Below are 230,576 nucleotides of genomic sequence, written 5' to 3' on the forward strand. Positions count from 1 at the left end.
ATGTGAGATATACAGGAGCACAGTCAGAAAAAACTGGCAGTCCCAGTTACTATTATTATTATTAATAACCAAGTTGCCCAGTAACAACAACAACGTTCGATTTATATACCGCCCTTCAGGACAACTTAATGCCCACTCAGAGTGGTTTATAAAGTATGTCATTATTATCCCCACAACAAAACACCCCGTGAGGTTGGTGGGACAGGGAGCCGTGACTAGCCCAAGGTCACCCAGAGGGCTTCAAGTGGAGGAGTGGGGAATCAAACCCGGTTCTCCATATTAGAGTCCTGCGCTCTTAACCACTACACCAAACTGCCAATTAAGCCTTCCCTTTTCATATGGGAAGCAAGGTTGCCGGTTTTTACTGTCCCCCTGCTCATGTGTTTACAGCAGTTCAATCGATAATTTTCTCTCCCAGGCTGTGGAAAGCTTTGCAGATTTATGCTGTACAAGAGCAAGCTGGAATTTTGTTCTTGGTCAGTTGGCCATCCTAGCAGAGGGCAGCGCTCTCTCTTCTCTCCATCCATTTGCCCAGATTAGGAAGTGGAGTCTACAACCACAGTCAAATCATTTTTATTTCCAACATGAGTTCTTTATACAACAGTCCCCTGGGGAGGGGTAAAAATGGGAGCCCATCAGGTTTTTAAAAAAGAGAGCAAGGAAATCAGGGGCAAAAGAATGAACAGTTCTGAGAAGTGAAGGTGAAGGATCCATTCGCTGCCACCAAACTCCCTAAGACTAGACCCTCCTATGAAAAGCCCCTGTCTGTCTCAGTTTTGGCACTCGCACCAGAATGGATTCAGACAACCAAAGTTCCTCTTATGAGCAATGACTTGTGCAGTCACCAAGAAAAAACAAACAGAAGCAGGTTGTCAGAGCTTATTGCGAAAATTTGATCTACTGCCCCAGAAAACGTTGTCACATTTATTACCAGCTCCTGAGCTTCTTAGCTATCGATCATACTTCTCTCCACCCTGTGAAAAGTTATACCTGCTGATGGCTGCAAATCAACTTGATATTTAAAGTGAGGGAGCTAGCTGAGCGGTGCTTTCTTACTTTCCTGGTCAGTTGGCGACTCAAGCCCCAGAATTTTATGTTCAGTGCTTTATATCAGACCAATGCCTCTGTGTATAAGCGGAGTACTTTAACCTGCATAAAGCCTTCTTTCTTCTCCCACCCACAAATATATATCTGAGATTCGAATCAAGGTGGAGTGTGGCATCTCCATTTTGAGTAACGGCACTGAAAGTGCTAACATACAATGGCTCTGTGACGACTGATATTTTTTTCTTGGTAGGGCTGAGGGGAGGAGAGAGAAAAAAAGACAGAAAGTATAATTCTCTTCAATTAATCCACCCGAAGTCTAAGTTTTAGAGGTAGGATTACCACATTCGGGCCCCAAAGCAGAGAAAGTTAGGCGTGATGAAATCTTACTCATTTAAATATTTATTCAATAGAACTTAAGCATGATTTAACTTTCTGTGGATTGGGGGCCTTGGCATTTTTATTTTTGGTAAAAACACAGTTCTAAGGAATCTTATATGCAGGGCCCTTTGGTTAAAGATATTATTAAAAACATATTTAGATCTATAATCCCTTTGGGACAAACTAAGACTTTAATTCAGATTTAAAAAAGCAAATTGATTTTTGATTCAAGATGTCATGCTGGCAGTTCACTTAGATGGCTTTGAGAAAAGATGAGACAAATTCATGAAGGAGGGAAGAGCTCTGTCCATGACCAAGGCATAATGACTAAATGGAACTTCCCAGTTCAGAAGCAGTCTACCCCCCAGTACCATATGTTGGGGACAGCAGAAAACATACAGCTATTGTTTTAATGTCTTGTGACCTTCTAGGAGGTATCAGACAGGGTTTCCAGGTGCTTGCTGGTGGTGGGCAAACTCCCAGGGGTTTGCCACCTTGCCTGCCAACCCGCCAATGGTCCGTGGGAAGTGGCAAGCTTCTGGAAGTGGGCAGGGTGTGCTCCCGGGCGGTGCGGAGCGCTCCCATGGGCTGCTGTGCAGCGCAACAGCGCTCCACAGTGGCCTGATCTGGGCCCGAATCAGCCCCAATCCGGACCCGGATCGCCCCCAATTCGGCCCCCTGTGGAGCACAGGAGTGCTCCCAGGGCAACAGGTAGCCTGCATAATGATATCACTTCCTGAAAGTGACATCATCACGCATTCTGGGAGCGTTCACGCCCTTTGTGCACACGCAAGGAAGCATTTAAGATAAATCCCAGGCCAACAACTTCCTGCCTGAGGGGTAAGGGGACCTGGCAACCCTACGAGCTATCATTTACACAGAGCTGAACTAGATGAATTTTTACCCTAATCCAAGAAGCAATTCTTAATATTCTTATTTTGAATTGACTGATGTTTGGGCTTTTGTTTATAAATAAATGTAGTAACCCCAACTCCTACAAAAAGAGACAAGACCAAATCTTCTTGCCTCTCCCTCCTGCCCGAAATGGGGTTTTGCAGAAAGCTAGGCCTCGGCGTTGCCATGACAACACAGTGCCTCCATCACTTCCCAGCTCTGCATCTCTCTCTCCATCTACCACCATTCAGCAACTCAATACAAAAAAAAGAATCATTTCCTATGATTTCTTTTTGAGGAAGGGAAGATAGGTAACTTTTCTAACCCTCCCCCCATGTCCTTCCCCCCCCCCCAGCCTTTATGCCTCTTACAAAATGGCCGCCCTCCCCCAAATTAAGGTTCTTTTTCATGGCCTTTTAAAAAAAAGAATGGGCTAGGACAGGGAATATCACTATACTTACAAAAAGGGCCAGCTGTATCCTGAGGACTACCCCAGTGGGGCAAGGGGTAGGGAAAGGGAAGGATGTTGTGGGGGGAGCGCTGTGCAGGCCCTGCTCCCCAGATTAAAAAAAAAAAAAACAGCACAGGAGAAGAAGAAAAGATCCCTTCCTGTCAGCAATGTGTTCCCCTTGAAACTGAAAGTAAGTATGTTGGAGAAAACCTAGCTCCCCTCCCCTGTTATACCCCACAGACCCCCCCTCAATACTCTGTACCCCACATCCCATCACTCAATTCCCACTGCAGCCCTCCCCTCCCACAATGAGTTCTTTGCAAGGAATGCAACCAGGATGTCTGTCGGCGGAGAATAGGCACTGTTTCTTCACCATATACAGAACCGGTGGACCCTGTTCTTGGGGCTGGAACGGAGGGGAAAGGGGAGTGGTACGGCAGCCCCTGTCCGAGATGAGGCAGCAGAATATTGGTGTCCAAGGCAGCCAGAAAAGGAAAGTCTTGCAACATTATTGGCGTCAGACACAGGGGCTTAGGCCGTTTGTGGGTCCATCCCCCCCTCGGCCACAGTCTTTGCATGTAATTTCATTGTCCAGGTGGGGCGGGTCCCTCAGAGGAGCGTTGGGACCGGCTTCGGGATCCCCCCTGCCCCTTCAGTGGGCTCTGTTAGAAACTCACCAATGTATAAACCATACTGGAAGGCAGGAAAGAGACAGGAGAAAGAAAAAAAAGTTACTCCATAACCAGAGTGAATTCCTAACAACAGGGACAGAAAAAGAATTAGGTTTATACCTGAGACCTGCTGGCAACAACATTGAGTTTAATCAACAAGAGTTTACAAATGACACCTACCAAGGGTTTGACCACATGTGATGCAGCAGACCCATAGCTGGGTCTCCAGATGCATATTTTAGTTGCAAAAAGCAGTTGGGAAGGGGACCTCCCCCCTAGAAGATGCTTGAAGTCTTGGGAGGGAAGAAAGATGGACATTTACTGGGCATCTATCATTTTCTCTTCATGGGGAAAGGGAAGAGTTAACCTCCCTCCTTTGTAGGGTTCCCAGGTCTCTGCACCCTCCCAGTGGGATGTGGGGGACCTGGGACTTACTGGCTGGAGTGTCCTCTTGTGAGCGCTTTGTGCACCTGTGCTCCTGGAGAGGCACAATGATGTCACTTCCAGGAAATGACATCATCACACCACGCACAAGCATGCTCCTGAACTTTGCGCAGGGCTCATTCTGGGTCGTTTGGGGGCAAAATTGGCCCCAACTAAGTGCAGGAGCACACCCACGGCCAGCGCGATAATGTCACTTTAGGATGTCACACCAGTGCGCCCTTTCCTGAGTTGCCTGCCAGTGGCAGGTGATCACTGGAGGGTTTGCTACCTTCCACTGATTGGAAGTGATTGGCGGGCAACCGGCAAACCCCTTGGGAGATTGCCTGCCACCGGCAGGGAACTAATAAGCCTGCTCCCTTCCCGAGTAGCTCAACCCTGACTCCATCTGGGTATCAAATCCACGATTCCTGGTCTCCTGTGTAGTTTCACCCTGGATCGTTGGGAATATTTTATAATCCCCAGGGAGTTACCTTAAGCTGTCAGCAGGTAATCCATTGAACCACTCTTACGATGGGAATTGGGGATTATAGAGCAGAAAAATACACACTTTATACGTTAACACCAGGTTCATGAAGAGTCACTCAACTCACTTGGCTGTGGTGAAAAGCATTTGTTTCTAAACAGGCAAGTCTTTATATATTTGGAAGAGATTTGATTCTCACTCCCACCCTTCACAGGTTGTATACGTGGGCTACTTTTTGGTAGTCTAGTAAATGTTGTATTCCCTGACCTGGGCAGCCGAGGTTAGCCTGATCTCAGAAGCTAAGCAGGGTCCTGGTTGGTACTTAGATGGGAGATGTCAGGGTGGCCCCTGCCGTACTTTGGGGGGCTTGGGGGGGTGCACTGTCGGGCTGCAGACCTGATCTCCTGTGCCCTGCTTTAAGAGTGCTATTGACTGCTACATGTCAGAGAGGCTGTGAGAAGGAATGTTATCAGTGGGAATGTTATCAACGTTACCAGGGAGACGTGGCCAGCTGGTCGAAGAAGACTGGGAGGCCTAGCCAAAACAACAACTTTGTTTACTTTCACTTTACCTTCTTTAGCTAATTAGATGGGAACTTAGAACTTAGCTTAGAGCGTAACTAAGGGGAGAATAGAATGAGTTGGGCTTGAAGAGTTTAATGCTTAGCAGGGGGAGGGAACGGTTATTCCTGTCAATGAAATGTCTACTGTACTGAGCTCTTCGATTATCAATACATCTTTAACTCATGCATCCTTGGATTCGTGCAGTGACGTTACTTGAGATCTAAGCTGGTAGTGTCTGACAGAAGCCCACCAAGGAAGTCCAGGGTTGCTTTACAGAGTCTGGTAATGGTAAACACCTCTGAATGTCTCTTGCCTTGAAAACCCTATGGGGTCACCGCAAGTCAGCTACAACTTGATAGCAAAAAAGTAAACAAAAGCACACATACAAAAAAGTAAACAAAAGCACACATGCTTGCAGAGCTGGTATAATATGCATGCACCTCCATAACCGTGTAGGGGAAATGCCGTTTCTCAGGAATGGCTGCTTTAGCCGTGGGACATGCATTGCAAAAACATGGGTTTTTGCCCTCATCTGCTGAAAAGACCAAAAGCCATCCCATCGCTCAACATGAACGCAGCTACAGGCAGACCCCAGCACTGGTAGCAACTGTGTCAAATGGAACTAGACACTCTGGTATGACTCACCTGTACAGGTAATAGAAGAATGACAACAGGTAAAAGGCCAGTTTGCACCAGGACTCTTTCTGGCAGTAGTTTAAGATGTCAGCATTCATGATTGACACAGCATCATACATTACTTCTGAACCATCTGCTGGACGGTGGAAGTACCTGGAGAAAAGGAAGGCGAAGACAGCTGAGTAGAGCCTTTAAAGAAGGGGAAACCAGGGCCATATAGCTTGGAATGTCCATTCCTGGTCTCTTCCCTATAATACTTTTATCTTGATTTTAAAAGAAGGCTGCAACTAATAGTTGATTCATTGGCTTGATTTAATTTAAAACAATTTGAAAACAGGTGTCTTGATTAGCTACCGGAACACACTGTTGAAGAAACATTCATTTATTTTTAAGGTGATTCCTTACAAAAACTGGGTCGCAAGTGCCCTTTTTAAAGAGGCATTCCCTGGTCTTCCTCACATAGGAGAGAATGCCTCTTCCAACATGGAGCCTGCTACAGCATATCCATTAATCATTAAAAGAAACCTACAAGTGTAAGCTTTTTTCTGTTTTAGTCATAATTGAAAAGAAGAAGGTACCATTAACTTGCAATCATCTCATGGTAACTCCATATATGAGGAATTCCAGGCAAGGAATGAGTAGAGGTGGTTTGCTACAATAAATTGACTGTAATTCATCTGATTAATCAGCTTAGATTTCTTTAGTCTCTAGTGTCTTTGCTTACAACCTTTTAAGGAAGAACTTGCAGGCTAGGTTTTACCTGATGGCTCAGTTACGAGTAGATTCAGTTCTAACAAAGTGCAAAGACATGTGGGCGATTGGCTGACAAACACCATTTTAAATCAAGTAGCAAATTAAGTGATGTATTATGTATTAGACTAACAGTTTAAGTTTTTGCACTGACTTGCAACAGTCTTGTCCCTCAAACTGCTGGATAGGGGGCCTGGGTGGATCATCAACGTGAGCCCGGAACCCCAAAGTTAACAATGATTTCAACAGAAAAGAGCAAGAATCCAGTAGCACCTATAAGACTAACAAAATTTGTGGTAGGGTATGAGCTTTCATGAGTCACAGCTCACTTCTTCAGTATCTGAAGAAATTGTGGTAGGGTATGAACTTTCGTGAGTCACAGCTCACTTCTCCAGTATCGGAAGAATTGGTGGTAGGGTATGAGCTTTCATGAGTCACAGTTCATTTCTTCAGTATCTGAAGAAGTGAGCTGTGACTCACGAAAGCTATTGGTGCTATTGGACTCTTGCTCTTTTCTACTGCTACAGACTAATACAGCTACCCATACTGATTTCAACATCAGGGGCAACTCCAAGTGGTGAGATTATTCCTGCCATTAAGAGTAATGTTCTCAGGACATCCATAGACAATGCAGAATTTTCTCCATCCTTGGACAGACTCCCCAGGTAGGAACAAACAGACTTGACATTTTTTTAAAAAAGAAAACCATCACTATCACCCCGAAGCTGCCTAAGGAGTACTGCAAATGCTCACTGCCCTCTAAGAAGTACTATTGAGGGCAGTTGACAATCAGTTGGGGGATGAGAATGAGGAATAGTATGGAAGGATGAAGAAAATTGACCTACCCAAACCCATAATTGCATACAGCAAATCTGAGGAGATATAGGCTGATTCCGCACACGTTGGATAATGCACTTCCAATCCTCTTTATAGATCATTTGGAACAGATTTTTTCATGTGCGGAACAAAAAATCCACCTCAAACGATTGATAAAGTGCATTGAAAGTGCATTATCCAACGTGTGCGGAATTAGCCTTGGTTTAGAAAAGAACTCCCCTATAGTTCATCTTCTCTCTGCATCGTGTTACAATAGAATACGGATAGATAACTTCTGCAAGCAAAGGACACTCTCCTCCCCTCTTTAAGTTCTTGCTAGCACCAGTTTCCAAGACTGCTCCTTCAAACCTACAGAGATATACAGGAATAGACTATAACCTAACTATCCTAACGGGCTAGTCCCAATGCGGAGAACGTAATGATCCTTTCAAGCTATTTTATTTATTTATATTTTGTTTGCAAGCAGGTCACATTTTGCAGCGAATGCAGTAAGAGTCCTCATTTTGGGATTTTGCTTTTTTTCAGAAGGCGTCAGCTGAGGTTCCATTCAGCACCCAGATTCCCTCTAATTTGGGATGTATACCACATGCTCTCTGGAGAATGCAACACTGAGGTTGCAGTCTTAAACACACATCTTACAGAGCAGGTCCCAGTCAGAGAGAGAGAATTCTGAGTAAATCTGTTTAGGATTACTCTGTTAGTTAACTAAGCAGTTAAGATTAATGGACTCAAAATCTATTAAATTCGGTACCTCTATTTAATCCTAACCAGGCAACAGAGCTTTTAAAACATTGATTATAATATGATATATAATTTTAATATAAATACTTACGAAGACTGGAAGCAGAAATAATTTTAGAAAAGGGATTCCTTTTGAGCAGGGTTTTTTTTCAGCTGGAATGCAGTGGAACAGAGTTCCGGAGCCTCTTGAAAACGGTCGCATGGCTGGTGGCCCCGCCCCCTGATCTCCAGAGGGGAGGTTAGATTGCCCTCTGTGCAGCAGCGTGGAGGGCAATCTAAACTCCCCTCTGTCTGGAGATCAGGGGGCGGGGGCCACCAGCCATGTGACCATTTTCTCCAAGGGCAACCCACTGCATTCCACCACCTCTTTTCCCAGAAAAAAGCCCTTCTTTTGAGAGACAGATAGGGAGCAGACCTCTTCCAAGATGGTGGAGCATTAGGTAGCTTGTGTATTACACAAGGCGCCATCTTAGAAGTGGCATTTCTAGGTTTGCCTCCTCAGTCTGCCACGGGATCTTGCTGCCTAACCTATCTCACAGGTCACTTCTAGAATGTATCTGAAGAAGTGATACAGCTAGAATTCTTGCTGTATATGAAGAAGTGAGCTGTGACTTACGAAAGCTCATACCCTACCACAAATTTTGTTAGTCGTATAGGTGCTACTGGACTCTTGCAAGATTTCCAGCGTATAAGCTTTCAAGAGTCAAAGCTCCTTTCCTTTCTAACAAAGGGAGCTCTGACTCTCAAAAGCTTATATTCTGGAAATCTTGTTGGTCTTCAAGGTTCTACTGGACTCACATCATGCTGTTCAGGTAGGGTTGCCAGCCTCCAGGTAGTGGCTGGAGATCTCCCGGAATTACAACTGGTCTCCAGGCCACAGAGATCAGTTCACCTGGAGAAAATGGCAACTTTGGGGGGTGGACTCTATGGAATTATGCCATGCCAGGGTCCTTTCCCTACCCAAGCCCCACTTTCTCCAGGTTTCACCCCTCAGATCTCCAGGAATTTCCCAACTTGGAGCTGGCAACCCTATGTTCAGGTGATAACAAAGATTCTGTGCCTGACACCCTGAAATTCCTGTCGGAGGTAGACAGCGCTAAGATAAATGGATCAGTAAACTGGTCTATGGCCAAATTAACTTCTTATATACGTAACAGACCAATCTCAGAATTTCAGGAAAAATTGAAAGACTTTTTTGACTACATAGCAGAAAATTAAGAAAAATCAAGAATAGCTATTATATTAAAGTAGACTGTAAAATTAACATTTTAAAACTTTGATTATAAATGTAGAGTGTATGTAAGTAAGGGGATGGAGAGGAGAAATACTTTTGTAGTAGAACAGGCTGTTATATAGTCTGTTTTTATTGTTTTTGTGTATTGTTATATATCTTGCTTATATTATTTTATCCATTGTTTATTGTCTTTGTTGTTTAATGTTTTTCTTTACTTTCAAATAAAAATTTAAATTTTTAAAAAAGAAAACACAAAAGGGAGTGAAAAACAACAACTCTGCAAACCAAGGGTAACCAAGGAAGTTGGAACAACAGAAATAAATATATATCAAACCTTTGAAAATAACTAAAAATATAAATTAAAAACACCAGTATAAAATTTAATAGAAATACACAGATTAGATTAAAAGCATCACATGGTTGTATATATACATACTAAAACCTTGTATACACATAAAATAAAATCCTTAATATACAGATATAATAGTACAACTAGTAGCCACATGTATAAAACCAATAAAACCAGTTGTGTTTTGGCCAAAGGGCCTTTCTCAGTGGTACATAAATATCAAAGGCAGCACCCCATCAATAAACTGCATAAATAAAACATACCTGACCTAGCACATACTGAACGTTGGGATGAAATTAAAATAACGTGGAGTGAGTTGAATAGAATTCGACTCCAGAGAAGCATGAAAAGAAGTCAGGGCACTGATACATAAGAGTTCTGCCTCCTTTGCCCGTAAATCTTACAGCCAGGTCAAGAATGTAAAATTCAAGATGGAGTGCTGGATACCGAACAAAGATGAAATAGAAATGAATTCTCCCCTGCTGCTCTGGTATAGAATTCTAAGATCTGCAATCTCCAGTCTCGGTGTCACTGTGTCGAAAGCTTTCTGAGACAGATTAGGCGGGGTTAAGTGTTCGAATCTCACCTCCACAAGTGGTAGAAAAGCAGGGGAATGTTAAGCCCCAAAGTCACCCATTCGGCTGCGCAGAGAAACATCAAACAGAAGAGGCCGTGGATGGAATATTCCGGAACCACGAGCTGTGAGAGAAACGTGGCAATTAATGTCCCGCTGGCACGGTTAAGAACTGCCACAGCCAGGGAAAGGAGGGTGGGCGGATTATCTCTATGCATTATAGGCATAACTAGATACATTACATTCTCCTCATATGCTTCTCCCAGCGATGGTGTTAAACTGGTTCCTGTCAGCCAGATGTGCACTTGGACACCTGGGCTGAGAACTTAATTCCAAGGCATGCACAGGTGTGTTTTGGATTGGCGCCACAGCCATGTGGAGTGAAGATGCTTAAAGTCTTCCTTCCCACAACATGAACTGGCCGGGGGGGGTCACTATGGGCCTTTTTTCTCCTGTTGGGAACAATAATAAATAATAACGTTCGATTTATATACTGCCCTTCAGGACAACTTAATGCCCACTCAAAGTGGTTTACAAAGTGTGTTATTATTATCCCCACCTCAAAACACCCTGTGAGGTGGATAGGGCTGAGAGAGCTCTGAGAGAGCGGTAACTGACCCAAGGTCACCCATCTGGCTTCAAGCAGAGGAGTGGGGAATCAAACCCAGCTCTCCAGGTTAGAGTCCCGCACTCTTAACTACTACACCAAACTGGCTCTCGTGTTGTTTAATGTCAGTCCTAGATCAGAGCCTCCAGATTAGAGTCCCACGCTCTTAACCACTACACCAACTGGCTCTCAAATAGCAGCTCCCTAGAGCCATTTCACCCTAGCCTGGATAGCCTCGGCAAGCCCAATCTCATCAGATTTCAGAGGCTAAGCAGGGTCGGTCTTGGTTAGTAATTGGATAGACCTCCAAAAAAAAAAAAAAGTTACGGTTGCAGAGGCAGACAATGACAAACCACCTCTGTTAGTGTCTTGCCTTGAAAACTCCAGCAGGGGTTGCCATAAGTCAGTTATGACTTGACGGCACTTTCTACCAACACAGCCATTTCAGATGAGGAAAGTGGTGTGTGGGGCAGTAGCATGCCACGGTCCCAATCCAAGCCAGGCCCCTGTGCACTCAGGAATTAAGTTTCAAGCATGAACTCACAGACCACATCCAGACAACAGGACTGGAGAGAACACGCAGATGGGTGTGGCAGTATGAGTACAGTGTAACGTATAGCTAGGCCCTTAAATTCCCTTAAGAAATTTTCACTCCTCAAAGAAACCTGAGAACTGTAGTTCTGTGGGAAATGACACATGAGCAACCTTTACGAGAGAATTCTCGGCATCCTCAGCAAACTAAAATTTGCAAATTCTTGGGGGGAAACTGTGAGAAGTTAGACGAAACCCCAGTGAAAAATCACAGTATAGATCAGGGGTGGCCAAACTTGCTTAATGTAAGAGCCACACAGAATAAACATCAGATGTTTGAGAGCCGCAAGACATGATTCACTGAAGTGACTTCAGATGAAGAGGCGGGTTTGGGGGAGTATCCTGAAAGTGACATTACAGGAAGGGGTGGGGTTTTGGTGCAGTATGCTGGAAGTGACATCATTGGAAGGGGTGGAGCTTGGGAAGAGCCATCACCTGACCTTTGACTTGGAAGTGACATCACAAAAGTCCCCACAACATTTTTATTAAAAATATGAAAGTCATGGAAAGAAGGAAGGAAGGAAAAGGGAAGGAAAGACAGAAAAAAAGAAGGAAAGGGAGGGAGAGAAAGACATGGAAAGAAAGAAGGAAAGGGAGGGAAATAAACTAAACTAAACTATATGGCCACAGTGATAGAGACCTCTGGGAGCCATACAATATGTTTAAAAGAGCCACATGTGGCTCCCGAACCGCAGTTTGGCCACCCCTGGTATAGATCTACCTTAACAAAATTTCCTATGTAGATCTACCCATTCGTTCTTGCTCAGGTTCTGTCTATGATCCGATTCTTACATTTGAGCATGGCTTTGCTGCTACTTTGCAATCCCAACCCACACTTCTCCCATCTATTGTAAAAATATAGAAACTTGTCTGGAATATGCACCCGAGGATAATTTGCAGGATAAAGGAGATTTCTGGCTTTCCCACCAGTGTTTTTTGGGGACAGCCCTGATTTAAGCTTAAATTTCATATCGGGCCGGGACTCGCTCGACAAGTCAATGTCAGCCAAGCTCTGTTTTCCCACCTTGTAAGAGTGGGTTGTCAGTGATCTAACTGTTGTCGCAAGACAAATTATCTGCCTTGCAGAAATAGGTTGGGCTTCTAAAGAGACATCAGTCATAACAAAAAGAGTATTTGAGAAGAGAAGGTCAGGTAAGGGAAAGAGCCATCGGGGGAACAGGCAGACGAAAGCACTCACCTTTCTCAAGAGGCAGCAAATACGTTCGATGTTTTTCAACCTCTCCCTCTGCGTAAAAATAAATTAATAAAACAAGCTGAGTCAAATTGGGAAAAAAAGGTGGGAAGGATGGAGGGGGGGGAACTGGGTCTTGTGTTTGCACAGATGTAATCAAATGTCAATAACTGTAACGGGACTGCCTCCCTCCCTATGTCCCTCCATGGCAGCTTCGCTCATCTGAACAGGGTCTCTTGCAGGTGCCAGCCTGCACATGGGTGAAATCAACAGCAGCCCATACACGGGCTTTCTCTGTGGTGGCCCCGACCCAGTGGAACGGCCTGCCTGAGGAGGTCAGGAGAGCCCCCACCCTCCTGGCTTCCCGCAAACAATGCAAAACAGAATTGTTCAAAAAGGCTTTTATATTGTAGGTAGGGGCTCTTAGATGCTTCACTAATGAGCTAGGGACCATAGACTTCACCATTATGTTGCCTTGCATATTATCTGTTGCTTTAAATAGGTACTCCTATATACTACCTGTGCTTCATGTTATAATACTGCCCTTCAGGATGACTTAACATCCACTCAGAGCAGTTTACAAAGTATGTCATTATTATCCCCACAACAAAACACCCTGTGAGGTGGGTGGGGCTGAGAGAGCTCTGAGAGAGCTGTGACTGACCCAAGGTCACCCAGCTGGCTTCAAGCAAAGGAGTGGGGAATCAAACCCGGCTCTTCAGATTAGAGTCCCGCACTCTTAACAACTACACCAAACTGGCTCTCATGTTGTTTAATGTCAGTCCTAGAACTGATTATGTTCTGTTTCAGCAATTCTTCAACCCCGTATTGGATCCTTGCTAATGCTATGTCTTTGTAAACTTGTATTCATTTACCCTATGACATGGTTTATGGAAACGTTCTTGACGCTGTATGGAAATGCCTGCCCTTGTCCTTGCTACTGATTGTACTAATCTCACACTATGTAATCTGCCTTGAGTATCAGTGAGAAAGGTGGACTATAAATGACATAAATAAAATAAATTAAATAATAAATTAAAAATAGAAACGAGGAAGAAAAATTGCTTTTCTCTCCATGGTTGTCAGTGTCAATGAAGTCCTTATCCCCCACACCGAGACCTCACAGGCTCAACTGAACTTATGCAAAGCAGATGCTCTACCACTGAGTCACGTTCCCTCCCAAAGCCGGTTGTCTACGAGCATCGTCTTTACACACCCTCCTCTTCTACATCATATTGACTTTTTAAAAAATCTGGACAAAACCACATTACAGATTACAAACTTTTAAAATAAAAGTTCAATGTCGCAACAGCATTCAAAAGCCAGAATGCAATACACCAGTGTGGTGTAGTGGTTAAGAGTGTTGGATTAGGATGTGGGAAACTCAGGTTCAAATCCCCGCTCTGCCACGGAAGCTCGCTGAGTGACTTTGGACTAGTCACTCTCTCACAGACTAACCTACCACATAAGGTTGTTGTTAGGATAAAATGGAGGAGCGGGAAAGGATGAAGGCTGCTTGGTCCCGATTGGGAAGAAAGGCAGGGTATAAATGAAGAAAAAATAATTTAAAAATAGAGCCCACTGAAAAAAATCTTAATAAAGTAACACTGGCTGTTACATATCCTTACAGGGACTGCCCACTCACAGAATGCTGGTGACGTCTCCGTTTTCAAAATGGTTGCAGGCTGTTTGTATTGCGTTTTTTCGGCATCTTTTCGGGGACTGCGGAAAGTGCATTCCCAGAAAAGGCGCCAAAAAACCAGCAGCCAAAACAGCCTGCAACTGTTTTGAAAATGGAGACGTCTGGAGTCAAGGGGGAAAGCTGCCAGCGTTTGGTGAGTGGGCCATCCCTTTAAGGACGTGTGGAAACGGCTACTATTTCCACCTAGCATGGGAAGGATATTAAAGTTGGCATCGGCAGAAGTTTGGAGAGATCCACTCGGGTGCCACGATGGCACTCCATCTGGTTGCCACCCACCTTCCTCTTGAAGCGAGCACTTTGGGGCAGAGAATGATTCATCTGTTTGGATATATTGGTAAAACATCCGATAGTCCTGTGGATGGCACCTAAAAATACTGCGATGATCATTTTCTCGCTAAAGCGAAGGCGGTTGCCAGAATCCTAACCCCACTGTTGTGGTACCCAGATTGACACTCGAACCTGACCAAGAAACAGGATAAGGCGATACAAGGCACTTCACACATTATGAAGCCTTTGCGTCCTTCATGTGTCACATTGATAGATGTTGAGAGTTATGTGCTTGGGAATTTGGAGCTTAAGTTTTCCCCCTGCACCATTTTCCCGCCCTAAAACAGCACAGGGCCATTTCATGTCAGGAGAAAAGGTGTATCATTTTATTCATTTATATCTCATCTTTTCTCCCAATGGGAAACCAAAGCAGTTCCTCTACTTTATCCTTACAACCATGTGAGGTAGGTTATGCGGAATGTGTGCGATCGGGCCATGCTCACCCAGCAAGCTTCCATGGCAGAGTGAGGAAACGTAAGCTCCCTCTCCCAGCATGTTGTATCCGAACCCAAATATCCCCTCCCTCAAACCTGGGAAAGAAATCTGGTCTCTATCCTGATGGGCTCCCGTTGAGTCCTACGGAACGAACAACAGACTAAACCCTATTGGGGAATGGGCTGTTTCCACTAACCAAGCATTCACTTTTTCAGGAACAGGATTAAGCCCTCGGTTCAGCAGTGTCTCACATTCTTTTGTTTCCTCCAAGGAATAAGAAAGGTCTGGGCTTGTGCTGGTGCCAGCGTTGTTGCCGGGGGGAGGGGGGGGTCTGCCGCCGAGACTGACTACAACTGATAGGAACAGTCACCTCACACAACTGCCGTGGACAAAATAAAGATGGCAGCCTCGTTTGGGTGAGGACTCAACAACAATCCCAACCAGACTGTTCAAACTGCTTTTCGTGCACTTGCTCAAGACCGAGGCAAAGCAGTTACACAATCACAGAGGAGGCGCCTTTTCTTGCCGTGATCTAAGTTGAACGTCCCAAGTAGTCATTTGCTCCACAGCAGGAAGGACAATTACATATCCCACAGCTTATTTCAAGTGAAAATAAATACCTCGGGAGAGCCAATCATAGCTCTCTCATTTCGTTTGTCCACTGGCAATCATTACAACAACCCTGCAAGGTAGGTCTACAGCCCAGTAAAGTAGGTCGTTCCTGTATTTTGCACATGAGGCTAGAGAGCCATCTAATGAGACCACTTTTGGGAGTCTGAGGCAGAGGTAAAATTAAAACCTACCTGGTTCACAGCTCAGCCCCAAAGCTGTACCAGCATGTCCCACCCCCCCTTGTGTTACTTCATAAAGAGCCATGCAAATTGATGATCTTATTCAAACCAGGCAATCACTTGGCAATTACCTGAGTAAATCTACAAAATCATGGAACCCCTAAGAAGAGGTTGACCAGCATAAATAAAAATTCCCTTAAAATCAAAGTGGAGAAGCACAGGAAAAGACACCTTAAAGAATAACAAATTATCATATCAGAAGCATCTTTGGACCTGAGCCCACTTCATCAGATGGATGAAGTGTGTTGTCAGTTTGCAGATATATACACACAACATACAGGCATGCAAAGAGGGGGGGGGACTCTAAGCAGTAAAATCAAAAGGCAATGAAATGCGAGAAGCGCTGCTTGGGACATTTCCATGCAAAGCTCAAACTTATACAAGAGAAGCCAGTCCAAACAACAATTGGTGAGAAGACAATCTTTGTTAACAGGGGAGGAGAACTCCGGTCTTGATTGAGTCCTAAATGAATATACTACCAATACTTGCCGGTAAGAGCCTTGCAGCATCTTAAAAGATGAATGGGCAAATTCCGGCAGAAGCTTTTGTGGGGTATATAGCCCATTTGGTCAGGTGCATGAAACGTTTCAGTTTGCACACATCTGTCTGTCTGTCTGTCCATCTGTGGGGGTGGGGGATTAATAGTGGCCAAAAGGCCAAAAAGTACGAGAGATTCAGCTTGGGACGTATGGATGGTTGCAAAGCTCAAATGTATCCAGGACAAGCAGAACCATTACTCAACAGGAGAACAGCAGGATTTTAGTCCAGTGGCATCTTAGAAACCAACAAGATTTTAAACCAACAAGATTTTCAGGGTATAAGCTTTTGAAATGCTGAAGAAGGGAGCTCTGACTCAAAAGCTTAACACTGAAAATGTCGTTCGTTGGTCTCTAAGGTGCCACTGGACTCAGATCCTGCTGTTACAAGCAATCTTGTTATTTGAAGAAGGGAGCTGTAACTCCCGAAAGCTTACGCCCTGAAAATCTCGTTGGCCTCTAAGGTGCCACTGGACTCAAATCGCGCTGCTCTACTGCAGGCCAACATAGCTACCCACCTAAAACCATTCTCAACAGCAGCAGACAAGCCCTTCTAGGCTATAAGAGAACATGGCTGGGACCAGTCATTTATCAACCCCACAATCTCAGTGGGCTGAGAGATGTGAAACTAAGCTTTAGACAGGAAACAAGTAAGGCACCCCTAAATCTGGGCACCAGCAAGCAACCCCAACCAGATACAGCTTAAGGAGCCAGGCACGTCAGCTGGCTGTCTCAAAGACAAGATGCCATGTAATCCGCCAGGCGCTTGGGGAATACATCTGCCGGGGAACAGGGGGGGATAATGAACTGCTCAAAATCGTATTTATCCAGCACGCTCCCTTATCGGGTTTGCAGACTTTAATCCGGAAATGGTATTTTCAACTAATTGGTGGTAATTATTTCGTAAGCCCTAGCCAACACCCTTCAAATCCTAACCTGTATCGTCTGAAAAGGTCTGTGCTGCGGCTCTACAAACACCAGCCCACACACCATTCTGTCTCCCCAGACCTGAAGAAATGCACCTTTCCTACAACTCCAAAGCAGCAGCTGTGTTTCTAAGGAGAGCTCTCGAACGCACGTCCTTGGCCATAGCAAAAATACGTGGGACGAGACCAAACCTATGAAGGTGCCCTATGCTGTAGACACACCGGCTGATTCCGCACACGTTGGATAATGCACTTTCAATGCACTTTAGCTATTGTTTGGAAGTGCATTTTTTGTTTCACACTTGAAAAATTCAGTTCCAAATGATCTCTAAAGAGGATTGGAAGTGCATTATCCAACGTGTGCGGAATCAGCTTCTATTGATCTACTGAGCCCAGTACTATCTTTGGTGAATGGCAGTGACTTTTTTGGCCTCTCAAACAGAGGAAGATCTTTCCCGATGCAGGAAATGCCAGAGATTGGAACCTTGAACATTCTGCTGTCAATTTTTTACCCCAATAGTCCAGATTGATAGCACCCGAGTTAAACCCATAATTTGCCACCAGGGTGTAGTGATTCGAGTGCCAGATTAGGATCTGGCAGGTTTGAACCGCACGCTGCCATGGAAGCTTGTCGGGTGACCCGGGGCCAGTCCCACATTCTTAGCCTAACCTACCTTACAGGGTTGTTGTGAGGGTAAAATAGAGGCAAGAAGAATGATGTAAGCAGGTTTGGGCCCCTACTAGGGAGAAAAGCAGGGTATAAATGAAGTAAGTAAGCAAAATAGTTTTCCTAGCTTGGGAACTCTCCTGTACCTCGGGCAGATGTTTCGGGACTTACGTAGCTGGAGATGCAGGGATGGAAGTCGCCACCTTTTGCACTGCAAGGAGAGAAATTTACTCTAGAGGAGTGCAGCCACGCCACCTTCTTTAGTAGGGCTGGCAAGGAAAATACATAATAGGTGTGATGCCTCGCACTTGCCTGGGAGACATCCACCCCTGCTTCAAACCATCCAAGTATCCCGATATTCAAGAGGCTGCCGAGAGTGGAGGTCGTATAAAAGGGATTAGAGCAGCAGGAGGAGGATGGGACGGCTGTGAAACCTGTTGGCAAGGCAGAGCTTTTAAAAGGCAAGGCAGCCACCTCCAGGTGGAGGCCTAGCGACTCTGAACCCGGGCTGAGCCCACCCCCCCACCCCACCACGGAACGAAATGCTGCACTCCCTGCCGTTCCAAGGCCAGCCTCTGTCGTCTCGTGTGTGGCTGCAACACAAGGACAGAAATTGAGGTCAAAACTATTTATACTTGCGGGATGAGAACCACCACTTCCCTGGCCTGGCGCCAGCCGTCCCTCTCCATTGTCCTTGAGCACCAGGAGAACCCCGAATTTATCCAACTCTCTCCCTGCAGAGGTTCCGTTACCCTTGAGATGTCCTTAATTTTCCACCCCGTGCTCCATTTGCCCTGGATTTTCCTCCACAACTGTGATGCCTTATCTGTTCCAGATCTTTACGATGCCCGTCGCATTCGAGGCAGAATCATCCGCAGTCCCCACAAACTGTCCTGTCCTTCCTGGGAGGTACATGAGGCTTAGGACAGGCGCCTGAATTCAACAGCGCTCTCGCTTGTAACAGGGCCATGCTAATCACAGGCCTGTGTTGTGCTTCTCTGACTGGGCTACAGTTCTCCAGGGTCCTCCAGCAGAGAGCAGGGAGTTTCCCGCCACCTGCTCCTTCAGATTCTTTAACTGGATACAGCTGGCGCTGATCCGGGGGGACCTTCCGGATCCAAAGAAGGACATCCTGTCGCTGAGCAATGGGCCCACAACTGTGTAACACAGGGGTCTGCAACCTACGGCTCCAGAGCTAAATGTGGTTCAGGACAGAATCACATATGACTCTCTCTCAAAGAAAACGCTTTAAGTTACGGCATAGTGGAGGGGTCAGTGGTATGCTAAAATAACTGGTATGTGGAAGGAATAGCAGCAATTTTTTTTTTTTACGGCTCGAGAGCTTCTTAGAGATGCTTTACGGGAAGGGAAATGATGGAAGCGAACAGTCATGAGTAATCCAACTGTGAACCATGCACAGGGGTTTTTTTTGCCAGTGCAATCAAACCATCGCGCAGGCTGCTCCAGTGCATATTTATGACCCATCCTGTGTGCCACTTCCTCATAAAGGACTCACGACGACCAGTGTTTGGGCTGCGGATGTATTTGGGATTATCAGGCAACGCTGCAATTATCAGTAATGTTCAGCTGGATATTTCCAGTTAGGCAAATGGGATATTTAAAAAAAAACTCTTTAGGGATCTCTTGCTCTGAGTTTTGATACGTGCCAATCAATATAGGAAACGAGATCAAGAAAAGATTAATTGAAGGACTGCTTATTCTGTTCTGTGTCACCTTATAGAGCAGACAGAGACAGGTTGCCGCAGAGTATCTAAATACCCCCCTCCTTCCATCAAGATGGAGCACGATCATAGTACCGTGAAATTTTCCTTCACAGAATTTATTTATTTGCTTCACTTATTCCCTCCCTTTCTCTCTAATGGAGACCAAAGCGGTTTAAATTGTTCTCCTCTCAACCATTCCTCCCCTCGCAACAATCCTATGAGGTAGGTCAGGCTGAGAGTGCGTGGCCGCCCCAGGGTCACCCATCAATAACAACAACAATGATAACTTTGTGCTTATATACCGCTCTTCAGGACAGAGCCAGTTTGATGTAGTGGTTAAGAGCGTTTGCTTCCCCACTCCTCCACTTGAAGCCAGCTGGGTGACCTGGGGTCAGCCACAGCTTCTTGAAGCTCTCTCAGCCCCACCCACCTCACAGGGTGTTTTGTTGTGGGGATAATAATGGCATACTTTGTAAACTGCTCTGAGTGGGCATTAAGTTGTTCTGAAAGGGGGTATATAAATTGAATGTTGTTGTTGTTGTTATCATCATCATCATCATCATCATGATGTAAACACTGTTTATGCACAGAAACTAGAGTTGCCAACTCCAGCCTTGGGAAATTCCTAGTGATTTGGAGATGGTGCCTGAGGAATCGGAGAGGGATTTCACCTAGAATCTATAGTATACCATAGAATTTATCTTCTGAAGTTGCTGTTTTCTCCAGGGGAACTGATTTCTGTAGTCGGAGATCAGCTGTAATTCCAGGAAATCTCCAGGTCCCGTCTGGAGTTTGGCAACCCTAACTAAAACGGGGTTCAGCTCCTGTCTCTGGGATGGGAAAGGGGGACCTTCTGAATCTGAACAGGCTCAGAGGCAACACACCCGGAGTTGAAAGAAGAACGGCTAGTTCATCACATTAATCAAATACATTAATCCCCCAAACTTCCTCCAAGCAGCAGAGGATAGGAAATTATTCTGAAAGGCAATGTTTCTTTTTTTAAAAAACACGGCAAACACAAATGTTTTGTGATCCTCACTCCCCAAACTCTGACTCGACCTTGGTAATCCCAGTTGAAAGCCTAGCATGACTGCAAGATGGAGTGGCCCTGGGTTCAAATCCTACCTCCATCACAGATACCACCCTACCCTTCCCCTAAGGAATGCACATGAGTGCATTCTCTATTCGCACAACAATCCTACCAGGTAGGGATGACCATAGCACACGTGGCACTGTCCAATTTCATCACAATAGTCCTGAAAGGGAGGCTAGGCTAGGCTGAGCAACGACTGGCCCAAGGCCACTCGGAGAATTGCACCGTTCCGCAGAGATTCGAACACAGGACCTCCATTTACGGTGATCGTCAGTTCACTGGGCATGACAGCAACTCAGTCTTGCCTGCCTGCCTGCCTGCCTGCAGCAGCACGTCTGACGTGGCAGAGCGGGGGAGGCAGCCCGGAGCCAGGGAGGGGGCAGCGGCTTCCCCTGCTGCTGCAGAGGGGTGTTGAGCGACACTTTCAGGGCGGGATTTCAAAGGATTCCTGCGGCTGAATGTTCCCGACTCCTGCCATTCCTTTGTGCTCTTTTCGGCAGCTGACGAAAGCCCCCCTTTTATCCCCCAATTGCATCGCAACAGCTTTCAACAACCGGCTCTTCCTCCCTCCCTCCTCCTCTTCCCCTGCAATTTTTGCTCCACTCCTTCCCCTGACAAGGCCGGATTGCAGGAGGAAGAACCCAACGTGGTCCAAAAGTCCTTGGGAGGGGGCTGTGCTCATGACGGCACAGGAGAGAGACGGGGAACTGTTCTGAAAGGCATTTTTTTCTTTTTTAAAAAAACAAACGCTTTGTGACCCTCGCTCCCCAAACTCGGATTCAACCACGATAATTCCAGTTGAAAGCCTAGCACGGCTGCAAGATGGAGTGGCCCTGGGTTCAAATCCTACCTCCATCACAGGTACCACCCTACTCTTCCTCTAAGGAACTCAGGGAAATGCAGGTGGATTGCCCCCTCCTCTATTTTATCTGCACAGCAAGCCTACCGGGCCCAAGGCCAGCCAATGAGCTTGAAAGCCAAGCGAGGATTTGAAACTGGCTTTCTCCAGTGCTACTCCGACCTGGACGGCCCAGGAGAGCCTGATCTCGTCAGATCTCAGAAGCTAAGCAGGGTCGACCTTGGTTAGTAATTGGATGGGAGACCTCCAACGAAGACCAGGCAGGCAATGGCAAACCACCTCTGTTAGTCTCTTGCCATGAAAACCCCGCCAGGGATTGCCATAAGTCAGCTATGACTTGACAGCACTCTCCACCACCACTCTGATACTAAACTCTATGCCACACTGGCATTCACTGGATATTTAACCTCCCAGCTGCAGCCAACACTTAATAATAAAAATAACAATAACTGTGCTCTTCTAGACAGAGCTCTTCTGTGCTCTTCTAGACTCCAAGTGGTGAACAAAGTCAGTGTTATTATTATCTCCACAATACGTCTGGAGAGCTGGGGCTGGGAGGGGTGGTTGACCCAAGGCTGCCTACTGAGCTCATGGCAGTCGTGGGATTCGAACTGGCAGAGTGCTGATTTGCAACCACTTAACCACTAGGCTACAGCAGCTCTTCTAGAATCCTGGCCCACCTTCTAGCGGTGTTGTGAGGCTTATTGCAACTGTATTTGTGGAAGACTTTAGACCCCTGAAACGCCAGTTTGGTGTAGCGGTTAAGAGCAGCAGGACTGTCATCTGGAGAGGCAGGTTTGATTCCCCACTCCTCCGCTTGAAGCCAGCTGGGTGACCTTGGGTCAGTCACAGCTCTCTCAGAGCTCTCTCAGCCTCAGTGTTTTTTTGTGGGGATAATAATGACACACTTTGTAAACCGCTCTGAGTGGGTGTTAAGTCATCCTGAAGGGCAGTATATAAATTTATTATTATTATTATTATTATTATTATTATTATTATTATTAACATAAATACTCTTATTAAGAGCCAGTGGGGCTAGTGGCTACATTACAGGACTAGGACTGGGGAATTCCAGTTCAAATTCCTACTGAAGCGCCGCAGGTGATCTTGGGTCAGTCTCTCTCCCAGTCTAACCTACTTTGCAGTGCTGTTAGAGGGCAAAACGGAAGGAGGGTGGGATAAAAATATTGATTAGGAGGAGATGGTAGTCAGTGTGTGGTAGTGGTTAGAGTGTTGAACTAACATTGGGGAGACCCAGGTTCGAGTCCCACTCTGCCATGGAAGTTCACTGAGTGACCTTGGGCCAGTCACGCACTCTCAGCCTGTCCTAGCTCACAAGGCTGTTGTGAGGATAAAATGAAGGAGAGGAAAACGGTGTTGTAAGCTGCTTTAGATCCCCATTGGGTAGAAAATCAGGGTATAAATATCTAAATCAATAAATACTGTTATTGATATCCATCAGTCTTGTCATCGAGGCGAGAAACCAGAAGAGGACATGGGAGGAAGAAGGCCCCCGGGCCATTTTAGAGGATCACGCGGGCCCTTGTTCACTCCAGCATCCTAAGATCAAATGCTCCCTAACCCCATAACCTAGAGAGTCTGCGTGCTTTTTGCAATTATAGACACTTTCCTGTGCCTTTCACTCGAGGAGGCAGAACCAATTTCCCAAGCAGATGAAATACAAAGTGGGTTCATCCTGGGGAGAGGGAGAGAGAATCCAATGTTTCTTGGATGCAGAATTTGGGTAACCTTTGTACAATAAATTGCTTGGGTTATCTTTTAATTCTTGGTTGTGCTGAAAATCAGCATGGTGTAGAGGTTAGAGCACTGGGGTAAGATCTGGGAGAACCAGGTGTGAATCCTTGCTCTACCATGAAAATTGCTTGGGTGAGTCACACACTAACCTATTTATTACTGCTGAATTGCAACTGATAACGAAGCTCAAGACAATGCAGTCCCCTTGGACTGAATTGAGACATTGACTTCCTGTCTCATTACCAATGCTAATTTCTACACACTCACTACCCCCCTCTGCATACTCCACCTATTCAATCACACCTGCCTTTGGCATTCACCAGCTATCATCATTCGGCTTCTGTAATCACTCCACACTCAAAGATAAAAGGATAGATGGACTCAGGGCTCATTTGGAGGAGGAACGCACAGGAATGCAGTTCCGGCAGTTCCCCAAAGAGGTCACATGACTGGTGGCCCCGCCCACCTGGCTCTCAGCCATTTTGGGCCCATTTCGGCCTGGATTGGGGCCAAAACGGCCCAGATCAGGCCTCTGACAGGTGATGTGTCACTCTCCCACTCAGCCACAGCCCGATCCTGACCATTTTGGGCCCCTTTTCGGCCATTTTCAGTCCCTTTTTGCCATTTTGGACCCAATTTCGGCACTGAATGGCCAGGATTGGGTCCAAAACAGGCAGGACAGGTGATGTCAGGGGGTGTGGCATATGCAAATCAGTTATACTAATGACACACTTCCGGTGATGGCAAAGGGTGTGGCATATGCTAATGAGTTCCTCCAGCTCTTTTTCTACGAAATGACCCCTGGATGGACTCACATTCTAATTGTATCCGAAGAAGTGAACCATGGCTCACGAAAGCTCATACCCTACTACAAATTTTGTTAGTCTTATTGGTGCTACTGGACTCTTGCTCTTTTATATTATTATTTACATCATTCATACCTGCTTTTCTCCCCAACGGCTTACATCATTCTCCTCTCCTCCATTTTATCCTTACAACAACCCTGTTAGGTTGGTTGACCTGAAAATGTGTGGATGGACCAAGAAGCTTCCACAACAGAGTGGGGATTCAAACCTGCCCCTCTCAGACCCTCGTGCGACACCAGCCACTACACCACACTCTCTCTCACGGGATTGTTGTGACGATAAAATGAAGCCACTTTGGGTCTCCTCTGGGGAGAAGTGTGGGGTACAAATAATGTAAGCAATAAACAAATAAAACCTCAAAGCATATGTATCCGTCCTGAAAACTCTATTGCCAACTGCTCAGAAGCGAGACAAGGGAGGGCAGCCAAGGCAGGCAAACAGATTTCAGAAGATGAGCGTGCCTGCAAATGGAGACCGCCAACAAAGTCCTCAAAAGCGAGTAGGGTAGCTAGATACTGACTTTTCAGCTTGTTTAACAGAAGGTCCTCCCCGTAGTACCCCACCAATTTACTAAGTTTTCAGTGCCAGGAGAAAACCTCCTTGTCCGTCCAGGCGTGTATAAGTTGCTGATGAGATCGTCTTGCCTAATTTAGTTACATTGTTCATCTTTTTTTTTGCCCTCCTTTCTATGTTGCTATTTCGGCCTTATGGCGGCTCCGTGGCCTGGCTTCTATCGCGGCCGCTAATTGATTTCAGAACTTATTTTACAGCTGGCTGCTCTTCCGTTTGACTCCAACGCTGCTGCTGGTTGTATAGGCCTTTGTATTTGGTCACACGTATCGTAGGTGCTGGAAGCTGTCTTGAGAACTCTGTTGTAAAGATATCAAAAAACGAAAAAAGCAGCAGGGAGAGGACAGGGGACTGACGCGTCCCTCGTATCTCTAGTTAAAGGCATCTGGGAGTAGGTGAGGCGAAAACCTCTAGCTTAAGCCCCAGAGAACCGCTGCCAATCAGAGTATGCAAGACTTGACTTGGATGCATACAAATCTGGCCCTTGGTCCGTCAGAGTCACTACCACCTACTCAGACTGTAAGAGGCTTTCTAGGGTTTCATGTCTTTCCCCTCACTGATTACCTAATACTTAACTGGAGATCGTAAGGAGTGACAAACCTTCTGCACACAGAGTAGATACTCTGCCCCCCAGCAGCGGCCCCTCCCCAGAAGACAGACCGAGGGTTTGACTCAGTAGAAAGCAGTGTCATGTGTGCGCTTTCCAAGAGAATCTTGTACAAGCCCCCGTTGATGAGAACGGAAGCTCCACCACAGCAGTTGTGACGCTTACGTACTTGAGAGCCAGTTTGGTGTAGTGGTTAAGAGCGGCAGGACTCTAATTTGGAGAGCCAGGTTTGATTCCCCACTCCTCTGCTTGAAGCCAGCTGGGTGACCTTGGGTCAGTCACAGCTCTCTCAGAGCTCTTCAAGCAGAGGAGTGGGGAATCAAACCTGGCTCTCCAGATTACCTTACAGGGTGTCTGTTGTGGGGATAATAATGGCACTGACTTGGTTAACCGCTCTGAAGGGGGCTCTAATAACAACAACAACATTCAATTTATATACCGCCCTTCAGGACAACTTTATGCCCACTCAGAGCAGTTTACAAAGTATATCATTATTATCCCCACAACAAAACACCCTGTGAGGTGGGTGGGGCTGAGAGAGCTTCAAGAAGCTGTGGCTGACCCCAGGTCACCCAGCTGGCTTCAAGTGGAGGAGTGGGGAATCAAACCCGGCTCTCCAGATTAGAGTCCCGCGTTCTTAACCACTACACCAAACTGGCTCTGTCCTGAAGAGCGGTATATAAGCACAAAGTTATCATTGTTGTTGTTATTGATGGGTGACCCTGGGGCGGTCACGCACTCTCAGCCTGACCTACCTCACAGGATTGTTGTGAGGGGGGGAATGGTTGAGGGGAGAACAATTTAAGCCGCTTTGGTCTCCATTAGAGAGAAAGGGAGGAAATAAGTGAAGCAAATACATAAATTCTGTGAAGGAAAATTTCACGGTACTATGATCGTGCTCCATCTTGATGGAAGGAGGGGGGTATTTAGATACTCTGCGGCAACCTGTCTCTGTCTGCTCTATAAGGTGACACAGAACAGAATAAGCAGTCCTTCAATTAATCTTTTCTTGATCTCGTTTCCTCTTGGCAGTGTCACATTTTCTCTCTCTTTTACACTGCTCTGTCAGCTGTGCTATTTCATGGTTGCGACCAACGGAACTGGAAATCGTTTAGAGAGAGAAAAAGACTCAAAACAAAACTCGATCCTTGTAAGCAAAACAAACAAACAAAATTAAGATATCCTGTTTCCCACCCACCCATACTGTAATCGGCCTTTTCATTAAACACTTCCTGATCTTGTTTCCTCTTTGCAATCCCAGCTGTTTAAAATAATTGTGTGTGCGTGCGCAAACAAGGGGAGAAATTGGTGTTATATTTTAAAATGGCAGCGCAACCAGGAAATGGCGGAATGTCACTAACTATGGGCCAAGCTACAAGTGACGAATGACACTTGAACGACAAGTGTATTTCTCCCTGTTCACTTGCCCTCCACTCAATCCACTTGCTGTTCAAGTGTCATTCGTCACTTGTAGCTTGGCCCTCAGTCAACAACCCAAATATTTCTCTTGCCATGAACAGCACTTTGCCAGTCCAGGCTAGCGCTGCAATTCAATTCATATTGACACAAACCACCAGGTCTAAAAGACAGGAGGACTCAGTGGGAAACACTGGACTGCAGGAGTTTTGCAGTACCATTCTTCAAATTTGCCACAATAGCTATGTGAAGAAACATGGAAATTCCAACCAAAATAGCTGGTCTAGAAGCTACCTTACAGGCTGGCTCCTCCTCAGAGAGGGATAAGATGCTCCATGGATCAATCTATGCAGCCAAATCATCGCTGCAACTCAGCTAAAAGAAGAGCTGGCTTAATTTCAGATGGGGGCTTGCTCAGAAATGTGTGTTGAAGGATAGAGACCAAGAGATAAACGGGAAAAAACATCCATCCCTGATGAGTACCCATACAGCTAGCCCCCCCAGGAGTGAGCAATGGGCCCAGAAACAAGACAGAAAGAAAAACTTCGAGCTTCAGCTAGAGTCAGGAGATGGAAGATTGGGAGATCTACCCCCCAGGTAAAAGATCTGGGGCAAGTCTGCGCTCCCCAGGTCTACTCCCAGGGAGCGATCCTCCATCTCTCCCACCCACCTCCACCCTGGCTCTGAAAATAGGAACATTGCATATCCAGTCTGCTGTGGCCTGATGGTGGCAGGTGTGTGCGCTAAAGCATAGATTGAGCAGGTGAAAAGTGGACACCAGACCCTTCTCCCAATTGTGCCTCCCCCTTTGAAAAAAATGCTCATTCCTCAAGCCACTTGTTTGCTTAGTAGGGATCTAACAGGCAAAGTGTAAGACGCACGAGTAGGAAAAAAACCCAGAATGTATCAAAAATAGTATAAGGGAGTACCAACTCTCTGTAACAGTCAAGAGAACCAACAACAATCAAATACAATTACAATATGGCTCGCACATCCCCACTGAGAAGTGTGCACCTGTATATTTACAGTATATAAATTTTGGAAGACATCCAACAGGTAAGTCCGTCCAACTTGTAAGTCCGAACTTTATATACTGTAAATATACAGGTGCACACTTTTCAGTGGGGATGTGTGAGCCATATTGTAATTGTATTTGATTGTTGTTGATTCTCTTGACTGTTAGAGAGAGTTGGTACTCCATTATACTATTTTTGATACATTCTGTTTTTTTCCTACGCGTGTGTCTTACACTTTGCCTGTTACTCTTTTGAGTAGGTTCCTCTTTTGTTTATACTAGTTGGGATCTAACAGCAGAAATAACCTGGACAGAAAGAGGCAGGGGGAGACAGGTTTTTTTTGGGGGGGGGGAATAGAAAACAGGGGCAAGGGATCACCTTGCCGCTTCTACATTTTAAATGCCTTATCCCCTTTAAGGAATATGAGTTAACCAGCACTCCTTTTTTAAAAAACTCCTTTTCAGTTAAGGTAACAAATTAAAAAATAGGAAAAAACCCCAATTGCTACAACCAGGATAACAGCAGCAGAGATAAAAGACAAAAGGGTATCGCTGGATCTAAAGTAAAATCCACCAGCAAAAGAGAAAGACTGTTTTTGAAAGACATTGTGGAATCGACCTGCAGTCTAAGCCGGGGGCCAAGCCACAGTAACATTTAGGGGGGCTGTCAATCAAGATCAGCAGGCCAATTTTCTGTGCAAACAGAGCATTCGGGAGAGGGGGGTTGTGACAAAATAAAAATCTGCACAATAGTCCAGCCGTGATAAACAGAAGTAATTAAGCAGCAGCCGTATAACTGCCAGGCCAGTTACGTGATCCCCCACCCTTTAAATTGTGCATTATAGTTTTATCCCACCTGCCCTTCAAGGAGCTCATGCCAGCCTACCTAGTACTGCTTTTCCCCTCCCTCTATTTTATCCTCACAACAACCCTGTGAGCAGGGCTCATTTTGAGGGGGAACGCGCAGGAACGCACTTCCAGCAGTTCCCCAAAGAGGTCACATGTCAGTTGGCCCCGCCCACCTGACTCTCGGCCATTTTGAGCCCGTTTTGTCCTGGATTGGGGCCGAAACGGCCTGGATCGGGCCTCTGGCAGGTGGTGGATCACTCCCCCACTCAGCAGCAGCCCGATCCTAACCATTTTGAGCCCCTTTTCGGCCATTTTCAGCCCCTTTTTTCCATTTTGGGCCCAATTTCGGCCCTGAATGGCCAGAATTGGGTCCAAAATAGCCAGAATAGGTGATGTCAGGGGGTGTGGCATATACAAATCAGGTATACTAATGACACACTTCTTGTGATGGCAGGAGGCATGGCATATGCTAATGAGTTCCTCCAGCTCTTTTTCTACAAAATGGCCCCTGCCTGTGAGGTGGGTTCAGCCGAGAGGGAATGACTGGTCAAAGGCCTTTATTGACTGAGGAGGATTTGAACCTGGGCCTCTTCGGTCTAGTGCAACACATTAACCCTTACACTGCACAGGCTCTCCCCAAGAAAGAGAGCTAAACCCAATGAGATGTGTTTAGAGTAGGGTTGCCAACTTGGGGCATGGGAAATTTCTTGGGGTGGAGCCTGGGGAAGGAGGATTTGGGAGGGAACTCAGCAGCGGTAAGTTGCCATAGAGCCCGCCCTCTGTAGCTGCCATTTTTCTCCATTGGTGTCATTTCAAGAGAACTTCAGTCCTGGCATGGAGGTTGGCAGCACTAGTTTGGGGAGCCCACGTGGTCCTTTGTAAACAGCAGCCTGACAGAGGCCCAGGTTGGATCTGGACCACAAGGAGTTGCCAACTTCCAGGCAGTGGCTGGAAATCTCCTGGAACTGCAACTGCTCTCCAGGTGATAAGAGATCAGTTCCCCTGGAGAAAATGGCCACCTTGGAAGGTGGTCTGTATGGCATTGTACCCTCCCCTCCCCAAACCCTGCCCTTCTCAGGCTCCACCCCCAAAATCTCCAAGAATTTCCCAATCTGGCGACCCTACCAGTGGGAAAGAGGAGTGGGTTCACCCGCTCCCCCATCCTCAAAAAGTCCCTGGGCTGTTTGACTTCTTGAGGGGCAAGCTCTGTACATTGCCTGAATCTCTGCAACCGCAAAGCCAGCTCGCACCCCGAGTTCAGCCATGGAAGACTTATTGCAGGAACTCCATGTCGGAGTAATCCAGTGAGAGGGAACCCATGAGGGCTTCCTCAGCAGCCACCCCTGCTCCAGGCAACTCCCTCCCCCTTAAAATGTCGACACCGTTCCCTCTCCAGAGGCCTTCTGGCCTCAGCTGACACTTTCAGAAGAGCTTTATTAAAATTCAAATGTTGTCCTCCCAGCGCTTGTGTTAAGTATGAATGGCTGTTAGTCTCTGTTTTTAACTGTTATGTAAAGATTACATTGTAAGTCACCTTGCGTATTTATTTGTAAACAGAAAAATGGGGTTTAAATCTCCTAGTAAACAGAGCCAGCATGGTTTAGGGCTTATCTGAAGGATTGCCTCATAGAATCATAGAGCTGGAAGGGCCCTTACAAACCATCTAGTCCAATCCCCTGCCCAATGCAGGAACAGCCTAAAAAATCCCTGACAAGTATTCGTCCAGCCGTAACTTGAAGACTGCCAATGAGGGGGGACCCACCACATCCCTAGGCAGTCACTCAATTCCACTGCTGAATTACTCATAATATGAAGACATCTTTCCTTATGTCCAGCCAGTACCTTCCCTCCTGTAGTTCAAATCCATTATTGTGCGTCCTGTCCTCTGTGGCCAACAGGAACAGCTCCCTTCCCTCCTCTAAGTGGCAGCCTTTTAAATACTTCAGGACAGCAACCGTGTCTCCCCTCAAGCTCCTCTTCTCCAAACTGGTCATTCGCAGGTCCCTCAGTCTTTCCTCGTAGGGCTCGGTCTCCAGGCCCCTGATCATCCTGGCTGCTCTCCTCTGCACCCGTCCCAGTTTGTCCACATCCTTTTTGAAGTGAGGCCTCCAGAACTGCACACAATACTCCAAGTGGGGCTTGACCAACGCAGTATATATGAACCTGCCTGACCACTCTGGTCATCTTTGCAGGTCCTACTTCAGGTGCCCCCACCATCTGAAGTTAGATAGGTGAGAATCTGAGAAAGGGCCTTCTCTGTTGTTGCGTTAAAACTTCGGCACTTCCTCTCCAGGGAGCTTGGTCTGTCTCCTTCTGTCACTGTCTTCCAACAGCAGGAGCAGACTTTTCTTTTTTGGTCTGACATTCCCTCAATGACTCTTATTAGCCCCTCTCCCTGTCTCGTGTTTTTGCATATTTGTATTATGTTTTGTTTTGAGAGCCGGTTTGGTGTAGTGGTTCAGAGCAGCAGGACTCTAATCTGGAGAGCCAGGTTGGATTCCCCGCTCCTCTGCTTGAAGCCAGGTGGGTGGCCTTGGGTCAGTCACAGCTCTTTCGGAGCTCTCTCAGCCCCACCCACCACACAGGGTGATTGTTGTGGGGATAATAATAACATGCTTTGTAAATGGCTCTGAGTGGGCATTAAGTCGCCCTAAAGGGCAGTATATAAATTGAATGTTGTTGTTGTTGTTGTTGTTGTTGTTGTTGTTGTTGTCATTATTAAATAATATATATTTGTAACTTAAATGCTCTAATGTCAGAGATGTTTTATTTTTTAATTTTATTAATTTATGTCATTTATAACCCACCTTTTTCACTGAGACTCAAGGTGGATTACACAGTGTGAGATTAGTACAATATTTTAATATTTTGTTTTAATGTTCACCACTTTGGGGACACTGAATTGGATAGAAAGGCAGAATAGGTTGCTTTAAATAAACAGAATTAGCAGACTAGGATCTGGGAACCCCAGGTTCAAATCTCCACTGTGCCATGAAATCTTCTTGGGTGACCTTGGGCCACTCACATACTCTCAGTCTAACCTACCTCACAGGGTTGTTGTGAGGATAAAATGGAGGAGGAGAGAGAAAAGTAAGGTATAAACACACACACACAAAACGGGGGATACATATGTATATTTCATGTTAGAACACGGTAGAAGGCCAGATAGGTTTAAAGCCTCTTTTCCCACAATGTGGCTAAGATGCAAAATTGCATCTCTATGTGGCTATTTAGAAAGAAAAAAAACATTTGAGAGCACCAAGCTAAGAACCAACTGCATCCTTAGCCAACAATGGAGTGGACGAACAGGAGTGACTTCAACCAACACCTAAGAGAGGACGGGGGGGGGGGGGGCGTTCAAGAAGCACAGTGCCACCACAGAAAAGGCCCTGCCTCCACTGGATACCCACTGAATGGTTTTTAATGTGATTTTTTTATCGTTATCTGCTCTGAGCATGTTTGCAGGGAGAGCAGGTTAAAAATTTAATAAAATAAATAAATAATTTAGCTTCCAGTGAGACCCAGAAAAAGGGCCTCTGCTGGGGATCGTAGCTAACGGGACAGGCCTGGACGGCAGAAAGGGGTCCCAGGCTGTTTAGGGCTTTAAATGTCAATGCCAGCACTTTTTAATTGTGTCAGGAAACAAATGGGAAAGATCTTGCCGTTAGCCCCTTCATTCAGGGAGGACTGGAGCTTCCTCGGTTGGCAAAGGGCTTCTGTAAATTTCACTCGTTCAGAATACAATGATTCCATATTGCGGGAATCGGGGAAGCTTGGTGTCCTGCCACATTACAAGTATCACAAAGGGAAAAAGGACAGGATCCCACGAATCCATTCTGGTAGAGGTTGTGCTTTCCTCTGATTCAAGGAGACTTTGCCAGACGCAAGAGGCTCCCTGAAAGCATCGCCGTTAGCAGAACGGATCCGTCAGGCGCATCCCAAAGAAATCACCAAAGATCTCCGGGAACTGACGATCCCTGAAAGAGTACGCTATAGATCAGAGACACGCCCACCCACCCCTCACCAAACTACAACTCCCAGAATTCTTTTAGGGTACATGTAAAACATGGCATTTTAAATGCCCTAACACTGATAACGTTTTGTCATGTAGATAAGGTGCGCAGGCATTCATGAGCTGGAAACATTTTTCCCCCCCTGGCAATTACACGTGGGTGGAACGCGAAGACTGGGCAAAGTGCCCACTCCTTATTACTGAAATGCCATAGGCTGCCCCCGATACATTTGGGATTCAGAGACACCTCCAGAGGGCACGGTGGCAGTCTGGCACTGTTATTTTAAAAAACAAACTCACTAGGCACAGAGGGAGGAGATACCAGGAAAAGAGAAAGCGTTTGGGGCTTTTTGCTTTAGAAAGATGACGCAGGGAAAGACAAGAGAGAGCGTTAGAAAATTGTGCATTGTGCAGAGACAGAGCTCCCCCCACCCCCCCTCCCTTTTTCCCCAAAACAGATCTTAGAATCACCCAATTAAGCTGACGGGCAGCAGATGCGGGACAGACGAAAGGGAAGTACTTTTGCACACAATTTACAGAAATTGTTGCCACTGGGTGTCGAGGGGCCACTAGCCTACAGGCTTTAGAAGGGGACTAGTCATATCCATAAAGGGAAAAAGGCCCATCAGTGGTTATTAGCCACAATAACTAACTAACAACAACAACAACAACAACAACTACGCTTATATACCACTCCTCTAGACAGGAGCAGTGAACAAGTTAGTGTTATTATCCCCACAATGCAACTGGGGACCTGGGACTGAGAGGAGTGGCTGACCCAAGGCCACCTACTGAGCTCATGGCAAGAGTGGGATTTGAACCGGTGGGCTGCTGATTTGCAGCTGAACCACTTAACCACTGTGCTACAGCAGGAATCCATCCTATTCAGAGGCAATATACCTGTGAATATAAATTGCCAGGGTTGTAACAATAATGGAATGCTGAATTCTTGGTCTGATTTAACTCGTATAAGAATCCAAGCCATTGTCCAGGAATTTTCTTTTGTTTAAAAAAATCAAATGACGACATTCTCTAACACAGAACCCACGGCTTCTACAAAAGCAAGGCCTACCTGTGGTTGTTCCGTCCCTGCTGAAGAAAACTACACTTTGCACATGCTCAGTAACACTCTTTTATTTTTACTATATGCATTTTGGAGGTGCTCTTGGGGACAGTTTTCAGGGCCCTACCTGAACGAACACAGGAATTCACGTCATCGATTTGTCTAGCTCAATATAGTTGTCTTCGACTGGCAACAGCTGTGTAGGGTCTGCAGAAGAGGAGAGGGTCTCTCCCAACAGCAAGGACTGAACCTTCTGCAGGTAAACATTTAGGTAAGCTTATGCATCACAGCGAACACCATCTTAGAAGAGGCATTCCGGCCAATGTGGGGGAGAAGTGGGAAAGCCTCTTCTAAGATGGTTCCTGCCCTGTTGCAAATAATTGTCTTAAAAGACAATGGAGTAATCAGTTGACTGTTTAATTGAGAGCCTTTTATCAGTTCAGAATAAAATTTCTCGGCCTGTATCTCTACACAAAGGCCAATTCTAACCTTCTGCACAGTTGATCAAGAAACAAAAGCCAGGAGGAGACTATGGAGATGAAGAAGAGCGTTACGTCGATAGGAAAGAGCTCAATTTTCAATAGCTGCAAGGAGGAGCTCATAAGGAGCAGCTTCTATCTCCATCCCAATGGTGCATGCATGCACATGCATACACACAGACTTTTTAAAAATACAAATCAACAGTAGAAAATTCACAGTAATGAGGAAAAACAAGTCCTGGGTAACCTAAGCAGCAAAGTAAAGTGGACAGAGTGGTCTGTACCACTTAAGACTGCAGGTAGACAACATCATTTTGGAATGATCCTCCTCTATTTAAAAGAAAAAGCATGCAAGTAGAAAACTAGCATGTTAGGTACTAACTCGGCCTTTTCCCTGCCAAGCTAGCTTTCAACTTGCAGGACATGGGTTTGACATAAAAAAGCAAGGGAAAAAGCAGTCAGTTACCTACAGGCCGAAGTGGCACAATGCATTCCTGTCACCCATTTCTTTCTGCCGCATATGGGGAACAGACCTTGGGTGTTTTTTAAGTGAGAAACTGCCTTATCCAGCCACTGATCTCGATATTGTCTGCTCTGACCGGCAGCAGCTTTCTAGGATCTCCAATGTATTCCCATCCCCTGAGACCTGAGATTCTTTTATCTATAGGTGGTGGGGAGAGAATCTTGGACCTCTTCCTGCATAGCATGAGCTGTACCACCAAGGCACACTGAGGGACTCTACTGAAACGCACCGTCTTATTATTTGGGCTCAAAAATCCTCCTTTCATTTTCGCTCGTGCCAATCAAACTCATCAGACTTTTCGTTTTCGCTCATGCCAATCAATCTCATCAGACTTTTCGTTTTCGCTCATGCCAATCAATCTTATCAGACTTTTCGTTTTCGCTCGAGCCAATCAAACTCATCAGACTTTTCGTTTTCGCTCATGCCAATCAATCTCATCAGACTTTTCGTTTTCGCTCATGCCAATCAATCTTATCAGACTTTTCGTTTTCGCTCGAGCCAATCAAACTCATCAGACTTTTCGTTTTCGCTCATGCCAATCAATCTCATCAGACTTTTCGTTTTCGCTCATGCCAATCAATCTCATCAGACTTTTCGTTTTCGCTCATGCCAATCAAACTCATCAGACTTTTGCTGCACCGTGTCCCGTTTCCTCGTAGCTACCTTTTTTCCCCATTCAATTTGTCCGCTAGCATTTTTTCATCTGGTACTTTTACGTTGACTTTATAAAAAAAAAACCTGAAATCACCAGGGACAAAAAGAGTGAATCAAAGAAACCAAACACCAAAACAAAACAAAAAAATATTAGGCATATCGGTACATTGCTAGCTCCGACCTCCCCTTTACCCCGCTGGCCGAGTGCATGCAAACAAAATGCACAATGAATGCAAAGATGTATCCCTCCACCCTGCCATAAATACTCTGCCTGTTACACTGTCAGGCTTTTGGCTAGCTTCTAATAAACCAGGGCTGAAACACGAAAGGAGAGGCAACCTGGGGGATTGGGGCAGAGGGGAAAGACAAACGAATGGACACAGAGACAGACACACCTCGGACATGACATGTATAGACTTACTGCCCTGGCCGGGTTGCCCTGGTCAATGGGGTTCTTGAAGTCCATATGCAGTTCGTCAAAGGCGATTATCTGAAGGGGAGGGCAGAAAAGACGAAGAAAAAAGATTACTGACGGGACCTGCAGGTGTCTATGCAAAACAACAGCATTTGTATATAATGTACTGAACTGCTTTGTTCCCCCCCCCCGACCAAATATTATTATTATTTTGCTGTTTACTTTGCTTGTGGGAGGATCCCAGTTTGAAGGAAGGGGGAGGGAAAGGAAACTGATTTTTATAAATTGAATAAGGTTGCCGTTAAAGTTTGTAGAATTGAAAGGAGTCTTCATTGGGTATATTATGCTGGTTTTTAAGCACTGCCCTCTAATTTTGTAACCCAACTTTATTACTCTGCTTGTTGACTTAGATCCCATAGAGACTTCTATGGGCACAGGGGGGAGCCATTTTTCACCAATACTGCCTCCCACAGGAGTTAGGTGTAGTGGTTAAGAGAGCAGGACTCTGGAGAACCGGGTTTGATTCCTCACTCCTCCACTTGAAGCCAGCTGGGTCAGTCACAGCTCTCTCAGAGCTCTCTCAGCCCCAGCCACCTCACAGGGTGTTTTGTTGTGGGGATAATAATGACATACTTTGTAAACCGCTCTGAGTGGGCATAAAGTTGTCCTGAAGGGCGGTATATAAATCAAATGTTGTTGTTGTTATTTCCCCCTCCCCCTCAAGCTCCTCCTGAGGGTCCCTACCCCCAGGTACAACATTTGGAGGTTGATTTAGGCTGCCATGGGAGGGGGGATTGGTGTCAGAAGTAGGATCCAACCTACTCTAAGTGTAATGTTTTACTGCATAGATCTGCAATCATGTAATGTTACTTCATTATTGCATTGTTCTCTAATTCTGTTGGTTCTACGTATTGCTGTTCTGAGTGCAATGTTTTTAGCTGTTATCTGCCTCAACTCTCAACGAGAAAGGTGGACTATAAATGATGTGGGATGCTAATTTTTAATCAGGTCGCTCAAACGCAAGAATCACAGCTGCTCTTGATTCAGTGGATAAAAACATAATGGCAGGTGTGCAAGATGCCACCCAGAGCCTCTTCTACATCCTTAAATTATTTACTTACTGACTTCATTTATAGCTCACAAATATATTTTAAAAAAATTCAATCAGACAGCATAAGACCTCCAGTAAGCAGTGCAGTAGGACTAGGATTGCAGAACGGGAAAACATGTGGAAGGAAGGGGGGGTGGGAGAGAGAGAGAGAGAGAAAGAAAGAAAGAGACAGACCTGACTAAGGCATGACATAGCATAAAGCAAAAAGTAGGCTAAAGAGGCAGAAGGCAGTACAGTAAAAGCAAGGTGGTACAAACAATAAACACTGCTGTAGACAAGTGTGTGTCTACCACAAGGTCCACAGACCCAGATATTATACACTTCCACGCATCTGATTCCGATGGCTCAAACGAGCCATAAAAAACAGCTTTAATGGAGAAGCTTAACCATCAATTTGGGTTGTCTAAGAGTTTTCTCTCAACAAGACTCCTTTGCAGCCGAGTGCTTTCCTTTCATGCCGTTCTTAAGCGGAGACTCATCAGCCATTATTGCCCCCGTCTTCCCACGTTTCATTTCGGAAGGATGTCAGTCAATTTAAAGTTTGAGCACTTATCCCGTATTATTTCACTGCTTTTGTCTGCCTTCCATTTTTTTTTAAGCATTCATCTCCATAAATAATGTAGTCACCTCGGCTTCTATGGGTTGAGCTACGTCGGGGTGTCTCTATGTAATTTTCTCCGTTATGAAAAATCTTTCAATAAAAAAAGATTATTTTCTATGAAACATCCCATAAAGACTAATGCTTGAACAAAGAAGGCAATATCACAGAGCTGGAAAATGTGTGGGAGAGGGCAGCCAAAATGATTAAAGGGTCGGAGCACCCTCTCTAAGAGGAAAGGATAAAGAATTCGTGGCATTTGAGCTTAGAAAACTACGGGAGGGGGAATAAGATTTACAAAATCTTGCAAGGTGTGGAGAAAAGAGAAAGGAAAAGAGAGCAAAGCCTTTCCTCCTTCTCCCCCCCAAAACTAGAACTTGAGAACTCCCAATGAAATTGACGGGCAGCAGATTCAGGACTGACGAAAGAAAATACGTCTTCGCAAATGCGAAATCGTCTTGGGGAACTCACTGCCACAAGACACAGTGATGACTGCCAGCTTCAACATACTTAAAGAGGAGGATTTGGTTTGGCACTGTGCGCCTTCTGGAATATCTAAATAGGCTAATGTGGGGAACAGGATGCCAGATTGGATGGACCTTTGGTCTGATCCAGCACAGCTTTCCTTATGTTGTTAACGTGCAGGTCAGACGCAAATTGTCACTTGCGATGACTACACAGGAGTGAACGTATCTGTCATGAGCCGTCACCACAGAAGATCATCTCAAAGTTGGGCGCACATTTTTCGCTGCAGCAAATAAGGTTGCCAGCTGTTCTTCTCGGCCCTGCTCCTGTGCCTTTCACACTGGCTCGCAGCGCAGAAATGAGGCGAGTCAAGCTTCTGTGGCTCCTTTGCCTGCAAAACGCACCGCCAGTTTAATTCCAAGCTGCTCTGAAAAGGCACAGGAGTTGAACACGCGGGCAATCGGGACTCTGATACCGCCCGTTAGATTCCCATCCACTTGTGGCGGTGAAATTAACACAGCTGCTAGGTGCTTTCCCGAACATCATCTTTATCTGGGGAGGAACCTTGGGAATAAAATTCTGGGTGGCTTTCATGCTTGCCAGCTCTTTCCGCTTAGCAGTTACGCCCTGCCGAATCTTCCCCAATCTTTCTGCCCCCCCCCCATGTTTTTCCCCGGTATCTCAAAGAAGCATCCAGACGTCATGCAGTTTTCATAGGGCTAAGGGGGTGGAATTAATTACCCAGCAGTTTCCCTTCGATTGTCGTCCTCCCCCCACCCCCCCGACCCCTGGTGTCTCCATTTTTCTCCTTGGCACCATATGGCACCCTACCCAAAGCAGCCTCTCGGGAACAAGAAGGCCTACAGGAAGCAGCCAAGTTGGGTGACTCATCTGGGATCTTCAGAGCAACGAAAGTCTCAGAAGCAGGGAGGGGGAAAGGGTGGTAAAGAGGGTGCTGGCTTACAGCTCCCCCCCCAATGCTCTAGCATGTGCCAGAACCACCCACGGCGCGACAGGTCTTCTCATCGCTAGCTGAGTGGCAGAGCACACGGAGCACATGCTTCCCGGCACCTGCGGAGAGGACAACTTTACCCCGAAATCTGGGACAAAATACATTCACGGTATGGATCTCTGCTTCCCCTTCTCAGCATCGGCAAACTGTGTTGGGATTCATTGCCACAAGACACGTGGAGGTGAGGGTCAGTGGCTCAATCCCTTCATTTTTATCCTGCCCTTTCCTAAGGACTGCAGGCTGGTGTGCGTGTATCTATCCTCCTCTGTTATAGTCTCAGAATCACAATCACAGAGTTGGAAGGGGCCATACAGTCCTTCTAGTCCAACTCCCTGCCCAATGCAGGATGAGCAGAAAGCATCCCTGACAAATATTCATCCAGCCTCTTCTTGAAAACTGTCATCGAAGGGGACCTCACCACCTCCCTAGGCAGCTGAGTCCACTTTTGAACTACTCTGCCCGTGAAAAAGTTCTTCCTAATATCCAGCCGGTACTTTTGTGCATGTAATTTAAGCCCGTTGCTTCGGGTCCTACCCTCTGCTGCCAACTGGAACAGCTCTTTGCCCTCCTCCAAATGACAGCCTTTCTAATATTTCAAGAGAGCAATTATGTCCCCCCTCAACCTCCTCTTCTCCAAACTAAACATTCCCAAGGCCCTCAGCCTTTCCTCGTAGGGCTCAGTCTCCAGACCTCTGATCATCCTCGTCGCTCTCCTCTGCACCCTCTCAATTTTGTCCACATCCTTTTTGAAGTGAGGCCTCCAGAACTGCACACAATACTCTAGGTGCAGCCTGACCAAGACAGTATAGAGAGGGGCTGTGACCTCCTGCGATTTTGATGCAATGGCCCTTTTGATACCACCCAAGACTGAATTGGCCTTTTTTGCCACCGCATCACACTGACTGCTCATATTTAGTTTACAGTCCACTCTTACTCCAAGATCTCTTTCGCATACACTACTACCACAACCCTGTGCGGTAGGTTCAGCTTAGAGAAAAGGAGTCGCCCAAGCTCATCCGAAGAGCTTTCATAGCTGTGGGGGGGGGGGGGGGGAGGACTGAACCTGGGTCTCCTCAGTTCTGTGCTGGAACTCTAACCACTACACATTTTAAAAACAGATTTGGTCAAACTAAGGGAAAGGGTAGGAAGCTAATAACAATCAGTAAAGCTAAGATATACCAGTACAAGTTTTAGGGGTTTTTTTCACCCTTAAGACTGTATCAATACCATCTGATGTCAAAACCGTTGGAAACCATATTTTTTTTTTAATGTACAGTACAGTATAGTCCTGACCTGGAAATCTCGATTTCATCAGATCTCAGAAGCTAAGCAGGGTCGGCCTTGGTGAGTAATTGGGTGGGAGACGTCAAGAAAGACCAGGGTTGCAGAGCCAGCCAATGGCAAACCACCTCTGTTAGTCTCTTGCCATGAAAACCCCACCAAGGGGTTGCCATAGGTCAGCTATGACTTGAAAGCACGCTCCCCTACCACCACCAGTATGCTTTATGAAGCAATGAGATGAAAGATTCTCTGCCTCAAAGAGCTTGCAATCAACCACAATCTAGCACTCAGCACCAAGGGAATGGAGGAAGGAGCTCCAGTGGCCACTGGGCAGGGCCTCAGGGCCTCATCTTAGCTACTCTCCCCCTCCAGGAGCAGTCTTAGCCAAGGGGCAGCTGTACTGGGCCCCATGTTGGGAGGGTCCCACCACGTGGCACTCCCATCTCTCTGCTACCAGCTCAGTTGCCCTCACTGTTCTGCCGTGCTGCACAAAACTCAAGTGGCACGGAGGGGAGGGACTCCCCCGTATGTATCGCCTTTCCCCCTATGTGCTGCCTGAATTATTCTGGGGCCCCATCCTCGAGTTTTGCCCCGGGGACCCCGAATCGATAAAGCTGCCTCTGCTTCACGTATAACTAGCAGGAAACTGGATGTTTTGTATGTGCGAGGGAGCGTGCAAAAAATAAACTGGTCCGGATTGCCAAGGAAGAAAGCCTTGCCGTTTTTTCCCTGATCAAAAATAGGAGACACGGACCCTCCTCCTCTGACAGGGCTCCTGCCATCTCCTTCCTACACATCTCTGACTTCACTCACAAAACCGGCTGCAGCGCAACGCAGCACGCTGCACCTCCAACCTGCCTGCTCTTCCCTCTCCTCCCGCCTCTCCGTGCTCTGCTTCCGCACAGTTTTCTATTGATGCTTCTCCGTAGCGGCCAAGGGCCCCTCCTACACAGACATATATATACATCCTTTCTGCTTTGCCAAGTCTTGTCCCTTCTCCCCCCACCCCACACCCCACCGCCAATGTTCATTCCACTGACAGTCGAGGCTGAGCAGAGCTTGTCACCTGTCAAAGCGACAGTGTGCTACAGGCGCCTGTTTGGGTTGCCTAGCGACGCTCACACGCCGGCACTGTGTTCCTGGCAGAGGATATGCCATGCCATTGGGTTCCCCTCCTCCCCGAAGCCCTGCCTCCCCCTTTTCTCCTTTCCCATCGACCAGGTGCAAAAGGGACGCGTTTCTCAAGAGCTGTCTAGAACGATCTTTTAGGGGTGCTGGAGCAAAAAAATGAATGGAGAGAGGCTGAAAGAGGACAGGAGGTCAGGGAAAAAAAAACAGGAAGAGAAAACGAAGGAAAAGTGAGCAGGGTTCTGGGGAGACAAGAAGGTCAAGCAAAAGAGAAGCAGATGGTTTTTTTAAAAAACTATTTGTCTAAAGGGTATAAAGATGGCTGGGGAGCCAGCCTGTGATATTGGGAGTGGGCAGAATAGCCCAGGAGAGCCTGGTCTCTCTTAGATTTCCGCAAACTGTGCAAAACTGAATTACTCAGGAGGGCTTTTTCTACTCAGGTAACAGGGCTGTAACAAGAGCCCCGTGGCGCAGAGTGGTAAGCTGCAGTACTGCAGCCCAAGCTCTGCTCACGACCTGAGTTCGATCCCAGCGGAAGCTGGGTTCAGGTAGCCAGCTCAAGGTTGACTCAGCCTTCCATCCCTCCGAGGTTGGTAAAATGAGTCCCCAGTTTCCTGGGGGTAAAGTGTAGATGACTGGGGAAGGCAATGGCAAACCACCCCGTAAAAAGTCTGCCAAGAAAACATCATGATGCGACGTCCCCCGTGGGTCAGTAATTGTAGGGGACTACTTTTACCTTTACCTAATAGGGCTGAGCTGTAAGAAATGGCTCAGAGAGATCCAAAGGGACAAAAACTGTAGACTATACTACTGGATACTGCAGGATTTGAGTCAAGGGGCACCTTAGAGACCAACAAGATTTCCAAGGTATAAGCTTTCAACAGCTCTGACCTGGATAGTTCAGGAAGGCTGATCTCATCAGATCTCAGAAGCTAAGCAGGGTCGGCCCTGGTTAGTAATTGGATGGGATTCCTCCAATGAAGACTAGGGTTGCAGAGGCAGGCAATGGCAATCCACCTCTGTTAGTCTCTTGCCATGAAAACCCCACCAGGGGTTACCATAAGCCAGCTACAATTTGAGGGCAGGATTTCATTGTTTTCAGAATTAGTAACAGCCTCCTCTTGGGTTGGCATTTGCAATCACAGATTAGAAAAACTCCACTTCATTCGTAAGCAGGGATAGAAAGAAAGGGTGGCAGGAACCGGGGAGGGCAACGGCTCTCTCATTCCCAGGTATAAATTTATTTATTTATTTTATTTCAAATTTCTATTCCGCCCTCCCCGCGAGTGGGCTCAGGGCAGAAAACAACATATGAAAATACAAAATACAATTAAAACAACATATTAAAATACAATAAAACCCCATACACATTTAAAACAGGATGGTGGACAGCCTTCACAGGGAGGGTTAAGAATTTATACGCTCCTTTTTTTCAGGCCGGTGGAGGCACAGCCTCAGCCATATGCCTGGCGGAACAACTCTGTCTTGAAGGCCCGGTGGAAGGATAGTAACAACAACAACAACAACAACAACATTCAATTTATATACCGCCCTTCAGGACAACTTAATGCCCACTCAGAGCGGTTTACAAAGTGTTATTATTACCCCACAACAATCACCCTGTGAGGTGGGTGGGGCTGAGAGAGCTCCAGAGAACTGTGACTCGCCCAAGGTCACCCAGCTGGCTTCGTGGAGGAGTGGGGAATCAAACTCGGCTCTCCAGATTAGAGTCCCATGCTCTTAACCACTACACCAAACTGGCTCTCCAGTAGGTCCTGCCGGGCCCTGATTTCAGCAGACAGAGCGTTCCACCAGGTGGGAGCCAGGACCAAAAAGGCCCTGGCTCTAGTTGAGGCTAGGCGGGCCTTCTTGAGGCCAGGGACCACCAACAGCTGTTTGTCCCCTGATCGAAGTGTTCTCTGGGGAATATATGGGGAGAGACGGTCCCGTGGATACACTGGTCCCAGTCCGCCCAGGTATTGACCTTATAGGTCAATACCAGAACCTTGAATCTAATCTGGTACTCCACTGGCAACCATTGCAGCTCGCGCAAGAACGGTGTTATATGTGCCTTATTTGGCACTCTCGTAATAAGACGCACCACTGCATTTTGTACCAGCTGTCATCTCCGGGTCAGCAATAAAGTGTTGCTTCATGGCACTGGTTCAGAATCAGGTGTGTTGGGCAGGGGTGGGGTAGAGATTCAGTCATTTTGCACTTATATGGTTCCAAATCAAGAGGCAGCAAGCCTTTGAATCTCAGTTCCAGGAGGCAACATCTGTGCCCTCTTTGTTGGTCCTCCAGGGCACCTGGTTGGCTGCTGCGTGAAACAGGTTTGATCCAACAGGGCACCTCTTATGTTCTTCAGACCTTCACTGGCTATTGGGTTGTTTCCAGACACAATTATTATTTCTCAAAGCCCTAAATTGTCTTGGATGCAGGGCTGGTGCCAGGGTTTTTGGCGCCTGAGGCCAGGGGCAGCATCAGGGCTGTTGCCACCCTCAAACACGCTTGCAAAGCACTTGCAAAGCACGTGCACACGCGTGCGCGCACCTGAACTGCGTGATAATGTCACTGCATGCCGCTGCGAGCTGGCCCCATTGGCACAGCAGGCAGGGGTCATTTCATAGAAAAAGAGCTGGAGGAACTCATTAGCATAACTCATTAGCATATGCCACACCTCTTGCCATTGCCAGAAGTGTGTCATTAGTATAACTGATTTGCATATGCTACACCCCTTGACATCACCTGTTCTGGCTGTTTTGGACCCAATCCTGGCCATTCAGGGCTGAAATTGGGCCCAAAATAGCAAAAAGGAGCTGAAAATGGCTGAAAAGGGGCTCAAAATGGTCAGGATCAGGCCACTGATGAGCAGGAGAGTGATCCACCACCCGTCAGAGGCCCGATCCGGGCTATTTTGGCCCCAATCCAGGTCAAAACGGGCCCCAAATGGCCGAGTCAGGTGGGCGGGGCCACCTGCCATGTGACCTCTTTGGGGAACTGCTGGAACTGTGTTCCTGCACATTCCCCCTCAAAATGAGCCCTGACGGCAGGCACTGAGATCAGAAGGAGGGATCTTCAGTTGTTGGAGAGGGGTGCCTGGTGCACTTTCTTTTGTGGCCAGGTGAATGCGCACAGCTGAGCCTGCCGGCCAATTTGCACTCCCATGTGGCCCCGCCCCAGGTGCTGCAACACTATGACCAATAGCAAAGCACACAGACACCCATCCACGTTTGCTCCGGTGAAAAGCTTGCACGTTTGCTAAACGAATATGGCTGCAGTACGCTCCGATGCAATGTGTTTACTTGGAAGGAAGCCCCTCTCATTCCTAAAGGTGCTTACTTGGAGGTAAGCGTGCATCTAGACTTGCCACCATAGGGATGGGGGGGGCGCTGAAGCAAGAAGCAGAAGCAACCCCCGCCCCCGCCCAGCGCGCGCTTTCTATTGCATTGATTGCTGTTACAAATGGGAATTGGCTGCAGCCAGCTGGGACGGCGCACGGGTGGCCTCCCAGCACCCCTTCCGGCGCCTCAGCGCTCGAGGTAGCTGCTGGACCCACCTCCATGGACGCGCCAGCCCTGCTTGGACGGGGTCATCTGAAGGACTGCCCATTCTCAGACAAATTGTGTCCATGCCCGAACAACTTCTGCGGAAGCTGTGCTCCAGGTGACCCAATGTGATCCAGTAACCAGCAGATCAAACTCGGACCAGGGAAACCAATCCACGCTCTGACCCGAAGCTTTCTGGGCTATCATGAGCTGGTCGCTGCCTCTTGGTTTAACCTACCTTACAGGATTGTTGTGAGGGGGGTGGGAATGGACGGGGCAAACCACACTTGCCAGCCTGAACTCAGAGTGAGGGCAGAATAAGAATTTAATAAACAAATCATAATAGTAAAAGTTAGGCAGGTAGCTACTCGAAACAGGGTCTTTTCCGTGGTGGCACCCAGACCTTGTAATATGCACCCTAGGTCTTTGTTTAAGCAAGATTTAAAAGTACTTTTTAACAGCAACTGCTGTTCAGTTATCCATCTATCATAGGGGTCATTTTGTAGAAAAAGAGCTAGAGGAACTCATTAGCATAACTCATTAGCATAAGTCATTAGCATATGCCACGGCCCCTGACATCACCTATCCTGGCTATTTTTGGACCCAATCCTGGCCGTTCAGGGACGAAATTGGGCCCAAAATGGCAAAAAGGGGCTGAAAATGGCCGAAAAGGAGCCTAAAATGGTCAGGATCGGGCCGCTGCTGAGCGGGAGAGTGATCCACCACCCATCAGAGGCCCGATCAGGGCCATTTTGGCCCCAATCCAGGCTGAAATGGGCCCAAAATGGTCGAGAGTCAGGGGGCCACCTGACATGTGATCTCTTTGGGGAACTGCCAGAACTGCGTTCCTGCGTGTTCCCCCTCGAAATGAGCCCTGCCTATATCTCTCACTTCTGCTAAAGAGGTTGGGCTCCACCCCCCTCCAACTTTACCCTCACAACCACCCTGTGAGGCAGGTTAGACTGAGCAAGAGGGAAACTGGCCTGAGGGCAATAAGCGATTTCCGTGGCTGAGAGCAGCTACTCACCCGGGGCTCCCCAGTTTCCATCCGACGCTCTAACCACTGCACCGCACAAATTTTCTAGGAGGTCCTGAAGGCTGCTTGCTCCGCTTTTTGTATTTTGCTCGATTGCAATGGACTTTCTTAATCTGGGACATAAAACACTTGGGAAGCCAAGACTGAGAGCTAGCGTGGTGTAGTAGTTAAAGTGCTGGACTACAGTCTGGGAGACCCAGGTTCGAATTCCTGCTCTGCCATGGAAGCTCATTGGGTGGCCTTGGGCCAATCACACCTTCCCAGCTTAACCCACCTCACATGGTTGTTGTGAGGATAAAATGGAGACGAGGAGAGCGATGTAAGCGGATGGGGTCCCCAGTCAGGAAGCTGGGGTATAAACGAAGTAAATAAAATAAACAAACAATGAGGTGGAGAAGTGAAGTGCAAAAGTTCTCATGCAAGGTCATCAGCATCCACCAGTCTAGTCCAGTTCAGCTGTGAAGGCATTTGGTTTGAACAGAGGAAATTCATATTTAAATCCCTTATTAGCCATGAAGTTCACCAAAGCCTCAGAGAAATTACTCTCCCCTATCTAACCTACTTTCCAAGGCTGCAGCAAGGATGAAACGGAATGCCCTCTTCCTCTGCTTTCTGGAGGAAGAGCTCAATAGAAATCCATCACATTCCCAAATCTACCCAGGCTGCTTAGACTCCAAAGCAAGATGAACGATGCAAAGACTCCATCCTACTCAAGGGTGTGGTTTTGGCATGACAAGCAAGCAAAGCCACATGCCAAAAGGGGAGCCAAGAAACAGAGGGCAGGGGTGAACAGAGCACAGCCAACACCCAAATATGTTTCAGGGCGTCCCTTGGTCCTTGCTCTCACTGGTCAACCTGTATCTAGCTGTACCACTTCAGACTGCTCATGAGATATAAACACACCTCCATGTGAAAAAAAAATCCCCTAAAAATGGAAATCCAGCACCTCAGGGAGAAGGGCTTTAGCCTAGCCTTCTCCCTGATAAGGTACTTTTCTATATGCAGAGAGTTTTGGTTTGGATCCCATGGAGGTTATCTGTGGGTGGAAAGGACATGTGATTTTTGCCAATTTCCACTATAGACTTCCAACTCATTCCTCATACCATTCTGGGAGGGGGGGTGTCTCCAGACCCCAGAAGAAGCACTTGGGGGCATTTGAGGTTACAGCAGGAGGAAGGAGGTGTGAGCGTTGTACCTTGTAGATGGACATTTCTTCCACCCAACATTTCTGGAGGCTCCAAGCCTTTATTATTATTGTTGTTGTTTTATACGGGAGTGCATTTAATTGCATGAGCATGCTACAACCTAGATGCAAGCTGACCCATGTTAGTGAGACCCAGTCCATATCACAGTACTCTCCCCTTTCCCATGTGTTTGTGCATGTGTGTGATTTTAAAAGCAGGCTTTTATCCATACAGTTGGCTTGCTCTGTGAATTCAGCACTATGGACAGCTCACACAGATGACTCCACCATATGCGTCAGTTCAGCCGCGAATAAGTCTCCCAATACGAAATGAGGTCCAGAAAGGAATTCAGGAAGAGCGCCACACAGGTCAGTGGTTAAGCACCTGCTTGGCCCGCCAAACGTCCTCCGCTTGATCCCTGCTGCCTTCAGTTCGAAGGTCCTGAAACAGCAGGTATTGGGAAAGACCGGAGAGCTGCAGGCAGTTAGAGCAGTCAGTGCTGAGCAAGTGCTGAGCAAGGGACAAACTCTGCATAAAGTAGCTTTGTATGTTCGTAAAGGCGGCCAGGAACGCTGGGTCCAGCTTACAGGCCTGGCATCAATTGCCTTTGCAATCTCTGGCTTATTTTGTGCCTGGGGCTCCATAGCTCATGTCACTCTGAAGAACCCAATCTATTCAGTGCGGAATCTGGCCCCTGGGGCAGATGCTTCTGCTGTCATCCCCAGGCTGGGGGAAGGGAGGAAATTTCTAGCCCTCATCCTTGCAGTTTGGTGTAGTGGTTAAGAGCAGTGGGCCTCTAATCTGGAGAACCGGGTTTGATTCCCCACTCCTGCACTTGAAGCCAGCTGAGTGACCTTGGGTCAGTCACAGCTCTCTCAGAGCTCTCTCAGCTTCACCCACCTTACAGGGTGATTGTTGTGGGGATAATAATAACGTACTTTGTAAACCACTCTGAGTGGGTGTTAAGTTGTCCTGAAGGGTGGTATATAACTCAAATGTTATTATTATATTATCAGGCAAAAAAAAAAAAAAAGCCACACTCAAATATTTAGAGAGTTGAGCAATACCATCCTCCTCCAAGCAAATCTGCCCACATTTTCCAAAGTCACACAAAGAATGTCTTTTACAACTCAAAGAGAGGATACAAAGATAATGACTTTCTCCTGTTATTTGTCCCTGGCACTTGCTACTCAGAGGTATACTGCTCCTGAACATGGAGGTTCTTCGTGAGCGTGCCCAAACCCCTTTAAAAGCCATCCAAACTAGCGACCCCTGAATCTGTGCCTCATCAGAAAGTCCAAATAATCACTGAGAACAAGAGAGTGACTCCGAGATCTGTCGAGCCCATTGCAAAGGGCTTCCGTGAGGCCTGATAGATCCTTTCGCCTGTTACTTGGGAAACACAGGAAAGAGCAACAGTCATCTCTAGCTTGCAACTCATTTATTTTCAGGAGCTAGGCACAGCGCGTAGATTATTCCTATTCTGCAATCACTCCACTGGCTATCCATCAGTTATCAGGCTCAATTCAAGGTTTTGACTATCACATACTAAGCCCTTCGTGGCATGGTACATCATATCTGCAGGAATGCCTCTCCCCCTAACGTTGCACCACAGCTGCTTTGGTCCTCTGAACAGGGCCTTTTGTGGACACCACCCTGCCAATGGGCAAAACTGGCTGTTGTCCATACATGGAGGTTCTCTGGTATGGCCCCCACCTTATGGAACGGCTTGCCTGAGGAGGTCAGGAAAGTTCCCGCTCTCCTGGCTTTCTGCAAACTATGAAAAATGGAATTATTCAGGAGGGCTTTTTCGACACAGGTAATAAGACTCTGCTGTAAGAAATGGCTCAGAGAGATCCTTTCGTAGAGGGAAAAAAATGTAGACTACACTACTGGATACTGCAGGATTGAGTTCAGTGGCACCTTAAAGACGAATGAAATTTTCAGCGTATGAGCTTTGGAAAGTCAGAGCTCTCTTCATCAGATACAAAGCTCCCTTCTTCAGGATTCCTATATCTCATACTCTGAAAATCTCGTTGGTCTCTAAGGTGCCATGGGACTCAAATCCTTCTGTTCTACTGCAGACCAACACGGCTACCTATCTGAACCTACTTGGAACTGTCAGTGATGTAGATATGTCCCTACTGGGTAGTTTCCTCATTATTAAATATGCGTGTTTCATTACTTATGCTTTGTTTAAGCTATGTTTCATCTCCGTGTTTGGGCTTATGCTCGTTTTCACATTTCTGCATCCCACAATCTATTGTATTGCTTACTGAATGTCCCAGCTGCCGATCCTATTGACCTGCACTGGGTAATCCGCCTTGAGACTCGGCAAAGAAGGTGGACTATCAATCAATCAATCAATCAATCAATCAATCAATCAATCAATCAATCAATCAATCAATCAATCAATCAATCGGCACAAAAAAGCCAGCATAATGTAGCAATTAGAATGTCAGGCTGTGATCTGGTAAACCCAGTTACAAATACCCACATTGCCATGGAAGCTTGCTGGGTATCTTTAGACCAGCCACACACTTTCAGCCTAGCCCACCTTACAGGGTTGTTATGAACATTTTAAAAAGGAGGCAGGGAGGATGATGCTGTAAGCCACTTTGGGTTCCCCACTGAAAAGCGGGGTACAAACATCCGAAGCAGTACATAGAGAAGTCCTAGAGTGAGCCTCGGACACAATTTTTGGACTGGCCAAATTGGTGGCACGGCTGTGGTTATTCAGTAGTGAGGAAGAAACACTCAGCACGTGCTCAGACAAAAGATGTCACAAGTTGTCGGATCAGACTGAAGCTCCATTTAGCCTAACTGCAATCAGGCCAGACACACCCTTGGCTGGTTATCGGATACTGAGGCAGCTGATTCCAAAGTCTGGTGGTCAGAAAACTGGGGAAAGACTCTACTCTCAGTTATCTCCACCCTGCATGAAGCTGCCTTGTCCTATCAAAAGCCTTTTAAGCGCCTGGCCACCCCTACATCATGGGGAAGTGAATTCCCTAAGCTAATAACACATTATTGCTTCGTATATTCCAGAACTGAGACCAGGCGTTGGAAACAGATCTTGAAGTAGAAGCCCCCACGAGTCCTTGCTCAAATTAAGCCACGGGCAGAAATTATCTTCTGTTTCTCTCCGCTCCCTAGCCCTCTGCAGCTCCGCTAATCATCTTCTTGCCGTTCTGCTAACTAATCAAAATTCCACGGGAGTCTCAATACTTTGGCCATCCAGTTGAGAATTTCACAAAATGTGGGCCACAGCGAGGCTTTAAGGGTGCCTCTGCCAAGCAAAAGATCTAAATCTTTTTGAAAAGAAAAGAAAAAACGAAAGAGGGTTTTATTAAAAATTACTGAAGTATTAGTAATTGCATCATTAGCCAATAAAATAATTACTATCAGGAACAGTCCCAAAGTTTGCATAAATAAATATCGGTATCAGCCTGGGATTTGCAAACATCAGAGAATGTGGCGCTGTGCAGAGTATTATTTTTACTTGGTAATTTTATTAGAGTGGTGCTAATATGGTGCTTTTTGATTACCTGAAGTGTGTGGCACATATTAGCTCAATAGTCCTTGCCAGATGACTGAACTGATGGAATATCTGCTCGTCTAAGGCCATTAAATGAGTGTGTAGTGGAGATAAGATGGGAGCTGGGGAACTTATCGGTCTGTAGCTTGGATTATACTATATTAACAGTGAAATCCTAAGCAAAGTTACTCCAGTCTAAAACCATTTATTTCAATGGGCTTAAACTAGAGTAACTCTGCTTAGGATTTCACTGTACATTTCTCTATCTTTATCCTCTTCCTCTAGGAACTCAGAGGGTCAGTGAACGATGAGAACTAGATTTAGGAAGTCAAAAAGAGGCACTTCTTCATGCAGAACAATTGAACTCACTGCCACAAGATATAGTGATGGCCCCTGGGATAGATTTATCGATTTAGAAAATGTATATGCCGCCTTTCCAGAGACCAGGGAGACTCACAAAACATGTCGAAAATCATTAGCAATCACGAACAGTAACAAAGCCTAAAAAACCACCGCCATAAAAGCTATAAAAGGGGACCAAACAAACGACACGAAGGATGGCTCTATTAGTTTAGGTATCATGGCTAACAATACAACCTCCACATACTGAGGCAGTCTACCTTTGAGAAGCAGCTGATTGGAGCAAACAGTGGAGAAAAGATGTTGCCTTCTTGCCCTGTCTGTGGGCTTCCTTGAAGCATCTGGTAGGCCACTGAGAAAACCAGAATGCTGGAGCGGAGAGACCTTTCTCTTAAATATAACCCACCTCCAATGCCTGTTGTAGACTATCAAGTAAGGCTCTATTCAGATTCCATCAGCCAAAACCATCAGATCAGAATTGGCAGCGAGGAACATCTGGGCAGTTTCTGCAGCGGTTTTGGAAGTAGGACCTGGAAAAAGGGACGCGGCAGGGCAAACTTTGGGGACTGAGCTGCTGCTTTTTTTAAAAGATGAACTTTTTAAAAAATGTTGTATTTCTGTATAGGTAGATGCTAGGAAAAGTGGAAGGCAGTAGGAAAAGAGGAAGACCCAAAATGAGATGGCTTGACTCAACAGAAGAAGCCACGTCCTCCAGTTTGCAGGATCTGAGCAAGTCTGTTAATGGGAGGATGTTTTGGAGGTCTTTCATTCACAGGATCGCGGTAGGTCGGAGGTGACTTGACAGCACATAACACACAGAGACCCTACTGGATGCTATCTATTTCTTGATTGTCATTTTCATTATCTTCTTATGCTTCCCCGTGGAGGGCACCAGCAGGGCAGCTCACTTGAGCAGCTCTGGATGATGGTGAGGGCAGATACTTTCCCAGGTCTGCAAATACTCTGTGCAAAGACTACACTAGTGTTCCACAAGGCACCGAAGCTCAAGCACGGTTCCTCGAAGATTCTCAGTTGTGCACACTGTCTAAGGGAGTCTGCTGAGGGCGCCTCAGACTGGGCCTTCCCAAATGCTGAGACCAGTAAATGCTTTAAGGGAGCTCTGACTCTCAAAAGCTCATACCCTGGAAATCTGGCTGGTCTTTAAGGTGCAGCTGGACCCTAAATATGCTATCTTCCATCAACGAAGGAGATAAGAACCTGGCTCCTGCCGCTGCCCCACAACAACTGGATACCAGCTTTGGAGCCGGCTTCGATCCTGCGGCTCTGTTTCCTGTGTTTCTAGACTGTGGCAGTTCATACGGAGAGCATTTCTTTCATAAAAGCCAGGCCCCCATTCCCCACACACATGCTGATTTCTCAGCTCTTGGCTATCTGGCATGCAATTTACCTCGAGTCCTGCCGTTTCCCACCCACCCCCATACCTTGCTCAGAGAAACCTTATCCCCCCCCCACTCCCGCCCGTCATCCAATCGCCACTGGGAAAATTCGGAACCAATCAACCAAGCTCTTACGGGAACAGGGGGCGACGTGCCCCTCGTGGTATTATTTTCACACCAAGCCATTTTCAATGAGAAAGAATTATCAAAGGCCTGGGAGAGATTTGGTAGCTGTTCCGTTCCTTGCCGCCCCCGCATGCATGGCTCACCCCCCCCTCATTTCCCACTGAGATCAGAACCTGCCCCCACGGGAAAAAGGGGGGGGAGAGAAAATAAATACAGCAGGCATCTCTTTCACCTCGACAGCACAGGCCTGGGAGGTTCAATCGGTTGCCAGGGCAACAACAGCTGCCAATTGTGGGGGCCCAGCAAGTTAAAACCATACCCAGCGGGCAAAATTGCCTTCCTTGTACTATCCCAGGGCGCCTTCTCAAGATTGCTCGACGTACTTTAGTATCCCACACACACACACACACACTACATTTAGCTGAGGAGGCCCGAGCATGAGGCACTGGGCCATGGGGAGAAATTAAGAGCCGTGGGGTAAGATTCAAGCAACGCTGACCCATGGGGCAGAACCGAACAGGAAGTTCTTCCGCTCGAAATCCTACGAAACTGTCTTATGCCAGCCAGAATGCCAGCCTAACGGATCTTCTGGCTGGCAGCAGCTCTCCAGGGTTTCCACTGGAGAAAGGTCTTTTCCAACCTCTGCTACCTGAGCTCCCTTGACATCGGGGGATTGAACCTGAGAGCTTTTGGATGCAATGCCAGCGCTCTAAGACTGAGCCACAAATCACCTAGGAACACAAGACGCTGCCTTATACTAACTTGGACTCGTGGTCCATCAGTTTCAGAATTGTCTACTCAAACTGACAGCAGTTCTCCAGAGTCTCAGGTGGAGATTTTTCACATCACCTACTGCCTTTTAACTGGGATTGAACCCGGGACTGGCTGCACGCCAAGTACATTCTCCACTTGAGCTGCGGCTCCTTCCCAGGCTGCCCTGAAACGGACACGAGGGGCTCCATGGCCCGACGGCTGAGCAGCCTTATCCATGTCTGCCCCCAGGCAGAAGACATCCCTCCCACGCTGCCGAGCTGGGGTGGGGGGGGGACTCCTTGCAAGCATACACCCAAGGTGACTGAAGAGCCTACTCTGTTCTGTGAATCAAGAATGCAATGCTCGAGCATTTCAGGCAGCGAGCATTACAGCCACACTTTTGCCATGGCCGACAGGGAGCTACTACCAGCCCGGACCCATGGCAAGCCACATTCACCCCCCGACCTGTCTCAGTTGCACCCACCTTAAGTTCTAAAAATGTAATGGCTGAAGGAATCGGCGAGACTTAAAAACATCCGTCCCCAAACAGGCTGTCTTTTCCATCTGGCACTCTGTTCCTCCCAATAAAATTAATTTTACAGGGGCACGATTCATCTTATCCTGTTTTTGATACCTGCCCAAGCCCTGCTCCTCGGCCCCTAGCAAACCTCAAAATCACGTAAGGAACCCAAGAAAAGTTTTTAAAATTCAGGACTGAGACTCCAAGGGGATGGAAAGAGGGCACCACAGTGGCAGCAATTCCGCAAGGGGGCAGCTGGCGAAGAAACGACACCAGCAATGGCTCCTCACAGCCGAAAACAGCAGATGCTTGAGGTGAAAGCTCTTCTTGCGCAATCACTAGCCACTGCCTTTTCAGCACATGCGGAGAGGACATGCCAAAACCACAGCTTGTAAGAGACAGAGGTGTGCCCTGACTTAAATGACGTAGGAATGTGCCAGGAGGGGGCAGCAACAGGTTGGGATTTTCATCTATACGCAGATATCTTAAAAAACATGCTGCTGGCACATAAAGGAACTCTTCCTAAAAAGTTGAAATAACTTCCTTTGGCTCACAGTGACCTGTCATTAGAGTCGATCCATACTCATCGTACGAACCAGGGAGAAAAGACACTCAATTGCTTTGCCGTTCAAAGAGAGTCTGATTTTTGTCCCTCCTGCCCAACGAGTGCTTATTTCCCCCGCAAGCCTCTTCCAGAAGCCTTCTGCAGAGAAAGGAACGAAACGTATCATCAAGATCCGGGACAAGGTCCTTTATAATGACCCACTTAGACGCATTCTCGGTTCCAGCAGATCGCTGTGAACGAATCAGTGGGTCACCGTGACCCGGTGCTCGGGAAATGAAAAATGCCAGACTTCAGAGCCATTCCTGCACATCAACGCTGCATGCCCTTCTCCCTTACCACAGATGGGTGGAGGCATATACTGTAACGGGTGTTGTGTGACATCATGTCAAACCGACGGTCTGCCTAGTCCAGAGCCATCTCCTGTGACCAGCAGTGGCTCTCCAAGGACTCAGGCAGCGGCTATTCCCAATCCCAGACCTGCCACGCAAGATCCCATTTAGCCAAAGGCGTTAGGAGTTCCTTTATCATGTTGCAGCTACATGCCCTCCATGTGCGAACACATCTGAATTTCTCACAGACAGGAATTCTCTAGAACATGCTGTTCCAATCTGATTGCTCATGTTGCTGAATGGAACTGCGTGCGCATTTTTTTTTTTTTGGTCCTGCATTCTTTTCACCCTCCTTCGATTGATCCGGCCTGGATTTTTTTAGAGGGTGCAGCATGCCTTTGTAGATATGTACTTGGATGTGCAAAAACCAATTTATCTAACAGAGGATGAATGGAACTTTTAACACAAACCACATTCAAAGAAATTTGCACTCCGATTGAGTGACATATGACCGCCCCTGCCTTCACCTCGTCTCGCTGTGGCTACTCTAGGAATGTCCACACACGAAGCGACTCTTGGTTCAAGACTAGACGGCAAAAACTTATATGGCCCAGGATGCTCACTGGCATTATAAAAGCCTTCTCTTGCATTTTCTCTTCTGCAAGAACAAAGATCAGGCTAAGACAGAGGGAGGGATGAGGCTCAGAAAGGCCATTTAAGCCCCGTGTATGAAAATTGGGACAGCACTCTGTATATGCTCAACGACACAGTTGTTTTTTCCCTTCAACGTCCTCAAACTGAACCCCCAACTCAAAAAGCAGTGCCAAGGTGTTTCAAATTAAGCCCTGCTGTGAAGTCACGCAGATCTACTGTGTATGTGTGATTGTGAGAAAGGTACAAACAGAAGCCACAAACGTATAAGATTGCACCCTTTTACACTTCGAATTCACCCAAACGAAATGCCGGCTTCAACCCAGTTCTGTGCTCACATTAGTGTGAACTGAAAGCCCAAAATCAATGGGGTGGAACCTCCACCTATATAACTGAAGATACAACTTGGTAATACTGGAGGATCACCTGGGGTAGTTCAGATCCTAGGGGCACGGGTGGGGGGGGAGTGATAAAAGCGGTACTGCAATCCGAGTGACACAAGCAGCTATAGCAGTAAGAAAGAGCAAGAGTCCAGTAGCACCTATAAGACTAACAAACTTTGGGGTAGGGTATGAGATTTTGTGAATCACACCTCATTTCGTCTGTTGTTAGTCTTATAGGTGCTACTGGACCCTTGCTCTTTTCTACAGCTACAGGCAGACTAACATTGCCACCCATCTCGATCTACCAAGCGCCTACCACTGGGCATGCCTGGATCTATTCCTCTCTTGGTCCTTGCAGGATGAAATTTTCCTCCAAAGCAGCCTTCTACCCACCCCTTGCTGGCCAATGTCCGTGGTGGCTTTTCGTTCAATAAGCAGAATAAAAGGGGGGGGGGACAGAGATGCTTCCAGGGCTGCAGCAGAAAAAGGGTTAAAAAATGGGTAGCATCCGGATTATTAGTACGGAGCATCATTTTGTAAACATATGTAGTTCCCATGGCAACCGGAACCAGGTTCCTTAGTTACGGATAGAGGGGGGGAAAGGCATAGGGAGTTTGGGAGGAGAGAGATGGCAGAGAAAAGGAGGCAGAACGGGTGGAGAAATTGTTTTCTTTTCTGGGATTCCTGGAAGCGTCACCGAAAGGAAGGATGGGGGAAACATACAGAGAAAGAGGAGACGGGGGGAGAGAAATCGAGATCCAGGTAGTATCACAGAGGAGGCATAGAAGGATACATATTGGCTATGAAAGTCTCTTTTAAAAAAAACAGCCTTCCCTCCATCCATATTTTCCTAAAGGACTCTCCAACCTCTCATTCAAAAGGAAGGAGATATTGATAAGGGAAGCGAGAATGATAGGATTTCCCCCCTTCTCTCTCTCTCTCTCTCTCTTTTTTTACAAAAATCATTCTAAAGATCTGGCAAGGCAAGAGAACAGAAAGGTGTACCCAGAAAGGCACATATCCCCCAGTCCCTATCAGTTGGAGGAGAAAGAGGGGGGTCAGGCAGTTCTGCTGAAAAGAAGCTTGTCTGGCTCATATCTCCAGCCATCTGGCCCCCCGAATCAGAAATCGATCCCCCCAAACCATTTCCTGTCATTAGGCCCAGAAAGAAAGCTTGCTGTCAGCTTACATTTATCCCCAACATCCAAAATCTTCAGTCTCCGATATACAAGATGCCCAAGCCAGACCCCACCACCGCTACACAGAAACCTCAAGCCCCATAACCATGGGTCTCTTCCAGTCCTGTGCCGCCATGTTTAGAGATCCCCCCCAATTCACCAAGCTCTCCACGTTGGCCTCTCTACCCGTCTCTGAATCCCACCCATGTTGTCAATGCTTTTGACTCATTCACCCCCAATTTCCAACCGGCTCCTCTCTGCTGAACGCACCCCACCCTCAGGTTCAGAGAAGCCCCCCAGAGCTTCAAGGTTCTGGGCTACGTACTCAGAAACCCAATTTCCTTCAAGAGGGCCTCTTGCAATGCCCCATTGCTTGGGACCTGTTTCTGTGGCACCGTGCCAAATTCCCTGGTGACCCCCCCCTTTGGCCTGTTGCCATGGCTGTTATTTCAGCACGCTTCAGGGTCTCCCTTACTTTGGGACCCCCAAATCGGGGGGGAGGGGATCCACATCCTCAAAAATGCCACCACAATCCGTAATCCCATACTTTCTATGGCTGGGCCCCCATGCTCAGCTGAAACCTTTCTGCTTGGCTTCCAGGCACCCTCCAAATGGGGGGGGGGCAAAGACTTTGGGTTCAAGAAACTGGGAACAGGCGCTAAGTTTTTGGGGTAAGGAGACAGCCACGCGCCGACATGACCACCACGCTTGGGGGCCTGAACCTGGCCCCAAACTCCTCTTCCCTCCCATGGCTTCTCTTTCCCAAGGCACAGCGGCATCTCATCACACCAACAGTTTCCAATGCCCGCCCCAAACTGCAAGATGCCCCCCTGGAATCTCCCCAGACCCCTCTCTCCCCTCCTCTCGAATCCAGCCCGCGTTTCAGAGCTCCCCTTCCTCTCCCCCCCCAACCATTTTTCTTAGATCGCCCCCAAGAACCTGCTCGCCCCCTCCAGGCCCACCCCCTGCCCGAGCCCCCTCCCCAAATCCAGTGCCTGCCCAATCTCTTAGCCATCTCCCCCATTTCTTTCGCCCCCCCGACGGCTCCCTGCCCCCCCCGGCGATCTGCCCCCTGCCCAGCCCGGGGTGGGGGACTCACATGCCAGATGACGAAGAAGATGAGCGAGGCGCAGAGGACCAAAGTCAGCATGTAGCAGAAGGCGGCGAAGGTGAACGCCATGGCGGGGCGGGGGCGGGCAGGTGGGCGTCCGGCTCGGGCGGGGGCCGCTCGGCGACCTTTCCCCCCCCCCGGCAGAAGGCAGCAGCGCCGGGCGGGCGGCTACTTGGCCATGGGCGGGGCGGACCGGGGCGGGGGCAGCCGTCGAGGAAGCGCGGCCGGCGGGGCGCCTTGCGGGGCAGGGGGAGGCGAGGCTGCTAACGGGGCGGCCGGCTGCCCGCCGCCCCCATCCTCCTCCTCCTCCCGGATCGGCCGCCGCCGCCGCCGCTCCTGCCGTCTGTCTGCCTGCCTGCGCGGCGTCCAGGCGAGGCGGGCAGAGCCGGGCGAGAGGAGGAGCCGCAGCCGGCGAGGGGGGAAGCGAGACGGACGGGGCGGCGCCAGCGAGGGCGGGCGGGCGGGCGGGAGACGCTGGCTCGCGAGGAAGCCCCTCGCCTCGCCTCGCCTCGCCTGGGCCGGCCGTGGGCAGGGGTGCGCCCCGCCCCGCCCCGGCGGCGCCTCGGGGTCACCGCTGCGCGCCTGCCGCCGGGCCTGGCGCTCCGGAGCAGCGTGCCCGGGAGGGGCGGGGGGTTGCGGCCCGATCCGTCCGCTCCGGGGAAAGCAGCCCCCTGCTGAGGGCCAGCCCGGGCGCCTTGGAGGAGGAAGCCCGAGCCCTCTGCGCCATCGGAGTAGACGCGCGCTTCCTCGCAAGTAAGGCGGGCCGAGTGCGAGGCCTGAGCAGAAGCGTGGCCAATGCGCCCCCCTGGCCCCGCCAAGCGCTCCTGCTCCAAACGCTGCCCCGCGGCGCCCATCCAAGATCCCCCCCCCCACGGGTGGATTTTGCAAGGTAGATCTCCTGTTTCAGTCAGATCTCAGGGAACACACACACACCCTCCGGTTCGGCGACAATGCCCGCCTGCCTGCGTGGTGGGGCCAGGAAATGGCCCTGGAGTCAAAGGAGGTGAGAAGCAGGGGAACGCCTCTGGACTTAAAAAGTAGCACGCGCAAAAATCTGCACTCCTTTCCCCGGAACTCAAATACACAGTGATGGTCCAGCTTGGCTACAAGAGTTCTGGAAGTTTCTGGTGGCTGTGAGGAAATCTCGGATTTGTTATTTCTTTGAAAGCTGCCTGGAAAAGTGCTGCAGCCTTGAGATGGTGTGTGTGTGTGTGTGTGTGAGAGAGAGAGATAAGACTGCCAACTCTGGGTTGGGAATTGTCTGGAAATTTGGGAATGAAGCCTGGGGAGAGAAGGGAACTCCGCAGGGATATCATGCCACAGTATCCACTCTCCAAAGCGGCCGTTTCCTCCAAGGGAATTCATCTCTTTAGTCTGAAAATCATAGAGTCATAGCGTTGAAAGGGGCCTGCGGGGTCATCTAGTCCAACCCCCTGCACAATGCAGGAAATTCAAACTCGCTCCTCACCCCCCACCCCACAGTCAGACAGTCCCTCTGATAAGGAAGGGGAAATGTCCCGAGGAATAGAGAATAGTCCCAGAGAACTCTGTTGCTTAACCAATAGGCATCAGTTATTAGTCAATAATAACCAAGGGGTTATTAGCAAAGCTGTAGTAGCACTGGATCTCTCAGAACCCAGAACAACTAAACCCAAAGGAAATATTCTTTCCCCAGATTGCCAAGTGTGGAAAGAGTAGTGGAATGGAAACGGAACAGCCTTACTTTCTTTCCAATAAACAAAACCCAAGCTTTGCAAAAAGATTTCAGTCTGGGAGAACTCCAGGCCTCACCTGGAGATTGGCAAGCAGGGAGAGAGCTGTGTGCACAAAGGAGTGTGTGCGAGAGGGGAGAATGTGCAGGAGAGTGGGTTTGTGAGAGGATGAATATGAGAATTATGAGGGACGGTGTGTGAGGGGATGCGAGTTAGAGACGCCTGTGAGAGACAGACATTTTACATATTTGCTGTGTCCCAGTGTGGACTTACTTATAAGTAAACCTGCATAGGATCAGTGCGCAAATGACAGAAGGGTGAACTGACTAAAGGAACTATGTGTGAGGGGAGAGGCAGACAAACAAAGGGCAGGGCTTCTGTGCGTATCCGTAAGAGGAACTGTAGAACAGTGTGAGAGATAGGAAATAATGTGCTTTTGTAAGACCCAGGGGTTGTGAGGAAAATGTCTGAAAGGGGGAATGTTTGTCTGTGGCGTGGGAGCGAAGGAGAAAACGGTGGGTAAGGAGGAAAAACCGCAGACATGGATTAGGAGGAAGAGATTGCTGAATGAGAAGAGACTTTAGGTGTGAAAAAGTGTGTGTGTGTGTGTGTTGAGAAAGCAGACAGGCTGTGGGTGTGAAGGAAAAGGAGCTGAATGAGTTTCAGGGACGTCTACATTTCTGAAGTGTGTAAGCTTGCTTTTTGAGGGGGGGGATAAACCCAGAGCCAGATGCTGTGGACCAAAAGGGTGAGGGGGAGTCTTTGTTTAGCTTTGTGGGTCCCACACACCACACAAGCCTGGTGCACACAAAGCTAGAATAGGAAGTATTTCTTTCCACAGTGCATGAGTAAATAAAACACCCAATGTTGTAATGCCTGTATAGATCTATGGTGCGGCCTCATTTGGAATACGGTGTGTAGTTCTGGTTGCCGTATCTCAAAAAGGACATTGCAGTGATGTGGAGAGTCCAGAAGCGCACAACCAAGACGATTAGGAAGTTGGAGCACCTTTCCTATGAGGAAAGGCTGAAGAATCAGGGAATTTTCAGTTCAGGAAAGAGACACCAGGAATTGAATCAGTTGACACCTTAGAGACCAACAAGATTTTCAGGGTGTAAGGCAGAGCTCCCTTCTTCAGACATGAGTACGAACGGAGATCTCAGAGCCTTTATATCCCAGCCAAAAGGTGGGTGGGTGTTACAAGGGAAGGTATCAGGATGTAAACGTACAATGCAAGCTTGATTAGACGGGAGGGGTGTAGCAGAGGAAGATGTCAGGATGTAAAGGTACAATGGCACAATGCAGCTTGATTAGAGCAGAAATTGGCATCTGTAGTGAGATAAGAATCCTAAGTCTATTCAGCCCCGAGGCAGGGTGGGGGGAGGGTTCCATTGTTCTGTCTCCTTGAGTTTTTTTTTTTATTTGAGGATAGCCACTTTTAGGTCAGCAACGGAATGTCCTGGAAGATTAAAATGTTCACCCACTGTTTTTTGAGCGTTGCGATTTCTAATGTCAGATTTATGTCCATTTAGACTTTTGTATAAGGATAAACCTGTTTGTGGAAGGGCATTGCTGATAGCATATATGACGTTGGAAGATGAACGAGTGAATGTATAACACGTGTTGTTAGGTCCAGTGATTGTGCTGTTGGAGTAAATACGGGGACAGAGTTGGCATCTTGGTTTATTGCAGGCTGTGGTCCCAGTTTAAGACTGCCAGGAAACAAAGTTAATTAAAAGCAGCCCTAAATAAATCTTTAAGCTGCCTCCTGAAGATCAGTAGAGAGGAGGGTGGTGCACCTTGCTGGAAATGCTGTTCCATAATCGTGGGACTGCCACGAAAAAGGCCTCTCATGTCCCTACCACGTGAGCTTCTTTATCTTATAGGACAATCAGGAGGGTCTCTCCCTGTGATCTTAATTCCTGGATAGGAACATACGGGAGAAGGTGATCCTTCAGATACCTGAAGACACGTAGGGCTTTAAAGGCAAAAACTAACACCATGAATTGTACTTGGGAGTGTAATTTCAGTAATAGCGGGGTCACATGCTCCTGATGCAACATTACAACCAGCAGTCTAGCCTCAGTATTATGCACTAGCTGCAGATTCTGAACACTCTTCAAGGGTGGCCCCAAGTAGAGCGAATTGCAGTAGTCTAGTCTAGATGTAACTAAGGCATGAATCTGACTAAGCAAGGCATGGGCGTAGCTGAGGTACTAGCTGAAGCTGGGCAAAAGAACTCCAAACCACTGCAGGCACCTGGTTTTCTGTGTCAAGCAGCACCCCCAGGCTCCAAACCTGGCTTTTCAAGGGAAGTATAACCCCATCCAAGAAAGGAGGGATCTCAAGTTCCTGATCTGCCTTTCTACTAATCAAGAAAAATCTCTGTCTTGTCAGGATTTAGTTTCAACTTGTTCACCATCATCCAGCTCACTCCTGACCCCAGACACCTATTGCTGGTGGAGGAGGATGACAACAGCAGAGGTGTGGCCTCTGTCCCGCAGGTTTAAGCCTTCATAGCAAACAAGATCTTGCAGGGCTTTTTTGTGTTCTAAGCAGTGTGACTCCATTGAGCTGAGACTGGATTGGAAGGAGCTGTCCATTTGTTCATGTATACAAGGAAATCAGACAGCCCAGTGCCAAATATTATTGACGCTTCCTGACTTAGATATTTGTTGTTGTTATCTTGAGCTTCCTCTTAAGAGTTTACAGCAGCCATACTCACTAACTCTTATCCTCTTGTGAAGTAGGGAGGGAAAGTAACAGGCAAATGGTCACCCAAATAAGCTTTGTAGCAGAGGGGGGGATTTGAAGCCTGTTCAGACATACATTAGAATAAAGCACACCAAAGCAGCAGAATGAACTGTGTCACTTCAGAGGGGAAGTCTTGGATCACATTTGCTCCGCCATGTTTTTTTTTTTAATCCTCCCTGCAAATAGAAAGCCAGCACAGCCCATCCCTTCTCCCTGCTGGGCTAGCTTTCTAATCACATGGAACTCTTTTTAAATAATGCACAGGAACACTCCAATCCACCTACAGTCTAAAGGAGTGCAATCCATTCTGCCGCCTTGTTCTTATGCATGTGTGTTCCAGCCGCTTTAAATTGTTCAAAGTACTACACAAATATTATCTCCAAGCCAGGGAAAGGGAAGGGGGCTGCGTGCAAGAAACAGAGATGCACAAAGTAATTTTTAAAAATTTCAGGCCTGCTTGGAAGCTCCCCTCTGCCTTCTTTGACTTTTAGTAAACCACGCTGCCCAATCTCAGAAGCGCAGGGGTGACTCTGATTCTTCAGCCGCGTTTCAGCCCAGCATCTTCCTGTAGGAATTAGCATGAAATTTATGTGCTGGACGGAGAGATTACCACATTGCTATCAAAAATACAGGACGGTTGGGGGGTTTTTTTGGCTGTGTGTTTGTGTACACACAACTCAGAACCTGCCGCTAGTCTCTGTGCCTCGGCATGGCTGCCAGATTCTCAGGGAAGCTTCCTCTCAAACATATTCATGAATTGCAAAAAAGAAAAGGCAATGTGGGTTCTACCAACAGCAGCAATTTCCTCTGGCATAACGAGGCTCGCATCAGGAGAAGGCTCCATGCGCTGGGGCATAGGGTCTTCATTAACAGAACAGACCCGACATCCTATTTTTAAGAGCAGCCCACAAAGGTTGCCTTGTAATATGCGATAATAGCTACAGCAAGGGTATTGACACAGTTTAAAGCCGTCTTCTTTTACGCACAGGAAATCACGGGTTTGGTGTCCAGATTAGAACACAGGCACATTTAATTGCTTAAAGCGATATTTACTGCACAGAACCAGTAAGGTTGTCAACTCTGCCTTGAGAAATTCCTGGAGATCTGGGAGTAGATCCTGGGGACAGACCTCGGCTAGGGATATTGCATCAGATTCCACCATCCAAAACAGCCGTTTTCTCCAGGGGAACGGATCACTGTTCTCTGCAGGCTAGTTGTCATTCCAGATCTCCAGCTGTCACCTGGAGATTGGCAACTCTTAAGAACCAGTGAGCAGACTACATATAAGTGCTCCTGAGAAATTATTTCTTCTAAAGTCGGGGGGAATCCTGAATTAGCATTGTGCTTACTATTTGTTTAATCCGATCATTTATACCCCACTTTTCTGGGATCTAAAGGAGTTTACATTGTTCTCATTGCCATCATTTTATCTTCACAAAACTGTGTAGGTTGGGCAGAGTGTGTGACTGGCCCAAGGTCACCCAGCAGTCTTCCATGGAAGAGTGGGGATTCGAACCTGGGTCTCCCATATCGTAGCCTGGCACACTCACTGCTACACCACACTGACACTTCAACAAGGTTGTTCAGTCTAATCAGCTCTTTCAGAAAGCGAGTCGAGAACCAGTGTGGTATATTGGTTTGCATATCTGATTGGTTCTAGCGAGTTCTGGATTCAAATCCCTATTCTTTCATGGCCAACCTACCACACAGGATTATTGTGAGTACATACAAAAGAGAAGGCGAGAACCATGCGCAAGACAGCCTTGGGCTCCTTGGAGAATGGGTGGGACCAAGAGAAGATACATTAAAGGTGATTGGTTAGATTATACATTCCGTTTCCCATTTTGTTATCACAGTATTGAATTTGGCAGTCGAGTTTTGCAAGGAGCTAGTCGGGGACTCCCAGTTTGCGCCTTTGTTGCGCACCATGCACAAGCTGGTTCTCCAGTGAGGCAGCATATAAATTTTCTTAATCAATGCAGAACCTAAACTAGTTCCTAAGATTGGCACAATGCTCGTGAGTTTTGCATCGATCTGTGCAAAACCTGTGTGCAATACGGTGCATATGCGCTCAGCTGTGTAGGAACGGTGCATTGTGCCTAGAAGCTCTCAGTGTCTAGACAGCTTAAATTAATTTACTGGTCACCAGGCAAGGAGAAGAATGGATTCTCTCCCCCACCCACCCTTTCTCCCTCCTAGCCTCAAACTGACAGACAGCTCCAGTAGGTATGCCACCCCCTCCCCTGATGATACCCTCCTCTTCTTTCTCATGCTAGTGAAAACTGACAAAATGTTCTTGTCTGGCAGCCGCGTCGAACCATTGCCAAAAATGGATCTTTAATTTAGACTCCCCCCCCTCCCTTAAAATTGTGTGGGGTGATGGTGTGCACATTCACCTCCCCTTGCAAACCAAGAAAATTTCCATAATACATTCCATTCTAATTAAGATTATTGCACCAATGAATCAACGGGTAGTTACACACGCACTCATGAATACTTAATCAATCCAAATTGTGCTTAGAGTAGTCCTTCCCCCACCCTCCTTTCAACAAATCTCTTTTCCCTCCACCGAAAGGATAAATTATAACCTTCTGGTGAGCTTTGGAAAACCCAAAGGAAAAAGAAATTAGGATTCCCTGGCTTTCTCCCCAAGGGGGACCTAGACCAGCTGATAACATTCTCCTGTCCTCCATTTACAAAAACAACCCTGTAAGGTAGGTTAGGCCGAGTGCGATGGTTAGGGATGGTGCAAAGAGAGTTTCGCTTCCTTTTCGGCACAGTCCTGCAGGGAGACCAAGATCCCACAAGGGTTTTGGCAGGAGAAGCTGAAACCCTGCTTTGGTCTGAGTATATTACTATAGTTTAGAAAACAAAAAATAACATGCGGTGGAGGGGGGGACATAAGGTTGCACAAGGTATCAAGAAGCCCCCCCCCACTTCTGTTAAAAAAAGAAGCAGCAGCAGCCATGCTACATCAGGCCAAAGATGTGGCTAGTCCACACTATCCCGCTAAACACAGCGGCCTATTAGAGGACCCCTGGCAAGCCCACAAGGAAGGCGCAGAGGCCCCCCCCCCAGGTCTATCTCTGCTCATTTTGCAAAGCCCTCTGGGATGTGAAGAACCTATTAAGCACTACCCATTTAAAGCCATAGCGTCCTCACCCTGCCTCTGAACATGGAGGTTCTATTTAGCCTTCATGGCTCAAACCCATTGATGGGCAGCTTCTCTGTGACTGTTCCCCAGTCCTTTCAAGCTATATCTTGTGGCAGGGAGTTCCGTGATTATTTTTTTTTTGCAATGAAGCGCTTTCTTTTGCCGGTCCTGGGTCTACTGCTTCTCAGCTTTGCAGGGCACTTTGGGCACACGCTGAGGGGTCTGCGTCTCAATGGAGGAGTGCATGCTCGGCCTGCCGAAGGTCCTAGGTTCAGTCCATGGCATCTCAGTTTTCTACATGAGACATCTGACAAGTGAAGAACACGTGTCAGGAACTGCAATGTTAGCCAGGAAGGGTAGTTTAAAAAGACAGAGCTGGTGGCAGGGCAAAGGCTTTGCTATACGCTGGAGCTGTGTGAAGGGGCTGTGAAATGCCAGAAGGGAAACTTCAGCCCATTATAACCTCCCCAGGTCCAAGCCCGGATCTGGAAGGCAGCTCCAGCCCATTTCCATTCCTAGCTGTCCTCTGGTTGTGATCCGACATGGTTTTAGACTGGAGAAGTGAAATTGACAGCCTTCCCGGATGCGAAGATGAAATTATCTAAGCCTCTGAGGAGTGATTTCTGCTGGCTCTGTCTTTTTAAACTACGCTTCCTGGCTAACATTGCATCTCCTTACACTTGAGGAAGATGCGCCGAGGCGTCTTATCTAGAGTCCCTCGGCCATGCTGAGACAAACTTCCAATTTAAATCTTATGATGGAAAGTCCATTCCAACCTTGGGAGTTTGTGAGCTAGGTGTTCAGGTAAACAGTAATATGGTAAAATTATTGTTTGCAATTGTTGAAAGTAATGGGCTACCTGTATTGGGACTTAAAACATACCAGACTCTAGATCTTATTAAAAAGCTGTACAGTGTGGAAGAACGGGGCATACAAACATTGAAGATCAATTTCAGGATGTCTTTATTGGCATAGGAAAGCTCTCTAAATAGAACTGACAGAACCTAATTTTCCTATCATACATGCATCTAGAAATGTTCCCCTGGCTGTTAATAATAAGCGGTAAGCTGCAGTACCGCAGTCCAAGCTCTGCTCACGACCTGGGTTCAATCCTGGCAGAAGCCGGGTTCAGGTAGCCGGCTCAAAGTTGACTCAGCCTTCCATCCTTCTGAGATCAGTAAAATGAGTACCCAGTTTCCTGGGGGTAAAGTGTAGATGACTGGGGAAGGCAATGGCAAACTACCCCGGAACAAAAAGTCTGCCAAGAGAATGTTGTGAAGCAATGTCCCTCCATGGGTCAGTAATGACTCGGTGCTTGTACAGGGGACTACCTTTACCTTTTTAATGACAACATTCGATTTATATATCACCCTTCAGGATGACTTAACACCCACTCAGAGTGGTTTACAATGTGATATTATTATCCCCACAACAACAAAACACCCTGTGAGGTGGGCGGGGCTGAGAGAGCTCCTAGAAGCTGTGACTGACCCGAGGTCACCCAACTGGCTTTAAGCGGAGGAGTGGGGAATCAAACCCGGCTCTCCATATTAGAATCCCGCACTCTTAACCACTACGCCGAACTGGCTCTCAAAGATAAGCTAAGAGCTGGACATAATAGAGAAAGTCAAAGAACCCACAGAATGGGTTAATTCTTTAGTTGTAGTAGACAAGATGGATCTCTGTGCCTGTGTTTGGATCCTAAAGAGCTGAATAAATATGTTAAAAGAGGACACTTACCAGTACCAACTGAATGAATGAAACCATGCCCTCAAGTCATATCTGACTTATGGTGACCCCTGGCGGAGTTTTCATGGCAAGATATACTAACAGAGGTGTCATTGCCTGCCTCTACAACCTGGTTTTTGTTGGAGGTCTCCCATCCAATTCCTAACCAAGGCTGACCTTGCTTAGCTTCTGACACTTGACAAGATCAGGCTCCCCTGGGCTATTCAGGTCAGGGCTGATACTAACTAGAGATGAACTACCTGGTCAAATGTAGGTGCAAGATACTTTTCTTTTTTAGACGCATATGCTGGATTCTGGCAGGTGCCTCTAGAACAAAACAACAGACTATGATGCACTTTCAGCACCCAATTTGGAAGGTATTGCTTTACTAATATTGCCATTTGGATTCTGCCCCTGAAGTCTTTCATAGAAAGATACGACAAATCTCTGAAAGAACTGACGGTACTTGAGTTTACATTGAAGATGGCCCGACATGGAGATGAACATTAGATGAACATAATCGGAGACTACAGAAAGCTTTGGAAAGGGCTCATGAAGCAGGTTTAGAACAGACGAAAATGCAGATTTAGAGTTAAGGAAATAAGTTACCTAGGAGAAAAGTTCGAGTGAGGGAATAAATAAATAAGGCTAATGCCTTCAGTTCTTGCATGTAGGCTTTCTGCAGGTTCTGATTGGTCACCGTAAGAAGCCAGATGGTAGACGAACAAGTTTTCATCAATGGGCCTAGAAGAATAACAGTGCTTAGCCGCTATGAATGGTTCTTTGGTCTGATCCAGGCAGCCTCCTCTTATGCTTTTAGTAAGAAACAAGGGAAACAAGATGGCTTTTTCTTCTATTAGCTGTACTTTTTGTTGACTAAATTCTAAGTTCTCAAAATCTGTTGGAAAAACACACACATATCGAGGCTTGGGTAACGTGCACCTAAATCAAAAGTTGAAATCAATTAAAAGGTAGAGGATAAAAATTTAAAATCAGTTGATACAGCTCTAAAAGGGAGAGGGGAAAAGATGAGGTAACAAATGTTTTTTCAAAAATTATACATATCCCTGCAATTTGCTTTTGTCCCCTGAGGGCTATGTTTATTTCAATACAACCCGCCAGAAACATACAAGGGTGTTCATTCTGCTGACAGCGGCATTTTCTCCAGATGCAAGAAGAAAGATCTTCAGGATCCGGCCCGTCGTTTTCATTCCCAGCTCCCCAAAATCCTTCTTACCATTAATTATATTTTGAACAGTTCTTTGACACAGGTTTTAAAGAAAGTAATCCCTGCGTTGGGATTACACACAAGAACAACATTCAAAATCCATCCACCCACCCGCCCCCGCTCCTCCCTCCCCGAGCACTGAACAACAAGGTAGGAACCTTGGAAAATAATCATTGTGTGAGCCGAGCTTTAAGTCTGTGTCACCAGCAAAAAACGGAGGGGCGGTGGTGGCTCAAATTAGGTTACCCTGGCAACTGAATTCCTCAACTTTGCAACCTTTACAGATTTGTTTTTGCAGCCAAATTCGTGTGAGTTCAATAGATATAGGCCTGCAATACACACGTATTTTAATAACAAGCATAATTCCCAGGGTGAGATTTTTAAAAAAGTTTCTAGTCCTTAAGGCTACAACGAGGTCCAACGGCATGCATGCAGCTAACCGCCCAGTCTTATATAATTTTTATTTTGGAGAGTTACATAGGATTTCGGAATAAACGAACACAGCATTGTGACTGAACTCCCCAGAGAGACAGTGTGGTGTAGTGGTCAGAGGGTCACAGTAGCATCTGGGAGACTTCGTTCATATCTCCACTCTGCCATGGAAGCTCATTGAGCCAGACATTCTCTCTTAGCCTAATCAACCTAACAGGGTTGTTGTGAGGACAACTTGGAGAAGAGCAGAACGATGTAAGCTGCTTTGGATCTCATTGGGTTGAAAGGCTGAGTATAAATGAAGTAAGTAGATAAGATGGTCTTATAACATGGCACTCGTAAGATCCATCTAGTCCAGCATATTGTTTCCATAAACAAGGGCTTCGAATAACAGCCCCCCCCGATAACTGCTCCCCTAGCATCTGACAATTAGATCGGTCTGAAACTCGAAAACTAATAATCTATCATGGCTAAGAGCCAATGACAAAAATGATACTCCATAAAGGTGACCAAAGCTAGTGACTATCTCTGTATCTTGTGGCTGGGAGTTCCACAAGACAGCCACTCCTTGTACTTCCTTTTGTCTGCCTTCAATCTATTGCCAAACAGTTTCACAGGGGGACCCTAGAGTTCTAGTGTTATTATTATTATTATTGATTTATAAACCGTCCATCCTCAGGGGCTCTGGGCGGTGAACAACAGTTAAAATCAATAAAAACAAGAAAACAAATCTAAAATCAATATACAATAAATAATAAAATAAATTAACCAAACACATTAAGGTGCAATGGTGGGGAGAACCCCCCACCCCAAAGGTGGGAAGCCAACATGGCACCGCCCCCTTCAACCACCGAACACCTGGCGGAACAGCTCTGTCTTACAGGCCCGGCAGAACGATAATATTTCCCGCTGGGCCCAGGTCTCCATTGACAGAGCGTTCCACCAGGCTGGGGCCAGGACTGAAAAGGCCCTGGCCCTGGTTGAGGCGAGCAATCATAAGAGCAATCTTATGATGATTAAGAAAGATCTCTTCCAGGAACGAGGGGTGCTCCACTTCTCCTCCTGGCTACATCTGGTTTCCTTGCATGGTCGTCCACAGAGAACATGTGCAGGGATTCGAAGAGCCAGAAAACATGACTCTAAATACTAAATATGCTCAGAAGGTGATGAGTTGGGGAAGAAGCTTGTAAATGCTTTCTGCAGGTCGAGAAAGCACACGAATGTGTGCAAGCGGGATTAAATACATACCTTGTGCTTTTTCTTGGCAAACCAGAGTAACTTCTGTGTCTATTTAAAAAACCACACACACCAAATTTACCTATCTAGCTCAGTATTGTCCAACGGGCAGGGTCCTTCAGCATCTTGGACAGAGGGTTTCCCCACTCCAGATCTCTGGGACTGAAACCAAGAACGTCTGGATGCAAAGGAAATCAGTGTGCCAGTTGCAGATAGGACCTTCCGTAACAACACCGCACCATATACATCGCTTCGTCTATGTTTGGCTTCACTAGGAAATAGCCAATCACGCAATTCCGTAGATGGAATGACTTTTCCGTTTGTGAAAGACGGCATAATTGATTTCCTGATCCCTGCCGTTTTGCCTGTTCCAAAGGGCCCGCTGATACCAGATACAAAATAAGGGCAGGCAGTGGAGCTGCAGGAGAATGAAGTGGAAGAGTCACATTTTGTGAAGTCCGTGGAGGGCTAGATATATGTCATCAAAACCAGACCGAATACCCTCATCTGAATAGCCCAGGTGAGCCTGATCTCGTCAGATCTCAGAAGCTAAGCAGGGTCGGCCTTGGTTAGTAATTGGATGGGAGACCCCCAACCAAGACCAGGGTTGCAGAGGTGGGCAATGGCAAACCACCTCTCTTGCCGTGAAAACCCCACCAGGAGTCACCGTAAGTCAGCTATGACTTGAGGGCACTCTCCACCACCAATCATACCTAAAATTGTCCAGCATCTGAGGTCTTTCCTAATCCTGCCAGGAACTGAACTCAGAATCTTAGACGTTCTTCAAGCATGGACCCTCTGGCTTATTCCACAAAAAGCCTAGAGGGACCAGAGCGGTGGAGTGGAAAGAGTGTTAAGACTAGCACATGGGAGATCTAGGTTCGAATCTTCACTCTGCCATGGAAAGTTGCTGGGGGACTTTGGGCCAGCCCCACACACTCACTTCGCCTACTTCAGATGGTTGCGAGGATAAAACAAGGGAGGGTGTGTGTGGAGTGCTGTTTTGAGCTTCTTGGAGGCAGGATTAAGAAGTACTAGGTATCCACATGGAAAAAGATATGGTCTTCTTATATCTTTACATCAAATACAGTTGTAATGAAACTTCATACCTATAAAATCATCGATAGGTGGTATCTAACCCCTAAAAAGTTATTGATTTCCTCATCAACATCCCCTCTATGTTGGAAGAACTGTGGACCGTTGCTGGTGGGAGTGCCATCACATCTCTACATTTTGGAAGGAAGTGCTTGCAGAAATCAAAATAATTACAGGCTATGGAATTCCTTTAGACCCCAAAATAATCTTTCTGGATCAATGGGAGGATTTCGCAATCCCTAGACTCAGAAGGGAGCTCATTGCATCATTTTTGTAGCCGCAAAAAGTGTTATAGCAACATTGCGGAAAGCAAACAAAATGCCGACGCTTGAGAATTGGTTCGAAAAAATATGGAACAACTTCATTCTAGAAAAAATAACCGACAATTTACGTAGAGCTGAATACTTTCCTGCTAAACAGACTTCGCTGAAAAATGGCTTCCCTTTTTTACTTACATAGAAAAGAATAATCTTCAACCGAAATCTAGAATTATACAATCAGCAACGAACTCTGGTTACTTCACCATATAATCATTATCGTAGTTTGTTTTTAAACACTCAAAACCTAGTTGAATTATTGTGTTGTTTACTATGTACGTTTCCTGATAATAAGTATTGTTACTACAACTGAATAGTTCTAAATTGTCTGTAAGTTCAGTTATATGTTGGATTGTTATTTGTTAATAAAAGTTTATTTAAAAAAAAAAGTACTAGGTAGACAGGGCTTGCCCTCACTCCATCTAAGGCATATATTTGGGGCCAGAATATGATGCCCGAGATGTGGGTTCTTGCCGAGAGCTGCTCCTCTGGTGTATCCCCCAAAGCACAGAATGCCGTAGGATCAAGAATTCCATTTTATTCGTTCAGCTATGTTGTTATTCTTGTTGTTGTTCTTACTGCGATGCATCATCTGGAGTCTCAGCAGTCAGAGAGGAAACTGGGAGCGTGTAAGCAGCCGCTCTGCACAGCTCCTATGTACAGAATAGCTTATGTAAAACAAGCGTGTGTGTATAATTTATTACAGAGAACAGCATTCTGCTTCCCCCCCTCTCCGCCCTGCGTTCGCTCAGCCCGGGGCCTTGGCTTACATTTGCCTTGCGGAGACGAAGCTGCAGGCGAGCACCTTGGGGGCGGAGTTCCAGGAACGCCTCTCTAGGAAACGTTTTGCACTCCCAGAAGATTCCAGTATTTTGTCCAGCGCCCGAAACACGACGGCTGGCGGATGAGGAAGTATTAACTCCCCCCTGCCTGCAATTTTAACAGGATTTTAGTGGCTACTGGGCCGTTAACAGGTATGGGAGCCCTGTATTCAGTGGCAGGCAGTGGCCTGTGGGATTGCCTCTAGGCTACAGAATTATCCCTCCCACCCACTCCCCAAAACCCAGAAAGTTGAATCGGGCACTGATTTCTGGAGAAAAGACGTATTGGTGCTGGCCTTTGGATGCTTCTAACCAGCCTAGGGGTGGTTTTTAACGATATTATCAGTGGCTCTATGACTGTTCCCTCAGGGGCTTGCCCAGGGCCAAAAAGTGGTATCAAAGTCAACCTAATATCTTTTGATGGCTGAGATGTGAACTGGATGGGCAAGGGGGGGTGTCTTCCATTGGGAGGGGCAGGCATAACATACACACAAAGCTGCCTTATACTGAATCAGACCCTTGGTGGCCAAAAAAAAAGAATGCAAACTCAGTCTTGGGTTGTATCAAAAGGGTCATAGCATCGAAATCGCAGGAGGTCACAGCCCCTCTCTATACTGCCCTGGTCAGGCCGCACCTGGAGTATTGTGTGCAGTTCTGGAGGCCTCACTTCAAAAAGGATGTGGACAAAATCAAGAGGGTGCAGAGGAGAGCGACGAGGATGATCAGAGGTCTGGAGACTGAGCCCTACGAGGAAAGGCTGAGGGCCTTGGGAATGTTTAGTTTGGAGGAGACTGAGGGAGGACATGATTGCTCTCTTTAAATATTTGAAAGGCTGTCATTTGGAGGAGGGCAGGGGGCTGTTTCAGTTGGCAGCAGAGGGTAGGACCCGAAGCAATGGGCTTAAATTACATGCAGAAAGGTACTGGCTGGATATTAGGAAAATCTTTTTCATGATCATAGTAGTTCAAAGGTGGAACCAGCTGCCTAGGGAGGTGGTGAGCTCCCCTTCACTGGCAGTTTTCAAGAAGAGGCTGGGTGAATATTTGTCAGGGATGCTTTAGGCTCATCCTGCATTGGGCAGGGGGTTGGACTAGGAGGTCTCTATGGCCCCTTCCAACACTGTGATTCTATGAATCCAAGGTCAGTACTGTCTATTGAAACTTGCAGCAGCCCTCCAAGACATCAGGTGGAGGCCTTTCACATCAGCTCCTACCTGGTCCTTTTAACTGGAGATGCCGGGATTGATCCTGGCACCTTCTGCACACAAAGCAGAGGCTGTCCCACTGAGCCACAGCCACTCTGTTAGCCTTAGGAGACGGTTGAAACCAAAGCAACAGACTCCTTTGTCACCTTAAGGGATGAACAATTTATTGTGACACACGCCGATGGGGTCTAGCATGCTGTCTGTGAAATATGGCCATACCTCAGTGAGAAAGCATGCACAGGTTTGGGTAGTAGAACATTTCGGGTTCTGTGCAAAGGGGTCACTGGGACTGGAAAAGGCACCAGAGAGCCACTGCTGAAGGGGGAGACAATACTGTGTTTTCTGAGCTGGTAGTCTGACGTTCCGTAAGAGAAGTTTGTATGTTCACGCAGGCAGCAGCAGGGTCGATGTAGTAAGAGCCTGTCCCAAGGCCCACAGCCTGGCAGAGGGGCCGTCCTCTGCCCTATACTTCCATCAGGGGTGGAGCAGGGCTTAGTAAAGTGCCGTTTAGGGATTCCGATTAAGACAGGCCCTCTAAATGCTAAAAAAAAAATTAAATTCCCTTTGGGAGGCAGGTGAGGGCCTCAGCTTAACTCAATTCGGCCCTGATCAAAGTGGAGAGAGCACCTCTTGACATGCCAGGGGCCACTGTGGCCATTTCCCATTGTGGAGGTGGCTGTGGCATTCAACTGACCTGGGAGAATGTGGCTGCCTCACTGGGTGGCATCCATAAACGGGAGGTAAGTCCCGAAGCCTGTGGCACTGTGTGGGTCTCTGGGTCAATCTCCCACATGAAAGCTGCCATTAGTGGTGGAGTGGGGCAGGGAATCTCTCTAGCCCCACTTCACCAGAGATGTGTGTGCACCTGAGGAGTGGAAGAGGAAGCATGCCCACGCCGAGCAGTGGACAGGCATCTCAAAACCCAGAGCAGGTGACAGACGACTAAGAGTTTCTGTGCTACTAAACTGGTTAGGCCTTTCTACCAACATCAAGCAAACAAAGGTGAGACTGGAAGAATGCTGAGCGTGCTTCACGCACTCCCAAGGGTGTGTGTGTGTGGGGGGGAGATCAGCAAGTCTGGCTCCCCAGTAAACGGGTAAGAGGCTGCAGAGGGTGTACCTATTGGACAGGCACAATAGAAGGCGCATAAATGGAGGGGGTTGGACTGGTGCCAGTCAGTATGCAGAGGTTTTATGGAAGTGTTCTGCTGAGACTGTGGCTCGCAGTGACCTTAATTCAAGCAAGCTGCAGGCTTAAAATAGAGCCCTCCACTTCGGGACAATAGCATAGATCATGCACGCCATCAGAAATAGCCTGTTCGGCGACTGCCCTGGGCCCCTCGTTGGCTCTCCTAACCCTGTCTGCCCAGACCAAGGGAGGGCTGGGTGGTGCTGAGCAATGCAATTTCTCCCGACTGGTTGGGTTTCTTTTGCTACCCGCTATTACATGGGGCTTGTACGTGGAACCATTGAGGTTCACCAATGGCATTATTAGAGAGACAGCGCCCTCTTGTGGCCCCCTTTATAGCACTTTTCCCTTCCGCAGGAGACTCTTGGAGCTGGCTGGTGTGGGGGGGCGTTTCTAAAAAAATGCTCTGCCGGCCACCTTTGTGCCAGTAATATTCAAAATTGGAATAAATGCATGTCTGTATACCAAGGAGGGGGAAACTGGTGAGGATTTATGGTGTGGGGTTGCTTTGCAATGCTTCAGGGCAATGCAAGAGAAATGTCTCCTGGCCCAGAGAAATCTACCCTCTCAGTGCCAATAGCAAAAAAGACAAAGTGAATGAAGGAAGGACCCTTTAGTGTTAAGCCACTAAATCCCATTTTATGTAAAAGCCGCCTTGAGGAAACGTGCAGAAATCCTGTCGAACAATGAGGACTAGAAACAGCCAGTTATATGGTTAACAGTTTTGAAGCAATATGGGAAACTCTGACCCCTCCCTTGTCTCAAGTCAACACCTCTATCCACAATAAGCCCGTGTAACTTGGTAGGGCCAGCATCAGAGAGGACGGGGGCCGACTTCAAGTCTTGCAAGGTCTACTCCCATCTACCCCACCTGGGCTAGAGTCCCTGTAGTCCAATTTACAGAGGAAAAAAAGGCCTACTCGGGATTTCTTTAGCAGTTACAACCAACTGAGCCTGTGTCAAGTAATCTGGCTCCATACAAAGGTCCTTGCTGCATCATGTCAAAGGTCCACCAAGCTCAGGTTTCAGATGGGGAGGTGTCTCCCCGTTTAGGGACACACTTCAAGGGAGATGTACGAGCAGCTGAACATGAATGGCTCATTGGCGAGAGGATTCCAGAAGGGTAGCCATGCAATGACAGGCCAGGGATCTGGAGAGCCAGGTTCAAATCTGCACTCCGCTCCTAAGCTCTGAGTGATGTGGGACCGACGCCTAAGTTGAGCCTACCTCACAGTGTTGTTGTGAGGATAAAATGAAGCATGGAATAAACGGTGTGCGCTGCCCTAACCTCAAGCGAAGGAAGGGCCGGATGAAAATGTACTGAAAGACATTTAACACGTTGCAGCAAAATGCAAGCAAAGATCTTGTGGGCCCTTAAAAATCAGTATTTTTCCCCCCAGTATAAATCTGTGCATCAGCTGGAGTCGGCTTCAGCAGAGGTCTGCTTTTTGGGGGGGATGTTCCCACTACGAAGGTATGAAAGAGGAAGAAAAAATTATGAACAGCAAACTTAAAAGGGGCATGAAATATAGGAAGTACAGGGGGCGAGATGTCCTTGCAGTAAAATTCAAACACTGAGATAAATCCAGAACTCCCTAACAATAGCAGTAATGGGTGGCGGCAAAGCTAGGGAAATGAGTTAAACTGGTTAATACCTGCAATAGTTAAGGAATCCCAGATCCTTCTTAAGTCCTTGGGAGATGATGCCAAACTTCTTAAATTCTCACCCAGCAGCTTCACACTGGATTTTCCCTATCAAATGCAAGAGATTCCTAGAAAACCAAAATATTCTCCTCAGCTTCTGAACACGGCTATATTTTGTACTAGGTGAGGGAATGTATAGGACTATAATTGGGAAGCGTGTAACAATCTGCCACTAATAACTAAATATACCTTACGGGAGAGCGTTTTTGCTTCCAATGGCAACCTTGTAACTTTCTCCCACAGGAACAAGTCTATCAAAACCAGTTTCATCTGAAGTAGCAGCCAAATGCCAGTTATTGACATGGTTTCATCTCTTTCGTAGGTTTGGGACCACATCTCGGAAAAGGGCAGTCACTATTAGCAGAGCAGGTCTTGGAACCACTGGCTGGCAAGAAGGCTGCAGGCGGATAGTCAGCTCCGTGCAAATACAGATCATATCTGACAGCCACAAAGCCCACTTTTGGCTGGCAAGAAATGCCCCCTCCCTCCACTGCTAGCGAGCCCAACGACAATTTTTAGAACAGTAGGAGTTCAGTGGAAGGCATGGCTCCGTATGAACAAGCCCCGTCAGAAATCAATGACTGCAGTAACATCTTTACACTTCCGCACAGGCATGTCTGTTCCTTGTAAACATGACTGTACAAAAAATGTGACTCCTGCAGGGGGGGCGGGAATGATGAAAAGTTTATTCTTATCTTGTCCCATGTGGGAAGCCAGACACTTGCATGGCTTAAGGCGGCATGCAAAGAAGAAAGCGTGCACCCTGCAGATCACTTGACAGCCGTATTTTTAGGGCCTGAATTGTGCAAATTAAAATCTCTTTGTTACTGGCATTTCATAGTGCACTGCAGACAAACACGGGCGTACTCACCGCCATCGCTGGAAGCACAGCACAAAGTTCAAGCGCAAAGTTTCCCACGCACCTGGGATTCTGCATCTTCCGCAGAGATACTATTTGCAGAATTCAGCAGCCAGATATACCCTGGGTGCACTTCAGTTTCTAGCTGTTAACGTGCAGAAGTTAAAATGCTACTTGTGTCCACTGAAATCCAGCATACTAAAAAGGTTCAAAGCAATTCTCCAAATGTTATCTTGCTGTAATCCTTACGGCAGCCCTGATAAGGCGGGCCAGTTTTATCATCTCTCTATTGCAGATGGAGCAGAGGGGAAAAGGAAGTGCGAGGCAGAGCAAACCCTGCCTAAAAACACCTGGAGAGTCCAGTGCGGAGGCAAGACCTCCGGAATCTAAGTTTATTCTCCAAGCCACGATGCTCTCACCAGAATTTATTTACATTATTTACAGCTAGTTTGTTGTAGTGGTTAATAGCAGCAGGTCTCTAATTTGGAAAACTGGGATTCCCCTTCCCTCTACCTGAAGCCAGCTGGGTGACCTTGAGTCAGTCACAGCTCTCTTAGAGCTCTCTCAGCCCCACCCACCTCACAGGGAGATTGCTGTGGGGATAACAACAATACACTTTGTAAACTGCTCTGAGTGGGTGTTAAGTTGTCCTGAAGGGCAGTATATAAATCGGATGTTGTTGTTATAGTCCACCTTTCTCACCAAGACTCAAGGCAGATTACTCAGTGTAATTCCACTTCTACTACATCACCAGGGGATTTGAATAGAGAGATATAAAGCTGAGTGTCATCCGCCTATTGATGACATTCAGTTCCAAATGATTTGGAAGTGATTTCTCCTAAAGACTTTACTTCGAGGTGGAATAAGCAGGAGGGCAAGATGACACCTGCGGACTCCGTCAAGATAACTCCCACCCTGACGATCGCTCGTCTCCAACAGTAACTTTCTGAGTCTGTTTCATGTGTAGGGTTGCCAGCCTCCAGGTGGTGGCTGGAGATCACCCGGAATTACAACTGATCTCCAGGCCACAGAGATCAGTTCCCCTGGAGAAAAGGGCTGCTTTGGAGGGTGGACTCTGTGGAATTATGCCATGCTGAGGGGTCCTTTCCCTCCCCAGCCCCTGCCTTCTCCAGGCGTCACCTCCCAAATCTCCAGGAATTTCCCAACTTGGAGCTGGCAACCCTACTCATCTCTCTCGTTATCACTAGACTACAGACAGCCAAACACTCCTTTCTACAGTGGAGCCTGCCTGGCTGAGGCAGTTCCAACCAAGGCTTTATACTATAATGGCCTAGTGCTACTTCCAACCCACAGCCACTTGCTCTAACCCTACCACCACACCACCACCCCCTGGCATCAACACATTCCTGTCAAGCATTCCCTTTCCTCCATTAGCTTATGCATTGAGCACACCCCTGCAAGGTAGGCTAGATCGAGAAAGAGCAACCGTCAGGAGATGCAGGGCAGCGTGCAAGTTTGAACCCAGTGCCCATATTGGCTCCAGAGATGCAAAATGATACAACAGGGCAACAAGGGTGTTACAAGCCTGGGTCTATGTAGAGAGGCCTAGCGGCTCTGGGGAAGCCTGTACTAAAGTTAGTACAGGGCCTACATTTCCCAGGTCCCCTTTGGACCCTGTGATTGGTTAAGAGGGGATTTGGAGGGGGGAAATTGCAGCAATAGAGAAGTAGGGGGTGGTGCCTGAGAAGAAGGGACAAAAGGCGAAGGGGTGAGACACTTGAGTCAGTCACCAGGAGACTGCTAGGAACAATCTAGTTAGACGCATTACGGTGTTTTATCTTGTTTGTTCCCCAACCTTTATGTTTTCCTTACCTTACAAAGTTTTGAACACCCGTTATTACTAAAACTTTTAAAATAAAAGTTGTTTATTCTGCTTGGAGTCTCACGCCTCATTCGGTCACATGTAATCTAAAACCCCACTAGGAAAGAGTGGACCAAAGAGGTCGGTTGGGCACTCTGGGCCCTTCGGAGAAGACCTGTACCAGAGTGGTGGCAGCCTACAGAGAGCTTCCCTGGCCCTTGCCTGCTGTGACAAAGGGCAAAATGGATCCCTCCAGCTCTCCCTTGGAAAAGGGCGTCCACCGCACTCGGTTCAGGGCACAGTTAACAGAAAGATGCCTCGTGTCAACTCCACAGAAACACTTGTGTAAATGACGGGTCACATCAGCACGATTCAGCCTGCTGCCCACAACCTCTTTGCACAACCTGCTTCCCGTGTTGCAGGAGGTTTGGTTTTAGGAGACTCCCAGCAGTCAGCCATTTCTGTGCATAAAACAGTGCCAAACCAGAGAACAACAGACCAAAATCCCAGCCAGGAGCGCATGCTTGAATGATTGCACAGAGCTCTGCAAGAAGCACGGTGGCAAGACCAACCAGCGGAGAATAGCCACGAGTGGCTGCAAGAAGCCCAAATCCCCACCCGCAATGCACATTTGCAGTGGGACATGCGGAGAGCGAGGGGTATGCCTCAAGCCTCAGAATCCTCCTTTAAGAGAAAGTCAAAAAAGCTCTTGAAGACCAACCACAACTTGAAGAGGGCGCTTGGATCTAACAGGAGAGGCAAGACTAAGCGCAGCTTGATGGTAATCCTTCTATGGCTCAGTGGCAGAGCACCTGCTTTGCAAGCAGAGGAGGAGTCCGGCTAAAGGTACCGAAGTAAAAAAGGGGTGCCGGGAAAGACCCTTCTTTGCTGGAGAGCAGCCGCCAACCAGAGGAGAGAGCGCTGAGCCGGACCGATCCAACCGTCTGACATGACATAAAGGCAATTAATTGCATGCGTCCATCAAAAATAGATCAGATCCCATAGGTCCACTCCGTTCTGCACGGCGCCTTTGTTCCAGAGGCATCAGCAAAAGAGATCTCCAGGATCCAGTTTTCTCCTCCTGCGACTACATCCAGGGGCAATGAATGAGCGGGGCTGGGGTGGGGGTGGGGAAGAGATGACCCTCTTCCTGTTCGGGCTGGGAGGCTCAAGTGTTTCTGTCTGCCGCCATCCCAGGGTAACAACCCCACATGCTCCTCCCCTCCCCGTCCCTTGAAGGAGCACAAAGACTACACAGCCAGGCCTGAAAATCCCTCATTTTGCAGAGGCTGGTTATGTTTTATTTTATTTTTTTTGAATCTCTCTCATTTGTATTTTTGATTTCACTTGTGAAAAAAAAAAAAGCGGACAAGCAAAACCTTCCACCCCACTGCCTGGCCCAGCGGGGTACCTGACACTCTTTAAATAAGGGGAGGGGGGGGATGAGGAGACGGAGGAGCAGAGGCTGCCGGGGAGAGGACACAGCTCCCCGGTGCTAAATCAACAGCACGGCCTTCTCGGGAGCCAGGGCCGAGCACCAGGGGATGGACGGCCTCAGTTTGGTCAAGGAAGGGCTTGCTTTAGGCCCTACTATGTCTGCAGGGGATAGAAAGTGTGTGTGGGGTGGGGGGGCAGGATGGAGGGCAGGGCACCATGTTACAACTCAGCCACAGGCCCAGGATTGAGCTTGAGGGTGGGGATGCTTATGAAGAGGGCAGAAGGCGCAGAGGTCACCCAGCTGTCCAATATATACATTCATCAACTGTGGAATGCAGACTCTGGGAGAAAGGCTCTCCCCATCTCAGGCCTGAGGAAGGGATTTGAGTCTCGACAACACGTCACCCACCGAGCCCACACTTGGGGCAGGAATCTGTGCTGAAGAGGGGGCCGCACCCCCATCCCCCACCACCACCAGAACCAAGCTCGAAGGTCCGTTCTCAAGGAGGATGGAAAAGGGGAGGAGGCAGAAGATGGGGCGGAACGGGATGCCCTGAGAGGAACGTTTCGGGAACAGCAGAGAGAGAACACTAGGAACGAGCAAGCAGACCTAGAAAAAGGGCGGTAGGGGAGGATAAAAAAAGGGAAGAGGCCAGAGACCCTTTCACAGGCGAGGAAGGAGAGCATCGACTACATGCGGGAGGTGCCGGGTGAGGATATGGAGAGGTCCACGGACTGAGCCACAGCGCCTTGCCCATTGGGCCTGGAGACAGACACATAAACACTCACGAACACACACACACACACACCCCATGCCCTTCGCCAACTAAACCCTGGCTGGCCACCAGTCAAACGCCAGGGACAGGGTGGGAGAAGGAGAGCAGTCGTTGTCCTATCTACGGCAGAGCCGGGAAGATCTCTGGGGCAGCAGGCAAAGGCGGGCTGAAGGGGAAACGAGGCAGTTCTGCTCCAGAGCAGAGAAGTTGGGAGAAGGGCCAGGGTGTGCGTGTAGGGAGGGAGAAGACGAGGAAGACAGAAGGGCAGAAAACGGAGCAAGAACCAACCGCTGCCCCAGTGTTACCGATAGTGGGGTACAGCACATAAGCACAACATCATCTCCCCCCCACACCCCAAACGTGTAGGGAAGCTTTCGTCCTGTACAGAGCCCATGCCCCCCAACCCACAGCTGCCCACACCACCCTACCCCAGAGTTAAATGACAAAAAAAAAACCAGGCTGAGGACGCTCAACAGCACTTGGAGCAGCTGAGCTGGAAGGGGAGGGAGGCCCCGTCCCCCTCCGCCGAGGTATCATCCGGGAAAGCCACCTTCAGAGAAGAAAAAAAAGCAGGGGAGGGGGCCAGACAGCAGTCGGGAAGGGGCAGGCTCCCTCTCCCCAGCCTGTCCCAGGCCCCCACCCCCCACCCCCACAATCATGTCCCTCCTCCTCAGCAGCAGCCGCCGCCTCCTTGTTTGACCGGAGTGCTGTCAATTTTCAGGTTGGGTCTGTCTCCTCCGGCTGTTGCCCCGGGGCCCATGCGCTTCTTGATCTCGGCCGCCATAGTCATGAACGACTGCTCCACGTTGGTGGCGTTCTTGGCGCTGGTCTCCAGGAAGGGGATCCCGAGGGAGTCTGCAAATTCCTGCCCAAGACGGGGGGGGGGGGGGGGAAGGTGGCGGTTAGAAATAAGACAGATGCTTCAGGTAACGGAGGCGGGGCGGGGAGGCTGCCTTTTCACCGCAAGGGCTTCAGGTCAGCAAGAACTCAAGCACATGCAATTTTCTCCACTCGAGGGAGGGCGTTTATAGACTTCACGGTTGCAATACAGTTTCAAATGTCTGAAGACCAGAAACTGAAGCATTTCTTCCACGGAGGAAGGTCACCCAGCAAGGTCTCATGGCACCGTGGGAATTCCAATCTGCGTCACCCGTATCTTAATCCAACAACCTTTAACTACTACGCCAGGCTGACTCTCACATGAAGGGTTCTACCTCATGCAGCCCTGGCAGCGCTCCTGCGCTCCACGATTCATCCCGATGCGGAGCACAGGAGCGCTCCCAGGAGCGGCCCGTGGCCTGCACGATGATGTCACTTCCTGGAAGTGACGTCATCATGTAGGCCGGGAGCGCACTTGCTCTCCGCAGTGGGCCGAATCAGGCAGCAATGAGGTGAGTGCCCTCCTGTCCGGAGGGTAGGGGGACCTGGCAACCCTAGCTACAACCGGCCTTTGCAGCACATCCTCTGCTTCTCTCCGCTGAAGACAGCCTTTTTGTCCCTTTAAGCACCTTTGTCTGGAACCATCACCGTGAACGGGGAGGTGTCGGGAGACGAACGGTCAGTGCTCCCAGGCTTTAGACTGTATTCAAAATCAGTTTAACTGGTTACAGCTGCTCAGCCAGTCAAGTTTTACTGGGCCCATTCCTCCAATGACTTTGCATTGTTCATCATTTGGGTATTTTGACGATTGTGCTTATAAAGGGCTCGGGTGGAAAGGCTGGAAACACATCCCCCAATTAACAGCCTCATCTGCCACTTCCTCAAGGAAAGCCGGAGTTCTTTCTAGAAAGTGGCCCAAGCACCCCCTCCTTTTAAACCAGAGGTGGATCTGATCTGAACACCCATCAAGGTGGGGCATCAATTTGAGAACAGGGAATAATCCAGACAAGAGGCTGCCTTGGAATTCCCCAATAGGAAACAAAGCCACCATCACCCTTTGGAAGTATCTGAAAGGCTGAGATGGGGTGGCTGGGGATCTCTGCCTCTGCCGGCACGAACAGGAAGGAAGATCTTGTTCTTCCTCCCTCTCCTGACTACCTTTTTACCACCTTTCTTCTTGGCAGGCTTGAAGGGTCGTAAGGATAACCTGGAGTCATGCCTCCAATGTATGACCAACTGAGATAACCCTGGAAAAGCCTTCTCCTTGGCGCACACAACCACAGACTCTTGGCACCAGCTGCTTTCATAGAATCCTAGAGTTGGAAGGGGCCATACAGACCACAGAATCATCGAGTTGGAAGGGGCCATACAGACCATCTAGTCCAACCCCCTGCCCAGTGCAGGATCAGCCTAAAGCATCTCTGACCAGTATTCAATTATTTCCCCCCACCTTATTATTATTTGGTTCAGTCTTGGGTTTAAGGCACTCACAACTCCTGGAGTCTTGCGTTCCTGTGGTTTTTAAAAGGCCCCGGCAGAGTGAGGCAGGCTCGACTCATGGGCCTCCCCCTCTTGAAGGCTCACATGAACACACTCAGAGCTGCTTCACACTGAATCAGACTACCGGCGCACCAGATTTTGGCAGGCCATGGACATACACCAGGCACTCTTCTCTGTTTGCAGTATCATACTGTGCTTTTAGTGGGCACTGGAAGGGGGCTTGTCCCTACCACGGCACATTCAGGAACACTCCCAAGTGCCTCCAGAGCTGCTTCACATCGGTCCGCCAAGATCAGCACTGTCTACTCAGACCGGCAGCAGGTCTCCAGGGTCTCAGGCAGAAATCTTTCACATCCCTTCCCATTTGATTCTTTTATCTGGAGACATCAGGGACTGAACATGAGACCTTCTGCGTGTCCAGCAGATGCCCTACCACCGAGCCACGGCCTCTGCTCACCTTGGCGGTCGTGTAGTCCACCACCTTCTTCGTGGTCAAGTCGCACTTGTTGCCCACCAGGAGCTTGTTGACGTTCTCGCTGGCGTAGCGTTCGATCTCCTGCAGCCACTGCTTTACATTGTTGTAGGATTCCTGCACGGATGGAGCACAGGAGGGAACAGAATGAGACCCAGAAGCGACTCTTGTTTAGCCAGCAACCTTTTCCGTGGCTCATAGTTGCAGGTGGGGGAACAAGACCGGCCGAGGACGGCAACTGAACGTGGGTTTGAGCTGCTCAAAAATAGGCAGGGTTACAAAAGCCTAAGAAAAAGGGGGAGCTCCATTCGAATGCACGCACAAGAGGCATCCTAGCAATGTTTTCAGAAGAAATCAGGAGACTGGAGGAGACAAGCCGTTTGGGCCAAATTGCAGAAAGCCTAATTCCCAGCTAGCATGGGAGGGGGAGGTGACTGGCCAAGAGAAGGGCTTAGCAGCCCGGTGGAATTCCATTCAGTTGACTCCGGGTGCAAAGTTGAGGCTCTTGAGAATGTCTGCCCTAGCTCCCATCATTACAGGCACCTGCAGAAGGCATCCGGAAAGAGACCATCCCCACCTCCCTCCAGGCTGGAAGCTGTGGCTCTGCAAGTAGAGTGAAGGGCATTCCTCTCTAGCAAGAGTCAAGTGGCATTAACTCCTCTGCCCCCACTGTCACAGGCCACACGGCAACTGCGCTCTTCAAGTCACACTAATGTGTGCGTGTGCATGTAGGCAAGTGCCGTCAAGTCACAACTGACATATGGTGACACACACACCCCGGCCGCCGCCCATAGGGTTTTCAAGGCAGGAGATGAACAGAGGTGGCTTGCCACTGCCTGCCTGCACATTGTGAGCCTGGACTGTTTTAGTCATCTCCCATCCAAATACTAACCAGGGCCCACCCTGCTTGGGTTCCAAGATCTGACCAGACCACACTAGCCTGGGCCATCCAGGTCAGGGCAATGCATCTGCAGATTAATCCAAATTACCATTAGAGGAGGAGGAGGCAGGGGCTGATAGTATCCGGGAAGAGCGAGATTTGAGTCCATTGGCACCTTAAAGATCAACAAGATTTCCAGGCTGTAAGTTTTTGAGAGTCAGAGTTCTCTTTGACTCTCAAAAGCTTACATACCCTGGAAATTGTTGGTTTTCAAGGTGCTGCTGGACTTGAACCTTGCTCTTCTGCTGCAGACCAACCCACCTGATGCTAGGTGAGAAGAGAGACCTTTTGATTCCACGTATAGCATCAGAAACAGCATTGTAAGCTCAACATTCTAAACATGTGCCAAAGGTAACAGGCCACGCTCTGCAAAAATTGGAGCGTGTATGCAACTTCCCACAAACCCTCTCCGCTGCATCCCTTTAGAGACGGACCCTTTCCGCCATCACCCCACGACTCTCTTCCTTCCTCACCCCATTCACCACTGATCTAACCACCGCACAGCTGTGCCTCTACCTGATCCGTTACGTCGTACACCACAATGATGCCGTGTGCCCCTCTGTAGTAGCTGGAAGTGATGGTGCGGAACCGCTCCTGCCCGGCTGTATCCCACTGGAGAGGGAAGAGAAGGCAGGTCATCTCAGCACTACAAGGCTACATGCTTTGAACTGCATTACGAGCCTGCAGCTGGAGGCTCATCTCCTTTTGATTTGTCTAGTGACTGTGCAATGGAACAAAGGGTTCCCCCCCAGGAGTCAGTGAAAAGTCCAGGACAGAGCTAGGGCTTGGGGTGGAGGGGGTGTAATTCCCACATCTGGTATTTCTTCTGAGGCTCGTTCAGTTCTCTGATCAGGTTGTTGTTAGCCGACTGTCTAACAGATGCACAAACTGGACTGAGGGGAAGTAGAGAGACAATAATAAGCCCAGTAGGAAACTCCAAAATTTTATTTTATTTGTTTAATTAGTAGTTCGATTTTTAGTCCCCGCTTCCTGTGAACGGGAATAAGCTCTCTCTCTCTCTCTCTCTCTCTCTCTCTCTCTCTCTCTCTGGCTGATTCCGCACGAGTTGGATAATGCATTTCCAATCCTCTTTAGAGATCACTTGGAACTGAATTTTTCAAGTGTGAAACAAAAAATCCACTTCCAAACGATAGCTAAAGTGCATTATCCAACGTGTGCAGAATTGCTGTGTGTGTGTGCGTGCGCACGCACACACACTGTATATATATAAATCCAGAAAACATAAATACATAAAACAATTTCCCCATTGGGGAGGCATTTCACTGCCTCCAATGGCAGTGCAATGCCGAACTTGCATCCCAACAGCTGGAGCATCAAGCCCAGATAAAGAAACCCAGCCAATGGTGAGGGCGCTCAACTGTCAACGAATAGCTGCAATATTAAAACACGCCATGTGGGCAGCTGCTGCCAGGGCTGGACGGAAGGGAAGGGGCTGGGCTTGTACCCTCTTCACTGAAAGAGGCATCCAGCTTCAGCATGGACAGGATAATGAACAACGTTGTCCCTAAAATTTGTATAGCAACTGAGAAGCCTAGACTTGGGAAAGTACCTCTAGGCTTCTGGGTCTCTCTTCACAAGACAGCGATGAATGATTTACAGGACTGAGAACCCCTCATCCTGTTCTCTGGCCCACCTAACCCAGTAGTAACTCTCAAACTTACATGTAAACTACTGAGTGAACATCCACAACTCAGGTGAATCTTTGCTTGGTAATCCTTACAACAACCCTCCAGAACAGGCTCTTACCAGCCACATTTTGCAGAGTGGAGAGCTGCGGCTGCAAAACCAGCGGCTTGCCCAAGGTAATGACAGAGGAGAGATTTAGATGTGCTTGGCTCTGGCTAAAGGAGCTCTTCCCCAACTTCGCTACTGCAATTCCTCCAGCCCAGCGTGTTGTGAGTTCCTGGTTCGTGGCATAGCCCTTTGTGGGCCGCTGAAGAGCTCCCGTAGCAGGGTGTTGCTGGGGAAGTTTCCCAGCCGTTTCCCGCCAGACCCGAAGCTTCCTTCCCACTTCAAAACAAATCGGGGCCTCTTCCACCACTGTTAGCAGGACTAGCTTTGGGACCCGTTTTCGAATCCGAAGCAGAGCACGTGCACCTCTGCTTGCTGCTGCGGGGTACTCACAATCTGCAGTTTGATGGTTTTGCCGTCCAGCTCGATGGTGCGGATTTTGAAATCCACCCCGATGGTGCTAATGTAGCTTTCTGTGTAGGTGTCATCCTGGGAAAGAATTTCATTGTCAAGGAGGAGTCACAGACCGGAGCTGTTGCTTTTTTCTCAGAACATGCACAGACACACCCTCCTCCAAGTTTTCACACACACTCGCAGGCACAGCATGCACCCAATGTAATTTACACAACTGTTTATCATCTTCATTCCAACCACAGAATTTCAGGCAGGCGGTCAGATTCCCCATCCCATCCCCGCAAGCTTGTGTAGAAGGACTACATGGCCATGAAACCACAGGGAACTGCAAAACCATGATATGAACAGAGCAGAAAAACATTCACCAGCATTTCCCGATGTACAGTTCTGGACCTTCTCACTTAAAACACACAACGCTGCCTTATGCCAAGTCAGACCTTTAGTCTACCAAACTCTGGATTGTCTCCGTTGGCTTGCAATGGGGCTCCCTCAGGGATGTGAGTAGAGGTCTTTCACATCTCCCCACCTGACCCTTTCAACCAGAGAGGCAGGGGATTGGACCTGAGCCCCTCTGGCATACAAAACAGATGCTCTGCCACTGAGGCAGGAGCCAGTTTGGTGTAGTGGTTAAGAGCGGCAGGAGTCTAATCTGGAGAGCCAGGTTTGAATCTCCACTCCTCTGCTTGAGGTTAGCTGACCTTGGGTCAGTCACAGCTCTCTCGAGCTCTTTCAGCCTCACCCACCTCACAGGGTGATTGTTGTGAGGATAATAACATACTTTGTAAACTGCTCTGAGTGGGCGTTAAGTTGTCCTGAAGGGCGGTATATAAATCGAATGTTATTATTATCATCATCATTATTATTATTGAGTCACGGCCTCTCTGGGGCTCTGATCACGAACATCAGGCAAGCTTCTTCAGCATTACCGGTCTTTCCTATTTAGAGATGCAAAAGGCCTTTATTTCAATTTTGCTTAATGAAAAAATTAGGGAAGAACTTACGAAAAATTCTTTTAGATTGAGTAAAATGCTTCTAAAGACAAGGGTTTCCGCATTCAAAATGCATCACACTGAAAACTGAGGACTCTTTCAATTGTTTTGCAATGGAAAAACTGGGTAATTTTGTGGAACGCTAAAAAATGCAGGAAATATTTTCTTGGGGTGTATGAGAAAAAACCTTCTTACAAAGCATTCTGCTAAAGCCAAATGCATAGTATGAAAACAACTTGAGAGCTTTTATCAATTTTTCCAATGCAAAAATTTGGAAATTTTGGAGGACGCAACCCGCCCTTACTATAAACGCACACATTTTCAAGATTTTTGTTTAACGGTAAATGATTTTGGCAATAATTAATATGCTATTATGTGTTTAATGATAATACATTATTGAAGAAGTAGAAAAGCGCAAGAGTCCAGCAGCACCTACAAGACTAACAAAATATAGTGGTAGGGCATGAGCTTTTGTGAGTCACAGCTCACTTCTTCAATGTCTGAAGTATCTGATAGATGCTGAAGTATCTTACAGATGCTACTGGACTCTTGCTCTTTTCTACCGCTATAGACAAACTTAGCTACTCATCTTGATATTATTGAAGAGTTCGATGTTTTCAGTGTTACAAAGTTTAGCTTAGTATCCAAACATGCTGGCAGTCCAACCTACTGTGACTCTCTGAGACAGTTTCTATTCAAATAATACACTTCCTTTTGTTTACTACAGAATTTGTTTTCTACCTTCCTTTTTCCTGCCTCAGAGATGGCAAAAACCAAAGTCACGTGTGCTGTGACAGCGCAGGGCGCAGCAATTTGCAACTCCAAAATATTGGGCAAACTTGTAATTTTTCTGATAGAAAGTAATCATATTAATAATTTTAAATTCCACAAACATGCCAAAGAGTACCACTTTATACACTAAGTTATAACTGAGGCATTTATGTTGTTTTTTGCTGAAAAAACGTTTCGGTTTGACAGATAAGTGATGCATACATTTCAATTTCCCCCAAAGCTGACTGGGAAAAAAACCAAACTGTGTTTGTTTCCCACGGCTTCAAATTTTCCAGAATTTTTACATCTCTATTCTTAATCAATGTGCAGTTCTGAAGAAGTTTCAGGAGTGTTTTAATGTGATTGGGAAGGCAGGATTCCTGCCCAGGCAACGGACAATACCACTGCCAGTTGAGAACAGACCATAACAAGATAGAAGGCCAAGCGGCCAGTTCAGTATAAGGAAGCTCCAAACATTCATTCACTCTGGGAGAGAAAGGGAGATCACACGCTGTGCCTGCTGAAGGATCAAACCCTGGCCTCTCCAGGTATTCTCTGGCTGCAGCCGTCCGAAAGCTCACGCAGCCAGGAATCAATATTGAGCTAGACAGAACAGCAGCCTGGCAAAGCATACGGCAGCTTCATAATAACAGACTGGGCCAGGAAAATACACTGAGTTTCTACTGATGTGATACCATAGCCTGCATTAACATGTCGTGGTTAATACTTACGCTTTGTTCAGACGACAGCTACGTTTCAAATTTCTGCAATTCCTAGCCATGTTACATTGATTATCCTCCTATTATTGCATTGATTTACATTGTATAAGCCGCCTTGAGTTTGTGAGAAAGGTGGGCTATGAAGAGCATAAATAACAGATAAACAAATATATGTCCAGAGTACACTCCGTTCATGGAACGTTATTGTGGGGGGCCTGAATTGCATTTTCCAGGAAAATATGAATTGGAAGATGTTCCTGAAACCTTCTTTTAGCAAAAGACGGCCAAAAACACCATGTACAAGCCTTGGGATTGGTCCATCCTTCGTATCCCACATTTAGCCCATCCAACACGACTGACTGGCAGCACAACAGCTCTGGCAACTTCTGTATTTACATTGGTGAGATAGAAATTTTCCCAACCCACATGGCTGGAAGAGGCCTCAGAATCCTCTACAGTACAAAGCAAAGGTTCCTTGAGTTGACAAGTTAATATGGAAAGGCACGCCTGAAGGGAAAACCTTTGTAGGGTCCTCCGCTAGGCTGAGACCTGTGTGTTACTCACTCACTCACTCACTCACTCACTCACTCACTCACTCACTCACTCACACACACACACACACACACACACACACACACACACACACACACAAACAGCGAAAAGGAAAGCGCACACACAGCTTCTTCAGGCTGAACCATTTTGCACATGCGCTGCTTCCATGGCAAGGGATAAGAGATTCCAGGGGATTAGTTACAGGTCTTGTGCCCTTTTCTTTGGCCTACAATCCCTCAAAACAAGCTTTTGGAAAAATCATCAAAAGGTAGCTCAGATCGGCCAGCACTGAAGGCTACCACCGTCCACCTTAGTTGGTCAGGACTAGATACTCACAGCAAACCGTAGCAAGAGGCAGGACTTCCCCACACCAGAGTCGCCAATCAGAAGCAGCTTGAACAGGTAGTCACTAGAAAACAGATGCGGTGTCAAGCAGTGGGAAAGAGTTGGTTCACCCTAACCACAAAGCATTCCTTCCTCCCAGCACTGGTCTACATTAACTCTGGACACTGACCATGCTGGAATATGCATGAAACATTGATAAAATCTCATTCAGGAACACTCCAGTTCAAATATTCCAAGCCTCCTTACAGGAGCTACAAGCAATGTAGGGAGATTCAGTTTCGTACCACACCGTGGGGTTGGTCCTAATAAAAGGTATTACACAGATTGTGTACTAGGGAGATTCTGTAGTCTCCATAAAATTGAAGCTCTCCTGTAAGGCAGAGGAAAGCGAGAAAGAGAAGCTAGCCTTACGCCTGCAAGAAGTCATCTAAAGATGTGTAGATTCTTATCTACAGAAGAAATCAAGGTTGTCCACAAATCCTGCTTAGGCGCCCCCTCCAATGCTTAGTCCCATAGCTTAATCACTTGACAGTCACCCCAAACATAATGCGCTTGAAATCCCACAAATTGGAATAATTCATGAGATGAAACAGAGAGAGAGAGAGAGAGAGAGAGAAAGAGGGAAAGAGAGAAAGAGGGAAAGAGAGAGAGAGAGAGAGAGAGAGAGAGAGAGAGAGGTTGTTTTTAAGGGGGGGGGGTTAATGCACCATTTAGAAATTTTTACTGAATTTCAACCAAGTCTTGAGGAGTATTTGAATCTCCCACTTGTCCAAAACAAATTTCCACTCACTAGGAACAGGGCCATTTGCAAGAAAAGATTATATGCCATGGTAGCCTATACAAATGCTATTTGGAAAATGCTAGAACCAGTTCATTTATGTACACCAGGCACTTTTCTCTTCAGGGTGATGCTTGCACTTAAGTTTACAGTACCACACTGCCATGTTAGCCTGTAGTTGCAAAATAGGGAAGAGTCCAGTAGCACCTTTAAGACTAACCGGCTTTATTGTAGCATAAACGACAATCGTCAGCCATGCATCTGACGAAGAGAGCTGCGGTTCTCAAAAGCTTATGCTATAATAAAGTTGGTTAGTCTTAAAGGTGCTGCTGGACTCTTTAGTATCGTGCTGTGCTTTTGAAGGGGGCTTGCCCCTACTGTGACACATTCAGAAACACTCCAAGTGCCTCCAAAGCCAGCCGGGCTGCCGGAAGCTCATCCTCTGCCTTCTCCTCCAGCAGTGAGCCGCCTGGGGAGGCCAGCTGACTCCTGTCTCGCCGAACTGGAAGATGCTTTGAACGCAGCAAGACATCTCACTGCTTTCCAAGCATCCCCAAGGTCCAGGGAGAGGCTCCATTCTTCCCCATACCCTAGAGAAGGCCAGAGACGGACACCAGATTAAGCAGCACGCTCAGCAGCAAGCCGGGTTATGGACCCTGACGCCACGTCTAGTACCCCAAAACGATCAAGAATATGGATGCTACCTGGCACCCAAGGGTGAAGGCAACACGCACCCAACAGAAGTGCAACATTTCTAGTCTCTTCACCACGGTTCAGGGATAAGAATGGATCAGATCAACAGTCCAGACTCTTTCACACAGTGGCCAGCAAGTTGCCCTGGGGGAGCAAACGAAAAAGGGCATGCAGGCTGAGCCCCTCCCTTGCGGCTGCATCCCAGCACTGGGAGCCAGAGGTCTGCTGCCTCCATTAGCCGCTGATGGACCTCTCCTCCATGACTCTGTCTAGCCCTCTTTTAAAGCCATCTGTGCATGTGGCCATCACTACCTCCCACTGGTAGTGAACACCACCAGTTCAATCACTCACTCAGTAAACAGCACAAGCTAGAGACGTACGTGCCCTCTCAGGCAGCTTATTTCCCCACTTTCTCTTCTCAGAGCTTACCACGAGGCACTGTTACTCCCGCAACTACAGGCACAACTAACCAGCGTTGGCAAACTCCCCGCAAGCTGCGGCCCCGGCTGTTTCGAAACTAGCCATAGTTATCCTGTTAGCAGGAGGCAGAACCAAAACAGCGGCGTAGGCTAGCAAAGCCTCCAAAATGAACGGTGGCCCATCATGCCAAAAAACAAACAAAACCCAACTCGCATGCCAGGTCACTGCATATCACCCCACAACCTCCCTGGAAAACCTCCCCCTTGCCTTTTGAGCATGCCTGTTTTGACCCTCCCTACACACACACAAATCTGAAGACACAGTGCAGGTGGCTATAACCCAACGCTTTCTGCTTAAGGCTTGGCAATGCTCCTTTTCCATCGGGCCCAGCTACCCCCTGAAGTCAAGCGTGGTATCTTGCTGTTCTCTCCTGTGCAAACACTGCCAAGAGTCAGGAGGAAGGAAATGTCTTAACTGGAGAGTTCAGCTAGTGTGCTGTGGAGAGACGACAGGAAGCAGGCCGGTCACGAGACGGTGTGCTGGCAATTTTTCTGATTAAGCACCAAGGGGAGGGACACTCTCATCTTCTGGAGAAAAGAGGCAACACCACTTCCAAGCCAACAGGGGCTGGCAGATCTGGACGTGGGTTCAAGTCACACACTCAGGGGGATCACAGAAACGTCACAGATTCTCAGACTGTTATCTTGAGACTCTTCAGTTAAGGGCGGGAGTGGGGAAGGGGGATTATCTTTGGTCTTTCAGTACTGAGAAACGACAAGGAGATCCTGGGTTTCTGGGATTCAGTAAATGATAAATCGGTCTTGAGACATTTGGCCTGGACTAGAAATAAGTCTTATTTCGGTGAACGTAGGTGGGTGAGTATCCGTGTTGCTCTGCAGCGGAACAACAGGGTTCGAGTCCAGGGGTACGTTAGAGAGCAACAAGATTTTCACAGTAGAAGCTTTCAAGAGTCAGAGCTCTCTTCTTCAGATACGAGTGCGTGAAGAAGTGAGCTCTGACTCTCAAAAGCTTACACTCTGAAAATCTTGTTGGTCTTTAAGGTGCCACTGGACTCGAATCCTGCTCTTTTATTGAACTTGAATGGAAGGTCTTCAATGATGTCTTGAGTCTCTATATAGTCTATCACAACCTAGAAGCCAAGAGCAGACCACTTCTTGCTCATCAACAGACACATACCTGCCGGGAGATGCTAGCAGGGGCTAAGGAAGAGATCAAAAAAATCTACCACAACGGTCAGAGTTTAAAAGCCAGCAGAATAGCAATACACCTGGATCAGACAGGGCAGGACGTAACACCTTCATGTAAAACCCTGTAAGCTTCCTGAAGGATTCTTCTACCTGGAAAGGCTCTTCAAAACAGCCAGTTTTCTTGGGTAGATTTAGGTTAGTAGCTGTGTAGGTAAGCAGTCAAACAGCAAGACTTGAGTTCAATAGCACCTTAAAGACAAAACTAGATTTCCAAAGTATGAGTTAAGGGAGCTTTGACTCTCAAAAGCTCATACCTTGGAAATCTACTTGGTCTTTTAAAGTAGCTATTGGACCTGGGATCTTGCTTTCCAGGGTAGATCAACAGTTGTGATGACCTCACAGTACAGCTCTTCATAGGCAACAAATTCCACCCGCCCATTTTAAGAGAACAACCCTCCATTCCAGAACTTTGACTTTTGCATTTCTTTATTTCCTTCCTTTATACTCCACCTTTCTCCCCAACGGGGACTTGAAGCACCTTACAGCATCCTTCTCTCCTCCATTTTATCCTCCCCACAATCCTGTGAGGTAGGTTAGGCTCTGAGAATGAATTGCCCAAGGTCACTCAGTAAGTTTCCACAACAGTAGGAATTCAGGTTCTCTAGATCCTACTGACACTTCAACCCCTTATATCATGAAATAAGACATACATCATTTCAGTGCCACCACCATCAAAAGTTCAGGAGCTCAGGCCCCAACATGATCTAATCGCACAACCTTTATCCTAGAAAGCTCCAGCTGCGTGCACACACTACCTCAAGAGCAACAGACACCCCCCTACCCCCCGCAACCAACACAACATTGGCTGATCACAAGACTTAACTAACGCTGGCTGGGTTTCCTTAATAAGGCACTCTGCAATCATCACTTAGCACTGTAGAAGTTTCAAAGGGCTTCATGATACAGGACTGCAGTAATTCTCACAACAACCCTGAAAAGTAGGTCAGTAGTATGATCCACACATTGCATTCTGGGAAAGTGAAAAGAACAGTGGCTTGCCTCAGGCCACCCAATTAAGTAGAGGCAAGATGCCAAATCCTGCACAGATTAGGCACTGTACTAACACCAGCTACTACAACTGTGCTCAGCGCTTGTAAAGTTATAATGCTACTATTATCACAGGAAAGGGACTTTGGTCCACAGCCTTCTCAATCAGGCCAAATCATAGAAGGGCACTTCTGGGACTGGACTAAAGAAGACAGTTAAAAAAAACACATGCTCTGGCTACATGGAAGAGGCCCCCAATTTAATCTCTGGCATTTTCAATTAAAAGTTTTCATGTCGCAGATGCCTGGAAAATATCCGGAGAGTATACTAACCAAGACAGACAAGGGGTCTAATTCTGCATAAGACTGACTGACATGTTCAGACCCCTATACTGGGTAATTACGGTAAACCAAGCAGCCTAGAATTAACACAAAACCCTTTTCTAGTTTACCTGCGCTGGTCACCTGGCAATACAATAGCTGGTTGCAGCGCCCCTCTTTCTCCCCCGAAGAATGACTATCACTGCATGGACACAGCACCCAGAGCATGCTGGGAAACGCAATCTTCCAATGAACCCTTTTCAACCTCCTCCCTGACGGCACTTTGCTTCTCTCCCAAACTCCTTCACGCTATGGGCTGTACGGTATTGTGGGAAAGGGAATGCCGTAGGCACTCAATTGGTCTTTTTATGAGTAGGAGTCAGCCACAGGTAGAAAGAGAAATGCAGCAAAGAGGAATCTGGCTCCTGTTTGACCCTAGGGTGACTAGTGGCCTCTAGATACGGCGGAGAACTTTCTCCTTCCAACTCTGACATATGGAATTAAGGATCACAATTCCAATATCCAAAGTTCAGCACCATTAAACACGCTGGCATGGGGGGTGGGATGACAGCTGGCTCCTGATTTATTAAAAAAAAAAACCTCTTGCAGAGACGAAAGTTTCTCAAGTCACTGGCTCTGCTCCTAGATGATGCTTGCCACTGTTAATGAAGTCGATTGACCAGAAGGGGGGAAAGAACAACTTCAAGTTGATGTGTATGCATACATGTTGAAACATTTGCTTTATGTGTACAGCACTCAAAATTCTTCACACAAAAAGGTTCAAACCGAAGTATGAACAACAATATAAGATTTCTCTTTTAAAGCAGCTGAAGTGCCCCAACACCTGCCCTGTGTTTTATGTGACTTTTACAACAGTTAAGGCCTGATCTTTCCCTTTGGCAGGGTACCTCAACTGGAAATAAGCATATTTCACACTATAGGCAGCATGCCAAAGAAAAGTAGTCTGGGCTAACGCCACACAACTTGACTGAATGCAATCCTCAAGTGGAAAAATAAAAGAAGAGTGACATACTTTCCTTTTTTTAAAAAAAATGTACATGGACGGTACGGAAACAAGACACTGCCATGAAAATAATGTCTACAGAAGCCATGCCATGTCAGACCACCTCAATTTAAAAAGCAAAGCCATGTATCACCTTAAATGTTCACATACCTCAGCCTTAGCACATTAAGCGTTAACATCCTGGTGTACCAGAACCCACTTGTGGTCTGGTAAATGGATGATGGTATGCAAAAGGGGGATCCCACAGCAGTCTTGTAAACATCCACTCTCCTCAGGAAACTAATAGCGCACACAACTAAGCGTGACAAGAGGCCTTGAGGTGAGATACAGGCTGCAGAGATGGGGGATAGAAGACTTTTAACCTATTTAAGTAGCTATTCAAAAGTGTACTCCCATATAGATAAAATAAGTGAAGGTACAAGGTTTTGCAAGCCCAATCCTATTACACAGAAACAAACCCTATTGAGTTCAACAGGCCTTTGCCTTGAGTAAAAGCCTACATTCCTATTCAACTTGAATTGTCTCAGGATGAGAAGGGGGAAGAGAAAGCAAATCTCTTCTTTGCTAATTAAGCAACACACACAGTTTATACCTATACATACCCACAAATATAATTTGAAGTCAGCAGCGGTGTTGGTCTAGAGTAGAACAGCAGGATTTGAATCCAGTGGCACCTTTAGACCAACAAGATTTTCAGGATGAAAGCTCTGAACAATCAGAGCTCCCTTCTTCAGACTTGAGTAGAAGAGCAAGAATCGGGTCCTTAAAGACCAACTTGATTTCCAGGGCATTTCAAGTGTCGAAGCTCCCTTCTTCAGACACACAGTGCAATCCTAAAAAGAGTTACTCCAGTCTGAGCCCACTAATTTCAATGAGTTTAGGCTGGAGTCACTCTTCTTGGGAACTGCACTGTTAAACACGGATAATCTCACTTTTTTCCCCAAAAGGGACCCCAAGAGAGTTTGCAAATCCCCAAATGTGACAAAGCCCCCTAAGAAGGCCTATTGCTTGTTTATAACCGCCCCCCCATCCCCGGCCTAATTTTTGTTTGTTTATAACCCCCCCCCCCACAGCCTAAGGAAGCAAGAAACCTTCACTGAAACCAAACTGGAAATGCGATGGTGGGGAAAAGGAGACATAGTTTGAGAGGTCGTATAAATCCCCTTAAGGACTAAACAGGGAAGGGGGAGAGAAGAACAAGAAGAGGACACAGAAGGGGAGGCCCGATTCATGCAAAGGCACAGTAATGGAGCAGGATAAACACAACTTGGTTCATGTCTCTCTCTCTCACACACACCCCGCCATGCTTCCTCCCCCCATGATGAATACTGAGCCCCTGGGCAGGGCGGGGCAGGGGCCGGTGCCGGGCCCAGGCTTCCTCAGGAGAGGGCAGGGGGAGTTGAGAAGCTGGAGAGAGAATTATCCCCATCCCCATTGGTCGGAGGAGACGGGGGGACACTCACTACTCGGGGTTCATGGCGGCTCCTCCACGGTAGGTCGGCGGCTGACTCGCTGCTTCCCTCCTCCTTCCTTCCTGGCTGGTCCGGTCGCTCCCTCACACAAGATGGCGGCGGCTCCCTCCTCCCCTCTCGCTTTCCCTCAGGTGCGACTTTATCACTGCGCAGGCGCCGACCCTGGAGCGTTCTGGGAAGTGTAGTCCTTTCGCTCCCTCAGGGAGCGACGCTTCGTTGCTTTGCTTCGACCTCAGTCGCCGGTGCCTGAGTTTCCTCTCCCGCGGCATTGTGGGAAAGGGAGTTCCGAGCCCCGCTCGCATTCTCTCGCGCACACGTTCTCTTTTCGGATCACGTGATGAGGGGAAAAGCCGTCCGCCCCCTCCCCCGCCTCTCAAAGGAATCTGGGAGATGTAGTCCTCGCTGCAGCCCCCGAATGCGCAAAAGCGTAGCAGACTCTACTTGAATACAAGTAGTGCAGTTTCCATCAGCATAAAGTCATGGGAGTGGGAATTATTTCTATGTGGATTACTAAATTTAAGTGCTAATGAAAGTGCAGTGTAGTGGTTACAGAGCCAGAGGAGTTAGCCTTGTTAGTCTGTAATTGCAAAATAGTCCAGTAGCACCTTTAAGACTTAAGCAACTTTATTGTAGCATAAGCTTATGCTACAATAAAGTTGCTTAGTCTTAAAGGTGCTACAGTTCCACTTGCAGTGCTTGCCGACCTGAAGATCTCCCAGAATTGTATCTGATCTCCAAGCTGCCAAAATCAAGTTTCCCTGGAGGAAATCTCTACTTTGGGAGTGTAGACTTTATGGTATTATATACCCCTTCTGAGGTCCCTCCCCCAAACCCGCTCTCTCTAGGCTCCATCCTCCAAATCTCCAGGAATTACCCACCAGAGATTGCTTTGGCATATGGCACCCACTCCTCCCACACACAACATTACCAAGTTTTGTTCTGTCTTAAAAACGGATCAGGGATGAGAAACATTCATCTCTGGCGCTGGATCGGCAAACCAGCTCTGAGAAATAAGCCTGTAAAATAAAAGCTTCAGAAAAACAGCCTAGAGCCAGCCTTTCTGCTACCAGTTCATATGTGTGTTGTAGGGTGTGCAAGTGACTCTGTGGCAGCCAAGGAATTTCCAGTAAATTACAACCGACATGCTGGAAACCCTGGCATGGGGGTGGGGGGGGTACCTGTGAAGAGTATGGGCATTCCTACTCTAATAACTTACCAAGTACCATAAAGGAAGGTTAGGACTAACTTGAGAACCTCCGCAGAAGCTCCACAACTACTAGAGTTGCCAATCTCCATCTCAGACTTAGAGATCTCCCAGAGTTACAACTAATAATAGTAATAACAACATTCGATTTATATACCACCCTTCAGGACAACTTAACACCCACTCAGAGTGGTTTACAAAGTATGTTGTTATTATCCCCACAATAATCACCCTGTGAGGTGGATGAGGCTGAGAGAGCTCCAGGAAGCTGTAACTGACCTAAGGCCACCCAGCTGGCTTCAAGTCAAGGAGAGGGGAATCAAACCCGGTTCTCCAGATTACAGTCTTGCCACTCTTAACCACTACACCAAACTGGCTCTCCAAACTACAGAATTCAGCAGCCCAGGAGAAAATGGCTGCTTTGAAGGGTGGATTCTATGGCATTATACCCGGCTGAAGTCTCTCTCCACGACCCCACGTTTTCAGAAATTTCTCAACCCAGAGTAGGCAACTGTACTCCCCACACACCTTTGACCCACCAACACAGTGCAGAAATACTGTCGTTACAAGTGGGCTCTCCCAGGTGATAATTACGTGTGCTTTGAAGTCATTGGCCACCTGATCTTCTGAGGCAGTGCAGGATATGAACCAACATACACAACCATCAACTAAGCACCAGTGTGGTGCAATGGTTAGAGGGTCAGGCTGGGATCTGGAAGATCCAGGTTCAAATCTCTACGTTACTCTTAAGCCCGCTAGGTGACCTTGGGCCAGGCCAGTCTCTCTCGCTCTCAGCCTAACCTTCCTCACAAGACTGTTGTGAAAATCCAATGAAGGAAAGGAGAACAATGAATCCCTCTCCAAACTCTTTGGAAGAAGGATCAAAATATACTAGAAAGTACATGAGGAGCGAGGTGGAACACAGGAGAGGTACAGAATTCAGGTGCATTCATATAAGACTTCCATAAAGGATCTAAAACTAGACACTAGTAGGAGCAGAACTATGCTTGACTACCGAAGAAAACAGAGATCTTAGTGCAGCCACCCACCATAGGATTAATAATAATAACTGTGCTTATATACCGCTCTTCTAGACAGATTAGTGCCTCACCCAGAGTGTTGAACAAGTTAGTGTTATTATTATCCCCAGAATACAGCTAGGGAGCTGGGGCTGAGCGGAGTGGCTTACCCAAGGTCACCTACTGAGCTCATGGCAGTAGTGGGATTCAAACCAGTAGGGTGCTGATTCACAGTCAAACCACTTAGATTGATGCAGATACAGTTCAAACCTTGGCCACACTCCGTCCTACTCTTAGTTCCTTTACGATGTCCACTTCTTTACCATAAAGCATGTGCGGCACCGATTTTTAAGATGTGGTATTAAAGTTACGTCAACCTCCCCTGTTTTACGCCAAGACGAGAAGTGTAGCAAGTTCCTTTAAAATCATAGTAAAGGACAATCAGGCTTAAAAATAACCCCAATAGAAACAGTTTTCTTGTAACAGTTCTCCTCTTTTTATTTCTACAGCAATATAATTAAATACAGAGCAAAAGGTGCCCCATCCTATTCCCTCCCATCTTCCCCCCCCCCCACAGCAGCTACCAAGCCCTCCACCCAAACTCAGCGCAGGCTCAGTTGCCCTGGGCTCTGCCTATTGCAAAGGCCTTTCCTTGCACACAGACAAAGCCTAAGGCCTCTTTGAAGGCATTCCCCCCACCCCACCCCACCCGCAGTAATAAGGAGGGCTTTGTGTTTCTTCTTCCGTACCTTGCATTTCTTAAATAGTGAGCTACAAACAACGATGGAAAGATGGAAAGGCACCAGAGCCGATGAAGCAACAGAACTCCCACCCTGCACGTTCCAAAACCACACAGACAAGGGGACGCGGCAGCAGGAGGCAGCTTTTCCTTCCGATGGAAACCAGTAAAGGAAGAAGCCATCACTGCTAAAATTCTCCCAACCTGAGTGTGCAAGAGGTGTGGGAGCCCTGCATAGTACTAAATCCAGAGGCGAATCAATATCCTTTAAAAAAAAAAAAGGAGGAAAACGCTCTGTGCAGGGGTGGAACGAAGGATATGTGCACATGACCGACCACGCGAGCCGGGGTCGTTTCCTCTCTGGCTGTGAGTTCACCAAAGAACCAAAATTCACGAGGAAATAAATGCAGCATCATTGAGTGTTTAGACTTCCAAAGTGATTTAACAGAACCGTGCGTGCACGTGCGGACACCCAAGGGGAGGGGGGGGTTAGTGAATCTGTTTCAGTGCTCACTTGCGTAATTAGGACCAGATCCCCAGCCTAGAAGACCCTCCCCCCTTTCCCTATCCACTCCATCCCCTACTTTAAGCCTGGAGGGCCTCTGCAGAGCCACTCTTCCCTGCCCCACCCTGGTCACTGAGCGCCTGGTTGAGAGGCAATGGTTCCAATGTAGAGTGATCCTCAAAGAGCCGCCCAGACCCACCGTAGCCTGTGTCACCTTCACTTCTGCCCCGCTATGCTCGATGCAGTCTAGTAGGAAGATAGCCAGAACTGTAACACCAGCTCCAGCAAGATGAGAGGAGGTGGTACTCACTGCCAAGAGGATACCCTTCATCAGCAGTCTCCTGCAGGGAGACAATCCCACCCCCTCCCCCCAAAAATTGGGAGATGGAGGGGTTTGGAGACCACAGTTTTATGAACAAATAACACTGCCCATCTTCAAATGGGCACAGGAGGTAAAGTGGATGGAGAGACCACTCCATACCCGAACCCACAAATGAGATCACAATGATGGAGGAATGTGCGAGACAGGGATCTAAGCTTGGAAATGGAACGGCGTCTCCCTGAGACCAAAACACAAATGCTAAGCAAGAGACATGGATGAGATGAGAGTCAGGGGCTCAAGGCTCACCTCAAGGAGCCCTGGGAATTGTAGTTCTTCCTCCTTGGCAGAGGGCCTTCACCGAAGTGGTCTACTTCCATTCAATAACAAAGCAAGCCAGTGTAGATAGAGCTGTGGGTTAAATGGGATAGGCAGGGCCCTCTGTCCTTTTCTTCTGTTTGGTGGCCCAAACAGGTTACTATGATTATCAGAACATTTTAAGTCTTAAGTTTGGGAAGCCCAAACTCTGTCTTTAGCTCCTTGTCTTCTAAGATGCTGACAATTTGGTGATATAACACAACGAAGACCTTTCTCCTGCCTCCATACTCCCCTAAGAACTACAATTCCCAGCATTCCTCAGAAGGAAAAGCTCCATCCAGTTTGAAAACATACATAGTGCATACGTGTACAAATGGTGCAGGACAGAGTTCCTCGACAGTGGATATGAGCAACCGATCCCTTACAGGAAGCCGCAAAGGGATTCAGGAAAAGAGGGAGGTGGGTCGAGTTAAGAGCCTGCAGTGAAAGTCTCTTCCAGGAGCGAGAGGCAACAAACTGAGAGCAACAGCAGCTACATGCCGGCGCTGGAGAGGAAGACATCGGCGATGGGTGCACGAGCGTGCTTGAAGGGGTACCGGCTCCACACAGGGCAAGTCGCAATGGCGCAGCCCTGCGCAAGAGGGTGAGAGAGCTCTCCTGGTGCCACTCGGGGACAGGTGATCACAATACTGGAGCAGCAGTGAACAGAAGGCCTAAGGGTCCGAGGTGTCCTGTCTTCACACTCCAACCCAGGCCCAGTGGGAGCGGGCCAGGCCACTCCTCACGCCAGCAGGGAGCTACGTCGAGAAAGGTCTACGTTGCTGGCGCTGAGCCCCCGGCTCTCTGACAGACTACTGGACCCCTGGAAACAGAAGGGAGTGAATGGGAATGATATATCGTCAGCTGGAGTGATAAAGTGATTCGGATCTCAGATTAGGTACAAATCCCCACTCGGCCATTAAGTTCTCTGGGTACCCTTGGGCCACCTTGTTCTCTTCTAGCCTAACTCCCCTTGAAGTAGAAAAGAGCAAGAGTCCAGTAGCACCTATAAGACTAACAAAATTTGTGGTAGGGTATGAGCTTTCGTGAGTCACAGCTCACTTCTTCAGATATCTTCAGGCGTCTGAAAAAGTGAGCTGTGACTCACGAAAGCTCATACCCTACCACAAATGTTGGCAGTCTTATAGGTGCTACTGGACTCTTGCTCTTTTCTACTGCTACAGACAGACTAACACGGCTACCCATCTTGATCTATCCCCTTGAAGTGTTGCTGTGAGGCTAAAAACAGGAAATGAGGAAACTAGATACGATGCCCCAACCAACTTAGAGAAAAGGCAGGAGAAAGATAAGCACATCAGAGAATCATCGGAAAGACTAACACTGCGTCTGATGATACCGGAAAGCACAGGCCCTTATTATGAGGCAGATACAGGCTTTGACAGTCAACAACATTAATTGTATTGTCGAAGGCTTTCACGGCCGGAGAACGATGGTTGTTGGGGGTTTTCCGGGCTGTATTGCCGTGGTCTTGGCATTGTAGTTCCTGACGTTTCTCCAGCAGCTGTGGCTGGCATCTTCAGAGGTGTAGCACCAAAAGACAGAGATCTCTCAGTGTCACAGTGTGGAAAAGATGTAGGTCATTTGTATCTACTCAGGAGGGGTGGGGTTGAGCTGAGTCATTCTGTAAGAGTTTTCCAGGGTGTGGAATGCTAATGGCGGGAGGCTTCACTGAATCCTGAGGAGGTTCTTTTGCATATGGATTGGTGCTTGATGTGCTAATCTTCTCTGCAGGGCTATTGTCGGGTGTGGAGTGTTTTGTTGGCCTGGTGTTTTTCAGAACTGGAGCCCATGCTCTGTTCATTCTTAAGGTTTCTTCTTTCCTGTTGAAGTTTTGCTTATGCTTGTGAATTTCAATGGCTTCCCTGTGCAGTCTGACAAAGTAGTTGGAAGTGTTGTCCAGTATTTTGGTGTCCTGGAATAAGATACTGTGCCCTGTTTGAGTTAGGCTATGTTCAGCCACTGCTGATTTTTCAGGCTGTCCAAGTCTGCAGTGTCTTTCATGTTCTTTTATTCTTGTCTGGATGCTACGCTTTGTGGTCCCGATGTAAACTTGTCCACAGCTGCAGGGTATACGGTATACTCCTGCAGAGGTGAGGGGGTCTCTGCTGTCTTTTGCTGATCGTAGCATCTGTTGTATTTTTCGGGTTGGTCTGAATACTGCTTGAAGGTTATGCTTTTCCATAAGCTTTCCCATCTGATCAGTAATTCCTTTGATATATGGCAAAAACACTTTTCCTGTAGGTGACTGTTTTTCCTTGGATGTTTGATTCATCCTGGGTTTGATTGCTCTTCGGATTTCATTTCTGGAGTAGCCATTTGCCTGAAGTGCGTGGTTTAGATGATTAATTTCCTCATTGAGAAAGCGCGGCTCACATATCCGTCTTGCACGATCCACTAATGTTTTCATTATGCCTCTTTTCTGTCGGGGGTGGTGATTGGAGTTTTTGTGTAAGTAACGATCAGTGTGAGTTGGTTTCCTGTAGACCTAACTTTCAGTTAGGTCACAAGGTCTACAGGAAACCAACTCACACTGATCGTTACTTACACAAAAACTCCAATCACCACCCCCGACAGAAAAGAGGCATAATGAAAACATTAGTGGATCGTGCAAGACGGATATGTGAGCCGCGCTTTCTCAATGAGGAAATTAATCATCTAAACCACGCACTTCAGGCAAATGGCTACTCCAGAAATGAAATCCGAAGAGCAATCAAACCCAGGATGAATCAAACATCCAAGGAAAAACAGTCACCTACAGGAAAAGTGTTTTTGCCATATATCAAAGGAATTACTGATCAGATGGGAAAGCTTATGGAAAAGCATAACCTTCAAGCAGTATTCAGACCAACCCGAAAAATACAACAGATGCTACGATCAGCAAAAGACAGCAGAGACCCCCTCACCTCTGCAGGAGTATACCGTATACCCTGCAGCTGTGGACAAGTTTACATCGGGACCACAAAGCGTAGCATCCAGACAAGAATAAAAGAACATGAAAGACACTGCAGACTTGGACAGCCTGAAAAATCAGCAGTGGCTGAACATAGCCTAACTCAAACAGGGCACAGTATCTTATTCCAGGACACCAAAATACTGGACAACACTTCCAACTACTTTGTCAGACTGCACAGGGAAGCCATTGAAATTCACAAGCATAAGCAAAACTTCAACAGGAAAGAAGAAACCTTAAGAATGAACAGAGCATGGGCTCCAGTTCTGAAAAACACCAGGCCAACAAAACACTCCACACCCGACAATAGCCCTGCAGAGAAGATTAGCACATCAAGCACCAATCCATATGCAAAAGAACCTCCTCAGGATTCAGTGAAGCCTCCCGCCATTAGCATTCCACACCCTGGAAAACTCTTACAGAATGACTCAGCTCAACCCCACCCCTCCTGAGTAGATACAAATGACCTACATCTTTTCCACACTGTGACACTGAGAGATCTCTGTCTTTTGGTGCTACACCTCTGAAGATGCCAGCCACAGCTGCTGGCGAAACGTCAGGAACTACAATGCCAAGACCACGGCAATACAGCCCGGAAAACCCCCAACAACCAACAACATTAATTTATCAGATATTTTATCATTTGGGGGTGGGAAGAGGAGAAGGAGAGGAACCGTTTATATTTTCTGCTTCAGACAGCCGCTTTGAGCCAAGAGTAAAGGGACAGTTAAAGTATTTTAAAACAATAAATAAAAAACGTGCCTCTCCTGAGACTTCAGCTCAACTTAAGAAGAACTACTTTTTCCAAGTGGCTGCCAATCACAGCAGAGTGCTGGGCCTGGACGTCGGGAAATCCAGGTTCCAATGTCAGTTCTGTCTTTGGCTGGCAACCAGTCTCTGCTGCCTCGCAGCACGGCATGCCTTGCAAGATCGGGTTGGAAGATTTAAAAATGGGACAAAGGGTACCTTTGGGATGTGCTCTTGATAGCGGATCATACAGGCCTACGCTTTTCCTTCCACAAAAAGGACACGCGTCCCTGCCATTGCAGAAGCTAGCTACACCACAGCTGGGCTTAAGGTTGTTACGGCAAAAGGGGCAGGATGGGGAGAAGGGACACAGAAACACTGTGAGACGTTCCCTTGATTGACACAGGTCAGGCTCCCCCACATCCTTCATGCCAAATCTGGAGTACATGTGAAGGATGCTACTCTTTCTTCTGCTTCCCAGCCAGAAGGAAAAAGCCAAAGGATGGGGTGGGGGAGATGGCACAGCGGCTGCACATCAGAGCACATACCTGACTTGACTCTTCTTCAACACTCTTGTTAAGGAAGTTCAGAGAACTGGCTCGCTTCATCCTACAGGGAGACAAAAGCAGCCAATGAGATTCTGCCTTAAAGAGGGAAGAACACAAGGACTCCTCCTGTTCGGGAGTCAAAAGCAAAGAATTTCTTCACTTATGGTACCAATTATGGAGTCTGTTGTCACAAGAGAGGAGGGGTGCATGGCTCAATGGTCGCACACTTGCTTTACATGCAGAAGGTCCCAGGTTCAGTCTCTGGCCCTTCCAGTTGAAAGGGCAGGGGGGCAGGTAATGTGAAAGACGTGGCAGCAGGAAAAAATGGAACATGGTAGGTCTGGTCTGACTCTGTATAAAGCAGCTTGGTATAAAGCAGAGTCATGTGTTTAATCTTTACCAAGACAGCTGAAACTTTTATGGTAGTGTTTCAGGAAAAGGATTAGACAGATCCAATGGAGAGGGTCGGTCTTAACACTGCTACTAGTTCAAGGAAGCTAAATAGAAGCTCTATAGCCCACTTTATTGGAAAAGAGGCAACTCAGCATGCCTGGAAACTGGGGGTGGGGGAGGGAGCATGATGTTTTTGCCTTTACATTATTAGCAGACTGTGTTTGTGTACGATGCTTCTCTTTGGCTGAGCTAGAAACTTCTCTCTGACAACTCTTTCTATGTCTTTGCTCTCTCTCTCCTGCTGGTCTTGTAGGAAGCAAAATGGTTCTGCAAAGCTCTCCTGGGTAACTGTGCAAGAGGCCCACCCATACTCCTACTCAGGAGCAGCTGGATTAGCTGTCTATTCAGATTAGGTTTCTATTTTTCTTCTGCTACTACAAAAATGCAAGTGATTGAGAATCAGCTTCAATGCAAGTGATTGTGAATCAAATGCAAGTGATTGTGAATCAGCTTCAATGAAACTAAGTTGTATCTGCCGCAACATGCTGGCTTGTACAGTGTTTCACCGCAAGTGACCCCAGGCTTTTCTGACTGTGCATCTTTCCTACAGCAACTAACAAATATTCCCATAACCTCTGCTAGGGACAAGCTACAAGGAGAGGCTTTCAGCTGCCACGCCCCGCTGGGAACTGCCCAGAAACGTCTGGCTAGGCCCTGCAGGGATCGGAATGCCGGAGTACATGGACCGGTAACCTAATCCAGAACAGCATTCCTTGGGATTCTGATAGCACATGTCAGCCGAGGAGCAGCACTTCTCCCGGCCCCTCGCAAATTCCATCTGGGCCCCTGGCTAGCATTTACCCTGGGTTTCGAGGCTCCTGAGGGCTGCTCCCTTGCAACTTCTTTACCAGCATCTCGCTGCTCCGCCGCAGGGCGTCACGCAGTTTCCCGAACGAGCCGCTGCGCCGCAGAGTCCCGGAGCCTGCCTGGAAGGGACAAGAAAGCAGGAAAGAGTCCCAAGCACTGACACGGAAAGGGAACGTATCACTGGGGAGAGAAAAACAGCTGAACGCAGATGGTTTGATTTATATCCTGCTCCATCCAAAGGCACCGGGATGGGTAAGAATCAAAATCCGCAACTCCCATTTGTGGTTAAACTCCCATTTGATCATATATTTGGACCTAAATAGCCATTATCAGCAAAAAAGGCATCTGCCTGGTTTTGGCTCTAGACTTGGGCTTTGGTGAGTGTCAAGAAGAAGGGAATTCCAGACTGGAGGCAGCTGTTTAGAACCCCTCTCCACTTCCTGTGATGAGCACTACCACCTCTAGACTCTCTGTGTGCAGTATCAACCATATTTTGATAATGCAAGTCAAAGAAATCTAACAGACACCCTCGGCTAAGCTACATCCAAAAGGAAAAGCAAATGGTTCGACGGGCCACATCTCCTGAGCCCTGCTGCCACTTACCCCAGACCACTCCGCCGCCCCATCTTCTGACTCAGCCCCATTTTCACACTTGTTGGCCCCAGATGCCCCCTCGCGGGTTGACCGATGTTCCAAGCGGTTCCCGTCCTTCAGCAGCTCCACCACTTTGCTCTGGTTGATAGCATCCATGCCCTGGTGGAAGGAGAAGATAAGCTTGGGGAAACAAAGTGCAGGAGGACCCAAGAGCTGGGGGGCGGGGGGGGGGGGGCGGGATTAGAGGTACTATCACAAACAGTGACATAAGGGAGTGGGGAAAAGTTCAAAGATTCTTCTTGCAAAAATTCATTTGTTTTGTATCTTCGGCCCCTCCTGTCTTAAAAACAGAAGAGGGGAAGCAGCAACTCTTTGGCAAAAGTCTCTGTAACCTGGTCACCAGGAGGCAGTTTTTACTCTCCACAGGTGATCTGGAGGGTGGCTGTTTACAAGCCTGAGTACATCCTACACACTTGCCTCCTCCTACCACCTGGACATCCTTGCTTGCCCCGCCAGCCGCTAGGCACTGTTAACAGCACTTGCCTGCTTGCGGGTTTTCAGGGCACACTCCTCCAGTGTCTCTGCAGCCTCCAGCTTGCCCTGGCGTCGGTAGAGAGCCCCCAAGCTTTTCAGAGTTGTGTTGACCGTGGGGCTGCGGGAAAGACAGAAGAGTCAACATGATCAGCAGTGTCCTCCTTCCTTGTTACTGGTCCACTAAAAGCCTTCTGTGGATCTAAAGAAAGGTACCCACCGCAATTAGTTAGATAGCAGATATTTTAAAGATGTTGGTTTTGAATGCAAAGCCTTGCAAACAAATGACAATTCACCAGGAGCCATGTTTGCTGGGATTTAGGTGCCAAGCGAGAACACTTGTTTTTCCTAGAACCTATTGATTTGGTTGGTGTGTGTGTGTGTGACTTCTCTCCCCATCACTGTTTATCCCTGACATATAACTGATGGTCTTGAACACTGTCCGGAAAGCTTCCGATCTGTTCTCGCTGCATTTCAGTTTCATGCACGGTTCTCCCTCCGCCCCCGGGGTCTGTTACTTATTTTGTACGTTGCATTTCAACAGCTCTACGTTTGACACGGGAAGCTGATGCGTGGGTGTAAAGCCTTCAGATAATGAAAATGAAACAGCGTGTGTGTCTTAGAATAGGCATCCTCCCTTGACAAGTGAATGCATCAAAAGAAATGACATGCGGGGTACATTTAAAAAACCAAGAAAACCGTTTTGGAAAGGTTTCATTCATATGCAAATATATGCAGATCTGTCCATTCAGTAAATACCCATTAATAGTGCTTTAATAGGTAGACCAGTAAAAAAAAAAATGACCAGCATTCTCTTCTCTCCCATTTATCAGCGACATGGACAGGAATACACACTCAGCATTTAGTTAGCCTTCATACTCTACCAAAATGTCAACTGGAATGAAATATCTATTCTTCCCCAGCTTGTTTCACACTCTCCTTTTGCTGTCTGCCTGGTGTCAAATTTTAGACTAAACTCCTAGGAGCCGAGGCTCATCTTCCTGAGCTCTGTACAACGCAGTACATGTTGACTGCTATAATAAACTGGAAAAAAAACCCTAAGAGGTCTCTAAGCACCAAGGACTGGCTGATGTAATGTCCATCACTGCATGACTCTTCTATCCTTGATATCAAGCAGTGGACCACAAGAAAAGGCAACGGCAAAAAGCGCCATGTTTGGGATGAGATAGGAGGTCTTTTGGTGGTATACGGTCAGCAATGCACCTTCCTTGCACAAGCAAGTGATAAACATACACATATGGTTTTGCAAACATGTGGCGCCCCCGCCACCACACACATTTTATTTTCAGGAAAAAGCTAAAGAGAATACAATCATAGGCTGATTCCGCACATGTTGGATAATGCACTTTCAATGCACTTTATCAATCACTTGAGGTGTATTTTTTGTTCCGCACACGAAAAAGTCCGTTCCAAATGATCTATAATGAGGATTGGAAGTGCATTATCCAACGTGTGCGGAATCAGCCGTTATCGCAAAAGGGCAGTTGCCAAGTAAGACACGGCAGGCAGAACCTCTGATGTCCATCATAAATCAATTACTGACTCAGAGCATCTTTCCTTGGTAACTAAAGGAGGCAATTTCTACTCTGCCCTTTCTAGGAGAGGTCATTGAGGGAGTGGTGGCAGAACAGCTCCAAGTCTTCCTTTCACCCATCTGCTCTTGACCCCTTTCCAGTTTAGCTTCAGGTTGGGCTGTGGCAAAACAGTACCGGTAGCTTTTGCTTGATGATCTCTGAATGCCAGCAAGGGCAGTGCTGCTTGTTGGTTTGATCAGATATAGGGGACCAGCCGTTTGGCGGCAGATGTAGGTATTGATGGACGACTTGAAATCATTCCTTACTCAACAGACTTGGAGAGCTGCTGTGGGACACCGGCTGTTATCTGTGAGGGCTTGTCCCGTGCGGGTCTCCTAAAAGTCAGTTTTATCGCCTCTGCTGTTTTATCTTTACATGAAGCCCTTGGGAGAGATGATGCACGGTTCGGTTGTCAATGTGCTAACAACACACATCCCTGCGTTTTTATCCAGATGCTTTGGAACTGCTCTGGAGCTCCCAAGCCGCTGCTTGGCTGCTGTATTTCAACGGCTGTGGGTGAACAAGCTGAAACTGAATTTTGACAAGACGAAGGTGAGGCTGGTCAGGAAGGCCGAGGACTTTGCGCTACTCACTTTTGATGGGGTTCAGCGGACACTCACTGATTCTACTGAACCCAGTTACTCCTGGAGAAGCCAGTTAATTCAGCTGCAGAAAAATGCTTCCATCTTCATTTAGCCCACAGGATGGCTTTCTAACACGGACCCAGCTGACTGGGGCAGGTGGACCCATGCCACTGTAACCTCAAGGCTAGACTACTTTAACACACTCTAAACGAGTCTGCCCTTGAAGACAACCGAGGACCTCTGGCCAGAGCAGAACACCACAGCTTGATTCTATCAGGAGCTAGGCAGAATATGCAAACTACACCATGCTGCAGTCGCTTCACTGGTTTCTGAACAGTTGCCGGGTCCAGTTTAAGGAGCTGCTTATCATGTACGAAGCCCTTCATGGCCTGCGCCCACTCATTTGTAGGGTCACCTCTAATATATCCTGATGCAGCAGGTCTCACCCATATGAGCAAAGCCTTCTGAAGGCGAGACCGTAACAAATGGGAACAATCAACAATTATCCCTATTGGACCATTCAATAATAATAATAATAATAATGATGATGATGATGATGATGACGACGACAACAACGTTTGATTTATATACCGCCCTTCAGGACAACTTAATGCCCACTCAGAGCAGTTTACAATGTCCTTATTATTCCCACAACAAAACACCCTGTGAGGTGGGTGAGGATGAGAGAGCTCTGAGAAGCCGTGACTGACCCCAGGTCACCCGGCTGGCTTCAAGTGGAGGAGTGGGGAATCAAACCCGCCTCTCCACATCAGAGTCCCGCGCTCTTAACCACTACACCAAACTGGCTCTCTGTTGTGCTGTATCATTTTTATTGCCTTGTTGTCTACTTGTATAATCCATCTTTATCCCTTTGTTGTATGTACCAAATTGCTTCACTACACTGTTCTCCTCTTTTATGTGTGTGTGTGTTCTATGTGCCATCAAGTCGCCTCTGACCTTTGGCAACCCTATGAATGAAAGACCTTCAACATGGCCTATCGTTAACAACCTTGCTCAGGTCTTGCAGACTGGAGGACGTGGCTTCTTTCATTGAGTCCAGCCATCTCGTTTTAGGGCTTCCTCTTTTCCTACTGCTTTCCACTTCTTCTAGCATTATTGACATTTCCAGAGAATCTTGTCTTCTCATGATTTGACCAAAATACGATAGCCTCAGTTTTGTCATTTAGCTTCTAGGCAGAATTCAGAATTGGTTTTTGATCTAGAACCCACTTATTTGACTTTTTGGCTGTCCATGGTATCTGCAAAACTCTCCTCCGGCACGACATTTCGAATGAATCAATTTTCTTCCTGTCTGCTTTCTTCACCGTTCAACTTTCACATCCATACATAGCAGTGGGGAATACCATAGTTTGGATTATCTTGATCTTGGCCCCCAGAGAGACACTTTAAGGATCTTCTCTAGCTCCCTCACAGCTGCTCTTCCAAGTCTCAATCTTCTGACTTCTCTTTTTATAATCCTCGTTTATTGCATGCCGCACACTTTTTTTAGCGTACTGTTGTCCAATTTTGCAATCCAGCATGATTGCGATGTTTACTGCATGCAGCACACTATTCTTACTGCATTGCATTTAATTATGCAATCCGCTTTTGAGTCCTGGCAAGAGAGGCAGACTATATTCAGGCAAGCAAGCAAATAAAAACTTGCTTATATCTAGGGAGTTGAGACAGAAGAGGGAATTCCTTGATTCAAATGGGTCCCCTGCTTCAGGAAGCCCGCCTGGCATCGAGCAGAGCTCGTGTTGCTTCTCTTGTACCCGTGCCCTACAGATGGGGCTCCCCTGAGGTGGCAAGGGCAGCAGTGCCCTTTCTAGTCATTTTTAGGAAGTGCTGCAAGGCCATTTTATTTGCTAGGATTCTTAACGGGGTGTATGCCGCAGGCATTTCTTGCACTGTTGTTTGGGCTTACTTCACGTTTAATTACGATTTGTAAGCTTATTCCTTGAGACACAAAAAAGTGGGGTATAAAATATTTTAATACAAGCTATTTTATTGGCATGAGCAGGACGGACAAACATACAAAGCTGCCTTATACCAGTTTAGACCCTCGGTCCTTCCAATTCAGTCTCCTCTCATCTGGCTGGCCTTTTAACAGGAGATGCCAGGGGCCTTGTGCGCCCAAAGCAGGTGCTCTGCCGCTGAGCTACAGGGCAATCAATTCTGAGGATTGGAGAGGCGTTGCTTTCTTGCTAGCCTGGAACCCCGGTAATTGCACCCTTCTTCCTAAGGCTCTCCTGGGGCAAGTGTCTCTTCCTTCAAATCTTTCCCCCAAACTTACTTTTTCTAGGTAGCTTTTTGACACAACCCCTTGTGCCCCTCCTCCCCTCTGAAATGCAGGACCAAGCACATCGCTCAAGTGAGCCAGGCCCAGGGTGTGGCTGGAGGGCACCTGACGCAGCTCTGCCCCTTGCTGAAGCCGAGTGAGGTCCGTGTCTGGATGAGGAACCCTCCGCACACTGACTTGAGATGCGCAACGGGGGGGGGGGGGGGAGATCGCAAGCCAAATAAATAAAACCTCGTAAGTGCCATATATTCTCCCTGGCTGTCATTCCCTCTGCTTAAACGTACTTTGCAAGCTCCTTGGGAGCAGGGAACCTTGGTCCCCGTGCTGCTTGACACAGCACCCTGCGCCAGGATGGCGCTACCCTGTTCGTAATAAGTCCCTCTTCCCAGCTTCCACCCCAGACTCCAGTCGGGAGCATCCCATTCCACGTAGATCGCTTCCCCCCCTTCTGGTTGCTTGAAGACGGAGCAATGCTTACCTGTCTACTTTGCACGCTTTGTACCAGCTGCCATACTCCCCATAGGGGGCGCTGTCCCTCTCCTTGCGTTTATCCTGAGAGGAACACCAAGGGAAAGTTAAGGGAAAGGGCCAGAATGGTCTCAGCTCCCCCCCACCTCACCTCAAGTTTTGTGCAAGAGTACCCCAGTTCCCTGTCTCCCTCCCAAGACATACCTTGCTCTCCTCTCGCTCTTCGGCATGCATCCAAATTGGCTTGTTTTCTCCTGCAGAGCGGGAGGGGGAAGAGACACGTGCCTTGAGAACACGCAGTACTGAACCTACAACACAGCCTTGCCAGCCTTTCTAACCCGTTACCATCTTCAACCTTTCCAGACGGGGCCCCACTGAGAGGTGAACACACTGACAGGAAGTTGAGTGCCATCAGAGCCATGGGACAGGAAGAGGGGGAACTGGGGTTACAACTTCACAAGGACAAGATCGCGGGCAACAGGGTGAGAGCGCTGAGGAGTGGAAACGCAAGCCAAGCACTGGGAGATGCACCATAGTGAGGGACAAGCCAACCCTATCCACTGCCATCGTGCAAGGAGGAAAGGCACCTTTGCACTTTATTTGGCAAGTTCTTTCTAGGCTGAGAGGCAAGGGATGGGAGCCTCTTTAAGTAAATGAGGGGGGAAAACAAGACCCCATCCCACTTCTGTGTCGAGCCCACTGTACGGATGGTTGCTTTGGAAGAGGGTACAAATACGTTTCTGGGAAGGAAGGTGGCATGGTGTAGTCCAAGCTCGTCAGCTAAGCAGGCTTGGTACTGGGATGGGGAAACCACCGAGGAAGACTGCAGAGGAAGGCAATGGCGAACCACCTCTTGCTGGGGTCGCCACAAGTCAGTTGTGACTCAATGGCACCTGTTTACAAATGCTCTTAAGAAAGAAATAGGGTTTTTTAAAAAAAATGAACAAAACAAACAAGGAATCAAAACTTCAAGGCGAGGTTTCGAGGGCATGCCCCTGTGACTCGCTCTCTCTGGAATGCAATCAAGGAATTTAAAGTACTGCCTCAAGGCTGTCTGAGTCTCAGTTTCAGGGCAAAAATCAGGCCAGGCGGGTTCTATGCCAGTCCATACTGCCAGGATCAGTGAAGCATATGTACGGTAGCTGGGTCACTAAGGGGAATACTTTGTCCATGGAAAGGGGGGGGGGAGGCAGTGCAAGAGACCTGGTGCTGTGTCGATCATTGCAGGTGCTGTATGCAAAGGAGAATGGTAGTGGGTGGAACCCTGTGGGCTTCTAATGTACCTCTGTGCCTCGGACAGTGTCCCACGATACCAACAATAAGCAATGCCAGCTGCCATCCCCCACTCCTAACCTCCTGATCTGCTTGCAAGATTTCCAGAGACATTAAATCGCCAGCCAGGGTATATTGTTCGCAAGAACCTGATCTTGTCAACAGTGGGCCTAATTCAACTCCATAGGTAAGAGACAAGGAGGTTGGGAACCTGATGTTCAGGAGAGTGCTGGGCGTGGGTTAAGTGCAGGTGAACACTGGTAAATTCAGCTTTGACATGTGTTATCTCCTTTATTTTGGAATATTTGCTTTCTGCATGTGTGTCTGTCGCTGCAGCTCAGTACCGGCCTGCTCTTCACATGATTTTAACCCGTCTGTCATAAATCAACCTTACCTGGAAAAGGAACAGGGCATAAAAAAACCTTCCATTGACACCTATAGCCTTGAGCTATCAAATCTTCTCTTGACTTACAGTCCCCTTGTGAAAAGTCTAACTGGTCCCCATAGGTTAGCCACTTTTGTTCCGTTATCATATCACGCCTATAAAACGCTTCCTGCACTGAGAGCCACGGTGGTCATTTCTGACCTACGGGGCAATCCTAAGCAGAGTTACTCCAGTCTAAGCCCATTGATTAGACTGGAGTAACTCTCTTTAGGATTGCACGGATAGTCTCGGTTCATATTTGTCCCCCAAATTTTTCCTTCATTTTCTCTTTCTTTCTGCTTCTTTTTTTTTCTTATCTTAAAAAAAAAAACCACTTGTATCTGTTTTTAAAAACCTTTCGATAAAATTTATGCGGGGGGGGGGGAAGGAACAGGGGAGCATTGACAGAAAAAGAAAATCAAGGAGCGGTTTGCCACCGGTTTCTGCTCACCGTTGACTGATCCAAATTCCCTCTCATGCGCTCGGGTCAGGATCTCCTTGTAGAGAGCCTCAGCGTCCTTGTATTTGCCTTGTTTGAGGTAGCAGGAGGCCTGTAGGGGCATATGCAGAGAGGGGTGGGGGGGTTGGGATCGCAGGAGGTATGCACAGGCCTTATACTGAATCAGGCCGTTGATGCATCAAGGTCAGTACAGTCTACTCAAGCTTGCAACAGCTCTCCAGGGTCTCTCAAGTCAAGAGTCTTTCACATCAGGGATTGATCCTGTGACCTTCTGCATGCTAAGCAGATGCTCTACTGTTCAGCCAAGGCCCCTCCCCATCTCGAGGCCAGTCTTCATCTGAAAAGCGTGCCCTGCAAACATCTGGGGCAGCAGAGGGGGGCATGTTGATCTAGTGCTGTGCGTGGCTCGCTCTGCTGAACTGCACTTCCCACCATAAACGCAAGGGAAAAACCCCTCTCCAGAGGAAACACAAATATAGATACTCTAATAGCGTTATAATTTTTCTTTGTATTTTTCTTTTACTTAAAATGCACAGTACTATAGTGATATATACAGTATGAATAAATATTGCAATAAAAATTTATACAATATATGAACCCTTCCTGTCATAACAATACATACAATATATAATTTAACACTTCAGAGCATGCTGTTCCTATTTGGCACAGACTACTGTCCTTCTGCTGTACGGCAGAGCCTAACGGGCATTGCCAGCATAACCGCTATCCCGTTTCGTAATCCAAACTTTTTCAAAGGCTCGTCATTCCTTATGTAAAGTACAGAACTAATTGGCAAAACTTCAGATGGATAGTAATACTATTAGAGCATCGACACTTGTGTTTCCTCCAGATAGGGGGTTTCCCTTGCATTTATAAAGGTACAGGTTACAGCTCCGGAGGAGCCCTTGTGTTGTTTGTTTTCAGCAAACTGCACTTCCCAGCATGCAGGGAGGACCCTGGACAACTTTGGGAAGCTCCAGAACGCTTTTAATTAGGGGTTTTATGTTATCAGCTTTTAACAACCTCTTTTTTATGGATCGTTTTTATGTAGCTCACATCCAATGGCTTGTGTTTTATCAGCCTGTGTTTCTTAACAGTAAGCCGACTCGAGCAGGATTCTGCCGAGGAGGCAGAGAAACGATCGAAATAAATAAATAAGAACGTGCCCCAGAAGACACTCCTCTGTACGGCCATCTCTGACACCAGTGGCTGGCATTCATCCCTCACTTACTGCCGGAGGAAGGGCTTAAATGATAAAACTGCCACCCGCAGAGTCAGACCATCTAGCTCAACACTGCCCGCCTAACCAGCAGCTGCTCTCCTAGGACTCAGACCAAGGTCCGTATCAGCCCCGCTGCCAGAGATCCCTGGGACTGAGCCTTCCCCTGGCAAAGCGGGCACTCTGAGCTGCAGCACGGCCGACTTGGGCCAGCTCTTTAGGTTGCAGGTAATAACGGAATCCTAAGCAGGGGCCGATCAGATGAAAGTGGGCAGGTCTTAAAGGGAACAACAGTTTCTAAGGCTTGTTGTTTCCAGACTGCAGATTGGTTTTGTATTTAAAATTACCGTTTATTGTAATACTTTCATCAATAAAGCGCCCAGGTTTAAAAAAAAAATCATAAGACTTTTCAATAAAGCATCCCCCCCAAAACATACAGATGCATGCACAAACAGTTGCCCACAAAATGCAGATATCAGGAGTAGATGGCTGTGCCTTCTGACGCCAGCCAGAGGTCCAAGGCCTGCAGGATAGTTGGACTCCCCTCTTCCCCAGGAAGAGTATGCAAGGGAAGAACAGCCCGGCTCTTGCAATTGGCCAAAGCTTCCTTCCCCACTCTGAGCAATGGCTGTTGCTTACAGATAGGAGTCTAAAGATTAGATAGATTAATCTATGCTTAATCTGGTTGCAAGCAGAATGCGCAAAACGGAAATGTTCAGGAGGGCCTTTTGACCAAGGGATTATAATGGTGGGATAATGGAACAGCCCCGGAGGTTGCTTCTATAAGGGAGAGGATTATCATCTACTGCAATGTTTATTGTATGTATCGCCTCCCTTTTTACTACACTGTCTTCCGCATCTTTGTAACCTCCTTTCTTCATGATGGCATGCCATGCCTCAGACTGCTTTTGGTTGCATCAGACAGTTTCTCGTTTGCATTCTTTTCCAGCTCTGTAACCCCGGTCCTATGGCATCGTTTATCGGAGGTCTTTGCCGACTTATTGAACTGCTTTTCGTATTTTGTAACCTGCTTCGAGTCTCAGAGAGAAAGGAGGGCTTATAAAATGAAGTTAATGATCATCATTATCTTGATCGAAAATCGGGGATGCAAATCTGGAAGGCACCCAGATAAAGGAGAACAGCCAGCTCTGGTTCGCGGCAGCCTTGGCTCCAGCTGCCACGTCCCAATTTCCCTGCCCCCGCCCCCTCTCACCAGGTTATTCTTCGTCTTGGCCACATTGGGATCGTCAGGCCCAAGGCGGGATTCGTAAATCTCCAGGGCGCGCCGGTAATAGTACTGGACCTCTTCGTACTTGCCCTGGTTCTGGCACAAGAGCGCCAAGTTGTTCAGCTGCTTGGCGACATCCGGGTGATACTTCCCGAGCACCTGGCAGGGGAGGAGGAAGAGATCAGCCCACAAGCATGGAAATGCGCCCCACCCACTGAATCCCTGGTGCTGACTACTCAGAAATCATCTTTTCAACACAGCTGCCTGAGTGGCAGTATAGCACGTGTCTCTTGGTCACCCTGAGCTTCCTGTGCAGGGAACCCTCCTCCCCTACAGAATGTATACGAGGAATCCAGGCCCACGGCCCAGGCTAGCATCAAGATCAAAAGGCAGGGGTAGAGGAGGGGTTTTCTCTGGACTTTGATAGCCATCCCCCTTGTAACATCCCCACCCCAAATTCTCTCTCATAGGTCGATGTGTCTTTTGAACAACCGCAGTCAACAGCCACCTCCCTTCAACCCCCAGGGGCAAAGTCAACTCCCCTTCCTCAGAAGCAAAGCTGCCAAGCTTTCCCACACACCTTCTCACGGATCTCCAGCGCTCTCTTACATAGAGGCTCTGCTTCTTTGTATTTGCCTCGCTTCCCGTACAGCACAGCCAGGTTGTTGAGCGTGGCGGCCACCTGGGCAGGAAAAGAGTCTCTTTGAATACTGCAGAACTCAAAGTCAACATTCTTATTATGGTCGAGCGAGTCCCGGGGGCCTGCCTCCGAAAACAGAGGGCAAGTGGCAGGTCAGGAACCCTGGATGGTCTTAGATTCCTTTCGGTTAAAAATAGAAGAACCAGTCTTGAGTCCTCATCGTTGTGGGAAGACCGGAAATAGGTTCTGAGATGGGGTCCAAAACGAGGGGTGGGATGAGTAAGCAGGCTTCCGACCCAGAGAAGTAGGGGTTTATTCAGCAAACCTTCTTAAAACCCTTGACCCCCCCAAGAAAGGATCTGATGAATGGGACCTAAACAGCATCCTGTTCTCAAAAATATCCAGGCAGATGTTTTTGGGAAGCCCAAAGTGGTGCCTGAAGGAAACAGCCCTTCTTTGAGGCATGTCCTCAGCACCTGGCATTCAGCGGGATATTGGTTCTGAAGCTGGAGGTTCTATTTCACTCTCAAAACCATGGAAAAGTATAATTTCTGGGCTTCATCTCACACCTGGTGCAAGCAATGCCTGACTCAGCAACCAAACGCCTGCCCAGCCCTGCAGCACGCTACCTTACAGGGCTGTTGCAAGGATTACAGAGATAAGACGCATCAAGTGCTTTTGAGTACTCTGAAGCCATCAAGACATCTGTGTGAACGGCCATCGCCACATCTTGCGGCAATGAGTTCCGTAAACTAACCAGAATGCTCTACTAGAAAGGGAAGCTGCCGCAGATCACAACCGGTTGATCGTAGGTGCTTCCCACCCATCTCCACCACTGCCATGGCAGCACAAGCCCAAAAAAATTCCACGTTAGGAGAAGGAAAAAGAACACATTAAAGGAATTTAGCTGGAACGGTGAGATCTGCTCTGACTGCAGAATCTTGAAGGGTTCTTTGTTTAGAGCTGGGATTCAGTGTGGCACTTACTGCAGGATGGTCCTTCCCTAGGGTCTTTTCCCGGATCGCCAGAGCATCGTTGAGAAGGTGCGCTGCTTCCTTGTATTTATTCTGGTCCCTGGCAAGCAAGAAAACAAGTTATTCTGCCTCTGCTCTCAGGAAAAAGAACACCTCTGAATGTACGCCAAGCCCATGGTACAGTCCTGCCTTGATTATACCATGTCAGGTTGCGAGTGGAACGTCAACTGCACTTGAATGGTACTGGATCAGGAAAATGTAGTATGTTAAAGCGTAAGCTAAAACTTTTCTCCCCTGACAACCTAGATTTCTGCATGTCTGAAGTTTAAGGCACTGGGGCATTCAAATATGCAATTTCATCTTGCAGAATGGCTCTACATACCACTGTTGAGTGTCTGAGTCAGCTCTAGCAAGCCATCGCCCACCCTTCCAAGCCTTCGGGGAGTCAAGATGCCCACACACAAACCTGTACACCAGTGCGAGGATATTCAGCATAGTAGCCACGTCAGGGTGATCATGGCCTGAGGTTTTTTCAAGGTCCTCCAGAGCCTGTTTGCAGAGTGGTACGGCCACCTCATAGCGCCCTTGGGAGGCGTACTGGATCACCAGGTTGTGCAACGTTCGCAAGCGTGCTGGGATCTCATAACCACCGTGCTGGGCTGCTGCATCTCCACCACCGTGGCTCTGCCCTGCAGAGAAGCCGGCATAATCACCATGAGACCTCGGTGCCCTCTAAAACACACCCTTGAAACAAAAGACCACTCCCAAAGTTATCTTTAAGACAGGACAAACAAAAAACGGAGCATCCCTCTAACCATCCTACGGAACTCCGTGCCATAGAAAATAAGAATTGTATGGGGGCGGGGTGCCTTTAGGTGACAAATGACCACATGCTGGAGATCAATATAGCTGTTGTCACAAGACTAAGTATGTGTTTTGCACTTTATGTGCTAGGTTCTGCTCCCCCACAAAGTACATCCATCCAGCTATTGGTAGACAAGTTGCTGACTTATTTGCTTCATTTATACCCTATCTTTCTCCCCAGTTGGGCCCCAAAGTGGCTTACAACGATTTTCCCTTTCCATTTTATCCGCACAACAACCTTGCGAGATGGGTTAGGCTGAAAGTGTCTGACCGGCCCAAGGTCACCCAGTGAGCTTCCATGGCAGAGTGGGGATTTGAACCTGGGTCTCCCCGATTGCCCTAACCACTGCGGCATGCTGATCTGGATGTCACGTGGGGCTGATCCAGCACAGCAGAATTTTTTTTTTGAAATTGTGAAATAGAAATGAAAAACAGAACTGCAAAATATTAAAAAGTACACAAGGTCAAACTTTATCCTGATGTTTGTTATTGCAGTACCTGATTTTCAAAAAGCCCCTCTCTCAATAAACGACACAAACACTCGTCTCTTACTCGTGTTGCTAAATTATGTTAATTTAGCATAAAAACCCGTTTTCCAAATCCGACAAAGCCAATCTGAAACTGAAAGGCCCTCATGCTTTCCCCCATAGTCCCACAATAAAACACACGCAGAGTGTAACTGATACATTCAAAATTAATTCTATGCCAGCGTCATTCCAGTAACCGAAAAGCACCATTTGGGGATCAAAGGGGATTTGATTAGCTTGTCACTCCCTGAATTAGGCTTGTAGGACATGTGCAAGAAATATGGAACAAATCCACATGCAGTAATTGGCCTCTGCAAAAGATATGCAGAGGGTTCTATGTTTAAACAACGTATAAGGAGTTGGATGCCATGGGAACATTGTTTTGAAAAACAATTCTCGTCCAGATCCAAGGTTACGGCTCGGCTGGTCATTACCCAGACCCAAGATCATTCTTCCATTGGCTCCTCTCCATTTTAATCTCTTAATATATCTAGTGGCATAAATCTTCTGATTTAATAGTAGAGAATAAACCTCGGAAACGCTACCTGTATGTTTACCACTGCTAATCCAGTACAAAAAACTCTTGAATTCTTACTCGGGAAGCTTATGTGCAATATAGTCATTGTATTTATTTACTCCCCCTTATCCCACACCGGCTCAAAGTGCCAAGGGGGTGGCAACGTATGACTTACCATCCGTGGCTGTCGTACGGCTAAGTGTGTTGGGTTGGGGAAAGCAATGGTGAACTACCCTGTAAAAACTTCACTGGGAGACTCTGCGGATCTCTCTCGACGCGCTATAGGACAGAAAGGCCTGGTGGGGGACGGTCTACGGAGCAGCCAGGGGTCGGACGCGACTGTGTGGCTTGGATCGGATCGGATTTATTTCCTTCACTTACACCTTATCTTTCCCCCCAGTGGGGACACAAGGTAGCTAATGTAATTCCCCCGTCCTCCATTTTGTTCCCGCGACAACCCTGTGAGGTAGATGAGGCTGAACGCATGTGACTGGCCCAAGGTCCCCCAGCTTAGCTTCTATGGTAGAGTGGGGATTCGAACCTGGTTCTCCTAAATGCTAGTCCAACACTCTAACCACTGCACCATAATGTCTCTGGCTTTGTGCCATTGTGGGTTGGACTAGATGACTCTGGTGTTCCCTTCCAACCCTATGATTCTATGACTGAGGCTGTATCTGAAGAAGTTCTCAATCTCTGCCAGATTCCCCAGGCGTGAAATAGGCACCAGAGCTTGGGCTAAGATGCAGCTATACTTCCATCCTTCTAAAGGCAAACCGGCACTACTGAAAGGGAACAGTACCCGGCTGCAGTGGGAGGGGGAGAATGCCAAGGGTCAGTTTGGCTCAATGAACGCCCCCCCGCAGCTCACCTTGTCCCTGGTCATCATCATTAGGGAACAGATCGTCCAGCGAGTCCTTGGCTGTCTCCCCGTTCTTTTCCTCCTGGGCAGAGAGAAGGCAATTGAGAACAGAACTTGCCCACCATTGCAAGGGGAGAGAAAAAGATACCAACACAACTCTTCCAAGCATCCCTTGCCAAAGCTTCTGACCCCACAGCTTTAGGGCCACGTGTATTTAGAGGAAGCCCTCCCAATAAAACTGGCCAGAGTAGGATGCCCATGTTTTTAAAAAACTGGAGGAAACCCACTTTTTAAAAAAGATCAGATAACAGTATAACATGGGGCAGTCCCTGCTGGAAGAAGAAGGGGCTGGGCCAAATTGCCACCCCTCCCTTTTGATGTTTGTAAGCTCCAGAGCACACAAAAGTCAAAGCAGAAAGAAGCACCACTGGAGCACTTAAATCTGACTAGGCTTGCTGAAGGACTTCCTTAAGAGTACCATCTTCACCTGGTGGCTCAATGGACACAGGAAGGGGGCTGGCGCACTTCCAGTGCCACAGCCAAGAAGGGCCCATCCTGTGTCGCCAGCTAAGCAAAATCCCAACAGCAGAGGCAGAGAGAGGGAGATCTTAGCATACCGGTGGGTTCGCAAGGTTCACTTTAAGCCAAATTACAGAAGCTTGCAGTCAGAAGTAATCTTAAAATTCATAACCAAACTTTAAAATCAAAACAGAGAGAAGGCAATATAAATGGGGCACGGGAGGAAGAGAGGGGGCCTACCGAGGGCGAGACGTCCTCATCGAACTTCTTGATCTGGTTCATGAACTCCAGGTGCTTCTTCTCCTCCTCCAACTGGGCCACAGCCTGCTCGCTGCGCTGCAGCTTCTGCTGGGTGCTGGCCAGCTCGTCCCGGAGCCACTGGTTCTCCTGCACCAGGCGTCGCACCTGGGCCCGCAGTTTCTGCTTTTCTGACTCCACGGCACTCAAGTGGCTTGAGAGGGCTATGATCACCTGCGACGTGGAAGGTGGGCAGAAAGAAATTGGCTTGGGCATCACGGGGCCCGATCCACACACATCCCACCAACAAAGATCACGGAGCGATCCGAGAGAGCCCATTAGGAGTCTCGGGGAGCGTCTCCCCACTGCCTCTGACTGTCTTCCCTGAAAGACAGATCTACAGACGGCTACCATTCATAGTGGCTAAGCAGAACCTCCCTATTCAGAGGCAGTGTATCTCTGAATGCCCGTAACTGGAGGGTGAGAGCAAAAGGGAAGGGGTTTTTGGTCTTCGTACCCTGCTTTTAGGCTCCCCAAAAGCACATGGGAGAAAAGGGCGTAGGACTGTCTCATACTCGAAACCTGACCCGGCACACAAATTGAACAGCACTTCCTAGAGCTTGTTAATCTGCAATCTTTCTGGAAAGGCACAGGATGGCTTCAACATGTGAAATATCAGAAGTGTCTTGGGGACCCCCCCCCCCGCTGCTTTTTAATCATTCTTTAAAAAGCAAGAGCAGAGGCTATCCCCCTACCCAGGCATCAGCTTGCTGGCTTCTGCCAATCCTGTTCCCTCCCACTGCATGGCCCACAGACTGGCTACCCTTTGGGGCTCCTGGCAGACGTCACCTGGGCTTCCCCGAGCCCCAACTCGATGGCATCCAAGGACTTGCGCAAGAGGCCCGCCTTCTCCTGGGTGGCGCTGGTTTCGTGCTGTTGCTCCAGGCAGTTGACGGTGTCCAGCAGGGCGGCTAGCAAGGAGTGGTGCTCGGTGCGCAAGGTCTCCAGGCCCTGCACCACTGCCTTGGTGCCCAGCACGATCTCGTCCTGGCTCATCTTCTCCAGCTTCTCCTCACGTAGATACAACATGGTGGCCATCCCTAGCCCTTCCAAAGAAACAAGGAGAGAAGAGACTTGGGAGAGGTTCACAAGGCACACGACAAACCCAACCTGTAAACAGCCCCTCACCAGTGGGCAAGAATCGCCTTCCCAGGTAGTCCTGTTAGTCTGCACTCGAAGAGCAAGATATGGGCCCAGAAGTATCTTAAAGACTCACAGTTGGTCTTTAAGGTACTGCTGGAGCCAGATCCTGCCCAGGTAAAGAAGCTTCAGAAAAGTCGGCCCCCAATACTGGGATGTGCAAGTAGGTGGAGCAGTCAGCTGTGGCAAGCTTATCTGAGATTGCACTGAATCCCTTCAGCTCCTGGGCCAGCCTTGTGGCTAAGAATATTAGGTCAGACATCCTCAGCTCAAATCTATTTGGAGAAAACAGGGTTGTACATACTTGTAACTACTGTTCGTCAAGTTCTGTACAGGCATACATTGGGACTGCGCATGCGCACAGGCCTGCTGACAAGAGAATTTTCTTTAGCTTCTTTAGAGTTCCATTAGGGGCTGCTCCTCCTCAGTCACGTAGAGTCCCATTTTCCTGCCTAAACAGGCATGTGACTAGAGAGGAAGAGCGGCCCCTTCCCTCAGTTCTCTGGACCGCCGTAACCTAATGGACAGCAGGGCAGCAGGAAGGGATGTGTGCCTGCACAGAAGAACTCGAACAATAGTTACAGGTACGATGAACAATAGTTACAGAAGCTGTCCCTCCTGGACATTCTTGCCTTCCACTAGGTGGAACAGAGCTTTCAGCACATACCGTATTACCCTGAGCTATAGCTGGTTGATGTGCATATTGGACTCCTGGCGGGACCAAACCTCCTTCACTTCATTGGTCCTGGAATATAACCTCCACCCCAACAGGGAGGCGTCTGTGTAAATGGAAATGAGAACTGGGAAATAACCAAAAGGTGTCCCCACAGGTTCCATCTGTCACTCCGCCAACCCAGGGACCTGTGGATTATCCTCGGAATTGAGAACCGCTTGTACGGGTTCTGGTAATGTGGAAAACTCTGACGTACCAGTTTTGTCATGGGCGAAGCCGAAGTCTGGCGAATGGGACTATCAAAGTCAGAGATGCCATGAAACCTAACAATTTTTGAATTTGCTTTGCGCTTTGGTGTCTGAATGAACACGCTTTGTTCAGTGTGAGCAGGAACCTTTCTATCCTCTCCGAGGTGGGAGAGGCTCAGGTTAGAGAAGAATCCAACACTGCCCCTACAAACATTACATTTTGGCGGGGAATGAGAGATGACTTCTCCATGTTGACTCTCAGGCTTAACTGATGGAGGACTCCCAGGACTAGGGAAGTGGGTTGAGACAGGGATTCCCTGGTCTGACCCACTAGAAGCCAGTTGTTGAGATAGGGAAAAATTTTATACCCTCTTTCCCTGAGGTCTGACCACAACTGCCATAACCTTGGTAAAAAACAGAGGGGCAGAGGAGAGGCTGAAAGGGAGAACTTTGTACTGCTACCTTTGGGATCCCCATTGAAAACAAAGGAACTTTTTGTAGTGAACATTTATTGGAATATGGAAGTATGTGTCTTTTAAACTGACAGTAACAAACCAAACGGGATTTCCCAACAGGAGTAAAACATCTCTTAATGATAACATTCTGAACTTCCTAGTAACTAGTTCAGGAAGTGAAGGTCTAAAATAGGGCAGGAGCCCCCTGACTTTTTTGTCCACCATGAAGTAGTGGGAGAAAACTCTATCGGAACTGTGGGATGGAACCGGTTCTGTAGCCTGTTTCAGCAACAGGGTCTGCACTTCCTCCAAGAGTAAGTTCGGAAGTAGCGGGGAATTCGACGGTGGGGGGATGTCGGAAGGAACAGACTGGAACTCTAGGTAGTAACCATGCTGGACTATGGACAACGCCCAGGACTCTCAAGTGATTGCCTCCCAGGTTAATAGGGGAAGCAACTGACTGGGAGGGCTGGGGAAAGACAGCTTGGAATCAAAAGCCCTATTTGTTAGAGCCGGACTGTTCCCTAGGAGAGCAGGAACCATCCTTGGATTTGGAGTGGAAGTACCACCTGCAAGGGTGGGCAGGAGCAGCCGTAGAGGCAGGCTGCTGGTGACCCTTAGAAAAGGGTTGACTGGGTATGGGACCGATTGTACTTAGGGTTATAATGCAGGTATGATCTCACAGGGAACCAGCGTCTATAAGGATTCGGATAGACAGGAGTGATTCCTAAAGAACGAGTTGTCACCTTATTATCTTTAATCTTTTTCAGTGCATTGTCTGTAGTGCATCAGAAAATATCTGTCCCCACAAAGGGAAGGTCTTCTACCTGCAGTCTGTGGTGAGGGGCTAAAGCAGTGGTCCGAAGCCATGGATGCCTGCAACTTACAATGGTGGAGGCCACGGCTCTGGTGGAACAATTCCCAATGTGCCTTACAGTATTAATTTGTTGCTTGGACAGCCTGATAGCTTCTCCTTGCAGGATCTTTGCCAGATGCTGTTTTTCATCTAGGTTTAGGTAAAGGCCAATTTTGTCCCATATCTGGCCATAATGGCCTCATAGTTGCCAATGTGAAAATTAGGAGCGTTGGAAGCCGTGGCAATACGTCTACCTCGGGAACACCCCATTGTTGAAATATGAATCGTTCAGAGATCAACATCCACTCTGAAATTGTCCGATCTAGCAATATGGATCGCATGTAAGGACACATTGTCGACAACTGCTCCATTCCAGATGGCTGAAGCCTCCATACAAAGGGCCAACACTGTATCTCCCTGTTTGCTGATGTAGTACCTAGTAGTGGTGTTGTCTTTGTGGAAGTGCACCTCTCTCTTTCAGAGAAAAGCTGTAAAAGAGAGGAGAGCAAAGTGGATGGACCTGAGTTCTAAGAGGTCAATGTGCAAAGACAGGGCTTTAACTGACCAATGATCCTGGAGATCCTCAGTTCTGATGAACGCTGATGGTCGGATCCACAATAGTTACGCTGTAACCAGGGCTGATGAGCAAGCCCTCTAAGAATCTCTCCGAGTCTGACCCAACCTCGGATCCATAATAGGGGCCGGTTCCTCTTCAGAGAAGGAGTCTGGATCCATACTAGACTCACGTCTCCAGTCACCTTGCGGCCAAGGCTGAGACACCTCAACTTCTAGGAGCTCTCCTTCTGACAGGGAGCGCTCAGTGGAATGCAGGGGTGGGGATGCGGTCCTAGGAGGAACAAGGACCACGTCATCGTGCTTTGGATCTTCACGAAAGGGTCGACTCCAAACGAGGTTTGACTCTGAGCAGGATGAGCATTTACAGAGTTTTTCCTTGGTGGTTCTGACAAATGTCTCAGAGCCAATGGAGCAAGTGATGCACGAGGCTGTGGGGAGGTCAAATCCAATCTCGCTGCCGACCTGGACAAAGCCATGGATCCAGATCTGGAATGATGGCCCAGAGTGGCAGATGAACCCAATGTGGGACTGCACCGAAGAACGATGATGAAAACAGGATTGTACATACCTGTAAGTATTGTTCATCGAGTTCTTCTGTGCAGGCACAAAACCCTCCATCCTGCCCCGCTGTGAACTTTCTGGCTATGTCCATTGGGTTGCAGTGGCTCAGGAGAACTGAGGGAAGGGGCCACTCCTCCTTTCTAGTCACATGTGCCTGTTTAGGCAGGAAAATGGGACTCTACATGACTGAGGAGAAGCGGCCCCTAATGGAGCTCTAAAGAAGCTAAAGAAAATTCTCTATCAGCAGGCCTGCATTCATGTGCAGTCCCAATGTGGGACTGCACAGAAGAACGACAATGAACTTTGAACTAGAGGCAGAGTAAAAATGCTTTGAATAACTGAATGAACAGATCTTGCCTTAAAAAGATCTGTCTGTATGCACTGTATCATATAAAATTAGGAAGAACAACATATGCTGCTCTGAGCTCTTTAGAGGAAGGGCGGGATAAAAGCACATGCTAGGAATCATACTTCATGCCTGAGCTAGGAGCCTCCCAATAATAATTACTCCACCCAGCCTATTGTTGTTGGCAGTGGCTTTGTATGCATACAAACGGCCACTGAGCCATGCCCCCTCCTTGTTACAAATGCATGTAATCTACTTGAGATTTGCCATTTGATATTAATAACAATAACTGTGCTTATATACTTCTCTTCTACACAGATTAGTGCTTCACCCAGAGCTATGAACAAGTCAGTGTTATTATTATCCCCACAATACAGCTGGGGAGCTGAGGCAGAGAGGAGTGGTTTCCCCAAGGCCACCGACTGAGCTCATGGCAGTAGTGGGATTCGAACCAGCAGAGTGCTGATTCACAGCTGAAACACTTAACCGCTGTGCTACAGCAGTTCTCTGTAGGCCTGCTTTCCCCACACCAAGTGACCTGCATCAGACCGGGCTAGGCTCTGACTCTTTGATGTAAGCCTCAAGCTCCAGAACCTGTTCTGTATGGCCCAAGCTCAACCTTGGGATATTTGAAACAACACAGAGAGTTGCAATTATTCAGCACTGAGTAATGATAGCTAGGCCCACAGGAATCTGGAGAGACAAAGGATTTCCTCACTGGCCGACTCAGACTTCCAGCATTTTAGGAATTGCGGAAGGCCTCCCCTCCCCTCCCCTCTCCTCCTCCTCGTGTCCGGCTGTCACTGCAGTTCTCGGCTCCCCCCAGCAGGCGGCTGGCTCAGGCCCCGACAAGAGAGACGCAATGCGGCGTGAGAGTCCCGTGCCCACCAGCCAAACTCCAGCTGCAGCACAAGGAGGGGTGGGCCTCCCCCTTCGCCCCCATCCACAAGTAGAAGCACTCGAAGCTTTTACACTCCATTCCTAACCGCCTGCTTTGATCCAGCGGTCCTCCCCACCCCAAGAAACCCCACTCAGAAGTCCAAGCGTCTTAACGGGAATCTAGAGGACTCTTAACGAAATGTAAGCATTTTTTCACTGCCTCAAGCCCTATTGGTTTAGACAGGAACGTCTCCCTCTCTCATCCCCTACGTCATTTCAGCTTCAGGCCTCTGCAACACAGCAACATCTCCCTGTCTCCTTGAGATATTTAAGGGCAATAGAGGGCCACAAGTTTTTCCGGCTATCAGGCTATGACAACAGTGGGAGAAGGTGACCGTCCACCCCAAAACGTGTCATCAGAAGCACTGCCTGTCCGCTCAGGGCTCTTTCTCATCCAAGTTATCACATGTCCTTCACATTCTCTTCCCAACCTCCACAGTTTTTTCAAAATACTCCCTAGATGAATGGGAAATGGTACAAACTGGATTTGTTTTTTTCCATATTAAAAATCCTTTTGACTTATCAAGTGCACGTGAACGTCAACCTTCTGAACATCAGCTCTTACGTCACCATGAAGACAGACCAGACCCCCTCCCCACCTACAAGTCCCACTTACAAAACAGCATCACTCTCACCCAAAAATTTTAAGCATGAGATGCAGGCAAGCACTCCAGACTGAGACCAGGCCAAGAATTTCCATCCTAGAAAGCCATACAAGCCTCCCCCGCTTCAGCCTAGCCCTTGTTAGATTTCAAGGGAATTTGGGGGGGGGGGCAAAGAGCAAAACAGAATGCTTTGCTCTTCCAGTCTACCAGCTTTCCCACTCCCCTATTCAGTTCTCCCCCGTGCTGCTGACCCTGCACTGATTCCCTGAACCCTTCACCTGCAATTTTTTGGAGGGACGTTCTCCCCTCCCTTCAGTCTGTTGCAGCTATTTCTTCCTCCCCTTGTCTCAGATTGAGGAGCTTCCCTCCCCTTCTCTTCTTTGACTTTGGAGAACCTCTCGTATAGTAAAATCCTTAGCAGAGTTACTCCAGTCTAAGCCTATGGGGTTAGACTGGAGTAATTCTGCTAAGGATTTCACTGTTAAGGTTGAAGACACTCTCTTCTGTATCACCAATATCACAGACCCAGACTAGGAGAGTGACCTCCTCTTTCAATGACCCCAGAATCCCCTTCTAAAGGGCTTTCCTGCTTTGCCCCCTTCTTGATTTTCTCAGGCTCTGAATCCCTCCATCTTTGTTACTTTCTTGGAGAGGTTCTGCAGCCCCCCCAGTTGAGGGGCACCCACCCCTTCTGCTTTAAAAAGCCTTCAATTACACATCACTCTTCCTCCTGGAATATGTGGTTCCTCCTTCTCCTTGAAGATGTTGAGGGAAGAAAAGCCTTTGCTCTGCTGTTAACATTGGGGCATGCGTAATGCTGGGAGGGGGCTCTAGATATCTGCCTCACTTTTTGAATGGGGATTCTCTAAACTGCATACACATTCTTCATGGAAAAGAAAATCTTAGATTCCCTCTCCTCTTTTTGGGGAGGTGGTCTCTGATCTGCCAAACCTTTTGTTCCTGGGGAGATGCTTTCTAGCTCCCCATTCCTTATGGAAAGAGAAACCATCTCTTAACTTTTGGTTGGGGATGGCTCTCTACTTTCTTCTTGCCTAGAAGACATATGCTACATAGATCCTGTATTTCAGAAGACCTTTTTACCATCAGCACCCTTCATCTGTTGGGGGATACTCTTTCCTAAATCTCCTCTCCATTTTTTTGCAGGATGCTATAATTGGCTCTTTATTTCCAGCTTGACTCATCCCGGCGGGACATTCCATTTATGCATGATGGACTTTTTGACTGAGGGGCTCTTCTGCACTTAGCAGTCCCTCTAATACCCCTTATACCTCTTTTAAGCTTTCATAGCTCGTATATGGGGGACGGAATCATCCCTTATCCAAGCCCTGCACATTTTGCTGTGGGGGATCCCTTTTGGCATCTTGGGGTTTTCTTTACCTCACACACAGCTCTTTGGGGGAAGAAGCTTCATATTCACCTTGCTTAAAAGAATTCACCCCCTTCCCTCATTTTCCTGTGTGGGAGAATCCCTTTGAAGGGAGGGCACTTCTACCTAACCTCCCCCCTTTTCTGAGATGGAAGATACTCAAAACTTGCATGGAGAAAAATCACCCAGCCCCTTCCAGACCTCTCATTTTCCGGACTGCGGGTGTGTGTTCCTGTCCTAATAATTCTGAAAGAAGCTTCGACCCTGGAGAGCTCCGACCCAGAAAATCTTGTGGGTCTCTGAGGTGCTACTGGACTCCAATCCTGCTGTCCTAATATACCTTCTTGAAGGAAGCTCCAGTGACCCCCCCAATTCCCTTTCTCTATAATTACCCACTCACTCACTCCCTACCCGCCTGCCATCTCTTGTTTCTATGTAAGAAACCATTTCCAGGGCTTTAGCTACCCCCATTCTATTTAGAGGATGCTTCTAACACCCCCCTCTGACTCAGTTCCCACTTAATCCCTCTTTTATCTGGGGGGGGGGGGAATCATTCCCTCTTAACTACTTCACACACCCCTTCTGACCCCCCACATCATCATTAGGACGCCCCCCCCCCCCCAATAACCTTGCTTGATCTCTCAATTTCAGGCGAGGGCCCTCTTTTGCCTTCCCACCCTCTAATGGGGGGGGGTCCCAGCCTCCCCTCCCAGCGCCTCCCCAGCGCCTCCCCAGCCTGACTCCCTCAGCACCATCCCCTCCCCCCCCTATTACCTGCGCGCGCAGCCCTGCCGCGGCTCCTCTCAGGGGCTCCTCCCGCCGCCGCCGCCACCCGCCAGGGCTTCTGGTCTCTCCTCAGCCACCGGCGGCCTCATCGTTCCCGGCATGCACTGCGGCACCGGCACCCGCGCGACTCCGCCCCAAAACAACCGCCTTAAAGGAGAGGACGGGAAAGGCGGGGGGGGGGAGGTGGAGAAGAGAGGGAGCGTTTAGTGTCGGAGGGCAGATAGAAGCCGCGTGTGGGGAGGCGGCCGAGAGCCTTAAAGGGGAGTGGGCTTGGAACCCGCGCGGGTTTTTTTCCCCGAGGGGAACGCCTGGCGTGGGACCGGCTGCCGTTTTGATGCAGAAGTTAAGTAAAAGTCTTTTGAGGTGGGTTGCCCTGTTGGTCTGCAGTAGCGGATCCCATGGGCAGCCAAAAAGACAGATAAATTGGGTTCTAGATGAACCAGACTAAGGCTGTCATTCTTTGGTAACATCAGATGAAGATTGGGGGAGGGGGTTGACACTCTGTACATGACCAGAGAAGCAATCGTGCGGCATTGTAGTTTACAGCCGCAAAGCTGTGTTGGCAAGCTAAGGGAGAAGGTTCTGAAAAGCAGCAAGATTTCCCTTTCTTCTGTCCTGTTTCTGCTGTGATCGCCGTTGCATTTTTCTTTTGCTGGTGGCATTTTTTGTTTTGGTTCTTGATGATCTCTTGGCCCTGAAAACTCGAAAGGCAACCCGGTCTGGAAATGTTTGGTCGAACAGGAGCAGAATGCCTGAAAAAACGCAAGCGAGCAAACTTTCGAGTTCGCCATAATTTTTCCAAGCAACAAAGGGAATGGGATGTTACTACTGGAAGCTACGCCTAGCCTGAAAAATACAAAAGGTTGCAGACTACCTCTTAACTTGGTCCCAGAAATCTGGGAGGGAGCAGAAGAAAATAGGCTGCACGGGTTCTGCTCTGGGGCAAAGGGTGAAAAATAGGGACTGGGCACAAAAACTCCCGGCCTCTATACCCTAACCCTATACTTTCCACAAACTCTTCATGTACATGTGCCTCAGTGGCAAAGAAACACCCAGTCAGCCTTCTTACTTAGAAACAAGTAATCTGCTGAGTTCAACGGGGCGCAAGTGTGCACAGAACTGCAGCTACTGGTATCTTCGGCTTCGTTTCAAAACTTGTGCCTGGTGCTTCTACTTCACCTCTGGCCTATTCTAGGCCAGGTTCCTCCAGATGTGACTTTCTTTGTGGTGGCCCCTATCCTGTGGAATGACCTGCCTGAGGAAGTCAGAAGAGCCCCCACTCTCCTGGCTTTCCGTAAACGATGCAAAACCGAACTATTCAAAAAGGCTTTTTACTCAAATGGGAGGGCTATATTGTAGGGAGGGGGGTCTCAGGTGCTTCAGTAACCCGTTGGGGGTCATAGAATTCTTCGCCATTTTTGCCTCATGTATTATCTGCTGCTTTAAATATGTACTCCTATGTACAACCATCGCTCCGTGCTGTCTGTTAGTCCTAGAATTATGTTTTGCTTCAGTATCTCTACTATGTCTTGGATCCTTGCTAATACTGTCTTTAAACTTGTATATGTTTACCTTATGGTATTGTATGAAAATGTACTTACTTGATACTGATTGTATTAACCTCATACTGTGTAATCCGCCTTGAGTCTCAGTGAGAAAGACGGACTATAAATGACGTAAATAAAATAAATAAAAATAAATAAGTAGCCCTACTGATTTCAGTGAGACTCAGCTCTGGCTACACATAAAAGTAAAAGCACTTTGGTACAGTGGACATTGGGAAATATCTGATTGAGCTCATTCTTGGTAGAGTGAGGGACTTGAACCCAGATCCAGCCCTAGCCGTAACACTTCTGTGGCCGTCTTGATTTGCAGCTCTGAGGCCCTTCTGCAAGTCACAGGTATCAGGGATACAGGCTCTGTCTACATTCTGCCTCACTTAAATTTTTCCCGTACATTAGTCGCCCGATGGGTTCAAACGCATTCTGGCAAGATAACATCCAAAAGAGAACTGCAAGGGCAAGTGTGGGGTCATAGGGCATCCCCCGTTCCCTCAGTCGAGAAAAGCCTTTTTAAAGATGATGCCTGTTGTGACATTCTACATTTCATCTAAAGCCAACAAAAGTATCTTTATTGCATGCTGCTTGGGGGAGCATGCATCCAAAAACCCCTTAGAGCAATTTAAAAAATAAAATTTGATAGAAACATTCAAGTCTTGGCAAAGCCAATTTCCACAGCTCACTCCCCCCATTTTGCTTCTGCTAAATACGCACTTCCCAAGGCACAATCCAACGTTTTCTCAGAGCAGTTCAGGCCCAAGGGATTTCCCATAATCATACTGCCAATACTGAATATTTAGTTTCTGTGAATATCAGTTTTTTTTAAAGTGGAGTTTTGTGTGTGATACTTGCAAAATGCGAAGTCTACTGTATTTAAGGAAACAGCAATTTACATTTATTCCTTCTACTTCTACTAAATGGTCAACATCATTGTCATGTGCTTTTAGATACTGAAGGAGCACTAGGTCTTCACAGCCAATCCTCCCCTCACCCCCAAAATCTGGATAGTGTCCGAGGGGCCCTGAGAAAGAATTAAATTACAAAGTGACCAAACTTGAGAATGGGAAGTGTTAAGAAAAAAAACACAGTTTATTTAATGAAAAACTCCAAAAATAGGGAGATGGGGACAACTGACCCCCAGAATAAAATGTGTCAAATACCAACAAGGCTCCAAAATCGAAACCCAGACAGAGATTCTGAATGTGGCATGTTTTGGGCCAGCAATCCAAAACAAAAAGGAAAAAAAAAGTTAAACACAGTTACAAAAAATGAGATTATATACAAAACTCATATTTATGTACAGTGGCTGAAACACAGAAAATCCAGATAATCTGAATCAGATGAATAACGTTCCAGAATGTGCAAAATCCACACAGCAAAACAGGAGACACAACGGCCCTGGCATGGACCCACATACTGTAACAGTCAAAGACGTCAGAAAACGAGTGAGGCGGGGAGTGCTTGGGATGTGCAAAAGCAGTGGACAAAGCTCTTGCAGAGTCCTCGCGGGCGTCTCCCACTGAGCTGCCCCCCCACCCCCCACGGGTGTCATTTCCTCTTTGGTAGGATCTTTCATGTGGCAGGCATGGAGGTGCTGGGAACAGGGCACGGGCTTCGACGTGGCTCCTGGAGTGGTCTCGACTCGGGCGCCAAGTCACGGACCCCTGCTTCTAGACCACGCCCCTCACAGAGGCTACCTGAAGCCCAAGGCTTACTCCGCTAGACATGAAGCGTGAACTGGAATGGGACGGGAGAGACATTGGTCCAGTCACTCGAGCCTCCCTTCTTTCCCAGAAGGCGCATCTGCATTGTTCTAGGTCATCCGCCTCCAAAGGGCTGTGATGGCAGCAAGAGAATTCATTTCTGGTGTCCGGACCTTTGTATTCCACAAACGTAACAGCGTGTGAAGGGTTTGGGGCAGGGAGGACAGTTGCGCAGGCACACATGCCCAAAGCAAACAGCTGCAGGGTGGCTGCATCAGAGCTCTTCAGGCCGTTGTTTTTTTAAAAACCTCCCCTGTGAGCTGCAAGGTGGGGGTGGGGGGCTAAGGCTGGAAAATCTAACGTGAAAGGAAGAGAAAGACAAGCCAGCTGAGGCCGGTCCTCAGACTTGTGAGTAGTTCATAAACTGTAACAGGACAAAGACTTTAAGCAGGACTCTTGATTCCAACTGTGAGACCACAAAAGCATGGATTTAAACAGCCAGGCTACAGAGACACAAAGAGTGTAGGCAGCACAGCAAACACACGTGAGGCGGCCCTGCTCTGAGCTGGATAAATGAGCACATGGCCGGGGGGGGGGGGGCTTGTCTGTACTTCTGCAGGAGGCTGAAATGAGGGTGAAGACACAGGCTGGCCAAAGGCTAAAGCAACCCCGAGGAGCTGGCGAGACCTCAGCCTTGGTAAATGAAAAGTCTACTGGTTGCTGGCCATTCACGGCAAGCACTCTCACCGCCCCCCCCACCACTACCCAGATGGTAATCTGAACTGCCAGGCATGAATTGCATCTTGGCAGATGCCCGACATCCATTTTTGCAGCCCCCAACAAGCCACAGCCAAAGAAAAAAAGGCTTCTCGCACTTCAGGTGGGCTGCCAGGCAAAGTTGGTGGGCAGCATTTGGTTCAAAGTAGACCAGAACGTGTGCAGGCGTGAAGTAAAGAGATCTGCTCTCAAAACAAAAACCCATCAAATTGGGACAGGGAAAAGAAGAGGCCCGAGGACACCACCACCCTGGCCCGTGGCAAAGTGCCAAGGAGTCCCGGGTGCTGGCTGTGTGGTGAAGCAGGTGAGGAACTGAGCTTCGCGCTGGGCCTTGGAATGTCTCCCCTCCCCTTGATTTTGGACAGACAGGCATGGGAGGGGGGTTCTCTTCCACCCTTGCTCTGAAACAACGGGGATAAGAATAGCAATTGTTTGTTGAGGGTAAGAGGAGGGGAAAAATTCTATGCAAAGACAACATTTCTGCAGAGCAAGTGGGGTGAAGAATATTGAGAGTTGTGCTTATTTAAGTACCCTCTGCTCCACACGCACGCGCGCACACCACACACACTTTTCATGCCAAGGAAGCAGCTGCCCCAAACCCCCAGGGGATAAGTGACATGCTGGAATGTTTTAGGACGAGTTTCTTCAATAATCAGACACGGGGAGGGGGCAGGGGATCTAGTTCAAGACAGAAGATAGCCTATGCACCAAGGCCAGCTGGATTAGTAACATCCCCCCCCACCCCCGGATTTGCAGCTCAGGGAGAAGCACAACAAGTCAATTGCACAAGGTCAATTTCACCTTGAGGGTCTGAGAATGTCCCCTGGGATCCAGGGAAAATTGGAGTCTGACAAGCAAAGCTGTGCCTTATAGCTTCAATCCCGGCAGCAGGAACCAAGGGAAGGAATCTTTTTAAAAAGAAGTCTGTGGTGTCATGTACTGCCACCAGACCCCTCACCGAGGGAAAAAGATCGACCAGCCATAAAACAAAGGGAGATACTTATATCTTGTCTCTGTCACAACAAACAGCTCATGACAAGATCCGGTCTCAAGGCCGTGGCCTTGGGGAGAAATAAGCACAAAGAAAAGAAGGGCAGAGATTCTCCTCTTTTAGTCTAGGAAGCAGAGAACCTTGCTCTTGATCATTCGTTTTCTCTCCTTCCGTCTAACTCCTCAGAAACCAATGAAATCATTCTCAGGGACACACGGCTCCACCCCAACCACACAGAGCCACATTTGGGGACCTCTGAAAAGACAAGCAGATACAGAAACTGGACGGCTGGGAAAGCGACTGTGGGCTGTATGACCCATTTCCTGTCAAAGCCATTCCCATCTCCTGTGTTTCAGAGTTGCTTTATCAGCCAGTAAAGTGGACTGATATCGTGGTGTCAAAAAGCACATTAACAGAGGCTACCCCGGCACCTTAATTGCTGGTCAGAAACAGGTTTAGGGTAGGAAAGATCTTGGCATGCCCTCCAGATCTAGGACATGGGAGGCATCTGATGGCAAAAAGTTTGGAAGTTCAAGTAGGCACAGGAATGCCCTTCTGCATCCTGGCACACCATCTTCAGGGAGCATTTTTGCTCAGTTTTTACTAAAACTAGAGCTATAAGTGACAAACAGGAGCGATGCTTAGATATGGGCAGGGGAGAGAAAGCATCTGGGGGAAAGAGCTCTCACCACACACACACAAAAATGCCCTTCAAAGTACAGGCATGCTACAGAGAAGCAGCCCCCACCTGACCCACCTGCTTCAAAACACCTGCCGTTCTGCAGCCCTGAACCACTAGCAGGCCATCACGAGGCTGAGGGTCCAAAACCCAGTGCTGATATTCAGTCCGCTTCCTTAACGGGGAATTTGGTGGACAAAGGCTGCTCGCTCCTGAATGGCAGCAGACACTTTGGAAGAGGGATTGTTTGGCAAGGTCTGCAACATCTGGTATGGCACAGACGGCCCCCAGAGGAGCCACAGCACAAACCTGCTTTTTAAAAAACATGTTGAAAAGACGGGACAGGCTGCCGGGGTGTTCCCCTTCTCCTCTCCACCTCAGAAACGGCTGTGACAAAGAGACTGTAGTTTCTGTGGAGAGGTGGACGAAAGCATCCTTGCGGGGTGGATGCATCACAGCAGGCTGCCTCAAGAGTGAAGGGGGGAAAGCTGCAGGCTGAGAGCTTGCATGGGTCTCAACCCTCAGCAGTACCACTAAGCACAAGTTATACTGCTCATCCGTTAACTGGAGCTATCCCTCCGCCCAAAGTGGTAGACAATCTCCCCACCCCACACCCCACTGTAATGCTAGTGAAATACTAGCATACTAGTGAATACTAGTGAAAGGGGACCTTTTCCTGCAAAGTAGATGCCCCCCCCCATTAAATAATGCCTGCAAGAGGCTGGTGGATAGATACTGGGCCACACTCACTCCTCAAGGATCTTTTTTTAAAAAAACCAGCGCTTTGCAGGGAAGAATTAGTTATCTCAATTGCTCAGTTTACGAAGTATTGCAAGAAAGGATTATTATAAGTGTATAACAGTTCTCGATAGGCAGTTCTGCTAGAGAGGTCTGACTTCCCATCCTAAATCTTCAGCTTTTCTTCTCACCCAGGTGAAGTGTGGAAAACCTCGTATGAATGTTAAGGCTTCTTCCCCCAGCCTGGTATTGCTTTATCCAGCAGTAGTAGCACAAGGAGGGGGGTGGAGGATGGGGAAAAAGGCCTAGCCTGCTCACAGCAAGGTCAAGCCAGAGTTGAGTTTGAGAAATAGAACTGCCATCGTGGCCTCTGCAGCTTTGTGCTTCTGGAAAGGCTGAATCTGAAAAGGAGAACTTTGAGAGAGGGTGAGAGTGAGAGAGAGAACGCACGCGCTCAGTGTAGCTCTCCCATGGCTCAGCAAAGCTATAATGCAGAACAAGAATGACGGCGTTCAAAGGCAGACTTTTTGATGGACCGCAAGTTCTCTAAGACATTCTTCAGGAAGACATGGAGGATGCACCAGCTCAAGGGAGGGAGTGTGTGATTGGTACAATCCAAGCCTTTGGGGTCCGTTCCCAAGACACAATTCGCTTGACCCAAGCGGAGGCCAGACACCCAGAACACGACGTGGTGGCAAACATGAGAAAGCAGACGGCGGCAGCTCCTGGGCTGGAGGCAAAAACGTAGCATCTCTGTTGGCACCAGAGCCTGGTCCCCACTGGTGAGACCAGATTGACACACAGCAATGCGACACGGGTGAAGTGACCACGGGACAGCGCTGGTTTGGGTGATGGTTCGGATAGACGTGACGCCACGTTGCAGTGGAGCGATGAGGACACAGGAGGGGGCTGCCACGCTGCCATCATCAGGCTGGCTTGGAGCCAAAAAGTCCGACAGGGAAGTGTTTCACATGAGTGGGCCACTGGGCAGCTAACTGGAAAAACTTGATGTCACTCCACTCCACACCATCAATGGAAACTAGAAGGGAACAAAAAGACACAGTTCAGAACAGGAAGGCTGCTGGATCTGTTCATGCCTGGGCTTAGCTTGCTCCAAAGGCTCAAAGGTCCTTGTTTCAAAGGCAGCACACAAAGGTCTGTTCAAATAGGCCACATCACTGGGCCGGGACCACCTCTCCCCATATGTACCCCAGAGAACACTTAGATTGGCAAATAATAATTTGCTGGTGGTCCCTGGTTCCAGGGAGGCCCGATGGCCTCGACCAAGGCCAGGGCCTTTTCAGTCCTGGCTCCAACCTGGTGGAACTCTCTGTCAGAGGACACCCGGGCCTGCCAAGATCTCATATCTTTTTGGCGGACCTGTAAGACAGAGATGTTCCGCCAGGCATACGGTTGAGGCCAGCCTTTGAATTGCTTTTGGTGCTTCCTTACTGGTCTCCCGCCAGGGGGGGGGGTATGAAAACATCTGCCCCTTACAAGCGCAGTCACAGAAATATTATTTAAGTGCTGGCCTCCACGCTCCCCTCTCTCGTTTACATTATGATTGGGAAATTGGAAGGGACTGCCATCTGCTGTCTGTACGTGTACCGTGGTTGTTGGATTTTAATTGTATCTAAACGTTTTAATGTGTGTTGAGCATTTTATTGTACCCCACCCTGAGCCCGTTCATGGGGGCGGTGGGCTAAAAACTGAACAATAAATAAAAATAAAATCACAATATGTCCAAGATTGTTCCATACAGTCAAACCTTCTCCCGTGTCCTTGCTTTACTTGGCCTTAGCTCCCACTCTTCTGCATCAGCCACATCATGCTTAAAACAAGGTAAAAAAGCTACTCCCTGCAGCCAGCGGAATCCCTTCCCCCCCAAGGCACCCACCTTGGTTTCCAGACCACCAAGCGTTACCTTTCAGCATGGTTTGCTGCTGCTTCGCAGAGCAGATCAGCCGACTGATTCCGTCGATCATTTGGCTCTTGGAATCTACCTCCCTCTCTTTGGGTTTCTTGCTCAGAAAAATTGTGGGAACTAGAGAGGGAAAAAAGAACCCGCTTGGCCAAGATGCCTCGTTCTTGCAAGCAAAAAGCAGAAGGATGACACTAGGCGGGAAAGAGAGTCCCCCAGTAGCCTCTGCTGCTGCCCAGCTGCCCTGAGAGTGCAGCCACCAGAAGGATGGGCGTCAGCTCAGGCCTGCAGGAAGGAGGCAGCCAATATCCCACGTTGCTCCCTCACTGACCCGGCAAGCTCTGTCCTCGGCTGCCGCCACCATCCAGGCTCAGCCTCTCCTCTCTGCCCCCCCCCAGCCCATCTCAGCAGCAACAGCTCACCTTTCTTATTCTTCTCTTTGGTGACAACGGTCATGGCCATGGTCCCGGAGAGCTGGGCTTCCCCACTGTTGGGAAGGCGCGACACCTGCACGGAGCGGAAGACACTCTTGAGCGTGTTTTTGGAACTGGCGTCCTTCTTCTCTCCTTCCTTCTTCTTTTCGGTGGGCTGAGCGAGCCAGTAATCCACCTGCAGCCCAATGACATCGCCATAGGGGCTATTGGGGGACCTGCGAGCAAAGAGGGGAAAGAAGGAGAATGTGAACAAGTCTGGCAAAGTGCCTTAAGCACCCAGTGAGGAGGTTCTGACCAAAGAGGAGACAACTCAGGCGTTGTCATACCAGCCACGCTCCTGCCCCCTCCAGCTGGCCTGGCAAGCTCACTACTGGTGGGAGTTCCTGATGTCAAAATATTAAGGGATGGAGGTGGAAAGGCAGCTTCAGCATCTCTTATCAGGAAGGGACAGAAACTCTTTTGAAATGTATGAGCAGTCCTTGAGTGATTCCGCACACGTTGGATAATGCACTTCCAATCCTCTTTATAGATCATTTGGAACGGATTTTTTCATGTTTTTTTCAGAACAAAAAATCCACCTCAAACGATTGATAAAGTGCATTGAAAGTGCATTATCCAATGTGTGCGGAATCAGCCCTTGTTCAGAAAACCTTGTACTATAATGCATCATCATCATCACCATCGTTGTAAGTAATAATATTATTTTCATTTATAGGCTGCCTTTCTCATTGAGACTCAAGGCACATCACAAAATATGAAAAGCAGTTCAATCATTTGACTTGAGGCAGCCAGCAAATCAAACCTGCATGCCAGGAAGGCTTTATGCTACTCACTGACCACTCACAAGGATAAACTCTGCCCCTTCACAGAGTGGGTGCCAGGACTCATTACTTGCCAGTCTACAGGGCATCTCCTTCCCCTTGTTATCAGCATTGTTTCTGGGAATGGGTAGGGTAGAGAGGTTCCTGAGTGGGCAGGGAGGGAGGCGGTTGAAAAGTGGCTGACACAAAGACAATTTCCACTTCTCTCACTAAAGGAGGAGAGGAGATACGCTGGCATGCTGAAAGACACATGGTGCGTGTTTGTGTGTGTTAAGACTGGGCAAAATAAACTGCCTGCTAGAGCATGACACAGCTTTCTCAACCTTAACCCTTTGAGCCAGAAGGCAGCAGCACATCCAGGAATCATCGGCCGTGTAGAAGATTCTACATTCTGACAGTCTATAGCATTTACCTGCCCCGTGCCTTTGGCGCGCATTACTGCTTTCCTCAAAAGGTGGCCAGATGTCCTAAATCTCTGATGGGGGAAGGCTTCTCTTCCCCCCAGCAGTTCTGAAGCCTCCCTCCCCCAGCCAGACGGCATTGCTCAAGACTTACCCCATGACCGCCAGCCCACTCGTCATAGAGGGAGATGATGGAGGCGTGGCAGTGACATCCCTGGCAAGGCCGGAGGTAGACGGGGGAGAGGTGGAGGGGACGGTGAGGCTGATGACGGGAGAATCATCTCCATCCCCTGCAAAGGAAGGAGGGCATGAGACTTTGGACAGGAGGAATGAAGGGGGGGGGGGGCGGTAGGAACCAGCTGCTTTGATGTAAACAACAGCAACGCCCAGGTTACAGCAAGCTTCAGCAATGCCCATCAATTTCAGCAAGTGTACATACAGCCAGAATTCAAGGAAGGAACCAAGATTGACACCAGAGTTTCCAAACCTTTAATAATATCTGGGATGCAGCTTCTTTTCCTGGACGGAAATTGGAGGCCTAGTGCATTCTTAACATTAAAACACACACACAATGAACTCCTAGACAAGCATCCTCATCCCAACTGTGTAACAGCTCAAGTCAGTACTGCCATCCAGTGGCCCATGTCTGCCTCTGCCTCCTCGTACAGGATTCAGGGACTGGGTGATGGCGATAACTGCTGGGATTCCCTCAGCTGAAGCACAGGGATGTATTCTGGGTCGATTCATTTTTCCTAGGCAATATTCCAGCAGCATTCGCTGCCCCCAACCCCACTCACAATTTGAGAAGCGCTACCTTATACTTGTCGTTCTAACTCAGTAGGAAAGCACAGGTTTTGCATTTTTTGCAAAGCACAGCCAACCATTTCCAGATCGATACTAGCTAAACTGTCCTGTTTCATGCTCAGAAGGAAACATTTTAAAATAAGATGGAGTGACTGGCCTGTGCTCCAAGATAGGTGGGTGCAATCGTACCTGTAGCCGCAGGAGAATCTTCAATGAGGCCCACTTTAACCACCTGAAACACAGGAAGGGGGAACCAACTGAGGAAAAGCATTCCAGAGAAGAAATCATGGCAAATACTTTATTTACAGGTGGAAATCAACACCTCTGCCCTTCCTGTGGCAGGCTATTGTATCTCATTCATTTTTCATTTCCTGTATTTTTATATATTGTTTTTCATGGCAAGTGTAATCAAAGTGGTTGACACAAAAAAGACAGGACAATTAAAACACTGTAATGCACTAAAGCTCTTTATGAAAAGAAAGACCTAACAGCAGGCACGACGAAGGAGGATATCAACATCAACTACAAGTTGGGTGGGGGCATGGAACTGAAACTGGATCTTTTTTTGCACTATAATGGAAATATGGCACATACTGTATGTCCCCCTACTTTAGCTGGTTTTCCCAACCCATCCCTCATCAATTCTGTATTTACTTGCACCTGTCAACTGCTCTGGAACTTGAACCAAAGAACCTTATGTGGCTGAAGTCTGGGATCTTGTTAAGCTACATTCAACATCAGCCTCTGTGACTGGCAGCCAACATGAGGCCTCTTGACTGGTCAGGGCCTAGGATAAATGACGCCCTAGGACCGTGGCACCCAGCCCTCCACAGAGCTGCCCACTGCCCTTCAGGCCTAAGACCAAGCCACACCTCTAAAAACCGGTCTCAGAAAGTTTGGCTTGAAGGAACAGGTTTCTATAACTCCTGGCCTGCCCAACACCGACTCAACAGCAACTGCAGTAAAGTCTACTGCAAACAGTAGAGGCAATGTGGATTAATAGCCTTTTCCACTCAGAAAAGATCCAAACGTTTTCAAAGAATCAGAGGGGCACGTTTTTCTAAGCTTTTCTGCTTGCCTATTTGGAGCCCAAATTTATTTTATTATTTTAATAGCTCCCTTTACCCCACTTTTCTGCCCTCACAGGGACACCAAGGCAACTAAAAAAATTCCAAACATACAAATGAAAGTATCATCTTAAAAGCCATTAAAGCCGACATTATTAAAATGATTTAAAACCAGAATTTAAAATGAATACAAATAATATAAACAACTGCTAAAACATTGGGGAGAGAGGAAGGATTACTGAGGGAATGCCGAACCCGCCCCCCCCCCAAACCCAAGATCTTCACAATGCCGTACTTTATGCCTGCTACTAAAATGCAAACTGGGCACTATAGGTGCATGCAGGGCTTTGCCTGTAACTGAGCTTTAAGTGCAGGCCGCAGCCAAAGAGAGAATGAACCTATCAGGTCATCCAAGTGGGGCTGTACTCTGGTTGCTCAGACATCCACTTCAAGCCCCTGTTCAAGGTTAAGCTGTAAAGCCTACCCAGAAACAAGCACAGTAAAGTCACAAAGATATATTTGCTGACATTTCTAGATGCTAAAAAAGGGGTGTTTTTTTAAAGCTCTCAAGCTGCCCTAGTTTGTCAAAAAGTGCACATCTATATTTTCCTCCTGTAAATAACACAGGGACTCAAGAGCATCCTATAGATTAATGCATTTGAGGTTTCCCCTTAATTGGTCGCCATTGCATCAGCCCGCACTTGTGGGACACAACAATGCTGAGTCACACACACACACCCCGCCCGCGCCCGGCTCAGGTTGAGTCAGATTTCCCCAGTGCTTTTGACAGGTCAGAGCTGCAGCCTTTTGGGGAAGCATACTGCTTTTCCTGCTAGGCAAGCTGCTTTCCTTTGCAGGGAAAGAGTGGCCCCCAGTGGCCAGCATGCTTTACAAGCTGCAAGAACACACACACACATTATCCTCTTGTGCAATAACTCAATAGGGGAGACAAAAGAAAGGAGAGGAGTGGCTTGGTGTGATGGCTAGCAGTGTGAATGTTGTGGGAATTGAGATTTTTTTTGGGCTTTTTAAGGGCCTTTTGCCATGACCTGGATAGCCCAGGAGAGCCTGATCTAGTCAGATCTCAGAAACTAAGCAGGGTCAGCCTTGGTTAGTCATTGGATGGGAGACCTCCAACAAAGACCAGGGTTGCTATGCAGAGGCAGGCAATGGCAAACCGCCTCCATTAAGTCTCTTGCCATGAAAACTCCAACAGGGGTTGCCATAAGTCAACTATGACTTGAGGGCAGGATTTCATTTTTCAAGCGCCTTTTCCTTGGGCAGAGTTTAGCTGTTGGAATAAAATGGCGATGACAAGAAAAAAACACACAGCCAACAGGAGGGCTTCATGAGTGCAAATCTGCCCCTCCCAACGATTTCTAACAGCAGAGATAACAAAAGCAGAGATGCTTTCTGTCTGTGCCTTTAGCTGTGTGCGGCACTGGGGGCCGAGGAAGTGTCTTCCAGGTGCTACTGACACCCCCAACACCCAAATCAGGGGCACAGTGAATCAGGCAAGGCAATGCTGGAACAGCCCTGGAATGATGGCATGCCGGAAAGGTGACCATTCCCGCAAAGTCACTCAAACCATCACGCATTTCTCTTGCCTCCCTCAGAGACTATAACACAACGTGGATCAAGAATGAGAAACAAAGATGCAAAGGGGCCCTTCTTTTTTGCTGCTCCATGAATGGCAGAAGTTGTATTTTCACAAGCATCTCATGGATGCTGCAAGGCAAACTGTAAGGGCACAAGAGAGCCTACAAAAGAAAAAGGGCCGATGCCATGGGCAGGCTGCGAACCACTATTAGATGGGTTGTGCTAGTATAATGTGCTGCTACCACTTCGGACCCTTTGCTGCCAGTCTCCAGGGAAGAAGAAGGGTTGCAAATATAAGAACCCTACAGATAGTGAACAATCCAATGCACAACACTGGAACACTGTACTGAACCAAAGGCTGTGAGCAGATATGTGGGAATCTCACTTATGTTCACCTCTAATTTACATGAAAATAGGGATACGTGTAAGAGTAAAGCCCACAATCTAGCAGGAAAAAACCCAAGAGTTCTGTCAAAGGGGACTGCACTCTGTCACAGTTTGCTATCTTTAACCAGGCTCAGAAGTTAACCTGAATACCTAATTGGCAGGTAAAAATTGGTCATAAACTAGGATGTGAAATCATCGCAAGTGGGTGTACAGATCATGGTTTGCATTAGATGCACTAAGTGTTAAATCTGCAGGGACGCAGAGAGGAAATCATAGCTCTGGCATTTTCCCAGTCCTTCTGCTAGCAAAGGTGATAAACCGATGAACCATCCAATGTTTCACTCTTTGCTTGGCGTTAGGGAAAGCCAAGCAAGTACGAAAAAGAAGCCAAGCTGATAGGAGAGGCCGTTGTGAGGCGATCAATGCAGGATGCCTGCTTTCAGTTGCTGGCGGCTTCAGCCCTCATCAACGGCTGGGCTCCAGCCGGGCTTATGGCCAAGTCCGTAATCAAAAGTGCTCAATCCAGAAAGATAAACTTAGCACCAGCAAATGCAGTTTGATTTAATAGGACCACATTTGAATTTTGGCCACAACCTCAGGTCACCATCAGGCGGAGGAAACGGTTTATCAGAGCTGCCATTATCCACGGTAGGTTGGAAAGAAAGGTGACATGAATGCAAATAAAATGGCTCTTGGCAGTTAAATGCTGATGTGGAACACTTCAAGCATGCTACTTTCCATTCCTAATGCAGTGTCTCTTCAGATACAGAGAGACAGACCAACAACAACATCCGATTTGTATACCGCCCTTCAGGACAACTTAATACCCATTCAAAACTGTTTAGAAAGTGTGTTATTATCTCCACAACAATCACCCTGCAGGGCTGGATCTAGAGGGGGGGCAGGGGGGTAGTCTGCCCCCAGCGCCGCCAGGGAGGGGGCACCGGAAGCAGCTCCCAGAGTGTGCAGGTGGCAGCATGGGCAGCCGCGCTGCCTTTTGCTTGCCCCGCAGGACAGGGGGCGGCTGGCTTGCCGCGCACCCCCAGTCCTGCAGGGCAGGAAAAGGGCAGCGCGGCCACCCACGCCACTCACTTGCCCTGCAGGAGAGGGGGCAGCCGGCCACCCCCTGTCCCGCGGGGCAGGCGCATGGCGCGGGCAGCCTCGCAGCCCCCCGCACTGCCTTTTGCTTGCTCCGCAGGACAGAGGGCGCGTGGCAAGCCGGTCGCCCCCTGTCCCATGGGGCAGGCGAAAGACAGCATGGGGGGCTGCAAAGCCGACCGCGCCATTAGCTTCTGAAGCCCCCCACGCTGCCTCCGGCGCGCAGCATGATGACGTCATCAAAATGACGTCATCACGCCGCGTCAGGAGTGTGTGCGCGCTGTGCGCGCGCGCGAGGGCCGGCAAGCGTTGCCCCGGGCGCCAGGAGCGCTAGATCCGGCCCTGTCAGCCTGTGAAGTGGGTGAGGCTGAGAGAGCTCTGAGCGAGCTGTGACTGACCCAAGGTCACCCCACTGGCTTCAAGCAGAGGAGTGGAGAATCAAACTTGGCTCTCCAGATTAGAGTCCTGCCGCTCTTAACCACTACACCAAACTGGCCTCACAGACTAAAAAAAGAGGAGGGTGCTGAAGAACGAGAGCACTTCTGTCACAACTGAATAGACCAAACGTATGTTTTAGATATATATACATTTATACCCTGCAACTCTCAGCACATAGGCTCTTAAATGAAGTTTCCATTCTCAACAACAATATAAACAGTTACCAGTAAAAGCAATAAGCCAAACAGTGATAAAACAGCAGAAATAAAACAATAAAAGCAGCTTTAAAACATTCCTTTTCAGTCTATGAAATAAAAACAGTAAAAAAAATCAGAACAGCAAGAGGGGGGGAAGGATAAGGTAAAGCTGAACAGGCTTGGTACCAGGCCTGTTGCTGGGTAGAGGAGTTCCAAAGTCAATCTGCCACCACAGGAAAGGCCCTGCAGCTAGCAACCTGCCAGAACAAAGGCCCTGATGAGGATCTAAATACCTTGCGGCTTACAAGGACATTTTTAAGGAATAAGTACTCTGGTGGGGACCATACATTACACCTACCAATAAGGAAGTGAAAGAGATCCAAAGATATGAAACCTTAGGAAGGGTTCCTTTGAACGCAGCCAGAAAAACGCATTCTGCCCTTCTGACAACAGACTGATTTTATTTACAAACTTTAGCCAAGTTTATTGAATGTTATATATTAATACACCTCCATCCTTTGCAAACTAAGTTCATATTAGGGAGTGGAATATTCAAGAAATGGAGAACTCCTTACCCCGATGAAAGGGATGAACTTCTGGTAAGAATCTTCATCTTGGCTGTGGGGAAAAGAAAGCAGCAGTGAAAATCTAATCAGCAGGAAAGACAAAAAAGAAAGAAAAGCTATGGAAAGTGTAAGGGCTTCCCATATTCCTTCCCATTTGACATTAATTAAGCTGGTGGGGGGGAATGAGCTCAAAAACAGAGCTGCGCTTATCTGTCACTATTGCCCACCCAGTGGTCTTCTGTGCTGTCACACATTGGGTACTGCGCAGAAGCCACAATGGATAAACTTTAATTTAGCATCCGACCCTCGCACAGCTAGACAAAAGGAATTGGCCCTTCCTTCCTCGGTGGCTCTAGGAAGGCTGCCTTCACTGCCTCCCTTCCAGAACATTCAAACAAAGATTTGACAGCTCGCCAAGTTACGTTTTAATAGTTCGCATTCATTTTTAATTCTGTATGTCACAACACAGAACAAGAAGTATCTGTGTATTGTAAACTAGCAGTTCTAAGATACTCAAATAATACAATCTTTTGAACCTAAAGAGCAAAAGCAGGTAAAATAAACGGCAGCAGTTAAACTAGGTGTTCGCTAATACAGGAAATGGCAACCGTTTGCACATGTTTGTACTGAATTTTATAAGCCACAATAACAAATAAAAACGCTTCACGGACAACAACTTAATCTAGAAAAAAGAAGGCTAACAGCTTTCACAGAAGTCTTTCACTTGGACCATCATATAATGGGCAGAACAATAAAGAACACGCTTTATGTTCTACCATCCCCTGGTCACAGAATCACAAACTTTGCTCAAGGAACGTATTTGGGGGTTGGGGTTGTTCTGCTTCATTTGGGGAAAGGAAGATGGCAGCAGTCTGGAAACAGCTTCACGAAAGTTCTGTTCAGAGGACAGAATGGAAAGCATACACCTACTGCTGTCCAGTGTTCTCAACTACGTTTTAATAATACAGACACTGTTAACACAACTGATCCTGCACTGGCTTTTACTACTAACCTTCCTGACAAAGGCAATGCAGGTCAGCTCACCCGTTTAAATCAACCAATGGAGAAAAAGAACTTACAATTTGTGTTTGCAAGTCAGCATTGCCTCGGCCACAGGCAACTGGTGGGTGACATTCGCTCCACTCACGTACTGCGTTATCCGGCCAACCACATCAAAAGGCTCTGGAGAGGAACACAGTCCAAAAGGAAAAGGGCATTGAAGCCTCACCATGCCGAGGTCCAAGAGAGGGAGAATTTCGTACTTTCAAAGCTGCATGTGGCATTGGAATGTGCACAGAGGCAAAAGGACCTTCATACCAGAGAGGTGGCAACCTGGAAGGAGGACCAATGCCGGGGTGGACTGTCTATTTAACTTACAGGGAATTTTTTAGTGGTTCACTGGTGGCCAGGAAAAAATGCCAGCAACTCTTCCAACACTTCAGGGGAAATTTGGCTCAGACCTATTACTGGCAATGGTTCTTGGTTGTACCAGCTCACCAAATGTCTCCCCTCCTGTATGACCGCAAGCTTGTGGAAGGAAGCAACGGGTAAACAAATGCTCGTTGTTGGTACTGCTGAGGTGAGCGGCCCCTTCACTGCTGGCTTGTGGTGCCAAAGAGAACGCTCAGCTTGACTTGTTCAAGGGCCTTTTCCACTTCAAGTCGGCTCCTGGCCAACACATTGTCTAGGTGCTCAATTCCCTGACTGCTGTCCCAAGTGCTGCTCACAGCCTCTCAGACCCTTAGCAGCTTTCCCTAAGGAGATTAAACAACCTCGTCTGTCTAATTCCTTCCTTTTTCTGGGTTCTTTTCTTCTCTGGGTGATTTTTTTCACAGCTGGCAGAAGCTTAAAGCACAGGCTTATATATTTGTTGGTGTTTATTAACACAGATAAATTTGTGCTAAGTCACAGAAACTCTCATAGGAAACAGTGAGGCAACAAAATAACAAGCATTTAAATATTACTTGAGAAACTAGCTAACTAAGCTTTGAATACATTAAACAGCCTTTCCTCAGAACTGGCTTGAGTCCCTCTTTCCCCCACTTCTAACTGCCGTTAGGAGGCGATTTCTCCTCATGCTGTCTGCCAATCCGTGGCCACCTCCTTATCCCTGTTACTAGGCTGCGGCAAGATTCCCTTCCGCCAAAGGGCGCCAAGCAGCAATAGGCCCTCACGAACTTCGGAGCCTGAACAATGCACTCAAAGATGTGGCTGGCCTAGACACACATCAAGCTCCCTTACACAAAGTCAGACAGACCTGCTGGATGATCTAGCTCCAGCAGGGAAGGTTCTTGCTTAACACCTGCTACACACCCTTCTTTGACAGGTGACAGTTGGGACCTTCTGCATGCAAAGCAGGGGCTCTATCCTCTGTGCATGTGCATGCACACACGTACTCAGGCAGAGGGGAAGGACACCAAGTGCAGAGTACGGGTCAAAAAAAAAAAAGATGTACAAGAAGAAGCACGGACCTCATTTGGATGCAGCGATCAGTGCAAAAATCTTCACCCTAGGAACAAATCCTGTTCATCAGTTTAACGTTTGCTGCAGTCCCTGAACTACGCCTCACTGGGAGCATCAGCTTTCAGTTCCAGCAAAAGGTGCCTCTTGTGCCAAGGCTTGCTTGGCTGATTCCAGCCCATCCTGTACTGCTTGTTTTCAAGTGCCAGCAGCAGTAGCAGCATCCTGATGGATCTTAGCTAGGAGGCCAAGACAGGACTGTACTTGTCAAGCTGGAACACTGCACTGAACTAAAGGCTGTGAGCAGACATGTGGGAATCTCAGTTATGTTCACCTTGAATTTGCACGAAAATAGGGATACATGTAAGAGTAAAGCCCCCGATCAAAGGGGGTCTTTCAGCCACCCACTGCATACTGACCACCGCCTCCTCACCTGTAACAGGAGGCTCTGCTTTACTGAAAAGTTCTCTCCAGGCAGAGTCCTGAAACATATTGCCGTATCTGCTGTCCACACAGCCCATGTATTTTGCCACAGGGTGAGAACCTGGTGGTGGAAAGAGATCAAGCTCTGTCAATCAAGTGCCATGACAAAACAGAAAAATGGCTGCTGATTCAACATATCTTTTCGGGTCAGAAGCCATCACGTCTCTGGCTTCCATATCTTTCCCAGGGCTCCCCTTTATTTCATAGTTCCAGTTGAGAAGCCACTTTGGTCTGCAGTACAATAGCAAGATTCAAATCCAGTAGCACCTTAAAGACCAACAAGATTTTCAGGGTATGACCTTTGGAGAGTCAAAGCTCTCCTCATTTGATAAAAGAAGCTTTGACTTTTGAAAATGTATACCCTGAGAATCTTGTTGATCTTTAAGGTGCTACTGGATGCAAATCTTTCTCTTAATATATTGTCAAAGGCTTTCATGGCCGGAGAATGATAGTTGTTGTGGATTTTCTGGGCTGTATAGCCATGGTCTTGGCATTGTAGTTCCTGAAGTTTTGCCAGCAGCTGTGGCTGGCATCTTCAGAGGTGTAGCACCAAAAGACAGAAATCTCTCAGTGTCACAGTGTGGAGAAGAGGTTGGCAGGTAATTTATATCTACTCAGGAAAGTGGGTTTGGGCTGAGTCATCCTGTAGGAGTTTCCCAGGGTGTGGAATGCTAATGGAGGGAGGCGTCAGGATACAGTGACGCCTCCCTCCATTAGCATTCCACACTCTGGGAAACTCCTACAGGATGACTCAGCCCAAACCCACTTTCCTGAGTAGATATAAATTACCTGCCAACATCTTCTCCACACTGTGACACTGACAGATCTCTTTCTTTTGGTGCTACACCTCTGAAGATGCCAGCCACAGCTGCTGGCGAAACGTCAGGAACTACAATGCCAAGACCACGGCTATACAGCCCAGAAAATCCACAACAACCATCTTTCTCTTAATATTTCATATCAACATGAAGGAGAATTCTTACACTGGCTCTTACAGCTGGGGCTCTTCACCAATTAAAGATTGTGATTATCTGTCTTAAATTAGAGTTAAATATATTTTCTTACCAAAGCCTCCATCTCTCCAAAATTTGTTTTGTACTTCATTTATACCACCCCCTTGGCCTTTCTCCCCATGGGGACCCTTATCCTAAAAGAAGTGTAGAGCTAAACTGTAAACCATCAACAAAAACTACCAACCACTGTTAAAGGGAAGACCATATTTAATGTTGTTTCTCATTTCCTTTATTGTGGATCAGAACCAAAACAGCCTCAAAATAACTAGGAAGGTCTTCTGCTCTCACATTTGCCAATTAAAAGCCAATGGTGGTGCAGTAATTAGAATGCAGGGGACAGAGAGAGCTGGGTTCAAATCCCCACTCAGACAGAACACTCACTAGGTGGCCCTGGGTGCCAGTCAGGCTGTCTCTCCCATCCTCAAGAGAATAGGGGGAGATTTATGTATACTGCCCCGAGTTCCTTGAAGGAAAGGCAGGATTAAAAACATTGGACAGACAGATTAAAATTTTCCCCTCATTAACTGAAATGGGCCCTGCCCATTGAGGCTTCCAGCCCTAGGGGAGACACCATCTTCGGAACATGAAGACTGCTAATCTCTGTTGGATATAGAGAGATTCAGTGCAAAATGATGTTTAAAGTCCTGGAATGCACAAAGGTCCAGTGCACAAGGGTGGTGGCTAAGTATGCACTGTTCACCAGTGTGTTAAAAGCACTGAAAATATGTAGGGCAAAGGGTTTGCTTTCCTGGCAATACAGCAAATGGAGAAAAAAGGCAGCACTTTTTAAGGATGGAATTCTCTGTATGCTACACCTCGAATATAATTTTATCCTATCCTTCCTGGCTGTATGGGGATTTGAACCGAGGTCCTACACCAACACTCTATCCATTGTAACTCATAACCACTGTATCATACTGGTATTCTATGACACAAGAACCTACAAGTCCTTTTGAAGACTACAATGTAAAATGTAGGATAAAGACGGTTCCCCACAGCAAATGTCCTAAGCATTTTTGCTTGGAAAGAATTTCCTTGGTTTGCTAGACACCTCTTCAGGAAACCGCTCAAGATGGCTACAAATCGGAACAGAATTAAAATTAAACCAGCATCAATCATAAAACAGTCATGAAAACCAAAGCAGGAAGCAAGATATGCAAAAAAAACCCCATACCACAGAGGTCAGTCAAATAAAATAGCTCTAGATAAAAACAATAGAGTAGGTTTTGAAAAAAGCCAGTAAATAAAAGCAATTTGTGTGTGTGGGGGGGGGGGGGGCGATCAACAACTTTCCGGTCCTTTGAGTAAATGCTGAACTCACTATCCAAACCAGAGAGCCAGAGAAACCAGCCTCATTACCTAGCGGGATGATGAGGAACCTCATGTAGCTCAGCCAATCCGACGTCTTGTTGGCCAACTGCTTCACAAAAAACCTTAAGATGGCGCTGAGGTAACTCTGGCCGCCCACGGACACCACCTTCACCGGACGTGGCATGGAGGAGTTACAGTTGCAGCTGAAAAGAAAGAAATCTGGGCTGTTAAAGAAGCTGGGCTCAGAACTCCCTGCATCGCCCTGTGCAAAGAAGGGCCCTGCCTTTTCAAGGGCCAGACACCAGGGACCTGGATACTGAAAGCAAAACATGGCAGGCAGAGACCTACAGAGTGTTTCTACATGTATTGCCCATGCTATACAGCCTGGTGTGTCCCCCCCCCCCTCCTTAAGCAAGAGGCATCTCAGTGGGAGAGCTCTTGACAACCATTTTTTCAGATTCAAAGCAGGCAGGGATCTGATTATGTACTTACACAGAGGCATAATTAAATATAGTCAAGGTCAAGATCTCTCAAGGGAAACTGTACTCTTCCTTTTCGAAACCTCAGACGGGTTTATGGGTACTCCCAAAGGTCTCTCATCCAGGTACTCATCAGGCCTTCAGCCATTTTACATTCAACAACTACGGCATCAGGTGCTCCAAGGTTTTTTACAGTGCCAGCTAAGCTCAGCCCCATATAACAAACAATGCTGCCTGCTCTCCAATTCAACTCCACTACCAGCAGCATCTTCCACTGCAGGAATGGCAAGCTCTCATTTTGTTCATCCCACTTTGAGAACAGTAATCTGTGAGGGGCGAGCAGGTCTGATAACAAGTAGTAAACTTGCCCTGAGGAGCTTCTGTTCGCACCATCAAAACAGAGGCGTACTGCACGTTATCAGACATACATCTCCCTTCTACATGTTACAAGGCCAGAACAGAACTAACAAACATTGCAGACCTCTATCATCTTGCAAAAGGCAAGCTGCACACAAACAGTTCCATGTCTCTGCTCAGGAAGCAGAGGCAGATTTAATTCATCTGCCCCCTGGCTCAGTTTTGCTAACGGAAACCTGTGTCCTTGGCTCTTTTTTTTTAAGCCTTTTTGAGGGGACAAGACAGGGTTTTACTTTTCCCCCTTTGAAATTCAACAGGAGCACTGTGAGACCAATGGGAGTGGGGAAGTTTTTAGTGAAAATGATTTTATTTCAGAAGGCCTTTGGAACCTTTGCCTGACACAGCTTGTTGTTTTTATTGACTGGAGCTTTTATTCCTCCTTGTTCCATTTGATATATAATTGTGCAATTACACTGAGGATTTTAAAATACAACATGATTAACATACATTTTAGCATTATATCTTGTTCGCTTTCTTGGGCATTACACATAGAATGGAAACGGAAAACAAAAATATTCTTTAAAAATTAATTAAGATCCATCGCTTTACCAGCACCCACTAGAGGGCACCCAAACGCTGGGGAAACACACGCTTCACTGGTCCTGTAATGATATTTGGAGCTTTGGCTGTTTGCAGACACAACACTCAAAGCAGGTAAGGCAATACTTTGTGTTGGCAGCAACATGTAAGCTTGCAAACCCTTGAGGAGGCTGGGTACTTTCTTTTACAATGAGCAGGGCTTCCAGATGACAGGCATTGCAGGCAGATGAGGCAAAAAGCCAAGCCAGATTCTTGAGCTCCAATCCCACAACTCTGGGAGTATCTCCCACCCTTAACTTCCCTACGATTTCCTCCCAAGCAGAGAATGGATGCAGCTGCCTCTTTATATAACAGAGTTCTAAAATGAGAGCTGCTGGGCCTCAATACGAAGTCAGACTACTCATCTACCTAATAAGTACTGTTTATTCAGGCTGGCAACAGTTCCCAGCCTGTTTTCAATTGGACATGCGAGGTAATGGTCTTTGGACCTTATACAAAGTGCTCTACCACCAAGCTATGGACTCCCCATGCCCAGGAGTCGCTCCTCTGTCCCGTAAACAGTTTCCTCTAATCCCGGATGTTTGTGGGCTAGCCAACAAATATTCTGTACATGCTCAAAAGCACTGTTAACACATGGCATATTCCAGGGCATTTTACAGGCTCCAGAGTTAAGCCAATAGCTCCATTTGAAGCGATAATGAAGCATTGCATGAACGATCTCCAGACGTATTTATAGTGTGCCCCTAGCAGCCACGGATGGCTGTGACAACAGCATGGTGAACAAAGGAGTGAAAAGAGCCCTTTTAACGACAACGTCTTCCCACCAATGCTTTGAGAGGAAACCACCTTGCAGGCTTCTTGGGTTGCAGCAGTCAGACTATGCTGGCAAGCAGGCCTGCATTTCAGTGGCTACTGCAGTCACTATGGCACAAAAGCAGCAAGGAAGCCATAAAAGCCAAAATCCCCTTGCCTGGACTGCAGCTGTATTCAGGGTCATTTCTCCCAACATTCATGCTCCCAGAGCAGAGTGGTAGCAATTCCTCCCATGACCCCATCTATGCAACCCCAGAAATGTTCAAAAAAACATATAAACTGAGGAAAACAACTACGTTGTTCTTAACATCTGAAAGTGCTACAATCGTATTTTTAAGAGAAGAATGAAGGTGGCCATGCGTGGCAGGGGTGTGCACATGCGCAACCGATGCAGTTAATTCCCACACCAGCAACTCTTACAGCTCTTTTGCTTTAACGTTACCAAAGGAACATGGGTGTGGAAGTACCGGGAAGAAGCAACTACATCAACCTTGTATTATAGGGCCTTGCCTTACATCTCTGGTCATCACAGAACTAGCTTCAAGTAAAAGATGATCACAGCCCTATAAAAGGCACCCTTCTGGGTGGAAGAGGCAGAGTTTCAAAGAGGTGGTAGGGGCATATCTCCACATGCCAAGCTTGGTACTTGGAAAACAGAGACTTTGAAAAAATACAGAGGGATGATCCCTCCCAGTAAAGACTATGGCTCAATGGCAGAGTGAATGCTCTGCAAGCACAAGGGCCCAGATTCAAATCCTGACATCTCCAATGAAATATTAGGACGTCCTGGAGAGCTGCTGCCAGTTAAACAGACAATAGTGAACCAGATAGGCCAATGGTTTCACTCAGCAGGAGGCAGCCTCACAGGTTCAATCTGTGAAACATCTCTTCACCAACTGCAGAGGACAAAAAAGCAACTCGGATTGGAGGGTTAGACACTTGAACCGAATCCCACTTTATCCCAGATTTACCATATAAAAGGTGTATTCAAGGATAAAACGGCATGTCTCTCTGCCTTTTGTTTGTCTGCCTCAGGAAAAGCGACAGGGGCCTGCACGTACTCATTTGATCTTGAGGCCCTGCCAACAGAAAAGCTGTCCTTTTTTATTTCTCAGGAAAATTTCCTTAACTAAAATCACTCAAGGAGTAACCAGTGATTCAGATATTCAAGTGCAGACAAGTGTCCCTTGAGTTGAAAGCCCAAGTGGGCTGGACAGGGGTGTGTGCTGCTCAAGGGCATGAGTCATGGTTTCATTTTCATTTAAGGCTGTGCATAATTGAGATTTCTTTCCTGCCCCGTCTATACGGCAGGTTAGACTATATGAAATGGGAACAGCACCAGGATAGCTTTGTGCACTCACTATCGCTGGATCCTTGTGAGAATTGCAGAGAGGACGGCTTGCACTTCGATGGTAGAGCACGTGCAGACCACAGGCCTCTTTTGGTCCTGAAGAAGATCTGCTACATACTGGAAGGGAAACGAGATAGTAAGCAAGCGGGCAAGCCGTGGAGCGATTTGGCACTATGTTTATTCAGCTGCCATACAACACCCCTCTTCCCTGATTGGCAATCACTGGCTGCCTGCCCTTTGACAAAAGGTTGGTAACCGAGCACCCGTAAGCACCTTGGATACAAGTTGAATGTGCCACAGTTACAGCTGAGGTGATGGAAACCCGAGTCCCATCCACTGGCAGGCCCAGCGCCCAAGAGAGAATGCAGCCAAGATGGAGACGGACAACAGCGGCCAAGAAACCTTAAGCTACAGAAATCTGCCCGGGCCTCGTTCATTCTGAGATGTCTCCCCTCCTTCCAAGGGCCCCACTCCTCTCAGCTGAAGGTATCAGTTTACAGGAAGGAGCTTTCAGTTAGACAACAAAATCTCCAGCTATTGGATAATCACCCCCCTCCCTCTCCCGGACTTCTACATCCCACATCCCCTTATCAAAAGAAACATTCAGTTGCTGCGCAGCCACCAGAGAAACCTCCAGTGCATCTGTCAAATTCTGGAGCGGGCTCGGTTTTATTTTACAACACGCATCTGTTTTTAATCACATAGTCCCAGAAATATCTTTTAAAAGAGACAAGCAATTTCTAAAGGCTCAGAATTAAAGAGGCGTGTGCGCTCAGGAAGAATTTTAAGAGCAAGGGGAAAGGGTACACTCATTCTTCGGAGCTATCCCCCCCCCCAAACACAGTTCCTAATTCCTGCCACTTACACTCCTCTGCATCTAGCACCTCATTTTTCTGTTTGCTGACACTTCTGAGTGTGCATCTAATAAATCAACTATTTTCAGGACACGCTTAATGTGAACTATTAATTACGTTCAGAATAAATCTGCAGGGCTGCCTTGACTAGTATTTAATGGATGTGTACCTCAGCACTCACGACATTTAGACTGTAAACCGCTTCAAGTAGAAACCTGCTTTTTTTTTTTTGGCTCACGTTACTGTATCAAGTGCCACATACATACATTGCTGGTATATGGCAACGGTAACACTTTTCAACATTTGGGGTGAGATTCTGGGCTTCTACAACCAAAAATCACATTCTGCAGGTAGAACAAGTAAGCAGTGAAGCACACATTCATGCTCTTCAATTTAATTAGTCTTTTGTCAAATTGGGTTCAAGGGGAGGGGCAGTGATGAGGGGGCGTTGAGAAGGATGGGGCAGAAAAAGAATGGCAGCCCATCTCCTTACCTGGCCCTGCCAGTCGATAGCATTCACTAGAATGATGTTTTCTGGCAATGCTGCATCAGACACGAGGATTTGGTTCAGCTGGTCGTAGAAGACCTTGCGAGGAATCTGTTGGGGAAAGTTGTACGACTTTTCAGACACACTTGTCCGAGAGAGCTCTGAATTCAGATAGACAACCCAGCAGTCTCAGCTCTTGAAGAGCATCTTCTAGCCATACAGAGGTGAGTGTCACAAGACGGTGGCCTCCTCCCTTTTCAGACCATGATACACAACAATGGAGTGTGGGGAAGAGCAATACCCCTCCCAAGTTCTTTCCCACTCCCTTAAGCAGATCATTAGAGGAGGCTCAGCGACCAGAGGAGGCACTGGGACAAGCTTCCAGACCAGCTGGGGGAGTTTCAGCTCATCCCTTAACTAATCATTCAGCTCCAATATGCATTATATTGACAATATGCCTCTCTCTCATCTCTCTCTTCCCCTTCCCTTCCTGGAAAAGAATTCTGTATCGTTGTCACCTTAGTAAAAATTATGCATACCTAGCTACATATACTGAATCTGCACAACTTATTCTGAATCAAGAGACATCACTTTTGACCAAGAAGACGCATGCCTGGAGGAAGTTCTCTCAAAAGTGACTTCCTCCAGAGGTCTCTTGAGCAGCTGGCTTTTGCAGCGGCTACTTAAGATTGCCCACTGCTCCCAAAACAAGACAGAGGAAATGTAAGGCACAGGAGCATCGCACCTCCTGACAGTGGTTACCTGTGTACTATGGCCTAAGTCTGGTGACCTTTCGCTGTCCGAGCTGTTGGTCCTTTCACTGAGGGGCTTTGAAAGCTGGCGTTCCTTAAGGGGAGTGCTGCGCTTCTGCCGGGGAGTGTGCGTTGCGCTGTCCATTTTGCTGTCAAAGGCAGAAGGAAGAATCGAGTGTCAAACGGATGCAATGCAAGATGACTTGCCAGCAAAAAAAAGTCCTAGAGCTTCCCTCCTTCATCAGAGACAGTTATGTAGGATCCTGAAGGGTCTCCAAATCAACCAATCCATTCATCACAAGCATGATATTGTACGATGACCAATGCCGCACTCAGTGGATGTGGCCTGAGACTCTCTTCTAGCTCCACTGAGGCCAGATAATATGTTATCCACAAGCCTGTGAACGCTCTATGCTGACAGGTTTGCCACACAAGTGTGGCCTCTCTTATCTAGCATTCTGCCTAGGGATGTATAGCATTCAGCAATCAAACAAGAAGGATTCGGTTACCGTTTATATATTGCTGTAAATTTTTAAGTATTTTTTAAACACCCAAGGCTTGGAAAGCTGGAAAAGGATTACATGGACATTCCAGGACTGCCCATGCTTGTAGAACATGTCGCCCTTTCTGTTAATTACCTGTACACAAGACTGACACCAGAGCACGTGAACGTCTGTCTTGACAGAAATTATGTGGGCCAGTTAATGTTTAAATGTTTGAACAATAACGTTTGACAGATTATATGGTTCCTGCACTAAACGAAATTTACATCACACGGAGCTGCCTTATACTGAATCAGGTAATTGATCCATCAAGGTCAGTGCTGTCTACTCTCCAGGGTCGCAGGTCAAGGTCTTTCACGTCACCTACAACGTGATCCTTTTAACTGGAGATGGCGGGGATTGAATCTGGGACCTTCTGCATGCAAAGCAGATGTTCTGCCACGGAGCCATGGACCCTTCTGACAGCTTTCGCTAAAACACAACTCAGACACACACACAACCAGGCTTCTAGTCCTCATGAGTCTAAAAAGATCCCCTCAAAAAACCTTATGAAGCCTGATTTCCAGTCATCAGCAAGTGTTTTAGCGCCTGCTCAGCTCCCACACATCAAGGGGTAACTCTGTTCCTAAGGGTAACACCTCCTTTCCCTCTTTGCCCCCTTCCCACCTGGCTCTCTGCCTCTGGAAAAACTTCTCTGAAAAGCTATTCTTGGAAAACAGTACAAAACGAGTTTGTGTAGGCTTGACCTGCATAACTTATTCCAGTAACAGGATCTGGCACTCTTTGATGCAGTGTCTGAATATGGGATGATAGAGGAAGGGGGAGGGAGACACACCACATTCCCCAGGATGTATTGCTACAAGTTCATGATACGGCAAGAGCGCAACTCTCAGAGGCATTTGTGGTGCCAGCAGGTAGGCGTCCAGCTTCATCCGTAAGCCAAGCTGATTTGGAGCCTACAAGGAAATCCCTGTCCAATGTCACCTCTTAGACCATCGCTGTGCTTGAGGGAGCCCAAAGGCACATCCCACCTTCTGTTTCTGTCTGCGACATTAAGCAGAAGGCGGCCGTTCAAGGACAAAGCCAGGTGGTTCACATAAAGAACGCGCTGCCCTCAGTAAAGAAGCGGGTCATTGGGCCGCCACTGCTGCATTCAAGGTGGGCGGGGGGAGACCGAAGAGGGAGCTGAGAAAACAACATACGGTTCTGCGGCTGAACGTGTTTCCCGATAGGCATCTGCTTTGCCGATGAGAAGGGCAACAGCAGGGACAGGGAAAGGCAACGCTTTGCATTTTAAGGTGCCGTGTCATCTGTAGCCTTCCTGAGCACCGCAGGGAAAAGGCAGCTGTGACACATTTCGGTTTAGAACAAAAGAGCAAATTGGGGAGAAAAATGGTAGCAGAATAGTTCGCTTCGGGGCCAAGTCCTCATTCAGGGGCTTGAGTCACAATGAATTTGTCCGAAGAAACAGCCACAGCGCTAGAAGTGGGGCAAATGCCGGCCGTTCAAGAGTCACCGCTAACAGTACCCGCCCATCCAGCTTGAAAGGACACCCGAGCAGCTGCACTCCTGCAGTTCCCACAAAATCACAGCAGGCACAAAGGAAACAGCCTCATATTCTTCAGCTGGTGGCCAGCAGGGCCTTCTAAGCTTGCCATCCCTCCACCTCCAGAGGCAAGAAAAGCACTCCCCAGAGGACTCAAGAATTCCTCAGTCCAGGAAGAGGCAGTCTATGAACTGGTGTTTGAAGGAAGCAGGCAAGAAAGAGCCCAGTTGGCCACGGCTTTTTTCTCAAAGAGATGAGACCTGCATGAAGGAAACTCCATTGGACCAGGATGCTCTGCACGGAGATGCTGGGATTACCAACTCCAGGGTAGGAAATTTTTGAAGATTTGTGAGGTGGTGGAACCCAAACCTCTCCCTTCCTGTATTATGCAAGTTCTCAGGGATTTGAGTAGGCCGTCTCTTTCTCTCACCCCTCTTTCTTTAATACACTCAACCACTCTCAACATTCCCTGGCTCCAGGAGCATTCTGTCTTTGCCAGAGAGGTTTTGGGGTTCCCTAAGGGCCAAACTAAACAATACCTGGGACAATGTCTTTTTTGCAGACAGACATGATTTGGGGGGATTACTGTTTCCAAGCACAGCACAACCCTGCATCAGGGCACATATTGCCCCCTGTCGCCCTTTTGGCTTGGGAAGATGGCATGGGAGGGAAGGCTAAAGCCCCGCCTCCCCAACGTGGCCTTCCTGAACCAAACTGGGCCCAGTGAGATCCTTGTCACATTGGAAAACCTGACCCAAATCACATCACTGATAGCGTATAATTTGGTTCTCACTTACTTTTGGTTAATTAAAACGACCGTATTATTTTGCATGCTTGGGGAGCTCCAAGTACATAGAACCTTCTGCACAGGCAGCAGGTGGCCTAATGTTGCTGCTTTTGTCATAGCTGCAGGGGCCATTTGCTGTATTATCAGGAGTGACAAGCTGGCCCACAACCTACTGGGGAGAGACATACTCAGCATCTGGCCCTCCAGGACTCTGTGAGCTCTCAGAGGCTTGAGCAGGCTAATCCTCCCCCCTCCCCTTTAGCTGATGCTCAACTGCTGTCAACATTTTGCATTCCTGGAGATTTTTCAATCCTCATCAGACTAATATTTTGGGGAGAAGGGGGCTCTCCCCTATCTTTTGATTAGTTCAAAAGAATCTTCTGCATACTTGAGGAGCCTTGAATGCACTTAAATTGCCAGGGGGTGGGATGGGGGGCGGGGCTAGTTGCGGTTAGAAGAAGTAATAAGCCGGCACAACCTGATGCATCTTACCTGGGTGATGCCATGCTCTGAAGCTCCCCCTTGCTGGTCTTCATAGGAGTCTTGATTTTTTCTGGGATGACTAAGGTGGCGTTTGAGTCTCCAAATGTATCCTGCTCATTCCCTTCCTAGACAATCATTCAAAATTAATTTGTACGGTAGAGAACAACTGGATAACTTACTGGTGGGAAGGCCTACCCACCGCCAGCAAGAGCAGAAACATGCTTACCAGCGTATCTGTTTCATTGAGGCTGTCATCTGCATTTTTACTCCGGTTAGGTTTCATTTTGTCCCCAATGGATGCTTCCATCTGGAAACATAACAGCAGTGGAGAGAGAGAGAGAAAGGAAAGGAAATGAGCTAAGCTATGACTCAGAAGGATCACATTTACAGTCATTAGAGGAGACACTGTTTAAGCAGATAATAATCACAATGTTTACTGCCTGATGACAACAGCTTTGTGAGTTGGACAGCATTCGGCCCCCTACTAGGCAAAGCCTCCTTCAGATCCCCAGGAAACCCAGCTTCCCAAAACACAAGAGCGTTACTAGCCCTCAGGATTGGGGAATGCACTGTAGGGAATCTTCAAAAGGATCTCCAGAGACAGGAACAACTCGTTCCAATTTTGTAGTGTTTTTCTTGTTACCAAGTCTTTATTGCAATTTCCACACCACAATCAAAACAGAATCATAGGGTTGGAAGGGATCCCTAGGGTCATCTAGTCCAAACCCCTGCACAATGCAGGAAATTCACAACTACCTCCCCCTCACACACACACAGCGACCTTTGCTCCATGCCCAGAAGATGAAAAAACACCTCCAGGATCCCTAGCCAAACTGGCCTGTGGAAAATTCCTACCTGACCCCAAAGTGGCAATTGGCATTAACCTGGGCATGTAAGAAGGGTCACAAGAACTAAGCACTGATGTAACCCTTCCTGCCCCCCCCTCATGATCTGCTCAGTTTCAGAATCAGCATTGCTGTCAGATGACCATCTAGCCTCTGATTAAAAAACCTCCAAAGAGGTTTTTCTTTTCTTAAAAACCTCCAAAGAAGGAGAGCCCACCACCTCCCAAGGAAGCCTCTTCCACTGAGGGACCACTCTAACTGTCAGGAAGTTCTTCCTCATGCTTAGCCGAAACCTCTTTTGATTTAATTTCTAGCTGTTGGTTCTGGTCCAACCTTCTGGGGCAGTGGAAAACAACTCCATGCCATCCTCTATATGACAGCCCTTCAAGTACTTAAAGATGGTTATCATATCACCTCTCTCCAGGCTAAACATTCCAAGCTCTTTCAACCTTTCCTCATAGGACTTGGGTCTCCAGACCCCTCACCATCTTTGTTGCCCTCCTCTGGACATGTTCCAGCTTGTCCAGATCCTTCTTAAATTGTGGTGCTCCAAACTGAACACAATACTCTAGGTGAGGTCTAACAAGAGCAGAATAGAGCGATACCATCACTTTGCGTGATCTGGACACTATGCTTCTTTTGACACAGCTCAAAACCGCATTTGCCTTTTTAGCTACCACATCATACTGCTGACTCATGTTCAGTGTATGGTCTACTAAGACCCCTTGATCCTTTTTGCACATACTACTGACAAGACAAGTCTCCCCCGTCCTGTAATTATGCAGTTGCTTTTTCCTTCCTAAATGCAGAACTTTGCATTTATCTCTGTTGAAACTCATTTTATTTGTTTTAGCCCAGTTTTCCAGCCTGTCAAGATCCTGTATCCTAATTCTGTCTCCGATCGTATTTGCTACCCCTCCCAATTTAGTATCATCTGCAAATTTAATAAGCATTCCCTCTATTCCTTCATCCAAATCATTTATAAAAATGTTGAACAGAACAGGTCCCAGGAGTGATCCCTGAGGAACTCCACTTGTCACTCTTTTCCAAGAGGATGAGGAATCATTAACTAGCACTCTTTGGGTGCGATCTGTCAACAAGTCACAGATCCACCTAATACACACATCTAAAACCTCCAAATCTGTATTTCTTGTTTATCCCCAATCCCAACCATTTAAAGAAACCAGTTCAAAGGAGCCTAAGCCACATGAAAACTCTTTTTGGAGCTAACCACAGCACTATGAAAACACACAAATCAAAACTGCACGGCAGGCTATTAAGCACCTGACATAGTTGAAGGGGCACAAGAATCAAGTTTTCATTCCATCTTAGTCTTTTGAGCCACTTACAATATGTATCTAAAACTACTGGGATAATCGCAGTGCAGCATCACAGCCAGTATATCACAGCACAGTGCTCCTCTTATACCCCTGCACATACCACTTCACGTTCAAACACTAGTACACACAAGCAAGCTCAGTAACAGAAGTAGCTAAAGTACATAATACAGCAAGAAGATGGCACATGTTATCCATGTACGATTGAAGTTAGGGATGTTGCAGAGCCCACTGCTGGCCCAAAGGTGGAAGAGTTCTGGCCTCGTTCCAGGAAACAACCTCTCCTTTGTGCTACCTACCGGGCTGGTGGCATCTTTGCCAAGGCTCCCTTTGCTGTTAAGGCTTCCGATTTCAGTCTGAGAACTTGACTGCGACATTCCCTCAAAGAAAGGCCTGGAAGAGAAGAAAGGAGTACAATCAAGGGGGGAAAGCACAGGCAACTGAAGTTCTTACAAAGGCTAATGAGAAAGGACAGGGAGAGAGAGAAAGAAATTGGGACCAAAGTAGCAATTCTCCCCTTTCAAGGTCTTCTAGTGGTAATCAATGGCCTTCTTCCACAGAAGATCTACCTTTACTGTTTGCTCCCACTGAAAGGCTGAGTCTTTGCTTCTAATAGGATGATGCAGGAATAATACGACAAGAAGCCTCTGCCCCTTTGAACTCCCCATTCAAGTGACATCAGATAAAAGAAAAAAACAAGCTCTTCTGTTTGGGTCAGAGTCATCTTTCCCAAGGCAGATAAACACTTTCAAGAAAGGAAACTGGGACACCAAAAGGAAGTAAATTGGGACAGTGTACACTTCAAGTCCTGGAACAAAAAGGAGGAACCTCAGGTAAGCTGGTTCTCCCCACCCCCTTTCATAACTCCAGCTGGATTTTGATCCAGCTCAGATTAAACGATAGAAGCAGCACCAGCCAGGAATCAAGATGGGGAAATGACGTGAAGGGGTTTCCTGGGGAAGAAACTTGGTGACGGGAGGGACACGAGCAGGGGGGGCTGATGGGTGTGCCCTGTTGCTCGGGCCAAGCTGAATCCTCTTCAAGAGTAGGAATGTTTACCCCCCAGCAACAATGAGAAAATCACTGTGCTGCTGCTAGGCATCTTTCTACGTGAGATGTCTCGGTGCGTTTTCGTCAAGTGTTGGGAGACACAATGTTAGCCGGGAAGTGTAGTTTAAAAAGACAGAGTCTGAAGAGATTGGACTTGTTAATTTCATCTTCGCCTCCCCGAAGGTGCTACCAATTTCACCTCTCCAGTCTAAAACTGTGTGGGATGGCAACCAGAGGGTAGCGAGGAATGGAAATGGGCTGCAGCTGCCTTCCAGAGCTGGGCTTGGACCTGGAGAGGTTATAATGGGCTGAAGTTTCCCTTCTGGCATTTCACAGCCCCTTCACATAGCTCCAGTGTATAGCCAAGCCTCTTCCCTGCCGCTGGTTCTGTCTTTTTAAGCTACCCTTCCCAGCTGCCATCTCCCAACATATGTTCTTCACATGTCAGATGTCTCATGTAGAGAGACTCCAACAGCAAGCAAGCTGGGAGGGGGCCTGTCTCCCCATACTTTCACTCTCCATGCTTCCTTCCCTCACCACTAGGGGAAAAGAGGATGTTACAACTGTTATGCATGCAGTTGAGTCTATGGCTGCTTCCACGTGAAGGACGACATCATGTGGATGCTCCTGAATGAAAGCTGCAGTAAGGAAGCCGAGGCAGAGCAAAACATTCGTGTGGAAACAGCCTGTATGTGCTCGCATGCATTTTTTTCACAGCTTGCTGGGTAATTTAACCTCAAAAAAACAGCCCTGAAACACAAAATGGATTCCCGGTACCGACCTAACCAACACGACTATCCCCACCACTTCCCAAGGGAACTCTTCTTGCACAGCAAGTGTGATAAGCTTTCCAATGACTTTGCAAGCACCCAGCTCAACGAACTGGGGGGGGGGCGGGGAGTGAAGAGGAGTGGGATTTGCACGGCTTCAATTATCTGTAGGATAAACAAAAGCCAGGACAGCTCACAGGCAAGCCACGCACAAGCCGCGGCCAAGATGATTGGCTTTGGCACGACTGCAAGCAGTGTAACAGGATCCAGCCACAAAGATTAAGCTTCGGTTTAAAAGCTAATCACTAAAGCATCACAGCAAAGGAACGGGAGAGAACTGTGCGGCCCAGAACCTGGAGATAAGCTTGCTGTGAGCATCCTATGCTCCATTTCCCAAAATCCACACCTCAAACCAGTGTGTGAAGATTTGCGGAACTGAACGCAAGACCGACAACTGAGCAGAGAGCCCGGATGGGATTGCAATTACAATGGAAGAATGCTGCTGGAAGAGAATACACTGCCCTGGAATGGAGCCCAGAGGAAGAAGTTCCCTACAGCAAACTTTCATACCATGTGCTTGGGACAAGGCTCTGCTTATTCCATGCAGCCACAAAAGCGCTGCATGTGGGGCGTGTAGGTAGACCGTAGAAGGGGGATCAAGGCAAAGTTGTAAGGAATTCTACCATTAAAAAATAATACCTAAGCAGCATGGACAACACTGGATCCGTACTGTGCCAAACTCACACAAACACAACATGCACAAACATTTGCCACAGAGTTTGCAATTTGCCAACCTTGGGGAATTATATTCTAAAGCTTCTAGGCGTTGGGGGGGAGGCAGAAATGAGCTTGAAAAGGTTCAAGAGCCAGAACTCATCAAGCCAGTGTGATATAGTGGCTAGAGTGACATACGAGTATCCTGGGAGCTGCTGTAGCATAACGGTTAAGTGGCTGGGCTGTGAATCAGCACTCTGCTGGTTCAAATCCAGCTTCTGCCAAGAGCTTAGTAGGTGGCCTTGGGTAAGTCACTCCTCGGTCCCAGCTCTCCAGCTGTATTCTGGGGATAATAACACCAACTTAGTTCACCGCTCTGAGTGGGGCACTAATCTGTCTAGAAGAATGGTATATAAGTGCAGGTTCGATTCCCTGTTCTGCCATGGAAGCTCCCTGGTTGACCTTGGGCCAGTCTTATGCTCATAGCCTAACATACCTCAAAGGGTTGTTGTGGGGGGAAATGGAGGAAAGGAAAATGATGTAAGCCACTTTGGGTCCCTGTTGGGGAGAAAGGTAGGGTATAAATGAAGTAAAATTTAAAAAAAAACTCAATCTCAGGGTTCTCCTTCCTCGCCTGAGGCCTGCCATGGCAGCTGCACAGCAACCTGTACCTCTAACAGATCTATGCCTTTTGCTGAGCCCAGAGGCAGGAGGGAGAAGCCATAGTATAGCTGCCCAAAAGCCTGAAAACAGCCTGGCTGGACAGTGGCAAATGTCCTGCTACAGTGGGCACAGGGATCAAAATTCTTACATATCTAAGACACAGCACCAGCCATGTAGTTTTCCTCATGCTGGCCCATTTTGGACTGTAGCCTCCTCCCTTGGCTGTCCAGAGGGAAACGTTCCAACTCTGAGCTGCGGAGACCAGGGCAGCTGCTCTTCCCTGCACTCACTTGAGTTTCGGCTTTGGCGTGCTGAGGATGCTCTCTGTATCCTCCATCTCAGGGCCGCTGTCGCTGGGGTTGTACATTTCCAGACTGTCATAGAGCTCATCGAGGTCCTCCTCCACTTCCCGGATCTGCTCCCTGGAAACATGCTCCAAACCAAAGCCAACCTGTTTGAAAAAGGGCTTAGCAATCAGGACGCTCCGAGCCCCTGCCTTCCCAAACACGTGGCCTCCTCTTGGAACTCTTTACTGTTTAGGCAGACATTTCATTTCACACATTTCATCCAGCGGTACCGAACTGTGTGGCATTCAGAACAAGGTCCGCTTTGCCAAGTAACCATCCTCACATCCTCATCATCATTAAGTCCGCCAAACTTCGCTTCACCTGGAAAATGCCAGCGGCTGATGCCATCCCCCGCCGCCCAGGGTTTCAAAAACTGCATTTTTCTTTCAATATTTTTTGTTTAACATGGGAACGGACACGTTTTTTATCAATAAAAACGCGTGGCATTTCTTGCCTTCCTGCAGCCATATACTTTAATCCCATTTAATTCCTAAGCTGCAGGTGACAGGGGCAAGGAGTCCTGGCTGCTACCGACAGGTGGCGTAACCTGGGTCTCTCCCCGTCCCTCTCCCTCTCCCCCAGCCCATCCCACCACACATGCCAATAATCCTATAACTACATACAATAAAACTGCTCGTAAGATCCAGCACTGCCACCTACACTTCATATAAATTTTAGAGTCAGGCAGCACCCATTTATTAAGCCAGCGTTTCATGAAATAAGCAGGAATCTTATCTGCCCAAATCTGGGCAAGTAATGTTATCATACCTACCTCGTCTGACACTTTGAACCTCTTCAAGAGAGCCACAAACTTCTGTTTAATATTTGGCTGCTGTGAAAAAGAGGTTCCATTTACTTTGTTAGAAAGGCATCAATAAAGTGAACAGGACAGACACAAACTAAGCCCTCCAGATATGGCGTCTAGACTGATGCTGAGGCTTCGAAGGCAAGAGACGCTGAAAAGCCTAATTGAAATCTTGTTGGACAGACAGGAATGTAAAATTTCCCCACGACTTATTGTCCTTGACATAGTACATGACAGCAGTAATTGAAGCGGATTTGTCAGCGCAGCATGCCAGGGACAGCTGAACAAGCCCACGGAGGCAGCACCAACTAGGGGGGCTGGGGCGACGAGAACAGCCCTGCAGCACAGCACCCAAACGGCCACCTCTGCAGAACCTCTGCGTTACTCAAACCTTCCCTTCCAATAACTGTCTCGGAGAAAGCCTGCTTAGCTTGCAGACCTTGTAAGAGTGCTGCTCTCAACAGTTCAGCTTAGGAATGTGCATATTTCATGAAGGCAGCTCAGAAGTTAGTGCTCAAAGACTCATTTTCAAACATGTGTTGAATGTGTACAAGCCACCAAGTTGGGGCAAAGAGAAACAACGGCTCCCAGACTCAGCTGGGAGCCCAGATTGCAGGCGATGCTGGGGAGGCGAGTGGGGAGACGGCATGGCGGCTGCCATGATGTAGACGGGCGGGGAATGACCAGGGGCCAGGGGAGCATGCCCATGCAGACCCGGTGCAGGCCCCTGGTCTGGGAAGCTGGCCCCCGCTCCTCAGCACTTGGCTCGTGGCGGTATACCCACGTGGCATCCCAATGGCTGTCATCCCATGGTTCCTCCCCCCTCAGCAGGGGTCTGAGGGGGCGTGTGGGTCATCGGCTTGGCAGGCGGGTCAGACGATGCTCGGGTCAGTGCCTTATGTGTGCCTTTGCTCCCTGCACTGTAATCTCAATAAAGTTGCGGCCTCTTTACCTCCAGCACTGTGTCCATGTGTTTTTGTCGCCGTGCCCCCTCTCCGCTCTCCTCCCCCACTTAACACTCACCTGCAAACAAAGAGTACTTACTTATAAGTGCTTATTTACAATGAAGAGGTACCGGGGACCAAAACTACTTAGATCTGCCCCCAGAAGACTGAGAATCCGGGGGAAGCTAACAGCCCTGGGGGGTCCTCTCTCTTCTCCATCTAGCCCATCTCATACAGCCAAAGTTCAGCCAATGAATCAGTGGAGAAACAGTCATTCTGCGACTAGCACAGATGTGCCCCCATCTCCTCAGAATCAGCCCTGCAACCATGTTCAAATGTTGCTGTTGCATCTGCTTTCTATGGTGAGAAGCAACGTAGTTGTAAACCAGGTTGGGCAAAAGGTTATATAAAGCAAGCGGAAGGAGTAGTAGATCCTGCCCATTTAGTCGTAGATATCCCTATAAAATTATTCATTCGGGAATTTGTATTGTGGGAACCTGAGAAACTGGTCTTCAAATGTATTAACGTTGCACTTCATGTATTCCAGGGTGAAGGGAAAGCTGGAGACAAAGGATAGGCAACAGGATTAACCGTAATTGCCCTGCTTGCTATATCGGAGAGAAAGGACAGGCAACAGGATGCCTCAGTCCTAAATTCAGCTTCCTAAGAATTACCAGTTGGTCTCATCAGCTCCTAGCCTACAGACTGTGAGTCTGTGTGGCTATGAGACTTGCGGGCAACCAACACTGCAAGACTCGGACGTGTGAAAGCTGACCTCCATCCTCTCCTCAAAACAGACCTCCAGCGCATAAAGCTGCCCACCAGGGCTTTTTACAGGTTTCAGGGCTGATCTCTAAGGCCACACTCAAAACAAGCTCACAAATCTTTGGCAGCGTGACATCAACAGGCAGCGCCAAAGGAGAGCTGGTGACTGTTTACCTGGCAATGCAGCAGTTGTGGTTTGCCTATAACTAGCAGGCGCTTGGAGGAGGAACTGGGTAGCAGCTCTGAGTAGTGCAGCATTTAAACTGATAAACAGGAGCAGCTGCATCTGAAACACGTTACAGCCACAATGGAACCGAGCGGCAGGTAAGCAGCAGGTAAGCCGCCTGCTCCACTCCCAGGACGGAGAGTTGTTTTCTCCATCTCCGTGAACGATTGCCACACTGTGTGGGATGGTGGAGGACAGACAGGGCCAGAGGGCAAGACCACTCACCCGAGTAATTGCAGAAGTCGAGGTCAGTTTCCTTCTAGTTTTTTTCACCTTCCTAAGGTCTTCTTCTTCATAAAACAAATCCTATGGGAGGAGGATGGGACAAAGCAGAAAGCAGACAGCGCTCAACAACAGGGTCATGAACAGGATTCTCCGACAACAGACAAGATCTCAGCCCTTGACCTCTATGCAAGACTGGGTTGTTTGCTCTGGACTCCAACAGTTGTGATGTTTTTGGGCTAAGGTGACTGAACTCATTAAGCAAACAACGAACTATACTGCACCCATGCTGCCAGAGACTGTTCTTCTCAACTACTGGCATGATAAAACAATCCCATCCTCTCATAGAAATTTGATAACTATTTTTTTTTATCAGCGGCTAAAACAACCATAGCCTCCTCCTGGAAAGACAAAAGTGCTCCTCAGCTCTCAAATTGGTATATCCGTATGTGGGACTGCTGCGTTTTAGAGAAACTCAGATCGCACAAACAGAGCATCCCAACTACAATTCCAGATTTATGGAACATTGGCTACCAGTGGTGGAACGCCTTACCACAAATGACCTGGTGAGAAAAATTCATCTCGACCAACGACTACTATAACGCTTTGTTCTATTTATAATTATCTCAAATTTTAATTATTGTTGTAAACTGTTTGATGCCTTTTAATTGGTGTAAGCCAACTGTATATTAACCACTTTAGGCTAGTTGTTACTAGACAGTTAAGTTAAACCATTTCTACTGTTTAACCATTGAACAAAGGGCGGGGGGGGGGGGGTGATCGATTATCATCCCCAGCAGTGGGGCACTTCTGAAACGGCCCCTGCTAGCAAGGACTCCTGTATGTCTCAGGTAACTTTAAATGCAGCATGAACTGGGAAAGAGACTTGCCTCTTGAATCCTCTGGCTAATCTTCCCAGATCTGTGAACTTTTAAGTCAGTCTTCAGTGGTTCAAGTGCCATGCTTTCAATTCACCTTAAGACACTTCCACTATTCTTTACCCTATTAAATAGCTTCAAGCAGGATCTGCTAAGCAACTATTTTGAGTGCTTATGTTTCCACTCTAGACCCCCACCCCTCCAATTTTATTCCGCTTTGAACAATAATGAGGAAACGTTTTAATATAATATCAGTTTTAATATAATATCAGTAAGAGGAGCAAGTAATTAAAAGCGCTAAAGGGACCATCAGAGATCAGGTACAAGAAGGTTCCTTTACAGGTCACACTGTTGTTGGCCAGTCCACAATATGTCCTCACAAAAGAGGCACGGCAAATGAAAGGAGACACTCACTTGTCCATGCAAGGGGTCATCGCTGCCTTCTTGTTCAGAGGAGAAGCTCTCCTCCTCTTCCTCAGAATAGTTATCAATATCCGGAGATCGATCTAGAAGAAAGTTCAAGTCCAAAACAGTTACCAGAAGTCAACTCGCCCAATTTGCAGACAAAACGTTACTATAATTTCATACGTATCATCAGAGACAGTGTAAAAGGTTCTCTCTTGGGACAAATGTACAATAAAGAAAGAGGCAATCCTGCAGCTCGCCTGAGGAAAAGCAGCTAGGCTGGCTCCTAAAGAAGAATGCTCACCTCTGCACTCCTTTTCCAGTTGTAGCCTTGCTGCATGTTTACAGGTGTTATGGGTCATGAAAATCGTTCTAGGAGTCCTATACTGAGACTCTAAAGGGTTCACTTGTAATATATTAAAGAATGCTTTGTACTTGTCCCTTCCATTCACGCTGTCCCAGAGAGACTCTCAGTCTTGAAGGTCTAATATCTGATTTAATGCAAACCATCCTGAATCGTAACTGAAGTACATGGTCTCTCCATCCATACAGAAGAAGGAAGTAACCCAGCAGGATCCAATCTGCACTTAATCATCATCCAAAGAGCCAATTCAAGTCTGACCAACCAGCTTAACTAGCTACAGAAATCACTGCCTCTGCACAGCCCCCCTGGGCACCATCAAATTTGACATTTCTCATTCAGTCTGACAGTTAATCATTCAGTCCTGGAGATGGAGTTTATAAGCAAAACACCATTTAAGATTCGCATGAGCCCTATCTGATCAGCCAAAGGGTCCATCAAGCACAGTATATGGTCTTCAACAGCATTAGATCCCAGATTTTTAGACCTAGTGGTTTTGGAGAGGGAGTGGTAAGTCAGAACAATGGGTTAGGTAGAAGAATTAGAATTAATCTAAACTTGCGATGAGCTTGGCAAAAAGCAGAGCGGCATTCTCTTTATTAAGATAACACCCATAGCCCTTTCGAGTAATTCAGATAAAACTGCTAAGGCCTTACAATTCTAGCCCTCTCTCCAGCTATACTCTGGGAAGCGGGGCCTGTAAAATTAAATCTTTGGTCACAATGAGGTAACTGCAAGGCTTAATCCTAAATAATTTTAAACCAGGACTCAGAATTTGCTTTCAGTGACAGAGTTCAAATCTTGGAAGACTTGGGAAGGCAGAATCATATGCTATCAATACAGGAGAAAGACCAGATAAAGATAACACAAGACTTTGGTATTAGCAATTTGGGGCCCACAAGGAATTGGGGGGGGGAGACAATTTGGAAATCCTATACCACCACTCAAAATCTCCCCATCCAGGATTGTCTATGTCTAAGTTCTCAGGGGGGCTTGTACAGATCGATCCCCCCCCCCACACACACACAAGCAAGCACTCTTTGAGAATCATGTGCTCTTAGCATTTAATCCCTATTAAATCATTGGGTGAATTTACAAAATCATATTTTACAACATATTTGAGGGGTCTCCAGCATGTGTTGATATCCTTACAATGTCTGTGGGCAGCCCATTCATTATTCACACAGGGCCCAGGCAGATAACTATTAGGTACGATTACATTTTTATCCTGCCTTTTCTCCAAGAAGCTTGGTATGACATACATAACTCCCTTACTCCCTTTTATCTTCACAACCACCAGGGGGATACACGGAGATAGAGTGACAGGCTAAAGGTCACCTAGCAAGCTTTACAGTTCAATGGGGCTTTGAACCCAAGTTTTCCCAGTTTGGCAGCACACTAACCATCATACTAAACTGGTTTCTAAGGAGATTCGAAGGTATACTTTCTAGCCAATGAAGCTTCTCAGGGAGCAGTACTGGGGCATATTTTATTCAGCACAGTAACTGGTAACCTTGGGGAAGGAAAGGAGGAATGCGTCACAGACAAGTAAAAAGTCTTGATGCAAATGTGATCAAGCTAGGGTTTCCCAGCGTCAGACCTTAGAACTAGTGCTCACAAATGAACTACCTGTATGAACATATGAAGTTGCCTTATACTGAGTCAGACCACTGGTCCTTCAAAGTCAGGGCCGTCTACTCAGATTGGCAGCAGCTCTCCAGGGTCTCAGGTGGGGGTCTTTCACATCACCTACTGTCTGGTCCTTTTTAACTGGAGATGCCGGCCCCTCCCCATATGGTCCAGGAAACAAAATGCTGGATTTGGACCAGATTAGGAGGGGAAAGAAAGATCTGAACTCTGTGGTACAGCACATGCTTGGCAAGCAGAACAGTCCAGGTTCAATCTCAGCACATCCAGTTTAAATTCTCAGGTAGAGTAGATAATGCTAGATGGACTAACAATCCAGGCTGGCATAAAGCCATGATCAACCATGAAGCAAACTGAATAACCTTGAGCCAGTCTGAGGTCCCCATTGGAAGAGGGGCGGAATATACACTTAATATTTACTCTATGAACTGATCACGTGATATTTGTGGTGGCGATTTGCCACCATAAAGAATGCAAAGTCTACATTAAGAATAGAATTTAAAGAGCAAGCCCAACACCATGCAGTGTCTATAATGTTCAGAGAAAAAGCACTACAGCCGAGAACGATGACTTCATCTCCCTTCCCAGCTCTTTTTCTTGTGTCCGGTCACTCACACAACGATGCTGGTAATAAACCCAAATATCAGAATAAATCCTGCACAGAGCCTGCATCTCCATCAGTTTCCCTAGCAACCAGATTTATTGCCTAGGCAGCCACCCGGGAGAGAGTATCGTAAAGCAGAGAATTCCAAGACAGAAGGTCTAAATATAGCCATGTTTGAAGGAATTAAGTTGGATTGTCAAAACAAGACACAGCGGAGAGTGGACATTGCTGAACTAGGCTCCGGGAAGCATTAAGGTTGCCCTCTACAAACTAAACATCGTTAAGCCGTGTGACTGAGCATCTCCAGAGGTTGCCAAGAAGCAGCTGTGAGCTTGATGTTTGTTCCTTTCTTTTGCTTCACAGTGTATGGAGTGAGATTCCATGGGGGGCAATACAACAAACACAGACCCAATACGGCTCCAGTTAACTGAGATGTGCTTGCCCTCCTCAACGTATTTCCCATACACATATGCCCCAGGTGTATCCATATGAAGAACATATGAAGCTGCTGGCTACAGCCCAGGGGACCTCTTAGGCAAGGATCTTCTCAAGCCCTGCCACCAGAGGTCCTTTTAATTGGAAAGACCAGGGACTGAACCCAGAGCATTCTGCATGCAAAACAAAGAGGCCTGGACTAATGCAATATATAGAACAAAAAGCCACTGGCCAGATAGATGGCAAAACTTCACTCTATTCCTGAAAGCCACCTGATCAAATACTATTGACTGCTTCCAACCTGTGCAAAATGAACTAACATGAAGTAAAATACAGAATCGTGGAAACTGATTATGTGCAAGAATGCAGAGAATCCTCTGTAGGAAGAGATTTTATGTACATCCCACCCCACCCCCAAGGATCATTAGCTTAGCGCCAAAAGTGTACTAGAGGCTGAAGAAAATACAGCACTCCCTGCTTAAGTTCACAGTCTACGGCAGATCACTTGTGAGAAAAGCAATGACAAACAATTTGTCAGCCTTTAGTGTCTGTCTAGAATCTGAAGTCTAGATGATGGCCCTTTGTCTACGCAGATAAAAATCAAGGCAGACATCTAAAAACAAAGATACCTCATTTCATTCCTGGCTTGGTATAAATATCCAAGTTCAGCAGAACCAACACCAGGAAATTCGAAATTCAATGCAAGATCTAGTTTTAAGCTGCAGGGCAAGGATATTTTATTTGTTTTAAAGCATTTGTATGCCACCTTTCTGTACAAATAGGGTCCCCAAGACAGCAAGCATTAAACAATTTAAAACATTTTAAAAAGTATTAAAACGATTCAATAAAAAAATACACGTATACAAACACACAACACAAAGAACAGAGAGGAAGGCCACTGAATACGTGAATCTTTCAACATCTGAGACTCTTTCTGATGGTTAATTTTACCAGCTATTATCATGGACTACATCCTCACCAGTATAGATCAGTTATTAGAATTGTTCAAAACCCAGAGGCATCTTAACAAGAATTATAAACCTACTTACCAGATAACTTGGATTTAAGCCCTTCATGATCTATTGGCTGGCTGGACAGAGAATAGATTTTAATTTCAGCAACTGGAACAGAAACATCTTTCACATTGCTGTGAAGTCCAAGAACTAGGGCCCCTTCACTCGGATGCTGCATCACCTGGAGGAAGGGAAAACAATTTGGTTTGAGGATAACACCACATTGCACACACATGCACTCCAAAGCTTTAAGAATGGGGAAAGAGTAAAAATGAAGCGATTACATTTGCTAAAAGCTATCGAGCAAAATTAGGGAGTGGGAAAGAATGTAAGCAGACAATCCAAGCTACTATCCATGTCAAATAAAAGTTTCTCAAATTTGCCACGGGAAGAAATGAGGGGGGATCCTGAACCTACAATGAAAACAAACTGGCAAAAATTCATTGCACAGGACTGAGGACATGAAAGAACAAAGAGCCGAAGGGGCCAAGGACAAGAGTGCTGTTCCACAAAATAAGCCCAAGCCTCTCTCCAACCTCCCGATGGATGAACCAGCTTTCTGCAATAGCTCCCCACCCAATTGTGAGAGGCAAAGTTTCTCCAACCAAGCTTCAACTTTGCTCCATTTCCTTTCTGAAATACCTGTCCCTAGGTATGTCATTGATGGGAAGCAGACCCCATAACTAGCCACTGTCAAAGTGCAAAGAGGAGCCAATATAGATACTCCCAAGTAGTTTAGATGACCCTCAGCATTGTCAACTGGTAGGACATTCTGACACCTTCATTTTATTCCTTGGGATGCCAGGAACTGGGAGAAAGGCAAGGATGTACCCTAACTTCATCATCCAAGTTTAAATCTCCCCAAAACGGTTCCTGTGCTGCCATAGGTGGGATGTGTGTGCTTGTCTCATTATCTGATGGCCCTTGGAAACATTCAGTGCTCCCCAACGCAAGTCCTCAGTGTTCCCTGGACAGATCCTCTGTGGAGACGACAAAGCTTGACCATCACCTCCTTTGCACTTTTCAGAAAGATGAACGGTCCTCTTGCCTTACCTCAGCCATGTTGATAAGGCCAACAGCTAATGTTTTGTAGCCCAGGATGGTCCTGTTTTTGTACCGTTTCCTTCGCTGCAACATGATCTGTAGCTTGTTAGCGTCTCGCTTCAGGAAGTGGGGATACTGCAAGAGGAGACCAACCGAAGTAGAATGCAAAACAAGTGCCAAGCACCACAACAAAGAAACCAGACAGGGAAGTAACTTGTACTGAACCCAGTTTTGTATTTAAGTTGCTGCTTTTTGATGCCTATGACTCTGCATCAGGCAAAAGATGACACAGAACCAATTGTACCTTTTTGGGTACTAATGAGAGCAAGTTTGGTGTAGTGGTTAAGAGTTGCAGGACTGTAATCTGGAGAGTGGGGTTTGATTCCCCACCCCTCCGCTTGAAGTCAGCTGGGTGACCTTGGGTCAATCACAGCTCTCTCAGAGCTCTCTCAGCCCCACTCACCTCACAGGGTGATTGTCGTGAAGATAACAACAACAAACTTTGTAAACCGCTCTGAGTGGATATTAAGTTGTCCTGAAGGGCGGTATACAGATGGAATGTTATTCGAATGTTATTTCTTGAAGGTGGGTAACAGAACTTAGATGCAGTGCTGCCTGCCCTGAAGAGCTGCTTTAATTTCTCCCCAAACATAACATCCTTGCTCTCTAAGATGCTCTCCCAAGTGAGCAGGAACCGGGAAGCTTGTTGTGGGGAGGAAAGAAGAAGGTCTCACCACTTTTTAGTTGCCCACTATTACTCTGTGTCAGGAAGAAAGTTCCAAGCGCAATTGCCACGTCCAGGTTGATAAATGAGCTGGAGCCACAGTGGACTTAACGTCTGTGCAGCTCAAGAACTTGCTTCCCCACCAACATGACTCTTCTAGTAGAAGACTCTGGGTAAACTACTCCGGAAGAAACTCCCAGCTAAAAGGAAGCCTCTCATGTGTACCAGTCCTTAACTCGTTCGGTGGGAGGGGGGAGCAGACAAATGCAGTCTCTCCCATCTTAGATAAACATTTCAAACACTTTCAAAATGCAATTTGCACCCTCAGCAGCAATGAAACTAAACAATGTGGCTCAGAATGCATACAATTTACAGTTCTCCACAGGCCCAGTGCCTTCCAATTCTTTTGTGCCGGGAAGTAGCTATTTATGCAGTGCCAAAGAACTGAAAGCGCTCACTGGAGAAAAGGGACAGAAAGGAAAAATGAGCTTGAAAGCTGTCTTGCAACACATTACATGAACATCACATCCCATATCTAAACTGAGACCATGTTCAGCACCCAGCAGGCAGAGTGTGGCAACGTTTCATAGGAAAGGGAAGAAAGAGGCATATGGCCTTTGAATTTCACAGCTATCTTCCTTCTAGAATCCCTGTGCATTTTAGAGTTATTAAGCCTCTTGCTGGGGAAATCTGAAATACAGAAGCTTGGAAACTGGTTTCTTTTTGTGCCTTGCTGCCTGAAGTGATTGTGGGAGAAAAATGGGACATTCAAAGCCTCTCCCAAGGGTACACTTCAGGGCAAGTGGACACAAATACATCTTCACTGCTCATCATACCAGATAGTGGGAACAGGATGGCAGATGCCAGAGGCTGCATTGCAGAAGCAATCTAACGGTTCGTTCCCTGATCCTAATGTTGCTTGAGAGACGCTTTTAGGTATTAACCATTACATCCCAATCATTTGTGTTCTCAGAAAGGCTTGATTAAAAGTAATTTTGGAAGGGACTTCCAAGGCAGCCACTGGCATTCATTGCCATAAACACTGGTTGTAATTTGGCAAGGCGTGCAATACAGATGCTCAAACTGGAAGACTGTGGAGTAGACTATAGGACAGTTTGGTGGATAGGGAACTGGTTGGAGGACCGCACTCAAAGAGTGGTGGTCAACAGCGTTTTATCAGATTGGAGGGAGGTGTCCAGTGGGGTGCCGCAGGGCTCGGTTTTGGGCCCGGCACTTTTCAATATTTTTATCAATGATCTGGATGAAGGAGTGGAAGGGCTGCTCATTAAATTTGCTGATGATACCAAATTGGGACCGGTAGCAAACACCCAAGAAGATAGAATTAAAATTCAACAAGACCTGAATACTCTGGAGAAGTGGGCAGCTGTGAATAGGATGCAATTCAACAAAGACAAGTGCACAGTATTACATCTGGGCCACAAAAATGAGAAGCACAAATACTGGATGGGGGATACACTTCTGGGCAGTAGTATATGTGAAAGGGACCTTGGGGTAAGAGTGGACTGTAAACTAAATATGAGCAGTCAGTGTGATGCGGTGGCAAAAAAGGCTAATTCAATCCTGGGTTGTATCAAAGGGGCCATAGCATCGAAATCGCAGGAGGTCATAGCCCCTCTCTATACTGCCTTGGTCAGGCCACACCTGGAGTATTGTGTGCAGTTCTGGAGGCCTCATTTCAAAAAGGATGCGGCCAAAATCGAGAGGGTGCAGAGGAGAGCGACAAGAATGATCAGGGGTCTGGAGACTGAGCCCTACGAGGAAAGCCTGAGGGCCTTGGGAATGTTTATTTGGAGAAGAGGAGGTTGAGGGGGGACATGATTGCTCTTTTTAAATATTTGAAAGGCTGTCATTTGGAGGAGGGCAAAGAGCTGTTCCAGTTGGCAGCAGAGGGTAGAACGCGAAGTAATGGGCTAAAACTACATGCACAAAGGTACCGGCTGGATATTAGGACAAACTTTTTCACGGTCAGAGTAGTTCAAAAGTGGAATCAGTTGCCTAGGGAGGTGGTGAGCTCCCCTTCACTGGCAGTTTTCAAGAAGAGGCTGGATGAATACTTGTCAGAGATGCTTTAGACTGATCCTACACTGGGCAGGGGGTTGGACTAGATGGTCTGTATGGCCCCTTCCAACTCTATGATTCTATGATTCAATGCCAAAAGCAAAAAAAGCCCCTAAAATGTTGTTTGGATTCTGTGATGCTCCCTTCGGCAGGACCTGGATTGCCCAGGTGAGCCTCATCTCATCAGATCTCAGAAGCTAAGTAGGGTTGGCCTTGGTTAGTTACTGGATGGGAGACCTCCAATGAAGACCAGGGTTCCAGAGGTAGGCAATGGCAAATCACCTCCGTTAGTCTCTTGCCATGAAGCGCCCCCCCCCAGGGGTTGCCACAAGTCAGCTATGACTTGAGGGCACTCTCCACCTCCACCATCCTTCTGCAAAGCACAGCATATTGCAAAGCATTTACACAGTATTCAACTGCTGCATTGAACTGTATTTACCTGTAACGAGAAGGTCAGCTGTAGCTCCGTTTCTACAAGTCCACTGACAGGTAAGACTATTTCATTGGACCTCAAAATCCTCTTTGAGCCCTGTAATTCACACAGACCAAGAGGCATTTTGACCATTTGTAGTTTTCAGTGCTCACTAAAGGAAGTACATTCAAACTTCCCAAAACATACTAAAGCAACAGGCATAGTAGCATTGATAGGTGCAACTTAGTTAAATTTAAGGGCTTGGCCTATTTTCAAAGGTTTAAAAGGTCAATATGGTGAAGGAAAATGCCGGCACCAAATGGGGTCATACTTAGGACTATCAACTCTGGAATGGGAAATTGGGGATGAAGCCTGAGGAGGTCGGTGTTTGGTGAGGAGAGGAACCTCAGCATGGTCTAACACCATAAAGCCCACCCTCTAAAGCTACCATTTCCTCCAGGGGAACTGACTGCTGCAGTCTGGAGATCAGTTGTAATCGCTGAATATCCCCAGGCCCCATCTGGGAGTTGGCAACCACAGCCATACTGTGTAAACTTACAACCCCTCTCCCAGACAACACTACTGCTCACGTGATCGGCTGGAGACCAAGGCTCCACTTCGTATATTCCACGGGCACAGGGCAAAAGCAAAGCTCAATATTACTCCTTCCAGCGTGCTTCTTTCTCTCCATCACATGAGGGAGATGAAGGAGTGCTCTCAGGGCTTGAAGGTTGCCTTTTGTCCTCGAACAACAACAGGGATCAAGGAGACCGTAGACCTACTCATGTTTCACTATAACCTTTTCTCAGATGGAAAAGATCTTGCACTCCTCTCCTACTAGAGTCCTTCACCATGAGAGGTAGAAGGTTAAGAACAACCTTAACCATTCTGGGGTGCAATCCAGCGCCCCCATCAGCATAGGCATCCCCCTTCACTTCTCTGCAACTGAACATATAAAGCTGACTTATACCATTGATCCATCTCATTAGTGCTGTCTACGCTAACTGGCAGCAGCTCTCCAAGGCCTCAAGTTGCAGGCCTCTACTTGAGATTTTCTTAACTAGAGATACCAGGAATGAAACGTGGGACCTTCTGAATACAAAGTATGTGTCCCGTCCATGATCTACGGCCCCTCTAATCCCCCCCCCGTTTATCTCTCCCCCACATGCAGAGTACGCCTTCTCTGTCAACCCATCCTCTTCACAGAGCCCTTTGATTTAGCATTTAAACAAAGAAAGGGAAATAATGATAGTCCTCATTGCAGCAGTCTATTTTACGATAGAGGACGTAGCTCTGGAGCATTTGGACGAACGCAAGAGTTGAGGCTTAGGGAATCCAACATTTAATGAGGGAGAATGGGAGGAGGGGGAATGAAGCTCTCAAATGCTGCCTAAGTTGGCAAGCCTCGCACTGAGATACCCATATATACCTTGAAACCTGTTTGCTCCTTCAATATACCTACCTGAAGTTTCACTGCAATCACCACTGAGTTCAGATCCTTGTCCATCTCTTTCAGCATGATAAGCTTTTTCAAGGTCAAACTGAACAACCTTTACAGAGACAAAAAAGGAAAAAACCTGCCGGTTACAAATTAATCACCCTTAGAGCAAAGGGAAGAAGCAAATCATTTCATGACTATATTCGCCTGCTGCTTTTTAATGAGGAGGCAAATTGTTCCTCTTGGACTATATAGCAGATTGGTACAGCCTTCACAGGCTGGTTAAATCACCATTGTATTCCATTTCTATTGAGCAAGTTCTCTTTCCAATGACAGCCAACTCTTCCAGTCTTTTGAAACGCAAACTGCACTTTGGGGTGGGAAGAGGCTAATATATTTGTGCTTCACCTGTCACAGACACTCCAATCTGAATCCATTTGGCACAGAGAGAAATTTGAATGAGAAAGACTGTCAAGTTTCAAGTGCGTAAGACAGACAGAAAATAGATTTCCCGAGCATTACTTGCCAGAAGAGGAAGTCTTCATTTCAAATTTAAAACAAAGAAAATACTTTGTTTCCTAAAAGGAATTCCAGTTCTAAACACATTCAAGACCCCAAATATAATATAGTCTGTATATCAGAAAGCAAAAAAACCCTTCACTGGGACTGCTCTTAGACAAAGCTGCAGCACCTGTTGTGCTCTTGACAATTACACAACGGAATCCATTTACATTTAGCCAGCCCGTCCCTGGAGGCGTTGGGTAACAGGTTTATTTATGTATATTTTTTACTTAAACACATTTCTATGCTGCCTTTCCACCAAAATAGGGCCCACAAAGCGGTGAACATCAAACTATTAAACCATATCCAACACAAATAAAACAAACATACAACCAGGGAACAGGGTTAGTAAGAGATAGTGAAGGAATGTCAAACAAAACAAAAAAAGTCTTCACCTGCTGACAGAGGATAGCAATAGAGGCAGAGAGATGAATCTCCCTGGGAAAGGAGTTCCAAAGTTTAGGTGCCACAACTAAGAAGGTCCTTTCTCAGCTTGCCACCTGTCAAGCCTCAGATGACTGAGGTGCCCAAAGCAAGGCCTCCAAAGGCAACTGGTGTTGATGGGTAGGTTCATATTGGAGGAGGCAGTCCTTTAAGGTGGTTCCAAGCTGTATAAGGCTTCAAAAGTCAATACCAGCCAGGAAGCAAATTGGGAGCCACTGTAGACGGAACAAGACTGGAGTGATACAGTCCCTACAACTGACTCCAATCAACACCCTGGCTGCAGCACTCTGTACCAACTGCAGCTTCCAAACAGTCTTCAAGGACAGTCCCCGCATACAGCACATTGCAGTTATCTAAACTGGATGTTACCAGGGCATGCACCACAGTGGCAGGATCTTTCCTACCCAGGCTCATCAAATAAAGTGGCCCTTGGCCACCAATGCCACCTGTTTATCTAGCCGGGTTCCCAGGTCCAACAGCACCCCCAAGCTATAAGCCTACTCCTTTAGGGGGAACAGGAGATAACGTAATTCCTGGGCCAAACCTTCCCCCTATGAGCAGCATGTGTTCTAACACATCATGCACAAGACATCCAAAATAAATGCAGCATAATGTACTGATACCTGCTTTGGGCTACCTGAAGACACAGGTGGGGTAACTGATAATCTGACTCTGTGAGTCCAGTTCATTTATTTATTTATAGTCTGCCTCTCTCACTGAGACCCAAGGTGCATTGCACAATGCAAGTCAATATGATCAACAGCTAGGACATCCTATGAGCAAATCCAATAGGGTATGGGTTACAGAAATCTGAAAATAGGCATAAATCTGGAACACAGAGATGAAGCACTGCTGAAACAAAGCATAAGTAATTAAACATGACATCTTTAATGATGCAGAAACTACTCAGTAAAAGCATATCTACATCAACAGATAGTACTCAGTGGAACAGTCTACAGTCCCTGTCATTTTACCAAGGCCATTTCTCGCAGCCGTTTCTTAATGCACAGCCCTATTACCTGAGTTAAAAAAAGCCCTCCTGAATAATTCAGTTTTGCATAGTTTGCAGAAAGCCACGGGAGTGGGAATATTCTGACCTCCCTCAGGAAGGCCATTTCATAAGGTGCAGCAAAGATGTGTGGTCTTTGTCTATATTCAGGCAGAGGTTATGAACTAAAGCCATCAGAGCCATCTCCATACCACAGCTCGGCCTAAAACCAGACTGAACAAGGGTCCGGAGCACACAACTTATCTAAAACCATGTGGAGTGGATCGGGTATTACTCTCTCAAAAAAGATTTGTACCCCTCTACCATGAAAAGAGAACATTCACACACAAGGCATCCGTGTTTTTAACACACCTGTCACAAAATTTTAATATCATTGCTCATCAATAGGAAGATCATCTTCCATAGGCTTAGCAACCAATGTTTATGTCATCAGGATCCTAGTGAAGAGGACATGTACCTAGATCTGAAATTCTTTTCCCATTCCTAGATGCCAGAATCAAGAGGTCTTTTTTCCTTCTCTTTTTTTAAGGTTTAGAAAATTATAGGTATTTCTCCACTTTGCACTTCATACTGCTCTGTGGGCGTTCAATCATAAATTAAAAATAAGAAGAAACTAAAAGAGAAGTAACAAAACACAGACAAAAGTCAATAATCAAAAACACAACAAAAGCATAAATTAGACTACTAATGTCCTAGAGAATTAAAAACCTTAATTTGGGATTTCGTTAAAACTTTGAAAAGTACCTTATGAGGGTGCTCTGTAAGTGAGGCACCATCAGTTAACAGGCACTCTCCGGGCAAAACCTTTTTGATCTCAGAATGTGCTAGCTGACAAGTCTCAAGAGCTTAGATAACGTGCAGCCAGGTTCTTTCTGTCCAGAAGGGGACTGCAGTTAGAGAAATGAGCCTGTGCTACACATGTTCTGAGCTTCCAGAATAAGGGAAAGATCTAACAGCATACTGCTGTGCAAGGGGACTGTAACCCTTCCTGGATAGGCTGAATACCACCTCCTGGTACAGCGGAACCATCTATCAAGACAGCCTGCACCTTATCTGGACTAAGCTGCAGCTTATTTAAATGCTTTTAAACCTGCTTTTCAGGCCCTTGTCCAACGCTGTGATAGCTCTAGGCACCTAATTGTTCAGCTTTTCTACCATCCCTTCTGATACAGACTAAAAAATAAACAGTGCTTGGTATTGGTGGCACACAGATGGCGCTTCACTCCAAATCTCTGGAATGCTCCACGTAAATGTTAAACAGCTTGGGGAACAAAGCATGACCTTGTAGAAAACCATGGCACGTGTCTTCTGGCAAACACTAGCCCACCCAGAAACTTGCCAAGTGGTGTAGAACAGCATCCTGATCAATGGTACAAATACACCAGGAGATCCAGGAAAACCAACAGGGCTGGGCCACGTTTTCACTACCTCTTTCCTGGTACAGGTATAATGCCCTGATCATCAGGGCTCCAGTGGCAATTTTTGTGCCAAATCAGATCCAAATGTATCTGGCATACAATTATCACCTGAAAGTGAAAAGTCACCACCCACTCAAGTACTTAGATCTAAAAAGAAGAGATTAGAAGTTGGCCAATAATTGTTACAGTGGGTTGAGCCCAAGGAGGATGGGTTGGTTGGCTGTTTTTAAAGGTGTCACCACTACCAAACCTTTATCTAGGCGACCTAGTGCTTAGGGTTTCCCTCTTCAGTTCTGCCAGATTTGGAAGTACGAAATGTTTTGGACTGGTTGAATGCCAAGTGGAATCCCAATGAAACCCATGCAGGTGCCATTCCAAGGTTTTTAAAGTAGAAACAAGAGACAAGTATTAAAACATTGCTGCTGTATTGCAAGATTACCCTAGACACAGAGAGCATTTTTTGCCATCTTTGGCCATTTCCAATCAGTGTACTAACTTTTCCAATCAGCATATGGCAAGTTATGCAAGAGGCATGCAGTCAGAGGCCACATACAAGGCAGTCGCCTTTCTTCTTTCACAGATAAGGAATAAACAGGAGAGAGAAGAGATGAGCAACAGATTCTTCCCAGAGAACCTTACATAGAAAAGTATCAGAGTTCTCCACGTAAACAAGAACATATTTCTATTCTCCGTGCTGTTTTACTGGCTCAAAATCAGACAGCTGAAGCCACAACTTCTGAAGCTGGTGAACAGGGGGAGATCAATGGACCAAGGGCAAAATGCTTCTAGGGTAGCAGAACACACAAGAGCTCACGCTGCTCAAAGACAGCAAAGCCAACCAAGCTTCCCTTGTTCTCTCTGCAATTTAGGTTGCTCACTTCAATCTCGTGTCACTTCAGCTACTGTTCTAAGATTCTGAACGTTCAGGTGGCAATGCCTGGTGAGGGGGCCCTAATCGCTCCCTCGTCTGTGGTAAGCAATTACCAAGGCTCATGTGATATCAAGACAGCTCAGAAATGTATTTAAAACTTAAACTTGCCGAAAGATGCTGTAACAGAAATAGCTACACTATTTATCATTCTGCTCTTCATTCCTCCTACACCTTGCCTCACTCTTCAGTACCCTTCTGTCTTGAACTCATGGATCTTAAGATTCAAATGCCTCATCAAACCTTCCCTTAGAAAAATATTCTCACACGCATTCAGTACACAGATTCTTTAGCTATTATACCCAGCCTGTATGTTTAGGGTTTCTAACTAGCTGATCAGAACTAGTGCCAGTAGATCAACTCCACCAGGAGGAACTACGTCTCAGGGGCAGCGCCTTAAGTACAAAAAGCCCCAAGTTCAGCCCAGGTTTTTCCAGTAAAAAAATCTCAGGTACCAGACAATGGGAAAGATTTTTCTTTGCTTAAGAACCTGGAAAGCTGCTGCCTGTCAGAGCAGAGAGTACTAAACCAGAAGGACCAATGATTTGTCTCAGTGTAAGCACATGAGCGAAATCAACAGCAGCCCATACAGTGCTTTCTCTGTGGTGGCCTCAACCCTGTGGAACGGCCTGCCTGAGGAGGTCAGGAGAGCCCCACTCTCCTGGCTTTCCACAAATGATGCAAACCCGAATTATTCAAGAAGGCTTTTTACTCAGATAGGAGAGCTGCTTTATCAGAAGGGGGTCTCAGATGCTTCACTAATGAGTTAGGGACCATAGACGTCACCATGTTGCCTTACATACTCTCTGCTGCTTTAAATATGTCCTCCTATGAGCTACCTGTGCTTCATGTTGTCTAATGTCAGTCTTAGAATTGCTTATGTTCTGTTTCGGCATTTCTTCAACTCTGCATTGGATTCTTGCTAATGCTATGCCTTTTTAAACTTGCATTTATTTACCCTATAACACTGTTTATGGAAATGTCCTTGATACTTACTGTACTAATCTCATACTGTGTAATCCGCCTTGTGTCTCAGTGAGAAAGGCGGACTATAAATGACATGAACAAACAAATTTCATACGATGTATCGTCGAAGGCTTTCACGGCCGGAGAACGATGGTTGTTGTGGGTTTTCCGGGCTGTATTACCGTGGTCTTGGCATTGTAGTTCCTGACGTTTCGCCAGCAGCTGTGGCAAAATGTCAGGAACTACAATGCCAAGACCACGGCAATACAACCCGGAAAACCCACAACAACCAAATTTCATATGCTTATTGGGACTCCCTCTCTACTGAAGGGGAGGAAACTTAACTACGTAAAGGCACTGGCTCCACCTATAAATTACTTTAGTCCCCAACGCTTTCATTTAAATTAAGAAAAAGGTCAACTGTAAGTTGGCCAACAACTAGCCTTTCCCTTGGGTGGATGAAGTTAATTACTATTAGGTATCTTCTAGGCCTGCAAACATTAATCTATTTAATCAACAAAACCTTTAATGGTTCCCATTCTTTGATTTTATAGAAAATAAGCAGTTCTTTACCTGAACTGAAACTGTTTAATATGTATATAAATGTATAAATTATCTTCGTGTTATTGCTGTATATTTATTTATTGAACCATCATGCCAAATACTGTAAACACACTGTCCTTGAAATTGTACTTAAATAACCAGACATGAATTCTTGTACTTTACTGTACTTGTACTTTAGAAAGTTACAAATTGTGTTGTTGTTATATTTCATTATGTATATCAGTGAAGCTCAGAACAAGCAAAGACCCAGCCCTGTTGACAGATGGGCCGTAAATGTGCTGGTTCTCTCCACCCAGCTGAAATTGTATGGAAAAAGCAACTCCAATATGGCTTTCTGCCTGTAAGGAGGATAGCTGAAATCTATACAAAGATTTTAGAACAATCCTGAAGGGGCTTTAACGTGTTTATTTATGGAGTCAAAATTAATGATGGCCTTTTCTTTTAATAGTAAGCACGGCAGCTTGTTCCTTTTTAAAGCCCAACGCTTAAGAGGAAGCGATTGCTCTCCTTCAGATTTTTTACTGAGGTTTTTTAACATGCACTTAAAATTCAATACAGCCAATAAATCCAGACTACAGATTCAGATCTGGACAAGAGTCAAATGGCCAGCCTCAGGTTATGTAATAGGTAACATGGTGTTATTGAACCAAGAACGCAAATGACAGCAGAAATGAGCGATATGCTCTGAAACCAAAGTATCCTTTGATTTTTTTTAAAAAGGGCTAAGCTCCATCTCACATCACATGCCCTCCAATACAATATTTGTCAACAGAAGCAGTTGACACACTTAGCTAAAAGCCACAAAACTGATTCATGTGCATATTGATAACTGATGGAGTCACACAGGAGAAAGGGAACTTGGAGATCAACCAGCCCTGTAGAAATAGACAGGATTCCTAGGAGGGCTCCCACTCAAACCCCAACCTGAAAATATTACTTAAGGACGCTTCCATCTTTGGAAAAGGGGGTTGCAATGTCCACTGATTTCCCCCTTCCGCTGCAGGACTCCCCCACTTGCCCTCTATTGGGGGAGGGCTTAGAAGGAGGAGGAGGAAAGTGCTGGCTCCATGAACAAGCCCATCGTTTCATTTTTTAATTTTTAAAGTATCTTTACATTTTAAATACCACCCAGAAATCTGCAATCTCTTCCTCCAGGTCAGAAGCTTTGGAGGTGATGGCTGGCTTACGCCCTGAGCCCAACCTGTGGACCATAAGACACATCCAGAAGGGCTTTATGGGCAGGGGGAGAGTTTTCTCCCCAAAGGGATCTCTCACTCACCTTTGTCAGCACAAAATAAATTACAGGAGGATAACTAAGAGCAAGCAAACATCAGAGGGAACTTTTTGTACATCACCATGTTTTCTGGGGCTCATCCCTCATCTTCTCAAATTACTAGCAAAATCTGAAGGGCAAACAGGGAAGGAGACTGATTCAGGGAATCACACAGCAAAGATGAGCAGCAGAACACAGAAGCTCAGCTACTTGGCACTGACTGAGGATGGCAGGATAGCAGAAAACTGGCCCCTCTATCCATTAGGATCCTGGCCACAAGAATCCAAACTGGGCATTCACATATTTCTTTAAAAACCTGCCACCACCCAGATACAGGTTCCTGAACCTTTTTTGGCAAGAATTATTCAAGGGAGGGAAAGACACCAAGGCTGAGAGAAGATGTCCAGGAAGCCTTGGGAACAGTAGGCAAGAAAGACATGATGCTACAAGCTAATAGGTAGGATTTCATGATATGTTTTAAACAGGGGCTTTGTTTTAAATTGTAGTAATAACAACAAGTCTTTATATGCTGTGTAACCCATCTTGATCCCCATGTGGGGGGAAAGGCATCCAGCACCAACAGAAAAAATCTCTCTCTCTCTCTCTGGAACTTTATTTAACTGATTGTCCTCCCCTAAGAGGATTCAGGTCTGAAATGTGTGAACCTATAGAAGAGGTTTCATCTAGCCATGTGTTAAATTTATTTCCCTCACAAATGAGTAACTGCAATCCACACCTCAGATATTTGGGGTTTGGAGGGGAAGACCTTTCAAGGACAGAGCATGGCTAGCAAACACACAAAGCCCAAGTATCTCTTTTTTTCCAAAAATAAGCCCACTTCACACCCCATAAGTCTTGCCCAATTGTCCTCTGGCTTCTGGGCCTGTACCAACTCCCTAAACTTTTTTCTGCAACTCTAACAGTAGAAATTTGCTTTACATTTTTTTTTAAAAAAAAGATTCTTAGGATAATAAGTTCTGTGCCATTTATCCAATTCCAAATGTGCACTGTAACCGTAGAGGTAAAGGATACAAACAGAATACTTCAACCTTTTGTTAGCTGCAGGGGGTGACTGAACAAAGGAAGGAATGCCTTTAATCTGCTCAGCAAATGGATCACAGGGTGCCACAGCAAAAATTCCACATGGGTAGCTTTCTTTCTCAACATGGGATGCTACGTGTGTCCCAAGAAAAACACTTTCCTTTAAAAAAAAAAGCTTCCAGTAAAACCTGGCACCCATTTTCAGATCCTCTGGAAGCAATTACTATTTCCAGATTCTCTGAAAGTAATTAAAGTGAACGGAAATTCCTAGGCAAAGAATTTTGTCAAATGATATTTAAGCTTTAAGAGACACGTACTGAAATTTATCAGTTATAGTCCCTTGACAGTAGAGCTTAGATACTCTGACAGGGTTCAAGAATAAATCAAATACTGAGTTGCAGGAAAGCTCGCAGTACAAAAACATACTCTCTTTCATTAGTCATGGATAGTAACCCCTACAAAGCAGAGTAGGTTGAGTTTGAGCAACATCAGACCTGTAGCTGATGTTTTGTAAAGGACTATGAAGCAGGGCCTTCACTCTAACAGCTCCCACGCTCAACTGTCCAATGCAATCCATCAAGCCGCTTATCTGTTCACCTAGGTGTGACGATTTTTTTTTTTTGCTTTTGCCAGTGAATAACGTTACTGCAAATTTTCTTGCTCCTTCTCATCAACTCCAGCTGGTAAGCCAGTTGTACCCCTTTCTGGGTAGAAAGATCTTACCTCTGTGGTTCATGCCCAGATTAGATTACTGCAATGTGCTCTATATTGGGCTGCCCTTGAAGACTGTCTGGAAGCTGCAGTTGGTAGAGAACGCTGCAGCCAGAGTGCTGACTGGAATCGGTCATAGGGATCATATCACTCCAGTGTTGTTCCATGTACACTGGCTCCCAATTTGCTTCTGGGCCCAATTGAAGGTGCTAGTATTGACCTTTAAAACCCTACATGGCTTGGAACTTGCATACCATAAGGACTGTCTTCTCCCATATGAATCTACCATCAACTCCGGGCATCTTTAGAGGCCTTGCTTCAGGTGTCACCACCATCTAAAGCTAGACAGGTGGCAACATGAGAAAGACCCTTCTTCGTTGTGGTGCCTAAACTTTGGAACTCCCTCCCCAGGAGATTTGCTTGTCTCCCTCTGTCATTGTCTTTCACCAGTGAGTGAAGGCTTTTTGTTTTATTTGGCTTTATCCCCATGTTATAATTATCTGTCCACTACCTTGGGGACCCTATTTTGGGTGCAATGGTCACATATAAATGTTTTTAAAAATAAATTACACAAATAAAGAAGATAATTTGGTTTTGATCAGTATTTTTTTAAGATAGTTGTTTTGCTGTTGTATGCTGTTGGGGATTGGTGTAAGTGTTGCGGGTTGCTTTGAATGTTTTTTTAGCAAGTAAACTCAATTTTTTAAAAAAAAAATACTAACAATAATAGCACAGGAGGATACAGCTCTCTCCCCTCCTAAAGCCACAACAAACCAGTTTAGAAACAAAGAAGTGTTCAAAAGTAGTTTGCAATGTGTGTGTGTGGGGGGGGGGGGGAGAACACTGGCAGTAGCTGCTATTTATAGGAAGAAAAAAAGAATTAGACCGGGCTGGTTATAGCAGCTTTTTTGATCCTGGCCAATGAAAGTTCAAGAAACCTAATTTAGATATTTTATTACTTTCGTGCATTATAGAAATATATTTTGAATATATTGGGGGGAAAGGGCTTTAATCTATAGAATGTGAATTGGTAGCTTCAGCCTTCATCTGTAGGTCCAAATGTCTGTCTGTACGTCTCTTGCAGTAAAAAGGCACTGAATTCAATCATAGTATTACTGGTTGTGATCAAAGACCCTTTACCAATCCTGCTTTGGCACACAAAGCTCCATTCCTTTCTTGTTTTAAATGTGGAACTTGCAGAGTTTCCAGAAATTTTTCCCCACTTTTAAAAGGGAGAACTGGTTAAATGAATTTGGAAGACATGGCATTCAACCAACAATGGTTAAGGGCATCTAAAAGAATAACAGAGAAGGTAGTGAGAAGGGAAAAAAGATTCAGTGAATAGCAACACTTTAAAAAGAAGCTAAACACTCTATTCTAAGAATAACCAAAGGGAAGTATCTGAAACAAAGATTTCACTGGGCAAATACTACCAACATAGTACATCTAGATCACATGCAATATAGAAGCGAATTTTCATTAAAGATTGGCCGAAAGGGATTTGGGGCCAGGAGGCAATATAGAAAATGGAAGATCTGCCCAGGCTTACTATCTTGGTGTATGTACAGGGAGATTTTAATCCTTTTCCATTCTAAGTCACCTCAAATGAACCCCTTACAATGCCTCCCAATTTTCAAGCCCAAACTCACACTGGTTGCTTATCTTCCTGCATAAACTATAGTCATATAATTACAAACACATAGCTGCCCCCACGCCAATCACAAAAGCAGCAAAGCCAAGGCACCCACAGACAAGCCAGGGATTTCTATGTACACAAGGGATTCTTCAGGTATGCAACAACCACAAAATACTGACATTGTAAATGAACTAAAGGAGCACCCAAAACGGAAAGGGGCAGACTGCTGTGAGCAGCTGAATGTCCATTAAAGTGAGAAGTCAGCCTGTTCAAGCATCTGTGAGTATCCTGGAGAGGTAATAATTCCAGATTAGCAGCAGTGTTCGTCTTCAGCGGCAAACCAGACCATGAGTCCAAAGGTACCTTAATGGCTAACAGAAATCATTTCAGCGAGCCCTAATTCACATACTATACTGGAATAAAGTTTGTTCCCCTAAGGGGCTACTGGACTCCTGTTTTATTATTCTGGAGGAGGTGACGCATCCTAAATTTCAATCCCCTCCCAGCAATTCCTTACAACACCCTAGCACATGCACAGATTTCTCTACCAATACTTCCACAGGCTTATAAACAGCCATTCATCAGGTCATCCAGGGCGAATAAGAATTACTTTCAGGTGACCAGGCAGAGAAATCTGTTGGTTCTCTTTCCTCAGAGTTGTCTTCCACACAGGGTCAGGATTTTGTGGTTTCCCACTGTGGGGCAGCTGCAGATAAAGCACAGCAGCAACAGGCCTTCCATATGGCAGTTTCCCTGCCCCAGTTCCACCGAAGTGGGCCCTTCCTCTGGGCTGCTTTTGCAATTTTTTTTAAAAAACCAGCAGTAAAATATCATTTTGTTCAATATACCATTATACTAATTGGTGTAGCAGTTTTTATTAATTCCAGCTATCTTTTAAAAAAAGTAGAAAGACTCTAGCCCCTTCCCTTGTGGAAATAACGCCTTTTTTCTTATATCTCTGCAAGCGAAGGGGCTAGAGATTGCTACACCTATCAGTACAATGATACATTGATACAACAATATTCTGGCGCTAATTTTTTTTAAAAATGAAATGCCACCCCCCCCCAAAAGAGGTGGGGGGAGGAAATGGCTGCTGTAGGGATAGGGCCAGGGCTGCCAAGTTGGCCAGAAAATCTGAATTTTCCCACCTGCAAGTCATCCAAAGTTTACTACAATCTTTCCTAAAACTTTGCACCAAACCAGGTTTGAGAAAGATTAGAGAAAAGCCAGGGAAACCCCGGAATTGCACAAAAATGGGGAAGCAGGAAAAAAATCCACTTCCCAAAAGCTAATAAAAACATTTGCAGACTAGTAACTTTCCGTAGAATCAATCTTCAAGTATGCAATTTTAGATTAAAATCTAGAAACAAACAAATCTGAGACATTCTGGTATATCATAGGATAGCGATCTCATTCCTTGGTAGTTGGAAAAACATACATGTTATGTTAAGTCTTTGTGAAAGACAACCAAGGCAAAACAGAATATAGCTCCCAAGGCATAAAGCAGTAATGTACAACAGCTCTTGAGATTAGTGGGTGAGGAGGGTGAATTTCTGTATTCAGGTACAAGTTGTCATTTGATGTACCCAGCCAAACTGAAGCAATGTACAGGAAATTTCTCCTAGCTGCTGGCAGCTAACCACTTAGAAGTGCCAACAGCATATAAAAATGATGTCAGACAGACAAAACACGGAAGATTTAGTACTAAGTGCCTCTGGATCTAACAAGTCTTTGCCTTCCCTTTGCACTGACGAGATTGGCTATATATTGGAAAAGTCAGCTCACCTCAGTAGTATGTCATCCTCTAATGCCAAAAAATATAACAAGAAGGCCTGTAAGCTTTGACTACAACTGAAAAGCGAACCAAGACACTGAAACCCATCCAGAACCCAACTGGGAATTGAGAGCCAGATGCAATAGAGGCATATATTACATTAAGCTCTGACCACTTTGCCAAGGACCTACGAATCCTGTCTTAGAATCCAGCCATGTGAAAAGAACCAGAAGAATGGGGTTGGGGCAGGGCCAGTGCCACCATTGAGGCAGTGAGGCGGTTGCCGAGGTGCTAGAGGGGGCGCTGGAGGAGGTGCCGGGGGCAGAGGCACACACCACAGAGCTGGCGTGCCTGGCCCGCAACTGCTGCAGCCGGCCAACCCTGCGCCACCACCGCCACCAACACACGCCCCCAGTTGGACGCAGCAGCCGCAGGCCAGGCACGGCAGGCATCCGGGGTGGAGTCCCTCTGCACCCAACTGGGAGTGTGGGCAGCCTCCGTGCGCCGTCCCAGCCACCTGCCGGCCAATGGGTCCGGCTTGCTGCGTGATGAGGTCATCACGCAGTCTGGGGGGGCGCGCGCACACATAGGTGCAGCTGCGGGAGCCAGAAATCCTGGCACCACCCCTGGGTTGGGGAGAGACAATGGTTACAACATGGAGAAATGATCCATAGGAACAGAACATACTTATGATCCATGAGACAGTGTCTAGGGACAACCTGGAGAACAAAGGAGGAACCATGGAAAGAAGAGAATAATTTACAGCTGGAAGCTCAGAAGGGAATCCCCACAGGGAGGAAGGAATCTTAATCATCATGTAACCTTATGAGCTTGAAAGTTGTCAGCTTGGCTCAAGATTCCCAGTTATGTTCCTAAGCACTAGTGGATAGGTTAGCAAGATTATTTTGCTAAACAACAACATTCGATTTATATACCGCCCTTCAGCACAACTTAATGCCCACTCAGAGCGGTTTACAAAGTATGTCATTATTATCCCCACAACAAAACACCATGTGAGGTGGGTGGGATTGAGAGAGCTCCCGAGAGCTGTGATTAGCCCAGGGTCACCCAGCTGGCTTCAAGTGGAGGAATGGGGAATCAAACCCGGCTCGCCAAATTAGAGTCCCATGCTCTTACCACTACACCAAATAGTTTATGTTATGGTTATGGTTAAATGCTGAGGCTATTCTTTGACTGGACTGCAAACGTTACTCGCCTTGCCTTTCAGACTCGCAATGTGAAACTATGCAAAGAAGGCATTTGTTCCTGCTGTTATCTGTATGCTCCTCTGAACTGCACCAGGGCCCTTAGTCTGGGAAGAGGCGCCTGCACAGACACCATGACCCTGAAAATCTCATACATTAGTTCTGCCGCTTTCCTGCTTAGACGCTTTCCCACTAAGCTTAGCTGACCATTAGACTGGGGGGGGGGGGTGGGGGGATTTTAGAATTTGCCCGCGCTTTGGAAGCCTATATACGTTTGATGCTTGCACGTGAACGTCATTCCTGGCAAAGATGAAGTAAGCTCATGATACTAGCAGCTTTTCAATAAAGTTCTTTAACTGCCTGCAGTGAAGTCTTTTGAGAGTTGTTTGGCAGATCCTTACACACTGATTCTGGAGTGAAAGTGTAAACAAAAACTAGCCTCATTCTAGATAGTTCTCAATTCAAAGAAAGCTTGTACTGCAGACCATTTTTGGTGAACCTCTATTTATAACTCAGAGAGAGATCCAGCCGCACATTGAAATGCTGGATAGAACTAAACTTCAAGGCCCTTGACAGGTAAGATTTTGGCAGGATCAATTTTTGCAACAAGAGCATCACTTTTTTTTTAAGCCTTCTGATAAAATATTAAACGTCATTGTCTTGCCATGAAAATTTAGTCCCTGAAACCCTTTATTACTAGTAGAACTGACAAAGAGTAAAAATGTCTAACTTGTATATCTGAATTGTGTGCTCCCCCTGTCAGTAAAGGTTCAATGAAACTGCTCACTGCCAAAATCAGATAGCTAAACACAAAGTCTAGGGGAAGCCTGTCTAGTAATGGCAACTGAAGGGAACCTCCATGTCCAGAGGCAGTAAACCTCTGAATACCAGTGCCAGGAGGCAACATGTGGGGAAGGCCTCAGCCTCTGTGCCTTGTTGTTGGTTCTCCAGAGAAACTCGTTGGCCATTGTGTGAGATGGGATGCTTGACTAGATGGACCACTGGTCTGACAGAGCAGGACTCTTCTTAAATTATGTTTTGTCCACCACTTGTCCAAAAGTCTCTAGAATGCTCTGTCTCATGACCTGCACTTTCCCCATATAGGTAACAATCACATTTGTAAACTAGTTCTAAAAATTTCCTTACAGCAAAGAGAAACAAAATGTTGTCGCTTCTTCCTTGGACATTGTGCTACAGTTGCATTTGGATTAGTTCTGCTTATCCATTTACATAACCCTACCTCCAGCTAGTGTCATTTTTCATTGCAATCTGAAAAGCTGTAGCCACAGATGGTAACAAATGCCCCTTGTAGTAGGTGAAGAAAATCCCTTATCTGTATCCACCCTTAGCATACAGCGGATTAAGCACTGCATAAAGATTACACGCAAGGGCTTGTCTCCACAGAAATTATATTTTGCTTACAGATTTAAAGTGAATTTTATTGCCAGAGTTGCAGATATAAAAATGCTAGCTGATCCTGAAAGCAGAATTGTGAGCCTCCATATAAGTATATCTTCTTTCTCCCAGCTAGGCATTTTGGATCAAAAGGTAGACAAACATTGCCATTGCATTTACTATATATCTCAAGAATATTCTGTTCTGGCTGTAGGGTACCAGGTCAACACAGTAACTTCCCGCAGCAGGAAAACCTTTCATTTACTCGTCACATACTTCATGAAAAAAAATCAGTAGAGGTTTTGTGAAGCACACGCTTTCTCCATCATTTGCCTCTGACTCTGTTATTTGTCCTCCAAAAGCTCCCACTCCACTCTCCATGAAAACACAAAGCTGCTTCATTGCAAGTCAGACAACTGGTCCATGTAACACATTTAACATCTACTCCAAATGGCAGTGGCTCTCAGTGGTCCATTAAAACATACGGTTGAGTAAATGCATCCTATCCAGGATTTTCTTAGCCATCAAACAAAACCTGGCATAGCTTTCTGAGACTATGTATTGTCGAAGGCTTTCACGGCCGGAGACCGTGAGACTAGTTAAGAAAATAAAAGAGATACTTGGATAGACAGTAAAAATACTTCAGAAAAACACTTTTCCTGGCACTGAGGCGATGTATGCAGACCAAAACTAGCTACAAGACAATGTTAAACAGAAGATATTTGTTTTAAACCTACCTATATTTACAAGTGAATATATATAAACTGCTTGTGTTATTAACACATACATTTGTCATTTTTCTTCTAATTCTTTCTATGTACCCTTTGTGAATCTATGTTGACAGCTTTAAGTATTTCTGAAGGTAGCAATCAGGAGAGCATTCTTCTGTTTGCACATGCTTAATACAAAGATTTAGTTTCTCCATGAATGTCTTCCAGACTCAGTTCCCCCTGAACCTGCTTGCAGGGAGGGTGGAATATAAATATGATAAAAAATAAAATAAAATAAAATGAGAATAAAGTTCCTTAAACTAATTAATGCAGATAATCAGCAGGCTCTAAAAATACCGCAAAGGTAAAGGTAGAATACCAGAAATAAGAGGACAATTCAAATGCTTCATATTTCTGGATGAAGCAAGACTAAGATACATCCCAGATACATCAAATTAGTCCTTATGTCTTTGTACAGTAACTTCATTTGATGTTTACGCATCTGTTTCCGGGATCTAGGCTTTGATCAGTGGTGCTACTGCAATTTTCCATTTGTGCAGGACACACTTTTGGACTGCTTGTCCAACTATATGAGTTCAATGGTCTGCATGCAAATTAAGATCTTACAGATATGGGACGTGGGCTTAGATCCAGTGAAGCACAAGTGGAAGCATAAGTGGTTTGAACGCAGCTCTGTTTGTGCAAGATTTTGTGCAACACCTAGCTCTTTCCTTCCTATATATTATAGGGTCTAGTAATTGGTTGTGCAAGATCTTGCACAGGCAGATACAGTAAGTTTGAAAGTGCAAGAGGCTGCTGTAGTCTTTTTCTTGAGCCTCCACGTGTGCAACAGTTCTAGCGCAAGCAGAACTTATCTGACCCAACAGAAAAGCTGCAAATTGCTAAACTCAATAGAAGAAAAGAAACTGCAGAGGAAAATCAAAGAGAATGGAAGCCCTCATTCACTGCCACAAAATGTCAGGCCTTTCTCTCCTCGCCATCTTTCTGTTTACTGTCTTCACAGGAAATACCTGAAGGTAAAGGGAAAGCTTTTCTGAAAAGCACAGAATTAGCATCTTCCACAAATGTCATTTTAAAAAAATCCACCACAGAAGAGACTTACTGGAAGAAAGATCCTTTTCCCATCCCAGAGAAACACCCACACATGGCCTTTGTCTAGTGTTAAAGCGTGTATTAGAATAACGAGAAGAAAACGTTGATTGGTAAGTGTACTGAAAGACTGTAATTAAGTGAAAAAATTACAGTCCAATTATCTTGTAAATGACAAAACGCTTTGAGTGCAGCAGCAGCAATGGGTTCTTGAAACAGAAGCCATTTTAAGAGCTGCATTAACTCTAGTAGCCTAGAGAAAAGGTCTAAAACCATATTTATTTTTACTACTTTTGAACATCCCAAGTCAAGGGACCAGGGTTTTCAATCATTTAAACTGATTTTTAAGGGGCTTTAAACCTTTCTACATACCTTACAATTATTCCCAATCCATCATATCTCAGGTCAAATTATTTAGCTGCACGTGGTATTTACATATCTAAGTGTGATTCATTTGTACATTTAATACTTGCACACAGTTGGGTAAGCAGCTGCATAATGGCTGCAGCTAGGGATGCCACAAAAATGGCTGCAATAAGGGATGCAAAAAAAATCAATGTTTGAATTTACCTTATTCAAAAAATGCCCATTTTTGTTAAGACAACCTTTCTTTTGATTATCTCAAAAATGTACTTGCCATTTAAAATTAGCACTACCGCAAGGAGTTTTGCATTTCCACAGTGCCAGCATTCAGCGTGGCAGGTGGCTGTGCAGTTACTGAACACAAATGATTGATTCTATGCCCAGGGTCATTATGGGTTGTTTCTTTCCGAAACAGCTATTTTAACAGTGCAGTCCTGAAATCACTAACTCTGCTTAGAATTTCACTGTAAGTCTATGTGCTGCTCTTGCACCTGCACAGTAAGTAGGTGGAATTCTTACTGACTTGTTTACATCACCTTTAGATGGAAGCATTCCTCATCTTCTTGCCTCTTGCTCACAGCCTTTCCTCTTGCTGTTCTTGTTCTGTTTCCAGAAGATGCGTGTTTCACAGCTAAGACAGCCTTGCCCTATTCCATTTCGGTTCTTGAGCGCTTGGTTTGGATGGGGGTACTGTGAGATCAGAAACTTGAAATGAAAAGGCCAAGGTTCTCTTAGCTGCAGACGTGCACACTTTTGGGAAACATGAACTGCCAGAAAATGGCGCCTGGCTATAGAGAACTCATTTCTATGGGAAGTCACTCCATTTAATAAGTTGCTACTTTTGTTTCTTTTGGGTAGAAAGTGTTTTTTTTGGTCAATAATTTTTTTGTTTGGGGCAGTGGGGTGTGGAAGGGGTGTGCTGCACCATCAGGAAGCACGCCCCAGGAGGTGTGTTCCCCACCTCCCTCACCATCAGCCTGGCCTCTGAGAGGATGGAGGCCAGGTCTACCTGCCCTGCAAGTCTATGACAGGTAGTTCTGGGCTCTGTGGGTCTGGAGGCCAGGTTTAGTCACCTTCCAAAGCCATGGCAAGTAGACCTGGCCTCCACAAGTCCACAGGTCAGGTCTACCTGCCTTGCAAAGCTATGGTGAGTAGACCGGGCTGCCACAGGTCTGGAGGCCAGGTCTACTTACCTTGCAAAGCCATGGTGAGTAGACCTGTCCTCCATCCTCTTGGAGGCCAGGTCTACCCAGCTTGCAAAGCTCTGGTGAGTAGACCTGGCTTCCCGGGTCCAGAGGCCAAGTCTACTCACCTTGCAAAGCTATGGGTAGTAGACCTGGCCTCCAAGAGGACGGAGGATAGGTCTACCTACACTTCTAACTCCTCGCTATAATGAGTGGGAGAAAAACATACAGACTTATTAACTCTCCCACTGAAAACCTTTCCATCATTTGCATAAAGCATACAAAGGGGAAAACCCTGAGTGCCATCAGAAAAACGAATGCGGGGAGGATGCAACAAGTTCACTTATTTCACAAGACGAGTGAACTCAAAAGCCCAAGTTCCTACTTGAGTAAATTGACCTAAAGGGAAGTTCAAAAGGGCCCTGCTTGAAGGATTAAAATGACACACTGGTGCATTTCCCTTTGAGTCACTTTACATTAAAATGGCAACATCAGTGTGCCATCGGAATTTTAAATGAATTCATGCACCATGCCATGGAGCAGCAAATCCATCTCAGTTTGGACTCCCCTTCCTCTCCAAAGCGCTGGACTTTAAGTTGGCTCACACAGATGCAAAAAGCAAGTTATCACTTAGGAACAGCTCTACAATTCTGAAAGTTAATGCCAAATTCAAATAACTTAGCACTGGGGGAGGGGAGGGGGAGGAATGAGAGAAGTGTAACAGTCAAGCTTTTTACACCTGAATCCTTGTTTCTATCCTGCAATATTATTTATCATCACATTTCCATTAGGAGTTTCCAGCACTCATTTTATGAGCCAGGTGACAAAAAGGTAAGCATTCGATCACGTTCACACCTCAGCATTGGCTTTTGCCCAAGAAAAGGGAACATGAACACGAAGAAGGCTGTAAACAGCAGGTGTCTAGTCACAAAGGTGCACGAGAGGAGGAGGATAAGCTCTAATGTGACATGTTTCCTATGTCCCTTAGAGCCGTGGCTCCCAATCTGAGGGTCAGGCCCCTCTGGGGGGCTGTGGAGTTATTAGAAGAGGCACGCGAGTCCACATGCACACAAGTCCACATGCACTATAAGCATTGTTATTTTGACCTTTTTGTCCTTATGTATTTTCACAGTCAATGGACACTAATAGTACAAGCGTTTCAACGGGAGAGGGGGGGTGGTCCACAGAACTTTTTGATGTTAAAAAGGGATCACCATTCTCAAAAAGGTTAGGAACCATGACTTAGAACAAAATTAATTTTTAACATCCCATAGTGCATTAGTTGTCCACTTGGAACAGCTCAATTTTGCTCTTACAGAAAAGCCGGTGCCCGACGCTACTGCTTGAGAAAGAGACAGGGATGCATCGTCTGAAGTGATCTGGCAGCCTTCCTTCAAAAACTTCACCTCCTAAGAAAAGGACTAATCAATTACTTAGCTGACTTTGGCTTCTCTGTTTTTTCTCCTGTGGTGTAATATTCATCATGTCAGGAGGTTAGTAATTGAGAAGCCGAACGTATGTTATCTCTGAAAAAAAATTACTTTGGAATATTGTTGAAGGCTTTCACGGCCGGAGAACGATGGTTGTTGTGGGTTTTCCGGGCTGTATTGCCGTGGTCTTGGCATTGTAGTTCCTGACGTTTCGCCAGCAGCTGTGACTGGCATCTTCAGAGGTGTAGCACCGAAAGACAGAGATCTCTCAGTGTCACTATTCTATTGATAATGGTTTAAAGGTTTCATTCAGTTTTTCCTTACCACCAAGGCCACCACCATTATTGTTCTTCCACACTGGTTACAACAATTTTATTCCAGGTCACGTGAGCAGCTCAGCAACAGATCACGTACTCGCCCAGGGTTTCCAAAGGAGAACACAACTTGCACATTAAATAGCTGCCACCCAAGGTCACTTCAAGGCCTCTTCTTTCCATTGCTAACCAGGGACTACATTCCAAGCTAGAACAAAGTCAATTAGCCACGCTAAGCCAAGTCAAAACATGCCAAGAGTCAGCAATCAGGAAATTCACAGATCAGGATACTGAACAGAAGGTTTGTTCAGACTTGCATGTACTAACATCACAAGAGAACCCTGTCTCTTAACATCCACTGCTGCTGGCAGCCATTGAAAACAGAGCAAACAGATGAAATGCGCAAGTTACAGGTAGGACTCTGCTTTTCATAAAAGAAGAAGATTGTCCCCTGTATAAATAGCCAGGCATTGGTATTAAGAGAAGTGCTGACTGGCTAGAGGCACCATCTAGCAAACTTCAAAGGTGATGCTGCATAAAAGAGGACTAAAGGAAGATTGATAATGTTCACCAGGACACCTTTAAAGAGATCTTTTATTTTTGTCGCATGAAAACAAGACCCTGAGCTACTACTACGTTAAGGCTGTCACTTAAGAATAATTGCTATAATAGAGTATGTTACTTTCAAAACACCTGGAAGCTTCACCAAGTCTATTCAAGTGCCTCGGAAGTGGGTTTTTCAATGTGTGCTGGCTTCCATCACATGCAACCAGGCTTAAGATGTCGTAACCTGCCCCTGGGCAAGATTTTCAGTACCTTTCCAGATCCACACAGGATTCAAGACCCAGTTCAGCTTGGCCTTACGGAGGGAAATTTCCACCACTACACATTAACCACACAGTGCCTGCAGACGAATCCCCATCATCTGACTGCAGTGTGCCATAAAGCATGAGTACAGAAGACATTTGCACAACTCTAATGCCTTTGTCTAATGTAAAAAAATAAGAGCTACAGCTCTGCAACAACTTTAACTGCAGTGAAAGTGCTTTCTACCGGTAGCACACTTAGATATGGGCTGTATAGGCTGGCCTGCAGAGGGGAGGATTAGATGGGGCTTATGTTCTCTTAGAGATCAATGTCTAAAAAGTAAAAAATCACATAGTACAGACATGGTCATGGTGACTGTGGGCCTGGCTTGCACAGCTATAGACTGCCATATCATATCCCTTTCTGCGCTTTGTTATGACAAACACAAGTTACACAGTGGCTAATGCTAGAACTTAGACCAAGAAGACCTGGGTTCAAATCCCCACCTAGCCATGAAGCACACCAAGTAATCTTAGATCAGTTGTACTCTTCCTCTAGAGAAGATAAAATGGGATGATCCTCATAACACACATGCAAAGTGAGCTCCTCTGAAGAAGGGTAGAAGGCAAATAGGCTAAAAAAATCCCCTCTAGATGCACAACCCATCTTCTTTCCTTGGTCTCAAACACAGTGCTCAGCTAGACAAGAAGCGAGCCTGGTCCATCAAGCCAAAGTATACTCTCTTTGAAAAGGCATTACAAGAGTGCAGAAGAGTTTCAGGCACCACCTGTTTCTTGTTAATTACATAAACTCTTCATTATTCTCTCCCTGCACCGGATCTGCAGAGAATCAGGTTACTTGCTCCTGTTGCTTAGAACTGATACAAGTCAGCAGGATTCTATTAGCATGAAAAGATCATGCGGCCGTTTTAGAAATCAAATCACATTTCATTCAGCCAGTAATAACAAACAGGAGTCTTGTGGCACCTTAAAGACTAACAAAACTACATTCCAGAGGAAGCTTTCATGGACTAGAGGTCTTCAGATGCAACGAGCGGATCCACACTACGCAACCATTTTGGGTAGGGGTACAAGAACAAGTACAAGCAGCAAGGTCAAGGACCCCTGTTTGTCCTGTCTACAGGGCAGAAGGGCATTGCCTGTACACGATGGACATATGTTACACTGGAAAATGAACAATCGGATGATCCCAAGATGGTATAAGATCTGTACACTAACTGCAAAGAAACGACATCAAATATAGAGAATGCAGAATGAAGAATCACCAAGAATCGAGGAAAATGGAACAATGTTTTCATAACAGTTCTAATTTGACCACGTTCTGCTTTCTGAAACACATCAGGAAAGTAAGAGGTGCACTTGCATTGGACTGAAAGGAGAGCCAGGAGTCTTAGTCTAAGCAGCTATAAGCACCACCACCCTTCAACAGCTTGCATCACAAAGAAGTTTTGTAGCCTGGCACAAGATCCTAAAGGCCTGGTCAGGCATTACATTCTAAGGGTAGTATAAAGGAAGGAAACTCTGGCTTGTGCACCCAAGACCTGCCCCTCCTTTTCCCCAATAAGACAATAATGTTTGACCGGGTTGAATGCAATGTTCATTTGTATTCTGAACTCCTTTGAACCTGCTGGCCATTCTCCGACTGAAAGTCAGCTGGGTAAGACATTACTTTCTATATGGGGGGAGAGGAGCTGGGAGAATGGGAAGGACACATGCGTGTAAGAGTATCTCCCTCTTCTAGCAGTCTTAGAAAGTTAACATTAAACAAGGCAAGCATTTGTACACACAAAGACAGCGAACTTTACCCATTGTATAAGTACAGACTCCTCATCCGGGACATGGTACCTCCCATCTTCAGCTTTACCAAGCTGTTCATCAGGGCAGATTCCCAAGGCACTCATTTCTTTTAGGAAAAGCTCCAGAACTGCCATTCGACCATCCTCCTGTTAAGTTCTTCAGAGTGCAAGTTGATTGTTTTGTACGCTCCACTCACTAATGACAAAAGTCCCATGCATGATTTAGCAATAGCAGTTTCTGGATGATCACTGCACACCTCATATGCTGACTACAGGGAAGTAGCTGAATTGTCTGTGACTTCCGGCACCTGACGAATGCATCCATCCCCTAAAGCTGCATATAAAAACCGGCAGTTTAACGTGTTGTAGAAATGAAGACACCTCATGGAGGCAGCAAGTTACTCAATACTCAAGAGTTCCGTGCTGTGTTTGTGGGAAAGGACAGGGACATTTAAGCAGCAAACAAAATGGAGCATGGGTTGAGACATGAGACAACGTGAACAAGATCCTTCCATTTGTTTTCCCAACATCACGTGTATTATATTGAAATATTAATAGCCACAAAGAAAAACGTAGAAAGCAACATTGTGGGTGCATGCCTATATACCACCTCTTCTGACAATAAGAACAAAAATCAAAACATTCTCTATTTGACAAGTACAAACAAAATCCAGGTTGCTCCCCAGTGTCTATTACATGTTCCAACAGAAGAAATGGAAGCCAGTTTATTCACATATGTGGTGGAGAAATGTATGAGACTGCCCCTTCTGCCAGAATCCCAATCAGGGATCACACCATCCGACTGGATACAGAATATGCTGGGAGGGTGTGAAGAATTGCAGCATATGGAGTAAATAGCTAGGAAATTTCCACTCACCCTGCAGTGTGACAGCTGAGCAGCTTCCGGCTCACCTAAGCACAGATTCTCAGCAGATCATCACTATAGTGTGGCTGCCTTTAAAACAAGGATACTCAAGTTTCCGGGCAGGGTTGAGCCAGTACATTCTCAATTGATTCTGACAAAAGGGTGCTGAAGAGCCAGAGGGATTCTAACTCCTTACACTATAGCTGCTGCTCCGCTCTGCTCCATTTAGACACACACCTTCAAAATTCTGGGAGAAAACTGAAATATATGCAATACTTGCTTATCAAGCCAAATGTATTTTACTGCTTTTGCTGTAGATTTTCCCCACTTTCCGCTCCACACAGCAGTACCATCTGACCCTAGGAAAGGTGATACCTGAGGTCACAGGACTTGTGTGGATTAAGAGCCAAATGAGTTGATAAGGTGCAGTAAAAAGGGGCAAGGGGGCAAAAACACTCCTTTCTCCCTGTTCAGTCAGCACAAGATTAGCAGGTTCTGTACATCTTCAGCAGACATTGGAATTCTACTCTAATGCTGTAGATTGTTTTATGTATAATTCTTCAGGTTATTTATTTATTTACTGTATTTTATACTCCACCTTTCTCCTCAGTGGAGTCCCAAGGTGGCTTACATAGTTCTCCTCTCCCCCATTTTTATCCCCACAACAACCCTGTGAGGTAAGTTGAGCTGAGAGAATGTGACTAGCCCGGGGTCGCCCAGCAAGTTTCATGGCAGAGTGGAGATTTGAACCTGGGTCTCCCAGATCCTAGTCTAACCTCTATATCATATTGCCTCTCATTACACCTTCTGAGAGAGTAAAATCTAGCCTTAAAACATTTCACTCATTCCAAAAGAGAAAATATTTCATTGGTGAGTGTTTATAATGCTCCCAAAATTCCAATGTCTCTGCTAAAAAACTGGAAATAGGCCTCAGAACAACACACATTTCCCCCAGCACTCTTCTGAACCTTTGCATCTCTAGTTCTATGATGCCTGGCCTAGAACATTTGCTACTTTTGTCACATCAGGATCTCCAATCATGTCTTTATGAATTTGGAAGCTGTTCCATGATTGCAGATTGTACTAACCACTAAGCACACAGACTACAACTTCTATCTTACTTGATCCAGTTGCCAATGCCATACTTTCCAGAAAGGAGTCAGACAACTACTATTATTTCAGTTTCGATGGAAATGTTGAGGGATGCCACTATTTTCAAGGGATGCTCCCAATTTTCAAAAAATTGTTCTTTATTCCACAGTGTCAGCCTTGTAAGCCAATTCACCAAAACTACTAGCATTCAACAATTCTGAGCAATCTACACTCATGCTAATGCCAGTTATTTGGCGCCTCAAGGAGAACAAGGACAAATTTCTGTAAATTTTCCCTGTTCGGTCATCTGCAGAAGCTACTCGCTCTCCCCATAGGATTAAATGGTGAAGAGGGTAAATGATGTACGCAACTTTGAGCCCCCACTGCAGAGAAAGGCAAGGCACAAATTAAATAAGCAAATAAATAAACAGGGTCTGGGAAAATGGCTGCCAGGGAGGCCATAAAATTTTAGTTTTCTCACCCACATGACAGTCATTCAGGCTTTACCGCAATCTTTCCCAAAACTTCAGAGCAAAGCATGATTGAGAAAGGTTGACAAAAAGCCAGGTTACCCCCTGGAAGTGCATGAATGTACCATGATGCTGTGGGGAAGCAGAAAAAAAACACTTCCTGAAAGCACTGAACTCAGGGCAGATAGCCCATGTGGAAGACACCTAAAACACATTATTTAAAATCCTCAGCTCAAGATGCTTAAGTTCGGCAGTTTTTATCTCATCTTGTGACCCAACGGGACGCACACGTATACATAATTATTTTTGATAGATTGATTTCCTCTGTAATTAAAATATGGCTCAAGCACAAAGATGTCTCGCACCCTACCCCACTTCCCCACCCCAGCCCATGATGTTGATGAATTTGTACAGTCGTGCCAGGTATATATTGTCTGCGGTCAGCACAACAAAAGTGCATTACTTCTAATGACTCAACTCTGATGCACAGAAAAGTAGCATCGCACCGTAAATACACTGATGAGACATTAATTGTTCAAGCTATTTCTTGTAGAGGAGTTCACTGCAAAAGTAGACAATAGTTCCTTACTATTTCATTAGTAGTTCCTTACTATTTCATCATTCAGGACTAGCTTAGGCATGTTTTTGAAACTGTTGGCAAATAGCAAAGTAAGAAAAAAAATTACCAGGAAATATTTAATTTAGTGTGGTAATCACCAAGCCACAGAAAATCAAGGGTTTTTATAGTTTTTGAAAAAAACAGCAAATAATGAAATCTCCACAACACCAATCACATGCCTAAATCTCAGGAGCCCATTTCTGCAGAGTCATTCTTGCCATCTAGTAATGAACTTCATAAAATGTTTTAGTAATTGCAGTTTCATAAACAGTACATTAAGATTGGCTTGAGAGCCTCTACATCATTTATTCATTGGCCAGCATTTTCAACTGTACATGGCCTCACCATTATACAGACAAAATCTACAAGGTGGAGGCATGAGACGTGACAGCCAAGAAATGGAACTGGGAACAACTATGAACAGCAGCACTCGAGATGCTCTGACTGGCTAAGAAGTGGAAGGGCTCAAGAATGTTTTCAGGCTTGCCAGGATTTCAAAGCAACTCCATGTTATCCATGCTCTGCTAACTCCCAAGTTTGCGTACAGTAAAGCGTGGTCCCCTGGGGATGCCTTTGAAGCCTGTTCAGAAATGTTCATTGGTCCATCACATGGCAACCCAATCATTACGCCAATTTTGAATGAACTTCATTGCCTCCCACTTTCTTTTCAAGCACAATTCAAAGGACCTAGAAGACTCTAGAATTGTCTAAATGATCCCATTTGAAACCGTCATCAACTAAGATCTTAAATCAGAGGGCCTTCTTCGAGAGTCTCCAACTTATGAAGTTAGGTAGGCAGCTAGCACAGACAGCATTTTGTGTATGGGTAGACATTTAGTTATGGCACTGTCCTGGTTAATACATTAGTATCCTGTTCAAAAGTGCTGTTTTCCTCTCATATGGAAGCAACCACTTTCACAAATGGACATGCGGTAGACTCAGGAAGAACTTGAGGGTGAACAGAAATTCTCTCCACCACCCACTTCACCCCCCCTCCCCCGCTGCCACCCTCTCCCTCTTGCTCGTCCGCCACGGTTCTACTGTCCTCCACTGCTTCTTTTTTTTTCTGAAAATTTTTTTATTGGATTAGACATTATATGGTTCTACTGTCCTCCACTGCTTCGTTTCTTCCTTGCCACAGCCCTGCCTTCTCCAAGCTGTGGCTGCTGCTACCTCTCCAACGAGTTGCTAGGCAACCCCCAAAGGCAGCTGAGATCTCGCAATGAAGTGACACAAGATCTCCTTTTTTTCTGAAAATTGCATTGTCTGTGCAAACACAGATATCCCTTTCAGCAGTCTTGGAGGGGATTTTTTAATCCTTATTTGTTCTTGTTTGTTTATTTAGCTTTTCAAATTTTTCTGGAAATGTGGGGATTCCCGTAATTTTGTAGGAAAGTTCCCCTTTATGTGCATGGCTTCACTATGCAGGTTTTTACATTTGTACTCTAGTCCCTGTCCAAAATAAGATATATAGATGATTTTATGGTGGTTTTATCCATTGTTTTAAACTAGATGGTTAATTATTTAGATTTAATATATTCAAATGTCTGACAAATGAGAAAAAGCAGAAACCTCTTAATAATTAAACTGTGGTCACAAGACACGTGGCCTCTAAGCCTGAGAAAAGTATTTCAAATATATTTGCAACAGGCTCTTTATGCTCTTGTCCAGAGTACTTTTAGCCCTGTTTGACCAGGGTTTTTTTCCCTCCTGTGGAATAAGATATGGAGGAATCGTCATGAAAATGCATTAAAAATCTAAGCTGGTACGCTGCCGCACAAAAGCCACTGATGAAGGTGCAAGTCCAAACACAGCTGGCAATCTTAACTGGATTAAGCTGATTTCCAAGGCAGACTGAACTTGGGGCTTTCTTTGAGTTTTTATTCTTTAAAGACTGATAATATCTGGAATTTTTGTATTAACTTGTTGATCTTTTCTTGGTTTGTATGTAGACATATTAGAGTGACTGTCTGCAGTATCAGATCAAACTTCTGGGGATCACTGTGTTGGCTTTTCTCCAATGAGAACTGTGACTGGAGCTCATGAAACAAGACTTTGCTGCCACCCCCTCCTGCTGTAGCCCACCACACTCCCTGAGTACAGGCACAATGTGACAGAATTCAGTGGGAGCAGGAAACTGGCAGAAATCCCCCACTGGATACAAGCCACTGTCTTCCACATGCTGGTCTGTAATTTTCCTCAACACTCCAAAATGATGTAATAAAGGCAAATATGTATCCAGTCAGGAATACCTTCTGCATAAATCCTATTGAAACAAACTAAATCTATGCAATATATTGTCGAAAATTATGCAACATTATAACAGTTTCAACCCCCTCAAGCAGCACTATCTTTTCCATTTTATGCCATTTTATTCATTTGGAGCAGCTTCCAGCTAGTCATAAAAGACATCAAAACTGTTAAAACCATTATCAAAGGAAAAAGGACACACACAGTACTACTGACAAGCCCTGCAAAACAAGCCAGTTTCCCATATCTTGCATAAACATAACAAGCTAGATTCTTTTTATGCCACCTCTGATAGGCCAAATTACAAAGGAGGGGAAGGGACAGCGTCATAGCTCGGAAAGCTCAAGCCCTGACTGTTCCCATATGAAATTGCAGAGGACAACATCAGCAGGCTCTGCCAAGATGATCCAAGCTAGCCCATGGGTTCATACGGGAACCATCAGTTCTTCAGACACATTGACCTCAGGCCGCAAAGAGCCTTATAGGCAGAATTTTGACTTGAAACCAGAAGCAAGTGCCAAAGTGTTTAATTTTTCTTAATCAAATACCTGTAACACCATCCAACCCCCGCCAGCAGATGGCAGTTGATTTTGCACAGACTGAAGCTTCCATATTGTCTTCAGAGGCAGCCCCACCTAGAACTTTTTTGCAGTACTTCAACCTAGACGTTACAGTGGCATGGAATAGCATAGTCAGACTAGCTACGTCTAGGAGGAAGGGCAATCTATAAGCCAACTGAAGATGGAAAAGGCTCTTTTAGTGATAGCACTGACCTGCTTCTCCAACAGCCATGAGCCTGAATCCAAAAAGCACGAGAGACCAGAGTCACCAAATGAAATGCATGGGTAGTACAGTAAGGATGAATAAAGCAATGTTCCTTTTGAGATACAACACATATTGGGAATTTACTGCCACAAGATGCAGCGGTGATCTGCTTTAAAATAAAATTAGACATCTCCATGGTAGCTGCATCTGTCAACATCTACTAGTCTAAATGGAACCGCCATGTACACAGGCTGTACCTCTCAGAATGCCAGATGTTGGAGAACAACAGCAAGAAAGGCCTTTATGCTCCATTTTTTAGAAACAGCTGCCTGGCCACTACTGAAAACAAGCCGTTGGACTAGACAGCTCTTTGGTCCACTCCATAAAAACTATTATGCACTCTTAAACAATTCCCTCTAATTTTAATAAGGCTTGCACAGGAGATTTGTTACAATGGATTGTCCACACGATCATATTTGAGATTCTGGGGGCACCAATTTATTACTTAGCGAAGCAAGCTATTTATGAAAGTGTTAAAATTAATTTAAGGAGCACTCAGACTTCCAAGGACTTGTTCACCTGGACGTGCATGCCCCGACAGGATGTATTCCATCATGTGGCATCTATGCACTCCTGCCATTTAAATCAGCCCAACCAGTCTCTATGCAAGCAAATAAAAGGGCACAAACAGATGTCAGAAATGGAAACACTCAGAAACCAGCAGGGAAGCATTTCAAACCTCCTCCCGCTTTTCAATAAGAGACTTAAAACATTTAGTTCATCAGCAAAAAATCTTCCAGAGGGAGACTCCAGCAAGAAGCTGCTGAGTTTAAAATCAAATGCAGATTTAATAGCGTAGACCTTGGACTCACCTTACAGGTTTATGTACACAACCCAGATTTATCCTTTTTGCTAATTCAACAACAGCTGGAAGTGGGCCATATCTACTTTGGGTGGATGGGATCTTGACTGGATCTTGTTTACATCTGTGTTTTGCAATGCTTGAGTTATGTTATGTATCTTGTCCTGAGAAACTCTGACTTCTGACCTCTCTTTGCCCCCATGGCCACCACCCTTCTGCTGTCTCTCTGCCAACTGAATGCATCACCTCATACATCTGACAAAGTGAAAGTTCTGCTCATGAAAACTTATGCCCCAATAAATCTTAGTCTTTAAAGTATCATGATACTCTATTTTGGCTGCTACAGACTCAGTGCACAATCCTAAACGAGATTTACACCTTAGGAGGGTGCAACTCAGTGTTGCGCTGTGAGACAACTACCCTATCAGTGTGGTCAGAATGTCAAAACTCGATCTGGGAGACCACATCCAAATCCCCGCTCCGCCATGGAAGTTTGCTGGGTGACTTTGGGCCAGGCACATCCTCTCAGACTAGCCTACCTCACATGAGAATTAGCCTGAGGATAAAACAGATGAGAGGAGACTGACACTTTGGTCCCCCATGAGGGAGAAAAGCAAGATATAAATATCTAAAGAGACACACACATAAGATTTCATCTCGTCAGTTTTCAATAAAGTGTTATGAATTTTTCACTACAAGCCAGTTCCTGATTTACACATTTTTACTGTACAGTGTACCAGATTATCCTGCAGGCACCAATGCCAGGGCAGGACCCGAAATGAAAGTCAGCCGGGCTTTGCAGTTTGGGAGACAGGCCTGTGTTCCACTGCCATAAAATCAACAAAGCACATGATTTGCTGGACTGGCGCCAACAGGCTCTAGAAATTCAGCAGGACTGGAGTCCTTTATCCGAAATAGCACAATAACGCAAACATACCCAAGTGTAACAAAGGCAGTGGGACAAACCGCCAAGGGCACTTGCAGATGACAGCCCCGAATAGATTCAAAGCAGGCTTCCAACTAAACATCCATCCATCAGTGACAGTTTAAGGATAATTAAATCAATTCTGTTCTGATGCATAAGCTAGATGAGTCACAGAGGATCCCTCCCAACCCAAAGGGTTCTACTGGATGAAAATAACCTATTACAAGCTGAATCAATATAGCAGCATTCAACTACAGAAAATCGTTGCAAAAGCACAATGGGCAGCATAGTTCAAATGGACTGTCTGCACCTGAAGCTGCTCCACCACCATCGGCCATCCCTAATTCTGCATTCCTGTATTAAACGTGGCATGTCCCATCTCAACTCTGAAAATACGTAAATATTAAGCAACTAATCCTCAGATGCTCCACATGCAAAGAAACATGAACCCTGCTTGCTCTCTACAGGAGAAAAAAAAATTCTATCAAATATGTATCTTCCTTGGCATCCCAACGTGCGAGGTGAGAATGCTGTAGTATATTCCAGGAGAAGATTGTGTTTAACGTTTCTAGCATTTAGTACTAAAGCAACTGGAACAATCACAGCAAGTCCTCAAATTCCACTGGAACAATTCCCAAACAGTTTGGTGTCCCCCCTGAAGCAGGAGGAAAGTATAATCAGAAGGTCACACAGTAGCTGTCACTCTTATACTTACTGCAGTTGTGTTTATCTCACTATAAATTCCTCATGATGAAGAAATGTTAAACAATGCCTGGTGTCAAGTCATACAGAGAGATCCCAAAGGCCTCAAGCTCACTTATTCAGAATACTCTTATACAGAATATGACTGCTGATGAGAGCAGAATACTGGACACAAGCACACACTGCAGGCCAAGTCAAAGGTTAAAAATTATTTATTTATGTCATTTCACTTTCGACAGACCAGGCAGCTTTTCTCTTACCTCTCAACCCACGACTTAACTACAGTGACCCAGGCAATGGTCACTTCCAGGCTGGATTACTGTAATGCGCTCTTTACGGGGCTTCCCCTGGGTCTGATCCAGAGATTGCAGCTGGTTCAAAATGCAGCAGCACGTGTCATCATGGGAGTGTCGCGTGGTACACATATAATACCTGTACTGCACCAGCTGCATTAGCTGCCAGTGGAGTACCGAATCAGATTCAAAGTTTTGGTACTAACCTATAAAGCCCTATGCGGACTGGGACCAGTGTATCTGCATGACCGCCTCTCCCCATATGCGCCCCGGAGGATGCCCCAATCAGGAGACAATTATTGGTGGTCCATGGCCCCAGGGAGCCCTGCCTGGCCTCGACCAGAGCCAGGGCTTTCAGTCCCGGCTCCAACCTAGTGGAACTCTCTGTCTAGTGAAACCAGGGCCCAGCAGGATTTACTATCTTTCCACCAGGCCTGTAAGACAGAGATGTTCCGCCAGGCATATGGTTGAGGCTAGGCTAGGCCTCCACTGGCCTGGACAGAGGAGAAGATCTGACCCCTCCCTATTAGAATCGTCCACCATCTAGCTTCCAACTGGCAGACTGATTTCCTCCAACCAGCAAATTGATTGCTGCTGTCTTGTATATTAATTTTTATAGTGTACTGTCATGCTGTTTGTTTGATTTTAAACTGCTTTTATGATGTAAGATTATGAAATGTTTTTATCTGTTGTAATCCACCCTGGGCCTCCTTTGCAGGGCAGGTGGAATAAAAGTCAAAAGTTATTTATTTATTCATTTATTTATAGTCTACCTTTCTCACTGAGACTCAAGGCAGGTTACACAGTGTGAGATTAGTACAGTCAATATCAAGGACATTTCCATAAACAATGCCATAAGGTAAATAAATCCAAGTGTACAAAGATGTAGCAAGAATCCAATACAGAGCTGAAGAAATGCTGAAGCAGAGCGTAAGCCACGTTCTGCAGTGCCATGCTGCCCAGGTGTGCGGTACCAATCTGGACTGCAATATGCAGGGAGACTATGTTTAAGCCCCCTCCTCCATGCTGCTTTTCTAGCCTGAAACAGCCTGAGAAAACATGTAACTTCATAAAACGTATGAAGTTTTCCCAGTGTGGCAAACAGTGATTCTTCCTAGCACCATTTCAAGTTGGAAGGGGGGGGGGGCATTCAGAGAGGAAGGAAAGCACCCTCTTCCTGGATGGAGGAGTTCTGATCAAAGTTGGGCCTATGCCCACCTGGAAGGCACAGAACTCCAGAACACGTCTTTGTAATACGCTAATCAGTTTTAAGTTATGCATGCCAATATAACAAATTGAGACAAGCTCATCTGTGGAACAGTCTTAATTGCAGTTTTAAACCTTTCAATAGGCGTACTTTAAAGCAGAACTCTACACCTTCTACAGACAAAAAGTCCAGAATGAAAATGCAAATATTAAGAGGTTCCTATTGTCACTAATTTAAAAGCATTGCCTAGCTACAAAATTATAAAACACTCCTGGCTACAAAAGAAATCTATAGTAATGAATCAATATTTCAGCTGGCTTCCCAACTATATTTTTATTTTTTTTAAACTCAGCATATGCAAAAGGACAGCAAACTAAGTAAAAAAATTAATTTCATTTTCATCTTCCTCCCCTTTAAAAAGGAAAGTTAGTGGTTGGCAGATGGTCTGAATTTAAATAAATTCATCACAGCAATGCATTTTCACTCCACAACACTTCAAAAAGGGGATTTTAGAAATGCAAATTCCCAGCTAGAGAAATCAGGCGCTTAATTACCCTCCCCCACACAGACAACATATATTTCAATATTCTTCAAAAAAAAAAAAAGACGTAACTGGACTAAGAAGCTGACCAGGTTAATTATGCCAGACCGGCAGTAAGTCACTTGGGAATACATTGCCAGCCAAAACAAACTCCTGCTTTTTTCAGCCCTATAACTGTTGTGCCAACATGCTGCTATTTGAGTCTGTTTGTTCACATTCATAGAAAAACTTCAGAATAAGCACAATGTGCTTCCAATCATAACATGTGATAATATTCCTGAGAACTACACATGGATACGGAACTCAGCACATGAAACCGAGTCAAACCATTTTAACTCCATCTTCCCTTGTCCAGAAAAACAGTTACCATTATGAAAAAGGTTATCTGATGATTCAGGCATGACTGCACTTTAGCCAACTCATGCTAGGTTTTCTCTAGCATCTTTAATTATTTTATTAAATACACTTATTTAAAATCTGTTCTTTTTTTTAAAAATACAAACCTATTTTTCACCCTTAAACTTGAGATCCATTATTTCCTTCTCTAAACACTAGCAATACACCGATAAGGTGAGAGAAGCTGCCTATACGTTGCAAGTACTGGAATATTGGTGCTGCCTGCAGAACTACATTGTACACACAAACACACACACTCATGGGGTCACTTGTGAAAGTACACTGGAAAACAGACTTTGTTAACGCCATAACATAGATTAACAGTGCAATCCTATAGGGAGTTACTTCAGCCTAATCCCATTAACTTCAATGGCCTTAGACTGGAGTAGCTCTCCATAGGTTTGCACTGTAAGAATAGTATTAGGGCAGGGATCCCCAACCTTTTAAATCTTGCTGACACCCTTTGGAATGTAGAGGCAGGGTGGCAGACAGCACTACAAAATGGCTGCCAAAGGGGAAGCCAGGCACAAGAGGAATGGAGATGGGGAATATAAACACACACACACACACACCGGGGGGGGGGGGGGAGAGATAACATGCATACACATGACAAAGACCAGTGAGGGAAAGGGAAGATAAAACACAGAGAGAAGTCAACCAGTAGAGGAGAGGGGTGCTTCCTAGCCCTCACTACCTCACAGCTGAACCAAGGTTCCTGTTTACAAGATCCTTCTCCAATAAATGATGGGGAGAAGCCAAGCAAAAAGCCTTTTTTGCATAAAGGCAGCCAGCCACTGGTACCACCTTTACAGTAGCCCTGCATACTTTCCTGAAGCATATAGAAGGAACCTGGGAAATACCTGCAGGCATCATATTGGGGAACCCTACACAAAGAGCTAAAGGAAAACCACCAAAGTGGAGGCGAAAATGCCCAAGTGACCTCAGTTACTAAGCCTGTTCCTATCTGCATGATTGCTCTTAGTCTCTTCCCCATCTTCTCTATACAATGGCCCCACTTGTTCTCTTATTTAACTACGGAGTTTCCTGCTGTTTGTTTTTATATTCTGGGCAAGCTTAAATCCTCTTTGACCTTTCGCAACCTTTACTTTATTCCTATACTGTTTTAATTCTGGAAACAGGCTCTAAGCACTTACAGATTCTAGAACTCAGAAACATTGTTCCAGTTCTGAAAGGCTTGCTCCATGATCAATGGATAACAGAGCCACCTGTAGTCATTCTAAGCTCACTGACTTCAATGGACTAAGAAGTTTGTAACCCTGTTTAGGATAACACTGTAAACATACACACTATTAACATCATATGTGCATTTTGTATAACCTATACACAAGAAATTCTCTTACTATGGGCTCTGTTCCTTCGTGCATTCCACTCCACTGACAGATCTTCTCAGGATCGTAAAAATCTGCCCTTCAAAACCAGAATGGTTCAGTCACACTTTTATTTTGAACTGGCCTTCCAACAACAATGGATCAGCTCATTCCCAAATAGATCTCAGCCGAGTCAGAGCCCAATTCAAGAAATTTACTATTTAGTAAATCCAAACACAATAAAGGCCCATTAACATCAATGGCATTTGTTTTCTAGGAAATTAAACTCAGAATGCTTAACGGTGTTTGTCTCCCATGGTCCAGATATCCTTGTTCACATCCAGTTCTGAAGTTCATAACAAATCCTTACTCTGACACTATTTCTATCAATTTTGCCACTCACTAAATTTTAATCAAGGTATGATAGGAAAATTGCCCACAGTTGGCAAGACAAAAAAATGCTGTAAGAGAGAGCAACTGCCCACATTTTAATGTTATACCTCAAAGTTCTTACTGCTAAATTATTCCCTGCTCAGTTAAAGAACATGGCTACCTGGGAGGTCAACTGCCTGAAGCACAAAGCAGTCCCTTAAAATAACAAAGCTGAAAATCAAAAGTTCAAAGGCAAGGATGCTTAATATTAATGTTTTGCTTTGAATCTACTAATAAATCTAATACCGCAATACAAATATTTCATCAGTAACCATGGCTCAGTAAAACATAGTATCTCTTAATGAGTTACCCTCACTCCTCTACAAAGTCATTGCTTTCCTGACATAAGTACAGTTGAGAATTTAATTTAGACTCAGTACTGCTTAGAATGAAAGTGGCACAAGAACACTTTCTTTTTCCCTTATGATGGAAACAATTTCCAGATTCCCATTAACAGTACCAGACATATTAACGTCTATGTTTAACTTCAAACACCAACATTCCCTGAACGGAGGTCAAGTCAAAATTAAGTCACCCCAAAGCACAGTTCATGGATTAATCGTTGGTTTGAAGATTAGATACAAAGTCCACTCACAGCACAGAATTCAGAAGAGATCAAAGGCAGAGGATACAGAAAGCTATCTGAATTAAAAAATGATGTGATATGAAAGCCAAAGGAATTAATTGTCACTGAATCCATGTTAACATCAGCATTACCTATAAAACTGCGTATTTAGTACAGTGCACTGGAAATCATTCCTAGGAATAATGATGTTCAAGTAAGTATATAAGGAATATGAACCATTAACACTATCACTGCAATCCTATGGAGAGTTACTCCAGTCTAAGCCCATTGAAGTCAATGGGCTTAGACTGGAGTAACTCTCCATAGGATTGCACTGAAAATTTAGTTAGGATGGTGCACCTTACGCAAATAAATTTCCTAATAATCCCATTAGCCTAGAGATCTCCCAGGATCATTTAAGGTCAAATAGAAAGTACCACCAGCGTTTGTAAAGCTTCTCGTCTTACTCATTATATAGGAGCAAGAAAACAAAAGACTATTTAAAGCTTGGTCATATATGACTACCTGGTGCATGTTGATAATCAGTGCCACCGACGATCAGTCCTGTTAACTTCTATACATGTCCATTCCAACGTACCACCCATATTATTTTATTTTATTACATAAACGTTTGGAAATGGGAAAATATTAATCACTATGAACGTGTGAAGTTGCTTATACCAAGTCAAACCACTGTTTTATCTAGCCTAGTATGGTCTTCTCAGATTAGTAGCTCCCAATGTTTTTAATTGGTCATACCAGGGATTTAGCCCAGTAGGAAAATACCTTTACTTTTGAGTAAACATGCACAGATACAAGTGTTAAGATGCCTAGACAGCCCGTCTAATTCCTCCAGTCAGAACAGTTCCAGAACAGATTAACTTGCTCAATAATTAATCTCTTATCACTTAAACCAACATCAAAGAAGGTCATTCATAAGAGCAGCAAATTACTACAACAATATGGACGCACTGTGTAGAAGGTTATAGAGTTAAAGTTCTGAACAGAACATGTGAAAAAGCTAACTTAAAGGAACAGAAATTAATATGCTTATTTCATAACGCAACTGTGAATCTCCACTAATTTGCTTGCACCTCTTTTAGGTATGAGCTGCCAGAAAACTGGTATGATGTGGGCCTGCAACTGTTTATTAAAATAAATGTAAGTTGGTGGGGGTTCTCAAAATTAGTAATTAGAATGATTGGTGGTAATGAGAATTAAGGGCACACAAATTATGGTATCTCAACAGAATCCCTATATTAAGGATTTAATTTTTGCAAATTATTTACCAATCTGTTTAAGCAGTCAACTAAAAATTATTTAACTAGAAGTCACCTGTAATATAGAGGTTTCCAGTTTATCATGAAAACATTACAGCCAAACACACAGAAAAGATTTCAATGACCACAGCAGCATATAAACAGAGACCCAACCAATTCTGTCTACTAGTCATAGAGTAACCTACAGTGCAATTCTAAACAAACTTACACCATTCTAAATCCATTGCAGAGGAAATTCACCACTTAAGTGATTGGTCAGATGACAAATGCAAACAATGTTCCTCAGATAAAGCTGATTATAATAGGCTACTAGATCTATCCTAGAGACATACATATTTTAGCGATGAACGGATTAACACACACAGTAAATTACACATGTAAAGAGCATAGGTCTCAAAGTGTGACAAAGGCATGTCAACAAGCTTTGTCACCTCTTTGCAAGGAAATTATAACCAATTATATTATGGTAATAAGATATTATAGTAATACCATTGGAAGCTAGCAGAAACATGCTTACCTTGATGGAATTAAAAACAGAATAAACATTAAACATCGTTTAAAACCATCGTGGTTAAGGACACAAAGGTACTATGAGAACAAATCCCAGTCTATCTACCTCCAAAATGACATAAGTGTACTCATGCTAAAGCTCACAGAGAGCCACATTTGCAATTACCATTAACCAAAAGAACCACACTGACTTCCATCCCAGACAAGAGGCCTGCACTTCAAGGAAGCTCACAGTTTACCCATTCATCTGGCAGCTGTTTCAAGGTGGGAATAATCTGCTAACCACAAACCCCACCAGGCAGTGCCCATGCCCACTTTCTGAAATATGGTGACCACACTACATGGAGAAATGATACTCAGAAGAATCACAGATAACATGTCAAAGAGCCACATGTGGCTCCTGAGCCATTAAGTATCACTGCCTTACATGCATCAAAGTTACTCAAATGTTGAGAAGAACTCCACATTTTGTTAGAGAGTTCTCCAACTGGTCAGCAAGAGCGGGTGGTGGCCCCAAACTCACACACAATGTTCCTTCTCAATTCTAATGCCAGTAAGCATAATGCAATGCTCCTGAGCCATCAAAACATCAGAGGATGGAAGCAACTCACATGCAAAATGATCTGGATTAATTAACCCCAATAAAACCAACTAAGCATGTCAGACATTTCAAGTGCCCATTCTGGACATTCCAGTGATCCCAAGTGCTCATTCCAGACATTCCAGTGACTGCAAGAAGATGGCACACTATAAGCCAGTTTGGTGTAGTGGTTAAGCACAGCAGGACTCTAATCTGGAGAACCGGGTTTGATTCCCCATTCCTCCACTTGAAGCCAGCTGGGTGACCTTGGGTCAGTCACAGCTCTTCCAAAGCTCTCTCAGCCCCACCCACCTCACAGGGTGATTATTGTGGGGATAATAATAACATACTTTGTAAACCTCTCTGAGTGGGCATTAAGTTGTCCTAAAAGGCAGTATATACACCAAATATTATTATTATTATTAAATTATGTCAGCCAAATGGCTTTTAATGCAGAAGTCAAAAGGAGGAGGCACTCTCTATTTTATCTGCACAGCCTATTTTTTTCTGGCAGAAAATCAGAACCAGAACCAGAAAAGATGTGAGCTAATTGTGCTAGATTGGCAGCAAATATAATCAAGTATGTGTTAATTTGGAGCTTGTGAAGCTGCCTTATATCACGTCAGATTGTTGATCCAACTAGCTAAGTATTGTCTAAGTGTTGTCTGGCAGCATCTCTGTCCACAGTTTCAGGCCTTTTCCAATGCTGCTATCCAAGATCCTTTAACTCAATATGTGACTGAACCAGGGACACACTCTGCATTCGAATCACACATACCCGTCCAGTGAGCCACAGCCTTTTCTAACTGAAGTGGCTAAGCTAAGAATCCAAATTAAAAGGGCTGATCAAATCTATATTCCCTGCCAACAAACCATTAAATAATCTCACTATGACAATCTGGGAGATGAAATAGCTAAAATACCGGTGATTTCATTGGAATCTGGACCATGTTGGTACTAGATAATGAAACCTTAAGAATCAGGTAAGGTTGTAACTGTAATTGGGCACCATATGACAGTGTAGTTCACACACAACTGGTTCAAACATCGTCCCCTTATACAAGGTTTTCACTTTAATGCTCCGCTTATAACAAAGACAATATTCACAAAACCTGTAATTTAGGGAAAACTGACACTTTCCTGGCTCTCAGAGTACATATTAGAAGATTTCAAAGTTCTACTCAGAACAAGTCAGAAACCCCATCAGACATGTCAAAAGTGATTTATTTGCTGAAACAAAAAATGTAGCATTGGCAAGACTTGCTTTCCCACCTGCTATGGTTACTGTTCACCTAGGAAATCAGCAGAGGCATTCAGCCAGGAGAAGCACATGAGCACAGCAAATAAATATTTTATACCAAAAAGGTCAGAGTAAGAAAGAAAACAGAGGAAGTGTTGCCAATTTCTACTACTCTGAAATACCGCAAAGAGAGATGCTGTTGATATACAGAGCTAGTATTCCTAAAGAGCAGGCCAATGGGGGGAAAAAACCTCTGAGGATCAGTTCACATATATGACCAAACCACAGCTTGGTACTACATGTGTTAAACATTTATCTCATACCCTCATGTATGAATCAGAAAGTTATGATTCACACTTGCCTCCAAAATAGGCTTGCAGACCAACTAAACTTGACCAGCTGTAACCCAGTCCTTGTAGTCACAAGATGATAGATTTACTACTTGAAAGAATTTTTAAGTATCTGCTTTAGGCCAAGGAAATAACTTAGTCTCTAGACTGTGTTTGGGTACTGTTTTTCCATCCAAATTCCCTGAGCATTAATACTTTAAGATACTTTCATACACAGATTGTTGGGATGCTTCTATTTTCTCACAGGAGACAAAAACTCCACGCACTGCTGAAAGTTCAGCTATTTAAAAAATGGCTGAAGAATCAGAGTCACCGCTACCAACATATTTGGAATGAGAAGACAGGCATTCTACTCAGTAACTACCTCTGTGGCAGGAACTAAATTCCTGTGTTAGTAAAGCATGTGGCACTCTTTCCGGTGCTGTGTAAATTAATTAAGAGAGGGGGGGAGGGGAGATGGAGCTCCCTATGGCTGTTGCACAGACAAATCAACCACAGCTATGGAAGAGTACTAGGCAAGGCAGCACTAACCGAGTATAATCAAGAAACACTGGCTCAGAAGATGAAAGGGGTCACACTTTGCCTTCGACTCTGAGAACTACTGCTTTAAGCCAAGAAGTATTGGGTATTTTACACACAGTGTAAACACAGCAGAGATTGCACTGGAATGACTGCTATGACCCCTTGTGGCCTTAAATCAATTCCCCAAATTCTTTACAGGAAGACCATGCTAAAGAAAAATAAATGCAGTTTTATTTAATGCAATCACATACAAGCTCTTGACTCAAGCCCAAAGATCATTCAGAAACTCATCTCCCACTTCTTGCAAAAAAAGACCTGTCCTTTTATCTTTCTGTGCTGGGGGGCTTGGTAGGGCATGAAACATTGGGATTTTAAGAGATTTAGAACATGGAACCCCAAAACAAACAAGTCAGTTTTATAATCATAGATGGGTATTTGCAAGAGTGAAAGCTATACTGAAAATATTGGTGTTTTATTTTTCTTTTCTAGAGGAAGGAGACTTGCTCTTAAGAAGGTCTCAGCTCAGGTCTGGCCAGGTCTACTTCCCACAGCTTTCAAAGAGCTATTCAAACTATGTACAGTATTTAAAGGTCCTTCTCCAGATGGTAGCTAAGCCGAGGAACAAGGTCTTGAATATAAATCAAGGAACATAAAAATATACAATAAATGGGGTTACTCCTTAATATTAGCATTCAGCCACTGAAGGATTTGCCTGGATCTAAAGATCTGCAGTTAGCATGTTACTGTCTAAAGGGGCAGTTGGGGTGGGGGGGATTGTCCTTGAAACACGGACAGGGAAGCTGTCTCAACAACCACACAAATGCCACAACACAACACCAGTGATGCAGGTATCAGACTCGTTAGCAGGAAAACATTGGCCAAGCCTCATGTAGGTTTGGAACAAGACATTAGCATCATAATTCTGCTAACAAGCACGATGTCTGCTTGAGAGGAGAATAATAATCAACCCCCTGGGCTTTTCAAGATCAAACAGGTCTGGGCAGACTAAAAATAAACAGTAATCAATCAGTTCAGGAGAGCTGCTTATCGCCCAGTGGACACAAAGGGCTGTTTCCCTCTTATGCCACCCAGGCACAGCATGCGGCCAGCCCATCTCAGCACTCAGAAGAGCAGCAGCTCCATGCATAATATAAATCTAATTTTGTGAAGTGAGAGGAGGAGGGGGTGTGTCCCAGCTCTAAGCAGAAGGAAAAGGAGAAAGGTGGGTCCTTAGAGCCAGATTTACACAACTCACAACTGCGGGGGTCATAGATTTGAGATGAGGGTGAACCCATCAGAATCTGGATATAGTCAATTAGTATTCAACTGGCTGATGGCTCATGTGTGTAGGTGAGAGACTGGTTTTAAAAAATCAGTTTTACAACAACAAAAAGGCAATTTTACTCATTCAAGAGATTCTAGATAAGGGCAGTTTGTAATCTACTCTTTCATTTAAATAGCATTGATACTGTTGTTTATTATATAGTGTCATCAATGTACAAAAAGCATTAAAAAGTGACATAAGCAAGAGAGCATAGCTTGGCAAACATACACTTATCTGGCAAGGTATTGCTTGCTGGGTGACCTTGGGCCAGTTACACACGCTCACCTTAACCAACATCACAAGATTGCGATAAGAATAAAATGAAAAAGGGGAGAAGGCTGTAAGCCACTTTCGGTCCCCGTTGTGGGATATGAAGTGAATTAATTATGGGGGACATACAGAGGTCACTAGAAAAAATGTACAAAACAAAGATGGTTCTACTATGGTAGATTGAAAAAAGATGCATGTACTGATATACTGGGCAAGAAAATTCTTAAGCAGGATTGTTTTAAAATACAGAATATGCTTTAGAACAAACAATCCTTGCCAATTCTCTATATGATATGCTCTTCACTTGCTGCAGAGAAGGGTGTCTACAGAATAAAGGACCTGTTACAGGACACTGGCATCCATATAGCCAATGATTGTGGTCTCACACATGAACAGGGATCTAAAGTGAGGAAACACTCTAGACAAGAGACCAGTCTTTGGTATTCGGAACAGGCACCTCGGAGTGGCCTTGCCTCTGCATAATAACTCATGAAGGGAAGATGATGCGGTGTAATCGATCATCTTTTTCAATGGGATGGAAGAGGGACACTGAGACCAATTTCTAGGGGGAGCTGCTCTGAAAGGGATTATGTTTTTAGGAACCTCGTACTCAGTGGAAATAAGCCAGTTTTGTAGAATTAGGAAGGTCTCACGTGGGGGAACATGAGGGAGGGAGGGAATCACTCAACTGAGGGGAAGAAAGGAAGAGCCATCTCACCAGCAGAAGCTAAAAGAGGGAAGGGTTCTCCCTAATGAAAACAATGTGGAAGAACAGATCTCAGTCTCAATTCCAACAGCCAAGGTCATTTACCTTTGTAAATCAGCCCCGCTCATAGTTGCTGGAAGTGGATTTCGGTAAAAAGGTAGCGGGAGAGGTCTTAGCAACCTTGCAATGCATCTTAGGGCCTAATCACATCTCATGTTTTTCCCAGGTCCTCAAACGCCACATGCACCTGCAAGTTCCCCACTGTTCCAAGGTGCACAGAGCCCAATTTGGATCAGAACTGTAGTGAATGAAAAAAAGGGGCTTCAGCCTTCCCTGTGCCATTTTCCCAACTGCCTTGCTGGGGGCTCTATATGTACTGATTGAGTACACAAAAATTTCCTCAACAAGGCAAACAGCACTCCCCCAGGGTCATTTCATGTTAAATGAAAGGTAGTTGGGGGTGGGGCACAAGCACCCTCTTTCCCTGCTTGCGGCAGCCCTGATCCAAACTGGGCCCTACACCTCCGGAAACTGAGTTTCCAGCACACGTATAACTCAATGATCCTCATGTCAGACCTGGACCCAAGCACCGAGTATCATATAGTTAGGGCCCTGAATCTCATTTTAAATCAATCATTTTACTCATACCAGGAAACAGCAGATACTGGGAGACAGTGAGTCAGAGCGGGGAGACAGTCTCCCCACTGTATTCTCACTTTCATTAGGGGGAGAAAGAGCTGCAAACGTAAGGTATGAAGGATATCCTTCTGACTCAGCTTGTGTTCTGGGAGACTCCTTTCTCACCTGAGAAAGAAGGGCTTCTGTAGGGAGGGGGATTCGTTCGTCATATGGACAGGGAGGTTGCAACTATTCAATGCTTGTTCTCCTTGATGCGAGGAGGAGATTTGCCCCACTCTATAGGTGGAGAGAGGGGGCACGTACATGTTTCAGGAAAACTAGCTCTCCTTCAGATGTGAGGGAAGGGTGTAAGTATTCAAGGAGAATCAGCCCTCCCCAAATACTAATGTGCTCCACACATCAAGAATCACTCCCCCTTAAACATTCAAACCACCCCCCTCATAAAAGAGCCACTCCTTCCTCAACACCTATATCCGCTGCACACATAAAGCAGTACAAGCCTTACCCCTTCACTATCTACATACACACAAAACCATCACTCTCACCTTTACCTATGGGAGGGGAGACTACCCATTTGTTTGGGTGCAAAAAAAGCAACACGTGTGTCAGGCTGGCTGGCTGTTTGTGAGCGCAGGTGCACATTTTCAACAGGGAAGCTCATCTTTTTACATGTTGGGGAAGCTGATGTGTCAAAGATAGCGTGGGCTGGATCTTTAGCTAAGGGGGTGTCAATGTTCAAGGGAGGCTTCTGTGCATGGAGGAGTGGCACAATGCCTAGTTCTTCATAGGAAAAGGTTTTGATTTTTAAAACGGGCCAACTTATGTATGTGTGGGGAATGTATGGGGGTGGTTCTCTTTAGGTGAGGCTGTGAGCTTGTCAAAAATAAGCCCTTCTGTTCATGAGCGGAAACCAGCATCCTCTATAGACGTGTTTCAGGATGTGCTGATTCTTTGTTTACAGGGGGCACCCTCGTCTGCGTTAGGTGGTTTAGGCCAAGGTACGTAGATATTCAGGGGAGGGAACTGTACACACATGTGGTGTGTGATGTTTCAGGTTGCTCAGCTATTTAAGTGAAGGGCACAGATATTTAAAAGGGCGTTTCATTCTACTTTTGGGGACGAGAGTGCTGTTAGTGGGGCTTCTTGTCCTTTGTAAGTGCAGAGACGTAGGTGTTTCATTGCAGAGTGCTATTTCTCCCTTACAGATGGGATGATTTAAGTGTTTCATTGTGTGTGTGTGTGTGTGTGTGTGTGTGTGTGTGTGTGTGTGTGTGTGTGTGTGTGTGTGAGAGAGAGAGAGAGAGAGAGAGAGAGGGGGGGGGGTTGTTTCTCCTTTCCTCAAGGGTAACAAAGGTGTTTTGGTGTGGAGGTGGTATCTTCTGGGCCAATGTAATAACAACAACAACAACACTTGTAGGCTACTCTTCTAGATAGTGAGTGAAGTCAGTGTCATTATTATCTCCACAATACAGCTGGGGAGCGGGGACTCAGAGGAGCAGCTTCCCCAAGGCCACCTGCTGAGCTGATGGCAGTAGTGGGATTCCTACCAGCAGAGTGTTGATTTGCAGTCCAACCACTTAACTACTATGCTGTAACAACATAGATGTTTCATGGTCGCAGTATTACTTCCCATGTGGGGCAATGTGGATGTTTCACCGTTTCCTTTAAATGTGGCCCAATGCAAACCTGTCATGGTAGGGTTGGAGCAGTATTCCTTCCCATGTGGAGCAATGAGGGATGTTCCCATTTTTTTTCCTTTACATAAGTTATTCTTTCTTGCTCTCAGACTCTCTGTCTTGCTTTACATGTGGGGGCCAATGTGAATGTTTTGTTGTGGGGGGGGGCTCTTTCTTCTCCACGTGGGGCAACGTCAATGTGTCCTTATGGGAGGGGCTAGTTTTCCTTGACAGGGGGAAGAGGATACATCATTATGGGCAGGGGAGCAGTTTCTCCTTCAGATAGAATCAGAGAAAGGGAAGGGACTTTCAGGGTCATCTAGTCCAACCCCCTTCACAACGCAGGAAATTCAACTACCCCCACTCCCACGTAGAAAGGGGTCATGGGGGTGTATTCCTCTTTGCCAGGGGCGAGGAGGCGTATCTCCTTCCCGAAGTGGTGGGATGGGGGAGAGGTTTGCCCTTTCCAAGGGGGGGATGCCAAAGGGGTGGGTGGGGTCCTGCCCTCCTCCTCCTCTCCCCTGAGCACTGAAAGGAAGGGAGGGGGGGAGGCGAAGGAGCCCGGGCGCGCCTTCCTCCCTCCGTCTCACCTGGGCACGCAGCTGGGCGAGCTCCGATCCACCTCCCAGGTGGCGTACAGGTTCATCTGCACCGGGCGGCCCCCGGTCGTCGCCGCCCCCCCAGGAGGGGCCCCCACGGCTCCTCCTCCTGGGGCGAAGGACCCGCCGGGCACCTGGAGCTGCTGCTGTTGCTGGGGCGGCTGCTGCGGCGGAGGCTGCCCCGGGGCGCTCTGAGGAGCCGGAGACGCCGAAGGAGAGGCGGCGGAGGACGAGGACGGAGGCTGGAGGAGGGCAGGGACCAGCGAGCCCCGTTGGCCGCCACCGCCGCTCCCCCCGCCGCCGCCTCCGGGAGCCCCTCGCTCCGCCATGGCCGAGGCAGAGTCCCGCTACCTTCCTTCCCCCGCCCCGCTCCGCGCCTCCTTCTTCCCCTTCAGCGCGGCGGCGGCTGCGAGGGATTTGCCTGCTGCTGCCCTGCACACGCGCACGCGCGCTCCCGAGGAGGAGGAGCTCCCGGCGGTCGGGTGCGCGCGCGAGAACGGCGAAGACCGCAAAGAACGGTTGCGTGGTGTGCGCGAGAGAAAGAGGGGCGCGACCCTGAATGCGCGTGCCCGCACTCCTCTTTACATACACACACGGTGGAGGGGTACGAGGCACGCGCCCGCCCACCGCCCCGCGCTTCAGGCTTTTTAACGGCTCGGCGCTGCTGATTGGCTGACGGGAGCTCGAGCGCGCCGCGCGCCCTTTTATTTTTCTTCTCCAACCGCCCCTTCGCTCCCGCCCCCAACAAGGGGAGCGTTTCGCCCTGTCAGAAAACTTCTGTGTGGAACGGATCGAATGGTGTACTCTTTATTATAAGGAGAAGTAGAAGCCCTGTTAAGTTCTGTAGCAGGATTTGACCTTAGAGAGACACAAGATTTTTAGTAAATTAGTAAAGAGTCCAGTAGCACCTTTAAGACTAACCAACTTTGTTGTAGCATAAGCTTTTGAGAACTACAGCTCTCTTCGTCAGGCTAACCAACTTTATTATGGCATAAGCAGATGCTGACGAAGAGAGCTGTGGTTCTCAAAAGCTTATGCTACAATAAAGTTGGTTAGTCTTAAAGGTGTTACTGGACTCTACTATTTTTCAACTACAGACTAACATGGTTAACTCCTCAAGATTTTTAGTGTACAAGTTTTCCACAGCCAAAACTCCTTTTCTCAGATATAATGTATTCTGAAGGGAGCTTTGGCTCTGGAAAGCTTATATGCTAACAGTGAAATCCTAAGTAGAGTTACTCCAGTATATACCAGCTGGGCTTAGACTGGGGTAACTCTGTTTAGGATTTCACTGTAAAAACTTTGTTGGTCTCAGGTGCCGCTGGACTCAAATCCTGCTGTTCTACTGCAGACCAACAGAGCTACCTACCTGAAACCATCATCACAATTAGTATTATAAATGGCCAAGGTACCACGCAGAGTAAAAATAATGTGAATGAATATGTGTTGCCCATCTATGTGCTCTAGAGTTAATTAAACAGCACATAGAAGGGCAACACATTAATTCATATTATTTTCACCCTGCCTTTCTGCTGTAGGCACGCAGGGTGATTTAGAAGGGAATCCAAGAGGACAAAATCAAAGGTAAACAACACAGCTATACAACCAACCCCATGCATCAACACAGATTTCCTTTAAGACCCTAATGAGCTATAGGAAAAGCCCTCTGAAAAAACACAGGCTTGTATAATTTCTAAAACTTCCTTTTCACAAAGCATGCCAACTCCTGCCTGGAGAATGCCTAAAAATTCAGAGGAAATGCCTGGAGAAAGCAGAAGTTGGGAAGGACGTTCAGCAGGGCAACTCCTGGAGTTTGGTGACCATAATTTCTCATGACAAGCAAACTTACAAGTACAATAGTACAAAAAAAACCCTATCCTGTCTTTTCCCCTCTGTATGTATGTGAATGAATGCACACTTTATACTCATGTCACTGTAGGGTACCTGTAAAAATGCTAACACTACAACTAACCAAATTACTAAGTTACATCCTGACCCTTCCCAAGGAAACGGCACGTAACACTTAAAAACAAAACACACTATAATTATAAACAATAATTCATTCCAGTGGGGTAGCCACACTATCATTGTACCTGATGAAGTGAGCTCTGACTCATGAAAGCTTATGCTGAAATAAATTGTTAAGTCTTTGGACTCGCTTCATTTTGTTGCTAGAGCTAACACAGCTACCTCTAACAAATGGTACCTTAAAAGTATACCAATTCATTAAAAATTTTATAATTTGATCAATCCTTAAGACAGCGCAGGGCTAACAAGGTGACTGCCACAACTCCTTAATTCAGGTTGTTACTTTTCATAAGCGTACTGAAGAAGAGGGCCGCACCAAGTACTGTGCAAAGAACAAAAATCCAGTGGTGCAGTGGGAAAAGTTGTTTTATTCAAATATACTGCCTACTACAAACTAAAATGAAAACATAGATCTAAAGTACACCTGAAAATATAGATCTAAAGTACACACAAAAAAAAATTTTAAATTAAAAAAGCACTTAAAGCTTTGGAAATCAGAACCCAGAAAACAGCAGAGATATTTTGAAGTACTGTAGGAAGAAGCACTCCAAAATTTCAAAAGCGACCTGCCACCCCACAAAAGCAGTAAAGGCTAGACCAAGCTTTTTTGGACCTGGAACAGAAATTATGAACGTACTTCTCTGAGCATAGGAAATACTCCACTACGTTCTCACACGGAAGAGTTTTTTGCTGCTGTGTCCTGCCATTTCTTTGGCCTCCTCTGCATGTTCCAGCTCTGCCACACCTTCATGCTATCCAAAAATCAGCACCTGCCTA

At 46.5% G+C, this 230,576-nt stretch overlaps 4 protein-coding genes across 6 annotated transcripts; all 4 read right to left on the bottom strand.

Moving 5' to 3' along the window:
- Positions 1-3,435: 3,435 nt before the first annotated feature.
- CNIH2 (cornichon family AMPA receptor auxiliary protein 2) lies at positions 3,436-58,109 on the bottom strand. Its single transcript, XM_054992563.1, has 6 exons — positions 58,029-58,109; positions 35,773-35,841; positions 12,429-12,476; positions 10,045-10,157; positions 5,557-5,700; positions 3,436-3,463 (listed from the first exon to the last, which is right to left on the bottom strand). The coding sequence occupies exons 1-6, from the start codon at positions 58,107-58,109 to the stop codon at positions 3,436-3,438; spliced, it is 483 nt and encodes a 160-aa protein (XP_054848538.1).
- A 22,448-nt stretch (positions 58,110-80,557) lies between these two features.
- Positions 80,558-97,906, bottom strand: RAB1B (RAB1B, member RAS oncogene family). Its single transcript, XM_054993961.1, has 6 exons — positions 97,794-97,906; positions 90,832-90,904; positions 87,444-87,539; positions 85,815-85,910; positions 84,344-84,475; positions 80,558-82,372 (listed from the first exon to the last, which is right to left on the bottom strand). Exons 1-6 carry the CDS (start codon positions 97,805-97,807, stop codon positions 82,178-82,180), a joined length of 606 nt encoding a protein of 201 aa, XP_054849936.1. The 5' UTR covers positions 97,808-97,906; the 3' UTR covers positions 80,558-82,177.
- Positions 97,907-100,524: 2,618 nt separating this feature from the next.
- Positions 100,525-131,991, bottom strand: KLC2 (kinesin light chain 2). The gene is made up of 16 exons (XM_054993972.1): positions 131,906-131,991; positions 124,135-124,391; positions 123,289-123,519; positions 122,539-122,611; positions 120,229-120,451; positions 119,775-119,862; positions 118,729-118,830; positions 118,134-118,307; positions 115,693-115,792; positions 113,750-113,799; positions 113,556-113,629; positions 108,609-108,717; positions 108,075-108,224; positions 107,466-107,590; positions 106,212-106,272; positions 100,525-102,768 (listed from the first exon to the last, which is right to left on the bottom strand). The coding sequence occupies exons 2-16, from the start codon at positions 124,381-124,383 to the stop codon at positions 102,688-102,690; spliced, it is 1,890 nt and encodes a 629-aa protein (XP_054849947.1). The 5' UTR covers positions 124,384-124,391; positions 131,906-131,991; the 3' UTR covers positions 100,525-102,687.
- A 2,551-nt stretch (positions 131,992-134,542) lies between these two features.
- Positions 134,543-228,140, bottom strand: PACS1 (phosphofurin acidic cluster sorting protein 1). Of its 3 annotated transcripts, none has more exons than XM_054994013.1 (24): positions 227,763-228,140; positions 182,129-182,216; positions 180,694-180,783; positions 177,461-177,586; positions 176,444-176,588; positions 172,357-172,448; positions 171,068-171,148; positions 168,875-168,931; positions 168,046-168,206; positions 164,858-164,951; positions 162,603-162,683; positions 162,386-162,501; positions 159,068-159,206; positions 158,312-158,416; positions 156,975-157,081; positions 153,413-153,567; positions 150,991-151,101; positions 149,177-149,279; positions 148,107-148,149; positions 142,935-142,977; positions 142,096-142,231; positions 140,708-140,934; positions 140,289-140,408; positions 134,543-139,403 (listed from the first exon to the last, which is right to left on the bottom strand). In XM_054994013.1, the coding sequence occupies exons 1-24, from the start codon at positions 228,098-228,100 to the stop codon at positions 139,291-139,293; spliced, it is 2,871 nt and encodes a 956-aa protein (XP_054849988.1). In that variant the 5' UTR covers positions 228,101-228,140; the 3' UTR covers positions 134,543-139,290. The 3 variants fall into 3 exon arrangements, with proteins under 3 accessions (XP_054849988.1, XP_054849981.1, XP_054849996.1); XM_054994006.1 differs by having other exon boundaries at positions 168,875-168,934; XM_054994021.1 differs by lacking the exon at positions 227,763-228,140 and adding an exon at positions 204,773-204,912 and having other exon boundaries at positions 168,875-168,934.
- Positions 228,141-230,576: the final 2,436 nt, after the last annotated feature.

This window comes from Eublepharis macularius, chromosome 1 (genome assembly GCF_028583425.1).
Source record: "Eublepharis macularius isolate TG4126 chromosome 1, MPM_Emac_v1.0, whole genome shotgun sequence".
Taxonomy (NCBI): Eukaryota; Metazoa; Chordata; class Lepidosauria; order Squamata; family Eublepharidae; genus Eublepharis; species Eublepharis macularius.

What these genes read in the sequence shown, in the direction of transcription:
- PACS1 (XM_054994006.1), bottom strand. Translation starts at nt 228,100, where the DNA reads ATGGCGGAGCGAGGGGCTCCCGGAGGCGGCGGCGGGGGGAGCGGCGGT. An exon ending in CGACTTCTGCAATTACTCGG is followed by an intron (nt 168,935 to 171,067) that starts GTGAGTGGTCTT and finishes TCTTTTTCACAG; the next exon opens with CAGCCAAATATTAAACAGAA. An exon ending in CTGACTTGCAAACACAAATT is followed by an intron (nt 148,150 to 149,176) that starts GTAAGTTCTTTT and finishes TTTTCCCCACAG; the next exon opens with CCAAGATGAAGATTCTTACC.
- KLC2 (XM_054993972.1), bottom strand. Translation starts at nt 124,383, where the DNA reads ATGGCCACCATGTTGTATCTACGTGAGGAGAAGCTGGAGAAGATGAGC. An exon ending in ATCCTCGCACTGGTGTACAG is followed by an intron (nt 119,863 to 120,228) that starts GTTTGTGTGTGG and finishes CTTGCTTGCCAG; the next exon opens with GGACCAGAATAAATACAAGG. An exon ending in TTGAAGAAGAGTCAAGTCAG is followed by an intron (nt 102,769 to 106,211) that starts GTATGTGCTCTG and finishes TTCTGTTTCCAG; the next exon opens with GGGTCCAGTAGTCTGTCAGA.
- CNIH2 (XM_054992563.1), bottom strand. Translation starts at nt 58,109, where the DNA reads ATGGCGTTCACCTTCGCCGCCTTCTGCTACATGCTGACTTTGGTCCTC. An exon ending in TTTGCTGCCTCTTGAGAAAG is followed by an intron (nt 10,158 to 12,428) that starts GTGAGTGCTTTC and finishes TTTCTCTCACAG; the next exon opens with CTCGTGGTTCCGGAATATTC. An exon ending in CTTTTCTACCACTTGTGGAG is followed by an intron (nt 5,701 to 10,044) that starts GTGAGATTCGAA and finishes CCTTTTCTCCAG; the next exon opens with GTACTTCCACCGTCCAGCAG.
- RAB1B (XM_054993961.1), bottom strand. An exon ending in GCCTCTTGCTACGGTTTGCT is followed by an intron (nt 87,540 to 90,831) that starts GTGAGTATCTAG and finishes ATTCTTTCCCAG; the next exon opens with GATGACACCTACACAGAAAG. An exon ending in AAACCATCAAACTGCAGATT is followed by an intron (nt 85,911 to 87,443) that starts GTGAGTACCCCG and finishes TTCCCTCTCCAG; the next exon opens with TGGGATACAGCCGGGCAGGA.